This window comes from Chionomys nivalis, chromosome 22, assembly GCF_950005125.1.
Source record: "Chionomys nivalis chromosome 22, mChiNiv1.1, whole genome shotgun sequence".
NCBI lineage: Eukaryota > Metazoa > Chordata > Mammalia > Rodentia > Cricetidae > Chionomys > Chionomys nivalis.
This window is the reverse complement of record NC_080107.1, coordinates 29,497,722-29,786,079: the sequence shown is the minus strand read 5'-3', so window position 1 is coordinate 29,786,079 and position 288,358 is coordinate 29,497,722. Positions and strand designations below refer to the sequence as shown.

At 37.9% G+C, this 288,358-nt stretch overlaps 1 protein-coding gene, 1 non-coding gene and 1 pseudogene across 4 annotated transcripts; 2 read left to right on the top strand and 1 right to left on the bottom strand.

The window, feature by feature from the left end:
• Nucleotides 1–23,826: 23,826 nt before the first annotated feature.
• On the bottom strand, nt 23,827–43,008 carry LOC130864817 (keratin, type II cytoskeletal 6A-like; annotated as a pseudogene).
• A 99,925-nt stretch (nt 43,009–142,933) lies between these two features.
• Nucleotides 142,934–267,663, top strand: Mbd5 (methyl-CpG binding domain protein 5). Of its 3 annotated transcripts, none has more exons than XM_057754462.1 (12): nt 142,934–143,040; nt 189,914–190,090; nt 199,484–200,144; nt 203,385–203,487; nt 204,676–204,856; nt 209,529–211,664; nt 223,639–224,631; nt 226,277–226,473; nt 230,129–231,337; nt 249,764–249,837; nt 259,106–259,181; nt 262,145–267,663. In XM_057754462.1, exons 3-12 carry the CDS (start codon nt 200,032–200,034, stop codon nt 262,214–262,216), a joined length of 5,154 nt encoding a protein of 1,717 aa, XP_057610445.1. In that variant the 5' UTR covers nt 142,934–143,040; nt 189,914–190,090; nt 199,484–200,031; the 3' UTR covers nt 262,217–267,663. The 3 variants fall into 3 exon arrangements, with proteins under 3 accessions (XP_057610445.1, XP_057610447.1, XP_057610446.1); XM_057754464.1 differs by having other exon boundaries at nt 223,639–223,965; nt 262,145–267,662; XM_057754463.1 differs by having other exon boundaries at nt 142,940–143,040; nt 189,917–190,090.
• An 18,850-nt stretch (nt 267,664–286,513) lies between these two features.
• On the top strand, nt 286,514–286,617 carry LOC130864985 (U6 spliceosomal RNA). The gene has a single exon (XR_009056029.1). It is a non-coding gene; the product is annotated as a U6 spliceosomal RNA (small nuclear RNA).
• Nucleotides 286,618–288,358: the final 1,741 nt, after the last annotated feature.

Genomic DNA, 288,358 nt, shown 5'->3' with positions numbered 1-288,358 from the left:
GATGAGTCCTAATCTTAGGTCATCCTTGTGTCTTGTTGAGTGGATAGGAAATAGGTAGACTGGGATTTGTCCCTCAGATACTGGGCTTCAGAGATCAATCTTCAGATAAAACCGGCACTGTCTCTTAGAAGTACTGAAGTTATTTTCTTACAATGCGACAAGCTTAGTTTTCCAAATGATTCAAGAAAGTCTTTCAAATTCTTAACTGATTAGAATTATGTGACAGCCTCCAATACACTGACCAGATACTGGGTCCATGTACTCCATGGATACTCTGTGTGCTGTGGATGCTGTGTACTTGTGTATCACATTGGCATGTTTTAGTAGCCCTCTCTCTGTTGGAAGCAGGAGTTGTATAAATACATATGCCTCAGTGTTTTCTACAGATTATATACAAGTCACTTCTCATAACTATTAATTTTTATTATAATTTAGAGATCACATTTAAAATCTCATTTCCTGTTATTATTTTCTCCTTTAAACCTGACAAATGCCGCCTTATGTAACAAGGTCTTAAGACAGCCCTTTCCGCAGTAGCTGATGTATAATATATTTGTATTACAAGTTGGTCTTCCCTTTTACCCTACAAATATGTCCTTTTTATTATTGGTAACTGTTAATTTCTTTTGAAAATGTGACTAAACAGTTGGTGTTAGTAGCCATAAAGTCATTTGGGTTCCTCAAAAATCTTGTCCTTGAGTATGAAATTTCAATGTAATAAAATAGGAAGTAAATTTATTAACAAAATATTTTATCTATGCATGGATATGTTGATATAGCAATAAATATATACATATATATGATACATATATACATATATGTATATATATAAAACACTCTCATACAGCTTTCTTAAGACTTATTAATAGGAAATGCTAAATGTTGTGTCATTTTATTGGATTTGGGATTTATGTAATTTGTCATTTTGACATCCATTGAAATATATTTTGATCAATATGATTAATGTTTTAAAAATAGATATAAACTAGTCAGGCGTCTGAAGTTACTCACTTGCCTCTTGCACTAGTTCTCACTCACAACCTGCAGTGCTGGTGTTTCAGTAAACCATGAGTGTTATGTGATATTTTTCTCTTTTTGGTTTTTGAGGGACCCACCCCTAAGTTCCCAATGAATTACACATGGAGACTTATTCTTAGTTATGAATGCCCAGCCTTAGCTTGTCTTGTTTTTAGCCAGCTTTTCTTAAATTATTCCATCTATCTTTTGCCTCTTGGCTTTTACCTTTCTCTATTAATGTATACCCTTCTTTCCTTCTTTCTCAGTGGCTTGCTGTGTGGCTGAGTGGCTGGTCCCTGTACCCTCCTCTTCTCGTTCTCTTTCTCTTGCTCCTCATTCTCTACCACCCAGATTTCTCCTATGTATGCTCTCTGCCTGCCAGCCCCACCTATCCTTGCATCTGCCTCCTTATTGGCCATTCATCTCTTTTTTAGGACTGTTAGGTGTTTCAGACAGGCACAGTGACAGGCTTCACAGAGTTAAACAAGTAAAGTCACATACCTGAAAATAATATTCCCCAACCCATTAGTTTACTTCTGCTTTTTAAATTTAGAGCCACTGCGTCTATATAATATCATGAATACTGTGTTTGCCCTCATTCCATCCAGCCTTACTGTGTCAATGATTTTCCAATATTTTAGAAAATCGTTTTGACAAAACAAAGCAGAGAAAATAAGTATTCATAGGATCATGGTGTCTAGTGAACTTACATAGGACGTATCATTATCTGTGTCTGAAATTCTGATATCAAAGGGTGACCCCACTTCTCGGCTTCAGTGCTTCAAGTTGAAGTATGACTGTTCTCCCTGTTAGAGCTTACTTTTGCTTATTTCTTGAAGCTAGTTAATTTATTAAAACCAGGTTACCAGTTTATCACTTTCTTGGAAGAAAATAATAACTCTTGAGATTATTACTAGTCATTAGAATTATTAATACCAATACTTTCATATTTTTTATTATATTAAAAGAAGTTTAAGACTAAGGTGACTGTGGGTTTAGCTGTACAGAATTAGAGGCAGGTGGTTAATCTTAAGCAGTCAGACCCATTTGCTAAATCAGGAGAAAGTGTTTCTGTAGGAAAGCAAGACAACTATAAAAGTCACAGACCTGTACGACAACATTCATGAAAAGGCAGTGCACTTTGTATTTAGTTTTGGACAGTTTTGCAGATAACTAGATTATAATAACTTGAAACTGACCTAGAAATACTTTGTTATAACAGAAGTACATGTTTGGTTAGATATATACTGTCCTCTTCAAAAACATTCTTTTCTGAACTCTTTATTTGAAACTTTCTATTTCATTAGTTGATAAATGGTTATTTAAAAAATATTTAAGTTACTTTTCCTATTTTTATTCATCTGCAAATCTAAAGCAGGAATTTCCTAATTTGAATTTTTTAAATTAATGCATTTTAAAAATATCTGCAAATGTTTAGAAAATTCTTTAGCATTAGGTCTCAATTCAAACAACTGTCCATGCTTAAAATAGATTTATTTTCTTATTACTTTTCTTGAAGTTTTTAGATGATCTGGGGGCAAGTTACACTCTGCTGTTCTGATCTTTATGGGTCTCTACTATAAATAAAATAATGAAGTAAGGAAAATGATTTAAAGTAAAACTGAAGTCTACTGTTTCATAATTATATGAAGTATGACCACTGAATATACAGAAAATTTAAATATTTGTATATTTAAATTGTTAGATAAGAATTTGTTGAAATGCTGGGTAAGGTTATGTTTTCTTCTATCAGATTTTTGCATAGTGTACTTTAATGAAAAAGTTATTGTGGATTTTTTTCAAATGCATTATAGAAAGGTCAGGTTAAACACATAAAAGTATTGAGTACTTCTAAATATTTAAAAGGCACTTACTAAATACAAGTATATAATATGCTCAAAAGTCTGTACTTATTTTAGTATTTATTATAGCATAAGAAGCAGCCCAAACACAAAGTGTTTAAAAGTTAATATCAAATATAAAATAGGCTAAATAAATGGTACATTTTTACTGTCTTCATCTAACTTTCATTCTCTCAAATAACATGTCAAAAAGTCTCTACAAGTATTGAGTTTATGTCTGCCATTTTAAATTGTTGTTTCCCTAGCATTTAGGAATAGTTCTAGAACAAAATGGGAGCTTGATCAGTATTTGTTCAATCAGGAATGAAAAGAACCAATGACAGAGATGTGATTACGTCCCAGTTATATAGACTCAGGTTATTTCCAGTGTAAATCATTTGTGTCCCTCACCGTCTCTTCTAATTTCGAATAAAAAAATAAAGGAATATGAAATACAGTATAATAATTAAGGTGCCTTAAACCACCAGACAGAGGAAGTAACAACATAGAGCTGGTAAAGATGAGCTTTGACAAAGAATTAGTGTGCCCTTTATTCAGATGAACAACACACTGACTTTGGTGAGGAGTGTGACTACATTGATGTGTAAAGGAGATAGGAGTATCCTTTCAGTCCCAGGCTGCTTTACACAGATGTACCCTTGACAACACAGACTGTCCTGCACATGTGTGAATGACTTGGTAAGCTCCTTACTGGACTTCTTACAGTATTGTGGCTTTTGATTTTCGTTTATGCACTGTAACACATACATACTTGTGTTCAAGAATTCCAGCTATCTTAGAATACAAACCACTACAGGACACCAACAACTTTAACCATATTCAAAATGTGTGGATCTGATAGGTGAATAATTTCATCTCAGCCAGACCACATAGACTCATTTCTTTTTACCATTTCACTGTGATGCTGTGTAAATCCTTCTAAATTTTCTGAGTCATTGTACTTGTATTTATTATGCAGTGTTATTTTATGAGTTTTTTTCTTGCTAAATTCTTCTATACTTTTTTGTGTATAAGGAAATATTCCCCACTTCTGCATAAAAACCAGAAGAATTCTTAAAAGATCCTTTATTGAAGCTAGAATTGCTCTCTAGCCCTAGACCTCTGATTGAAACTGCTCCCTCCACATACATCCGAACTATTGGAAGATTTGTGTTTTATAATTCTTATTCATTCATTCAGTGTCTTCTGCAGCACATGGCAATCTCCCTGTTGAGTTTCCATTAAGTCTCTTCCTTCCATTTGTTCTGCTAGGTCTTCCCAACTTTATCATTTCCCAAGAACTACCAGCATCTCATGTTGTTCTGTTTACATTAATGCTAACACAAGATCTTGGTCTCAAGTGCAATGATTAAACACTAAATACATAAAAATATGTTCTACAAGATGATATTATCTTCAGTTTTAAACAGGTAAAATTTTATAAAGTATTTCAACACTAGGTTTTCAATCTTACTATGTAATCTTTATCAACAGTGGGAAAGCCTGCCTTCACTTTTTCTCTGTTTCCGTTCTCTTGTAAACATGACACCAGCCTCTTGTGAAATGTCAAACTGGGAGACTCAGGCATTTGTTGGGATTATACATTTCTGCCACAGTAAAATTAAAAATGTTCTAAAACCAAGTATTTATAAATATTATAGTGTCATGGGAGTAATGAGTGAAAACCGGTTATGATTACCCTAATATACAATTTCATATAAAATATACTTTTCATAATACTTCTGTGTTTATTGATTTCTAACATTATTTTAAAATACATTTTAACATTTTTATTTGCATCTTATCATGAAAATGTGTGTTTATTAACATCTTTTCACATTTGATATGTTCAGTTCTTTTTCATGGCTAAGTACTTACCTAAAATATATGAATATTGGATACTTTAAACAGTCAAACTTGGGGCAGGAGAGGTAGTTCATTCATGAAGAGCACTTGTTCTTACAGAGGACTTGGGTTCAATTTCTAGTACTCACTTATTGATTCACAATAATATGTAACTAGAGTTGTAGGGCATCCAGTGTCTTCTAATCCCTACTGGCACTAGGCATGAATGTGGTCGTTCAAATCACTCACACATAAATAAGCAAAAAAAGAAAAGATTGAAATTGAAAGTTACCCAAACTTACATTTTTTTTCTTTTTAGCCTGTCATAACTGCAAAAAAATATCACTTTGTTATTTTTAGGAAACAGTTACTATTGTAAAACAAGGTATTTTTGCTTTTTATAAAATAATTTTACCCTTTTCTTTTACTGTCAGTTCCATGGAAATTCTGACCGTGTTTGTATGGAAATCATTTTGAAAGTAAAACTTTCTCCCGTTTCTCATCCTGACCCTCAAGCATAAGTATATCTGCACAGCCTTTACTTGGCTGTTGAGGCTTTTGCCAGTTCAGGAAATAAGTAAGCATTTCAGTAAGCGGAGAAAAGGGCTAACATGTCACAGCAGATTTGACTGTTTTTATCTTTCCATAGTCTAACAGACTACGGCTTTGACACCCTCCCGTCTCAGCCTCCCACATGTGCAGACTTCTGGGACCTTCTAGATGGGCTGTTGTTTCTGTCTCTCCTAGCTGCAGTATTATTTTCTTTCCAGTCTTTTTCAGAGCTTTCCTGACTATGTGTTTTCCCATTTAATGACATCAGTACTTCTGGTATCTGTGATTTCTGGACCTGCATTTTCCTTCATCAGGGAATGGCTTAGGCTGTCTGTTTGTAATATTAATGTGGATGTTGTCTACTTTATTCATTTTAGTGGCTAAGTACTGTTAGGATGAAACTGTCTTATTCTTACCTGCTAATTTTATATGATCTATCTAAGTTGTTACATTTTGATTGAATTTTACACATAAAATTAGCAACATTTGATAAGCTAGGGTTTTCCTGCTTTCTTTGCTTTTTGGTCAGAAATACATAGCTGAAAATCAGAACACTTTGGAGCCTTTCGACTTATTCTTGTAGTAGCTAGAGAAGAGAAGGTTCAAGGCTATATTTAAAAGATTTAATCTTTGAATCCTATAAGTTAAGCAGATTATCTTGAGTATAGTTTCTTTTTTATATATTGACGTGAAGTCCCTAATCATGATGATTCTTAAATTTTTATCATGTGATTATATTAAGCAGTTAGCTATGTGTACATACAGACAGGTTTATCTGAAGAATGTCATAATAATCTGAAAATTATTAAACTGTTAAACTGTATTACTGGTCATTTAACATGGGCCATTTACATGTAGAAAATTTCTCTAGAAAACCTAGAATTTTTTTTCTGTTTTTCTTTGGTTATTGAGCTCATCAGTGTGTGTGGAAGAACAAACATGGTGACCCATGCCAATCATCATAGTATACCAGAAAGATTCCAAGTTTGAGATACATGTAGAAATTATGTATGAAAAACAAATCAACCAGTAATTCTCCCAAAATAAGAAAGAAGCAAATGATCTATCTATATTAGTATAAATAATATTAATGATGTTTATTAACTACCCACAAATTAAATTAATTTTTGATACTGTATATTCTTGAGGTTGTTTAATATGCACAAGAAAAACATTCTTTCTGTTTCTTTTCATTTGCTACAGAAACTGGGTTCCTGAGAGTACAAGTGTCTACTATAATTGATAGGTCCAAGCCTCTGGTTTTCTAAAACTAAATTTCTTAGATTATGCCTGCTGCTTCTGGCACTATCATTCAACCAGTTAGAAATGTATTCCATTATTCTATAGGAAGCCTTTTCCTTTAGATAGACTATCAAAGATTAATTCTAATACTTACTATTTTTTTTAATATGGCACATTGTCTCACTTCTACAGGATAGAAACCTGCAAACTTTTTACCTTGGATGAAAGACTTGATTTGAAAATCTACGTTAACAATCCTAACTGGCCTGTCAGTGTTTGCTACACCAAGTTCATTACAACTTTATGTAAGTAATTCCCTGTTAGAATACTTCATTTAGGCCTTGGATGAATGGGTCCGTTAGTCAGGTCAAATTTTTTTTTAATGTTAATCCTTCAAGAAGTGTTCATGAAGACTTCCGGGAACTCATTCTCATACGTATCCACAAAGTATTTTCTAACCACCTTTAGTGACATGACCTCATAGTGTATTTCCAAACAGTATGCATTGATATTTTGAAATTCTAATGGTTTTCCTGTTAGACATGTTAACATAAGATATGATGAGAGTACTGTGAAAAGATAAATTTATAAATATGTAAACATTTGGAAAGAACAAGGATGGTAACTCGATATGAAAGTAACAAGCCACAAACCAGGCACACTGTTGCAGTCAGTTGGCATGGGGTGTTAGTCAGCAGGAGTGACCTGCCCAAGGTTCTGAAGGTCCCGAGCTAGCAATGTGGTTCAGATTGCAAAAGGTCAGATTCCAAAAACAGAGCATTCCCCACTGTGCCAGCTGCCTCATAATCCCAGAATGTTAACGGTCAGCTGAATCATCTTAAAGTATTGGAATCTAGGGAAGCCTAAATCATCACTGAATAAACTTTTGATAATTCCTGATCACTGAGTACCTTTTAGATGGTAGCAGGATATGCTTAATCACTTGAGCAGGATAAAGAATGTTGTTTGGGTCAGGTGGTGGTGGTTCAGGCTTTTAATCCCAGCCCTCAGGAGGCTGAGGCAGGCAGGTCTCCTAGTTCCAGGCCAACCTGGTCTACAAAGCTGACTCCAGGACAGGCTTCAATGCTACACAGAGAAACCCTATCTTGATAAACAAACAAAAATGTTGTTTGTCATAAAATTGTGCATTTTCAAGTTCCTAAAAGAATATAGAGAATATTGAGATACCATTTCTAAAAGTACTCCAAGTTTTTCCTTATCAAAAATTATTTTCTTGTTATTCTGCACTAGTTTTCTGGGAGATGATGTATAGCTGCCACTTCATAGTTTGTATTACTGGTTACCATGTATAATTCCATTAATATTCATGTAATCTGTATGTAAGTAAAAATATCCTTTTTATTTACATAGTATTAATTTAAGTCTTTCCCATTTAGATAATGAAACTAGTTCTTTTTTTAATAAAGGTTACCACCTTTAATTAATTTAACATTTATATAGCCTTTTTAGAGTATATGTTACATATCAATATAAATTACTTGAATATAAATTATATATTATAATATACATATATGTGGAGGCCCATAAATGTGAGCCTATTTCCAATTTGACCAGAGAGTGGGAACTTACTTCTGTTCCTTCAAGGTTATTGTCTGTTTCAACCTCAAAGGTTCCACCTACATTTGGTTCAGAGAGTTCTGCTCTCTCAAGGTTTTTGGAAACAGGTGTGGCTAGTATCCAGTCCTTGTATTTCAGGAATAGAGAAGTAGATATTTTTTTTACCCCAAACAAAAGTCTTAGGATCCAACTGAGTTCATACTCCCTTAGGGAGATAACAATGGATTCCACCCAGGGAGTGGTTTGACTACAGAATGTTTTGGTCTAGGGTGTGAGCATTACTTGTCTTATTCCAGCAATAGAATGTTTAAGTAAGAATGTAGCCCACAACCTTCAATTGGTCTGTTCATTTCCTTGTATAATGTTAATGAATTTTTTTAATCTTACTCCTACCTTTTGTGGTCAGGACTGTTTATTGTAAACAAATGAAAATAAAATGCAGGTGATTTCAATACTCCCTGGAACTCCCTCCTGGTACTATCCTATATTTTCTGTTTTGTTATTTTCACTTGTGTCTTCGTGCCTTATACTACTCGTTTAATTCCCGTACCCCTACCCTAATAAGTGGTATTTTTGTTGAAATTGATCTCTGATGCACATATATGCACATTACCTCTTTTAAATTATGTCTGTAAGTTAGTTTTGGTAGGTGTTCATCTTACTGTCATTAGCAGATTTGGAAAAAGCACTTTTTGTGAAGTTGTGTCAGACGTCCAGGGTTTGAATGTTAAATGTACTTGAGATTCGTTGGATTATAAATCTATCTGAAACTATTTTATATGTGAAGAGGGAAAAAATTGAGATTCCCTTTTCCTAAAAGAGAATAGAAAAGAAAAAAACTAATGAAAATACTGTTACGAGTTAAAAAAGCACTATTATCAATTTTTAATTACCCATGGTCAGATCAATTAGCCTGGTATAATCAGTTTAACATTTCTACTTTTTCCATTTTCATTAATAGGCCTTTGACACTTTAAAAATAAATTACAGAAGAACTGATAAGGGAAAGGAAATGACATGTAAAAAGCTTCAGATTTCAGGTTTTTTTCCTTTTTTTTTCCTTTTTTTTTTTTTGGTTTTAAAGAAGTCACTTTAATTAGCACTACAAGTTTTGGATGCCACAATTCATAACATTTAAAAATGGACATTATATAACCTTTGATGGAAATGTTAATTACTTAGATTTAAAAGTACTTATGATAAACATGTATTGGAATGCCATGCTTAACCATATAAATATGTACAGTTGTTGTTGATGAATCAAAAATTATGTTTTAAAGAATTTAAGTTTTTGTTTTTGTTTTTGTTTTTGTTTTTGTTTTTTTTTGGAGATGACCCCGATTTAGTCATTGTATACTGTCTATATCTATTAAGATATAATAATATATTCTATAAATGCTCATAATTTATATAACAAATCATGGCATTTCTTCTGTTTCTAACAAAGTGAAAGAAAGAAAAAATAGTAAAAGTTCATTTTTAGCTCTTTTTCCTTTAAATAAAATTCCCTGACACTGGAAAATAGGGGAGTTTTAAGTATAGCCCATTTGTTTGCTTATTCATTGGGTTATTTTAGTTTTCTCTTTGTTTGTCTTTTATTTTTGAGGTTATATTTACATCATTTCCTTTTCTTCCCTCTAAATCTTCCCTATACCAAAATTCATGGCCTCCTCTTTTTTCATTAGTTGTTGTTATACAATATATGTATATTTATATATACATATGTAGTCCTAAATAGAACCTGCGTGGTCTGTATGATGTTACTTATATGAATGTTTAAAGAGCTGACCATTAGCATTAGATGACCAATTGATGTGCTCTTGCCTGTGAAAACTATTTCTTCTGTTCTCAGCACTCTGTAGTTGCTATAGTTCTTTATGTAGGCTTGAGGCCTCATGGTCTTCCCCTGTCCACTCTGGCATGTCTGTTGTTACCCTTGTTCAGCTTGTGTTTAGGGAGTCATGCTGCTGACTCCTGATGGACATGATTTCTGATATTACCAAGAAATACAATGACAGAACATACTCCCTGATCCTCTCCATCTTAAGTCTTTTCAACTGCTCTTCAGCAATGTTCCTTGAATCTTAAGTATAGGAGTTATTTTTTAGATATATTTTTTGGTCCTGGGATCCACAACTTTACATTTTGATTGGTTGTGGTTTTCTGTGTAGGCAGGGTTTTTTGTCCCACCAGCCCATTCCCAAATAGCCACACAGAGACTTAATATTAATTATAAATGTTTCATCTACAGCTTAGGCTTGTTACTAAGTAGCTCTTACAAGTTAAATTAACCCATTTTTCTTATCTACACCTGGCCACATGGCAGGAAATTTTATCAGCATGGCATGATCATCTTTTATCTGCATTTCCTGGCGACTCTACCCTCATCTCCCCACACTCTCATTTTGTCTCAAAGTCCTGCATAACCTTTTCCTGCCTGACTATTGGCCAGTAAGCTTGTTATTAACCAATGAGAATAACATATATTCACAGTATACGAAAAGGTTGTTCGACAGCAATTCAGCATTGGTCTCTGTTGCAAAGAGAAGTTTCTCTGATGAGGAGTGAGGCTGTATTTGCCTGTGCTTATAAGGACAGACATTTTTCATGTACTTAGGGATTCTGCTGGTTTAGTAAAGTGAAGGTTATATGATCTCCTCCAAGAAGCTTACCTGGCATCTTCTGGTACCATCAAGGTACCATGGAAGATGGTCCTCAGAGAGGAGACACTCAGTTTCAGCCAAGGGGCCTTTGAAATTCATGCTGTCTTAGGGTCTTACCTTCCACCCCTGGTGGGCAACCTAGAGCTATAACAATAGTCCGTAATTAATGTTTTCTTTGTAAAGATCCATATAATCCCTGTTTAGGTTTATTCCTCGATATTTTATTAACTTGAAGAAATATCCATTGATATTACTGACAGTTGGAGAATCAGTAATTTCTGAACAAATCAAGGATAAAAAATTAGTCTAAATTGTTTGTGTATGTTAACATTGCTTACTTGATTCCAGTATTTGGATAGGAGGGGAACACTCTAAGAGTGGTCCAGAGACTTCTAACTTTAAAAGATGAAGAAGATTTTTGAAGGAATTACCTGATAGATGACAGCAAGGAGGATAGGGAGATAGTAACCTGAAAAACTAACAAAAGAAAACAACAACAAAAAAGTTTTGTACTCCATGACAGACTTTTTTTTAAGACCAATCGAAGTAGTTACAGTTATTAGTGAGAGAGCTCCATAACTCAAAGTGTTCTTCTCATTCTTCAATTGCACGTAATTCATCTGAATAAATAAGTTCTTATCTGTCGAAAACCCTTGAAAAGGAGAAAATGATTTACACTCTGGTTATTTGTTATAATGAAACCAGTAATACTGGAGAATTTGGTCAGATGTTCCTGTTCTGTCCCAAAAGAAATTATTGTCAGTGTTATGTAGGAAACCCGTACCAGTTCATTTGTGAGCCCATACAGTCTTGAAGGAGAGCAGGCGTATGATTTTATGAATATGGGTTACTTACTATAACTGGTTTATATAAATCATGAGACTTGTCATGAGGGCCTAAAGACTAAGGAAATGGGGAAAACAGCTATGTCTATTTTTATGACTAGAAATTTATCAGCTCTGATGGGCTTGGTGTATTTTAGGTGATCTGAACTAGGAAAATCTTGATTAGGTGGGCGGTAATGTCTGTACATATTTTCAGCACTGTTTATCTAATCTTACTATTTTTCGGTATTCGCTAGCCCCAGTGTTTCAGCTTTTACCTCCAGTCTGTGTATCTTGCAGCAAAGGAGAGAAAATTTGTTCACACAGCTAACCATTTGTCTAACTGACATCCACTAATCACTGTTTAGTACTGGTTATTCCAAGGTTAGGTTCATTACCTGAAGAAATTTTCAACTTATTAGGCCAGAAAATATTTAAAAAATAAAATTTAACAGTAAATTAAATAAAACATAATAGGACCTTCCTCTCCCTTCCTTATCAATGAATGTGACATTTGTAATGTATTCAAAAACATTTCAACAAAGTAAAGTTGTTGCCCATGTGAAAGTTGAGTCTACAGGGAGAAGGATGAGTGTCTCGTGCTGAGTGATGCTTCCAGCAAAGGGTGTTTTACGTTTATGTTGATGGAAGGGCTGGGAGCATGAGACCAGTTCTAGCTATGTTAACCCAGACTGTTCTTGAATTCCATATTTCTCTTGCTTCAGTATCTTATGTCCTGGGGTTACAGGCATGCACCATCTTACACATTACTACATAATGTTCTTAAAACAAGAGAAACAATGAGCCAAGTATTAGCTAAAATTAGATCGCCTTCTCTTGCTTCTCTATCTCTATTATTATAAAAATGCTCAGATTTTCCAGCTCCAAATATCTACATATATATCTAATATATCATATATATATAGATACATATATATCTATATATATATCGAAGTCCCAAACTCGCCTGTATCAAAACCCTTATTACTGATAGCCAATGCTACATGTCAAATTCTCTTAAATTAATGGAATATAAAAGTTACTTAATATACTTATAAATTCTGGAAGAAGAATTCAGTCAGGACAGCTTGTCTCAGTTGCATCATGCTTGAAGCCTCAAATAGAAGACTAGTGTGTTGTTGAGCTGGCTGATTTTATGTCATTTGTCACAGGCTAGAGGAGAAAACCCAATTGAGAAAATGTCTCCATAAGATTAGGCTGTAGGCAAGCCTGTAGAATATTTTCTTTATTAGTGATTGATATGGGTGAAGCCATCTCTAAACTAGTGGTCCTGGATTCCGTAAAAAAGCAGATTGAACAAACCATGGGGTGCAAGTCGGTAAGCAGCACTCCTCCATGGCTTCTGCATCAGTTCTTGCCTCCAGGTTTCTGCCTCGTTTGAGAGCATGTCTTATCTTCCCTCTGTGATGGACTCTAATGTGGAAGTGTAAGCCAAATAAACCCCTTCCTTCCAAACTTTCTTTTGGTCATGGTGTTTCATTGGAACAAAAATAACCCAAACTAAGACAAGTTAGTACCAGGATAGTGACAGACCTAACCATGTTGTTTCAGGACTGTGGAAAGACTTTGGAACTTTGGGTTAGAAAAGACAGGAGCATAGAAGATAAGAATGGCGAAAGCCGTAAGGACAATGGAAGCCTGGCTTGTGAAGTTTAAGAGGGAAGCAAATACTCTATAGGTCCTTTATGTGAAGAATTTATGTGGTGTCTGGACAGCTGCAACTGAAAAACTGGCTCTGATTGACAAAAGACCTGAACCACCAAATAAAGTCTCTGCTTTGCTGTGATGACGGATGCCGGTCAGCTGGGACTGAGGAAGTGGGTGTGATTAAGACGAGAGCATCATTGAGGTGAAGTCTTCTGGGAAACGTTTCCTCAAGGCCACCACACAGAAACTGTGTTCCAGAAGTAGCCAAAGTTGTACTTCCTATTGGCAGCCAAACTTGGTAGTCGAAGGGTCACCCACGTCATACTGGATTTGAAAGCATGAAAGTGTTGTAGAGAGCAGCTGAGGTTTGGCACCGTGTGGCAGAGCAGGAGGCTGCCCTAGAGAGGCTACTGATGAAAGTGAAGCCCAGTTGAAGTGAAAAACCCCAATATGTTGGAGATTTCCCACCATGGGATGAATGCCCAGGGCAGCAGCAGGTGTAGAAGAGAGATGCCCTGATCCAGGGAGATATTCTGTGTGTGGAGAGCCTGAGGGTGGAGCCAGAATAGTGACCAAGCCCTTTGGAGGAGCCTAGATTATTAGTGGGTCCCAGACATTGCACTCAGGTTTTTTGTTTGTTTTCAGTTTGAGCTGGGTTTGGTTTTGCTTTGTTCAGATTGTGACCATGATCTGATTTTTCCTTGAAGTAAGAAAGTATTTAACTTTTTTTTTTATTTGTAGGAGCCCACAGTTGAGAGACATTGGATTTTAAAAGAGACTGGATTTTTTTTTTTTTTGAAAGAGACTGAATTCATTAGTACCTGAATTTTCAAAAATTGTAGGACTTTATAAGTTTGGAAATGTTGTATATTGTAATGTCAACATTAATGTATGATCCTGGAATGGACAAGAAAGGAAGGATTGTGACTTAGCAGTGAGGTATGTGTGTGTCAAGTTGACAGAGGCTCATTTGTGCTGTTTAGTTGTGTGTCAGCTTGACACAGGTTAGAGGAGTCTGAGAGTAGAACCCCCATTGAGTAGATGCCTCCATAAGACGGGGCAGTAAGCATGCCTATAGAGTATTTTCATAATTAGTGATTAATGTGGGAGGGCCCAGATCATTGTGGGTGGGGCCATCCCCGGACTGGTGCTCTGGGTTCTTTAAAAATACAGACTGATGCTCTTGGAACCTTTTTCTTCCTATAAGGCTGCTTTGTCCAGCCTTTAATAGGAGAGAATGTGTCTAATCTTAACTGCAACTTGATGTGGCATGTTTTGTTGATAGGCCAGTTCTTTTCTGAGGGTAACTGAGGTTGAGTGGGAGGATGAGTGAATGGAGAAAAGGTGGGGAAATTGGGAACAGGAGGAAGAAAATCTGCGGTAGTGATGTGATGTATGGCAGAAGTCTCTCCTGTTATTTGGTGACTCCATTTAGAGTCCTTTCATATATTTACTTATATTTATATATTTTAGAAAACTTCTGCTGTAATAGTTTTCTTTATTGTTTGTCTCTCTCCCATATTGTGTTAGTTTTCTCTCTCTATTCCCTCTTTTACCTTCTCTCTCTTTCTCCTTCCTATTTAATCCTTCTTATTTCCCTTAATCGTCCCAAAAACTGTATACAGTTTTCCCTTGGAGATCCCTTCCTCCCTTACTAGGTATCTAAGCTCTGTGGTCATATATATTGAAAACTCATATCTAACAACCACATTAAAAAGAAACATACAATATTTGTCTTATTGGTCAGGATTACCACACTCATTCAGATTATTTCTAGCTGTATCCTTTTATCTGTGAAATTTTGTAATCCTGCCTTTTCTATTTGCTGAATAATTTTCTTTTGTGTAAATATACCATAGTTCCATTATCCATTCCTCCGTTGGTGGATGTCTAAGATGATCCCAGTTTCTGGTTGTTATGAATAGAGTAGCAATGAACATGGATAAGCTAGTATCTCTGTAATAGGATATTGAATCATTTGAATATATACCCAAGAGTAGTTTATTTTTTTTAAAAAAAAGAGGTAGATCCTGTTTTCTAATCCAATCTGTTAATCTGTTTTATTGGAGAATTGAGATCATCAATATTGAGAGTTATTAATGAGCAGTGTTTACTGATTTTTGTTATTTTGTTGTGTGGTTATTTTTTCCCCTCTTTTGATTTACTGTTTCTGGATTATATGTTCCATGTATCTTCGTCAGTGTAGTTAAACTACTTTATAGGAAACTAGAAGTTTTCCTTCTAGTGCCTTCTATAAAACTGGATTGGTGTACATGAATTACTTAGATTTGGTTTTATAGTGCAATGTTTTTCCGTCTCCATTTATTGTGATTGATAGTTTTACTGGTTATAGTAGTCTGGACTGGAATTTGTGATCTCAGTGTGTGTGTAGACTTCCATCATCTAGGCCCTACTTGCTTTCAGAGGTTCCATTGAAAAGCCTGGTATTATAGTCTAATGGATCTACCTTTATGTGTTACTTGATCTTCCCCTTGTGGCTTTGCTTTTGTTTTTGTTTTTCTAGTATGTTGTTTTTATTTTCCCACCATTTCCTTGTTCTCCTCTTCATTAACTTCTTTTTGCTTATTAGTTTTGTCATTCCCCTATGCCTGTTGGCTTCCTCTTTTTTCTAGCATGGTACTTAAGGGCTCTATTTTTAGGTGATCACTCTAAAAATGTCATTACATATACTATTCAATTATATGCATACTTTTATTACCTAGCAAGCAAAACAACAGTCGTAGAGCAAATTTTTTTAACTGTACACCCTTTCTTAATTTTTATTTTATAGTTTGTTACTTTATATCATATTTATAATTATTTTGTAATGTTAATAATGTTGGTTTTATTTATAAATATATATCCATGTTTTTCTTTATCAGTTGTCTAATATTTCAGATCTGTTGTTTTCCATATGGTTGAAAATCTATCAGTGAGTAGATTCTTTCTACTTTTGTTTTACCTTTTATGTAATAACTTTTTCTGTGTTTAAAATGATAGAGTGAGTGAATCTCTGTAATGCACTGAAAACATTATTTCATTATCTATTTGTTTCAAGATTTCACATATTCATGTCAGTTCCCTGAGTCCTTTATTTCTCATTTGTTCAGATTTTAAAATGTAATTTTTATTTTTTTTAGAATTTTATTTGTAAGTGTGCTGTATTTGCATCATTTGCACCCTTCCCTCCCTTTCTTGTTTTTTCTGTGTTCCCTCTACTTGCCTCTCAGATTCTTAATCTCTTCTATAATTATTGTTCTAAATTTCATATATATTTGTGTATGTACACATACATATTTATTCATGGATATACATGCCTAGCCTACTGAATAGATTTAATGTAGTATATATGAACACATGGTTAAGACTGAAAACTCTGGATCAGGGGCCTGCCCATGAAGAAAACTGGTTCTTCTTTCTTCAGTAGTCCTTACTGCCTATAATCTAGTATTGGGTCCTCTGATATTATTCCCTGTCACTGTTGGCAGGACGGCTGGTATGATCCTATTGAGGCAACCATGTTGTTGAGCGTTTAGGGGTGCAACATCCCTGTTGTGTTTTTAAGATACTATCTTTTAGCTGTGATCTTTCTGTTCAGGCTCAGAGTATCTTTGTCCACTGTTCCATAGTATTCTCTGTTCCTTACTTGGGGGCTCTTTTATACATGTCCTGTTGAGTCTGGGCACCCTAGGTTTGCTAAATTGTGACCAACTATGGACTCTGTAACCATCTCTGACTGCAGTTTGTTCTCCCTCTAGTCCTCTCAGTGTCTCTCCCCATCTTCCTCCTCTCCCGCATGCCCTCTCCTCCCAGATCAACTCTTCCTCCTCTGTTTCCCTCCCCCCCCCATTAAAAAAGAGCAGGCCTCCCATGGATATTCACCTAGCATGGCTAGAAGATAAGATACAGTAAGAAAAGGAACAACTCTCATATTGTGGCTGAATGTGACAACCCAGTATGAGGGAAAGGGTCCCAAGTGCAGGCCAAAGAGTAATAGACAGCTCCTAATCCCATTACTGGGAGTGCCACAAGAACACCAAGCTCAAACAATAAGGTGTAATCAGAGACCTAGCTCCGACCCATATAGGGATCACGTTTGTCGCTTCAATTTCCACGAGCCCCTATGAGCCCTGCTTAGTTGATTCTCTGCCCTGTTCTCATGATGTCCTCGACCCCTCTGACTCCTACAGTTCTCCCTCCCGCTCTTGTACAGGATCCCCTGTCTCTGCCCAGTGTTTGCTATGGGTCTCTGCATTTGTTCTGTTCAGTTGCTGGATGACACTTCTCTGATTACAATTTGGCCAGGCAATGCTCTAAGAATATAGCAAAATACCATGAGGAATCAGGTTATGAAATAATGTTTACACTTCCTTAGTATTATCCCTCTCTTCTCCCTCTGTATCATCCCTTTCTCCATTGAGTCCCTCACTGCATCCTACCCTACTTTCCTTCCTAGCACCTCTGTCCTGTGAGCCTTCTCTCTAGAGCTCCTTCCCCCTTCACCTACTGGTCCCTTTCTACTATCCTGGCTTCAAGGCTTATGCTTAAGTATTGTAAGTGTGTGCTGTTTATCAAAATGGCCTCACAGACCACACATTTGAATGCTTGGTCCCTAGTTTGTGGAACTGTATGGGGAGGATTAGAAGGTCTGGTTTTGTTTTGTTTTTTGTTTCTTTTTTGCTTTTTGTTTTGTTTTTGAGAAGGCATGTCACTGGGGGCAAACTTTGAGGTTTCAAAAGCCCATGCCAGTGCCAGTTAGTGCTCTCTTTCTCTGTCTCTCTTTCTATCTCCTTCTTGCAGATTGCCAAAAGAGAAATGTAAACACCAGTCCAGCCATAAACCTTTGGATCAACAACCAATCTGCATCTATTAATATAACAAACCATTATTAGGTATCATTTTATTGTGACCTTTTTTTTAGACCAATAGTTTTTCGGTTTGCCCTAGGTTTCTGTTCTACTTAGTTTCTGGTTCTTGGTCATAAGCAGTGTTGGTTATGGGTTCTATCTAATTAAGTGGGCCTTAAGTGAAGTCAGATATTGGTTGGTTACTACAACAAACTTTGGGCCACTGTGGAACTAGCATATCTCGCATGCAGAATACCGTTGTTGATCTAAAGGTTTATGGCTGGACTGGTGTTTACATTTCTCTTTTGGCAGCATGCACAGTACCTTCCTGTACCAAATACACTGGAACACTGAGGTAAAGGTTCTATGTAGATACCAACTGTACCTTTCCATGTTGTGTGAGTTTGTGGATGTTGTCTACAGCAATGGGGCCTTGCTCTCAGTTTGTGGAGAGCAACCTATTGTCTTGCCAAAGGCCTGGGTTGTTTGGGGATTTGCATAGGCCTACTTTGACCAACAGTCCACTGGATAAAACCCAGTTCTGATACTGGAAGCTTGTTTTGGTAATGAGAAATGGCTAGCTCTGAACTAACTTCCCTCCTCGGTATTTGGAAACATCATTAGGATTGCCTTCATATATTTTAGTGTGGTTCCACTGCACTAGGTTACCCTACTGCCCCTCAAATGCCCCTCAATTCTAACTGCCTTTCACTGCGTCCTGTTGAATCTTCCCTCAACCCCATTTCCCCTACCCATCTCCATTTGATCTTCGTATTCCCCCATCCCACCCCAACCCATACCCAGTCTACCCATGATATCTATTCTGTTTCCACATCCCATGGAGATCTTTGTATTCCCCCAGTCTCTTCCTTTATACCTCACTTCCTTGAGTCCACATATTGTAGCTTGATTATTTAATGTCTAATGTTCACCTACAAATGAATATATACTGTATTTATCTTTCTGGGTCTGCTTTACCTCACTGAGAATGATTTTTCCATCCATTTGCATGCAAATTTTATGAATTTTTTTTGCAGCTGAGTAATACTCTATTGTGTAAATGTATTTTCTAGGTGGTTCCAATTTCTGGCTATTATGAATAAAGAACATGGTTGAGCAAGGGCTCTTTGTTAGGATGAAGCATTTATTGGGTAATATGCCCAAGAATGGTATAGCTGAATCTAAAGGTAGACCAATTCCTTTTCTTTCTGAGGAACTGCTGTAATGGTAGTTCTGTACAAGTTTGCACTCCCACCAGCAATGGAGGGGTGTCACCCATGCTTCACATCCAAACTAGCATGAGCTTTCACATGTTTTATGATCTTGGCCATTCCAGCAGGTGTAAGATGGAATCACAAAGTAGTTTTAATTTGCATTTTCCTGATGATAAGGATATTGAACATTTCTTTTTTTTTTGTCTTAAATATTTTTTTATTGTTAATCGTTGAAATTTTAGTACAATGTGTTTTGTTTTTTTTTTGTTTTTTTTTCTTGCTGATTTTTTTATTAATTAATTAATTTAATTATTAAAGATTTCTGCCTCTTCCCCGCCACCACCTCCCATTCCCTCCCCCTCCCCCAATCAAGTCTTCCTTCCTCCTCAGCCCAAAGAGCAAGCAGGTTTCTCTGCCCTGTGGGAGGTCCAAGGACCACCCACCTCCATCCAGGTCTATTAAGGTGAGCATCCAAACTACCTGGGCTCCCACAAAGCCATTACATGCAATAGGATCAAGAACCCATTGCCATTGTTCTTCAGTTCTCAGTAGTCCTCATTGTCCATTATGTTCAGCGAGACCGGTTTTGTCCCATGCTTTTTCAGTCCCCGGCCAGCTGGCCTTGGTGAGTTCCCGATAGATCATCCCCATTGCCTCAGTGTGTGGGTGCACCCCTCGCCGTCCTGAGTTCCTTGCTCGTGCTCACTCTCCTTCTGCTCCTCCTTTGGATCGTGAGACTTCAGTCCAGTGCTCCAATGTTGTGGAGAAAGGGGCACTCTCATCCATTGCTGGTGGAAATGCAAACTTGTGCAACCACTTTGGAAAGCAGTGTGGCGGTTTCTCAGGAAAGTCGGGTTCAACCTACCTCTTGACCCAGCAATACCACTATTGGGAATATACCCAAGAGATGCCCAAACATACAACAAAAGTATATGCTCAACTATGTTCATAGCAGCATTGTTTGTAATTGCCAGAACCTGGAAACAACCTAGATGTCCTTCAATGGAAGAATGGATGAAGAAAGTATGGAATATATACATATTAGAGTACTACTCAGCAGTAAAAAACAATGACTTCTTGAATTTTGCATACAAATGGACGGAAATTGAAAACACTATCCTGAGTGAGGTAAGCCAGACCCAAAAAGAGGAACATGGGATGTACTCACTCATATTTGGTTTCTAGCCATAAATAAAGGACATTGAGACTATAATTCGTGACTCTAGAGAAGCTAAATAAGAAGGTGAACCCAAAGAAAAACATATAAGCATCCCCCTGAATATTAACCTTCATCAGGCGATGAAAGAAGACAGAGACAGAGACCAACATTGGATATTGAACATTTCTGTAAGTGTTTCTCAGCCATTTGAGATTTCTTTATTGAGAATTCTATTTAATCTCTACCCCATTTTTTAATTTGAATCCTTTTTTTTTAACTAGTTTCTTAGGTTCTTTCTATATTTTGGGTGTTAGTCCTCTACCATATGTGGCATTAGTAAAAAATTTCCCATTAAGTAGGCTGCCACTTTTTATAAATGGTTATGTCCTTTTCTTAGAGAAGCTTTTCAGTTACATGAGATCCCATTTATTGTCTATCGTAGTGCCTGTGCTCTAGATGTTTTGTTCAGGATGTCTCCTCCTGTGGCAGTGAGTTCAAGGCTGTTCTCCAGTTTCTCTTCTATCAGGTTCAGTGTTTCTGATTTTATGTTGAAGTCTTGGATCGATTTAGAATAAGGTATTGGGCAGGGTGATGAATATGGGTCTATTGCATTCTTCTACATACAAACATCCAGTTTGATTAGCACCATTTGTTAAAAATTCTGTCTTTTACCTAGTGTGTATTTCTGGCTTTTTATCAAAATTCAGGTGCCCATAGTGTGTGGATTTGTGTCTAGGTCTTCAGTTTGTTTCTATTGATTAATGTGTCTGTTTTTAGACCAATGCTATGCTAGCTTTATTACTATAGTTTTGTGGTTAAGCTTGAAATCAGGAATGGTGAGACTTCCAGCTATTCTTTTTTGTTCAGAATTGTTAATTTGGGTATTCTTTCTTCACCCTTTAGTTAATTTTGATAAGGATTTGTCAATAATACTGATTTTCTCAAAGAACCAACTCTTTATTTCATTGAGTCTTTTAAAGTTCTTTTTGTTTCTGTTTTATTGATTTCATCCCCAAATTTGATAATTTTTTTGCTGTCTACTTCTTTTAGGTATGATTTATTCTGTTTGTTTTTGAGCATCTAATATGAGGTGGCTCTTTTTTTTTTAATAGGTTCTTGGTGCTATGTATTTGCTTCTAAAACTGCCTTTATTGTGTTTCATGATTTGTATATTGATTTTCATTCAGTTTTAGAAAGTCTTAGTTTCTTTACTTTTGTCTTACCCATTTTTTTCATTCAGTAGACTGTGGGCCAATATGTAATTTAAGCTATAGTAGTGTTTCTTTTTCAAACTGGGTGCCCTTGTGTTTGAGGCATAATAATTGTTAAGAACTAAAATGTCCTCTTGGTGGATTGTTCCCTTCAATGAGTATGTAATGTCCTTCCGTATCTCTTTTGAGTAGTTATGGTTTGAATTTATTTGCTTGAAATTAAATGGCTACATCATTTAGCTTCTTAGATCCATTGTTTGAAATTTTTTTCAACTTTGACACTGGAGTAATATCTATCTTTGATGTTGATATGAGTTTCTTGGATGCAGCAGAAGGATGGATCCTTCTTTTCAAATCCATTCTGTTATTCTGTATCTTTTTATTGGAGAATTGAAACCACTGATATTGAGAGATATCAATTGTCAATGATTATAGATTCCTAATATTTTTGTTGGTACTGTTGGTGTTGCTGCTTTCCTGGTGATGGTGGTGATGGTGGTGAGCTCCCCTTCTTTTGAGTTTGCTGGTCTGAGAGTATTTATTTCATGTATTTTCATGCTTGTAGTTAACTTCTTAAATTGGAGGTTTTCTTCCAGCATAGTTGTTCTCAACTTGTGGGTGCCAACACCTTTGGTGTCCAATGACTCTTTTATAGGGGTGGCATAACACCATCATGCATATCAAATATTTACATTATAACTCATAACAGTAGCAAAATTATACTTAGGAAGTAGCCATAAAAATAATTTTATTGTTGAGAACTACCACAGCATTAGGCACTGTATTAAAGGGTCACAGCGTTAGGAAGATTGAGAACCACTGTTCTAACACCTTTTTTAGGACTGGGTTTGTGATTAAATAGTGCTTAAATTTGGTTTTATTATTGAATATCTTCTTTTCTCCATCTATGTTGGTTGAAAGTTTTGGTGGTAATAGTATTTGGGCTAATATCTGTGTTCTCAGAGTCTGCAGGACATCTGTCTCACCTCTTCTGACTTTTATGGTCTCCATTGAGAAGTCAGGTATAATTCTAAGAGTTCTGCCTTTGTGTGTTATTTGGTCTTTTTCCATTTTAACTTTTAATATTCTTCATTTGTTTTGTATGTTTAGTGTTTTGATTATTATGTGATACACGGTCTTTCTTTTCTAGTCTAATCTATTTGATATTCTATTTTCTTGTTGGGCCTTCATAGGTATCTTGGTTTTTTGGGTTTTTTTTTTTTTTTTGTTTTTTTTTTTTTTTTGAGACAGGGTTTCTTTGTAGCTTTGGTGCCTGTCCCGGAACTAGCTCTTGTAGACCAGGCTGACCTCGAACTCCCAAAGATCCGCCTGCCTCTGCCTCCCGAGTGCTGGGATTAAAGGCGTGCACCACCACCGCCCGGCTGGTATCTCCTTCTTTATGTTAGGAAAGTTTTCTTCTAAGATTTTGTTGAAAATGTTTAAATATTTTCTGAGCCTTTGAGGTAGTATTCTCCTTCTGTTCCTATTTTTTTGTTTGTTTGTTTGGTTTTCTTTTTTCTTTTTCTTTCTTTTTTTCGAGGCTGGATTTCTCTGTGTATCCCTGGCTGTGCTGGAACTCACTCTGTAGACCAGACTGGCCTCAAACTCTATTCCTATTCTTTTTTGTGTGTGTGTTATAAACCTGCTTTATTTAGCTTTATTACAAGAAAGCAAAGAACAGAGAAACATTACATGAGCACAGACTCCATATATCACAGGACTGTTGGCTTGTGCTATCGCAGCTATTGCCAGGGAGGCTCACAATATTGAAGTTGGGGTTTTCTCAGGCCACTGGGAACTAAAGGGAAGCAACCATTTACCTGTTTATTTGAGTAGGACCCAACAATGATTTCCAGGATGAAAGGGACAGAGAGCCCCTTTCTCAGGCAGCCTCAGAGACAGAGCCTGGGAGCCAGGAACATAGCAGCCTAACTACAACTTGCAGCACCAAATGTAGTGACTCATGATATGAGATCAGAAGATGACAATCAGAGGAAGAGTAGTGGGGACCCAGTGGGTGGGGGGCAGAGAGGAGTAACAAGGACTCAGCTCCTCAGCCCTAACCAGAGAACAGAGGTAGGAAGCCAGCAAGGGCAGCACCTGAGCACAGGGCTCTACCACCAGAGAATCTGAGGATCCAGGGACAAGGTCTGGTGGCCATGACTTCAATATTGGTAGCTCTTCCTTCTGGAGGAGGTGGTGGTGTATGTGATGGTGGAAGAGCTGCCGCCAGAGGAGCTGAGGCGCCCCTGATGACTCTGCCACTGCCAGAACTGAAGCCACCTCCAAAGCTATGGCTACTGCTGTAGGAGTAGCTGCTGTCTCTTCCCTGGCCCAAGGTGCTGCTGGCACCGCCAGCACTGCTATAGCCACTGGACATGGTGGACTGCACCACAGAGATGTTGACTGGTCCAACGCCTTTACCAATCATCCTGTACTCCTCTCCTTCCAGCAGCTTCCTGTAGGGGGCGATTTCTACACCAGGGTCCAGCTTGACATTCATGAGCTCCTGGTACTCCTTCAGCAACCTGACCATGTCTTGTTTGGCCTTCTCCAGAGCATCCTCCAGCCCTTTCAGCTTGTCCCTGGCATCCTTGAGGGCCATGTCCCAATGCTGCTCAGCTTCAGCAATGGCAGCCTGCACATTGGCACACTGCTCTTGATGTGGTCGATCTCAGATCTCAGCCTCTGGATCATGCTGTTGATCTCAGTGAGCTGCTGCTTGTTGTTGCACAGGTTGTCCCCATATCTTCCTGCTGTGACCTGCAGCTCCTTGTATTTTGTCTGATACCAAGACTCAGCCTCAGCCCGGATCCTCTGAACAATTTCCTTATTTTGGGCCTTGACCTCAGCAGTGATGCTGTCCAGGTACAGGCTGCAGTTGTTGTCCATGGAGAAGACCACAGATGTATCTGAGGTGTGAGTTTGCATCTGAGACAGTTCTGCATTATATAGAACTTTCAGGAAGTTGATCTCATCTGTCAGACTGTCTGTCTTGGTTTGCAGTTCAACCTTATTCATGTAAGCAGCATCTACATCCTTCTTCTGGGTCACAAATTCATTCTTTGCTGCCTGTGCACTTGTTGATTCTAGTTCTCCACTGTCTCCTGCGTTCTCCTCAGCTCTGAGTCCAGGCCAGCCCTCTCCCCAGTGATGCTGTCCAGCTGCCTCATGAGATTGCTGATGTACTGCTCAAACAAAGGCTCCAGGTTCTACCTCACAGTCCTGATGCCCTGCTCCTGCAGCAGGGTCCACTTGGTGTCCAGGACCTTGTTCTGTTGCTCCAGGAACCACACCAGGAGGCACCAAGTGAGAGAAGTTAAGAGTTTAATTCTTCTGTGATCCTGTCGCTACTGTGACTTCTGTCTCAGGCTGTCTGCCTAAACCCATTCAATGTAGTCCCTGGCCCTGGCTCTTACAATCCAGCGCGGAGCTCCCAACATCATCCCTCTAAGGAAGGCAGAGCTCCCAGGCAGGGCACAGGCAGCCTAGCAGTGGCACGCTGGTGTGTTGTCTCATTTAGTGTGGCTAGGATGGCTTCAACCTGCCATTTAGAGACTTCTGCCTCAGTTCAGTCCTTTGTGATGTGAGACTTGAGCTCATCTCAGCACAGGAATCAGACATCCTTATGGGGCAACCTCTGGAAGAGAAACTCTGACCCTGATTGCCAGCTGATAGTCTAACCAGAGAGGGGACAAAGCCAGGATAGATTCACCTCGTGACAATGGCAGTATTTGAGCAAAACGTTGAGCATCTTCCCTCCACCACTGTCTTTGGCATTCACTCCAGAGCCTACTCCTGCTTAGGCTGTTTAGTGATGGAGCTGGCTTTGGTGGTGGCTGTGGGGTGCTGTTTCCCATGTGCCCCCCGCAGGAAGCATCCAAGAGGTCACCATCAATCAGAGCCTCCTCACCCCTCTAACTTGCAAACCAACCCAGCAGGTGAGGACTGAGGAGCATGAGCAGATCAAGACCCTAAACAACAAGTTTGCCTTCCATTCCTCTTTTTATGTTTGGTCTTTTCATACTGTCCAGATTTCCTGGCTGTTTCATGTCAGATTTTTAGACTTAACATTTACTTTGACTGATGTATCCTTCATTTTTTTTTTATCGTATCTTCAACACCAGAGATTCTTTCTTCCATCTCTTATATTCTATTGGCAATGCTTGCCTCTATAGTTGGTTTGAATTCCTGATTTTTTCATTTCCAGAGTTCCCTCAATTTGAGTTTTCTTTGTTATTTTGATTTCCATTTCAGGTATTGAATAATTTCATTCATTTCTTGGCACTATTTTTTGTATCTTCCTATATTTTTTAAAGGAATTTATTTATTTCCTCCTTAAGGACATTTATTATTTTCATGAAGGCTGTTTTGAGGTCTTTTTCTTGGGCTTCAGTTTTGTTGGAATATTCAGGGCCTGCTGTGATAGTGTTACTGGGCTCCAGTGGACACACAGTGTCCTGAATGTTACTGGTTGTTTTAGGATGGCATCTTGGCATCTGTTTCCTTGGCCTGCTCAGCTGGTTTTTACATGTATTTTTATCAGTTGTTCAAATATTTGTTTACTAGCAGTTAAATATTATTGATAGCATATCACTTAACATTTTAAAGTAGTAATTATCCAGCTAATACTAAAAGCTCTAATTTTACATCATGATAACATAATGAAACCCAAAAACACATAAGTGAGGAATTAAATACCTGATGTGGACTTTTATTCAGGCTATACCATTTTTTTTAACAGGAGTAATAACAACAATCCAAACTGAAAAGTTGGAAAAGGGTATAAATAATTGCCTTTCCAAAGCAGTTATTTGTTAATTTAAGTGTGTGGGGGTCTCTGTATGTGTATGCACACATGCAAGTGGGCCAAGAGGAAGGGCAGGGTATGGGATTCCCTGAATCTCGCATTGTACATGGTTCTGAGCTGGGAAACAAACTCTAGTCCTAACAGTTGAGCCATCTTTTCAGCGCCTCTAAAGAAGTTTTGAAACAATACAGCACATTAAGAGATGCTCAGCATTGTTAGGGGAATGCCAATTAAAACTGTAACATAATTTCACATTCACTAAGCTGTTTATAATTAAAAGATACTAACAATTGTTCAGGAAATCATAGAGCTTCTGGAATCTTGAGCTGTTGGATATGTAGCATCTTTTGAAAATTCCTTGAATTATTAAATATAATGTTATTTAGTAATTCTACTCCTGAGTAATTATCTATGAGAAAGCCGAACAATTGTTCACACAGACAGACACACACACAGGCACACACACAACCTTTACATAACATGTATAGAAGAATTACTCAATAATGATGATGGTGATGATGATATTAATGGCAAAAACTCAAATTTCCTTTAATTGATGGATGAGCCAAATGTTATGTTTGGAAACTTGGAATATTGTCTGTGAAAGTAATTAAGTGAAGACACATATTAAAACACAGATCAGCCAAGAAAAGATGCCTGGAAGGAGTCAAACCTGAAAGACCACATATTATGCATTTTTTTTTAAAAAAAAATTATATATACGAGTGTTTTGCCTGCAGATATCCAGTGCACATGAAGGTCAAGAGAGGGCATTAGATCCTGGGAAACTGGAGTTACAGATGGTTGTGGGCTACCATGTAGGTGCAGGAAACTGAACCTGGGTCCTCTGGAAGAGCAGCAGCAAGTGCTTCTAACTGCTGAGCTATCTCCCAAGTGCTGATATTATATAATTCTTAATGAAATACCTATCTAGGCAAATATTTACGCAAACACAATAGCTTAAGTAGTCGAATAATTGGGAGCAGGTTGGGTTATGGAGTAATGGGGAGTGATTGGTAATGGGTGCAGGTAAGGGGTGTTACTGTTAAAGGTTCTTTTTATTTTATGTGTGTGTGCCTACTTGGCTGTCTGTTCACCATATGTGTACGGGTGCTCACAGAGGCTAGAAAGAGGACATCAGGTCCCCTGGTTCTGGAATTAGGGGGTGTTGTGAGCCACTGTTGTGGATGCTGAAATCTACACTCGTGTCCTTTGCAAGAGCACCGAATACTTTTAACCAGTGAGCCATATTTCCAGTCTGTTGACACAGTTTCTCTTTTCACTTTTTATTTAAATTAATACATTTTAAAATTTTGGTTAGGTAAATAACGAAGTATGGGCTACACTTGAATTAAGGTTTTAACAGTAGTTTAAACTTCATCTTAATTAATAATATAGAAGATGAAGGTGCTGTATGTTGCTTTAAGGCTAAAATTTCTCAGAACTGGTCAGCACAGTTTTTGTCTACTAAAAAAAAATATCAAAAATTCTTGTGGAGACTCAAGTATACTGTAGACATGAAAGTTTAGTTTCAGTTTCATTTTTATCTGCTACTCCAGAAAGATTACAAACTCCCAAAGAAACCATATGATAGTGAGAATAAGGGCAGCTTTTTATGTGTCAAAGCAATCTGGTCTAATAGAGCATAGTATGTTCCGGTCTTCAGACATTCAATACACCATTGAGGTTGAGGGTGTGTGATGGAACTTGGGCCTGCTAAGATTTTTGAACCCATTTGAAACCTTTTTCTTTTTCAAATTCAGCAAAAGAGACTGGCAAGCCAGAGTAGAATATGATGAGAAACAGGTTTAAATAATAGTTACAACTCAATGACAAAATACATAATAAAACATTGAAAACTGTAATTTTTTAAAAAAGAAATTTAATAAAAATTTTAAAAAGAACATTTAAAACTAATTTTAATAAGTACTAAAAACCATGAATTGCAAAGAGGTTCATGTCATCATTCTTTGTGCTCATATTATTTTACAGTATGTTAAAGCTTTGTGACAACATTCCCTTTGCAACAAGTAGAATACATTTGCCACAAAGTGTAGTGGGGTTCAATCTGAAGATCAGAAAAGCAAAGCTGCCAGCTATTGGCTTTTGCCTCTACCTCAGACTGAAATGGGAATTCCTGCCTCCATGAATCTTCAGATCGAGAGTGAGCTGTCTCCTGTTTTATATTCCTCTCTAGTGCTAGGATTAAGATGTGCACTACCACTGCCCAGCCTCCTTGACTAACTAGTGTGGATGCTGAGATTAAAGGTATGTGCCACCGCTGTCATGCCTATATGGCTGACCGGTATGCCTGCTTTACACTCTGATATTCAGGCAAGCTTTATTTATTAAAACACAAATAATATATCACTATAACAAAGAATCATTTTAGGAAAATATTTTTAGAAAAGTTGGTGGATGTTATAGTTTTCTAAAGAGAGAACATTTTAGTATAATTTTTAAGTGAAGAATAAAAATGCAATTTGGAGAGAAGTATTAAGTTATTTTTGTTTGATTATATTTTGCCTTTTTATAAATAAATTCAATTTTTAAGAAATATTTTCTCTTAAAAGATATTTTATTTTCTAAGCTTTAAAACTTTGGCAAACACCTCTCCTGGCTTTTTTCCAAATTCACCTGTTAAAGCTCTAGTTGGCAGCATGAACCTTGGAGATTGGGGCCTAAAAATGAGGCAGACTAAAGCCTCATGCACTGCCGACTTTATTCGGAGCATCACACAGTTTGTACTCTGAGGGTTAAGAGGAGTCATGTTAGCAAAGTACAGTCACAGTCACTCTTGTCCTGTTCTCTTGGAGTCTCCTCACACAACTGCATCCACAGATTGTGTTCTGACAGTTGCCCAAGCTTTTTACTTAGAGAAACAGACTGAATAGCAAAGCAATATCTTTGCTTGGAGGAACCAGACTAATTAAAAATATCCCATAACTTGTAAGGCTACTTTTTTATCAGCCACTTTATCAGTGTGAGTCAATCTCTTTGCATCCTTGAGAATAGCTTTGATTATAAATTGAGGGAAGGAAGATTGATATTAATGCTTTAGTTTTTGTTATTTTAGACAAAGTTGTGAGAAGGTTTATAATGGAATTATTTGGAGGCAACTAGGAGAACTTCATTGTTAGCATGTCAGATTTTCTTATGTTATGGAAGAACATTGCACGTGGTTTACTGTCATATTGGTTAAAAAGTTTAGACTTACCTTACCTTATTTTAATAGATAAGAATTGTACGAGCAGATATTTGAATCCAGTCCCTAATCCAGAAGTAAAACAGTATAACAGTGCAGAACATAGAGAGTGGTTACCTTCAAGCTCTTTGTTATGTCCGTTCTCCTTATCCCTCTCTTCAAGTACTCATTTTGACTTTCAATATATTGATAATGAATATCTTCCCCCAAAAGGTGAATTTTTGATTTGAGGCTATCTTGTTACTTAGAACATAAACTAATTCATTTTCTTAAAAATTACATGCATAATATTTTTATTTTTTATGTTTGCTTAATAAAATAAGCAGTTCTTTGAATAGGCCTGCTTATTTTTTCCTTGGGTTAGAAAAGCATGCTAAGCTGGGCTGTGTTGGCACATAACTTTAATCTTCATGAGGCAGAGGCAGGCAGATCTCTGAGGCCGAGGCCAGCTTGATCTACAGAGTGAGTTCCAAGGCACCCAGGGCTACAAAATCCTTGTCTTAAAAAACAGAACTCAACAAAAAACAAACAAACATAAACAAAACAAAAAGCAAGTCATCTTGAACTAAAAACATTGAATAAATGGACCTAATTATGTTTGAGGGTAAGTATGAAAATAGTCTTTGTAAGCTATTTAGTGAAACAAAAAGTTCATTCTGAGCAGTTTTCATTATTTTAAAGATGATAATTTTGATTTTCACTGTCACTTTATTACAATATACATGACATAGAGTATGAGAAACCCTTTAATTGTGCATGATCAAAAATGATTAAAGATAGCTAGATTAGAAGGCAATGGAGACAGGTAGATTTAATGAGAGCCAAGAATACTCGGGTTTTTCTTCCTGCCAAGGACTCTTTTTTTCTATCTTTCACCTTCTATCCTAGCAATTTATCACATTTGTAGGTACAAAATATGCAGCGGTGAAATGCTTATAAAGGTATTAAAAACTGAGGAATTTGAACTTTGTTGTAAAATGCTTTTTTAAAGTTTTAATGTTGGCAAGTTGAAGAATTCAGAAAGATAATATAATCAAAGTGAGACAGAGGACTGCCATAAAATTTTTTTAAAGGGTACAAATTAAAAGCAATACAAATGTGTATTCAGCATTGTTTGAGGCCTGGCTACTAACTGAAAATTGCAAGATCAGAAATGATACTTACCTGTCTGTTGCTATTATTGTTAGCCAAAAATATACAGCAAACATCAAGGTAATTTGTAGGATGAATAATTGGAGTGTATTTTGTATAAGCTTATTCTGCATTGAGTATGTGATACCCATTTAAAATTGTTCATTAGATAAGCTGAAGTGGGCCCCTACTAATTATATATAAGAAAATAAACCAAGAAACATGTTTAATAGATTTTTTGACCTTTTAAAATAGACAAAGTTTTAAAGGGAGGCATATATACACATAAAGACCTCTGTGAGCTAAGATGTGGAATATGCACACACACACACACACACACACACACACACAATGCTGGTGTGAGAGAGGATCTGATGGCGGTGATCTGATAGAACCTCAGTAAGCAGGAACTCTGACAAGAGATGGATCACATGAGCCCAGTGATCTGTTACTACCCCAGTGAGTGTAGTTTTAAAACATCTAGCATTTGTTTAAAGATCTTTAATATTCAGATGAATAGATTTGTGCCACAAAAACTTTTTTATTTAAAAGATAGCCAGATTGTGGTGGTGGCTCATGCCTTTAATGCCATCACTTGGGATTCAGAGGCAGGAGGATCTCTGAATCCAATGCCAGCATAGTCTACACAGTGGGTTCCAGGGCAGCAATGCCTAAACAGAGAAACCTGTCTCAAAATAATAAAATAAAATATAACCAAAATTCTGTCTTCCCACTAATTTCTTCCCTAAAATGTTCATGCGAAATTTCTTTTCCATTTTCCAAATTATTTTTCTTTCATATGGAATCATCATTATTATATTCTGTCCATTATAAGACATAAAAATTTTCTCATTTAATATTTTTGAAAGGGTTGGTTGCTTATACTTGGAAAGTATGTTGTATTTAATGGAATTTACCTCAAAAGAAATTGGTATTCAAGTGACCTTTGAAAATCAAAGAAAAATGTAGAAATGAATGAAAGATACACACACACAAGCACACACACAGAGAGAGAGAGAGAGAGAGAGAGAGAGAGAGAGAGAGAGAGAGAGAGATTTGTAAAGGAAAATTATACTGCAGTCAGACTTCTGTATTCATAGGTTCTATATCAGTGAATCCAGTCAATCACCGAATCGAAACAGTTAAGGGGAAAAAAGTAATGCTCTGAACATGGCCCAGCCCCACCGACCCCAGCCACCATTATTTACTAAACAGTGTAGTATGACAACTACTATAGATGTTATACATTGTACTAGATACCATTAACCTCTAGAGCTGATTGAAAGTGTATAGAAGGTTGTGCATAGGTTATATTCAAATATTATAAGAAAATTGGACTACTCCAGTTTGGGGTATATACAAAGATCTCAGGATAATTCCCAAACAATAATGAGAATTGATTTAAATAAATATGATGAATTAGATATACATATGTTTAAATATATGTACAAATATAAATTATATTTAAGCCTAAAACCTTGCATAAAATTGAATCAGAAATATACATGTATACTATTTAAAACAAACTTTAAAACATTTTTAAAATGTAAACAATTACAGATAAAATATATTATATCAATTCTGAGACATACTTTTCCACATTTTAATCTCTTGAACACAGATTATATTTGATTCTGGTAACATTTTGGACTCACTCAATGAAAGTGTAATTACATCCTTGCCTTTGTTGCACATTACTCTGTGAGTCTTCCCTTTTATTTTATTTTAACTCCATCACTTCACAATGGCTCTTCTAAGTATTTAAACGTCCACTGAGTACTGAAGAGATAGCTCAGTGGTTAAGATTATATTCTATTGTTGCAAATGGCAACATGGTACACAGACATGCATGCAGACAAACACTTATACACGTAAAATAAAAATAAAGGTTTAAAAATTAAAAAAATAAGTTTATTGAGATATGTAGATTTTAGGAAATGGCAAGTGTTTGTGTAGCTAAATTAATTTAGGTATCCAATGTTTTTGTAACTACATTGCAATCATGGGTTTTTATTTTTTAAAAGGTGAAATTTTTTCACTATTATAATCCCAGTTTATGAGTTAACAGTTTTATTCTTGTTAAGTTTGGGTTTGTTATGTTGGGTTTTTTTCCATGATTCTTCTGATTGACTCTCCATAGTATAACTTCAGTCATGTTTCCTAAATGAAAATGTGTAATATATAATTCCCATAATAACTGTTTTTCTGAAAATATCCTAATCTCCTAATTTTTTAACTTTCTGTTTCTGACTTCAAAGTTAGAAATTGATAACATCTAAAAAGATTATCCTCAACCTCAAAGTTGCCTGTAGAATAGACTGACAAGCCACACAGAGGTACGCTTGCACAAACAACACAGCACATATGCTTTGCTTCTGCTGATTCATAGCACATTATTCTGCAGACATCCTCTGTGTTACTCTTTCTCTTATACTAGAGGCCTCCTTAAAACTAGGATTATATAGCTACCGTTGAATAATTAAGACTTAATTATGTGTATAATTTTTTCCAAATATTTTTAAATGTGAGCTATTAAAAGTTGTTTGCTATATTAAAAAGGAAAGTAAAGATCTATGTGACACCAAAAAAAAAAAAAATAAATAAAGAGAAAAAAATCTATGTGGCTACCTTAAAAGGAAAGAAGTAATTTATTGGACATATATACCTGTGCTTTATTTTTGAAATGTATTTTTAACGGAATGAGTAACTGAAGTTAAGATACATGAAGAGATTTATTAGTCAGCCTAGATAAGTCATTAATAATTGTCGGTCAAGAAGTAGGTAAATTTGCAAATAAAACTTTTAGAAGAAAATAGAATTGTAGTTATTAGTTGGCTATTACCTTCTTTGTAGGAAAACCATAGTCTTGATGTTAGCTCCCACTACACGTACTGAGTACGTTCTCACAGTTGCTTCGCCCCACTTTCTTCACACTACAGAATGAAAAAGCAAAGAAGTCTTTTTGCTTTAACCGGGACTACGGTAATAATATGAGCAATGATATTAGTGCCATCTCTTTTGAAGTCCTTTATATATAAACAGCAGTTGGCTACCTCTTACCTCATGTGACTATATGGAGAACAGGAGCCACTTGCATTACAGATACTTCAAAAAAACAGGTCAGCATGCAGTTAATGAAGAAGCAGGAGAGGAGAAAAACTGATTTATTTTGTTAATATAATACTGAATTCTTTGTAGACTAAAAGTAAATTTTTAACCTAAACTTAATTCTTAGTACCAAATTAATTTAACACTCTAGCGAGTATCCTTATTGAGAATGTATATGTATACTGTATTACATACATGTAGTATATACAGAGATACATAAGCATAATATTGGTCCTTAGAAACCTGAAATTTTGAAGTACTGTGTTCTGTTATGGTGAAGTCCAATGGCCAATCTTGATGTAAAACCACATTAATTAGAGTAGACGAAAAACTAACTCCCATTTTCCTTGCATTAGGGACCTGTTTTCCTTCATACTATATTTCCATGCAATAAACTAAAATGCCATCAAACATAAAAATGAAGTGTATAAATTTTTTTAACCAAGTCTGCACAAAAGACACACAGGTATATGAATGTATTGCACTATTAGTAAATATCTAAAGCTTCTGTCCTGGGGTAGGATTTAGTTAAAATTATTGTATTTCATGTGTATGGAATGTTTACACATATCTTTACTTCACACATTACCAAGTTCCTTTCATTAAGAAAATTATCTGGGATAAATGAGACTCTTTTAAGAAAGAAAAGAAATCCCACATCTGTTGATTATTCCTCTTAGTGGAACTGTAAAATCTGAACCAAGTTTTGATACCTATGAGTTGAACCGTTACATGTATTTACTTTAGGATAGCAATTTCAAATTACTTTTGACATTGTTATTTTGATTTTTTAAAAATATTTTAATATTGAGGTTGAAGATGTGGCTCAGCACTTAAGAACACTGACTGCTTTTGCAGAGTACCCAAGTGCAGTTTCAGCCTGCACATGGCCGGTCACAACCACTTGGAACTCCATGTTTAGGGAACCTGATACCTTCTTCTTACCTGCATTAGGACTGCATGCATATAGTACACACACACACATACACACACACACAAACACACACACACACACACACTGCATTCATGCACACACATGCACACACACACACACACAAACTTAAAATGAATCTTTAAAAAAGCTTTAATACATTTAGTCCCGTTTTTAAAACTCTTAATATAACGCCAAGAGAATTAAAGGAAGCAGATTTCTCATAACAGTCCAGAATAGTGGCACAAATGGATAAGGAATACTTAAAGAATTTCTTAACCAAAATAATAATTCAGACTATAGTCTTGCCATAACAGTACATACTCAATAAAAGTGAAGTTGATATATTGTACAAAGAAGATTGTGGCCCAATAGAATGAAAGTGTTATTGAGTATTTGAAACGAGAGACATTTTATTGATATTAAGCCTTAAATTGTTATAGTAATGAAAATATAATAAAATTTAATTAATAAAAGTTTCTAAAATATTAACTTCTATTGTGATTAATGTATAATTCTTAGTAGCACCAAAGGCATCTTTTATAGTATATGACAGCAGCCAGAGAAGATGACTCTACAGTCCGCCCTACGTGTTACCTCTTTTGCATATAAACCCAGAGAACCTTTGTTTCATACCCACCTTACACGTTGTGACTCAGAATCTGCCCTAGCTCCAGTCCTAGGAGATCTCATTCATACCCTTTTCTGGCCAGGCATCAGGCAGCCCTGCTATGCATGGACATACATGCAACCAAAAGCTATACACATGTACACATAAAAACAACTTACTAAGTCTTCATCTTCTTACTTTTACTGTGAATATACAATATTCTGGTATCAAGTAATAGAAATATATTACATTGAATCCAAATTTTTTTTTACTGGAAAGTTTCTTTCATTGTTAAGATGATTATGAACCATTTCCAAATTTAAGTAACTCATGGTATAGCATGCATTTTGCTGACATTTTTAGGCCTTAAAGTTATTCCATGAACTTAGTTGGATCTCTGGACATGTAAAAAAAAATAGAATGATCTATTAAGGGATGGAGCAAGTCACTTACACCATGCAAAGTTATCATTAATTTGTTGATTCCAAGGACATTTCTGTTTGTAAATATATTAATAGAAGTAAGCAGTAGAAACTTCACACCAAATTTGAAAATATTGTCTATGATGGTTTTATAAAGTATAAAGAATATTACACAAACAGACTTTTTATCCTTTCTGCCTTTTACCTCGAAAACCTTCTTACAGCTCAGACAAGTAACTATACCCCAGAAGCCTTTAGGACTTCTGATCAGAAGGGACATGCATGTATCTTAAGACACTGTAGAAGAAATCAGTGGTGGCAAGTTTGAGGTGTCAGTAAAAAATCATATGAACAAACCTGTCAACTGATAGGGTTTATATGATGCTCAGCTCCGGTGGAAAGAGTAGTTGGAATTTACTCAGTCATGGTTAAAGATCCAGTTGGTAAGAGTGTGCAACTGATACTTAATATATTTTACAATGTTTGCTCAACCACAATATTTGCAATATTTAATAAATGTTAGTGTCACCTATCTCAAAACTATGTTTTTCTAGTAAATATAATTCTTGATAATCGATAAATGAGTTCCTTGTATACAAACACAATATAAGAGCTAAGAGAATTGGCTCGGCAGATAGGCTACTTATCTAGAGGACATGGACGCCATTCTCAGCACCACCTCGGGACTCTGACTTCAGTCCTGGGGTATTTGATGCCTTCTTTTGGCCTCCATAGGCACTGGACAAGCATGTATTGCACAGGCTATGTTCAGGCAAAACATCCATACATAAAATAATAAAGCACTCACTATGGAAATTATTAAAGAAGTCTTATTTTATGGCAGATTTTATGAAGAAACATGGATCAAGTTATATGAAAGGCTGATTGCAATGTTCACTTTCTTTTTTTTTTTCTTTTTTTGGTTTTCTTTTTTGTTTTTCAAGACAGGGTTTCACTGTGGCTTTGGAGCCTGTCCTGGAACTAGCTCTTGTAGACCAGACTGGCCTCGAATTTACAGAGATCCTCCTGCCTCTGCCTCCCGAGTGCTGGGATTAAAGGCATGCACTTTTCCATAATCTAAAACAGAATTTAATAAAAGGCATATTAGTCTGACATATCCTTCATCTTACTGCCTTTACAAACAATAGTCTAGAGATTTTGTTTTGTTTTCAAGACAGGAAATACCTCTTAATCATCTTTATGTTTCTATATTTAGATATCCTGTGACAGGTAATGAATGTTCTATAAATAAAGATTGATTGATTGATTTCCGTTTATGTGGTACCGCACTTGAATCAAGGCTTCATACATGCTAGGCAAACCTGTACCACATTTTTAGGTCTCACACATGTTAGGCAAACATGTACCAGAGAGCTTTACACCAATTGCTATCCAAAACTGTTTAATGAAAGAGTTATGAGGCAGCCTTTTATCTCTTTCATATTTCTATTAGAACTCCTTTACCCACAGTCCACCTTGTGTGTCTTGTCCTTTGTATTGTCATCTGGGAAGAGATCTAGCAATAAGGGTAATACTTAGGGTAGATTGTAAAGTTATTCTGTCTGGTAGCTGTCACATACTATAATGGGGAATTTATGTGTTACTAATATGTTAATTATGACAGAAGTTTTTATTTGGGGAGGGGCGCTTGAGACAGGGTTTCTCTGTGTAAGAGCCCTGGCTGACCTGGAACAAGTTCTTGTAGACCAGGCTGGTCTTGAACTTACAAAGATCCACCTTCTCTGCTGGGATTAAAGGTATATGTCACCACGCCCGGCCTGTTCGTCATTTTATAATGTTTTTACATTTGTTTTATTCAGGATAGAGGGCAACTTGCAGGACTTGTTTCTATTCTAACTTTATTCAGGCCATCATGAGCAGCTGGCATCTGTACCAGTGAGCCATCTCTTTAGCCCTTCTTAGCCACTTTTGTAGTTGTTAATATACAGTCTGATTCTAATCACTGCCTCTCTGTGCCTGCCACCTAACTAGCCACCCAATATTTATTGACAAAGGGGAATATAGAAAGGATGAAAAAGCAGTTTTTTATCACTTGTCTATCCTACAGTTGCTGAGATTTTGTTGTTTGCTTTCTATTACTGTTATTTTTTTAATGATAAGAGGAACTTACTAGGCAATAGTATTCATTTTACAATACCCAACTAAAATGTTGTTCACTAGAAATGTTTTGAGAAACAAAAAGCATGGTTCTTTGAGTCCTATTAAAATAATGGCAAATAATGTTTGCTAACAGAGGGCATTGCAGTCACAGTACATTCAGTACATTTACTAGCCCTCCAAAAATCTAATTTTTATATGAATGAATTTGAATTTTCAGGAAAATGTACAGTATTCTGTTCTCTTAAGAAAATAGAATTATTCTGTGCATTTAGAAAGGTAGCCTTAATTATTAAATAGCAAGCAGGCTAATTCCTTAGCTGGAAAAGAATGCTCTACTCCAAGTTCCTAATCCCTTGGTGGTTACAGATGTGCCTGTCTTTTCAGCATGATGGCCTCATCACCTCAGGCAACAAGAGCTTTGCCTTTTGTCTACTTGTTTGTTCTTAAAGACAACTGTGCTCATAGCCCACAGATAGATGCTTTTCACACACGACCTTTGCTTCATTTTTAGAGCACAAAATTTTGGTGCCAAACTTGCTATAATTTCAACCATATGATCTCTTCAAAAGAAAAGAGAAATGGAAGTTAAATGAGAATAATTATGCCAAGTGGCTAAAAATAAATATGATAATTTGTCGAGCACAATGTCTTGCACATGAAAATGCTCAAATATTCAAAACTATTACTAGCGAATTTTAAAAAAGAATGTTTTGTAACTAAGAGTGTGTTTGAAAGCTGGGCTATGGCAGTTCATGCCTTTAATCCCATAACTCAGGACACAGAGGCAGGTGGGTCTCCATGAGTCCAGGGCCAACCTGGTCCTCTGAACAAGTCCCAGAACAGTCAGGGCTATACAGTGAAACCGTGTCTCAGAAAATAAGATAAAATAAAATAAAATAGTGTTTTTGCTATTTCTGCTGCATGGTTTTATTTTTCTAGAAATCTAAAATCTTTATTCAAAAATTGGAACAGTAATAAAATATGCATAAAGATCTATGTTGTCATCTGTTGCTTTTGTCGCCTACTAAAACAGAAATCTCCAAGTTTTCAGTAAAAATTTTCAGTGAACTATATCCATCTGACAATTTTAAAATGTAAAGATGATCTTCTTTTTAATGTTGAATAAGAATAAAACTCAAATTATGTTGCTTAAGCAGGAATACTCTTACCTTTTTTTATTTGTATAACATAAAAATAGCTAGCTGCTCTGCTCACAAAATTGTTTGCGAATGACTAATTGTAAGATACTTCTTAAGGAAATCTGCCAGGAAGTTTACATGAATAAAAGTGATATTTCAGTTGTAATCATACTCTAACTTAGTTTCACTCGGGGTGGAGTGGTAAGTTTTTAAATCAGTTATCCACGCATTATTTGTTAACATTTGCATGTTTGTTTATTAGGCATTATTTGTCGGTTAAGAATTGAAATGATCTCTTCTGGAGCAAAAGCATGTACTGCAACTGCGTGTTCGCTTTCTTTACAGGTCCGCTAAGTCATGCAGAAAGACAAAGCAGTGACACAACCTGTGAACCATATCACAGTAGCGTGATTTACGCGTTTTCTATTCAAATTCTATGCCTGATACCTAGCGTAATTGTGTGGCCTATATTTAATAACTTGACTTTTACTAGACAATGTGGGTACTGTTCTAGAATGCCACTTTTTTAAAAAAAAAAAAAAGGTTCATAATTGATATCTCAAGATATATAATTTGGTGGGATTATAACATCACTTATAAGGAAACAACTTGAATAACAATTTAAATTTTTATAGTATATTTAAAGAATATGTATATATATTAGAATAATCGTTTTATATTTTTCTTACGACTCTTATGTGTCACTTAGCTTATTTCAAGTGACCTAGCTATACATTTTATCTTATTATCTTAATAAGTTACACAATTAGACTATACCAAATAAATTATTTTTAGTTAAATATGGAGCTGTGAATTGGGGGGATAAATTTTTTGACTCTGTGTCTCTGCCCTCAATTTGTTTGCTTTTTCATTTTTAAAAATTATTCTTCTTGACAAATATAGAAAAGAGTCCTTTTAAATAAATCATGCTGTTTTCTAGAGAAAAGAATTTTAAACTAAAAATTACAGTCTGTATTCTGTTAGAAATCTTTATATGCAGATTAAAATTGGTGAGGACAGGTGTCCAATTTACTTATAAGTGGTCTATATCAAGATGGCAATTTTAAAATGTAAAGATGATTTCTTTTTAATGTTCAGTAAGCATAAAAATCAAATTATATTGCTTACACAGGAACACTCATACATTATTTTTCATTGTGTAACATAAAATTGGCTAACTGCTTTGCTGACAAAAATGATAGGCTTTGACTGAGATGAGCTAATTCTTAAGGCAATATGTGAGAAAGGTATACATGGATAAAAGTGATATTTCAGTTGTAAACATAGTTCACTGAGGGTAGGTGGATCTGATAACAGTCCCCAAAAGAGATTTTTCTGCTAACCTCAACATACCTCCAGCCTGTTAAATTCAGCTTTGTTTATGAGTGATCACTTCAGTCTTTATAATATTGTATATATTTATAGATTATTAGATATGTAGGTAAAGAGACAAGTATATAGGTAAATAGAAAACATACAGTTATATACATTTGTTAAATTACTTTTCTTAAAATACAATAATTAGTACTTCTTTATATGTTAATATGTACGTGCGTGTGTGTAGTGATATTTTGTTTGTGCTCTAACAAAGCTTGTCTGGAGATCATAGTGAGGAGCAAGCCACTAGTTAGCCATAGAGCTCAGGCAGTGGGGGCAGGCATCTTTAATCCCAGCACTAAGAGGTAGAGGCAGGAAGAGATAAGACTGGGCAGAGAGAAATATAAGGCAGGATGAGACAGGAACTCCGCCCATTCAGTTGAGTATTCCTGGAGACAGGATCTTTCCCCCTTCCATCTGAGAATTCGGTAGAGGTAATAAGTCTCTCTAGTGGCTGACTCCTTTACTTCTCTGATCTCTCAGCATTTATCCAATATCTGACTCTGGGTTTTTCTTATTAAGACCAATTAGAATTCATGCAACATGTGTGAGTGTTCACATTTATGTGGGTACATCTGTATTCATCTGTGTGCCTGTGCATGTGTAGGTCCAAAGTTGATGTTGAGTGTCTTTCTTGATCGTTCTCTACTTTTTACTTGCTGAGACAGGATCTATCAATGAACTGAGAGCTTACTGGTTCCAACTAATCTAACTAGCCAGTTTGTATCAGGGTCCTGTCTCTTCCTCCAGGTAGCTGTACCTTTGCATGGGACCTGGGGATGCAAACAGCAATCCTCATACGTGTATACCAAGTGCTTAATACATTGAGGCTTCATTTCAGCCCCAGGACATTTTAAAGTGGGTGTTTAAAATAAAGCCTACGAGTTTATTTTTGATCTTAAACTCTCCATATTTAAATACATCTTCTTTTTCTTTATACCTTGGTAATATGGAATCTTGGTGCTATTTGTTCTGATATTCATTGTCTAATTCATTATCTAATACATATTTTGCCACAATTCTATGGGAAGCAGAAACACCTCCTTCTCTAGTGTGCTCAGTGGCCGCTACTGAGTGCAACGTTGAGAATTCTTCAGTTCTCTGTCCAGTTTTCTCAAATGAGACCATCAGGAGGCTTTTGCTTTCCTCTGCCCACTTGGAACTCCTCGCTTTTCAATTTTACTGAGAGTTCAGTTCTTTTGGTTCTAGGTTTGTTTGTTTCTTTGTTTGTTTCTCTTACAATGTCTCTTCTGTCTTAGGAATCTTTACATAGTCATTTTATTAGAAATACTCTACCCTAGCTAACACTCATCCAATTAGGGTTTTTTTTTTTTTGGAAGCGGTTGAGATTGTAATACAATTTGAACATTTCTTTCTTCCCTTTTCTCCTTTTATCTCATATACTTCTACCCATTCTCTATCAAATTCATGACCTCTTTTTTCCACTGATATATATTGCTTGTATATATATATGTGTGTGTGTGTGTATGTATGTATGTATATATGTGTATATATAAATATACAGACATACATATTTCTAAATATCCCCTGTTCAGTTTGTATAATGTTACTTGTACGCATGTTTTCAGGCAGGCCTCCTGTTTGGGCCTGTACAAACACTTGCTGTCCTCTTCCCTGGGAAGACTTCCTCTCCCACTGTCAGCATTCCTTTATTGCCTATTGTTCTTTATGTAGGATTGAGGCCTCCTGGGCTTGGTCCCAGTCACTCTGGTGTGTTTATTGTTGTCTGTTCAGTTCTTGCTGAGGCAGTCATGTTGGGAGACTTTATGGGTATAGTTTCTAGCATCACTATTAGTCACCATCTCACAACAAATTCCCTGATGCTCTGATAATCTTTCTGCCTTCCCTTCTGCAGTGATCCCGAGCCTCAGATAAGGGTGTGCTTTGCAGATGCTCCATTGAGACTGGGCTCCATAATATTTTGATGGATTGTGGTCTCCATCTGTTACAAAGATAAATTTCTACACTTATCTGTGGGCATAAGGACTAATGTCTATAGATTTGTTCTTAAGGATTATACTGGTTTAGTCAATGAGAGGTTGTAGATTCTCTCCAATAACCATAACATCATTAGCACTGAGTAGTAAGCTAGTTTTCCAATACCAGGAATGATTTCCCTGTTCTTGAGGGACTCTTACATCCAGTTAGAGAACTGTTCATTACTGCCAAAGTATGCATGTCACTACTCCATTCTTGGGGTTATCATACTATGCTGGTCATAGATACGGTCATAAAATCTATAACCGAAAGCACCTTAGAGGAGAAAATGGTTTGTGTTAGCTTTTATTTCCAAGTCATCATACATAAGTGTTTGATTGCACAAATGTGTGTACACCAAATTTATACCTGTTGCCCACAGGGTTCAGAAAAGGACATTAGAGTCTCTGCAACTGGAGTTACAGATATTTGGGTGCTAGGAAGTGAACCCTGGGCTTCTACCACAGCAGCAAGTACTGTTAACTGCTGGGCCATCTCTCGAGCCTACTAACTTTCTTTTAACACAACATTCACACAAACTTCTAGGATTATTTCTGACGAAACTTTTTTATAATGTCCTATTGTCTTTTCCAATTGCTAACCATTTCCTTTTGACTTATTTTGTTGCCCTCAGTAGACTTCTGTTTGTGTTTAGCCTAAGACCTGTCAAGTTAGGCCACTCTGCTGCTCTTCACACTGGCCTGCATTAGCCCCTCTTTGTTCGTTTTGTGGTTTTCATTCTCGTGTAGTACCCTTCTCACTTTGCCTGTTAAAAAGAATATCTTTCCTTCGACACCCATTTTATAAGTCTGTTTAATAGGATAAAAGGAAATACTACTAAGCCTCACTCAGTCCCTGTCCTTTCCCTACCTTCTCTATTCATGTTCAGTCTGTAAAGAAAAAGTTGTTGCTAACTGTTAGTGACTGAACTTTAATACTACAGATGGAGTTTGAATTGTCAATTAGGAAATCTCTTTATGTAAAAATGATTTACTTGAGGTAACTAACCTTTTAGTCCCTTAGTAGCCCAGAATGTGGCTCATAGTACAGCTCTTATCTAGCATGCCTAAGTAAGATTCCCAGCATCACAAAGTGGGGTATGGTGGTTGACAGTGAATAGGTGGCACAGAAAAATTAAAGCATTTACCTAGTCTCAAAAATATTGATAACGGACTGGAACCCAATTCCTTCTTCATTTATTAAGACTTCTTTTTAAACATATCACATGAGACCTGTAACGTAGATATGATCCCCTAGATATTATGTTTTCCTTTGTATAATAGCTATGACTGTTTAGTTTGAATTTTAAAAAACAAATGCATTTTGGTGAATTTAAATTGAAAACACCAAATGCCATTTATATATATATATATATATATATATATAGTATTGATTAAATATATAGATTGATCTAGGTAGAGGTATATAAAAGAATTCGTTTTAAAGCATTAGGCTTAAGTAATAGATTTTAATATTTGACCACTTGAGAGTTTATTTAGGTTTTCATTCCATTTCACATGAAAGTAATTAACTGTTAACAATTTTTATTTTATCTTCTGAGGGATTTACTCAAATGCTATTCTAAATTCTGCAAAATATGAAAAGTTAATTCTTGACACCTCAAAAATCCTTACTTGACTATAGTTATCTGAATCAGTGCTATTTAAAGTTCGAATTTTAATATGCTTTCTTATCCACAGTACTTCAGTCCTAATGCATTTTCATGTAAGTGGTATGCAAAACATATTTAACAACTTGCAAAACTCCATAGAAATGTCTTGAATAGTTTGTGCTTTATTATAGATAATACATTTAAAATAGACAAATTTAAAAGTACAATTATATTTAATTATAAAATATTTGGGATTGTTCAATTTTTAGTTGACAAATAATTCTGTATATTTATGCAGTATACCATGTTGTTTTTATTTGTGTATACATTGTAGAATTACTAAATCTAGCCAATTGACATGCTTTGAGCTCATTATTTAATATTTTTAGAGAAAGAATATTCATAATTGCTTAGCAATTTAAATATAAATGAAAAACTATGTTAATGATGGTCAGTATAATACAGCACTGACGCTTAAGCTTCCAGTCTAAGTGGAGCTTTGAATTCTTGAACTAACATTCTTTTCCTTATTCTCTTACTCCTCACTTTCACTTAGTCACTGGTAACCATTTCCCACTGTTTCCATGAGATTCCAGATGTGAGTGGGATGAAACTGTTATTTCTTGCTTTCTTGATCCATTCATGTTGTCATAAATGCTAGAATCTTTGCATTGTAAGGAAATATAATATTCCATTCTCTATCTGTAGCACATTTTCTGAATCAGTAATTCATTGGTGTACACTGAGATTTCTTAAATATCTTGCCTGTATAAATAATGCTGAAATGTATAGGAGGGCACCAATTTCTCCTCAACTTAACTGTTCTCAGTTCTTTAACATATATTTTTAGCAAGACTGGTAGATGATATGACAGTTCTATTTTTAAGGTATTTTTAAGCACTTTTCATGATTATTTTCCTTATTATTTTTGAGGAAATCTCTTATAACATTCCTACTACAGAAAGTAGAACAATGTAAATGTTATTTTCTCGAAATTTTTGCCAACTTTTGTTATCATTGTTATTTTGAAAATGACCTTTCTGGGGACAATTTTATCACTTTGATTGTGGTAGTTTGCATTAATATCAGCTATAGATTTTTTTCAATCTGATAATGGGGCATAGGTTATCAAAATGTACAGGTTGTTTTATTGAATCTTATTGAATCTTCATCCTTATTACATGTCTGGACATCAACATATAGATGTAAAAAAGGACTGTCCTAATTTTGTTTTACTAGCTGTGATAAAGCACTGACAAAAACAACTTGGGGAAAGAAAGGGTTTATCTGGCTTACACATCCTGATCATAGAATACACTGAGGGAAGTAAGGGCAGGAACACAAGCACAAGCAGAGGCAAAGTCCCTTGGGGAAAGTTGCGTACTGATTTGTTTGCCGTGGCTTGCTTTCCTATACCACCCAAGACCACTTACACAGAAATGGCAACACCCATAATGAACTGCATCCTCCCATATCAGTCATTAATGAAAACAAATGTGCACCCACAGACTTGTCTACAGTCAATCTTATGGGAGCAGTCTCTCAATTAACTTTCCTCTTTCCCAGATGGCTCCAGTTTGTGTCAAGTTGACAAAATTAGCCAGCACAGGAACAATTAAAAGCTTTATTCAGCCACAGATCAGTGCTACATGGAATTTCAGATTCGTTAGTGCTTCTGTTCACAGAGCCTGTGTTTAGAAGACCACACCTTGGATGTCATGTTGTGAATGTTCAACGTGTGTTGAGTCACAAGTAGGTAGGTTATACGAGGTCTTTTTTTTTTTTCATTTTTCTTTTTTTCTACTTTTTTTAAGGACCTTTTTGTTTTGTTTGTGTCATACATCCCAATAAGTTTCCCCTCCCTCTCGTCTTCTAATCCCTCTCCCATCCCCATCCACACCTCCACTGTTTCTCTTCAGGTACAGGCTGCATCCCTATGGATATCAGCCAGGCATTGTGTATCAAGTTGCAGTGAGACTAGGTACCGCCTCTTCTGTTAAGACTGATGAGGCAATCCTATAGGAAGAATGGACCCCAAAAGCAGGAAACACAGAGAAAGCCCCTCCTCTCGTTGTTAGGAGTCTCACTGAAGACAAGTTACACAACTAGAACATAAATACAGAGGGCCTGAGTCAGTCCCTGAAGGCTCCCTGGTTGTTGGTTGAGTCTCAGTGAGCCCCTGTGAGCCCAGGTTATTGATTCTGTGGGTTTTCTTGTGGTGTCCTTGACATCACTGGTTCCTACAATACTTTCTTTCCCATTTCTGCACATTTCCTCAAGATCCATCTACTGTTTGGCTATGGGTTTCTGCATTTATTTCCTTCAGTTGCTGGGTACAGCCTTACTGATGACAGTTGGGCTGGGCACCAATCTATGAGTATAGCAGAATATCGTTAGCAATAATTTCATTGATTTTTCTTTTTTGTTTATTTTTTGTTTTGGTTTGGTTTTGTTTTGTTTTGATTGTATCCTAGGTCTCTTGGGTATCCTGCCTCTAGGTCCTGGCCCTCAGAGGTGAGCTCCTTCTCAGGGTATGGGTCTCCAACTGTGCCAGTCATTAGTTGGTCAGTCACTCCTACAATTTCTGTTTCACCTTTACCTTAGCACATCTTGTAGACAGGACAAATTGTAGATTGAAGAGTTTGTGACTGGGTTGGTATCCCAGTCCCTCCCCTGGAAGTCTTTCCTGGTTACAGGAGATTGTTGGTTCAGGTACAGATCCCTTTGCTAGAAATCTTAGCTAGGGTCAGGCTCATAGATTTTTGTGAGTTTCCATTGCTCTAGGTTCCTAGCACATCCCAGATATGCCCCAGATGAAGTTTCTCTTCCAGTATTCTCCCCCTTTATCCTCCCTGACCTGATCCCTTCCACTCTCATCCCTGTTTGCCCTTCCAGGCTGCCCCCTTCAATTGGCAATGTCCATTCTATTCCCTTCACAGTAGGAGTCATGCATTTCACCCTCTCCCACTGAGCTCTCCTTGTTCCTTAGCTTCTCTGGGTCTTTGGGTTGTAGCATGGTTCTCTTTACTTTACAGCTAATATCCCCTTATGAGTGAGAACATATGTTTATCTTGATGGATTTGGGTGCCTCAGTCAGGATCTTTTCTAGTTCCCTAGTTCAATCCATTTGCCAACAAATCCTGATGTCATTGTTTTTAACAACTGAGTAATACTCTATTGTGTAAATGTAGCACATTTTATCTGTTCTTTGGTTCAGGGACATCTAGGTTTTTCCAGTTTCTGGCTGTTACGAGTAAAGCTGCTGTGAATGTAGTTGATCAAGTGACCTTGTGGTATAGTTAAGCAGGAGTAGTAATGTTGGATCTTGAAGCAGATCGTTTCCCATCTTTCTGAATTGATTTCCAGTTTTCTGAGAAACCACCATAGGGAAACTAACTCTTAATAGTCATCTTGATGGACATGGGATGGTATCCCATTTTGTTTTTACTTGTAATTTATTGGTAATTATCAGATTTTTATTATATTTTATTTATTTGTTTGCCATTCCCATCTTGTTTTATGAGAAATACAATTTTAGATGCTGTGCTTATTTTTAATTTTCTTCTTTTCTTGAGCCATGTTAGTTACTTGTATATTTGGAATACTACCCTGTTTTCCACCTGTATGGTGGTACGTATCCTGGTCCAGGGGTTAGTATGTAGTCTGGTCCAGACTACTTTGTCACAGGTTTTTTTAATCGATACGCCCCTTTCTCTCTGTTTTCCTACTGTTACTTGTGGCTTTGGAGTTCTAAGAAATAGCTTTCTAGAGCAATGTTGCAGACTATGTGACATCATTATATCACATATTATGTTTAGAACTCTTACCCAATTGTTGTTTACTTTATACATGGATAAGATAAAAAGTTCACTTTTGGTCTTGTCTGTGTGACCATCCAAGGCCATTTATTGAAAACATTTTCTTCTTAACTGTTTATACTTGAAACCTTTGTTAAAAAACAATTGATTATAAATACTTGAGTTTATTTCCAGGGTTTCCTTTCTTATTAGTCAATCTTTCTCTATTTAAAACTTATTTTTTTAAAAATAAAACTTATTATCTTGAAATCAAGTGTCATACTTCCAGTTTTATTTTTTGTTTGTTTGTTTGTTTGTTTTTATCTGTTTTGGGTCTTCTCTAATTCCATGCAGTGTTTAAGACTGCTTTATCTAGACCTGTGAAGGAAAATGATACTGTTATTTTAACAATGATTTGTTGAATGTGTGTATCACATTGGTTGTATAGACATTTCACAGTATAGCTTCCTTTGATCCATGATGATGTATGTTGCTCCGTTTATTTATGTCTTCTTCCATTTTCCTTCATTAGTGTTTAATAGTAGGGTACAAACGTTTCATATCCTTGGTTAAATTTATACCTCAGACCTTCTGATTGATACCAGATTAGCCAGATTAAATCTTAGCGATGTACAACAGCGGTGACTTCTTACCCATTGAGTTCCTTTTGGTACTTCATTCTCAATATGAATGAGTTTTCAATAGTCAACACTAAAGTTGACCAATAATTTAAGGAAAACATTCAACATTAATAAAAAAGGACCAAAAACTATTTAATAGAATCATGAGGAAAATAAAAATGAAAGTAACCAAAATATGAAATACAAAAGAAATAGAAAAAATATTAAACCCAGCTAGAGGAAAATAGTCTGTAGTTAATATTCTCAAAGAATTACTAGAAAATATTGTAGATGTTAAATAAAAATAATTGCTACATAACACTTTTCTTGTAAAAAGTCAGATATTTTAAATTAAAAATATAGCAAATAAATACAAAAATAGAAAATCAAACAGACTAAAAATAATTATAGAGCTCTTCCAAGAAACTGAATAAGCAAAGAATTAAAATCAAAAACTCAAAATAACCTAAGAGTCCTCAGTGAGGCTTATCACATATGAATCTCAAGAGAAAGAAAAACATGAACACTAAAGGGAGGAGAGAGAAAAACAACTAAAATGTCAATAAGAACTAATCAGAGAACACTTTGAACTTCTTCAGAGCTAGGAGAATTAACTTCTACCTTGAGGATATTCACTAAGGATGATTCAATCAATGAAAAGAATACATAAAGGAAAATATTTCAGCATACCAGTAATAAAGAACTTTCAGGGACTTCTTGAAGGACACAGAAAGGGGTAGTTAACATTCGAGAAGTAAAATAGTAGCAGTGAATCATGTTCTTCAAACGTTAATTACTACAAACTATGTAGTAATATCATATAGAGAAGACTATCATCTCCCCACTTCAAAACACATATTTCTTTTGTTTTCTAACAAACTACTGTGCAACATTCATAGAAATGTTCAAGTTAATCAAAAAAGAAAAGTACACAAGAAATTGAACAATATACACCATTCAGGAAAAGGCCAAAATGTGTCTGCATTTAATATGCCAACCAAACCTATTCAATATCATACCCCATAAGCAAGACATTTCAGAAGAGTTTTTATAAACTGGTGGGCATTTATATACACATATTCTATTGTTTACATATAGATATCTATATTTATATCAAGAAATATATCAAGAAAAATACAGTTATAAACAATTACCATTGATGTTGAAAAATACATAAAAATTCTAATGTACATAAATTAGGAATGTGGAAAATGATGTACTTAATTAACTCCAAGAAAAACAAAGTCACTGTTCTAGTTCATTTCTTGATCTTCACTGTTTAAAAGTTACCATTACCTGAACTACAGACATTCATAAACTCCAAACTTAACATTATTTAAGAAATGTGAGCTATGGATGCAGGACATGTATTGATCCATAATTGTAAACAGCAGTTGTTGATTAAAACTGATAAATGAAAGAAACAGAAGATCAAGAACAAGTATAGGATTAATACTAGATGAAAAGGCAAAATAGATGAAAATAGTTGTCCCTTGGGACACAGAAAATAAAGATGGATGGGGTAGAAAGTGTTAGTATTCACTATTTAGTCTTTTAATTGATATTAAATCAATTTTAAAAGTATTGCAGCTGTTCAGTGTAATGGTGCATACCTATAATCCTAGTACTCAGAAAGTTAAGAGCGTTTTAAGTTTAAAGCTATTCTAGGCTATGTATCAATACTTTATCTCCGTGTTAATAAATAAAACAGTAGTCTTACTTTTGTGTAATTAAGATGCAATAGTTTATGATATAGATAGAAAATTTCAAAGAAGCAAGGAAGTACTTTAGTGAATACCTCTTGTTTCATTACTGTTGGCTATGTTCAAGTTACTCTTTTTAAAATTTTTGTTTTAGGTTTATTTATTCTATTTTGTGTGGGTTGTGTTTTGCCTGAGTATAAATGTGTGCTCTACCTGTGTGCCTGGTGCCATCAGAGTCAAGTGCATGTCATATGCCATGGAACCAAAATTACACGTGATTGTGTGCTGCTTTGTAGGTACTGGGACTGCAAGAGCAACGATGTTCTTAGCCTCATGGCCATCTCTCCAGCCCCTCAAGCTATTCTTGATTTTAGTAATTTAAGTATATATAGCTAAAGAGTTTCCAGATTACCAACTTTGGATCATTTCCCCTTGTGTTTTACTCTTTTATATTCTGAATTTAACTTCTTTTCTTTACTCTTTCCTAATTCTTGATCTGTATTTTATTTTATTAATTTTTAAAATCCTTCTCCTTAAAGCAAGGTGTTCCTATTTCTCTCAAGATAATTTATTTGGCCTACTGGTTATTTGCAGATATTATTAAATTTTCACATATGTATGAATGTCCATATTCACTTGAGAGGAATGGTATCATGTTAGGTTTCTGTTGTTATGATCAACACTATGACTAAAAATCAGTTTGATCTTACACTTTATGATCCATCTTCCAGGGAAGTCAAGCAGAACCTCAAAGTAAGAACTGGAAAAGAGACCATGGTAGAGTTTTGCTTGCTAGCTTGCTTCCCTTGACTAGTTTTCCCTGGTTTTCTCAGCTACTTTTCTTATACAGTGCTGGCCCATCTGTCTAAGGATGGCGCTATCACACTGGACTGGACCCCTCTGCTTCAACTAGTGATCAAGGAAATGGCCCACAGACATGCCCATGTGAGCCAGTCTGATGGAGGCAATTGAAGTCACCTCAAGTGAAGTTGACAAGTGAAGCTAATTATGACAAATGGTTTTATACTTTTTCTAGACAGAGTATTCTATATATGCAATATGCCTAATTGGTTTATTACACTGCTCCTGTCTTCTTTTTCTCTGTTGGTTTTCTGCTTAGTTATTCATTATTAAAAGGAGATTAGCCAAGTCTCCAAATATTGGTAATCTGTCTATTTTTCTCCTCGGTTCTGTGAGTTCTAGGACGTTTTTGTTAGGTTTGTAATTTTGCCTAATAGCTTTGTCTTCCTGACATTTTTATTCTTAAAAATATCTTTGTCTTGATTAAAAATTCTTGCAATACAAATGCATTCTGTCCAGCTCTTTTGGTTGCTGTTTCTGTGTTTGAATCAAAAATGTGTCAGTAGCTGGATGTGGTGCCATGTGCCCTTAATCCCAACACTTGGGAGGCAAAAACATGTGGATCTCTATGAGTTCAGTGTGTGTGTACTTATATATATATATATATTGATCATATTTCATATATGTGTTGTGCCTATATTTCTTGTTTTTGTTCTTTATGTGAGTTATTTTGCGTTAGAGTTTGTGTAATCCAGTCAGGGATTTAACAAATTGTGTTGCTGAGGCTGGTCTTGAACTCCAGGTGCTCCTGATTACCCCTTCCCAGTGGGATTATAGGAATGCACCACTATTCTTGATCTGGCCTGGACTGGTCTGGCTCTCTGTATCTCTTCTAAATTGTAAAACACATTTCATCTGATACTAGGAAAGTTATGTTCATTTTTTGCTTTAGTTTAAATATGTTTTGTCTACTTTTACTTTTGATATTGGTATCCTGGTACTTTATACACATATATGCATATATATATACATATATATGTGTGTACATGCATATGTGTATATATATATATATATATATATATAAAATGAATAGTGTGTAATTGGGTCGGTTTATTTATCCATTCTGCCAGTCTTTATCTTTTGAAAAGAACAGTAATTGGTGTTTCTGTAGGAATTATATTTACTGTGTTAGCATTTGTTTTCCTTGTCTGTCTTTCCATCACTAGTTCTCCATCACTCCCATCTGCTTTTTGTTTTGTTTTGTTTTTATATATAACTGGTATTTTGGGGTCTCCTTTAAAATGTCATAGTAGAAATTAAAGAAAATATGTATACAATATGGTATCTTTTCATTGTTTTGAGCCTACATGGAGAATTGTCAAGAGTGATTGCAGTAGGTAAAAGCAAAGAGTCGTGAAAACCTTAAAATCACTATTGCTAAACTGATCATATCATTAAATGCCACCTCAGCTTAACTTTCGGGTAGAGGAAAAGAAAAAAAGTCTTTCTTATATTCTGACTCTTAGACAAAAAAGCAAAGAGATACTCTTTGTCTTTAGAAACCTATTCTCTCTCCATCTCTCTTCTCTCTCTCAGAAGATACACCTGCCTCTCTTCCCCAAGTGCTCGAATTAAAGGTGTGTACCACTATGCCCAGAAGTCCTTTATTTGATGACCTTTAAAGATTCTTTAAAAGTATAATAAAAGATAATATTATAAGTTATTTGTGCCAAGAGTATATTATTATCTAAAGTAAATTCAACACAACTGCATCGCATAATGACACCCGTGTAAGGGGCTTAAATAGTGAGACACTATCACTAGAAAACAGCAAAACAAACAGATGACTCAGAGGGTAAAGTGTTTGCTATGCAGCACGAGAGCTTGAGTTTGCACTGTAAAAGCCAGGTGTGTTGTATGCAACAGTAACTCAAGTGGGAGTGGGTGGAAGCAGAAGGCTCTAGAAGCTGGATTGGCAGTATTGTTTAACTGCAACTAGGCTTTGGATTCAGTGAAAGACTCTGTCTCAAATAGGTACTTTGCTAAATGAATGTGGATAAGTGATCGAGGAAAGGAATCCTAATGTCAGTCTCTGGTCTCCATGTGAGCACACAGACAAACACACATGTTCATGTGCACATCTAAAAGCATAGATAATCCCTTCTTAAATATAACTATGCACTCTGTAGTTAAATCAGTCCTATTCTTCCAGTAAGTCTATGGACTTAAATAGTTTCTGTCAGAAAAACTTCTGGAATAACCAATAACAAAGACAGATTTGTTAAACTATAGATTAATTTCTTTTAAAGAAATAGATTTCAAAGTTTTTAACTACATACAAAAATGAAAGACATCAAAGATCCTTTTTATTTTCACTCCTCACTGTCTAATAACGTGCACCAAGAACCTTATTTGTTCATATAAAACAAAAAAAAACAGATTCAAAGGCATTTCCTTATTTATCAGCAGTCATATTTAGTGTTGAGTTGCAAAAAGATTATTGCACTTAGTAATTTCACTGAGATTACCTCTTTTAACAATGACTTTGATCCCATTTGAAGGTTTGAATGTTCTTTGATTATCAAGAACAATCAGAAAGCAACCATGCATTTTAGGTTATTGCTTGAGAACAAAATTTTTCATAAATCAGCAATAAAAGTAGTTACTCCTTCAAATACAACAACAAGCAAATTCATACTGTTCTACCGACTCTGGTTACACTTACCACTATTTGGTACTTCACCACTCTAGCAATGCCAAGGTGAGGTAAATACATACTATTAAGGATAACAAACACAAGAGGATCAGTCAGTAAATCGGCTGTAAACTCCTTGGTCCTCAGGACCCAGGCAAACTTTACTACTTTCGCTGTCTGACAAAATCCTTGATCTCAGAGTCTCCTGTGCCCATGTGTTGTAGAGTACTTCCCACTTTCTCTTCTATCAGGTTCAGTGTGTTCGGACTGATATTGAGGATAGCCAAAACAATCTTATACAATAAAGGATTGTCTGGAGGCATTACCATCCCTGACTTCAAACTCTATTACAGAGCTACAGTATTGAAAACAGCTTGGTATTTGCATAAAAACAGAGAAGTCGACCAATGGAATCAAATAGAAAACCCGGACTTTAACCCACAAACCTATGAACACCTGATTTTCGATAAAGGAGCTAAAAGTATACAATGGAAAAAAGAGAGCATCTTCAACAAATTGTGCTGACAAAACTGGATGTCAATCTGTAGAAGAATGAAAATAGATCCATATCTATCACCATGCACAAAACTCAAGTCCAAATGGATTAAAGACCTCAATATCAGTCCGAACACCTCCATTTTTTGACACAGGTCTCTGAACCAGAAGCCCAGATTAGCTAGTTTAGCTGACCAGATCTTGCCGTCTTTGCCTCCCTTTCTTGGACTGAGATTGCAGGCAAGGACTGCCACACTTAGCTTCTACCATGGGTGCTGGGAATTCAGATCCTGGGCATTCATGCCTGCACAGCAAGCTCTTTCCTGACTGAGCCGTCTCTCAAGGATTCAAGCAAAACTGTATGTTTTAGTGTTATTTTCTTGCTGCTTTCCCTTGTAATTCTAATTAACATTATAACCCAAAACAATTTAGATTAATACTACCTTAATTAAAAGACAAAAACTTTTGGTATGATTTTATTCAATCCCTATCTAGTTTTCATTAATGTTGTCCCTCAAATTATGTTTCTATCTATTATTAACCTAGTCAAAATATTTTAGAATTTTAAATTATGCATTTGTCTTTTAAACCAATTCAGTGAGGAAACACAAATTTATACATATATTTTTTCATATAAGCTTTGATAACAGTGATCTTTGTTAATGTTTTTCTTTCTCTATTTGGATTAAAATTTCTCTCGAGTATGCTTCTCTTTTGTCTAAATTATTCTCTTATTTTTTTTGTCAGAATTGATGCAATATTCTTTCAGGGTTTTGTGTGGTGTGGGTGTGAGTTTAAAGATCGTGACTACTTTGTGATAGTTGCATGCTGGAAGTAAAATTCTTTTTTAATATGTTTTTCTTTAAGGACTTAAAACTTGTCTTTTTTTTTTCGGGGTTGTAACTTGGGGGATAAAAATTAAATCTCAGGGGAAAAAAGAATACTGTTGCTTTGAAAATACTCTTGAAGGATTGTTTGAACAGCGGTAGTCTTCGGTGAGCTGAAATGAAGGGTAGAATAAAGTGGATTATCAGATCGAAAATAAGTAGCGAGAGTTTTCTGAAGGACAGGGGTTTGAGAACTCTGTCTGCACAACTATAGAACTGCTGTATTGGCAGCTGCTCGCCTGCAAGTTTGCACAGCTACCACAGGAGTATGTGTGATGCTTCTTCATCTCTGAGGAAGACTGTGCCCCCTCGCTCATCATTCCTTATTTGCCCATGAATTAAATTAACAAACATATCCTTACTTTTTGAGTAATTTACATTTCTAGTGACAGAAGCTGAGCAAATAAATTACATTGTTTGTATGATGTTGATCAGTTTTGTGAAGAAAAATAAATCAGAAAAGATTGCCAAGGAACTGGAATAGGGTTTTAGTTATTAAAAAAAAAATAAGAAAATATCTGAAGACTTGATAGAGTGTGGCATGGGAGAATTTTGACAAGATTGGTCCAAGACATGGAAACAGAGAGGAATGTGCATAGCATTTGGCAGAAAGGGGGGGTAGCCATTGTGATGGACTCGTATGGGCGAGGTAAGGGCAGAGAAAACAGAATAGCCCAGTGCTCAATGGGACACTAGGAAATGGGGTTTAGTGGTTCTGTACTCAGAGTTGTTTTTTCACTTGTGAATTTTCCTTCACACCTTAACTTCTTTTACTCCTCTAACAATTAGTACCTCACCCCTTAACTCGTCTTTCTTAGCTGTCTCTTCTCTTCACATTCATCAGTTTTTACATACAGCCTTTATCATGGATCTCCTGCCAGCCTCTCAGCCTATAGATAATGTTCATTTATGAGCATTTTGAACACTATTTTTGTACTAGACATTGTGCTGTACATTGCAGATACCATAATTATCAAACTAGAAGTGAGCATATCTGTTGCAGGAGTCTCTCTGGCATGAGCATCCGATACCAGTGAGAGTGGTGGCCCAAAGCCAGGGTAGCTCCTGAAATGCTCTGTTTCTGAGTCCAGTTTGTATCCTCATTTTATACTCTTAAGCCACAAACAGGGGCTGAGCAAGCCAGCAAGTAGGATTTATAGAGCCCGTTGTGGCAGGTAGCTTGGGGGCTTTTGGTTTTCAAAGACATATGTTACAGTTGACAGTTGTAAGCTTTTGTGGTCAAGTTGCTAAGGGCAATGACCTGTTCCATTTCAGATATTTCTCCAGGTCATTCTTTTTTAAGTAGCAAGGTGAATTCATGTTTGTGAATAAGCAGTACAAGTGTGCTTTAAGTAAATCACTAAATGGATCAATAAATTGGTATTTGATTTTCTCTATCTCATGCTACTTGATTGCCCTCAACAAAATTCAAAACAACATGAGAAAGGGAGGGTGGATGATACAATTAGTTTTTGATGTTCCGGTGTAATAAGTACTTCAAGAACAAGCAGTGTCCAGTCAAACGAGAAGCAGGTAGCTCCATCTATCAGTGTGAGTGCAAGCTTTCTAAAGAAAATTGTATTCTTAAGAGAAATAATGTGTGGGCATTAGGCTTTAAAAGAGAAAACACATGGTAATCAAACAAAATGGAGCAGTTGTGCAAATGCTAAAACAAAGCCAAGCAAACAAATAAAAGAACGGAACTGGGAGAGATTTCACATTTGGGGGGACTGAAGGGAGCGACTCAGCGTGGGTCTGGATGTAGAGCTTGATGGAGATTGTGCATGGAACCTGCAGCCCCTAGTAAAGTGTTTGCTGATCCATTTGTCACCAACCAGCCATCTTAAAATATTGACATGATTATTAATCTGCCAGAATAGATTTCTACCAGTGAGTGCTATGACGTAGCTCAGGGGTAGAGAGCTTGTCTACCCAGTACCCTAACTCCGTCTCTAGCACTGGTGGGAAAGGGGTACCAACCGTTTCCTGTTGACTTTAGATTAAATAGAGACGACAAAACAGCACATAAAGGAGTTTTAATTTAGCATTTCCCTCTGCATCATGAGCTGTCAGTTCCCACCTTATCCTTAAGCTCCAACAGTATAGAACTGCTTGTGATTGCACCCACCCCAGAAAAGAGATTCCAAGTCTCAGGCCATGTCAGATTCTTATAATGTTACTCAACCCTTACCTACCACATGAATTCACATTTGTCCTTCAAAAGTAATGTCTGACATCATATTCTGTAAAAGGGTTGTGTTAGCATTTAAATAGAGTGGGCCTAGGTAATTTTTCCTTGCAGTTACTATGTAGAACAGTTTGTTTGTTAAACTTCTCTGATAGTGTGAACTTTTTCATAACTTTTGTGGGCTTTTTGTTTTCAGTCAGAACGTGTACTTCCTAGCATAGTGTCTGTGCCTGCGCTTCATTAAATAAATAGTGAATTTAATTCATACCAAAGAAAGCTTGATTAAATTTGACTAATTAGCTTCATGGCCAAGATCTAAATCAAGGCAGTCTGAGCTGGCACTGGCTTTAATAACTTTCTTAACATGGTACTTTGGCAACCACTACCAAACAACCAAAATTGAATTGCTAACCTCAAAAGGAAATCTGTCTGCTATTTTAAATTTGTCTTGTTCTAACAGCATGTTAACCCATTGCTTTTCAACATAGTAACTGGTAGAAGAGATTCCAGACATGTAGACCCATCTTCAACTATGTAAATGTGCTGTAAAGATAGTCCCGCATGAGTTTGATATGCTATATAAGATAGTTATGTAAGTGTACAAATGTACATTGATATTACTTCATATATCAGGATAGCATGAGTAGAGATCAGTCTAGACATTATGACATTTATATAGGTCATGTGAACAAGAAGTTATTGATAAGCTCATTTTAAGGGATGTGGTGGGTTGTAGTAGGTATCTTTGGAACAAAGAAGAGATGCCTATGAAATATTTTTACGGAAGTGTTTTGTTGGTTTTTTTTATTATTATTAAAAATTTCTGCCTCCTCCCCACCTCCCTTTTCCCTCCCCCTCCCCTACTCCCCACCCCCCCACTCCCCTCCCCCTCCCTCTCCAGTCCAAAGAGCAGTCAGGGTTCCCTGCCCTCTGGGAATTCCAAGGTCCCCCCCCCCCTCCATCCAGGTCTAGGAAGGTGAGCATCCAAACAGGCTAGGCTCCCACAAAGCCAGTACATGCAGTAGGATCAAAACCCAGTGCCATTGTCCTTGGCTTCTGTTTCTCAGTGTAGCTTTGGTGCCTTTCCTGGAACTAGCTCTTGTAGACCAATCTGGCCTCAAACTCACAGAGATCCACCTGCCTCTTCCTCCTGAGTGTTGGCATTAAAGGCGTGCCACCACCACCCAACATACTAGTTTTCTAAAACTTGCACATAAATTATTTGCTTCTCTATTATTGTAGCTGAAATGGCATTTTATTCTTAACTCTATTTTTATAACGACTGGTGCTTTTCTTTTATTTATTTATTTATTTATTTTTTAATTGAAAAAAATTTTTCCGCCTCCTCCCCGCCTCCCATTTCCCTCCCCCTCCTCCCGCCCCTCTCCCCCTCCCCCCACTCCTCTTCTCCTCCCTCTCCAGTCCCAGGAGCAGTCAGGGTTCCCTGCCCTGTGGAAAGTCCAAGGTCCTCCCCCCTCCATCCAGATCTAGGAAGTTGAACATCCAAACTGTCTAGGCTCCCACAAAGCCAGAACCTGAAGTAGGATCAACACCCCGTGCCATTGTCCTTGGCCTCTTGTCAGCTCTCATTGTCCGCCATGTTCAGAGAGTCCGGTTTTATCCCATGCTTTTTCAGTTGCAGTCCAGCTGGCCTTGGTGTGCTCCCCATAGATCGGTCCGACTGTCTCAGTGGGTGGGTGCACCCCTCGTGGTCCTGACTTCGTTGTACATGTTCTCCCTCCTTCTGCTCCTCATTAGGACCTTGGGAGCTCAGTCCAGTGCTCCAGTGTGGGTCTCTGTCTCTATCTCCATCCATCGCTAGATGAAGGTTCTATGGTGTTATGCAAGATATTCATCAGTATGGCTATAGGATAGGATCATTTCAGGTTCCCTATCCTCAGGTGCCCAAGGAACTAACTGGGGACATTGCCCTGGGCATCTGGTAGCCACACCAAGTTCAAATCTCTTGCCAACCCTTAGGTGGTTCCCTTAACTAAGATATGAGTTTCCCTGCTCCCCTATCCAACCTTCCTATATCCCCAATCATCCCGTTTCCCCAAGTTCCCCTCATCCTCTCCTTCACACTTTTCTTTCTCCATCTCCCCTTACCCCCATCCCACCCTACCCCCAAGATTCCAATTTTTTGCCCGGCACTCTTGTCTACTTCCCATAGCCAGGAGGATAACTATATGTTTTTCCTTGGGTTTGCCCTCTTGTTTAGCTTCTTTAGGACCACATATTATAGACTCAGAGGCCCCCTATCCATAGCTAGAAACCAATTATGAGTGAGTACATCCCATGATCTTCTTTTTGGGTCTGGGTTACTTATCAGATATATCAGACTTCAGATATATTTTGTGTGTAAGTTCTTCTTTCACAACATCTTACATTGGATGTAGAAAACTTAAAATGTGAAAACACCAATGTTTTTAATTTTAATTTAAAAAATACAAAAATACCAAAAAAAAATATGTTTTTTTTTAAAAAGCCCAAAGCAAAGTACCCATAAGATACCTTTAGGATTAGACTTCTTTTTCTTGGTTTATTTTCAACCATTCAGTAAATTTTAGAGGCTAGCTAGATGTTTGCGGAGAGGATCTTGCTGTGTTGCCAAGTATTGAACTTCTAGACTCATGTTGTTCCTGCCTCAGTTTCCATAGGGCCAGAGCTATAGGTACACACCACCACTCCCAGCAAGGCTTGTAAATTAAGTATCAGAAGGCACACCAGCTCTTCACCCTTTCACCCATTCATGTTATGTGTTCATGGGTCCACTTTCTTTACAGTAGTGAGAGATTTATATCACTAGACGGAAAAGCTAGGGTTGCAGCACATCTTGTTAGAATTTGCACTATTTTTGTGCTATGTTACATTGATATGTTTCACTTCTCTCAAGGAAGAAAGTTAATTTGATTTCAAATTACTTGATCAAGAAGCTAGCTTCTAAACAGGTTTTAATAAGTGTTGTTTGGGAAAGGGTTGATACGTGGGAGACGTTTGACATTTTTATGTATACTTCCATCTTATCATATACAGTATGATCAAAATTGGATGATGGTATTTACTGGAGTAGGTTTCTTCAATTTGAATTGAAATTTCTTTGGGATATGTACATGTTAGTAACTAGAAACTTCTGTGCAGGTGGGCCATTGCTATAGTTCCCACATGAGTTTTCTACACTATTAATAGGAATTACATTTGGGGTTTAATCATGCATATACTTTTTTCTTTCTGTAATTTGCTGTTTGGAATTGAGAATCTATATCTGTTTATGAAACCATGCGATAAATGGATCTAGGTTTTCAGGATCATGTTCCTTAGAGACAGCTTAGGTCTTTCAGAAAGGGAAACACAGGCAGACATTTTACCATTGTTGGAAAGACCAGGAGCCAGAGAGAGAGAGAATTCAGGAGGAATTCGGGCTTAGAATGCTATCAGTACTTCGTGTAGCCTTTGTTTGGTAATAATCTTTTGAACAGGCTCTGTACTGGTAAAGCTTTCATTTCCTATAACTCTTAATTTCTTAATCTTAAACCTTTATCATTCATAATTTCTCTTGCCATAATTTCCTAATTTATTTCAGCTTTAAATATGGTCCTGGCATTTTATTAGCTGCCTCAGTCAGTTTGAAATAAAACAAATATTTTTAAAATGTTATCAGCACTAATCACTCATGTTGAGATAAATTTTATCTTAACTAGTCTTCAGAGACTGATCAGTCTCCTTTTTATTCTTCATTTTTAGTCAGAAATTTGAAGACTAGAACTTCCTTCAGCTGATTTCTCTTCCAGTCCTCAAACTCTAAGCTCACATGATTTGTTAGCAAAATAGAATTGACCATGCCTAAAACTGTTCTGTGATTAATAAGAACAACATAATTCTTTTTGTTAACACAGTGTGTATGTATTACAAATTATAACAAGATTTATTGCAAGTCTGGTTTTATCCTACAATTGCTTAGTTTACAGAGGGGAAGAAGAAATTATCTTGGGTTAGAGTGTTTTGAGTAATTTCTTTTTAAGCTTTTCTTTCAGTGTGTATAATGTTTTATATGCTTGTCTATCTGGGCATCAGGCATGTGTTTGATGCCCCTGGAGATCAGAGGAGGGCATGGGATCACCTGGAACTGGAGGTACAGATAGTTGTTAGGCACTGTGTGGGTGCTGGGAACTGAACATGAGTCCTCTGCCAGAGCACAAAATGCTCTTAACGGCTGAGTCATCTCTCCAGCTCCTAGTGGGTCTTCTCTTTCTAAATTTGATTTATTTTCAACACTGTTTATTTTAGAGCATAGCTTATCTTTAAAACTCATAAATTACCATAAATTTAAATAAGATGATAGTAATTCAGATAAATTTCATATTAATATATACATGTTGTCCAAGCCTCATTCTTAATATATAGCTATAGTCAAACATCTATAGTCAAGCATTTTTATAGTAAGAAAAATGAGTTAAAAATAGATATACTTAGGATACCTAATCTTCCAGATAAAAGTTAGTTGCCAAATGATCTCTATCTTTTGGTACTGATTATCACCATAATGATTATGGATATCTCTTTATTTTGCTAAGGTAATAAATGGTGTGAATCCTCTGCCTGTATCCCTAGAAAGCTCTTGTTGGGTGTGTCAGTCTCCCGAAGGCCAGTTCCTTAGCTAAACAACTGACATTTGAGCTGATGGACACCACTGAGACCAGGTCTTAAGCAAAATTGTCATGTTTCAGCATATAAGTATGCCTGATTTCTTAGCCCACATGCAGGCAACTCTAAGCCTTGTATGTTCTACTTACTGCATGCGTTCTCCCCGTGCAATTAGGCTTCATGTGGCCTCTGGGATCCCTGTAACTGCTGTGCCTCCTATCATGTGTCCATGCTTCTCTTGCCCTCTACTGACATTTAAAGGCCCAAACAAGTTATGTTTCTTCATTTCTTGTTTGATAATCAGCTTCTGGAGGAATCCCAACTACAGAATCATTATTTATACAATTGATAAACTGTTTAGACAAATTAACTGCTATAAGTATCTTTTATTGTGGGTATAAAATATTTAATATTATAGGTCCTTTTCCATTTTCTGTCTCCCACAACTGTTAAAATGGCTAACTAATAAATACCAGTAAAAATTAGCAAGAGTATGTGACTAAATAAAGCATCCTACACACTCAATATATTGTTAAAATTCTAAAAATAATTTATAATACTAAAATCTATATCAATTACAACTTATAACATTGAAAATAATAATACATTTTAGCTTTTTAAAATGTAAATTTATATATATGTATACACACCTATAGCCTAAACTAAAGCAAACCTTAATATATTGAAATGCTCAAATATAAATGTTTAGGATTACTTAAAATGGTTTTAAAAAATGGAAACAATAAAAATAGTATAGAATAAAATTCTAGGACCCTAAAAACTAATATTCAAAGAACTTAATGTACCAAGAAACTAATAAAATATTCATCAGCCACCTTGATACTAAAATAAGATGTAATAAAGTGTTAAATTAAAGTATTAAGAGTAACCTAAAAATACTGCAGGTGTAGAAATTAAATTCATTTTACCACACCAAGCAGTCATTCAGAGCTGGAAATGGTCACAAAGCACTCAGAGCCTTAGAGTAGAAGATGGAAGTCTAAATGTAAGGAGTTGTAAGTCAGAGATGGTGACGAGCTTAACCTCTTATGAGCTGAAGTGCCCAGCAGGTGCCTGTTTTCTCTGTTAGGTGAAGGCCTATTTGAAACTTGAAAAAAAAATTAATTACAAAGGAGAGGAACCAAGCCCATCTCCTGGACCCTAGTTTCTGGTGAATTTTTCATCCTTCATTTAGCTACTTCACTATCTTACCTGGATTATATTGTTGTAGTTTCCAGTTAACTTTAATCATAGGATATGGTAACACCGAGAGACACCGTAAAGGATCTCCTATACTCTAGACACAATGTACCATCCCTCCATGATAAAGAAACGATCCAATTTCCCCTTGGTAGTATGTATCAATCACCCCTCCTAACACTGTTATTCATTTTCCTAGTCACTGGGTGTGATCATTAGTAGTACAACTATTTCCATTCCCGTCCCCTGATTCCTGGACTTGTGAATGCTGGCAGTGGGAGAAACTGTGTCATAAGTGTTCAGTATATTCAAAGTATATACCACTTCCTAGAGAATGCTGCCCAAATGCTCCTGGCTATTGTCTACTCATTGGCACTGTAACAGTGTCTTCTGAGAGGATCTCCCCATTCTTTCAGACCAGCTGCCTTTTGATGGGGAGCATGGTGAGACCAGGGGAGTCCATGATCATGTGCCCACTGTTGCACTTTTCTGGCTGTGAAGGGACTTCCTGGATCAGAAGCAGTGCTGTGTGGAATAACATGATGCTGGATAAAGCATTCTCTAAGTCTATGATGATGATTTTGGCAGAAACGTTATGTACAGGAAAGGCAAATCCGTAACCAGAGTTAAGTACCTACTCCAGTAAGGACAAAGTGTTGTGCTTTCCATGAAAGAAGTGATCTAATGTAGTTTACCTGCCAACAGGTCACTGGCTAGTCACCCTGGGGAATGGTGTTATATCAGGGACTCGTTGTTGGCCTCTGTTGCTGGAAGATTGGCCCCCAGAAGCAGTTAAAGTCAAGTCAGTCTCAGTGAGTGGCTCATGTTGTTGAGCCCATACATAACCTCTGTCTCTGTCACTGAGGCCACTTTTTTCATGGATCCACTGGTCAGTAACTGGGGTGGCTTAGAAAAGAGTCCATCTGTCTGAACCACAGCATCCTATCTACTTGATTATTGAATTCCTCTATTGAAGTCAGTTTATAAGGGACACAAGTATCTTCATATCCCTCATCCATTTGGAGGGATCTATCCATATAATACTTCTCTAAATGTTTTTCTCATCAATTTTCCAGTCATGCTCTCTCCAAGCCCCTAACCATCTAACCAATCCACTTCCTACCAACCATGAATTAGTAAACATCTCACAATTATAATTCCTCCTTTCAAGGAAAATGTATGTCCATGTGTACTGTGCAAAGTTCTGCCCACTGTGAAACTTTCTATTCATGGGTGTCTTTCAAGGTTTTCCCAGAAATGGGTTAAAATGCTGCAGCTGTTCACTACTGGGTGGTACTTACATACCGTTCAGAACTGTTTGTAAAGTAGGCCCTAGTCTTTTCCTTGGTGAGCTGATGATAAGGCTTACCCCATGAAGCAATAGGTGCATACTTGAAAGCAGACAGGATTATAAATGAACTAGAAACCATAGCCATTTGTGCAAATCTTCATATAACTTGTTATGCACTAAAACTTTCCAGGCCAGATCATGTGTATACAGCTTTTTCATTGATAACTTATTGCTGTTGTACTCTTCATTCTTTATGGCTTTAGGTGTCAGATAATACCCAGTTCATGATGGACAGCTCAGGTCAAATGGTAACTTGATGACCCTTGTCAAATATTCATATTACACTAAGGCCCAAAGGCAAGTCAAGAGCTGTCCCCACAGGGGAGAATAACTGTCTAAAATGATTGTCTAATCCTACTTCCAAGTCCCAAGTTCCTTATGCATAATTGTAGGAAGGAGGCCGCTCATTGGTTCCAGCCACTTAACTCTGAAATAATCACACAGAAACTGTATTATTTAAATCACTGCTTGGCTTATTTGCTTTAGCTTCTTATTGATTAATTCTTAAATCTTAATTTTACACATTTTCATTAATCTGTGCATCACCACCATGCCGTGGCGTACCATCAAAGTTTCAGCATGTCTGTCTTAGGCAGTGGCTCCATGGCTTTTCTCTGAATCTGCCTCCTTTCTCCCAGCATTCAGTTTAGTCTTTCCCACCTAGCTCTGTTCTACTCTATCAGGCCAAGCCAGTTTCTTTATTCATTAAACAATAAAAGCAACACATAGACAGAAGGACCTCCCATACCATGTAATTCTGTAATACTTTGCCAATGGCCCCAAATAGCATCACTAACTGTCACTGACACCTCACATACTATCAGGTCTGCTGGATCTTATGCCAAAGTGTTGGAGCATCCTACACATGAGCCTAGACCTATTGAAGAACCTTCTCCTATTCCTGGCTCGATTTACCAAATCAGTTGGTATGTGATAGTACACACAAGCGAGGAATGTGCTATTTCCAGAATCCAAAGCAGACTACTAAGCAGGTTTGTTCTTCATTCCCATTGGTGGGATGGGCCAGGGAAGTAACTTATCTTTAACCCTAGAAGGGATATCTCTGCCTGCCCCACAGCACTGGACCCTAGACATTTCAATGAAGTAGAATTTCCTTGAAGTTTTGATGGGTTTATTTCCCATCTACTAATGTATATATGCATTATCAACAAATCGAAAATGGCTGCTGCCCCCTGCTGGCTTGGTCCAGTCTATCTAATGTCATGTATATAGTGAAGAACTGATAATTTGTAGAAGAGACCAACCGAGATCAGGATACCTTGAAGTTATGACACAGGGCTGGAGAGTTAATATACTCTGTAGGTCAAACTGTAAAGGTATACTAATGACCTTGTCAACTAAAAGCAAATTACTCCCAGTGGTCCTTATGGAAAGATACCTAAAAAAGAAAAACAAAAAATTGCATTTCCTAGATCAATAACTGCATACTGTGTAACATGAGATATGTTAATCTGCTCAAGTAAGGATGCCACATCTGGTACAGCAGCTGCAATCAGAATCATCACTTGATTAAGTTTTTGATAGTCAGCTCTCATTCTCATGACCCATCTGTCTTTTGAACAGGCCAGATAAGAGAATTAAATCGCTATGTCGTGGATGGCACTACCCCTTCATCTTTCAAGTCCTTGATTGTGACATTAATTTCTGTAATTCCCTCAGGAATGCAGTATTGGTTTCAGTTCACTGGTTTTCCCAGTAGACACAACTCCAATGACTTCCATTTGATCTTTCCAACCATAACAGCTCATAATATTTAGACAAGGGACTCTGGCAACTTTTCAGTATATTTATCCCAATTATACATTCTGGAACTGAAGAAATAACTATATAATGAGTACAGGGAACCAGTGAACCCAGTCCAGCCAAAACCTATTAAATACCTGGCATCCATAAGTCCCTACTTTAACTGGAGGACCAAAATGAATCTTTGTGTCTCTTGGAATCACTGCTAGTCCAGAACCAATATCTACTAAATTCTGGAAAATCTGATTCTTTTCTACAGTATACAATTACTCTTGTAAATGATTGTAGGTCTGTTTGGGGAATGATAGGAGAAATACTAATAGTAAAACTCAGATATTTTAGCAAGGTCGTTCTTTAGGAGACTCTGGCCATACCTTCATTCATTGAGTACTGGGTCTGCAAACTGACTAAAATCTTGAAATTGGCTCCTGGGTCAAGATTCCCTGTTGCTACTATTCAGTGTTATCTTTCATCTGTTTGAATTTTTTTTTTACTTATAAAGATCAAACAAAAATGTAACAGGATTCTTCCATTTCATTGTTGGAAGCACCATGTCAGATTAGCCAGTACCAAAGGTCCATATAAATCATGCTACCTGTACTGCCTAATTTGAGCCACACTACTGTTGTTATTGCCTGTGCTGTACATTTTAATAACTATGTTCACTGTGCCTTTGTAGTTCAGTGCTGCCACTGGCTCTGCAATGATGAGCTCTTTCACCCTGTCTGTCAAAGTATCTAAAGTTTCAGACGTTTTCCAAGTCTCCCAATTGTTGAAGTAGATAATTAGTGGATGTGAATGGCAATGTAGTGGATATGCTGGAACGAAGCTGGGCTGATGCAGGCTCAGTGCACATTTGGATCTCAAGAACCCCTGTAAAACCTGTTAGCACTCTTTCCCCTCTAGCCCAGTTACATATGAGCAACACTAAATGTACTTGGTAGGTTGAATATTTATATATACATGAGTGTAGCTTGAGAAATGGCTCATAAGTTAAGAGCTTTTGTAGCTCTTCCAGAAAGTTAGCAGTTTTCAGCACCCAACTGAATGCTCACTACTGTCTGTAACTCTGCTTCCAGGGGATCTGGCAAACTGTTATGACCTCCATGGTATGAGACACACACACATTAAGCATACATACATGCAGGTAAAACAGTTATACTCAAAGAATGATTTTTAAAATGTGTATATATATGTATATGTAACAACAATTGAGCAAGAAATAATGAGTTTGAAAAGAGTCATGGTAGGAGTTGGGAGAGAGGACGATAGAAATGTAAATGTAGTATGTGCATGAATTTCTGAAAATATTTTATATATTAAATTGTAAAACACCTTTGGCAGATAGTATAGTTCACTTATATGTCTTCAGTCTTATCTCTCTCTGTCTCTTTTTTCCCTCAAACTCCAGCCTAAATAAGATAATTTCTTTTGCTAAATTTAACCAGTTTTGTCTGTACTACAACTTGACCAACTGATGTATTTTTTCTAATTTTTTATTGTTTAAAACATTTATGTTTTGTGATTCAAGTAATTTCAAAGCCAGTGTAGTTATGATAATTGAGATCATAAGTCTTGGAGAATAATTTCTTGGTTTGTATCCTAGCTCTACTATTTAACACCTGGGAACTTTGGAGTTTTTCTTTTTCCAACTCTTTTCCGTGCTTTCTTAATTTTATAAATAGAAATGGTTTAGAATATATACCATAAGATTGTTTTGAATAATAAACAAATAAAATGCACAACATTCAGAATGGGTAATACAAATTCCTAGTATCATGTATAATGATAACACATTCTAAATAGAATTTTAATTTATAAAATTGTGTTATTTCACCTTTTATATCATAATTTTGTAGAGATAATGTATTGTAGATGGAAACTGTTCATTCATTTCCCGCCGCCCAGACTTGAATAATCACACAGAAACTATATTAATTACATACTGTTTGACCAATAGCTTAGACGTCTTTTTAGCTAACTCTTATATCTTAAAGTAACCCATTTCTATTAATCTGTATATTGCCACGAGGCTGTCGCTTACTGGTAGGTTTTGGCCCCCTTGTCCTTTGGCAGCTACATGGCATCTCCTTGACTCCCACTCTTTTTATATATTCTGCCTGCCTTCACTATGCTAAACCATTGGTTGAAACAGCTTTACTCATTAGCCAATAAAAGCAACTCATATACAGATGGACATCCCACATCAATGTATCTTAATTACCAGACTACAAAAATAACTGATTGACATACAAGCTATTAAGCATAATTTTTGCCTGTTTTTTTTTTTTGGTGTGTGTGTGTATGTGTAGTTTTTACTGTGTTTCTGTTAAGATAAAAAGAAGGTAAATGTTATGCCTACTATGTGCCAGCATGAGCAGTCATTTGCTTTATTGATCTTGGACATTCTGACTGTTTAAGATGAAATCTCACAGTAGTTTTGATTTGTATTTCACTAATAGTTAAAGATGTCGAACATTTTTTTATGTGTTTCTCAGCCATTTGTGTTTTATTCATTGAGAACTCTCTCCTTACTTCTGTATACCATTTTTTATTTAATTTTAAAAAATTTTATATACTAGCCCCAGGTTCCCCTCTCTTCCCTTCTCCCCTCCCCCACATACCTCTCCCATCCCATCCCCCATCCACCCCTGACAGCCAGAGCAAGTAAGACCTCCCTTGGGGAATCAACAAAGTCTAGCTTACCAAGTTGAGGCAGAACTAAGCCCCTTCCTTCTGTTTCAAGGTTTAGCAAGATATGCTACCATGGGGAACAGGCTCCAAAAAGCCAGTTCCCAAGATAAGTCCTGGTCCCACTACCATGCCACCCCCCCAACAGATCAAGTCACATAACTGTCACCAACACTCAGAGGACTTAGTTGGGTCCCATGCAGGATCCCCAGCTGTCAGTCCAGAGTTCATGAGCTTTCACTGGCTCAGGTCAGCTGTCTCTGTGGGTTTCCCAATCATGATCTTGACCGCCCCCCCCCACCCATATGATCCCTCCTCCCTCTCTTCAGCTGAGCTCCAGCAGCTCATCCTGGTGTGTGGCTGTGGATCTCTGCATCTGCTTTCATAAATTACTGGATGTAGGTTCTGTGATAACAATTAGGGTAGTCACTAATCTAATTATAGAGGAAGGACGGGTCAGGCACCCTCTGCGCTATTGCTAGGAGTCTTAACTGCGGTCATCCTTGAGGATTTCTAGGAATGACCTAGCACCTGGTTTCTCCCTAACCCCATAGTGGCTCCTCTATCAAGAATATCTCTTTCATTGCTCCCCGCTTCATCCCTCCTCAAATTTAGTCATCTCCAACCCTCGTGTTTCCTAACCGCATCCTCTCCCTTATACTCTCCTTCCTAGTTTGCTCAGGAAATCTTAACTATTTCCCTTTCTTGGGCCACTCCATGTGTATCCCTCTTAGGGTCCTCCTTTTTACCTAGATTCTCTGGGGTTCTGGATTATAGTATGGTTATCCTTTGCTTTACATCTAATAACCACTTATGAATGAGTACATACCATGTTTGTCTTCCTGGGCTACCTCACTCAGAATAACTTTATCTAGTTCCATCCATTTGGCTATAAATCTTAATATGTCCTTTTATTTTTACCACTGAGTAATACTCCATTGTGTAAATGTACCACATTTTCTTTATCCATTCTTCTGTTGAAGGGCAACTAGGTTGTTTCCAAGTTCTGACTATTTTGAATAATGCTAGTATGAACATAGTTGAGCAAATGTCTTTGTGGTATGATTGAGCATCCTTTGGGTATATGCCCAGGAGTGGTTATAAGGTAGAATGATTCCCATTTTTGTAAGAAAGTGCCATACTGATTTCCAAAATGGTTTGACAAGTTTGCACTCCCACCAGCAATGCAGGAGTGTTCCTTTTACTCCACATCCTCTCCAGCATAAGTTGCCATCAGTGTTTTTGAATTTTGCCATTCTGACAGGTATCTCAGAGTCATTTTGATTTGCATATCCCTGATGCCTAAGGATGTTGAACAATTCCTTAAATGCCTTTTGGTCATTTGAGATTCCTCTGCTGAGAATTCTATGGTTAGATCTGTACCCCTATTTTTAATGGGATTGTTTGTTATTTTGATGTCTAGTTTCCTGAGTTCTTTATATATTTTGGAGATCAGCCCTCTCTCAGATGTGGGGTTAGTGAAAATCTTTTTCCATTCAGTAAGCTGTCTTTTTGTCTTAAAGGACAGTGTCCTTTAAGTTTCTCAATTTCAGGAGGTCCCATTTATTAATTTATTTATTGTTGCTCTCAGTGTCTGTACTGCTGGTGTTGTATTTAGGAAGTGGTCTCCTGTGCCCATACATTCAAGATAACTTCCACTTTTTTTTCTGTCAGGTTGACTGTAACTGGACTTAGATTGAGGATTTTGATCCATTTGGACTTGAGTTTTGTACATGGGCTTGATATTCAGTGATGCCAGCACCATTTGTTGAAGATTTTTTTTCATTGTCCAATTTTGGGTTATTTGTCAAAAATCAGGTTTTCATAGGTGTATGTATTAATATCAGTGCCTTCAGTTTGATTCCATTGATACACATGTCTCTTTTTATGCCAATATCAAGTTGTTTTCATTACTATACTTCTACAGTAGAGCTTGAAGTCAGGAATGTTGATGCCTGCAACTGTACCCAATTTTTTAATTGAGTTTTTCATTGTTGTTATTGTTCAGATGTTTGGGGGTATTTCTTGTCATATGTGTGTGTGTGTGTGCGTGCGCGCGTGTGTGTCCTCTATCAGATATATAGTTGGTAATGATCTACTCCCAATCTATAGAGTGGCACTTTTACAAATGATAGTGTCCTAGCCATGCAAACATCGTCAGCTTCATGAGATCGCATTAATCTTAGTGCTTGTACTATCATTGTCCTGTACAGAAAGCCCTTTCTTGTAACATTAAGTTCAGGCCAATTCCCCTTTCTCTTTTGTTAAATTAGGTATCTGTTTAAATATTGAACATTTTGCTTGGAGCTGAATCTCATGCAGTGTAGTAGATATGACTCTATTTTCATTCTTCTATACAACACCATCTGAATTTGTGTATTAATTATTTTATGCTGCTACTTTCCTGAAGGTGTTTATCTGGTATAAATGTTTATATCTGAAGTTTTTAAGGCATGTATGAAATTATCTGCAATTACATCTATTTTGACTTCTTTCTTCTCCATTTGTATTACTTTGATCTCCTTGTCTTCTTGCTATAGCTAAAATATCACCTACTACCCTGAATAATATAAAGGAGTAATTATGCTTGTCTTGTTCCCGATTATTCCTGGAAATGCTTGGAGTTTTTCTCCATCTAGATTGTTGTTGACTGTGTGATCGCTGCAAATTGCCTATAGTATGTTACAGTTTGTCTTTTGTATGCCCAGTCTCCCCAGGCTCTCTAGGGCTTTTGTCATGGAGCATTTTGTAAAAATGCAGTTTTACATTTTGTCAGAGTCCATTCCTGTATCTAATGAGATGATCATGTGATTTTATCTTTTAGTCTATTTAAATATGAATTGCATATATTGACTTTGAAATTTTTGTAATTTTTGCCCTGGCAATGCAGAAGCTGCGTGGGCAGCATATATGATGGTTCTGTTGAACTTGTCCAGATTAGGTTTCATTGTCTTAAGTTGGTGAGGACAACTGACCATGTCTCTTCCTCATATGTTGAGTTATATATGTTGAGACATTTCTGCATCTGTGGGATGAAGCATACTTGATTATGGTGTATCATCTTTTTTGGTGTGTCTTGGATTTGATTTGCAGATATTTTATTGAGAATTTTTGACATCTATGTTCATAAAGAAAAATATTCTCTAATTTTATTTTGGGGGGTTCTTTGTGTAGTGTTGGTATCAGGGTACTAGTGGTTTCATAAGAAGATTTTGGAAATATTTCTTCAGTTTCTATTCTGTGGGATAATTTAATGAGTATTGACATTAAATTTTCTTTGATGAACTGGTAGAATTGTGTACTGAGTCCATCTTTCCCTCAACATATTTTGGTTGGGAGATTTTTCATTCATCTTCTAACTCACTAGGTGGTGTGGCTCTGTTTAAATTGCTTATTGCACATTGATTTAATATTGACAGGTTGTATATATCAAGAAACTTATCCATTTCCTCTTGGTTTTCCAGTTTGTTAGAATATAGATTTTTAAAATATGACCTTAGGATTCTATGAATTTCCCATGTCTGTTGTAAGGTCCCCATTTTCATCTCTTAATTTTTTTTTTAATTTGTGTCTCTGTCTCCATTTACATTGGACTAAAGGCTTCTCAGTTCTGTTATTTCTCAGACACCATTTATCTCACTGATTCTTTGTGTTGTGTTTCTGTTTCCATTTCATTGACTTCATCCTGATCATTTCTTCCCATCTTCTCTTTTTTTTATTGGTTTTTATTGAGCTCTACATTTTTCTCTGCTCTCCTCCCTGCCTCTCCCCTCCCCTTCAACCATCTCCCAATGTCCCCATGCTCCCAATTTACTCAGGAGATCTTGTCATTTTCTACTTCCCATGTAGATTAGATCTATGTATGTCTTTCTTAGGGTTTTCATTGTTGTCTATGTTTTCTGGCATTGTGATTTGTAGGCTGGTTTTCTTTGCTTTGTGTTTAAAAACCACTTATGAGTGAGTACATATGATATTTGTCTTTATAGGTCTGGGTTACCTCACTCAATATGATGTTTTCTAGCTCCATCTGTTTGCCTGAAGTCGTTATTTTTTTCTGCTGTGTATTTCATTGTGTAAATGTACCACATTTTCCTTATCCATTCTTTGGTCAAGGAGCATTTAGGTTGTTTCCAGTTCTGGTTATGACAAACAATGCTACTATGAACATAGTTGAACGCATGTCCTTGTGGCATGATTGACCGTCATTTGGATATATACCCAAAAGTGGTATTACTGGGTCTTGAGGTAGGTTATTTCCTAATTTTCCGAGAAATCTCCACACTGACATCTAAAGGAAATGTACCAGCTTGCATTCCCACCAGCAATGCATAAGTGTTTCCTTTACCCTACAACCTCTCCAGCATAAGTTGTCATCAGTGTTTTTGATATTTGCCATTCTTACAGGTGTAAGATGGAATCTCAGAGTTGTTTTGATTTGCATTTCTCTGATGACTAAGGATGTTGAACATTTCCTTAAGTGTCTTTCAGCCATTTTAGATTCCTCTGTTGAAAGTTCTCTGTTTAGATCTGTACTCCATTTTTTTTAATTGGATTATTTGTTCTTTTGGTGTCCAATTTCTTGAGTTCTTTGTATATTGTGGAGATCAGACCTCTGTCTGATGTGGGGTTAATGAAGATCTTTTCCCATTCTGTAGGCTGTCTGTCATTTCGTGTTGTTGACCATGTCCTTTGCTTTATAGAAACTTTTCAGTTTCATGAGGTCCCATATATTAATTGTTTTCTCTCAGTGTCTGTGCTGCTGGGGTTATATTTAGGAAGTGGTCACCTGTGCCAATGTGTTCAAGTGTCCTTCCCACGTTCTATAAGGTCTATAAGGTTCGGTGTGGTTGGCTTCATGTTGAGGTCTTTGATCCATTTGGACTTGAGTTTTGTGCATGGTGATAGATATGGATCTATTTTCATTATTCTGCATGTTGATAACCAGTTATGCCAGTACAATTTGTTAAATATGCTTTTTTTTCCCATTTTGTATTTTTTGCTTCTTTTTTAAAAATCAAGTGTTTGAATGTGTGTGGATTAATATCCAGGTCTTCAATTCAGTTCCTCCTATTCATTTTTATGCCAATACCAGGCTGTTTTCAATACTGTAGCTCTGTAGTAGAGTTTGAAGGCAGGGATTGTGATGCCTCCAGAAGTTCTTTTATTGTACAAGATTATTTTGGTTATCCTGGGTTTTTTGCTTTTCCATATGAAGTTGAGTACTGTTCTTTCGAAGTCTGTGAAGAATTTTGTTGGGATTCTGTAGATTGCTTTTGGTAAGATTGCTACATTACTAAAAGTGATTGTGAGTTGTAGAAGTTCTTTGGTAGAATTTTTGGGGTCTCTTATGTAAACTATCATCAGGAAATAGTGAGAGTTTGACTTCTTTTTCAATTTGGATCCCCTTGATCTCCTTTTGTTGTCTTATTGCTCTAGCTAAGACCTCAAGAGCTATACTGAATAGATATGGAGAGAGTAGACAACGTTGTCTTGTTCCTGATTTTAGTGAGATCCCTGGGATTTCCTCTCCATTTAGTTTTATGGTGGCTATTGGCTTGCTGTATATTGCCTTTATTATGTTTTGGTATGTTCCTTGTATCCCTACTCTCTCCAAGACCTTTATCGTGAAGGGATATTGTATTTTGTCGAAATCCTTTTTGACATCTAAGGAGATAATCATGTGGCTTTTACTTTTCAGTTTGTTTATATGATGGATTACGTTGACAGATTTTCGTATGCTGAACCATCCCTGTGTCTCTGGGATGAACGTGATCATTCCCCTCTACTCTTTTAGGGCATTGTCTTTTCTTTTTATTCTGCATCTTTCGGGTGTATATTTAGGTAGTTAATACAAGATCTCTCCAGGTTTTCAATGTAGGGACTTGGTGCTATGAATGTGGTTCTTAGAAGTGCCTTCATTGTTTTCCTTGTGTTTGGAGATACTGTTTTCATTTTATTCTGTTCTAGAATGTTTGTAATTTCCTTCTGGATTTTTATCTTGGCCCATTTGTCATGTGTGGTACGTTGTTCAATTTCCATGAGTTTGTATACTTTCTGCTATTTCTATTGTTTCTGTCCAAGTCTAATCCATGAGGGTCAGACTTGGGTTTTATTCATTTTTTTTGTATGTGTTGGGACTTGGTTTGTATGCTAGCATTTGGTCAATTTTGGAGGAAACTCCGTGAGCTTATGAGAAAAAAGAATATTCTTCAGTGTTTAGATTGAAAGTTTAGAAATGTGTGTTAAATCCATTTGATTTATGTAGTTTTTAACTCTATTCTGTTTAGTTATTGTCTTGATGATATGCCTATTCTTGAGAGTGGGATATTAAAGTTACCATCTGTCACTGGTGGGAGGGGGTCCAATATGTGGTTTTAGCCTGTAGTGTAGTTATATTTGGTGCATAAATATTTAGAATCGTAAAATCCTCATTGTGCATTTTTCCTTTCATGAGTATTATGTAGTGTCCTTTATCTCTTCTGATTAGTCTTGGTTAGAAGTCTTTTTGTTAGTTATTAAAGAGGCTGCTTGCTTCTTGAATCCATTTACGTAGAATATGTTTTTCTATTCTTTTGCCCTAAAGTGGTATCTATCTTCAGTGGTGAGGTTTGTTTCTTGGATGCAAAAGATGGATCATATTTTTGCTCATCCATCTGTTATTTCGTTTGTTTTTATTGGGAAATTGAGGTCATTGATATTGAGAGTTACGAATAAGGAGTATTTATTGATTCCTATTATTTTGTTGTTAAGACTTTTAATCCCCCCCCCCTTTTCTACTAACAATTAAGTGATTATTTATTACTTGTGTCTTCTTGGGTACAGTTAACCTCTGCAGACTGAAATTTTCCTTTTAGTGCCTCTGTAGAGCTGATTTGGTAGACAGAAATTGCTTAAATTTAGTTCTTCATGGAATATTTTTGTTTCTCAAGTAATTATTATTGATAGTTTTGCTAAGTCTAGAATCTGTGGTTTCTCAGAGTCTGTAGAATGGATGTCCAGGCCTTTCTGGCCTTCAGAGTCTCCCTTGAGAATTAGGTGTTATACAAATGTGCCTGCCTTTCTATGTGACTTGGTCTTTTTTTCCCTTGCAGTTTTTAATATTATGTCTTACTTTGTACTGGATATTTGATGTTTTGATTATTATATTTATTCATGAGGAATTTCTTTTCTGCTCCTGCCCTATTTGTTGTTCTGCACGCTTCATGTATCTTGATAGGCACCTTGATCTTCTTTAGATTGGGGAAATTGTCATGTATTCTTTTGTTTAAAGTATTTTCTGTTTCTTTCACCTTTGTTTCTTTTTCCTCTATTCACTCATGTTCTATTCACAGGTTTTGTCTTTTCACATATTCTCTGTTTTCTTAGATGCTTAGGGTCAAGGTTTTTTTCAGATTTTACATTTTGTTTGATTGTTTTCAGTTTATGTTCCATTTTGAAAAAACATTCAAATGATTGTAAACTTAATCTAGACCTTCATATTGACATCATCTTGTTCACTCGCCCTGTTATTTTCTACATTTTTTTTATTTTATTAGCTTTGAGTATTTGCTTAGTAATTGTTCTCAAAACCTCAGCAATGGGTGAAATACCAACCTATTTCCTGGACTTCAACCTTGCTGACTTAGTAGTTGTTTCTCTCAAAGAAAGCTCATAAAGGAGTGCCCATATGTGCAGCACTCTGCATGATTCCAGAGCCTAAACTAACTGGGGCATCAAGGGAATGAAGAAAATGCTGACTTACAGGTACTGGGACAGAAAAATAGTGAGATCAGGTGGGGCAGGCTCTCCGATGGAGAAGCTGCAGCAACCTGGAAACTCCCTTTATTATATGCATGTGAATGAGGAAGTGGGTTTATTTCACACAGCTAAGAATCAGGCATAATTGTTATATATGCATAAACAAGGAGAGATGGTTACATACAGCTGAACAAGAAAGTTAGCTTCACTAATGTCAGTAGGCAGAGCTCCATAGGGCACGATCTTAAGGCCATAAACATTTGGAGAAGAAAGCTGAGGTGAACATTTTATGCTCATACTGTCAATATTCACACTCAACCACAGGAAGGATTTGCTGTTTCTCTGAACCTCATCCAAGGAAGGGATTGCCACTCCCATGGGACTGAAGCATTGGACTCTGGCATGGCTGTGTTCATCTCAAGAACACATTCACCCAGATCATCATTTATTTTCTTTGCATATGAATGTTCTCTGTTACTATGTTTGGGGAAACTTTGTACTTTCATTCAGTAAAACTGATGGTAGATACAAATGATCGTGATCACAAACTGCCTGCTTTCTTGAAGTAATGGATGCTTTGAAAGTATGCCATCACAGAGGGGCATGATAGGTCATACCTGTCATCCCTGCACTGGGAAGGTGAAGGCAAGTGCATTGTCCTTCCAAAGCCCATGTTGGTGAGGGCACAGATGTATCAGGACCAGACTGACTATTCCAACCAAAAAGATGCTTTGTCCATATTAGGTGAACATTAGAAAATACTGGTGAGGAAGGAAAAGAAAAAGAGCTTTTGTTCCTCTATTTTTTAGATATATTGCCTACTGAAGCCAGATTAACTAGACTGTGGCAAGACAGCTGAAGAACAAGTTGTCAGTGAGCAAGATTTACAGTCAGTAATTGGAATTTTTCAGAGGGTCATAGGCATACCCAGTAGAGAACTAACTCTTCTGCTCTTTGCCACAGAAAATAAAAAAAAAAAAATGTAATAATTACTTTTGAACTATACTAATTCAGGATCTCCTGGAAGAATTTGGAATAAACATTCTAATGGTCTTAATTGGTATTAAACAATGGTTTCCATATGCTCAGGCTAAAGTTATTCTCTTGCATAAAACAGTTGTTAACATACATCATCCATAGATTAAAATTTTGTTTAAAAAATTGGGGCCTTTATAAAGCAAGCATAAGCTACAAAAAATTTTGAGTCCTCAAGTGTTCGATTACTATTATAATGAAAGACTGGAGCTTTATGTTATTTTGTAATTTCTTTCTATGATAATGTTTTGATTAAATCACTGAAAAAAGTGAATTAAAATGCTTTTAAAGTTACTTACAGGACACAAATTAGTAGGATTTTAGAAGTTGCATATGCACTTATGGCCTTGTGAAGCTAGAAAGCATGGTTTTCTCTAAAAATTCCTGTATTTCATAATTAGATGTGCTGAAATATTTTAAGAAAGCATACCTTTTCACAAGAGATATGCTAAAAGTACAAATTTATATTGCAAGGTTGAGCCATATTTAATATATTTTACGCATATAGACATGACATTTGCAATCAGACTATGGTTTTTAAGATAAACTGTTAGTATCATAAAAATTAAATCTGAATAGCTAACAAACAGCCAAATCGTAATATTTTTTAAAGTGTCTCAAGTAATCAAATACAAGCAAACCAGGATCTGCAGTAATGACTAAAAGCAACAATGGTATTGCATCCAAAATAAATTGTGTGTAGCTTGAGACTTTGTAGTCCCTAAAACTGTTTGTTAAATGAATGGCCCTGTAGCATTGAAATCTTCTTCAAAATTGCACTGCTGAATGATAAGAATAATGTTTTTTTAGGTAAAGACATAGTTTCTGGATAAATCCATTTGTCAGTTAGAGTCATTTTTTGAAGCAACTTTTTCTGCTACACTTTCCATTTTAATTATTTTATTTGTAATTTTTTTCAATTTACATACCAACCATACTTCCTCCTCCCCTCTTTCCTGTCTCTCCCCTCCTCTAGTTCCCCTCCTGCATTCATACCTCTCATTCACTCCTCAAAAAGGGTAAGGCCTTGCGTGGGGAGTAAACAGAACCTAGCTTATCCAGTTAAGGCAGAACCAAACCCCTCCTCCCTGTATCAAGACTGAGCATGGTATGCCCCCAATAGGGAATGGGCTCCAGAAAGTCAGTTCATGTACCAGGTACAGATCCTGATCCCACTGCCAGGGGCCCCACAAAAAGTCCAAGTCACACAGCATTCAGAGATCCTACTTTGGTTCAGTGCAGGCTCCCCAGGTATCAGCCCAGAGACCATGAGCTCCCACTAGCTCGGGTCAGCTGTCTCTATGGTTATTCCCATCATGATCTTGACCCCCATTGCTCATATGATCCCTCTTCCCTCTCTTTGACTGAACTCCAAGAGTTTGGCCCAGTACTTAGCTGTGGATCTCTGTATGTGCTTCCATCAGTTACTGGATGAAGGTTCTATGATGACAATTTTAGGGTAGTCACCAGTCTGTTTACAAGGAGAAGGCCAGTTCAGGCACCTTCACTATTTCTATAGGAGTCTTCACTAGGGTCATCTTGTGGGTTCCTGGGAGTTCCTTAGCACCAGATTTCTCCCTACCCGTAATTGCTGAGCTTTCTTAAGATGGCTTGAAATACTTATTGGTCTCTAAGTGATGAGAATAGAGTTGTAGTTTTTTAACAAGTCACAGTTTTAAATTTAGAGGGTTTTTTTAATATGACTTTTATAACTATTCAAATATAATTATGTTTTTGTTTTGATTATGTTTTGTAAGAGTTATGAACAAGGCATAAATTTCTAATATATGAAAAATCATAGAGGACCCTGGAATCGGTGTGCTTTAAATCATATTTATAACAATTCTCATAGAACTGAATAAAGCTGGAAGAGGGAGAAGCAGTTCCAATTAGCTGCCCAGTGCCAAACAGTCAGCTCTGAAAAGTTATATACCAGTAATATTACACAGAATCAACAAGTTATATTTAGGAATATATATGCATACATATATGCCTGAAATAATAGTGAAAAAGAGGACTTGAATTTAAAACCAAGCTGAGAGAGGTATAGAGGAGGGTTTGGAGGGAGGAAAGGAAAGGGAGAAATGTTATAAGTAAATTACAATCTCAAACAGAAAATATGCATAGAAACTGGACAGTTAAAAAGAACTATAGAAAATGCTTTCCCTATGACATGCATCAGATATATGTTAAGGGCTCAGGATATGGTTGTACAGGGAGAAGCTCTAGAACCAGGCCTAACAACTTGAGTTCCATCCCTAGAGTCCACATGGTAAAAAAGAAAGCACTGATTCTTGCAAGATGTCCTCTGACCTCCATACCACATGGATGCCTCACCCCCACCACATCTTACTCCTACCCAACATAAAATAACTTATAAATAAATGTGTCTGAGAGAGGGAATGCTACGATTTGTTTGACAAAAGTGAATTCTCTAAAAACAAGCCTCAATGTACTTTTGGGTTTTTTTTATTTACTAAAAATATGTTCAGTAATGTGACCCAGCTTCTCTTTACCTTAGATTATTAAGCAAATTTGTTTTCTTTAATGAAAAGTCATAATTTGAAGATTTTTCTATTCAAAGAAATAAAGTTCATCTATATCCCTGTTTATATGTTCCTATGCTTCTCTTTTAGGAGACAATTGGAGATGTCCACTTCTGCCTCTGTAAGATAGATATTGAAGGCTGTGTGGTTTAAACAATATAAAGAAATTAGACACTCAGGTAAGTAGCCTCATAAATAGTGTGGTTACTCAATTACAATTTAACTCACCAAATTGTCTTCTTTTCTCTGGAGTATTCTTTCATGCAGAGTTCTCTGTATATGACTACTTAAATGTTTACAGACCTCAAATCACAGCTGTATTTGAAATTTTTCAAATGAGATATGAGGTGGACAAGCCAGAAGTATTATATTAAATTTTACTTGCCATTTTAAAATATTTTCAATATATGACCTGAAAATAAGGCACCACTCTTCATCTAAATGTCTTATAAAGTGAAACCATGGCTGTAAATTCAAACCTTAATTATTTCTCCAGCGAAATCAGAAATACAGATTTATCAAAAATATATTTCAATAGCACCATAAAATTTAGCCAGTGAAAAAAGTCTACCTTTCTGTTTGCACAAGATAAAACAGTTTGTGCAGCCTTTGAGACAAACGATTTTGTTGATCACTCACTCTTCCAACATTACCCTCTTTTCCAGATTATTTTACAAGTACTTAAAATCTGTTTTCTCTTGAATTTGTAGCTAACAAGTTAGTTATTTTACTAGGTGTGTATATGTATGTATGTGTGTGTGTGTGTATTTTTGTCAGAATGATGTTTTTGAAAAGCTAATATTGTTATTTCTGATTAATTTCCATGATGTGTATGGTGTCATTGGCTTTTTAGAGGGACTACTTAATTATTTTTCTGTTGCTGTGATAAAACACCAGGATCAAGACAACTTTTTTAAAGAGGCATTTAATTGGGCATCCATGGACTCATAAGGTTAAGGCCATGACGACAGAGCAGAGGCATTGCAGCAGGAACAGCTGAGCACTTACATCTTAAAACTGCTAGCAGGAGGCAGAGAGAGCACAGGAATGGCAAGAGTCCTTTAAGCCTCACAGCCCACCCCCAGTGACCACCTCCTGCCCCAGGACCATACCCAGTAGGTCTTTTCTTTTCACAAGCTAAAAGCTTAGCTGGGTGAGGTCTTGTGCTCAGGGCACCCTTTCCTCAGTTACATTTCAGATCAGGCCTCTCCTTAGTTTGAGAATAAGGTTCCAACATTAAATTTTCTGGTGCCCTTTTTTTCCTTAAAAATGTACTATTTCTTGCCCCACTTGCTCTTTTTTGTTGTAGACAAGCTTTTGAGTGATTAATAATAACCATACAATAGAGACAATATTAGGGCATTTGGAAATCTCCTCTGCCAAAGTAATTAGTTCATTATTTTTCAACTCCTCCAAAAGGCTACACCTAATCCATCCTGAACAGTTTCACCAACTGGGGACCAAGTATTCAAACATATGAGTCTATGGGGACCACCATATAATGATTAGGTAATTATTGCTATACTTCCTTCATAGTTCGTCTATGTCTTATTGTGTGCATTGCCTTTCTCTCTGTCAGTTGTTTCCTTTCTGTGTGGAAGCATTTTAACCCATTATATCATGGGCTATTTTTGGAAATCCCTTGTTTATGTCGTTAGCTTAGAATATTCTCTCTCTCTCTCTCTCTCTCTCTCTCTCTCTCTCTCTCTCTCTCTTTCTCTCTCTCTCTCTCTCTCTGTTTTTCTTTAGCACTTTGAGAGCGAAATTTGGCTATTAAGTCTATGTCTTATTGTGTGCATTGCCTTTCACTCTGTCAGTTGTTTCCTTTCTGTGTGGAAACAATTTAACCCATTGTATTATGGGATATTTTTGGAAATTCCTTGTCTATGTTCTTAGCTTAGAATGCTCTCTCTGTGTTTTCATTTAGCACGTTGAGAGGTTTTGGCTATTATATTAGACTTTTGGTTTGTTTTTAATCATTTTTGTATCAGAAGTTAGAAATCTCGTTTCTTCTTTTTACCTGTGAATATTGAACTTTCCCAGCACCAGTTGAGGAGGTTTTTCTTGAATGTAGGCTGACACCTTTCTTAAAATTGAGGTGACTCTACCTTTGTAAGTGTATCTCCATGTCCTTTATTCTATCCCTTTGGTCTGTGTTTATGTCTCTGTGCCTGTGCTGTGCTCCTTTTGCTAATTGGTAGTGTAATTTGAAATCAGGTTTGCGATGCCTGCAGTTTTGTGCCTTTTGTCTAGGATTGCTTTAGCTACTTGGGCTCTTTTTGAGTTTCCATATGAAACTTTAGGGTTGTTTCTTCTCTTTCTTTTAAAATGTGACTTAAATTTGATCGAGGTTCCATTAAAGATGTTGAGATACATTCCTGGTATCCAGAGAAGTTGGTACCCAACCTGCATCACTCTGAATGAGGTCCGATGAAAGGTAGAACTACCCCAGGACACTTGAGAAAGCAGTTAACTTATATCAACAAAATACACATCAAGACTATGGCTCGCTATAGGTTCCCTTCTGACCAGGGAGAATCAGAGTTAAATTAGCAATTATAGCTCACCAGTTCAATTCTCTGATTGAAAAGAGCAGAAAGATTCTTAACCCAAGCTTAGTTAGGGCTCATCTGTGATCCAAGCATTCTCTTTTCTTCGAAGATACTTGTACAGAAGTCTGAGACCCTCCAGATAAAAGAATGAAAAGGAGAATTCCAGTAGTTCACTTCCTACTTTACTTTCCCACTGCTACTCTACTGCTTCTACGTTTTCAAAAATTATATAAAGATTTCCTACATTGCAGGCGTGTGTTGTTTTTGCCACCTGTCTTTACCACTGCACCTGCCTCAGATCTCTTGGACTCAACATGAAACTCTGCCTACTTTGTTTCCCAGTATCCCCATTCTTCAACTCAACTGCTTTCTGTATAATGGAATACTGGATTATTATGTTTCTGAAGTTATTTCAAATAGTAAATGAAATAACTCACATAAAGCATTTGCCTTGACTAATAATGATAATTTATGGTATGTTTCAAATGCTCTAAGTAAGTAGGTTTTCTCCCATAACAAACATACTGCCTTATGTGTTTTTGTAGTAGGTCCTTTATTCATGTTTCATAGGAGAACTTAGTTGTTTTCTCACTAGCTTTTTATTACATCATAAAATTTTACATATTTTTATGTGATAATTTCTTCTTCTATTTAATGGCAAAATCACCTTCCAATTACTTGGATTAAAATTAAAGTATCCTTCGATGATAATTCTTTTAAGACAGTACCAGCGTATGACCTGTATTAAGTACAGGAATCCCAAGGCAAGATGCCTTTTTAGGAAAACTAGTAGGAGATAAGGACTCCCAGCATTCTTCAAACAGAGTTAGCTCATGATGCTCCTAAGCCTTTTTGGCCATGCTCATGTGTAAAGGCAATATATGGATATGTTTATTTGATTTATGTGTATGTGTATGTGTATTAAATGGAAAAAGGGCTCCTGTTGATACAGATTCCATGAAATTCTTCATTGTACACATATGTTCTGTGAGTGCCTCCTCTCCATAAAAAATTATAGTGTGTGGTATAAAAGGAAACTGATTTGATTTTCGAAACAAACTAAAATGATGCTATCTAAATGAATGTTAACTCCTCCAGAATGATCACCTTAGGAGGCTGTGAGATTCTCTTTTGATACTAAAATTCATCAGTATTTTGGATATTTTTTCTACAAAAAAAGAATTTGAGCATGAATTACATTTTATCTATATTGCTGTTTCCCTCTTTTCTTTCTGTATTTGCTCTGATGTTGTCTGTATTATAAGTTCTGTCCTGACCATTCTGTGACATTTTACTTTGTTTTATTTTTTAGCTAGGCTCTTGCTTTTTGGCCAGGATACTCCAACTCCTGTGCTTCCCCTTCTTGAGCTTCAGTCTCATAGCAGCTGAAAACTAAAGGTTCGCACTGCTACAACCTCCTTTTGGTGCTCTATTTTAAATTCTAGTTCCTTCTTTATTTTGCCTCCCTCTTTCTAGCACTTAAATTTCCTAATGGTTATATAATCTCTGTGTCTATTTTCTGCCCACACTAGAAGTAAAATAATACTGAGGCAGTATTTGTGCAGTATGATACATATACCTTCTGAAAGAGTTTATAGATGTGAAAATCACATTTTTCTAAAAAAAGGATAATAACTTTACATCAAATATGAATCAAAGCAAAGTTGTTTTCAGACAGAAATGTGATATCATTTCACTTGGGAAAATAATGTATACATGTGCCAATATATTCTAAAAATCTCACTAAATACTCAGTGCAGCATCAGGGTACAGTTTAAAAGCAATAACTTATGAAGTCCTTCTGGTATAATTAATTTGCATTTATGTGTTTTTCTTTTTACCTATGGAGATATTTTAAAACATTTTTATTTAAGTCTAATATTAATAGTATTGTTCACTTATTTATTCATTTATTTTAAAGTATATTTGTGTGCCATCAATGTAGCCATGGATTGTTTTATAAATTTTAATAAATACTGAATAACTAATGGAACTTAATATCTTATTGGGGAAGACAAAGCAGTAACTAAGTAAATAGTTAACAGCGTGTTAGGAGATCTATCAGTCAGTAAAGCAGTCGCTGTGCAAGCATGAGAGTACCTGAATGCAGCCCCTAGCACACACAAAAAAAGCTAGGCATGATGATGACAGAGACAGATGGATTCCAAAAACTTACTGGACAGTGAACTTACTCTGATGCAGGAGCCCCTCATTCCACTGAGAGACCTTGGAACTAGGAGGCACCATGCATGCTTCCAAAGGAGTGGAGTAACCAGCAGTACTACCCCACCCAGCTATGACACCTATGAACCACAATGACCAGCATATCTTGATAACTCCATAGGTGCAGTGGTAGCATGCTTACCTTGCCAGTAACTAGAAGCTCTCTAATTGGACTGCCCACTCAACAACAGGGCAACCTAGCCAAACTACCCAGGAATGGTGAAGTCACTGATCTTGAAGGAGAATCTATAAGTACCACTTTCCTAAACCTGCATAATCCCTAACTACATTCTAAATACTTGTGTTTATATGCACATCTAAGTGTAACCTTCACCACCTCAAGGAAATTTCTCTTTGCAACAGACAGAGACTATTACAGAAAAAACATAACCAATCAAATTGCAGAGTTGTGGAGCCTAATCCCAGTGGATATATCTACAATACACTCCTGCTCCTAAGACTCAATGAACATTTTAGGGTTGTGAAAGAGAGGCAGAAATATTTTTAAGATCCCAAGGATCAGGAAGTTTGCTGTGAAATTTTGTTTCCTGGGAATGTCGTAAGGTACACATGAAGTCTTACTAACATGACTGACTATGCATGAACTAAACAAGAAAACAATAATAAACATGCTAAACTGGGAAGAGGAAACTCAGAGGATGTCAACCCTACACAGAGAACTACAGGCAACTAAGGAATGCTGAGAATAAGAGAAAAAGTCTTCCCCAGGGAAGAACATACAAACTGCTTATTAATACCAAATCGTCAACCCTAAAAACATATATATGAGTAGCATTTCACAGACAGAGAAGATTGTACTTAGGAATAGAAATTATATAACAGCAGTTAATGAAAAAGAGCCTATGAATTTTAAAGAGAACAAGGAGGGGTATATGGGAGGGATCAGAGGGAGGAAAAGGAAAAGGTATGTCTTAGGGTTTCCATTTGTGTTATAAAACACCATGATCAAAGCAACTTTGGAGAAAAGAGTTTATTTGCCTTACTATTCCACATCATTGTTCATCACTGAAGGAAGTCAGGATAGAAATTCAAAATAGGCCAGTAACCAAGGAAACAAGCTGATACAGAAGCCATGAAGGAGGGCTGCTTACTAGCTTGCTCGTTATGGCTTGCTTAGCCCATTTTATTATAAAATCCAGGATCATGAGCCCAGGGGTGGTCCCACCCACAATCTCTGGGCCCTCCCCCATCAATCACTAATTAAGAGAATGCATTACAGGCTCTCAACAGCCCTATCTTTTCAATGTATTTCTTTAATTGAGGCTCCCTCCTCTATGATGACTTTAGCTTGTGTCAGGCTCACATAAAACTAGCCAACATATATTATAATCTCAAAAACATAAACAAATTAACCAAAGAAGGTGTAGCTTCTGATAAACAGCATTCATATTTAACCTCTGACCTTCACATCCATTTCAGTACTTCTTCTTAGAGTACTTAGAATCCTCCAGGATTCATGACTTTACTAGCTTTGCATAGATAACTCGGTTTCCATTACCAGGCATGTTTTTTCTTTTGTTGAGTGGAATTCAACTTCAGTTAGAGACCTTTTGGTTTCCACCTGAGTATTTATACTATTAGTGCACTCTCAGGGTTACTGAGCCATGCTGGTTGTTGTGGATCATAGTGCCATAGCACTTCCTTTGAAAACTTCCATTGTGCCTTCTGATACCATGAAAGTTAGTCCTCATGGACTCTTTCTGGTCGGTTCCAGCTCAGGGGCTTCTGGGCCCTGCATATGATGTATGTTCTGTCTTCATCAATAAGAATTTACCCTCCACCTCTGGGAGGCAACAAAGGATAATAGCAATAGCTTGTAATGTTTAAAAGTCTTTTGGTCATCCCTGACCAATAGCTCAAAAGAGGTCTTAGTATACATACCTTGTATTTAGATTTTCTGTTGGAGATATATATATATATATATATATATATATATATATATATATATATAAAAGAAAATTGATATATGTGAAAAACTACTCAAATTGTGTGTATGATGTGAATAATATTTAATAAGTAATCAGTATCAGAGTATGTTTCTGATGAGGGTGCTTCTGTGCAGTACCAGGCTTGATGTAAGAGGCAGTAGTTTAAGATGGTGAATGAGTAGTTCTGTGTGTTCCTAAATATCTTCATTTGACTCCGTACCTGAATTTACTATAGAAGCTGCTTGCAAGGAGTATGTGCAAACCCAGAACCAGCTGGACAGTTGTAGCTATTGATCACTGCCTATGTTTAGAGAGGAATTAGAAGTTCTGTGTGCCACAGCTTTTAGTCATTGAGTTGTTGAACACTAGGACTGAATACAAGGTTATGTTCCATTCACCGTGTATCTGAATAAATAGTATAAGATTAGAATTTTTCATTGTAACTATATATGGTAAATTGTGGTTTCATGGATAGAGTTAGCACATGTTTTTTGTAACCATTCTGAAGGCAAAAAAAAGATCTGAAATAGAAAATTTCCTTTTCTGTTAACTCATTTATAGCTAAAAACTAAAGTAGAAATACAAAGAGCACTTTGATATCATAAAGAATTTTAAGTGAACTTATTATGTTCCTGTCAGAAAGTATAGAAGGAGCCATACAAGAATGCATTTGTGGTTATTTCTCAATAGGAAGAGTTTAGAAGACAGGTGAGTGGGATGTATAGAACGAGCCATACAGGAATGCATTTGTGGTTATTTCTCAATAGGAAGAGTTTAGAAGACAGGTGAGTGGGATGTATAGAACGAGCCATACAGGAATGCATTTGTGGTTATTTCTCAATGGAAAGAGGAGGTGAAACTTTTCTTCTGTGGTCACCACCACTAGCATGAATTATTCTATTAAATAAAATTTGACTTTAAAGAAAAGTTCATTGCCAGTCATCTCTGCAGTGGGGTAAAGGTCAGCTGGCCTTTTTCTCTGAATTTTGGGTGGGTATTATTTCTAAACAATGGGCCTGGAGCAGGGAAGAGTCCTATGTGGCAGAGTGGATAGGGCGCCAGCCTACAGAATGTCGAGAACAGCTCTCAGACTTTATGCAGAGTATCTGGAGCATGGGAAAGGCAAAGGATGACAGTGCCAGAAAGAAGGAAGAAGTGAGGGTGTATAATGTGTATACATGGGCTGGGCTGGTTGTACAAATCTGTATTTTTACTTTCTTTAACCTAAATATATTTTGTCATATCATATATGTATCATATTTGAAGTTTTGCTGCAATTCTTTCTAGACATCCATGCCTGACCAACACCACCAATACAGTTGCATTTTTCTTGCCTCCCAGTCCTAAATAGTGCCCCTGCAAGGTCACTGAGCTTCAGGAGATCATGAAGAGTTAATCCTCCATGGCTGCCTTCCAGCACAGATGCAGCTGAACCTTGTGAACTACCTGGAGCCATCCTCCCAACAGTTCAGGGGAGCAGGAACATCTTTGTTTAACCTTTAAATACTTTACTAAGTCACTGTTTCTGTCATTATTTGCTCAGAATTTTACTTTACTCATTATTTATATCTTTTCTTAATTTATTCTAACTACTACTATAATTTGCAAATAATCCTAAAATTATGGGAGATAGATGAATTAAGACTTCAAATTACAATCTGAGTATATACAGTCATAAATAGACTGATATTAACTGGACCAGTGGGATGGCTCAGCTGGTAAAGACTTGCTGCGAAGACTTAGGACCTGAGTTGGAGCCCTGGGGTCCACATGGTGGAAGGAGAGAGCCAGCTCCTGCAAGTTGCCTTCTGGCCTCACGTGTCACCATGACACACATTCACCCCACCCCCACACAAATAAGTGTAAAATAAAAATAAACAGTAAGTGAAAGATGATAATGGTACACAGATGAGTTTTAAAGAAAGTTTGAATGGAAATTTGATGAGCTGTTAATGGAAGAACATAATCTGTTGAACCCGTTCTCTCAGCTGAAAGTCAGTTGTGTTCTGTTTTTCAAAAATAGTGGTTGGTTACTGGTACAGCTTGAATCTTGTGTATGAATTGCTCTTATGTACCTATTGAAAGCTACATATAAGTTAAGGATCACAGAAGAACATTTTACCTTTATTATTGTAATATTTTAAACAAGACTTTATCTCCTCTCCAGGGCCAAGCATATATTTGTGAATTGCCCCGTCAGCATTAAGGGATTTGATGTTAGGGTAGTCTAGTAAGCAATCTCAAAGATGTCTGATATTGTGAATGAGTATAAAAATGTAATATATTTTATATTTACTAATTTTCCAAGATAAAAATATTTTACCCCAAACTATAGGATAACTTTGCCTCTTGACAGTTTTATTTTTTGACAGTTTTATAAACTATAAATTTAAATTTATACCATTATCATATTTATAGATAATTAAATATCAAATAATCTCACCAGGATAGTGTAATGGCACTCTAGTATACCTGTTAAAGTACAGATGTCTTAAACCACACCTGATCTGTTTCCTATCCCAGCTCTTCCTGTTAGACCATTCATTTTCATCACCTGTAGGAGCACTTAGCTTTTGCTCAGGTGTTTGAGTGAAAGCAGCAGTCTGTCAGGTCCAGGTTTGGCTCAGCTGCACTTGGATCCAAGTGGAGTCTGCTGACGTTTGTGTCCCTTAGTGTGAAGCCAGGGGGCCATGTTACTTGGCTCATTCAACTCCTTATTACTCATTATTAGCACATAATTTGCATTTAAAATTATATGATTCTAAGCAAAGCTCATAAAAAGCTTAAGTTTGATGTGAATGTGAATCTTAATATGTACAGAATAACTGATCAAAGTTAGTAAATTTACCTTTTTTTGCCTTTTAACAGAACCAAGAAAATAAATACAAGAAGTCAAGAGCACAGAATATTTTCTTCCTTCAATCCACAGAACCCTGAAACTCTTCTAACGCCATCAAGCACACAGGAAGGCCACCTTGGCAGATGGCCACAGAGGATGTCAACGATTTTTTGGAGGCAAGCAATGAAATATTTGTGGAATGAGTTTTCTGTTTTCTAGCTTTCTAAAATCAAGTAGAATTACATAGTATTTTTACTGAGAAAGTGTTCTTGTTAACATGTTTATTTCTTGTCTTCTCACTATCTTCGTTTCTTTGGATCTGTTGCATGTCAGAAGTTATGTTAAGGTGTTTATCCCCACCTACACTGTTATACAGGTTAAGGAGATATTAAATCCATGGATACAAAATGAGAATTTAAGTAACAGAAATTAACTACCCACATTTGAAAATCAGTTTGCTGTATCTATCTTGGACATATATAACTAAAAATGCTAAATATATTTTGAGCTTTAATTATTTTCTATTCATTTTAGAGTTATTTGTACCATTTATTTATTAGTTTATCTTTTCAGCATTTTCCTCTTTTATTTCTAGCAAGTTTTCAAGAGAGTCTTAGGAAGCCATCACATTAAATCCCACCCAGAATTGCGTTTTATCAGTCCACAGCATCAAAAGGGTTCCCTGAACTTCGAGGTGCTTTCCTGACACATGTTGTATTTGAATATAAATAGGGGTTGTAGATCAGACTGCCATCCTTAAAATTAAAATTAAGTACATTGTCTTTAAGGGAATGTTTACCTAGTAGAGACTGACAATTCTTTTTAAAAACATATATGCAGTCTTTCACCTTTTTCACACTCATGAAACATAAGAACTCAAGTAGATGGAAATAAAGAGAAACAAAAAATAACCTCTTTAAAATGTAAGGAAAGGTGGGAGTTTCACATATAGCAACTGTAGTCAAGCTTTCAGTTTTCTAGTTTTTATTTGGCTCATAGACTAAGGTCTTCAGTAACACATCTGCCCTGCAGGCTGGACCTGAGCAATGCTTTCTGTAACAACAAGTGACTGTAAATGTTCAAAAGAATTCAGGGCACAGCTTGGATATTTTAGAAGAATCAAAATCAATCATTGTATTTCATTGGAAAACTTTTGGGAGATCCAATCCTGATCACAACTCCCAAGCAGCAGTGCTGCCCTGCCACACAGTGATGGCAGCAGTGCTAGTCTGTGTGCTCTAGACTTCTGGCAAAGACACGCCTGCCTTAGGAGCTGCTCATGAAGCTGCCTTGTGTTTGAGAACAGCTGCAAGGTACAGGTACGTGTCCAGAGCCACCTGCACCCACCTACGAGCTTTTCAGGAGAGTAGGAACATCCTTATTTAACCTTTAAATACTTTGCTAAGTCACTTTTCCTAAATCTTTTTCCCACATAATTTTGCATCTTTTCTTAGTTTACTATAGCCAACTGCTTAAGTATTTTTAAAATATACTAGAACTTGGCTGATTTGTAGCAGAGAAATAGTTCTGCAGATTATGTTCATCCATTAACAGCCCATCAAATTTAAATTACATTTTAAATTGTCTGTGTGTCATATCTTGTTTCAGTCGTGGCCTATTTCTGTGTTACATTTATTTGTGTGGGGTGGGATGCTTGTGCCATGGTGAACATGTGATGTCAGACAGCAGCTTGTAGGAGTTGGTTCTCTCTTTCACCATATGGGTCCCCGAGCTCAAACTCTGGTCCTAAGTACTTGCAGCAAGTTTTTACCAAGTGACCCACCTCACTGGCTCAGTTTTGATTATTCTTTAGCCACTACAACATATCTGTGTCAGATAGTTTTAATTCATTTTCCGCACAATATTAAGAACTCACCCTCTTGTTCTTGATTAATTTCATCCTATCTATCACCATATCATTAATGAGCTGAAGATACTTAGACTTTAATTTGAAGTATTATTTCATTTATCTCCTATGATTTTAGGATTAGTTGCAATTATAGTAGTGAAAACTTTCACGAGTTAAAAGGGCACTTAGAATTTATAGACAGGAATTATTTAGCTTCATACAACAGATTAATAATAACCAATTATCCTCAATTGTATCATTCACCAACTTTGTGACCTTGTGAAAATTGCTAATTCTCTTTGACCCCAATTTATTTAGCTTTTTAAATATGAATACTAATAATGGTGCAGTTTTGAAAATTAAATGAGATAGATGTAAGTAATAGCTTAGGTCCTAACATAATTCAGTCAATAGACGATGATATTACTATTCTACCTTTGTGAGGTGAGAAACAATAGTTTCCTTTTACGTTCAGCTCTTGTAAGGAATGCTTTCCTTTTCACCATATGTCTGTTGTCAGTGATGAGTTTCCTCACATTGAAGTATCGCAATAAGAATTTCTAACCTTAATTTTAAATGTAGAAATGCAGGCTATCCAAAACTATTGAGAAAACATTGTGCCAAGGGTTGTTTGACTGACTCTCGTGCATACTGTATATAGTCCTAATTTTTTTAGGAATTTTGGGATGGGAATAGACTCGCTATTCTATTTACAGGTCAAAATGTTTAAAGAAATTTAGAATTGTGTAGGTCATTGTAGGAAACTACCAGAAACTTAGTGACTTAAATATACTAAAACTCTTCTCTCACACATCTGTAAGCTGAAGGCTCCAAATGCAGTAATCAGGAAGATTTTGTGTGTGTACATATGTGAGATATAAGTATGTGTGTGTATGACTTTATGTATATCTATATATACACGTACATAACTGTGTGTATGTTTGTATAGGTGTGTGCACATGAGTGTTCATGTGAGCAGTGTGTGTTGAGGCCAGAGCTTAATGTTGGATGTTTTCCTTGATCAATATGCTCCTTATATTTTGAAACATAGTCTCCCACTGAACACTGAAACTCATTGATTTTGGTAGACCAGCTGGCCAGAGCGCCAGAAATTTGCCTGCCCCGGTGCCCCTGCCCCAGTTACATGCATGAACAGCACCACACCTGGCACCATACCCAGCTTTTACAGGGACTCTGGGTATCGTAATTCGGGTTTCATGTTGTGCAGCGGGAACTTTACTCATCTTTCTCTGGAACCCACTTTTTCTTTTCTTATAGAGACTCAGTCACATTCGCCTAGGGACTATAACCAATGCAGGAAGAAACTTGACTGCATCTGCAATACCTACAGTAGTATATCCTTAATAAGACCATATTCATAGATAACGGGGACCAGGTGTAAACAGACCTTTAGGAGGAACATCATTCAACTATGCCTCTGTGTTCTGTCTTTAACTGGATATAAAACTAAAGAAGAAATTTTAGCTTGAAATTAGAGATTTCTCTTTGGCACAGCTTCTGAAAATCAGTTGTCTTTGTGACAAGGCGTGTTCTATAATCAGGTGTGCTTGTTTTATTTGTGAGTGTCTCTATAGCTGTTTATATAGACTCTGTGTGCATAATGTCTGTCTGTGGATCTGTGCATCTGTTCCCATTTGCTACTGAAGAAAGCATCTCTGATGATGACTGGATAAGGCACTGATAAATGAGTATAACAGAATATCATTAGGAATCATTTTATTAATTTGTTTGTTTGTTTGTTTGTTTGTTTAGACCAGCAGTGTTTGATTTTGCCCAAGATCTTTGAACTCTCGAGTATCTGATTCTTCGTTGCCCAAGCAGTGTCAAGTGTGAATTCCTTCTGCTTATGGAGTGGGCCTCAGATCAAATCAGACTTTATTTGGCCCCTCACACACATTCTGTGCCACCATTGCTCTAGCATATTTTTCGGGTATAACAGATTGTAGGTCAAAGGTCTTGTGACTGGGTTGGTGTCCATGTTTCTCTTTTGGTAGCCTGCAGCGTACCTTCCCACACAAAAGAGACTAGAAGGTAGGGATTAGGCCTCCATATAGACACAACCTGACTTCTCCATGTTCATTGAGTGGAGAGTATTTTTCTTGTCAGTGCACACACCCCCCACATCAGTTTTTGGGGAACAACTTTTTGTTAATGAAAAATTTAATTTTTCATAAAAATGAAATATTTTAATGTTTATTGGAGAGAATATAGCATTAGATTTTATAATTATCCTGATAATTTTCCTTGGTAGTTTAACTAATAGGACTGGAGAGGTGACTCAGCAGTTAAAAGTACTTCCTGCTCTTGCACCTTTTTCTTTGTATCTGGCAGTGGACCAGTCTGTACCTATGCACTTTTTTCTTTGCAGGCTTCTTACTGACCTGTTGATTCCTAAAAATTGATTTTTAAAACCAAACATGAAAATTTTTCATTGCTTCTTCAAATATTTCTCTATTTTCTTGGTTTTTTTCCACTGTCTTTAAATATGGTAGTTCAATATTGTCCCTGCTTGTTATTTTCCCCTAGTATTTTTTTAGCTGTTCTTTAGAGGCTGTTCTTTAGAAACGTGTATGCTTGACCTCCAGTTCAGTGACTATCTTCTCTCCCTCTCCAGTATGCCTTTAAAGACCATGTAGTATTTTTTCTTCATTTCAATGCTTCATTTTTTCAATTCTATAATTTCTATTTAATTCTCTCAGGTGGTACCATATATATGACATAAAATTTATCACATTAATCATTTTTAAGGGTCTTGGGATTTTTTTATTTCTCCTCTTGTACTGAAATGCCCTATGGTAATTTTCCTGCATAATGGCTGCTTAACATGGTTGAATTGGCAATCTTATTGTCTTCTATTAGCTATTTTTGGTGCACTCCTATTTTTTTTGCATGCCTAGGAATTTTTTGGTGTGTGTATTAGATATAGATGACATACTTTTGATACTAAATTTTGTTACCTTCCACCGAAATTTGTTTTTGTTTTTATTTTGTGTTTGTGGTTTGTGTTTTCACTCAGCAGTGGAGTTGCTGGGTGTCTATTGAATGGTTACTTTTATACTTTATTGAAACTGATGAGTTTATGCTCTGCCTTGATCCTAGAATGACACTGAATGACCCTTTGAAGACTTCTGTAAAAAGCCAGAGGTTTCACTAGCTTTGGGCAGGTGAAATTCAGATGTCAGTTTTTTTGGCTTGTGCAAGGACAGCTACCGTTTTCACTGCAACAATGTCCTATCCATGGGGTCCTAGCCTTCTTTCCTAATCAGTGTACACACACACACACACACATACACACACACACACACACACACCATACACTACATACAGTGCAGGTGAGAGTTTGTAGCTTTTGCTGCTTTTCCTTCTTTCTCCCCTCTTCTATCCTCACCTTATATATTCTCTCTACTCTGAGTTCTGGGCTCTGATACTTCCTGCAAACAAGACAGTGAATTCAGCTTTCTGGCTGAGTAGTATCCACTTCAATGGCTTTCATTAGCATTATTAATTATGATATTTTCATGCATAAGGATATAGTAGATCTAGACTATATTCACCCCTTTACCCTCTATTGTCTTCCTGCTTTTGCTGAGACCTTTCATCCATGCTGTGTGTTTGTATCCAGGAATTTTCATTAAGGTTAAAAACATAGATTTTTACCCATTGGTAATCTCTTTTTTCTCTCTCTATTTATTTTTGGTTCCTCTCCAGTTATCCTCAAGAATAATTTTTCTTTTGTTTTTGTCTTGTTTTACATTTTCCAGTATTTTTGCATAGTTTTTTATTGTTGTCACTGAAAGAATTATCATGGCTTAATTCACTTGATTGTCATCAGATTTGGCATCCTTGGGTCTTTGTATTTTTATATTTACCTGTTCTCACTTCTCAGTGAATATAGTCTATTAGATCTACATTTGATTCCTGACTCTGCTGTTGGTTATGGAATTGTTTCAGATTTCTGGTCATCAGTGTCCCTGTATATAGCAGAAATAATCATTTGTATTTGTATTGAGTTTTCCTTAGACATTGTGGGTGAAAGTGTATATAAAACGTAGGCTTGGGATCCAAAACTCAGTAGGCCTCATAAGTGTTACCTCCCTTTATTACCATAATTACCCAGAAAGTTGGAAGGTTGGATATTGCCATGTGGGATGTCTTACCCAGGATTGTGCTTCTGGGTATCCAGAATACAGATCCACTAAGTTGATTTTGTGAGTTGAGTTATGCCTTCAGATGTTCTGGTTTTAGTGAATTCTGGGTGGGGAAAACTGCTTGATTGTCATTCAGAAAAGCAACATTGTAAGAAATATTTATCATAATTCCAGGGTTCTGGGCAATGTTGCTTTCTTTTCTGGGTGCACTTACAAACAAGACGGGGGATACTCTGGACTTTTTTCCTATCAAATATAAATGGGAAATTTTTTACTTTTAAGGCAGACAGACTATTCAGTAAGAATTATCTGACTTGGTAAAATAAATAGCATTTGTGTATATGGTCTGTGTGGAATGCTAGTTTTTAAGAATTTATATTTAAAAAGACCCAGTATGAAATGAGCTGTACTACCCTCAAGAGGTTAGCTGACTCAAAACTGAAAAATTTGTATCCTGATCAAACATGTTATTTCAAAAATGGTGTACTGAGTGGGCTTTTCCGTGAATCATTGACATCTATGGCTGACCAGCTGTTAGATCTATGTTCTGAATATATGGGTCTGTTGCTTTGTGTTAGATTTAAGCCATGTATTAAAATTTTGTGTGTGGCTTCAAAAATATTTTGCTATAGTAGAGTCTATTTCATGCTGACAATAAAAGGGGAAACTGGTTGATGTTACATTAGCTGTGTCTCTCTGGTAAACACTTCACAGTTGCTATTCACATTTGTGCCTGCTTAAATAGAAACCCATCAATCATGTAAACCATGGCCGAGAATCTGATCTCTAATGCATAGCAGAAATTGCCACATTCTCTTCTCTAAAAAAAAAAAAAAAAAAAAAATGCAGTAACATTTCAGATTAAAATCCATCCTTTCAGATTGATTTTTATCGTTATTCAAGAAGCAAAATGCAGTATCAAGTGAGGAGAAAAAAATAATTCCTGTCAAGGTGTGGTTTTGTAGAAATCAAATCTTCATATATTTCTATAACCATAGCCATAGATATTTTTTTTTAAATACTTGTGTATTTTAAGATGAATTACCTTTACCCCTGTGTAGTCATATCCTAATTTGAATTGTTGGAAGGTATATTGTGAAGGAAAGATTATCTAAAATTATGACACAAAGTAAACAGCCTGTTTTCATAGCATGTAAGAGTTATACATTTCATATTTTATGCAAATGTAAAATATATTTAATATTGGTTTATGAAAGTTGAACATTTTTACTAAAATTGAACTAAAATTCAATTTTAAAACAATTTGAGGATTTGTGTATATTTAATTATAGAATAATTGACAGAAGATTGAATGTCAATTTTTATTTAAATTCTCGGCTAGATCATTCAGTCTATTCACACTAGCAGTTTTGACAGTGCATTTAAGAACTGCTTATCAAGCTGAGGCTGTTGATCCACTCCTTACTCCTAACACTTGGGAGGACAGGTGGATATCTGTGTTCCAGGGCCAGGCTTCCTGAGAAGACTCTGTCTCAAAGAAAGAAAAACAAAAGAACTTGTTATTAATTTTTTTTTTTTTTTTTTTTTTTTTTTTTGGTTTTTCGAGACAGGGTTTCTCTGTGGTTTTGGAACTAGCTCTGTAGACCAGGCTGGTCTTGAACTCTCAGAGATCCACCTGCCTCTGCCTCCCAAGTGCTGGGATTAAAGGCGTGCGCCACCACCGCCCGGCTAATTTTTTTTTTTTTTTTTGGCTTGGCATGTAGCTTTATTACCTGTTGTTGCATGATGGGTTCCAGGTCTTTTTTTTTTCTTTTTTTTTAATTAATTTATTTATTTATTAAAGATTTCTGTCTCTTCCCTACCACCACCTCCCATATCCCTCCCCCTCCCCAATCAACTCCTCCTCTCTCATCAGCCCTAAGAGCAGTCAGGGTTCCCTGCCCTGTGGGGAGTCCAAGGACCCCCCACCTCCTTCCAGGTCTATTAAGGTGAACATCCAAACAGCCTAGGCTCCCACAAAGCCAGTATGTGCAGAAGAATCAAAACCCAGTGCAATTGTTCTTGACTTCTCAGCAGTCCTCACTGTCCGCTATGTTCAGTGAGTCCGGTATTATCCCATGCTTTTTCAGACCCAGTCCAGCTGGCCTTGATGAGTTCCCGAAAGAACATCCCCATTGTCTCAATATGTGGGTGCACCCCTCATGGCCCTGAGTTCCTTGCTCGTGCTCTCTCTCCTTACCAAATAGGCCTTTTTAAGATTGTCATAAATGAATCTTATCCAATCTCACCTCAAGAAAATATGAGCTTTTTAAGGATCTGTAGATATAGGGTAAGTTTAGAATATAGTCAGGAATTATGCTAGTCTAGCAAACTGGTGGTAATAGATAAATTCTTTTCTAAGGTAGATGACCTCACTAGCTCTGGGAAGCCGGATAAATTTCCAGGACCAGGCATGGTTTCTCTCTTATTGAATAGTCATTAAGTCCAATTAGACAGTTGTTCATTGCCAATGACATTGAGTTCCGTTTTTAAAACTTTATGCTTATCTTACCAAGCTGGTCATTGTAGCTCATAGGTGTTGCAGCTGGATTGAATTGTTTAATTGAATCCCTCTGTTGGCAGCTTACATAGTATTTTCTAGACCAATAAATTAGACTACAGAAAAGAGGTTTTCAAAAAAAAAATTTAGAACTAAAAAATTTTTTAAAAGAAGTTTTCAGGTCGTGTAGTACTCCATTATGTAAATGTACCACATTTTCCTTATCCGTTCTTCAGTGGAGGAGCATTTAGACACTAAGAGAGACATACATAGATCTAATCTGCATGGGAAGTAGAAAAAGACAAGATCTCCTGAGTAAATTGGGAGCATGGGGACCTTGGTAGAGAGATGAAGGGGAGGGGGAAGGCAGGGAGGGAAGCAGAGAAAAACATAGAACTCAATAGAAATCAATAAAAAAAAAAAAAGTTTAGCAGCATCCCCAATCATCAGGAAGTAGCCTGGAAAATTAAATCCACATTCCCAAAAAAAAAAGGATTATGGATGTTTGTCTGTGTTGAGAGTGTTGGTTACAAGTTGTTAGGGATAATGGTCAGGAAGAAAGCTAAACAAAGGAGATTAGATTCAGGGTTCTTGTTTTGAGAAAAAACAAAGGCAGGGGGATACTGTGGGGCAATGGTCTTCTACCCTGTCACTTATATAGTTTTGTTTTGATAAAATGCTGATTGGCGAGTAACCAGGCAGGAAGTAGAGGCAGGGCAATGAGAAGAGTAGAATTCTGGGAAGAGGAAAGACACCTTCTGTAGTAATCACCCAGACACAGAGGAAGCAAGGTGAGAAGACCTTGCTCATAAAAGGTACTAAGCCATGTGGATGACACAGACAAGAATTATGGGCTAATTTAAGAAGCATGAGCTAATAAGCCAACCAGTTTATAATTAATGTAGACTTGTGTGTGTATCTTTGAGACTGAATAGCTACAGGACCGAGAAGGACAGAATGCTCTGTCAATAATGTGTTTCTACCAGTAGTGAATGAATGAGGGCGCACTTTTCCCAATAACCTCACCAGTGTTTGTTTTCAACCTTTTTGTTGAACTCAAAGGAGTTTTACTTCGCATTTCCCTAATTGCTAAGGATGGTTGACACCTTTTGAGTTATTTCTGAGCAATTTATATTTCTCCTATTGAGAGCTTTGTGTTTTAATCCCTAATCCATTTTTTGTTTTTTGTTCTTTGTTTTTTTGATTTTTTTTTTTTAATTTAGCCATTTGTCCTTGACACTCTGTGGTTCTTTAGTGGTGGTAATTTTGGGGGGTGTTTTGTTGGTTGGTTGGTTGGTTGGTTGGTTGGTTGGTTGGTTGGTTGGTTGGTTTTATGTGTTTGTATTCTTTGTATATTTAGGTTTCAATCCTCTATCAGATGTGTATAGCAGCCAAAGATTCTCTCCTATTCTGTGGGTTTCTCCTTCATTCAGCTGAATGTTTCCTTAGCTGTTCAGAAGCTTGTTAGTTTTGTGAGGTCCATGCTGTCAATTGTTGGCTTTAATTCCTGGACAAATGGACCCCTGTTCAGAAAGTCCTTTCCTACACCTGTATCTTGGAGAGTACTGCCAGTATTTTCTTATCACCATTTTAGTGATTCAGGTTTCAAATTGAGGTCTTTTATCCACTTTTATCTATGCTTAGTGCAGGGTTATACAATGTGTGTCATTACATTCTTCTGCATGTGGATATCCAGTTCCCAGTAACAATTCTTGGAGATTCTCTTTTCTCCGGTGTATGTTTTTTGAGCCTTTATCAAATATTAGATGTCTGGAATTACAAGTACTCATATTTGGGTCTTCTATTTTATTTTATTGATGTACATTTTGTGCCAATGCCATATTGCTTTTATCACTCATGTTCTATAATATGTCTTATCTGGAATAATAATCCTTTCAATATTCTTTTTGCTCTGGATTGCTTTGATTCTTCAAGGTCTTTGGTGGTTCATATGAATTTTTGGATGCTTTTTTCTGTTTCTGTAAAAAAAAATGTAGGTATTTTAGTTGGGATTGTATTGAAGCTATACCTTTCTTTGGGTAGGGTGTTAATTTTCACAATGTTAATTCTACTAATCCACAAACACAGGATGTTTTTCTGTTTTCTAGTGTCTTTTTAAATCTTTTTCTTCAGAGACGTGAAGTTTTCACCATAAAGATTTTTTGCCTCCTTGATTAGGTTTATTCTAAGATATGTCATAGTCTTTCATACTATTGTAAATGTAAGTGTGCCTATGATCTATTTCTCAGTGTGTCTGTCTGTGATGTATTAAAATGCTACTGATTTTTGTAAATTGATTTTGTGCAGTTTTCCTAAAATTGTTGATTATTTCTGTTAGTTTTCTCTTGGGAATTTGGGTATGTTGTATGTATAATATATGCAAATAGTATAATTAGACTTCTCTTCCTATGTGTATCTCTTTGACTTGCATAAATTGTCTTATTGCTTCAGCTAGTTTTTTCAGTGCTATGTTGAAAACGGGTGGGAATACTGGATAGCCCTATCTGATCCTGAATTTAATGAGATTGCTTTAAGTTTTTCTCCATTTAGGTAGGATAAAGTTGATAATGTTGGCTGTTAACTTGTTATATATAGCCTTTATTTTCTTGATGTATGTTTCCTTAAAAGTTCTCTCTAGGACTTTCATTATCAAAGCATATTGAACTTTCACAAAAATGTTTTCTACATCTATTGAAATCATCATTTGATTTTTTCATTGAGTCAATTTATGTGATTTATTATATTTATTGACTTGCATATGTTGAACCAACTCTGTATTTCTTGAAAAAATTCAACGTGATTTTGGTGGACAGTCTTCTTTATATGTGCCTGTATTCCGTTTATTAGCATTTTATTGAGAAATTTACCTCTGTGTTTATCGGCAATACCTGTCTGTAGTTTTTTGCGGGGAGGGGAATTGTTTTACCTTTACCTGGTTTGAATATTAGACTAATACTGGTTTCATAGAACAAATTGGGGCTGCTCCTTCTGTTTCTGTTTTTAAGAGTTTACGAAGGGTTTGGTTATAATTATTCTTTAAAAGTCTGGTAGAATTCTGGTGACAATCCATCTGGACCTGGATGTGTGTTTTTTGTTTGTCTATTTGTTTGTTTTTAGTCAGATGGATTTTCATTACTTTTTCATCCTCCTTTGTTATAATTTTGTTTAAGTTCTCTTCTATGTTTAACTTTAGGAGTTGAATCAAGAAATTCATTCGTGGGCTGGAGAGATGGCTCAGAGGTTAAGAGCATTGCCTGCTCTTCCAAAGGTCCTGAGTTCAATTCCCAGCAACCACATGGTGGCTCACAACCATCTGTAATGAGGTCTGGTATCCTCTTCTGGCCTGCAGGCATACACACAGACAGAATATTGTATACATAATAAATAAATATTTAAAAAAAAGAAAAAAAGAAATTCATTCATTTCTTTTAGATTTTCCAACTTGATGGAGAATAGAATTTTTTAAGTGTTACCTTATAGTATTATGTATTTGTTGTCTATTCCAATATTTCTTTGCTCTTTTTTGGTCTTGTTAATTTGGGTCTTTCCTTTCTTCTTATTAGTTGGCCCAAGGGACTATCTATCTTGTTTATATTAACCAGCTCTAGATTCATTGATTCTTTGTATTGGCTTATTTGTTTGTTTGTATTTCATTAATTTTTACTTTGACTTTTTTTCCTTGCATTCTATTGATTTTTGGTTTATCTTGTTCTTTTTCCCAAATTTTTACATTGCTTCATTAAGTCATTTGTTTGTACTCTTTCTAGTTTTCAGTATAGGAAGTTGGGGTTGTAATCTTTCCTGTTAGAACTTCTTTTAATGTGTCCCAGAAGTTTGTTGTCTTGTAGTTGCAGCATTAATTAAATTCAGCAAAAGGTTTTTTTTTGTTTCTTCTTTGACCCATTCATCATTTAGTAATGAGTTGTTTAATCTCCGTGAGTTAATAAACTTAGAATTTTTTTCTGATTATTTTAAAATTAATTGTCTAATAGAATATCTGGGTTATTTCAGCTTTTCTCTATTTGTTAAGGTTTTCTGTGTGCTCCAGTATGTACTCTATTTTAGAGAAGCTTCTATGTACTGTGGAGTAGTGTGTATATTCTTTGTCTATAAATTTCTCAAAAAATGAAAATGAGTAAGTCTAAACAAGGAAATGTGGAATTGTCAAACATTTTTAAAGACATGCATTTTTTTAAATTAAAATGTGTTTGTTCAAATTCATACACTCATGGAGAAGGGAGAAAAGAGAGTGAATAGGGCCTTGAGAAATTGTTAGTGCTGGGCAGAGCGGTGCTTCACTGGGGAAAGCACTTGTGGCACAAACCTGGCAACCTGAACTCTGTACCCAGAACCCACAGCAGAAGAAAACCATCTTCAGAAAGCTGCCCTCTAACTGCCTCATGCCACCATATTTCACAACCCCAGTTATCAAAAACCTGATATTTTTATATGAAGCATTGTCTTTTACCCTGGAGAAGCAACTTCATTTTCTACTACTACTGCTGCTGCTGCTGCTGCTAATTGTTATAATGAATTATTATTAATCATTATTTGGAGGAGGAACTTTCAGCAGTTAGCCAAGGATTTCTCTGTCATGTCATGAGAAGAGTTAAAGTTTTGTCTTTCAGCTTTCAACTTTTTCCATCTCACTTGACTCTACCAATGTCCTTCATCATTTGTTTCTGATTTTACTCACTTTCTAGGGCTACTCTGATATGTTGGCCCATGCATCCACCACCCCTTTCTCTGCTACTTTGTGTTAAACTGCCTTTGCCATTGGTAGATGATCTTGAATCGTTCTTTCTTACTGTCTGTTTGACTTTTAGGTAGAATATTTCATTACTGCTCTTAGTGAGATCTCAAGAGAAGAGAAGGGAGAATGAGTTCAATTTATCATTTTTATAGTAGAAATCCATATTAAGAATTTGGGCTAGTCTTATTATTTTTTAACTTAGAATACATAGATACAATAAATACATTGGTGTGTGGATTTCTTCTTTGGAGAATGATTTTATCTCTAGGGAATTTTATATTGTCTCTTTATCAGTAGTTGATATTTCCTAGTTTTTGACCCATGATAACTGGTTGACCCCTAATTCCTTTAAAATTTTGGTTATCGATGATGGTTTCTTTCTCTCTTTATTAGATATGGTCTCTCTATAAAGTCCTGGATAACCTAGAACTCACCATGTAGACCAGGCCAGCTTGAAATCACAGAGATCCATCTGCCACTGCCTCCCAATTTCTAGCATTAAGGCATGTGCCACCACCGTAAATGAGATTGTCTTTATAGTAAAGGATAAAATCAACTTTGGTGAACATTTCTAGGACATTTATAGAGAATTTTTTCTCTGTTACAGAGTTGAATACATTTTGTTAATTTACATTAGAATGTTTGATTTGTAAATGACTGTAAGTAAAATTACCTCTCCAGAACAATTATTTTCATCTTTTCATGTTCTCTTGAATTTTAAATTCCTTCTATTGATATTCCAATGCTGTTGCTTGTAGTCTAAAAGTTGATGAAATATATATCCTCATTATATAGCTTCACGTTCTGATGAATCTAATTCACTCAGCAGGTCTAATACATTCTGCTTTCATTTACAAGTTTATTATTAATGCTGCCATTTTTCTTTAGTGTTGAAATTGCAAAAGAAAAAATTTAAATATTTACCACATATAACATGTTTGAAAGTGCATATGCATTGTGATATGGCTAAATGAAGTTAACTGTCTTACATAGTACCCCAAATACTTACTTCTGATGTAATGACATGTCTGTCCTCATAGCAGTGTTCAAGTATCCCTTTCTCTTCCTATATTGTATTGCTGATACTCATTGAAGATACTTTTTTACATATTAAGTCATATTCTTAAAGAACTATAGTAAAGTTGCAAGGAATAGAAGGCACAATCACAACATTATTTTGCTTTCATGTCTTTAAAAATAAATGTTTGCACCTCCCCATCCACCCCAACTCCGCCACCTAGGGTAAGCAAGGGAGCTGCAAGACTCAGGAAAGTGGGCTTTCCACCTCTTCTGGTCAGCACAGTAGAGCTGACCCTGTTGGCAGAGGTCTGGGAAAGCCAGCCCTGATGTTGTGAGTATGGGAGAGTTGTCCCCATTACTCATCTGTCATGTGGTGGGATGGGCAGGGTAAAGATACCTCCCATCACCATCACCATCTGTGCCCAAGGCAGGTGGAAGAGCTGGCCCCTACACTTTGTCTGGGCAGTACAGCAGAGCTGGCACTGAAGGTGTTGGTGCTGAAGAACTGACCCTGAGGATCTGAATGCCAGAGAACTGTACTCATCACTCCAAGCTAGCCGGGCCAATGCTGGAGAGCTCATCTGGTGTTGAAGACAGGTAAGAGCTGGAGGACTGACCAACCCTTAAGCTACCCAAGCCCAGAACCAGGGTTATATGTGGGTCCACCCCAACCTCTACCCCATCTGTGATCTGCTGGAGCAAGAGGGGCCGGTTTTGTCCTGTGGACCCAGGGCTACAAGACCTGCACTACACAAGGCAACAGTAGGATGTTCAGGAAGAGTCCTAGTAAGGACTCATCATTGATGGTGTAGCAGAGACCAGGGGCCTCAAACCAGACCAATGATTATTTGAGATGAATGCCTTCATATAAAAATGTATAGATAAAGGGGTTTGTGTGAAAAAATAAAGTAAATGTTTGAAAGGCTGCTAAAATGGTTCAGCATTTAGAGTACATATTACCCTTGCAGAGGACCCAGGCTCAGTTTCCAACACCCGCATGGTGGTTCACAGCTGTGTACAACTCCAGTTCTAGAGGATCCTATACCTTCTTCTGACCTTGATAGAGAACAGGCATTCACATGTGTTGTACATACATACAAGCAGACAAACCACACACACATATAAAATGAAATAAATAAATCTAAAAAAAAAATTAGTGAATCGGTTTAAGGTTCTTGCGTGAAAATCATTTTAATATTCCCTAACATTTTGCTGTTATTATATCAATAATATAACCATAGTTTAATGATGCATTTGAACCCTTAGGGTTCTGAAAGGGCTGCTCTTTGAACTGCTGTATGCAAAATGTAGACAAGACTATATAATTAAATAACATTAAAACAATGAGTTCATGAATCATAATAAACAACATTCTCTCAAGAGAAAGCTATATCTCTGAATTGTAAAATTATAGCCATATTTGAATTTTGACCTAATGATTATCAGGAAATAAACAGTTTGAGGATTCGTTTTTATTTATGCACATTGTGATAGAACAGAAAGGTGTATGGAAATTTTTACCTTTAAAAATTGAGCATGTTCTGTAAATCCCTTATGTCATATGTTTGTATAAGAAGTCTGATATCAACTGCATTTTTGTAACTATTATACAGTATTTTTTTCTGATGAAACCCCTACAAGGTTTTGCTTTATACCTCTTCTTTCAAATCTTTTGATTTGTAATATAAAATTTATAATGTCTACCTGTGTGTTTCTTTGGTGTGGGACAATGGTCTGTATTCTGTCAATTATGTTTAAATAAACACTGATTGGCCAGTAGACAGGCAGGAAGTATAGGTGGGACAACCAGACAGGAAGTAGAGGCGGGTCAAGGAGAACAGAAGAATTCTAGGAAGAGGACACAGACCTGGCCCAGCCACAGAAGAAACAAGATATGACTGCCTCACTGAATAAGGTACCGAGCCATGTGGTTAACATAGACAAGAATAATGGGCTAATATAAGTTATAAGAGTTAATAAGAAGCCTGAGCTAATGGGTCAATCAGTTTATAACTAATGTAAACCTCTGTGTGATTTCTTTGGGACTTAACAACTGTGGAAACCAGGCAGGATAAAAACCTCAGACAAGAAACCTCCTCTCAACATTACCTTCTTACTACATTTGAGTAAGCGCTTCTGTTCTGAAATTTTACTTTTCATTCCTTTCAGAAAAACTCCTGGTATTATTTCTTCAACTTTCTTCCGTTATCTTTTTACCTTCTCAAGCTCTTATTTCCTGAACTTTCTGGATCTATCTTCTCTTTTAGTCAGAACTCTCCATACCAATGAGTGTATATAAAAAGTGAGTCTCAGCCGGGCGGTGGTGGCGCACGCCTTTAATCCCAGCACTTGGGAGGCAGAGGCAGGCGGATCTCTGTGAGTTCGAGACCAGCCTGGTCTACAAGAGCTAGTTCCAGGACAGGCTCCAAAACCACAGAGAAACTCTGTCTCGCAAAACCAAAAAAAAATAAATAAAATAAAATAAAATAAAATAAAAAGGGAGTCTTAACAGAATTGCCTAAAGTGATTGTGGCAGTCTGATGACAGAATTCCTTCACAGGCCTTTAAGTGAATGGGTGAGATCTAGAATAATGTGCTTCATTCAAGGTCTACTAATTCAAATGTTAATAATATTTAATAAAAAAAAAATCAGCTTCACAGCAGGGTTTAACCAAAGAATTTAGCTCAGTTGACATATGCAATTAATTTTTATGGGTTGTAAGCAGCTTTTTCTTTGCTTTTTATTACTTCATTCTTTCAGTTAGAACTTAATAGAATTTTTGAAACTTTCTGCATAAATTATCTATTAACTACTTAAAGCATTTTTACTATTGTAAATAAGTTAACCATAATTTTAATTAAAAACAGTATTCTTTATGTTTATATATTCTGTATCTTCAGTTTAGTCGTTTCCTTAAACATATGTATTAATATGAAATGTTTCTTAGACATTTATGCTTTGCTTTTACTTTTTTAATCTATATTTTGAAAAGGTAAAGGCAATGAAAAGTTTGTAAGAATAGTATATTTATTATCACTTATTCCTAATCATTGGTTCAATAGTTAACATTTGCCATGTTCGATTAATTTCTTACATATGCATTACTTGCCATTATTTGGCTAAACTTCTTGAGAGTAAATTTCAGAGATTGTTAACATTTTCCCTAAACACTTTAACATGTATTCCCTAAGAATATTGTTATTAGTTTGCTTTTGCTGCTGTGATAAAAATAAAAAGAAAGGAAAGTGTTTATTTTACCTATGTTTAGTAGTCACTATCAGTCATTGAGGGATATCAGCACAGAAAACTAAGTGGGAGCAGAGGCAGGAACCATGGCTTGCCCCTGTGAACCCAGGTTCAGCTATCTTACTTAGACAATATAGACCCACCTGCTCAGGAGTGCCACTGCCAACAGTGGGCCAGGCCCTTGTCTACCGATTAGCAATCAAGAAAAATTTCCACAGACATCTCCATAAACCAGTCTAATAGAGCAGTTCTTCCACTGAGAGTCCCTCATTCCAGGTGTATCAAGTTGACAACCAAGCTAAGCCACCAGAAATATCCTTTAACATCATTTAAACCAGCTAGCACATATGAGCAAATGAGGATTGATAAAATACCGTTACATGATGTATGTACCGTAAAATTTTAATAATTGTTTGAATAACTTATTTTTATAGCATTTTTTTCCTCTTACTCAAAGAATTATACATATTCTTTAGTTATCATGCAGAACTTTTGTGTCTGACTTTCTTTTTTTTTGGCTTATTTAAACAGAGACTGCATGCTTGCTTTTTAGCTGCCAGACCCAAATAAACACACAGAAACTCTTTTAATTACAACACAGTTCAGCCTATAGCTTATGTGTATTCCTAGCTAGCTCTTACATCTTAAATTAACCCATTTCTATTAATCTGTATATCACCACAAGGCTGTAACTTACTGGGTAAGGTTCTTGTGTCCTTCCTCTTAGGCAGCTACATGGCATCTTCCTGACTCCACCTACTCTCTCTGTTCAGATTTCCCACCTGGCTTTACTCTGCTAAGCCATTTCCCAAAACAACTTTATTCATTAGCCAATACAAGCAACACGTAGAAGGACACCCCATATCATCTCCCCTTTTCTGTCTTATTAAAAAGGAAGATTTTAACTTTACATAAAATAAAACCGGTATCAAGCAAGAGTTACAGTTAAAATATTTCTTTGTGAGTCTAAAGTTTCATATCCAATTTGTATTTTATCATAACTAAGGAAAACTGTAACTATCTGTCTTCAATTCCATTAAAGACCCCAGAAGGATATAGTATTACGTAAGTAAACAGGAAGTGCATTATAAATGACTTCCAAAACTCTAGAATTGACAGAGACATCTTGCTGCCTGGACAGTCACCCAAAGATCTTCTGTAACTTTGTGGCATCCATCTTCAGCCTATACGCTCATAGTATTTGGCAGACTTTTCCATGAAGAAGGAACTTTGAAAGTCTCTTTCGCCAATATTTGCAGTTTGTCAGTCACTTTCTTCTCTGTCCTGCAGAATGCCTGAGAGTTTATTCTGTGAAGCAGGAACCCTGAAGGACAATCCCATCTTTTGGAAAATTCAACAGTCACTTTTCTGTGGGTCCTGCATGTCAGGTTCATAAATGATACTGTCAAGTAGTCCAGGCAACAGCATATTCTTGTCCAATTGGCTAGTCTTGTCACATTAAAGACAAATTCTTTAACGAGTTTCTTCAATGCCCTCAACTTCTCAGAACTGGTGTTATCAGAAGCAGACATGTCTCACTATCAAAAAAAGTCGAAGTTCTTTTTTTTGTCATGCTTAAAATTTATATAAATACTTCCAAAAATTCTACAATTTTTTGGATGATGTAACTACATTTATACACATTTATCAGTATACATAATGTTGCAGTTCCTTTTTAAATTTTTATTTAGCTATTTTTCTATGTCCCCTCCCCTTCTACCGTCTCCCATGATCCTCGTGCTCACAGTTTACTCAGGAGATGTTGGGTTTTTCTACTTCCCATGTAGATTAGATCCATGTATGTATCTCTTAGAGTCCTCTTTGTAGTCTAGGTTCTGCATTATTTGTCATATCCAGAACCTGGAAACAATATTAATGTGTCTTGGTCATAGAATGGATGAGGAAAATGTGGTATATTTACATAATAGAGTACTGCACAGTGGAAAAAAATAGTGACATTTTGAAATTTGCAGGCAAATGGATGGAGCTAGAAAACATATTGAGTGGAGTAACCCAGACCCAGAAAGACAAATATATGTACTAACTTATAAGAGGCTTTTAGACATAAAGCAATGAAAAACCAGCCTATAATTAACAATCAGAAAAAAAGTCTAAGTTCTTAAAACATTTTAAATGTCACATTCAATAGGTCTTTGAAATATTTGAAGAATACCTATCCATCTGAAATATATCTCTGTATATCTAGAAAACCTAACTAACATGACTAAAATTTTACTATTATAGATGACTATCTATTAATCTGTATTCCTTAATTATATATCACATTTTTAAATGAGTTGCACAAGCACAATACCTTAAACAAGAGCAGAAATACATGTACACAACATAACATATTGTTCTTAAATTTATATCAGTAGACCAAGATCCACACCAACGCCAGTATTCATCTTTATAACACATTTCTGTCCTTTTTTTAAGAAAAGAGATTGACTGTCACCATCTAATTATTTGTAATCAACCCCCTTTAAATGAAAACAAACATTTATAACCAATCATTTTGTGAATTTGGGGGTAGTTTTCTCCAAACTGCTTCCTGCTGTTTATTGAACAAAGTATTTTAAGGTTAACAGAGACATTTCAGTGGTTGGGGGTGGGGGGTCTTGTTCAATCAAACTACATTAGCCTGGAAGGAATCCATAGGTCTTCATCTTCTAGGGAAACAAAAGCAGAACCTCTTTTCCAAAGTAACATATCCTTATACTCAAATTTTCAAGATACCTTTATTTGATTTAGCTAACAGCCCATGCAATGAAGTATCTCTCTGTACTTAGCTCCTTCACAGTCAAAAATTTCAAAGAGAACATGGTACTATACATAATCCAGACACTTTGTGTATTTTCCATCTTTACATGGATTTGTTTATTCTATTACTTTTTAATATTTACTTTATTATCTTTACTCCTTTAATCTATGACTGTCTTTAGTCTTTGTTCTCTCTCTCTCCTAAACCCATGTACATTCACCAATACTGTGCCTCAGTTAGAGGTCTTATTCATCTGAATCTGTCTTATTGTGTATCTGTAATTATTTTCTCACAAGTAGATTTTTTCTTTTTCTTTTTTTTAATGCTAAGCAGGCATGGCTGGGACTAATGCACTGCAGTTTTGCCTGTTGGCTCTACCCCATCCAACATAGCGGAAGTATGTTCGCTGCTTCTGCTGTCTCACAGCCCCAGCTCCAGGGACATAGCAGGTCTGTCACCATTAAGCAACTTGTAGCACTCTGCTTACAAACTTTAAGTGATCTTTAGAAGGACCTCCTGAGAGAACCAGAGCCATTCATGCTACCAGTATGAACCAAGAAGCCCTTTCTTAAAGGAGCCAAGTCCCTGCTTGTAGCCTGCAAACAGAGCCTATCTGGAAAAAAAGAAAAAAAAAATGTGTCTACAAAGAAGCTGCACTTGGCTCCCATTTTTGTGTGTCTAGAAGCCCTCTTTTTTTTTTTCAAGCTTTTTAGTTCTTATTTGAATCCATACCCCAGAGAGTGGGTGACATTTTGTAAATGGAGACTTTGTGTTGGTTTCTCAGCCACTCAGACCCAAATAATCACACAGAAACTATATTAATTACAACACTGTTTGACCAATGGCTCAAGTGAATTCCTGTCTAGCTCTTATATCTTAAATTAACCCATTTCTCTTAATCTGTGTATTGCCACAAGGCTGTGGTGTCTTTATGGCATCTTTTCTGCATCTTTCTCCTTAGGCAGCTGCATGGCATCTCCCTGACTCCGACTACTCTCTCTCTCAATTTCTGTTCCGATTTCCCACCTGGCTTTACTCTGCTAAGCCATTGGCCAAAACAGTTTTATTCATTAACCAATTATAGCAATACATATACAAAAGGACATCCTGCATCAGGAATAAATCTTTTTCTTAAGGTATGTTTGGCACAAATCTTTAGAATGATCCTTACTTTAGATATTTGATGGCCTTTTCTCACTCATCCTTAAAGAACGTGTTTCTGTGTACCAGTACCAAGGTTTCAGAACTGTTGGTAGTGTATTATTGAAATTTTAAATCCAGACTGAAGAACAAATTGTTTTTCTATGATTTCAACCTACCCAATTATGGCACTTTTGAATCTTTAACTTCAGAAAACAATCATTTGTTACTTTAACCTTAATAGTTATTATCACCCATAGTACTTATAAAGGATTGTATTATAGAGAATACAGTGTGTATGGTCTGGTGCAGTGAACAATAATCATACTGGTAAAATAACTGGAGAGCAATTAGACATCATAAGAGCTGTGAGTGTTCAAAGATTTGGAGAATCATAAGACCATTTCTGGTGAGAGTTCAGGGCAAATACAGATCATTAAAGTCTGTCTTTACTGTATGATAGTATGTATAATGCTGGGCATGGTGGCACATGTTAATTCTAGCACTTGACAGGAAGAGGCATGTGAATCTGAATTCTAGGCCACCCTAGTCTACATAGAATAGAGAACAGCAGGCCAGAACGGAATATAAATGAAACCCTTTTCTAAAAATGAAAAACATAAATATATGTATACACTAATGAATACGTGTATAGTTATGTATATTTGTACATATATGTATACACATATATTCATGTTGTGTACATGCAGATATTTTGGTGCAAATCAGCTTGTACTTGTTAAAAAAGCTTATCAGTTTTCTTGTTGAAATCTGTTTTCTTAAGAATTTCAACTCTAGAGTTTCTATTTTTTGATGGGGACACACGTACATACGCATGCTTCTCTGTGTGTGTGTGTAAATGCAAATATAGTTATATATTCATGTTAATATTAATGGAAATAAATGAATTTTTTACTTTCTTTAGAAAACTATCTCTTAATATGTTTAATGTCTTTTTATATTTCCTGTTGGTAATTATGTCCCATCATTCATAATGTTATTTATACCTACTCTTTCCTCATCAGTCTTGAAGAATGATCCTTGCTCTTACATTCATCAGTCTCCTCTCTTTTTTGTTGCCCCCCACACTGATTGGAACACTTGGTTTGTTGATTATATATTGGGGGAGTTGTCTTTCTAATTTGATAAATGCACCTAAGGTAGTTCACTGAAGTTTTTATTAAAGCGAGAGTTTTTAAATTGGTTAGTTAAGGCTTAGTTGATAAGAAGTAAAAAACTTTTGACCTTATTAATGTATACTTCGAAGTTTTGACACGTGTACACGAAGTTTTGATACATGTACACACTCATTTACTTGCTATGATGCTCATGAAATGAAACTTTTCACAACCATAAAACCTCTGTCATGTTCGTTTGTAGTCATTCTGTCTTGCCAGTCTTGCCTATCCCAGACAACCTGTCACTCATTTGCCTTCCCTGCAGTATTGCCTTTTCCAGAGTGTCATGTATATAAAACCATACTTGTGGGCCTCTGCTGTCATTTGAAATCTATTCATAATATTGTGTAAATCTTTAGGTCATTGTAATCAGAGTCTGACATTTATGAAGGTGTGATCCATTTTCATGAATGGTCCATGTATTTGTGTTTGAAAAGAATTCCCTGTATTTTTGGAACATAAATCTACATGTACCTGATAGATAGACTTATCAGTTTCCTTTTTGAAATCTATTTTCTTAGCAATTTGAACTATGTAATTTCTATTTTTGGTAGATGCATGTGTGTTTGTGTATGTGTCTGTGTGTGTCAATGCAAATATTCTGAGTTAGTGAATTTTTTCAGTGTTGTCCATATGCTTTTCAGTATATTAAAGCTGTGTTTTAAAATATTGACATACTTTATAAATGCCACTTTTTCCCAACTTAACACTTCCTATGAATTCAGATTTAATTTCTTGTATTTATTTTTATCTGAGTTTTCTAGATATAGAACCAATTACATACAGAAAGAGACTTATTTTGGCAATTGCATCAGTTAAGGTGGCTTGGGGTGTAAATTGCATTTTTTTTTACCTTTTACTAACTTTGTTTATATAGCTCTCAGTCTGAAATATGTTACTGATCTTTAATTCAGGAAGTACCTTGGCTCTAATCTGTGTGAACATTGCACGAATTCTTTATTGTTTTCAAAATTTGATGTAACATATTAAGCCCTCCAGCCATTGTGACTTCAGTGACCATTTCGATCTTCTCCTCTCAGTTAACTCCTCAGTTCTGGTTTTCAATTTCCTAATGGTGTTTTCTATCCAGTATATAATTTCTATTGTCTTCTACGGTTTTCTTTTTCAACTGGTGCATGTTTATTTGTAACAATTTTTGCTGTGCTTTTCTATATGACTATTCTTATCATTTTTGTTGGTTTATTATATAATTTTATATTATTTTACATGGGTGATATTTCTTCCTTTTTATGAATCTAAACTTTTAAGATACTTTCTGTTTTGCTATATGTATATTTCCACTTTACTTTTCTGTTCCCCTTTTCTAAGTCCTCAGGTTTTTCCCTTTCTTGTGTCTATTTTTTTCTTAGCTGTAACTTTCCTGAAATGCTTTAGAATTTGTTTTTTTTATTTTTTATGGTTTTTTTTTCCTCACCATGTCACTGAGTCAGTGGATTGATTGGCCTGGATTTTAGGACCTAGGCATTTTATATAAGGGTTAATTAACTCCGAAAGATTCTTTATCAGCCTATTTCACAGTTTGGGAACTCACATCTCAGTGCAATTTCATGCTCTATAAGACTCGCCAAGTCTAACTATTTATGATCTGTGATGTGGCAATTTCTATTTTTAGTGCAACTTTGTTTTTAAAAAGTCTTGCTGGGTGTAGGCTAGCCTTAGAACTTACCAAACTCACAGTCATCCTATGTGAGGCTCCCAAATACTACGATTACAGTTATAGCACCCGTGCCCAACCAGCTGTGTCATTTGGTTTTTGGAAATCTCTTGTACTTTGACTTTAATTTGTTCTTTGCCCGTCACTGCTGAGTGTCTGTATCAGAGAAGTATCTTAGATGTGTACTTCTAGTAGCATTGTGACCAAAACTCCTGTCTATATAGTTTCTGTGTAAGATTTTGGAAATTAGAGTCTCAGTCTTTGTCAAAGCTGTCATATGTGGCACATACACAGTTTAGTGCACTACCTTGTGTAGTGCCCAGATGTGGTAGGTTCACAATGAAAATATGCATACCAATTCATATTCTGGGAACTGACTTGTAGACTCAAATTGAATAGATTTAAAATCTGATGACACTGAAGATGAACTGTCAAAGTCTATCTTACGTCATCTCTTTTTTTAAAAGTATGTCTACCTCATGGAAATTTTTAAATGACTACTATAACATAAAGCTTTAGCATATATTGTAACTCATAGTGAACTTTTTAGATTTATTATTTAAACAGTGGGATTATAAGATATATGTGTATATATGCTTTAATCTGTAGTCACTCATGAAAATAATAACCATATAATTATATTTAAGATACATTCCCTAAGCCGGGCGGTGGTGGCACGCACCTTTAATCCCAGCACTCGGGAGGCAGAGGCAGGCGGATCTCTGGGAGTTCGAGGCCAGCCTGGACTACAAGAGCTACAGGCACCAAAGCTACAGAGAGACCCTGTCTCGAAAAACCAAAAAAAAAAAAAAAAAAAAAGATACATTCCCTAGTGAATGTGGGTTATTAATTTGTGCTTTGAAGTGAAATATTATTGGGGTTGTTAATTGTGTATACCATAGTATGTATACCATAGTTTTATTTGTTATGTAAATTATCTTCAAAGGCAATTTTGACTACTGAATTTTCTTTACATTATAACCTGCCTTTTAATACTTATCCCTTGTCCTTGACTAGCTCCTCGCCTACTCCTGGTGCGGAGCTGTTGGATGCCAAGGGGAAAAAAAAATCAATTTTCTTTGGGTGTGTAGCCAATGGTAGGGGCCCATTCTCCCGTAGATGGATCCATTAGCTATGAATATATGGATAACACTAATTGAGCTGAGTGGATTTTGTTGTTTTTGTTGTTGTTGTTGTTTAAGATAGAACATAAAGTTGTAAGGGAGACACATTGGGAACTCTCAGGAGAGAAGCTGGAAAAAGTAATGAGTAGATATGATTTTATGTACCCTCTTGTACTATATGTGAAATTTTCAAAAAATACTTGGTAAGGTGCATGCCACACCAGTGTGAGAATCTGACATTGATTGATGTTCAGCATGCACATATGTTTGTCAGGCCAGGCTTATAGTCTCAGTTCTGAGAAGACAGAGTTCAATCCCTAGAGCTCTCTAGCCATTCAGACTAGTCTAATCACCAAATCCCTGATCCCAAATACACCCTCTTTCCAAAATCACAAAATATGGCTTTCAGAAATGACACTCATGGTTGACTGTGGACTTCACAGATACATACAAATATACATGCAAAGAACTGCCATATAGATATATATGTATGTATGTATATGTATGTATATATATATATATTTGCATGCAAACATACACACATAAGAACTGCCAGTCTTATCAGAAACAGTACTCTTTCATTGTCTCTGTCTTAACCAGATAGATTTATATCAGGTAAACTGTGCCATAGTAGAGAATCATTTGAAGCATTAGGACTTCTGTGTTCCAGCTTGGCTTCTCTCATGATGGGCTATAGGATCCTATCTTCCTAACACTCTCTGAATATTGGGGTTTTGTTGTTGTTGCTTAGCAAAGAGATGGTGATGCCCATGTAGCTGAAGTATTTCTAAACAGTAAGTGATGTAAGGTGTTAGAATAGATCAGCTGTGAGTCACGGGAAACCGTGACTGCTTGTCTTTATTACACCAGTTAGCTTCATGGAGCTAATAAGAAAAGTGGATAAGCCAGAGTCTGGAAAATGTGTTGGCTCCTCAGTTGGTCCTGCACTTTTAGAAGTAAGGAGCAGCCCTCAGTAAGATTATCATAAAGGGTGGTTTAAGAAGATGTCAGTGCAGAGAAAGGACATTATCTGCCTCTTCCACTTGACAGTTCAGCTTTTGAGACCAAAGTATTAGAATTCTTTGTTCTTTCCACCACATCATCTATTATTTGCTTTTTAGCAATTTGAAGCAAATAAATGAAAGAAGCCCAGTTCAGTTTAGAAGTAAGTCTCACAAGCATTTCCTTATTGTTCATATAAAATTATCATATACTTTTAGTAGAATAAACTGAATACATCTCAGAACTAAACTATCCTTAACTGCTGTTTTGATTTTAAATCACACACACAGAAATAAATATTATCCACCCAAGTCACCAGTGCAGCGTTGCTCTTGTTTCTTCATACTCACGTAGAAGAAACTTAAGTTTAATACAGCTTTCCTCATGCTAGATGTGTGCAAAGATGAGTGTAAAACTGCTGCTACCAGGGGCCAAATTAAAGGCTAACATGTAAATGTGGACCTTTTCACCATGTGAGAGCCCTGTCCTTTAACTGTCTTCTCACCTTTTCCATGTAAGGATCAGAGATCTAAACAACGTGGAATGTTGTGTATGGAATAAATAACCTTGGCCCCACCTACCCCAGCTTCACTGTTTCTGATTTCTTTCTGTCTATCTGGTGTTTGTTTATTTAAACAACCACAACTGTGTGCAGTCAGATATATACTCCTTTCTTCTTACATATGTAACATACTAAATTGGTGTTAATTTGCCCTTTGCTTTTTTTTACCAAATTATTTGTTTATGTTTGGGGTTTTTTATTATTATTGCTTTAATATCAGCAAACAGAGCTTTTATTCCTGCGTTATATTCCATTAGAAACATATGCTGAAATTGATGTCCCTAGCCCCTCACAGGTAGACATCTACCTGTGATATTTATATCCTTTGGCTGATAGACACACTAATGCACTGATTAGCCTGTGTATTGTCATTTTTCCAATTATTAAAGGTACATTACGAGTCAAGAAATAGATATTTAAGCAAAATGTTAATTACTTGAAACATCTCAGAATGACATCAAAAGAGCTAGAGTTGCACATTCAGACCTGGATTTGACCTTAATTCTTGACTTTGGGCATGTCACCTCCACTCTCAAGGAACCTCGGTGTCTTCTCTGTAAAAAGTAAAAACTAGTCCTCGTACCAAATGAGTGGTTATGAAGATATATGACATGGTAGATGTAAATTGTCCCCACTGCCGCCTTTAATGTATGGGCATGAATAAGCATACAATGACCACACGCTCTTGAGGTTCATTTATTTTCTCTTTATTTTTTTCTTTATTTATTATTGATTACTTTAAGATAATATCTCATTAAATAAGTAATACTAGACTCAAATTCAAAATTCGCCCGCCACCTTCTGCAAAGTACTAGAATTAAAAGTGTGTGCCCTTATATTGGAGCTTTTTCTTTAATTATTTGATATGACTTTTTCTTCATTTTATTGAATAATTCTGTGAATTTTAGTACTTTCATAGCCTTGTATAATTGTCACCATAATCAAGATCTAAAATATTAGATGCAGTTTCAACTTTTACAGATATTGAGTAGTTGTTTTCATTAAAGTTGTGTATTCACACTGAACACAAAATAAAATGAGTGACTTTTTCTTCATAAGCTTGGCAGAAGATAAAAGTTCATTATGTTTCTCTGTATGTTGTTATTAACATTCCCACTACAGGAGAACATAAGCTGTGAGCTAGGTCTACAGCATCTGTATGGTCCTTCCTTTGTTGGCTAAAGTTACTTTAGCCTAAAGTCTGAGACTTAAGAAAACATTTTAAGGCAGCAACTTTTGCCATCTGCTTCAGTGGCAAATGGACATATTAGTTCCTGGCACTGTGTCATTCTGGGTAGCCAAGAGGTAACTGTAGGAAGCAAGTGCAGGCTCTTTCACTGGTGAACAATAAAGGGAGCGACTGTTCTTTATTAAGTGTTTGTGAATTCTGGTACACATGTAGCTTCTATCTGTTCTGATTGGTATGCCGTGTCAAACCATTGGAAATCAAAGCTGCTTTACACTTCTCAGTTGTCATTTGTAAAGTTACTGCAGAAAGAGTGGTAGAGAGGACTGACACAATGTAGCAGTATTGCTGGGAAATATGAACAAACAGCTACTCATCAAACAAAGGAACCAGTGACAGGCCAAAGTCCAGCTAGTGAACCAATGAGCTTTACTGGTGATCCTTAGAGGTGAGGGGCTACTTGCAGGAATGTGGGCGACTCAAAGACAGAAGCCCATCTCAGCCTGGGTGAGAGCTCACAATAGCTGGAAACTTGAAGTGTACTTCATAACGTAGACAGCTCAATGGGTTGGAGAGTGTATTTATTTTCTGGACAGCTCGCTTGGTCTGAGCCTCTTTCAAGACAGCTGTCTAACCATGTCTCTCAGCAGTTTTGCTGCCGGTTTGAAGAAAGTGTGTGTAAAATACATTGTCAGTTTCTGGGGAATGTATTTTCTGAACCTTTTGAGTTGTCTACTTCCTGGGTCTTTATGAGCCTCCTTTTAAACATTCTGAGTCATAAGGAGTTTCTAAGATAACTGCTGTACAACACACTAAAAAAAAATTATATTGAAATGCTTTAAAGACTATAAATATAATTCTTAAATAACCATAACACCATATTTACAAACCATTCTTCTCCTATGATTTTCTAAAGTTAGAAAATGTTATATTGAGATCTAAATTCCTGACTTCCCTGGCATAATGATAATACCTAACCACAACTGCCCATGGCATCATGTTCCAGCTGTCAGGAGTACGGGTTACACCCCATTCACTACATGTTTATACTTGGACACTTCATTCATTTTTCTTATTAATTCTTCAGAGTGCAATAGACTTTAATTAAACTTTTAATCAATTTTAAGATTATGAATCAGTTGTTTTATTATATTTTTCCAAGGTAAACAAATAAAATAGCAATGCTTCATTTATAATATGTAGCTGTGATTCTATATTATAATATATAATATAATATAAAGTAAGTTTATGTTAAATACTTCAATTACCAAAGCAAGGGATTTCCTTGCTATAATAATATATAAGGAAATCTCTTGCTTTGGTAATTCGTAAACTTACTTCACTTCTTATTAATGAACATTATCTTACTATATTGACATACTAGTATTGATTATTTCATCACTGTTTAAATGATTTGGGGGATTTTTCTACAGGATATATTGATTATTCTATATATGTCTTATTTGACTTTTAATATATCTATCTACAAAATTTTCATCAATGAAAAAGGTCATAACACAGTTAATGAGTGTTATGGTCATGTATCTTTTATGTTTCAGTCTCTAAACTGAGATGAAGAATTACCATTCATTTTCTCATTGATTTTAAATTTCCACATTATTCAGACCCAGGTTTTTTAAATACTTTTTTTCAAATATGTTTCCCTACATTCTCTACTCTGAAAGTTATCATGATATAAACAGAGATAATGGATATTGCTTTTATATCTACAGTGTAAAATGGATACTTAACACTATCAAAATTATGGATCCTTTGCTTACAAGTACTTTTAATTAAGGTTTGCATCTATGTTACAGAAAATTTTGCTAAATATGGTTATACATTTTTAAAGAATCAATTTTGCTTTACACACTGTATAGAGACGTGGAACAAGATACTAAAGGAGAGAGAGACCTTCCATGCTCATGAATAGAAACAGTTTACATGAATTGGGGACAATTCCCAAAATAAATGCACAAATTCAGTGCATCTTCCACTAAAATTCCAATGCCTTTCTTAACAGAAATAGAAAAAATAGCATTGAAATGTGTATGGAAGTACAAAAGATCTCAGTAACCAAAGTAAGCATGAGGAAAAAGAATGATTCTACATGTATAAGCATTTCAAGTTCTTTTAGAGCCAGAATAACAAAAACAGTATGATACTTACTGGCACAAAAACAGACAAGTAGATTGATAGATTAGATTAAAGAACTACACAGCTAAATCACCTGTTTTTTGACAAAGATACTGAAAATATTCCTTTGAGGGAAGATAGTATCTTCAATAAATTGTGCTAGGAAAATTGACTTTCTGCATGTGGAAGAAACTCAACCCTTGTCTCTCACCCCGCATAAAAATCAACTCCAAATGTAACAAAGATCTTTATCTTAGACCTGAAATTCTGAAACTATTAAATTCAGTAGTAGCAAAAGCACTTGGGCATAGATAGGCAAGGGTGTTCTGAATAGGACTTCAGTTGCATGGGAAGAATATTGCCAACAGTTGATAAATGTGGCCTCGTGAAATTAAAAAGCTTCTGCACAGCTATTAAAGACTGGCTATACAATGGGAGTTTGAATACTTGTTCCACAGGTGTTGAACCTCTTTGGGGAGAATTACAAAATGTGATCTTGTTGGAAGAGGTGTATCTCTGGAGGACAGCTTTGCAGTTTTAAAAGATTTGTATTATTCCCAGTGTCTTTTCTCTCTGCTTCCAACTTGTAGATCAACATGTGAGCTTTCTGCTATTCTGCCACTATACTTTTGCTCCACTATCATGGACTCAAACCCCTGAATCCATGAGCACCAAATTAAATGTTTTTGTTTTTGTTTTTACTTAAATTGCCTTGGTCATAGTGTTTTATCACAGCAATAGAAAGTAGCTAAGACAATGTCTGACAGAGAATTAATAGCAATATTATAAAAGAATGCAGACAACTGAAATGATTGGAAGTTTTCACAATATGAAACATCCTCTAAACGCATGGGGGAAAACGGTCACCCTACTAGCTTTCAGGGAAATGAAAAAAGTAGCCTGAGATTCCATCTTCCCTCAGTAAGAACTGCACTTGCTACAGGTACTTTAGAGGATGTGGGCAAAAGGTAGCCATGATGCACTGCTGGTGCAAATGTAAACTGGAGGACCCACTATGGAAATCAGTGAGGAGGTTCCCCAACGATCTGAAGCTATACCTACTGTGTGAACCAGCTGTCCCAATCCTGGATTCCACAGGAAGAGTGTGAAGTCAGCACACCCCAGAGACACTTGCCCATCAGTGCTTAATTTATCCCTTTTCACAACAGAAAAACCAACACATGCATCCTACAGCAGATGTTTTGATAAAATTTTGAAATTTTTCAGTCATGAAGAAAATCACCATAAAAAAGAATGACATTTTGATTTTCTATTTTGCAATTTCAAAAAAAAATGTTGACAACACAGTATTACATAATGTGTCATATCCATAGATATAACCATGATGTGTGATTTTAAGGAGGTTCCTTTTATAAAATATTACTCTAGGTAGTTTTGTTTTTTCTACTTCAACGACCTCTCCAGTCCTTTGATATTCATATCAGTCTCCACTGAACATCCACTGAATCTTAATCCTTGATGATTTTCTCAGTGTTGCTGACAGTGTAATTCTGTGTCTTTACCAATACTGATTTTCAAGTAAGGTGCATTACATTATTTAGCCATAGATTGCAAAACCCTAAACAGATATCTAATGATTAGGTAAAACTTGACCAAAAGACTTCTAACATGAAAGTTCAAAAGGCCCTTTAGTTGTTGGAGTTGGGACCAATTAGTAATATGACAACCTCTTTGAATATTCAAATAATGGGAGACACCCTGTTTTTTTCTGAATAACAACAATGGTTTTCTGTGTGGTAGAGTTTGAAGATGATCAAGTTTATTTTTTAAAGTATATATATATATATATAATATGAAATTTTAAAACATGTATGGTTGTTTTGTCTGCATACCATATACATACCTGCAGAGGCCAAGAGACAGCATTGGATCCACTGGAACTAGAGTTAGGGACAATTGTTAGCTGCCATGTGAGTCCAGATCACCTTAAAGAGTAACCAGTATTTCTAACCATTGAGAAACTTTTCCATCCAGATGCTAATAGATGTTTGTGTGTGTTTATGTATGTATATATGTATGTATATATGAGATTCAAACCTTAAAAACTGAAGTGATTTCTTCGAAGAAATTTGAAGTAAATAATATTTGCTATCTTAGAAATGTATTTTGCTAGAAAAAATGTATTCTATGTGACAGACAGAAAAACTAAAGAACGTAACGGTACCTGACTTAATGTGACAGTATAATAGGGCTCTAAGGCCAAGTACATACCAGGGCAAAGTTCTTACTGACAGTGCTGGGAGAGCCAAAGTGGATGTGAATAACTAAATACAAGGATGAATTTATTGTAATTTGCAGATAAATTGTTAGTGATTTTTAGAGAATTGAAAGTCTTCTCAGTATCTAGCAGTGGGAGGGGAGATATGAATGGGCTCTATGATATTAATCCCAACACTCAAAAAGCTGACACAGGAAATTCTTGAGTTCGAGACTAGCCTGGAAAAATTCTTATGTAGCATGTACACATGCACGCGTGTACACACACACATTTCAGATTCTTTGGAAAACCTACAACTATGCTTTGTTCTGAGCACTTCTCTTTCTCTTCATGTTAAGCCTATATTGATAAAAATCTTAAACCCCAACAAGAATAATTAATAACTAACCCTCATCCTAACCTAAAGTTAGATAGATAGATAGATAGATAGATAGATAGATAGATAGATAGATAGATAGATAGATAGATAGATAGATAGATGCATGCATCCATAGGCAGGTAAGTAGATGGACAAGGGAAGATAGTTATCTTTCCTTCTCTCTCCTTTTTTCCATGGAGTTTCTGGAAACTTCTATTTTATATCTCTGCTAGTTTCTAAAACTTTTATTTAATATGTAGTTATTGAAGTTATGTAGTTATTGAAATACTTTTGAACCTAACCTTCCCAAACTATAAGTGCCTTATAATCTGTAGCTCTTTGTGACATATAATGCCTTGTTTATAAGACATGTCCAAAATTTTTCTTGACTTGACCGAAACAGAAATGTATACTTTTCCAGGATAATCCTGATTCCTTCTGATTTGCACTTGTAATATCCCCAAAATTTCATGTTAAAGGTTTCATTGCCAGTGAGATTTTTGAGATGTTATCTGATTTTAAAAGGGCTAATCAGTTGAATTCATTGGTGTATTCAAGATTTGATTACTATTTCCTCTCCTAAAAAATTACATTGAGTTATTCTTACCATATAGGTTGTAACTAGAATGTCAGATACTTAGTACAAAAACTAAGAAGATAATACTCATGAGGGCAACATATTTGTTAAAGTATATACAAATGGGTATTTTATTACTATGCTAATTGATATAGGGTAAAAGTCTCTGGAGATCAGTATATATACCGGATACCAAATATTCTCCTCTGACATAATATAAAAATTCTACAGAAAGAAAAACCATCAAACAAAGGAAACATGAAACATTAATAACTAAACCTGGAAACCATCCAAATGATATGCAGTGGTTAACTGGAATAGGCAAATTACAAGGCAATATATTTTTATTATACACATTGCTTAAAATGAATATTTTAAAACAGGCATATTAATATATATATATAATTTAGTATTATCACTGTTTTTGCAATAAAACATTTGAGAAATCTTATCTTTAAAAAGATGTGGAAAAGATCGACTCTTTAGCAGTTCTTGGTTTTTCCCCTGTTGAGTTTCTATCATTTTGCACTTATTTGTATTATTAAATAATATATTATTTTTAGAATAGAAAATCAAATTGCTTTTTTTTAACCTAAAATTTGAATGCTTAAAATGTTATTTTGGGAATGACATATTTCCTAAAATTTCGATTCCTACCTTTTGTTAGATGTAGGGTGCTTCAGAATAAGAAAAGGGAAGCAGGTTTACAGCTCTAGATACCTGGTCAGATGCAGTTTGCTTTTCATGCCCTAACAGCCCTTAACTTAGAAACACAAAACACATCTACTGTGTGTGTGTTTTCAGTGCTGCCGCCCCAGACTCCTGACCTACCAAGTATAGCATCCTTTTCTTGCTATAGACCAGTCATAACTAAAACTGTTACTCAGCCTTTCAGCCTGACCTTATATACCAAATCCTATGCTGTGTTTAACTGAAGCATGAAATCAATTCTTGTATGTGTTCGTGCACAGGTGCTTGTGATATGTGTGTCTATTCACAAGGGTGGGTGCTGGTATACCTGTATGCACCTGAATATGGAGGTTAGAAATCAACCTCAAGTGTCTTTCTCTCACCTTCTTCACCATTTTTAAACATTTATTTATCTGTTATGTATTGTGTATGTGTGCATAGTCCACATGAGAGGTCAGCAAACAATTTATGGGAGTAAGTTCTCTCCTTCTATCATGTGGATCTCAGCAATTGAAATTAGGTTGTAAAGCTTGGCAACCATTTACCACTGACATTTCAGTGGCGCCACCATATTTTCTGAGGCAGTTCAGCTAGGTGAGTTTCGGTTTCTGCCCATCTCTACCTCCATTTACTTGAGTTACAAACATGCACCTTTAGTGGGTGTTGAATATTAGTACGTAGCTCACCATGCTTGCGAACAGACACTTTACAAACTGAACCAACTCCCCAGCATATACCTAAGTGGGAAGACGACTCTGAATGTGATTGCACTGTCCCATAGGTTAGAGACCCATATGAAATAGAGAGGAAAGTAGAAAACGGAATAGTGTATCCACTGTCCCTCTTTGCTTCTTGTCTGCAAGTGAGAAACCTTTGCCAAATGCTCCCAGCAGCTCACCACAGATTCAAAGTCTACAGACAAGACTAGACAGAAACCTCAGAGATGTTATTCTAAGAAATCTTTCCACTCCTAAATTATGTATATCAGGTAAATTGCAGAAATGATGCAAAATTCTAATATGCTAATGAGCTTAGATTCTTACCTAATTTAAATGTATGTGACATTTTATTAATATATAAGCCTTGTATAGCTTAATCTTTTAAATAGTCCATGCTATTGCCAAGACAATAGGTTACTATCAAAAAACTTAGAACAAGGTCCCATTTCTGGAGACAACACCCACACAACTATTGGACATGAAGAAGTTGAGCTGGTGCCTACATAGAAGGTACTCTGCATGCTACCAAAGGAAAACATAAACACCAAGCCAGCCACAAACCCTTTAATGTACACTGGTATTCTGCCTGCAGGATATGCTAGGCCAATGGTGAAAAAAAAAAAACACCTTGTGGGAGTAAAGAACAATAAATAATTTGGTTTGAAGCTCATCCACAAATTGGAACCCATACACGATACTGCTTGACTGACCAAGAACCACAGAACAGATAGGTCAGGAACCTGGAAGAAAATAAAATAAAACAAAACAAAAACTCTAGTGATAAAATGACTCCTATAATGACACTCTGCTATACACATAGATCAGTGCCTGCTCAGCTGTCATCAGAGAAGCTTCCTCCTACACCAGATGGGAACAAATACAGAGACCCGCAGCCAAACATGCAGAGAAAGAGAGAAAGACCTTGAACCCCTCAGCCCTAAATGGTATGTCTTCATCAAATCGCTCCCCTCAGAGCTCAGGGAACACTATAGAAGAGGAGGTGAAATGAGTGTAAGAACCCAAGGGGATGTAGGACACCAAGAAAACAAGGCCCTTTAAATCAACAGGAGTAAAGCTCACATGAACTCAGAAGCTGAAACACCGTGCACAGGGCCTGCACAGGTCTCTACCAGGTTCAGTATATACATGTATGTCTTCCAGTTCAGTGCTTTTATGGAATTCCTGAGTGAGCAAACAAGTATGTCTCTAATTCTTGTGCCTTCTGTTGGGCACTTTTCCTTCTATTGGTTTGTCTTGTTCAACTTTGATGCGATAGTTTTTGTTTTATCTTATTTTATTATTATCTCTTAGAAGACTGGTTGTTTTTGATGAGAGAGGAAAAGTGAGTGGATCTGATATGAGGGGAGGTAGGAAAGAACTAGGAGGAATAGAGAAAAGGGAAACTATAATCAGGATATATTATAGGAGAAAATAATCTATTTTCATTGAAAGTAAAATAAATAAATATGAAGTATATGATTCATTGGCTATTTTTATATTACACAGTTGAACAATTTTTACCACAGCGTATTTTAGAACATTCTTATCAACCCAAAATATACCTGTCCCAATAACAATACATAATGTTTTCATTTGATTCGTTTTCAACCTACCTGCATACCTCAGCTTTGCATTCATTAATCATTCTTATATTTACAGGGATTCATACCATTTTGGTCTTCTTTTAGTAGTTTCCTTCACTTAATATTTTTAATGTTCCGCAGTATCAAGCATTACCCGTGGTTGAAGGATGGGTACAGTCCATCATGAGAAAAGCAGAAGTGCTTTTTTAAAGACCACTCTTTTAAGAGATAATAATGGAATATAAGATAAAACACATATAAGACAAACTACTCACTTTGTCTGTTTTGTTTAGTTTGGGACTATGACTTATGGAATAGTACTACCCACATTTTGGATGGGTCTTTCAAATTCAGTTAAATGAAATAATGAAATTTGCTGGTAAATAGATGGAACTTGAAAATATTATTAAGGTAACCAAGACTCAGAAAGATAAACTTGCATGTTCTCTCTTATTTGTTGATTCTTGCTCCAAATCTTTAGATGTGAGTATAAAACCAAGAAAGTAGGATACACCATGGTGGAAGGATCTCTTTAGATGGAAACAGAATAGTGGGGTACAGGTGCTATGAAGGGGAAATGGAAAAGATCGGGGGTGTGCTTTATTTGGGAAGGAGAAAGCAGAACAGTACAAAGACAAGAGGACAAGGACGAGGGATAAATAACACTAAGGATATTTTAAAAGCCATAGGGAATAGTATGATTTATATTTGCCTTAAATTACATATTGTGTGTGTTTAAATGAAGTTATGCCACTTAATAAATAGAACCTTAGACCATCTAACAAAATCACAAATAACAAGCAAAAGAAATCTATCCAGCTGTTGGTAGGGGGAGTCCAAGCAACTCTGAAAACAATATAAGCTACTGCTGTTTCTTTTTATTGTCTTCAAGAAGTTGAAGACAAGTTCCTATTTCAGAAGACTACATGCAGTTTGGATACAGGACACAAAATTGAGCTGAATCTAACCTGAATGTTTACTCCTTCAGCACTAGCTTTTATGGTGGCAGAAAGTGCCTTTTGTTCAGGGGGGCAGGCAATTGGCAGTTCTACCCAGCTGTGATGGCCACAGACCACAGCATTGACCAGCAGGATAAGATAGCTTTGAAGGTGCAGTAGTGGCACATATGTCATGGTTGTAACCAACAGCCGTCCAGTTGAATGGAAGGCTTGCCCAGGAGGAAGGAATCCAAGCCTGGTATTGGAAACCATGTTGTTTTGATTTTCATTAACCTGAGGGCTAGTGATGTTGAATATTTTTTCAAATACTTATTGGCAATTTATATCTACTTTGAGAATAGACTCTTCATTTTATTAACCCACATACTGAATAACTAATTTGATTTTTTTGATGTTTAATGTTTCATAGTTTATGGAATATGGCAAACAAAAACTTTGCCAAGAATACATTAGAGAGGGTATTAGCAGTATAGAAACGACCACAACCATCACACATACAGTGTAATCTGTCTCTTCATTCTGGTGATTATTTCCTTGAACCGTCTTTTCAGAAAGTTTATACCTATGCATAAATCTTCAGGTGTTTCATTTTTGTTATCCTGTAGCAATCTTAAAAGGTCTTAGTCTTACATTAAATGCCTTTTGTATATTTTGAATTTGCTTTATACTGAGCAAAAGATTTGTACTTTCGTTTTTGTACAAATATCACAGGCATCATTTGATGAAGAAATTGTAATCATTAGTTGAAAATTAAATTTATGTAACTGTTTAGGTTTATTTGGGGAACATTTATCATGTTTCATTCATCTACATATTTGTTTTTCTAACTGACTTTATAATTGAAATCATGTGTAGTGATGCCTCTAATAATGCTTTTTTCCTCTAAGATTGTTGCTACTCAGGAGGGTCTTTTGTGCTTCCATAAGAATTTTAGAATCTTTTTTTTCTAATTCTATGAAGAATATCATTGAAAATTTTACAGGGCTTTGTTGAATCAAAAGTCACTTTTAGTCTTACCATTTTATATTATTCTTGCTTGTCAGCCAGCATAGAAAGTCTTTCTATCTTTTGTAGATGTTATAAATTTTTCATTATAGAAGACTTTACCCTCTATGGATAGGTTTTTCCCCTAAGTATTGTTTTAATTGTTGTAAATAGGCTTTGTTTTTCCTAATCTCTTTCTCAGAAAGGTCATTTTGGCATATAGAATGGTTATTGATTTTGATATGTTCATTTTGTTTCTTTCTACTTTTCCTCAAAGTTTTTATCATGCTTGAGAGTTTTCTTGTGAATTCATTAGGAACTTTTAAGTATTGGGTTATGTCATGTTCTAACAAGGACACAGATTTTTTTTCCTTTATTTTGCATCCATTTTCTTTTTCTTATCTTCTTGTTCTAGCTAAGACTTTAAACACTATCTTAAATACGAATGCTGAGGATGGGCACCTTTGTCTTATTTCACTCGCACTGCTTCTAGGTTCTTCTCATTTAATGTGATGTTTGTTATAAGTTTATAGCATGTCCTTTATCACATTGACATATGTTCCTTCTGTTCAAGACTTTTATCGCAAAATGGTGTTAAACTTTATCCAAGACGTCCCATGAAATTTCTAGCTTCATGTCTACTCATTTGTTGTATTACATTTATTGATTCATGTATGTTGAACCAACGTTGAATACCTTGGATGAAATGAACTTGATCATTGGGTATGATTTTCTTAATACGTTCATGAATATGAACTGCAAGAATTTTATTATGAATTTTCTGTCTCTTTTCATTAATGGAATTACTTTGCTAAATTGTTTTTGTTGTTTTGTTTTTTACTTCTTTCATTTGTTGTTGTTGTTGTTGTTGGGCATTACTTTGTTAATTTTGCATTTGGAAGGACCATCTAAAGATAGAGAAGGGTATTGAATCACCCATTGTTATTGTATCAGGAAGTTTGGCCTATTTGCCCATTATTATTTTTTAATGGAGTTGAAGACCCGAACATCTGGTGCATGTAAATGTATTGTTTTAAATTTTCATGATGGATTGTTCTCTTTATTAATCTGTGGTTACCTTTTCTATGTATGATGACTGATTCTGGTTTGAAGTCTACGTTATCAGACATCAGGAATGCTATGTCTGCTAATTGGAAGCGTTTAATCACTTGTTAGATTAACTTCCATCCTTTGACTCTGACTTTGAGGGCATCTTTGCCAGTGAGGAATGATTTTGGAAAACAATAGATAGTTGGGTCTATTTTTGAATTCTAGTAGCCATTCTGTGTCTCTATTGGTGAGCTGAGTCCATTTACATTTAAGGTTATTATTGAATTTATTAATTCCTATCATTTTTCTTGGTATTTTTCTGTTGTTTGTTAAATTCTTTCTCTATTATTAATGTGAGAGTTTTGTTGAGTCCCTGTGTTGTATCCTGCTCCACTCTCCTTTGTTCAGATTTCTCTCATGGATTGTGTCCCTACTTGTGCTCTTGTGATTTAAGACTGCCTTTCTTCTCCTCCCCGAATAGGATTTTCTGGTGGTTTTGGCTTGGGGATCATGTCCTGTCTTACTAGTTCTTATCTTAAAATGCCCTCATTTCTCTGTCAATTAATAAAGATAGCTTTGCTGTGTATAGCAGTCTTGAATGAGAGTCTTTACTTCCAGTGCTTGAAGTCCAGGACTCCATGCTTTTCTGGCTTTTAGAGTTCTTGTTAAGAGATCTGATATTATTTTTAGGTGAGTTGGTATTTTTCCTTATAGCTATGAATATTATTTTTTAAGTTTGACATATTGACTATGATTTTATGGAAGAGTTCTTTTTTTCATTGTATTAGATAACTACTTATTGTATTTGGATGGCCATTCCTTCCTCTAGATTTGGAGAAGTTTTTATTGGGTAAATCCACAGGAAACAGAGAGAGCCCACTCCCAAGTGACACAGTTCCTCCAAATAAGCCACACTTCCTAATTATTCCCAAGCAGTTCTACCAATTAGGGACCAGATATTCAAAGGGATGAGATAATCAGGGTCATTCTCTTTCAAACCACTACACACACTGCCTTGCAATCTGTAAACTGTGCAGGTGTTCTCACCCTGATGATACACTCTAGATTACACTTTCTAAAGTGCCTGATGCTGTAGCTGCGAGCTGTCTTCTAAGTGAGTTGAGTATGTTGGAATCAATATCAACACTGGGATCTCTGCAGAGAGCCTATTTATACTTTCAACTCACTCTAAGTATAAACCTGTCCTGCAAGATCTCACACACAGAGAGATGTGTGTGCCAAGAATACTTCTGGGATTTTAGAGACTGGGGACTCAAAAGCAGAGAGATGGCTCCAAGGATTGAACCACCTGTTGGCTTCAGGCTCAAAGCCATCAAACTCCAGGCTTATTCTCCATAGAAGAGATGTGCAAACTGAGAATGGGCTGTACTTCTCTGCCTGAACCAGGCTTCCTCCTGCCTGCATCTTATGACTTATTAACATTTGGTTCCCCTGCTCTCCACAGCCACCTCCCAGAGTTGTCTCTCAGAGATGCTAAAGCAGATTAAATGCAAGTTCCTTGACCAGGGATTGTTCCTTGTTCTTAAGCTTCTGGGGAATTCATTTTGAGTAAAAGATTCTCAGGATGACACCCAGCCCCTGTCTGAAAAATGGGAATCCTCTATTCTGCTAATCCATCTGCCAGAGGAATTAATATCCCAAGAAAATGCATGACTGGTTTTAAGACTTACTAGGACTATGGACTTCTCCTGATGGCCATCAGGATTACCTCTGAGGACACTCCTCTGTATTTCCTCCTCTAATGAGGAGCCATACTGCCAGAACTTTGTTCAGCTCAGCTTCCTTTCTATGCGTTACCATTTTCTCCCCACTTTTCAGGTGTCCTATGCCTGCCTTTTTGAACTTAAAAAGTTCCTATTGTCATTCTCTATTTGAAAAGTAATCTTTTTTCCCTTATTCTAACTCTTCTCTTCCACAAGTTTACATAGATGCAGGTTCAGTTCACTTCCTTCCTGGAAGTCATGGTTAACTTTTGTCATCCTGACCAGGTTGAAGTATACAGAACAGATTAGGAAGGCAAGGCAGACTTTTGGGTGTCTGTGAGAGATGTGAAGGCTCAGATAAGTGGTTTAGTTCATTCATGATTCATCTTTTACTTAAACAGACTATTTGGATCTGTTAGAACTTTGTAGACCCTTCCTGTTTTCTCTGCTTCTGGGGTGCCATCTGCTAAGTACCCTATGCCACATGCTTCTGCTGCCATGAGATCCTGCATTTCTTGAGAGTCAAAGCAGATGGCATCCTGCCCGTAAACTGAAACACCTACACCTCAAACCAGAATGAATCCTTCCTCTTTTAAATGTTTCTGCCAGGCACATGTGGGCTTAAGGAAAGTATAATTAACATGTAGATTTGTGGGGTAGTGTACAGTAGCACCTCTGGTTTACTCTTATTTATTTAGCAAGCTGGCTGAACTATTTTCATCAAATTTGCTTCATTAACTTCGTAATACTTTTGATTCTGCCTTGTAGGGATCAAAACCTTACTCATGTGTAGTAGTGACTCTGAAACTGTAGTGACAGTTATGACAAAGAGCTCTTTGGCTGGCTCCTCTAATGCTTCTGATAGGTGCTATTAATTGCTGATTGAATGTTCTATTTTCAATACTCCCACGCATAAATTTTGCCCCACTTCACTCCTATCAAACTCCCCTTTGCTATGCTTTCTTCAGGACATGTTTGAAGTTTATCTCACCTCAGAACAACCATTCTTATCTGTCTCTTCCCTTGGTTCTCTGCAGTAACTGCTTGTGTTTTCCTCATATTACCTTTCCTTATTGTTCAAAAACTGACATCGTCTCTCCCTGCTGTTCACTGATAAAGCATACCATTTATTTTTTTTCTGTCCCAAAGATAGAAGAGTCCTATTTGCTTACCAGAAACTGGAATTTCCTCAAGGCCACACTGTGGTTTTGCTTTTCTATATTCTACTCTAACTAAACTTTCTATCGTCAGTCCTTTGGCGATAGAGCTTGCATTCTGTCTTTAAAGCCTTCCTCTTTCCCTGGGTAAAGCCTCAGAGCCACTACTTCAATGCTAAGGACAGAATCAGTGAAACTGCCTTCAATAATAAGTAGCCTTTCATTTACTTGGTTAGCGTTACTCAGAACAGAACCTGTGCCCCACAAGTTAGTTAGGATGACTTGGATTCCCCTGTTCTCAGCATAGAACCTCTGCCCCACGAGTTAGTTAGGATGCCTTGGATCCCAGTGTTTGCTGATTTTCTCTGGGTTAGGGTTTAGTGGAAGAAGAAGAGGCTGCTTCCTCTCAGCTGTACTTGCCCTGAATTTATCCTCTAAACCAAGTGACTGAATCATGAGAAACATGTATAGTTTTCCTAATTTACCATAAATGTGCCATATATTGCCATTATTACTATACCAGAGCCCTTGGTTTAAAGCTGGATCTGGAAAAGGAATCCTGGATTTTGGCCCATGATCACATGGAGTCTGTCTTGTGAAGGCAAAAGGAGGTATGAGCTCTAAGTGCCACTGAGGCATTGTTCTTTTTAAGAGCTAGAAAATTCTGATGAATAAATTTTTCTTGTATTTATCTGTGTCTTTAGGGTAATTTATAAGAATTTTTATTGTGTCTTCACAGGTTTTACAGTTGTAGTTATTTAACCAGGGACATACCTCCTCATGCCTCATCTTTCCCATAAGAGATATGAACATTTAACATTTTGGTAGCATCCCATCTGCCTCTCTGTCCTACTCAGGATATGTATTAGTGTGTGATTCATAGCTCATCAGTTTATATATTAAAGCACTAGAAATCAGCATCAAGCCATAAATCACTTTGTATAGTATATGCCAGTCTAAAAGGCAATAATATATTTAAAGACAGTAAGTATGAATAGTTATGACCTGACTTGGTGTGCCTTTTAATATGGCTTATAATTTTGGGTCATCTGCAAGGAAAGAGAATAAACAGTTCTGTGCTGTGGCCATACCCCATACTCCTGCCTCTAACACCGATGTGACAATGAAACAATGAGGACATATTCTCTGTGCTTGGGACATAGTGCTCTCCCTTACTCCTCTAAATCAGCCTTTTTCTTCTCAGAGCCTCACTGACCAAGCTGAACATTGCCTTCCCCTTTAAAGAACTTCAGCTGGACATGGGGGTAGAAATCTTCAGCCCATTATGAGGTGGCTTCAAGGGTATATTTTGGGAGTTCAGGCTCAGACTTAGTTATATAATGAATCTGAAGAGCGCCTGGGGCTGCATCTTCCCTATCTCAGGTAGAAAAAGGAAGTTGGGGTGGGACGGTAGATGTCCCACTCTACTACTGTACCCTGTACCCTCATGTCTGACTACTGATCTTGATCATGATTGACCCAAGAATAATGAAGGGACAGGAACCTGTAGCGTCATTAAGTTTTCAGACACCTATATGCTACTTTATAAATGCTTATACTGTTTCCTTGGATAATTTTGCCTTCTGTTGTAGACCTCATCTATCTATATTTTGTCTAAGTAACTTCAGCTAACCAAATGAAAATATAACATCTAATAAGAAAAATATAAGTATGTGGTCTCTACTGTATAGCTGCTGAAAAACTAGGTTAGAACAGGTGATATTGTCATTTTGAGTTTTAAAAAATAATTGAATATGGACAGTTTCATGGGATTGAACCTACTAAGACAACAAAATTATAGCATACCTTGTTTATGTTGTTGAGTTTGTTCATTTTGAGTAGATTTGGATGTATTTTTCCCTTTTGTTGTCAATGGTTATTTGTAATTTTAAAATGTTTGTTTTTATCAAATAAGTTCATTTTTATTGAATGCCAAGAAGAGTTGGTATAGCCAATTTAAAGAGAACATGTGAAAGTGAATTTTTTTAATAGCAGTGAATCAACAACAGAGGAAGATGGACTCAAACCCTGGGTTGACGAACTGACTCAACCTGTAATTCTTTTGGTGCCCTCTCCAACCTCACATAATTTTCTAGAACTTGGGGATTTTTCTTATCATACATTTATATTGCAGATTTCTCTGGCACCTGGGAGCTTAAAATCTCAGGATATTTGATGGTCAATATACATAATAATATTAGTTGAGAAAATAGTAGCCAACATTAAAAACATATTTCTTTTCTGTGCCAGGCACTGTTAGGCACTAATCTAAGTACTTTACATATTGACTCATTTAATCTGTTGGGTTGCTTCTTTGATGTTTATATTCAGTTTTCTGCCTTTCACTTTGGGGAGATGAATTGGTTATCAAAGCTGTCAAATCAGAAGGAGTAAATATTAGAAATAGTGATTTGCAACATCATAGGCAGATATTGGAAGAAACCAGGAGAATAAATGGCCCATTCAGTTTAAGAAAGACAGTGAACACTGCTGAAGTTATATCAACTTCACTATGATTTCCTACTGAAGCAAAACTTTTCCCTATAACTACTGTGGATCAAAATAAAGAACACCAGGTTAACAAAATTCAATCAAGCACAAAGATAAATAATATATGTTTTCAATTGTGTGTGGAAGCTAAAAGTTTATCTCACAGAATGAAAACAGTATTACCAAAGCCTTCCAAGGGTTCAGACGAGGAAAAGAGGAAATAGGGAGAAGAATGGATGATTAATGAACACAGGGTTCTACAACAGGTAAATGAATATTTCAAAAAGACACAATCTTAAAAGATCCCAATGCACAGGACTGACAAATGTTCCCCAGTGAGACATTCTAGTTTCCCTCATCTGGTTGTTTACAAGCGTTGAAATGTGTCTGGAGTACATTTAGATAGTGACGGTCCGTAGCTATAGCGGCTACATTCTTGACTTACTAGTGTTTCCATCTTTCAGTTGGTTTATCAATACATGAACACTATTCAATCTGTAATTAAAATATAAAGTCAAGACAGCTTTTTACTTTTAATAGGTGGGAAAAACAAATTCTATCTGTTCACTAATTACTAGGGTCTTGAAATGTAAAACTTTAAAAATCATCCAGTTTACCAGCTTGACCATGTGTAATGTTTGTTCTCTGTCAACACTAGACAGGGTTTTTATATCATGTTTGCTCTTCTCTTTTCCTCCAGATCATCCAAAAACAGCCAAGCATCATTCCTTCTAAAACTTCTCTCTCCCCTTAATAAATCCATACTCTTCTTTATCCCATTGGTGCCTACATACTTTCATACATTTACATGTATACCTTAGTTTTTAGTTCTCCTTTCTGTTGCTTTCATAATGAATCATGAACAAGGCTATTAAAGAAAGAGTATATTGGGGGCTCACAGTTTCAGAGGATTAGAATGCATGGACATTATGCAGGGAGTGTGGCAGCAGGCAGGTGTAGCAGGAACAGTGGCCAAGCACTCACACCTCACTTCACAGGCTATAGACAAGAGAGCTAACAGGGAATTGCCTGGACTTTGAAACCTCAAAGCCTGCTTCTAGTGACAACCACTTTGTACAAGGCCACACCCCAATACTTCTCAAACAGTTCCACTAGGGAACAAGTCTTCAAGTATATTAGCCTATGGGGGACGTTCTCATTCAAACCACCATACTTACTAAAAACATCTTCTTTATGTGCCTTGCATAGTTCTTCCCTTTTCTTTTATTATTTCTTACATTTTTGATTGCATGTATTGGTTATAATTTTTAAGTTTCAGTAATTTTGGTATTACAGAGAAAACTAAGGATGTAGAAAACTGGCACATTCTGTTTGAACATCATACCGATATTTCTTAATATACCATTTACCATACCAGCAGTAAATGGCTCTTCATAGTACAGTTTTCACATCACAGACAAGACTCATGAATTTTTAATTTAATTTATTTATTTATTTGCTGTGTGTGTATGTGTTTAATTGTACTGTTAGGGTAGATCTTTCTATTTCAGTTGAACTAATCAAGACAGTTGATCACAAGGTTGGCCAGAGGCTAACCTGAACACAAAAATTCTTCACAGAACCGCTAAAAGACTTTTCTCCTAGATTAATCTTGATCCTGTCAATCTAGTTAAGAATCATTGTTAACTGTCACAGTTTATAAAAAAGTAGATTTTGTATATAAAATTTTAAAATACTAACTAGCATTTAGATGTGTGTATACAAGATGGAAATAAATTTGTCTTGATAATTTCTTGGCATACAGTCATATTGTCTATTCTCTTAGGTTTTTTCTTTACTACTAACTAATGACCATTTTAAAAGCCTCCCCCTAAGAGGCAGTCGGATCTGAAAGAGTTTGAGGACAGACTGGTTTACAAAAAAAAAACTCCCCCATGTAATAATAAGTTAAGGACGTTTTATAATAATGTGTGATTGGATGTCATACATGTCTGGGTGTAAGGAGCCAGAAAAGGGTATTGGATCCGTTGGAACTGGAGTTACAGACACTTATGAGTTGCTAGACATGAGTGCTGGGAAACTAGCTTGGGTCCTCTTACCCACTAAACCGTCTCTCCAACCCTCTAGGTGAAAAGTGGCACAAAAGACCTAAAGAGTGGCTTAACTTTTAAGTCATATTTATACCTTACTTTTTACATTTAGGAATACCACAATACTTTTTTCATATAGGTATATTAATAGAAAATAGTTCTGTGATCAAAATTTGGAAAATAAATTCTTCCAGTATGTGTGACATTTCTCCAAGTCTCTAAGAGCATACTGTTTCATATAAAACCATTTGACATTATGATGATTAAAAATCATTATGTTGAGCCATGTAGATGAGTTCCTGAGATTCATTTTTGTGTCACTTGTGTTAACCCACAGTTGTGCAAGCCTGAGAAGTCAGACCCTTTGGTCCCTCTTCATTCATTTGTGAGATTCTTCCACTACTCTTCCCCGTATCGCTTATATATCAGCCAATCAGTCATCATGTCCTGGAATTCTTCTAATCGTGTATTTTTGATTACTTCTTATAATTTTGAAATTATAATAACATCATTTTTCCTTTCCTTTCCTCATTCCAGACTCTCCTTTATAACTGTCCTTCTTTACTTCAAATTCCTGACCTCTTTTTTCATTAACTGTTCTTACATGCATATATGCACACATATACACTCCAAATAATTTAAATGTCCGCAGTACCTTTTATCTACGTGCTGTTTCATGTTTTGCCTGCTTGAGACTATTTCTTTTTTTTTTTTATTCTTTTTTAATTAAAATTTCCAACTGCTCCCCGTTTCCCATTTCCCTCCCCTCCTCCCACACATTGCCCCCTCCCCCCACTCCCCTCCCCATCCCCACTCCTCTTCTCCTCCCCCCAGTCCATTCCCCCTCCCTCTCGATACTGAAGAGCAGTCCAAATTCCCTGCCCTACAGGAAGACCAAGGTCCTCCCACTTCCATCCAGGCCCAGGAAGGTGAGCATAAAAACAGGCTAAGCTCCCACAAAGCCAGTTCATGTATTAGGATCGAAGCCTAGTGCCATTGTCCTTGGCTTCTCATCAGCCTTCATTGTCCGCCATGTTCAGAGAGTCCAGTTTCAACCCATGCTTATTCAGTCCCAGTCCAGCTGGCCTTGAAGAGCTCCCAATAGATCAGTTCCACTGTCACAGTGGGTGGGTGCACGCCTCGTGGTCCTGATTTCCTTGCTCATGTTCTCCCTCCTTCTGCTCCTCATTTGGACCTTAAGAGCTCAGACCATTGCTCCAATTTGGGTCTCTGTCTCTCTCTCGATCTATCGCCAGTTGAAAGTTCCTGTGCCATTCTCCTTGGCCTCTCGTCAGCTCTCATTGTCCGCCACATTCCGAGAGTCCGGTTTTATCCCATGTTTTTTCAGTAGCAGTCCAGCTGACCTTGGTGAGCTCCCAATAGATCGGCCCCACTGTCTCAGTGGTTGGGTGCACCCCTCATGGTCCTGACTTCCTTGTTCATGTTCTCTCTCCTTCTGCTCCTCATTATAACCTTGGGAGCTCAGTCCGGTGCTCCAGTGTGGGTCTCTGGCTCTATCTCCATCCATCGCTAGATGAAGGTTCTATGGCGATATGCAAGATATTCATCAGTATGATTATAGGATAGGTTCATTTCAGGTTCCCTATCCTCAGGTGCCCCAATGAACTAACTGGGGACATTGCCCTGGGCATCTGGTAGCCATTCCAAGTTCAAGTCTCTTGCCACCCCTTAGGTGGCTCCCTTACCTAAGGTATGAGTTTCCCTGCTCCCCTATCCAACCTTCCTTTATCCCCAATCACCCCGATTCCCCCAGTTCCCCTCATCCTCTCCTTCACACTTTTCTCTCCCCATCACCCCTCATCCCCATCCCACCTCACCCCCAAGATTCCAATTTTTTGCCCATCAGTCATGCTCAACCTCCTTAGGGATCAGAGAAATGCAAATCAAAACAACTTTGAGATATCATCTTACACCTGTCAGAATGGCTAAAATAAAAAACACCAAGGATAGCCTTTGCTGGAGAGGTTGTGGAGAAAGGGGTACCCTCATCCATTGCTGGTGGGACTGCAAACTTGTGCAACCACTTTGGAAATCAGTGTGGCGGTTTCTCAGAAAAATTGGGATCAACCTACCCCTGGACCCAGCAATACCACTCTTGGGAATATACCCAAGAGATGCCCTATCATATGACAAAAGCATTTGTCCAACTATGTTCATAGCAGCATTATTTGTAATAGCCAGAACCTGGAAGCAACCTAGATGCCCTTCAATGGAAGAATGGATGAAGAAATTGTGGAATATATACACATTAGAGTACTACTCTGCGGTAAAAAACAATGACTTCTCGAATTTTGCATGCAAATGGATGGAAATAGAAAATACGATCCTTAGTGAGGTAACCCAGACCCAAAAAGAAGAACATGGGATGTACTCACTCATAATTGGTTTCTAGCCATGGATAGGAGCCACTGAGTCTATAATTTGTGATCCTAAAGAAGCTAAACAAGAGGGTAAACCCAAGGAAAAACATATAGATATCCTCCCAGCTATGGGAAATAGACATGACTGATGAGACTATTTCTTCATGTGCTTCTCTGTACAAGACGCCAGTTTGCTAAAGTGCCAGTTTCATTTTTGAAGTTTTCCTTAGATCTTCAATGGGACTTACCTTAGTTTTCATTACTAATTATTAGATTAATGGTATATTGAATTGATACTAAGTTTTGACCAGTGGCTATCATTTTTATTGTCACTAGTTTATAGAGATCATCATCTTATTCCATTGTTTCCTCCTTTTAAGACTTGTTTATACTTATCATAACTTGTTAATGAATTTTTTTCTTTCTTTTTATTGAATTTTTCATTATAAAATCCATATTTGTTCTTATAATGGTCAGGGATGAAACCAGAACTCAGTCTCTCAACTTCCTCAAAAAATTATCTGATTCTTTGTCAGTAGATGCTGAAACAAGGTCCATGCCTGTTGTTCTTAACTGCTCAATTTAAGGCAATGAAACGGGAGCTGAGTTGAAGTTTTCTTCTTTACCCAACAAGAAGGAAATATTTGCTGATCACATTAATCTTACAGGCAAGAAGAAAACAGCTTTGTAAACCCTTCAAGCTTCTTTAGACTGCTGTTTTTGTCTTCCAATTTTAATTCTGACTTCAAGGTACTTTTATTTTTTATAAGTCAGCTTTTGTGTAAACAAGTGATATTTTTCTGATTCCGTTTAAATAGTGTTTTATGTATAGGTAATAAAGTAATTGTTTGCCCCCAACTTTGCTACTTAAGCTTAATACAATTCAGCTGAAAGTAATTGATATTTTCAAAGTTTCGAACAAGTTTATAGACATAGGCGTCAAAGGAGGAAATGAAGATTTAGAAAGTAGTAGCCTAAGCTTTATGCTCAGTGGGTAAGGAAGCTAATGTGTCATTGCCACGTGTATCATCCAAAATGCCTTCAAACATCATGTATGCACACTTAAACTTTTCTATGGTGAAAACTTTTTTATTATTCATAATTTTTAAATTAATTTTACATAGCAACCACAGTTTCCCCTCCTTCTTCTCTTGTTCCCTTCCCCTGCCTCCCTTTTACCTCCACCCCCCCCCATCCACTCCTCCATCTCCATTCAGAAGGAGTAAGACCTCCCATGGGAGTCAACAAAGCATGGCATCTCATCATAAGGAATAGGTTCCAAAGAGTCAGCTCATGCATCATGGACAGGTTCTGGTCCCACAGCTAGGGGCCCTACAAAAGACCAAGCTACACAACTGTCACCCAGATGCAGAGGGCTTAGGTCAGTGCCATGATGGCTCCCTAGCTGTCCATCCGAGTCTGTGAGCTCCCACAAGCTGTCAACTGTCTCTGTGGGTTTCCCTATCATGTTCTTGACCCTCCTTTTGCTCATAAAATTCCTCACCCTCTCTTTAACTGGGCTACCAGCGCTCAGCCTAGTGCTTGGCTGTGGATCTCTGTTTACTACCATCAGGTACTGGATGAAGGCTTTATGATGACAATTAGGGTAGTCACCAATCTGATTACAAGTTGTCAGTTCAGGTACCCTCTCCACTGTTGCTAGGAGTCTTGTCTAGGATCATCCTCGTGGGTTTCTGGGAGTTTCCTGGGATCAGGTTTCTCCCTAATTCGATAAGGGCCCCTCCTCTATCAATATATTTCTTTTATTGCTCTTGTCCTCTGCCAGCCACCGAGTCGACCATCCTGATCCTTCATGTTCCCATCCCCCTTCCCTCCCCTCTACTCTCCTCTACTCCCAGTTTACCTAGGAAACCTCATCCATTTCCTCTTCCCAAGGAGATCCATGCACCCCTCTTAGGTTCTCCTTGTTACCTAGCTTCTCTGTGGCTGAGGTTTGTAATCTGGTTATCTTTGTTTTACATCTAATATCCACTTATAAGTGAGTGCATACCATATTTGTCTTTCTGGCTCTGGGTTACCTCACTCAGAATGATTTTTTTTTCTAGTTTCATCCATTTGCCTGCAAATTTTATGATTATCGCTGTTTTTTTACTGCTAAGTAATACTCCATCCTATAGATATATCACATTTTCTTTATCCATTCTTTGGTTGACGGGCATCTGGATTGTTTCCAGGTTCTGGTTATTATAAATAAGACTGCTATGAATATATATGAGCAAGTGTCCTTGTGGTATGATTGAACATCCTTTGGAGTATATGCCCAAGACTAGTTTTGCTAGGTCTTGAGGTAGATTGATTCTCAATTTTCTGAGAAACCGTCATACTGATTTCCAAAGTGACTGTATAAGTTTACACTCCTACCAGCAATGGAGGAGTATTCCCTTTACTCCACATCCTCTCCTACAGAGACTGTCATTAGCGTTTTTGATCTTGCCCATTCTGACAAGGCTAAAATGGTATCCGAGTCATTTTGATTTTCATTTCCCCAATAGCTAAGAATGTTGAACACTTTTTATAGTGTATCTCAGCCATTTGAGATTTCATTCTGGAGGTATCACCATCCCCAACTTCAAGCTCTACTATATAGCTATAGTAGTAAAAACAGCTTGGTGTTGACATAAAAACAGACATGTAAACAAATTGAACCAAATTGAAGACCCTGACATAATCCATAAGCCCATGAACAACTGAATTTTTACAAAGAAGCCATAATATACAATGGAAAAAAGAAAACATCTTCAACAAATGGTGCTGTAAACTGGATGTCCACGTCTAGAAGAATGCAAGTATTCTACTATATATCTGTAAGACGTCTTAAAAACAGACATGCAAAGTTCTTACAGTTTGTGTTTGAGGATGATTTTCACTCAGTTCCCCTTAGTAAATAGCTACCTCATTTTCTCCATCTCACTGCGTTTCCCCTCTATGCTGTTTCACCATACAGTGGTGATTCTTGGTTAGGACCATACCACAAACCACACAGATTTGTGGCTCTGTATAATTCTGTATGTATGTGTGTGCATATGCCAGAATACTTAATTTTTATACTCATCATTTTACTTATTTTTCTATTATAATATATATTTTTCTTATTTTCTCTTAAGTAAGATTTTAAGATTTAGAACTATACAAACCAAACTTATTTAACTCCATTCTTTCTAGGATGCTATATTCTCGTGATTAATTAGACTTCCTAACATCTATGTAATGACACATTGTGAGGATAACATATTACAAAGTATTAAATCTATATAACATACTTCGTATTTATCCCATGTGACTTTCATCTACAAATTCAAATTTAGTTATTATTCTCTCCTGGATATTTTATCTGCTTTAAAGCTGGCTACTAAGGACTAAATCTCTATACCCAGTGACTCATTTGAAGGTCCTATTGCTGAATATCTTGTGCCATGACTGCCTTCCATTGTATGTCAGTACTTCATATAATGCCTGAATAAAATAAGCACCTATAAATACTGGTGAACAAGTATGAAGTGTTGGAAGTGTCAAAGGATGGAGAAAGTATTTAGCACTCTACCTGGCTAGTAGACACAAAAACCATACTATTCTTATCAACAATTTAACAGTTTTTTTGGTATATCTCCTTAAAGTATATGAAGTAAGCATGAAAACAGTATACTGTTCTCTCATGATTAATCAATATGCTCTGAAGAACAAGATAAGCAATACCCTAATCCTTCTATGCTTTGTCAAAGGCTCATTGATGTTGCTGGCAGACAATGAGATGGGTTTTGGTCCCAGGTTCTTCTAAATCAGATGTGCCCATGTTCTTTTTTAACAGAGAGAAGCAGCACTCCCTTGCTGAGCACAGTGCACCTGAACATTTACCACCATTACACTGCTGGAGCTTACACTTGCTATGTTTGTCCCAATCTCTCTCCAGAAGGTAGGAATGACGTTTGGGCTCCATTGGTTTTTTTATAACAGTTATGATTCTCTTGTCTTCGTTAAACATGAAAGCTTCTGGTATCTGAAATGCCAGTGCCTTCAAATGGTTTTTTAAAAGTGTATAAACCTGTTGTCTTTAAGGAATATTTCTATTATAAGGTTGGTTAAAACTCACTGTAGAGTTTGTAATGCAGAAAAATGTAGTACTGACACATACAACCCTGACATAGGACTCTTGGTTTTTTCTAACATTCTTTGCTGAGTTAATCGATGATTATGTGTAATAGATGTCTGTGTGTTTATGACTGAGACTAGTAATTGTAGGTCGTAAATGTTCTATGACTACACTGCCTCTTTTACTTGGCGATTTTTTGCAACATTTTTTTTTGTATCAGTAACTGTTGTTAACATCATTATTTTTAAGCATGGTGTAATATTTCATCTTAATAATAAGACCATAAAATATGGAACTTCTTTCTTGTAATTGTACTTCATACATTTCCAGTTTTCTCTGCTAAGCATGACATGTATGTATGTATGTATATATATATATATACATACATACATACATACATATATCTTGTGCATATTTTGTGTTGGTGTCTGATGATTTGAGATGATTTCCAAGAGTACATGTTCTTTGTTCTGAAGCACAGACTCCTAAATTTAGATATGCCCATTTACAGAAGCACAGCTATGCTTCAAATTCCACTGAATGTTTTTGGAATGCTAATTTATGGTATATTCTTTGAAATCACATTGGTTTGTCAAGGGTCAGTAAATCTACCAGTTTGCATCTCAGTGACACTTTATAAGAGTACCCCTTTCTCTATAGTTCTGTATACTGTTGTGTTAGCTGTTTTTATTCTTAAACCTAACGAAAGTGTATGACATTTTAATTTTTATATTATCACAAGTAAAATGAACATTAATTTTCATTTCAATTTTTCATTCTTTTATGAATGTCACATTTTTCCCCATGCTGACACTTTGGAGAAGTGGTTTTTTTTTTTAATGAGAAAAAGAATCGTAATAAAAAATATTAAATAATACTGAAAGTTGTGGCTCACACTTACAATCCCAATATTTGAGAGGGTGAGGCAACAGGATTGCCATGCATTTAAGGCAAGCCTTGATACATAGTGGGTTCCAGGCCAGCCTTGGCTACAACGAAGAAAACACCCTAATTCAGAAGACAAACATTAAATCTGTAAATATTACAGACAGTAATATGCCTTCTGAGTGTGTGCGTGAGTGCATGTGGCTCTATTTGTATGTTTGTGTGTGTGTTTGTGTGTGTGTGCAGCAGTAATTTAATCATGAAGTTGTAAGTAAAGCATGGGAAGAGTTGAGGGAAGAGCATGCTGGATATGATATTAATATATTACTCATGTATATAATTCTTGAAAAATCATGAGATAATGTATAAATGTTAGTAATAAATTCTGCCATCCCTAATTTTGTATCAATAATTAAGAACTTGTTGATAATCTTGTTTTAAGAGCCCTCTTGTTGGTTCCCAGCTGCTCAGCCCTGAAATAACCACACAGAAACTGTATTAATTAAATCACTGCTTGGCCCATTAGCTCTAGCTTCTTATTGGCTATCTCTTACATCTTAATTTAACCCATTTCTATTCATCTGTATATTACCATGTGGCTGTAGTTTACCAGCAAAGTTTACCAGCCAGCTGCTCCATGGCTTCTCTCTCGACTTTGCCTCCTTTCTCCCTGTGTTCAGTTTACTCCCCCTCTCCCCCCAGGCCTAGCTCTGTTCTACTCTGTCAGGCCAAACCAGTTTCTTTATTAACCAATGGTATTGACAGCATACAGAGGGAATCCCACATCACCTCTGTAGTAGGAGGCCTCTTGTTTGAAACAAAAGAAGAACCTCTTTTCCAGAGCAACATATCCTTAGGTCCATATTTTGGAATCAAGATACCATTAAAGTATACGTGTTGGTTTAGCTTAGCAGCCCATACAATAAAATGTCTCTCTGTACTTAGCTCCCTCACAGTCAAAAAATTCTAAGAAAATACAATAATATACATAGTCAGAATCTCTATGACTTTTCCATCTTTATATAACTTATTTGTTTTTACTATATTACTTTTTAATATTTATTTTATTATCTTTACTCCTTTAATCTATGAGTCTGTACTCTGTTTCTTTAAAGACTACCTTTTTAAAAAAAAAAACATTTACTTCCTTTTATAACTGTCTATATTATTTTTCTTCTCTCTCCCCCAAGCCTATGTACATTTATCCAATACTGTGACCCATGTAGAGGTGTTTTATTTCTGAATTTGACCTATTGTGTATCTATAATTCCTTACTGACCATGAGCACTTCTTAAATTGCTAAGCGCTTCTTAAAAACTTAAGCTGCATCATTACTAGGGTATATACGGTATTCTCTGCTTGCTCTGCACAGTCCAACATGGTGGAAGTTCATTCCCTGCCTCTGCAATCTGTGCACAATGTCCCAGTTCCAAATATGTTGAATTGAAAGGATATTAATGTAGTACTCATGTGTAATTCTTCATAAATAATGAGATAAATGTAAAAATATTAGTAATGAATCCTCACATTCCTAATTTTGCATTAATAATTTTGATAATCTTGTTTTATTGATATCTCAATATTTTCATTTTGAAGTAAATTACATGTATTATATGATGTCATTTGTTAATATTTCAGTGTACACATGACTCTAGATGTAATTTTACTTAATTTATATTTTATATCTGTAGCACTTCGGCTGAAATCACATACTTCCATTGCAACATACATGAAATATTTCATTAAACATCAGCATTAGCTAAGACTAATGTTACTTAATTTGCTGTTTCAAAATGAGTCCTATAAGAAGTTAATTGTACTAAAGTACTTACAAAAAAAAAAAGACTATCACCCATATAGTAAAAGCAGAATGTTCACAAACCTAAAAATAATAAATACCTTGTTTGATTTTTCTATTGGAATCATCTGACTAAATACTGTAATTCTTCTTTAGACTATGATGTATATTTCATTTTTCTAACCTCAGAAAGTCCTATCTTCAGTTTACTTCTGTGAGTGTATCAACATGAACTTTCCCAAATCTTTTGAGGAACATTTTAATACATGTTTCTCCCCAAGTACAACATTTGTCTTTTTATCCTTGAGTCAGGTAGAATATAGTTTTTATAGTGCTACATCATATGATGCAATCAATATCCAATTCATGATTAAGGTACTAGTTGAGAAAAAAGTAGTATCTTAGGGTCATTTTCAAAATGTGATAGTAAATATAGTAATAGCTTACCATAGGAAATTGAGAAAATGTACCTATGGTAACTAGAGCCATAACTACAAACTGTTTCCACGTGTAATCTTAATTATAGTGACACACTGCAAGTCAGTCCCAACTAGAAGTAGACTTGTCCTTTTATAGAAAAAAAAACCACACATGAAAATTAAACCTTAATCATAGATGTAAAAGTCATGTATGTTTTTATAATTTAAAAAATTTAGGATGGCTAGAAAGATGACTCAGCCTGTAAAAGCACTTGCTGCTCTCGAAGAAGACTGGAGTTTGATTCCCAGTGGCTTCCAACAACCTGTAACTACAGCTCTTGAGAATCCAAGGTTTTTGCCTGACCTCTGCAAGGACCCACATGCTCATGCATGTACACACACATAGACACGGCATACATATAAATAAATTCTTTTTTTGATTGAGAAGAACAAAAAGTTAATCTTCAAGTTTAAAGTCACACATATTGAAAGCTTTCAATTGTCTTTGAGGAATTTTGAAAAGTAAATAAGATTCTAAAAAGTTATTACTATCTATAATAACAGATAGTGTATGTCTAACATTGATTTGCTGTTTTAAATTGTTATGCTCATAATATCTACTTTAGGTAGAAAATAATCATCTCTCTGTAGATAAAATGATTCTGACCCAAGTAGTCTGAGGCATTCTCAATCACTCATTTTGAGAAAGGACCTTATTTTCCCCTGGAATATAGATATGTGTATATATTGTGAAATGTTAATTATCATAGCTCCCATTTTTCATTATTGTAGATTTTGTGCAGAGGCATGTAATCAGAGCCAATTTTGAGTAGGCAGTGACCATGTTGGAGAGTAGAGTAACTTCTATGACTTTTCCCAGTGATAGAAGAGCTAATTTATATTCACCCCAGTAATGAGCATCTTCTCCACACCAACACTTACATTTTGCCTTTCTAATATTAGCTATACTATTAAGTATGGGGTGATATGGTTTGTAGAGGGAGATTTTTAAATGTAATATTTAGTAGGAAATTGTATCTTATAATCCATTTGTGCAAATAGCAAAGTGAGAGAGTTGCAATTCTCAGCCATAGACATAAAGTAAGAGTGAAAAAAATCAGTTTAACATATGACAATAAATTATTTATAAATGGGAAATAAGTAATTTCTCATCTAAGAGAAAGTAAAAATCAAATAAGTTCGTGGCATGATGTGACTCTAACTTATCCCTGTATTATAGGAACTATTGGATCTTTAAATTCATTTTTGCATTTGTTGAATTTATTTTGTTTTTCAAATAAAAGTTAACTTATGAAAACTATATTATAAAATTCTAAGCTGATGGAACACCTCTCCATTATCACTGCTTTTCACATGCCTTGAAGGTTTTCATATGCTCAGTTGCTTTTATTGTATAATGCCATCACTAGGTATTTTTAAAATATTAAACTATATTTAATAAATGAAACAAGACAGCCAACAGTCAGATTAACTACTACTATATTTTACTACTTGCTCTTGTTGCATCTGAAGGTACACCTGAGTTAAACAAACTGAAGTCATGAAAGCATGAGAAAGAATGTTTTAAAATAATTTTACAAATGTAGTTCTAAATAGCCTTCACTGTTTTAATTGAGGCTTGTCTAGGGAATTGTGAATAATGACTAGATGATGTGGGCCTCAGACAAAGCCTTGGGCGTGGATGCTCCTAGCCAGTTGTTAATTCTCAGAAATTGGTTCTTCACTCGGGGGTATTGTTTGTAATATTGTAATACCAGAGAGAAGGAAACCGGAGTTGGACACGTTATCAACCACAGATGATCTCAGAAGTCAAGCTTTAATAGTACATACAGTGCAAGGTCACAAACACAAGATACCTTCATAGATTTCTCATTTGCTCTTATAAGTTTTAACTCGTGCTTTTTATTTACCTTCAGAAATAATTGCATCTGAAACTATAACACCAACCAAGAATGTGATCACTATTAAGTTGTGTTCAACTATGTTGAATGTTTTTCAGTGTGGTAAGATTCTTAAAGACAAAATAAACTCCATCTCTCGTTTTCATTAGAATTTCTGGGAAATTTTCAGTTGTAAATTTTGATGCCCTCACTCTATTTGTGAGTTTTTCCTAGTCTGATGCGGTAAAGTCATGAACTGGGTACATGAAACTCTTCTGAAAGCTCCAAAGTCTTGAGTTTGTCTCTAGTTCATTTCCAACTATTGAAACATCCTGCTTTATTTTCAGAGCTACTTTTTTCAATTAAAATTGTATCTTGAAGTTGTAGCAATTGTATATCACCTTTTAAAATAGATGTTGCTGAACCGATAAGCACATTAAGCCATTTCCAGTTCTCACTCAGTTTCTGGGATCACACTAGTAAGGATGCTAATCATGAGATGTCCAGGGTATTGCTCATTAAATACCAATATATGCATCAGTTTTCCATCACTGTGACAAGCGCATGAGCAAGACAAGGTAACCTAGATTTATTTTTGCTAATGGCCTCAGATATTTCTGTCCATCAAGTTCTTATCTTCTCCAAGAAAAGGAGGAATCAGTGGAAAGACAGTTAAAACAGAAGTTGACTTAGCAAAATAAAACAGCACAAAGCATGCCCTCCAAAGAGAGTTAGAACCAGGGTATCACAGAGTAGGAGGAGTAGCTCGTCATTGGGCTCTGCATTGTGGACGTTTAAAGTGTTGTGAAATTTTATGAAGTGGGTAAGATGTGGCTTTTCCTTTCTGAGAACATGGAGGACTGGATCCTCTTTCATAGCGTTTCTCTCCTTGAACTTCTAGACAGTAAGATAGTGCTTTAAACCCCAACACTAACATTGCTACAGTCTGACCGCATCTTTTGGGGTTGTGGACCTTCACTATTGAATATTGAATATTGAATATTCGTGACAATCGGAAAGTGCCTTAGTTTCTGGTACAATGATAACAATGTCACTGCACCTTCAAGAATGATTACCCACCAGAGAGCCGTCTGATGCATCAGTGGACGCAGCTGCCACCAAGCAGCTGCTGTTTTCCTTGGTCTCCCCATATCTAATCCTTGCCTCCTCGTGCCACAGTTAGTTTTGACCCGTTAACTATAAATGCTGTTTTGATTATTTTTCTTTTCTTTTTTTAATTGATTTTATTGAGCTATACATTTTTTTTATCTGCTTCCTTCCCTTCCACTTCCCTCCCATTCAACCCTCTCCCATGGTCCCCATGCTCGCAATTTACTCAGATCTTGTCTTCTTCTACTTCCCATGTAGATTAGATCCATGTACATCTCCCTTAGGGTCTTCATTGTTGTCTAGGTTCTCTGGGATTGTGATTTGTGGGCTGCTTTTCTTTGCTTTATGAGTAAGTACATGTGATAATTGTCTTTCTGGGTCTGGGTTACCTGATTCAAAATGATGTTTTTTAGCTCCATCCATTTGCCTGCAAATGGATGGATGCCATTATTTTGTTCTGCTGTATAGTACTCCATTGTGTAAATGTGCCACATTTTCCTTATCCATTTTTTGATCATGGGGCATTTAGGTTGTTTCCAGGTTCTGGCTATGACAAACACTGCTGCTATGAGCATGGTTGAGCACATGTCCTTGTAGTATGATTGAATATCCTTTGGATATATACCCAGAAGTTGTATTACTGAATCTTTTTTTATTCTTTTTTAATTAAAATTTCCACCTACTCCCCGTTTCCCATTTCCCTCCCCTCCTCCCAAATATTGCCCCCTCCCTCCACTCCTCTCCCCCTATCCCCACTCCTCTTCTCCTCCCCCACACCATTCCCCCTCCCTCTGGATACTGAAGAGCAGTCTTCCCACAGGGCAGAGAATTTGGACCAGGAAAGGGCTTTATACACTCTCTATGTGCCCCTTAGGATGAGTGACAGTTTTTAATAGATCTTCCTTCAGCTCTTCATCTTCCATGGTTCTTATTTTAATTGGTAATTTTGTATGTTACTTATGTCTGTATTTAAACCATAGTTAGCTATATCTTCACCTTATTTTTATTTTAAAGATTTATTTGTATTATTTTTTATTTTATATGTTTGTCATACCTGTGTGTACTTGCACAGCACATGTGTACCTGCTGTCTGCCAAGGTCAGAAGGAAAGTCGGACCTCCTGGATCTAGAGTGATGGATATGAGCCATCATATGTATTCTGGAAATTAAACCCAGGTGCTCTTCAAGAGCATCACGTGCTCTTGACCCTGAGCCATCTTCCTAGCCCTCTAATATCTACATCATCTTTTTATAAAACCTTCACAATTGCTGTTTCCTCCAGCATAAATGTAACCAGATGGTTCAGTTCTTTAGCCTCACTTCCTTAAATTCTTGACTAAACTAGTAATTGCTCAGATAGAAAGTTCTATGCCTAGAAGTTTCTGTCCACTACTATGTTTTTCTGTATGTCTTATTGTTAATATAAATTTTGTATTTACTTAATTATTTAAATTATTTCATTCTTGCATTGCTAGGATGTAAGCTCCAAGAAAACAGTAACAATCGATTAGTCTACTTCTAATTTTGCTTATTATGTTCTCCACTGCTGCCGTAGTTTCTGTGACAGAAGGAATGTCATAGTCACAGCTGCCACTAGAGAATTAGCGTTTTAGTCCGTGATTATAATGCCAAGGAGTCTGTTGTTTCTTTACTTATTTTATCCTTTATTTTCCTTAGAATTTCTACATGTCTTTTGCTTTCTTCATTCATTACAGTGTTTTCCAACTGTCCATTCTATGATTTTTCTTAACTTCTCTCCCTTTGGATCTGCTCTAGTGTTGATGTCCTTTAGCTGCCCAGTGTCACCCTGGGCACAACTAGAACACAGATTGTTTTTTCTCTCTAAATTTTGCATCCTCTATAATGAAACTACAAGTTTATAAATAGTCAAATTCTCAAAATTTTAGGTGTTGAAATCTATTCTCAAGAGAAATCCATCTGTAGATGGGTGCTATAAAGTAGTCCCACGCTAGCTTAGAATTGAGTATAATAAAGGGTTCTTTATTTAGAGATAGAATCACAGGTCCTTCGCAGGAGCAGGGGAACAGAAACTGAATCTAGCAGGGGAGAGCGAGCGAGCGAGCGAGCGAGAGAGAGAGAGAGAGAGAGAGAGAGAGCATGCAAGCTTTATGGCTGTATTTATCATGTGAGACAACGCCCAAATGCACTCATATCTGAGTTTTTAAGGTGCCAGCTACGCTTTATTGGAGAAGACAAAAAATGTAGGGGATGTGTGCATATCCTTACTCAAAAAGGAGAAAACACATTTTAAAGTGCTATTTTGGGCTAATACTTCTTCATGAGACACTGCATAAAAACTTGACATTTCATAAACCTAATACGAATTTCTTTTTATAATTTTAACAATTGTCATATTTTACAATTATCACTTTTCGTTTTAGCACTACTTACTGTAGAATTCCATGTAACAAATCATTCACCATGTAACCTTCAAAGGCAGGTTTAGGATTCCTGGGCAGGGGAATCAGGCACTACAGGAAGTGGAGTATAGCCCTCAGTGCTGCATCTCATATTCTTTACGCTGATACTGATCTCTGGTATGGTGAATGCTTTCATAGTTTACCTTCGCGAATGGCAATGCCTTTCCCCATACAAATATTCAGTACTCTCCTAGTTGTCAGCACTGCCATCTCATTGCAGTCTCTAAGTCGTGAGTTTCTCTGTGGTTCCGTAGAATAATGGTCCCATCTACTTGGGGTCAAGGTCTTCTGGGTGCCTTCAGCAGTTCTTTTTCTCAGCTCACATTAATTTGTTGAAATTTCTTATCTATTGGTGTCCCATCTTCCACCTATTGTGGTCTTCTTTTTTTTTTTTTTTAATCCCTGTAGTGTTATTTTACTGGGCCCTGTCAGAAATAAAAATATATATTCTACATTCTAGACTTAAATAAAGTCACAAAAATTTTTTTTATTCTTTTTTAATTAAAATTTCCAACTGCTCCCCGTTTCCCATTTCCCTCCCCTCCTCCCACACATTGCCCCCTCCCCCCACTCCCCTCCCCATCCCCACTCCTTTTCTCCTCCCCCCAGTCCATTCCCCCTCCCTCTCGATACTGAAGAGCAGTCCAAATTCCCTGCCCTACAGGAAGACCAAGGTCCTCCCACTTCCATCCAGGCCCAGGAAGGTGAGCATAAAAACAGGCTAAGCTCCCACAAAGCCAGTTCATGTATTAGGATCGAAACCTAGTGCCATTGTCCTTGGCTTCTCATCAGCCTTCATTGTCCGCCATGTTCAGAGAGTCCAGTTTCAACCCATGCTTATTCAGTCCCAGTCCAGCTGGCCTTGAAGAGCTCCCAATAGATCAGTTCCACTGTCACAGTGGGTGGGTGCACGCCTCGTGGTCCTGATTTCCTTGCTCATGTTCTCCCTCCTTCTGCTCCTCATTTGGACCTTAAGAGCTCAGACCGTTGCTCCAATTTGGGTCTCTGTCTCTCTCTCGATCTATCGCCAGTTGAAAGTTCCTGTGCCATTCTCCTTGGCCTCTCGTCAGCTCTCATTGTCCGCCACATTCCGAGAGTCCGGTTTTATCCCATGTTTTTTCAGTAGCAGTCCAGCTGACCTTGGTGAGCTCCCAATAGATCGGCCCCACTGTCTCAGTGGTTGGGTGCACCCCTCATGGTCCTGACTTCCTTGTTCATGTTCTCTCTCCTTCTGCTCCTCATTATAACCTTGGGAGCTCAGTCCGGTGCTCCAGTGTGGGTCTCTGGCTCTATCTCCATCCATCGCTAGATGAAGGTTCTATGGCGATATGCAAGATATTCATCAGTATGATTATAGGATAGGTTCATTTCAGGTTCCCTATCCTCAGGTGCCCCAATGAACTAACTGGGGACATTGCCCTGGGCATCTGGTAGCCATTCCAAGTTCAAGTCTCTTGCCACCCCTTAGGTGGCTCCCTTACCTAAGGTATGAGTTTCCCTGCTCCCCTATCCAACCTTCCTTTATCCCCAATCACCCCAATTCCCCCAGTTCCCCTCATCCTCTCCTTCACACTTTTCTCTCCTTTGCTGGAGAGGTTGTGGAGAAAGGGGTACCCTCATCCATTGCTGGTGGGACTGCAAACTTGTGCAACCACTTTGGAAATCAGTGTGGCGGTTTCTCAGAAAAATTGGGATCAACCTACCCCTGGACCCAGCAATACCACTCTTGGGAATATACCCAAGAGATGCCCTATCATATGACAAAAGCATTTGTCCAACTATGTTCATAGCAGCATTATTTGTAATAGCCAGAACCTGGAAGCAACCTAGATGCCCTTCAATGGAAGAATGGATGAAGAAAGTGTGGAATATATACACATTAGAGTACTACTCTGCGGTAAAAAACAATGACTTCTCGAATTTTGCATGCAAATGGATGGAAATAGAAAATACGATCCTGAGTGAGGTAACCCAGACCCAAAAAGAAGAACATGGGATGTACTCACTCATAATTGGTTTCTAGCCATGGATAGGGGCCACTGAGTCTATAATTTGTGATCCTAAAGAAGCTAAACAAGAGGGTAAACCCAAGGAAAAACATATAGATATCCTCCCAGCTATGGGAAATAGACATGACTGATGGGCAAAAAATTGGAATCTTGGGGGTGGGGTGGGATGGGGATGAGGGGTGATGGGGAGAGAAAAGTGTGAAGCACAAAAATTTTAAACAGAAAAATAACCAGACCAGTTGGAATTTTGTATAGATTTTTGTGGATACCATTTGGATTGTGGCAGTGTAAACTAACATGGTAAGATCCAGTGTGCTTTCTTCTGACTAAAGCAACTCTTTTGTGTATATTCTTACTGCGTACGTTAGAGAGATCTCATTGGGGTCTGGAGATGCCTTTGATGATGTGGCTCCTCCTTTATGAAGTGCTGTTTTTACCTATTCAGTAGTTCTTCATGTTACTCTTCTTAATTGTTGTGCTTGCAAAGTGAAAGGGTCTTTTCAGATAATAAGAAGACCATAAGACAGACAAGTTTTTTCATTTCTACCTCCCTTGAAAATACTGAAAAAGAAGCCATGAATTTGAGGGGGATAGTGGTAGTGAGACATGGGTGATAGGAAAGGAAAGAGGAAGTGGTGCAATTCTAATTTAATTAAAATAAAAATAATTTAACATATGTATTAATATTATTTAACACTTGAAAATTATATCCATTGTTGTAGGGTCTTGGAGATCTGTGTTCTGCTGAAAAATACATTTGTTTCTTATCTTTCACATACAGTTTGGAAGAAAAGCAAGATGTTTTGAATCTATAACATAACACATTCAGTAAATTTCAAGTAAAATAATAAAATAGATTAAGATCATTTATACAAAATATCTCTAACAATATAATTATTAAGAAACCTCTAAAGCATTATATATTTTCTTAATTAAAATATACTATAAATGCTCTAAGACTTTCTTATAAATAAAAAATAATTTTAGAGATCATTATTATCATATCTAAATGGAAGCTATACTTTTTCTGATTGCTGCTAACTGCTGCAGGATTTCTCTGAAAATTGCATAAGCTTTTTTATTAGCAATGCATTTATTTTCAGTATATACCCTTTTTGTCTGCTTCTGGCTGCTCAGCACACATGTCCGCACACATCACGCGCTCGCACACACACACACACACACACACACACATATCTGAGAGAGTGGTGGAGACAGAAGACATTTTATTAAGTAAATAACACTTCTCAAAGGTTTATCCAGCTTATATAATAAATGAGAAGTTCATATTTAAGGCTTTGTCTTTTATTTTACATGGGAATTACTATTTTAAAAACCATGTTGTGCTGCTTTTCTTCTTATTTGAATGCCATTATGGTTTCTTGGCTCCCTGGAAATCCTCCTGCTTTTTTCTTTCTATTCACAGTATTTAGAGTAGTCTGTGTGACCTAGATATTGAATGTGAAGGCAGGGTGTGTGCTGCATTGCTGATACTTATGTTGAAACACTCGTTCTGCATGTTAGAATTCCAGGGAGCACACTGCTTAATCTCTGGTTTATTTACTTCTCCAGGACTATATGTAGTCATTTTCAAGGTTGCTGTTAAAATATTCTTCAACACATTTTTAAATAATCAAATGAAAACGCAGTGTTTTTATTTAGAATGTGTCAGTCAATGTTTATAATTTTAGAACAGACTGGATAAGCCTCAGTATAGTTTCCTTCATTATTTAACTATAATTGGAATTACTGTATTCCGGTAAACTAAGATATCTATCCCAAGCATGAAACTTGAGTCTTTTTTTATTTCCCAGGTTTAAGAAAGCATTGTTAAGAACATAATAGCATTATTATAAAATTATAATGCTAATTTTGTTATATTTCAAACTACTGCAGAGAATTTCTCTAGGTTTTCCATTTTAAGAGCTGCCTTTCCGATTGGAGTGCTGTTTTGTTACTTAATACTTTTGTGTGAAAAGCAAAACCACAAAAGAGAAGCATGGAATATGTTAAGACATCTGCACAGGTAACTGCTCTGAGGTGGAGAATCATATGTGTTCAAAAGTTTGTGCTTATTTACTCTATCCAGAAAATTTAAAAAAACAGGAAATAAAATTGCATCACAAGTCTATGCAGAGGAATTAGAATATAGGCTTGCTAATGATCAAATTTGTGGTATTGTCTCCTCTTTTGCTGATAGACCAGGTCACCAAACTACTCGGTAGGTTTCTTTGTACAACCAAAAAAGCCATAAAATACCAGGGCAGACCACCAAAATGAGATGGCTTTTAGCTAGAAATCTGTTGCTGTGAATCAGGTCCCCCACACAAAGAGTATCAGAAATAAATAAGACATGCAACTGGGTAAGCAGAAACTAGACACCATCTCTTCCCGGCAACAAACAAACCTAAGATAGGGGCTTAGAACCAGGACTTACAGGGTGTGGCATATGGAATAAGGATTCATGAGAGGAGATGGACATGGACAACAGACTGGAGACTTCCTACAGTTAACAGGTAGTTTAGCTCTGATTTTTCCCTAGCAGCACTGAAAATGTTACAAAGTCATTTTCAAACAGTAGGATACTCTGAATTCACCCACTGTGCAAAATTGTCCAGGTCAAGGCTGTAACACCAAAGGGCTCACGTTACAGTCAGTCGGACAGGGATGTAATTCCATGTGTTACTTCATTCTCCACCATTGTGACAACACAATTTAAAGGGGGAAGATGCGGGGTTTTGAGAATATAATATAATTGCATTCTTTCTCTCCCTCCTCTCTTCCCTTTAAATCCTCCCATACACCCTCCTTGCTCTTTCACTAATACATGGCCTCTTTTTAAATTAATTACTTTAACATGCATATACTTATATGTATATTCCTAAATATAATCTGCTCGTTCTATATAATGTTTTCAAGGATGACCATTTGGTATTGTATAATGAATTGTTGTGCCCTTCCCTGGGAAAGACTATTTCTCCTACTCGCAGCATTCTTTAATTGCCTATAGCTCTTTTGTAGGGTTGAGGACTCCTGGGCTTTCCCCATCCATTTTGACTTGTCTATTGGTGTTGTCCTTGTTCAGCCCATGTTTAGGCAATCATGTTATTGAGACTTCATAGGTGTGAGTAACTTCTGACATTACTAGGAGATACAGTCTCACAGCAAACTCCCTGTTCCTCTGACTCTTACAGTCTTTGCACCTGTCTTCTGCAATGTTCCTTTAGCCTTAGTGCAGGAATTTTCATTGGCTGTGGTTTTTTTGTAATGATCTCTGATGATTGCAAAAAAAAAAAGTTTTCTTGATGAGTGAGGACCACACTTTTTTATCAGTATAAGGACAATTGCTTCGATTGTTGCTGGGTATTATGCTGGTTTTGTATATGGTGGTTATGTGTTCCCTTCTAAGGTCCTCCAAGCATGTTTTCCCTCGTTGATGGGTCTTGAGTCCAATTGGAGGTCTGTTGGTTATCACTAAGGCATGCATACTGCTACTGCACTCTTCAGGTTTTCATGCAGTGGGGTTTGTTGTGGTTCATAAGCACCATGGTTGAGTAGGACTGCTGATTTCCTTCCTCCTTTAACAGTTTGTGTAGGAGGAAGGCCGCTTGTCAGTTCCCAGCCGTAACGTGAACGGGGCTGGCCTGCTTGTTGTTGGTTTCTGTCCCGCCCGGTACCCCACAACTGTTTAGCCCCAAAGAAAATCACACATAGGTCTCCATAAATTATAAGCTGATTGGCCCATTAGCTCTAGCCTCTCACTGGCTCTCACATCTTGATTAACCCATTTTTCTGATCTATGTTAGCCATGTGGCTCAGTACCTTTTTCAGTGAGGCAGATCACATAGGGCTGCTTTGGTGATCTGGGCAGGAGTGGGAGGAATCAGCTTCCTCCTTCTCAGAATTCTCCTGTTCTCATTGCATCATTTCTACTTCCTCTCTGGTTTTTTCACCTATACTTCCTGCCTGGCCAATCAGTGTTTATTTAAAACATGATTGACAGAATACAGACAATTCTCCCGCACCACCCAGCCACCCAGAACTGAAATAATTACACAGAAATTGTATTAATTAAATCACCGCTTGGCCCATTAGCCCTAGCTTCTTATTGGCTAACTCTTACATATTAATTTAACCCTTTTCTATTAATCTGTATATTGTTCTGTGGCTGTGGCTTACCAGCTAAAGTTCTGGCGTCTCCGGCAGGGCTCCATGACTTCTCTCTGACTCCACCTCCTATCTCCCAGTATTTCATTTAGTTTTCCCTGCCTAGCTCTGTTTCCATGTAGCTCTGCTATAGGCCCAAAGCAGTTCCTTTATTAACCAATGATATTCACAGCATACAGAGAGGAATCCCACATCACGTGCCCTTTTCTGTTTAAATGAAAAGGAAGGTTTTAACTTTAACACAGTAAAATTACATATAACAAAACATATCAAGCAAGAATTACAGTTACAATATTTATACCTACTTTATCTTTTATCATAACTAAGGAAAAGCTATAACTATCTTTCTATTCTTCCAATCCATCAAACACTCCAGAAGGATGCAATATTACCTAACAAAACAAAAAGTTCATTGTAAGCAACGTCCAAAACTCTAGAATTGGCAGAGACATCTCACTGCCTATATAGTCACCCAAAGTTCTTCTGTATCATTGGGGCATCCATCTTCAGCCTACAGGCCCATAGAATCCATAAGACTTTTCCATGAATCTGGAAATTTCAAAAACAGTTCTGCTTATGTTGGCAGTTTGTCAGTCACTTTTTTCTGTGCCCTGCAGAATGTCTGGCAGACTCTTTTATGAAGCGGGAACCCTGAAGGACAGTCTCACCTTTAGGCAAATTCAACAGTCATTGTTGTATGGGTCCTGCATGCCCAGTTTATGCAACAGTTAGGCAAGAGCAGTTTCTTCCCCAAATGGCAGCAAACTCCATGAGGAGCCTCTTCAATACCCATCTTTCTCTTAAGACATGAAGACATATTAAGTATGAATGTTCACCCTTAGCTTGGGCTTGTCCCACTAGCTCTTTTCACTTAATTTAACCAGTTTCTGTTCATCTACATTTTGTCTTGGGGCTTTTACCTTTCTTTGTTCTATATGTCCTCTTTTCCTGCTTCCTCTGTGTCTGGTTAGCTGGCCCCTGGTGTCTCACTAACAAGAAAGCACTTCTTACTATAGATGACTAACTCCTAACCTGCATTCTTAATTATTCTATATAGCTTATAATAATAGCTTTCAAGGACTAGAACTTTATGTTACATTTTAAAGTGAGCTACATAGGTACAATACCTTAAACAAGAATAGAAACATATTTATAGTATAGTGAAAATAACCTTAAATTTGTATCAATATGTAAAAATCTATACCATGTAAAATATTTGTTATGAACAGTTGTCTTTTTACCCTATATTCATAAATCCCCACTAAATGATGACAAACATCCATAACCCACTAAATGACCAAAAACCACCTACCTCCTCTCTTGAGAATTTTGGGCATTGTGTTCCCTGGACAGTTTCCTGATGCCGGCGGAAGACAGCCTCCCCAGGGTATGCTGAGAAAAGTGAGATAATGATCAAGTCCTTAGAAAGCTAGCTGTAACTTTTTTTTGTTCATTCTCTGTTTAATATAAAAGTGCAAGGCTTATCTGGAGTCCTGGCTGGAATAGTCTATGAGACTGGACCATCTCAGCTAGCAGCTTAAAGTTGTTCTGAATTCAGATCTCTGAGAAAATTGCAATAGAGGCACTCTAAAAGTCTGGATCACCTGGGCCACCCATTTTCATTGGTATTACCTTGCTCTAAAAAAAAAACCACAAACTTTCAAAGCTAGCTACATATCTGCATTAGCACAAGTATGGACTGTGCATTGTTAACAGAACAGCCAAAGATGATTTTTTTTTATGGTTGAGCAGGTAAAAGACATCTGGCAACTTTGTAAGTTTGTTTGGACTGTATAATAAAATCTCTATCCATGCCATATGTAAGGTTGGCATGTAATAATAAGTAACCAACAATATTTATCATGTCTCATCCAGTCTCAGAACTGTTCCCATGTCAAGGGATCAGCATATATACATCTCCTGTCCTGTAGTTTTTCTTTATATCTATAGCTATAGCCAAGATTTTCAGGAGGGTGGAGGTAGATCTCCCCAGACAACTCTGATCCTTATTAATTTTGAAGGAATCCACAGCCATTCATTTACTGTGGAAGCAAAAGCATTACCTCTCCCCCAATATTTTCTGAATTCCATTTTAAAACTAAGACATCCCTAAAATATCTCATCATCAGCATCATTTATGCCCGGCAATACTTAAGTATGCATGGGCAGCCCATTTATGGCTGTTCCTATCCTGGGAAATCCTAGATGTTTGTGTTACTGTCATACCCAAGGTGCCACAGTCTTTCTTTATGTTTTTGGGGGGCCTTCCTTGTTGCCTTATCCCATGCACTTCTCCAAGTAGGGCTATCTTCAGGTATCTGCTGTCATTCATTCTCATAACATGGCCAAAGTATCTCAAGCGCCATTGCCATATCCTGTAGTTTATTTCCTTCTGTTGATGGGGATGTTTCTTAATGTCATCGTTGCACAGACTATCTCTTCATGCGACCACTAGAATCCTCCTGAGTCATGCCATCTCAAACACATTTAACCGCTGTTCCGAGGAGCGCTTCACTGTCCAGATTCAGAGCTGTGAAGAAGGCAGTTCAATACGAGTGTCTCACATACTTATAATTTTGTTGTCGTTATGTCTTTTGCTGACCAAGCCTTTCCTAGTGCCTGGAGTGTGGCACTCACTATCCCTCTCTGTCCCTGATATCTTAAATAGTTCCCTCCTTTGAACTGATGTTTCCTCTCAGATAGACAAAGTTGACTGTTTGCTTGAGATTCTGATTCTTTATTACAATGTTAAAATCCTTGTGTGCCCTTCCCATGTGTTATATCTCAGTCTTTTTGATGTTTACTTTCCTAGAGTATCTAGCATGGTTTAATTCCGCAGTTCCTTGTACAATCCCATGTCTGTCATTAGCCTAGCTGTCAACTCACCAGGACTCAAAAGATTTAAAGTCTACAAAGCACCATGCAGGATCCAAACTCCCTGTGTATTTTCCATCTATATGTGGCTTATTTTTTTATATTAGTTACTTTCTTTAAAGACTTTACTTATTTATTTTTAAACTGTTTTTTTTTCCTATAACTGTCTATACCCATTTTCTTTTCTTCCTTAAGCACTGATGCACACTGTAACCTGTTGTTTTTTCGTTTTTTTTTTTTGGGGGGGGGGTCTATACCTGTTTTACTTTGTACCTGTAGTGTTCTCTGACTGTGTGATCCAAACCTTTAACTACTAAATGGCAGCTTGGCCCTCCATCATGAGGCCCTAGCAGTTGGTTTCACTTCTCCTCTGCTCTTTGAGAGCAGAGCCTTAAGTTATCGCACTGGTAGAGAGCTGCATTTAACTGTGAGTTGCCTAAATGATAGTTGCATTTAACCACCCCAGTTCTAGGAAGTGGGTGCTTGCAGTATGGCAAGCATTTTTCCTTTGTTTGCTGTTTCTACTTAGCATGCCAACTGCTCAAATGCACTAATGCACAACAGTACCTCTTAAGGGAGCCTTAGCTGTTTTTATTTTATTTTGTTGTTTCTCTTTATCCCTTTCTTTTTTCTTTTGTTTTTTCTCTCTTTTTTCAGCTTCAGCTTTCTCATGCCTGTTGTGCAAATTCAGGCCCCATTTGGTGCCATTTGTAGTTGGAATTTTCTTTTGTGCATCAACCAGCTCCCAAATAAAGACATGGTAGCTTATTATTAATTATGAATGTCAACCTTAGCTTAGGCCTGTCCTACTAGTTCTTTTTCCTATTCATCTACATTTTGCCTTGGGGCTTTTACTTTTCTTTCATTAGGTTTGCCCAACTTTCCTGCTTCCTCCCTGTCTGACTGGCTGGTCCCTAGCATATCTTTTTCTTTCTTCTTTCTTTCCCAAACCCAAATTCCTCCTTCTACTTACTCTCTCTACCTGGAAGTCACACCTATACCTTCTCAGTCACTATTGCCCATCCAGCTTTTTATTATACCTATCAGGTGCCTTGGGCAGGCAAATTTAAACAGAAACATGTTTTTACATAGTTAAACAAATATTCCACAACATAAACAAATGTAACACATCTTTGCATAGTTAAACAAATATTCCTCAACAATTGCTTGGTTTATTCTCCAAGTTTTCAGAACAAAGTAAATAATGGACGAATGGATGGATGGATGGATGGATGGATGGATGGATGGATGGATGGATGGGTGGATAGGTGGGTGGATAGGTATATGGACAGATGGATATAGATAGATCATCAATGGGGATGGATAAGTAATAGATTCATCACTGACCAAAAACATGGACAGAATGTTAGCATTTCCGATTTCTAGATGAAGGGAATGATAGTTTTTTTGTCCAGTTCTTGCAGCATTATAGTAATTTTGAATTTACCCTGAAATAAGTTCGGACGTATTTTAAAAATGTGTTTATATGTGTGTTTATATATATTTAAATGTGAATATATCCACTGGAAGTCAAAGGTTTTTATCATAATAGTCCTTAATGTTTCATATGTGCAAGAAAAAACATTCATTTTACAACCCCAAGCTTTAGAAACTATTCCTTTTTATTCAAATCAATACAATAATGAAACAAAATTTTAATGGTAACTAATACACTCTTTTGAGAAAAGCTTGTGTATTCATGAGCCACATGAATTTCTTTACATTAAATGTACTATATGAATTCCAGATAATATTTTAAATGAATGCAGTTAGAAAATATACAATGGACTGCTGTTTCTGAAGGCACACAGACACTCATTTACTGCATCTTAATCCTGGTTTACCTTCCTAACGTAAGTTTAATAGACCTTCAGCCTGAAACGTTGTTTTTCCCGTATACTAAATTATGTGTTCCCTCGTGGTATTCTTGCTGGGTTACTACAGATAGTCCATCGTTTATTTAAGGGAATAGTTTTTATTTTCTGCTGAACCTTTGCTTCTTCAAAGTCCACTAATAATATTATAGTCTACATTCATAGTATGTTGGATAAAATATGTTAACTATTTCTTGTCCTTTTAGTGACCACAAAATAGCATATTTTCTCATTAAAAAAAAGTGTGTCTGAAAATTTAAGCTTAGAGCTTTTATTGGTAGCAGAAAGAATCCTGCAGCAATGTTGACCTACATTTTTTCTTGATTAGCTTTGTTTTTAGCAATTACATCTAACACCAGATCTGAAGCTACATTTTCTATGTTACAGTAAACAGGAGGCACTCCTGCTTGTTTCTGTGATCTGAATATGAGGATACACTGTGTCAGCAGCCAGCAGGTGTAAGCAGAACTCTTGGAAGCCAGGCTTCACATACTAGGTTATCCTATAAACATAAGGTTTTGAGATTTTGCTAAAGCTTTCCTAAACTGCCTGGTATTTTTTAAAGAAATTTAGAATTTAGAAACAAAAAGTGTACAAAATCTGTAGATGAATTATATTTATTACATATGATTTTTTCATAGTCTTAACACTGAGTACGAGAGCCATTTTTGGTTCTCTGCATTCCTAACTTGCGGGAATTCAACAGGAATACAAAATTATTTCCTCCCATCAGTATCCTGAGTCACATCAAGTCACTTGCATAAAATATTCAATTCATTCTCAGTTAGTTGATTAAATTCCCTATATGTACTTGGACATGTATCCATCTATTTATTCAGCTTAAGTCATTTCTGTGTGCCAGCTGTGGTGGTGGATCTAAAGACGTAGTCCCCACAATCAAGTGGACAGTGACACTAAGTTCATGTATTTACAGCTAAATATGAACACTCATTTATGTCTGAAATGTTTCTAACTGTATGCTGAAAATGTTTAACAATCCTCAGTCATATTATTTTTTATAATAAACCCTTTAGTAGCACTAAGCATATCCAATGGAGTTTAGTTTTCCTTGTTATGGTCTTTGGGTTTGTCTTGTTTTGGCTTTGTAAATTATTGCATAATTTATTTTTTAAAAGTTTGTATTTTTGGAAATATAATGAGTTAAAAACTACATGTTGAACACTTCTTACATCTGGCATAAAGTTTAAAATAATATTTAAAAAAAAGAAAATGAGGGCATACCCTCCCTTCAATTGCTAACCTACTTTTTAAATATTCTTTCTTATTTGGAGAGCCTAAAGATGACCTATTGGTTCCTTACCCGGAGTTAAGGTAGAGGGGATAGAGTACCTCCTTTCAGGACTCTGGGATACTAAAGAAAAATGATTTCTCAGGCTATATGTAAATTGTTAACTAGATACAAAATGACAATAATAAATTCTGCTATCCTCCTGAGGCAAACATGCAGTGCTCATGTGTACTCAGCAACTAAAGAAATTAAGGCAGTAGTAGTATTTAAGCCAAGTTCAAGACCAGCCTAGGCAACATGGCAGGTCCTATGTCAGAGCAGACAATCAAAATACACTAAGCTCCTTATGTGCTGCCTTACCTAGCTTCTGAGCTGCCATATGCTCATGTGACTACGGTTATTTTTAGATTTTTTTTTTTTTTCTGTTCTGGGAATGAAGCTTGGGCAAGTACTTTCCCATTGAATTGCTTCTTTGTTTTTACTATATACAAATTTTCTCAGTATCAGAAAATACTATTTTAAGTAATTTATTGTCCAATTCATTGGTTTTATTTTGAATTTGTTTAACTTCTTAGCATGCAATATTTAATACCTTCTGCTTAAAAGTACTCATTATTCGGCCGGGCAGTGGTGGCGCACGCCTTTAATCCCAGCACTCGGGAGGCAGAGGCAGGTGGATCTCTGTGAGTTTGAGGCCAGCCTGGTCTACAAGAGCTAGTTCCAGGACAGGAACCAAAAGCTAAGGAGGAACCCTGTCTCGAAAATCAAAAAAATAAAATAAAATAAAAGTACTCATTATTAAGACCAAAACCTTGGGTTTCTCATTTTTAGCATCCTGTCTAGTGTATAACACATGGCATTAGCAGCAGTACCAACATGGCATAGTTCAGTAGCCTGTCATGGGTCTACTGCTGGATCTTCGGTAACTTTTTTTTTTTTTTGGTTTTTCGAGACAGGGTTTCTCTGTGGTTTTGGAGCCTATCCTGGAACTAGCTCTGTAGACCAGGCTGGTCTCGAACTCACAGAGATCCGCCTGCCTCTGCCTCCCGAGTGCTGGGATTAAAGGCGTGCGCCACCATCGCCCGGCCTCTTCGGTAACTTTTACAGAAGAACTTGTTTCTGCATTTCACATTGTTTTTTTCATCAAAGTTTCTTACGACAAAACAACATACTCCTTTCTTTCACAACAAAAGAAAAAAATTGAAATTATGGCACTGACAAATATCAGCAAGACCAAAACTTCCGATGTTGTCCCGTGAGTAGCACTGTACAAGCACTTTCCAGAATCTGCTGTGACAGAATCACTTTTCTCTGTTGGCACCCCACATATGTGGCCCTAGGCTGAATACCACAATAGGTCTTAAAGACCCTGAAACTGTTTCCAACAAAGGAAGTCCCCAAATAAGAGTTGTATCCTCAGATTGCTTGCTTGTGAATTTGAAATAACTCTAGTTTTGGTTATTGGTGTATGGGCTACTTTCCTACCAGAAGACACTCAGGGAAAGCTTAAAAAGACTGAAGTCATGTTATGAAAAATTAGCAAAATCCATGGGAAAATGTTTAAATTTGGGAGGTAGGCATGCTAATATCCACAGATACCAAGGAACTACATAAAATGTCTGGATGCTCAGATATAAGTCACTGCCTTTCCCTGGAAAACTCATCCTCATTTTCACATGATAAATTTCAAAGTTTTGCATTCTCTTTTTTTAAAAAAAATCTTTTGTCCGTGTATCACTTCCATCCAGTGTTTGTTCTTTTAGTCTCCATCAGTTAAGTTAAAACTGGAAAAGAGCATATCCAGTGCTGTAAAATGGTTTTCCACACTTGACACTACTGACATTTTCCTTTCTTTTTTAATTTTTTTATTGTTTTTTTAATTTTTTAATAGCGTTCTTTATGTTTGTTTGGTTTTTTGTTGTTTTTGTTGTTGTTGATGGTTTCTCTGAAGCTTTGATGCTTGTCCTGGAACTAGCTCTGTAGACCAGGCTGGCCTCAAACTCACAGAGCTCCTCCTACCTCTGTCTCCCGAGTGCTGGGATTAAAGGTGTGTGCCACCACCGCCCGGCTTTTTTAAATTTTTTTTAAGAAAATATCTTTTTGCATTTTACAAACCAATACCAGTTCCCACTCACTCCCTCCCCTCCTCCCAGCCCCTCAACCTACCCCCCAACCCTACCCCCCATCCACTCCTCAGAGAGGGCAAGACACATTGCTTTGGGGAAGGTCCAAGGCCCTCCCAACTATAGCTAAGGCTAAACAAGGTATCCATCCAAAGAGTCTAGGTTCCGAAAAAGCCAGTACAAGCAGTCAGGATGAATCCTGGTGCCACTGTCAGTGGCCCCACAGTCTACCCCAGCCATGCAACTGTCACCTACATTCAGAGGGACTAGTTTGGTCCTTTGCTTGTTCCTTCCCAGTCCGGCTGGCGTTGGTGACTTCCCATTAGCTCAGGTAGACTGTTTCAGTGGGTGTAGCCATCATGGTCTTGACCTCATTGCTCTTATTCTCATTCCATCCACTCTTTAACCGGACTGGCAGTTCAGTCCAGTGCTGTGATGCAGATCTCCGCTTCTGTTTTCATCAGTTGCTGGATGAAGATTCTATGGTGATATTTAAGATATTCATCAGTTCAACTACAGGACAAGGCCAGTTCGGGCACTCTCTCTTCTATTGCTTAGCTAGGGACATCCTTATGGATTCCTGGCAGTTTCTCTAGTACCAGGTTTCTTGCTAGCTCTTTCAAACAAAATAGCTCTCATCTGACATTTTTAAATGTGTAACCGTGTTGTCTCTGGGAGAGTCCACAGTGCAGGATGTCCTCTGCCCTCTGCTCTCTGGGGCAGCAGCACACATGCACATATCCATTATTATAATCAAGAGGGGCCCTGGGAAGGTCCCTGAATGCTGCTTTGAGTCTCTCACTTTCCCTTGCCTCGGTAAAAGTTCTTTGAGCACCATGTGTTTGGTTTATGTACTTCCTCACTGTTCATTATTATACACCAATAAAATGAATTCATCAAAAGAATCCCCTTCAGACATTGACCGTATTTCGTTTAGAGTACAAAGCAATAGATTAAGAAGCAGAAATAATGCTTCATGAGCCAAGAAGCAAATAAGTAGATGCCACCTTAGACTACTTTTTCTGCTTCTTTCAGTCTAACTGCTAATGTAATGTTGTCTTTCTTGTTACTTCCCCTAAATTCTTGTCATCAAAATACAATAAATTATATGGAACCAAAAGGTGGCTGAAAAGTTGTCATTGACTCAACCTCCTCCAATGCTTCCGTTTTACCTGCCATCTGCCCTTCGTGTACAGCACAAGAGGAGCTAAGTACATCCCTTTTCAAGGTTATGCTTGAGACTGGCTAGCTACAGGAAGGAAAGAGAGTTCATGCTTGCAGTGACTTGAGTGAGTCCATGTCTCCTTAAGTTCTTATGGGAGCAAAGGAAAACCTACCCATTCTGTCATATTAATTTTACCTGATAATGGTTCTACTTAGAGAGATGTTAATGGTCCTTTAGCCCACCTTTGGGATGAGTCTTTACCTTCTTTGTATTTCTTTTGAAATTTCGAATATATTCCAAGAACTTTAGATAAGCCAATGGATTTCATTCTTCTTATAAGTCTGCACTATTCACTAATTTATATACTTTTACTAAAGAAATAATAGTTTATCTAAGTAAAGTTGTTTTATATGTTAATTCTGAACTGTCCTAAGCATAGATTAAATAATTTTAAAATCAGTTTTAGGGCACTTTAAATTTCTAATAAATTTCAAAGCTGACCTAAATAATATTGGCACTTTTTACATTAACCTCCATAATTACTACCCTGTTTTAAGAGTTAAGAAGCATGTCTTTTCCTAAATTGAACAGCAACATCTCATTTTCCTATTTTAGGTATTTTATATACTACATAAGAAGTTATTGCCTTGTGAGTCTAAAGGCATGATTACATTTTTTTTCTTTACTTAAGGAGAATAAATAATTCAATTCTTGTCAGGATAGTTTCAGTTTTATACTATATTATGAATACTTCATCAGCAGTTTTAAATAGCTCTTTTCCCCCTTATCACAAAAAAAATTTTCTTATGTTAATCTGTCCTAAAATAAAAATAGTAATATTGGTAAACTTTTTAAATTATTTTCTTATCTAGCTTTGTCTTAATGTCTTTCCCTAATATTCATTATTTTAATTAAAGAACACATATAATGAAGTATAGTTGTGTTTTAACTATAGTAAGTATAGTTATACAGAAAAATATTTATGAAAAGTATGTTTAGATGATTTTGTTTTTACTTTTCACTGACCCAATTGAAAAGCAATGGATTTTTTAATATGTGGCTGAACCTTCCTGTTGTTACCATTCATAGAGTTTAAACTGTGCATACTCTTGGATCAGATGAAAGGAATTGAGAGAAATTGTGTAATGTCATAGAAAAATATAATTAAATATTAGAGGTTGGGAGTCTTTATTTTTTATTACTAACATTAAAAGACACATGTCATTGGAAACAATGGTCTAGAGCACCTTGAATGAAGTCTGTTTAATTATTTGTTAAACTATAATTTGCATTATAAAAGTACAAACTTTTTTTTAAATTTAAAAGAACACAGAAGTAAAATAGAAGGTTGTTATCAGGATTCTGTTTCTAGCAGTCTGTCAGATCATTTACTCTAAATATCTTAGCACAACAACCGAGTCCATCATGGGGCAGTAAATCGTTAGTGCATCAGTGCATGCCTGGAATCCCAGAGCTCATGAGGCTGAGCCAGGAGGGTTGTGGGTCAGCGACTAGCCTGGGCTCTGTTATTCACTTTTCTCATCGTTGTGATCCAAAAAGAAACTTAGTGAAGGAAGGATATACTGCACACTGAAGTTACTCCATGGTGGTATAAAGATAGCGACAGTGGCAACTAGCAGAGGTATGTTGCATTCACTTAGGAAGAACAGGGCAATGAATACTAGTGCTCTGCTCTCTTTCTCCTTATTCAGTGCAGGATCCAAGCCTGGGGACTGGCACCACCCTTCTCTGGAGTGATTATTTCCATCTCTGTTGACAGAGGTTTCTGTCCCACCCCATCACGTAGCCGTTCAGCCCCAAAGAAACACACAGAGGCCTACATTAACGATAAATGTGTTGGCCTATTAGCTCAGGCTTTCTTATTAACTAATTCTTACATCTTACCTTAATCCATAATTCTTGTCTGTGTTAGCCACGTGGCTTGGTATTCTCATCTTGCATCCTCTGCATCTGGGTGACAACTGCAGACTGAGCCTTTCCTCTTCCCAGAATTCTCCTGTTCTGGTCACCCTACCCATACTTCCTGCCTAGCTATTGGCCAATCAGCATTTATTAAAACAATAAAAGTGACAAATCTTTACAGGGTACAAAGCTATTGTCTCACAGAACTCTCCCCACCCCCGTTTTATTCAAAACAAGATCTCCGAATCTAATCTCCTTTGTTTAGCTTTTTTCCTGGCCATTTTATCCATAGCAACTTGTAACCAACACTCTAAACAAAGACAAACATCTATAATCCATTTTTTGGGAATGTGGGTATAGTTTTCCAGGCTATTTCCTATTGATTGGAGGCACTGATAATCTTATGGGGACCCAAAGAAAATTTAGGATTATGGTCAAGTCCTTACTGGAATATTCTGTGAGATTTGATCATCTCAGCTAACAGTCTTGAGGTTGTTTTGGATGTAGAACTCAGAGGAAGCTCCAACAAAGGTTCTCTGAAATGTTGGATTATCTGGGCCATCTGCACCTATTGCAGATTCTTCAGGGAAATCTTACTTGATGAAACCTGATTTTTCTTTACCCAGAATGAATCCACAGCCTCTCATTTCCTGGGGAAACAAAAGCAAAACCTCTTTTCCAAAGTAACATATCTTTTTACTTAAATTTTGAAGTCAAGTCATTTTCAAAATATATATATTGGATTAATCCAGCAGCATTTGTAATCAAATGTCTTTTAGCAGCTGTTACTCCTTCCTCAGCTTCCTTCAAAGACAACAGAATAATACACAGTACCCAGATTCTCTGTGTAGTTTCCATCTTTAAATGGCTTTATTTTAAACTTTATTTCTTTAATTTTTAATTTTTGGTTTTTTGAGATAAGGTTTCTCTGTGTATCTTTGGCTGTTCTGGAACTCATTCTGTAGACCAGGTTGCCCTTGAACTCACAGAGATCTGTCTGCCTCTGCCTCCCAAGTGCTGGGGTTAAAGGTATGTGCCACCACACCCAACCACTCTTTTTTTTTTCAAGGACTTTATCCTTTTTCTTTTCTCTCCCAAGCCTACATATATTTTTAAACACACTGTAAGCCATTTAGAGGTTTTCTTCATCCGAATCTATCTTTACTGTATAGCTCTCTTTTTCTGATCACATGAGTCTTTAATTTGCTAAGTGATATGGCTAGTATTAAAACCGTGACTTTGACGGTTGGATCCACCACATTCCTTAGCTTTCTGAGACTCTAGCTTCATGGCAGAGGTACTGGCAGGAGCCATGTTTATTGCCACAACTCTATGAAGTTTCAAGGTTCCTGCCCTACCACCACCAAAAAGCGTGCTGTCTGCTATTCCATACACCATTTAGTGCTTTGTGGCAGATCTACTTAAAAGGCTGCAAGGTTTTCAGAGTTAAAGCTGAGTCAGGAAGCCTCTCTTAAATGAGACATGTCTGCCTCTAGCAAACAGAGCCCACCCGAGAAAATGCTGCTACCAAGGAACCATGTTTAACTGTGTTCTTTTGTGTCTAGAATTAGTTCCCAAGCTCTCTCCAGTTTTATGTGGATGTAGTTGTCCACGTTGGTGCCATTTTGTTGACAGAGGTTCCTGTCCCACCCAGTCCCACAGTCATTCTGCCCCAAAGAAACACACAGAGACTTACATTAATTATAAATTAGTTGGCCTATTAACTTGGGCTTTTCAATTAAGAACTACAGTATAGAAGTTTCATAAAAACCGGAATACCAAATCATCAAACCTGTTTGAGCAACTTGTCTCCTGGTTTTTATGGAACTTCTGTTAATCACTGTACTGATAGAAGTAATGTATGACAATTCTGTTTCAGTATTTCTAATAATTGAGTGCTTTATTCTTTGGATAATAACCATTTTGACTAGGTTAAGATAATATATTTCCTTGTGGTTTTGATTTTCGCTTTTTTCATCTATAAGAACATTGAACATTTTTATATACTTGTTTGCCATTCTTATTTCTTCTTTTCAGAAATGGCTGTCCAAATCCTTTGTCCCTTTCATCATATAACTTCATTTTATTTAATATTTTTAATTGTGCGTGCTAGCCCCAGTTTCCCCTTCCTTCCCTTCTTCCACCCCCATCTCCATCACCCCTCATCTGCTCCTCAAAGGAGGTAAGACTTCTCTTGGGGAGTCAACAAAGTCTGGACATACCAAGTTGAGGAAGGACCAAGCCCCTGCTCCCTGTATCAAGGTTGAGCAAGGCATCCTACCATATGAAATGGTCTCCAAAAAGCCAGTTTATGCACCAGCTTTTAAATTTGATATAATGTAAAATCAGCTATCTCCGTGATCTGACAGGGGCTCCACAGAAAGACCAAGCTACACAACTGTCACCCACATTCACATGGCTTAGTTCGGTCACATGCAGGATCCCCAGCTGTCAGTCCAGAGTCAGTGTGCTCCTGCAAGCTTGGGTCAGCTGTCTCTGTCTAATCATGATCTTGATCCCCATCCCCTTGCTCATATGATCCCTCCTCCCTTTCTTCAACTGAACTTGAGGAGCTCAGCCCAGTTCCTGGCTGTTGGTTACTACATCTGCTTCCATCAGTTACTAGATGAAGGTTCTATGACAGTTAGGGTAGTCACTAATCTGATTATAGGGGAAGGCCAGTTCCATGCACCTTCTCCACCACTGCTAAGAGTCTTAGCTGGGGTCATCCTTGTGGATTGCTGGGAATTTGCCCAAGACCTGGTTTCTCCCTGCCCCGATAACGGCTCCCTTTATCAAGATATGTCTTTCATTGCTCCCCTCATGATTTTACTATTTTCAAATAATTGGTTTGTAATTTGCTATTTCTTTCTTTCTTGTTGCTGTTGTGCTTATTAATGTTCTGTTCGTTTTTGTCTTGCTTTTCAGCTTTTAAATTTGATGTAACATAAAATCAGCTGTCTCCATGATCTGCTTCTATCTAGCTATGTCTTCACCTCTCACCACATCTCACCTCACTAAATGTGGGCTTCCTGCCCTGTTCTCACCCATGCACCAGGGATCTTTACTTGTCATGTCCAGGGGACATGTTTCCATTCTTCACTGCTCTTTTTCTCAGCCTTTTACATTCATGACACTTTCTCCAACAAATATTATACTCTTTTATTTTCTTGAATCTGCCCTCCCACACTGTGCTTATAATCTAGATATTCTTGCTTTTTTACTGTTCATATTTTTAAGCTGTTCCTATACCACTCGCCCCTTATATACTGTTATTTCCAGATTCTATACTTAGTAGTTTTTCACCCCTATATGCCACTCTTTGTCATTTCAACTCCCATAAGCTGCTGGTTCCAAAATTACCATTTTCTGTCTCATTTATATAGGCATGATGGTTGTGATATCTAACCTTATCAGTGTGACTAGATTATGATTCACCATGGAAACGTACTTTTGGTTGTATCATGAGGCTGTTACTAGAAAATTTTAACTGAAGAGGAAAGGCCCACCCTGAATGCGGGTTGCAGCCTCCCCTGGATTAGGGTTCTGGACTGAACATCAAGGAGAAAATGAATGGACTGCAGCATAGATCTCTATTCTCCTCCTGTTTGGGATACAATATGACAATGGCTGTGATAGACTGTTCTCCCCAAGTGTAAGCCAAACAAACCCCTCCTTAAATTGCTCTTGTCAGGTATCTTGTAACAGCAACTAGAAAAGTAACTAATATAATAACATTTGGGCATTTCAGAAATCAACAAAGCGTATCATCCCTACTCCCAATTTTATCCCTCCTGTGATTTTGTTTGATTGGTTGGCATAGTGTTAAAAAATTAGACAAACACGTTGGAAAACTTATGAAGACTTCTTAAGCTCAAAGTTGTAAATCAAGTACCACCATGCCCCATTCCATGCTCAGAAGAGATAAATGACTCATGTCCACACATGCGATGGTACCTCTTCCGTTCTCGTAATACACACATGCTTTCCATAGTAGGAGATCTTTGTAATGTTTGATGGCATCACATAATCCTTTTGAATACCACTTCAGGCAACCACTGCCTATCAATTAAAACTCTCACCCTACTTCTGCTCCATGGTGTTGCCTCTGCAGTTACCTTTAGGACTATATTAAAGCTGGCCCAGTAAAAGTTACCCAGAGAAGAACATACGGTGTAAAGAAGGTGAGAATGGAATATGTAGGGCCAGCTGCAATGGCTGTGTGCCTTTACCTTTCAGCAACAGAAACTGTTCTTTTCTACTGTGTTAATAGCTTTCTAGTATCTTTATCCCTGGGGTCACCCACTAACCCTTGTTAGTTCCCCTACATTTTTGCCCTTACCGTTGTAATATTTCTGCATGTTCTCCAGTTTGAATACATAGACTTATTTTCTCCTAGAGTACTGATTAGTAAAACATGTAAGTTCACAATTATTTGCCATTGTTTTCCTAAAGTCCTATTTCATCCACAGACGTAGCACAACCATGTATTAAAATTATCTTAAGCCGGGCGATGGTGGCACACGCCTTTAATCCCAGCACTCGGGAGGCGGAGGCAGGCGGATCTCTGTGAGTTCGAGACCAGCCTGGTCTACAAGAGCTAGTTCCAGGACAGGCTCCAAAACCACAGAGAAACACTGTCTCGAAAAAACAAAACATAGATAGATAGATAGATAGATAGATAGATAGATAGATAGATAGATAGATAGATATAAATAAAAAAAATTATCTTAAGTAAAAGTGTACCCTCTCCTTTTATTTTCAATTTGAAAGTCCTAGCTAAAACACTCAATAAAAAGTAGAAAATAAGAGAAGAGTGCAGTTTAAAAGAATTAATGTTGAAGTAAGCTATTTAGCAATGGCTGTCAACCCCTGACAAATTGATTACATGGTCAGCTAGATTGTATTTGACTTCATAATTCTCTGATTAATTCATGAATGTGTATCTTGACTCATGCTTCTGCCTTCTGATCCTTATAATTTAAGAAATTATACATTTTTGTTTAATATTTTTCATATAATAGAATTCAAATGGAATTCTAATATATAAAAGAAACTAAAGCTGGTTCTAGTTAAAGAAGGGTTAACACGTAAGATATTACAGAAAATTGCTTCTCGGCATCTACTAGCAGTGTTTGTGAACTGCTTGCCTTGTCTCTCTCTAGCTCTCTCTCTGAACTGGCACGTAGTCCTCACTTGGTCTTTGCTGTCGTACATTAGTAAATAGACTGCTCCATTTTCCTGTCAGAAAGCCTGTCATACCCATACCCACCACCATCAGAAGAAACTGGTTATAATGAGATCCTGGCTTCCATTTCATCAAGGCAGAATGGTTTCTCAATAAAGGTTCTTTCTTCTTTCAAAGGCATCTGTAATTTCCATCTGTTGTGGAGATTAATTTGTTCTCACTTTTTATCCTCAAAACGATTTGCTAAATGAAACATGGAAAATATCTAGTTTGTCAGAATACCATATATTAATGTAGACTAAATGTCATTCTCTGATAAATGAGTTCCCCTTTGCCCTTTTACCAATTATGTTGTATGACTAGACCTACTGAACTTGTAGTTAGCCAAAAAAAAAAAAAAAATCCTTACCCTATATACTAAAAATGGTATATCCTATTTTCCATTTAATTCCCTTATACGGCAATTTTTAATTTTTGTTCTACATCCATCTTTCTAAATCCTTATATTTTTGCAATTGAACTTGTCTTCATCCTTATTAATGAAAATGTTACTTATTTGGCTAGACTTGGAGTAGTATAGAGTTCTAATAGTAGGTTGACCTTGAACATGGAGTCATAGATCTGTGTTACTCAAATAATAAAAATCCATTTGACTTTTGAATTATTTAGCTCTATTTTGTCATCTAGGTGACAAGGAAGCTTTTAATTTATTTAAATTCTTGTGTGTGGACTTGTGTATGCATGATGTGTATGTAGACACACATGTGCTACACCGTGGGGGGGGGGTCAGAGAACAATGTTCTGTAGTCTCCCCACACCTTTATATGTGTTCTGAATATAAGCTCAGGTCACCAGTCTTCCATGGCAAATGCTTTCTTTACCTGATAAACCATCTCATCCACCCATCGACTTGGTCAATTACTTCTTTTTTTATCTGTAATTCATTTATTTTTCTCTTACGCACAGTGGTGTTTTGCCTGCGTGTATGTCTGTGTGAGGGTGTCAGATCTTGGAGTTACAGACAGTAGTTAGCTGCCTTGTGGATGCTGGGGATTGAACCTGCGTCCTCAGAAAGAGTCAGTGCTCTTAACCGCTGAGCATTTCTCCAGCTGCCAAGGCAATTACTACTTTAAACTGAAGTCTACTGTGACTAGAACATTTTCAGAGCTGCTAGCCAGTCATACTTTCACAAAATGAAATTAGTCTGTCAGGATTTGTTCTTTTGAAACCAAACTATCTCATAAATGTCGCTGACTTCCTTTCTAAGTGCATGCAAAACTATCTTCTCATTAATGCCCTGTCACAATCTTGTAGGCTGGAACCAGTCTGGTGTACGGTTTCCGCATTTTTTTCCCTTGGAATAAAAGCCGTAGAAATTATTTCATCTTCTGAACTTCTAAATTCTATCTCTATGGTTCATCAAAGAATACCATCAATCTAATCATGTCACCTCCAGCTTCCCTAATTTGTTTCTTTCAGGAAATCATCTGTGTCAAGATGACTGGCATAATTAAAAAAAAAAATACTACTATTGCTTCACCTCTTTAAGCTTGTGACTTATTCCTTTAAACTGAAATAATTTTAGACTTAGACCAGGAAAGACTTCAAAACTGGTGTGCAGCATTTCCCCGTACCCTTTACCTACTCTCTCCTGATCTTAGCACTTACAAAAACACACCCAGTTATCAGAAACCCACTGCAACAATTTCATCACTTAGAGGTAGAAACAGGAAAATTAGGCCTTCTGAGCTACATGAGATTCAGTCCCAAAAGAAAAGAAAGAACACATTTTTGATGTTTTAACATATGTAAAACCATCACCACAGTTAAAATAATAGCCATGCATATAACCACCAAATTTTTTCTTAATATTTCTCATTAATCTCACCTCTTCTACTTTTCCCTCTCTTATTTTCTGGCACTATAACTTAGCTTGAATTTCTCATATTTTATATAAAAAGAATAATAAAATATATACTAACCATTTGATTTATTTCACTCAGTATAATTGTTTGAGACTTAGTGCCACTGTTTTATGAAACACTAGGTTTTCTTTTCTGTTATATTTGCCTATATGGAATAGCACATCTATTGTATTTTACTGCTGACGTATTTATGAATATTTAGAAGTCTTCCATTTCAGAAATTACAAGTAGCTATTCTAGCTTTCCATATTGTTGTTGTTATTTTTTTCTTTTCATAGCTCTTCACAATTTTACTAGCATATATTCATCATACATTTTGTTAGCATATATTCATCTAAAGCAATGAGTTGCAGAATATTTTCATTCAAGTAGATCATGTACTATGACCATATTTACCCATTTTGAACTAATTCCCCTCTTTCCCTATGCTGATCTTTTTTCTTTCTTAATATTTATTTTTGTTTTTTCCTTAATTTTGTGTATGATGAGAGGGGGTGTATTCACATAAATGCAGATACCCACAGAAACGAGTTGAGGACCCTGTATCTCCTGGAGCTGGAGCTGCAGACAGTAGCAAGCTGCACAGAGTGTGTTTTGGAACTGTTCCTCTGCAACTACAGTATATGCTCTTAACCACTGAGATTGCTCTCCAACTGCAGTCCCAAAATAGCCTGCCTTCTACTTCTATGTCATATGTGTAGATTTTTCTTTCATATGTGGAACCTGTAATACAAACACACACACACACAGACACACAGACACACACACACACACACACACACACTGTGGGGGGGGGCGCTTAGAAGACAAAGAAAGCTGAGAGAAATGTGGACAGTGAGGGACTAGCTTGGGACGTTTCAAAGGTGAACAGAGATGGGGCCATTCATGTGATATTGTACAAGGTCAAGCTGCCTGCATTCTCTTTGTGTTCTATGAAGGGTTAAGTTTGAAAGTGATAGACTGATATGCTTGACAAAGAAACAGTCCAATCAAGATGATATTTAGGCTGATACTGAAAAAGCAAGTTTGCACTCCCTCCAGCAGTGGACGGATGTTCCTCTTACTCCATATCATCTCCATCATAAGATGTCAGCAGTGTTTTTGATCTTAGTCATTCTGATAGGTGTAAGTATCTCAGAGTCATTTTGATTTACATTTCCCTGATGACTAAGAATGTTGAACAGTTCTTTAAGTGTATTTCAGCCATTTGAGATTCTTCAGTTGAGAATTCTTTGTTTAGATCTGAACATCATTTTTTTTAATTTATTTTATTTTTACGTACTAATCCCAGTTCCACCTCCCTCCTCCTCCCCCCACCTTCCCCTTACCCTACCCACAATCTGTTCCTCAGAGAGGGTAAGACCTCCCATGGGGAGTCAATTCTGTCACCTAACCATATTGAAAAAGGACCAAGGCCCTCCCCCATGTCTAGCCTAAGCAAGGTTTGTATTCATAGGAAATGGGCTCCCAAAAGCCAGATTATTCATTAATGATTGCTCCTGGTCCCACTGCTAATAGCCCCACAAACTGTCCAAGCCGTGCATTGTCACCTGATTTCAGGGGGGCTAGATCAGTCTTATGCAGGTTTCCTTGTTATCTGTCCAGAGTCAGTAGCTCCCACTAGTTTGGGTCAGCTTTTTCTGTGGGGTTCCCCATAGTGGTCTGGACCCCTTTATTCATGTTATCCATCTTCCCAGGACTCCAGGAGCTCGTTGCAGTGGTTAGTTCCACAACTAACCACTCTGCATCAGCATCTCTGCATCTGCTTCCATCAGTTATTAGATAAAGATCTGAACCTCATTTTTAGTTGGATTATTTGGTATTTTGATGTCTAGTTTCTTGAGTTCTTTATTTTAGAGATCAGCTCTCTGTGAGAGGTGGGGTTGCTGAAGGTATTTCCCTTTCTGTAGGCTGCTGTTTTGTCTTATTTGCTGTGTCCTTTGTCTTACAGAAGCTTCTCAGTTTCAGGAGGTCCCATTTATTAATTGTTGATTTCAGTGTCTGTGCTACTGGGGTTATATTTAGGAAGTGATCTCCTGTGCCAATGAGTTCAAGGCTACTTCCCACGTTCTCTTCTATCATGTCCGGTATAACTAGATTTATGTTGAGGTCTTTGATCCACTTGTACTTGAGTTTTGTGCATGGCAATAGATGTGGGTCTATTTGCATTCTTCTATATGTGGACATCCAGCTATGCCAGCACCATTTGTTAAAGGTGTTTTCTTTTTTTCTACTGTATAATTTTGTTTTTTGTCAAAAATTAGGTGTTAATAGGTGTGTGGATTAATGTCAGGATCTTCAATTAGATTCCATTAATCCCTGTTTTTATGCCACTACCAAGCTGGTTTTATTACTATAGCTCCATAGTAGAGCTTGAAGCTTGAAGTCAGGAATGGTGATGTCTCTGGAGGTTCCTTTATTGTAAAGGATTGTCTTGGCTATTCTGGGTTTTTTGTTTTTTCATATGAAAGTGAATGTTGTTCGTTTAAGGTCTGTGAAGAATTGTGCTAGGATTTTCATGGGGATTGCATTGAATCTGTAGACTGCTTTTGGTACGATTGCCATTTTTACTATGTTGATCCTGCCTATCCAAGAGCATGGGAGATTTTTCTATTTTCTGGTATCTTCTTTAATTTCTTTCACAGAGATTTAAAGTTCTTGTCATACAGGTTTTTTCCCTTGTTTGCTTAGAGTTACTCCAAGATATTTTCTATTATTTGTGGCTATTATAAAGGGTGATGTTTCTCTGATTTCTTTTTCAGCCCATTTATTATTTGTGTAGGAGAAACAATGACAACTTGAAATTTGCAGGCAAATGGATAGAACTAGGAAAAAAACATCCTTGGTGAGGTAACTCAGACCCAGGAAGACAAACATGGTATGCATTGACTCATAAGTAGATATTAGAGGTAAAGAAAAGGATAGTCAGGCTACTCCACCCCTGAGAAGCTGGGTAACAAGGAGGACCCTAAGAGAGACATGTAAGGATGCCCCTGGGAAGGAGAAATAGATAAGATCTCCTGAGTAAATTGTAGGGGGAAGTAAGGTAGGGGGAGGAGGTCTGTCAGGGTCCGGTGCTAGCCCGGACCATAAATTATTTCTCTAAACCAGACCCCATCATAAACTGTCTCTCTCTGGACCGGCGTGGAAGCACGGGAATAAAGACACAAATCACATGGCTTTACCGGGAGGGAGATTCTCAGAGATCCCTCATGAAATCCTGAGTTTACACCCTGAAGAATTCCTCTCACTTTATTCTCCAAACAGCTTTTATACTAAAACATAAACTGAGGGAGAGATACACCAGCATACTGTCTCCTAGGTAACCAGGTGAATGGCTTTTAGTCACATCCACAACTACCTGTGTGCTCTGTATGCTAGCTGTCACATAGGTTTGAATTAACATCTCTGTCAGGCATCTTCCAAATTACAAAGAAAGGAGCAAAACAACATTTTAGTTAGGTTAGTGACAGCCTGTCTGGAGGGTTACATGACCACCTCAGGTGGGGAACTATGGCTTGGTAGCCTGGCTGCCACACCATATAGAAATAGGAGCCTACAGAGGTCATGAGAGAACAAGATGATTGAGGTGGGGGAGGGACAGAGAGGCAGAGAAAGAAAGAAAAATATCTTGATAGAGAGAGCCATTATGGGATTATGGAGAAACCTGGTGCTAGGAAAATTCCCAGGAATCCACAAGGATGACCCCAGCTAAGACTAGCAGTAGTGGAGAGATAGCCTGAACTGTTCTTGCCCTGTAATCAGATTGATGGCTAACCTAATTGTCATCATAGAACCTTCATCTAGAAATTGATGGAAGCAGATGCAAAGATCTACATTTAACCACTGGGCCAAATTCCCGGTGTCAGTAAAAGAGAGGGTTTATATGAGCAAAAGGGCCAAGATTATGATGGGGAAACCCACAGAGACAACTGACCTAAGCTAATGAGAGCTCACTGACTCAGAACTGGCAGCTGGGGAACCTGCATAGGACCAAATGAGGCCCTCTGAATGTGGGTGACAGTTCTGTGGCTTGAACAGTCTTGTGGGGCCACTGGCAGTGGGACCAGGATGTATCCCCAGTGCATTACTGGCTTTTCGGAGACCATTCTCTGTGGAGGGATACCTTACTCAGCTGGGATACAGGGGTGGGTGGGGTTTATTCCTACTGCAACTTGATATGCTAGACTTTGTTGAATCCCATGGGAGGCCTACCCTTTCTGAGGAGTGGGTGGTGGGTTGGATGGGGGTGAGCAGGAGGAGGAGAGGAAAGAGGAACTATAGTTGGTATGTAAGATGAAAAATGAACTTTTAAAATAAAAAAAGAAATAAAATACTCATTTATTGCTAGGAGCAAATATCTTAATAACTAAGCTTTTGAGCCTCAGGATAATTTTCTTACATTTGGTAAATTACTTGTGTTTGTCTTTTTGTTTTAGGGGTGAAAACACAATTTATATGTTCTGTAGTTGCCTGCTGTTTTTAATAAATGTTATATATGTCAATATCTGTTCTTGATGCCTTTCTGATAAAAACAATGAATTAATAACTAGTGTTACTGCTTAACCATAAGCTAGGATTTGTATATGCTCCCAGACCTTATGTAATCCCTTTCAAAGATTTTGTCTACAAAAGTCAGTAAACACAATTAGAAGCTGATTGGCTGATAAGACTCACCATTGTTCATCCTGAGAATTGCTAAAATAAAAATGTTGAAATATATTCCAGTAGAATTTTAAAACAAAAGTCGCAGTAAAGAATAAAGTCTTCAAAACAGTTCCAATAGTTAGAAATAAAGAAAGCTTTTTATCTTTTTTTTCTGTATCAGTTGCCATAAAAAATTTTCTGTAACATTAGATTGATTTACCTAGAAATAAAATTGCTTGCACCATTTTATTTCCCAGTGTTGCTAAAGACTCTGAAGCCAACTTCAGCATTTTAACCTAAAATTCTTTCTAGATTCCAGGGAGTTTCTCTGTACCGGGTGTTCTTGAAACTTAAATGCAGCTCAATGATGCGTTCAGTGTTAGTAGCAAGGTCATTGTCTGTTTTCATTCTGTATTGGTGTAGAAATAAATAAATAAGCTTATTAAGGCAAGGAAAACTTTGAATCATACACTGAAGAATGCCAAATGCATTTGCATAATAAACATTTTAAAGTCAAAATCTTTCAAGAAGTCTTCAATTTAATGTTCTCTGTTTTTTTCTGTAAAAGTGTCAGATAAGAGAACAGTATGGACAGAATTGGACGCTCTAACATATTGAATATAAGTGCAAAGAGAGCAGAAACAAAGCAGAGATGTGATAAATGCAATTTAATGTCAAAATCTTCTAAATTTACAAATATATCGAGTAAGGCAGAGAATGAGTGTTCTGCAGCACATCCTCACCAGCATAAGCTTTCATTTGTTTTGGTTTGGTTTGGTTTGTGGGTTTCTTTTTTATTGTTTTTTTTTTTTTTTTTTATCTTTACCAGTCTGACAAGTGATAAGATGGAATCTCAAAGTCAATTAGGTTTGCATTTCCCCAATGGCTAAGGATTTTGAACATTTTAATTGTTTTTTGACTATCTGAGATTTCTCCTTTGAGAAGTCTGCTTAATCTGTACCCCATTTTAATTGGATTGTTTGGTTTGTTGATGTCTAGTTTTCTTGAATTCTTTTTATATTTTGGATATTAGTCATCTATTGGATTTGGAATTTGTGAAAAATCTCCTATTCTGTAGACTGCTGTTTTGTTCTATGGACAGTCTTCTTTGCCTTACTGAAGCTTTTCAGTTTCATGAGTTCCCACTTATTAACTTGTTATTAGTGGCTATTCTGTAAGTGTTCTGCTCAGGAAGTTGCCCCCTATGCCTAGGCATTCAAGGCTATTCCCCACTTTCTCTATCAGGTTCCACATATCTGGTTTTATGTTGTGATCTTTGATCCAGTTGAACTTGAGTTTCATACAGGGTAATAAACAAGGAATAATTTGAATTCTTCTATATGCAGACATTTAGTTGGACCATTACCATTTGTTGAAGATACTTTCTTTGTTCCATTGTATATTTTTGACTTCTTTATCAAGTCAGGTGTCTATAGTTTTGTAGATTTGTCAGGGTCTTCAATTCGATTCCATTGATCAATGGTCTGTTTTAGCCAATAACATATGGCTTTTATTACTCTAACTCTGTAGTACTACTTGAAATCAGGAATACCTCTGGAACTTCTTTTATGTTCAGGATTAGCTATCCTGTATGTTTTATTTTTCCATATAAAGTTGAGTATCCTCATTTCACGGTCTATAAAAAATTGTGTTGAAATTTTTATTTAAATTGAGTTGAATCTGTAGATTGCTTTTGTTAAGATGGTCATTACAGCTATGTCAATCCTACTGATCCATGAGCATAGGAAATCATTCCTTCTTCTGAAATTCTGGAAGGCAGTATGACTAGAATGCAATTAAGATTTGGATTCACTCTATCCACATGTGCCTCCTGTAATTTTTTTTCTTCAATGACAATCAGTTCTTTTTCTGCTTCAACTGTTAATTCTCTGGGACTATTTAAGTCTTTATTACCATCTATGTTTTTGTTTAAATTAACTATTAGATCAGGTGTTATTCATAGACTGGAAATGTCTTCTAACAATCTTTGAAAGTCATTCAGAGTCCACAATCAGTCTCTTCTAATTTGTGCCTTTGGTGTTCTAATTTTCTGTAAACCTATTTTATAACCTAGGTAATTGACAGAATCTCCTCTCTGTATTTTTTCAGGAGCAATTTATAATCCCCATTTTGGCAAAACTTTCTTTACTTCTTCAAACATTCTTTCTAAAGTATCTGTGTTTGAATCAGATAGCAAGATGTCATTCATGTAATGGTAATTTAGGAAATTTTTTACATATTATCTCTAATGGCTGACTTATAAAGTACTGGCCTAGGGTGGGGATCTTGAGCTTCCCTGTGGAAGGGTAGTCACTAGTGTCTCCTGGTAGGCTGAAAATTATTATAAGTAGGCACTGTGAAGGCAAGTTTTTCTCTGTCCTTTTCTTGTAAAGGTATAATGAAAAAACAATCTTTTAAATCAATAACTATAAGAGTCATCCTTTTGGTAGTAGAGAAGGCAGAGGAATTCCAGATTGTAGAGGGTGTATAGGTTCTATTACCTTGTTGACAGCTCTTAGATCTGTCACCATTCTCCATTTACCAGATTACTTTTTAACAACAAATACAGGAAAATTCCAAGGGCTTGTTGATTGTATGGAGTGCATCTAGTTGCTCCTCTACCAGCTGTTCTAAAGCCTGCAGTTTATCTTCTGTTAAACAACCACTGTTTAACCCATATTGGTTTTTCAGTTCACCATTTTAAAGGTAGGCCCTTTGGTACCTCTAAAGGTTTGCTAGTTACTTTGTGTTCTTGTACAGCCTGAATGGCTGGTGACCTTTGTGTATAGTACCTTATAATATCCTTCCCAGAATTATGAGGTTCTGGGACTGCAGGAATGTTGATCTGGGTATTCCATTACTGCAGCAGATCACAACCCCATATATGCACTGCAATATTAGCCACATACAGCCTCAGCCTTCCTCTCTGTCCTTCTGATCCTATGCAATCCACCCATCTCTTGCTTTGTTTCCCTTGAGATAGAGTCCTAATTCCTAGTAATTGAACATCTGCCTCTTGAAGAGGCCAATTTGGATGCCAAGATTCTGGAGTAATGATACTCACATCTCTACCCATGTCTATCAAACCCACAATTACAGTGCCATCTATATGCACTCTTAGCTTTGGTCTTTGATCATTTATAGAAGTCTACCAGAATATACATACATTTCCTATTTCCTATTGGAATTTTTGATTTATCATCCATGTTTATTCCACCATCTAGGACAGTATGGTCTTTTATGAAAGGCTCTGGATTTTGTAATTTAATGAGACATGTCTTCCACAGTGACTGGGAATGATTGGACCACTTTTGACTTGGGGACCTGTAAGAGGCCCCTCAAGGAGTTTCCCAATGATATCAGGTTGCCTTGTCTATCTTTTGTTAATCTGCATTCATTGGTCCAATGTTGGCCTTTGCCACACCTTCTACATATACCTGAAGACTGAGTCCTCCTATTCTTACCATGCCCAGCAGAGATATTATTCCTAGGAATTCCTTGTCTACAATCCCTTCTCAGATGTCTTATTCTATCACAATTAAAGCATTTGGCATTTTGATGTCTCCTCATTCCTTTGGAAATTGCTACTTTCACCCAAGATTCCATATTATAGTCAAATGTCTCAATATTCATTATATGCAGGATCCATTCATCCACTGGTGCTGATCTAACCTTTAAAGACCAAAGTATCTTTTTTGCATTCCAAGTTGGCATTTTCAAAAGCCAGAGATTCAATAAGTACTTGTCTAGCATCTGGGTCTGTTACTCCTATTTGTAGAGCCTTAATCTTTGTAAAAAGTCACCAAAGGGTTCTCTCTGACGCTGTTTAGCCCTAGTATACGCTTCAATTTGTTTTCCTGGTTTTTGAATCCTGCCCCAAGCATTTACGGCTGCTTTGTGGCATAGGGACAAGATTTTTTTTTCATTGTAAAGAGCTTGAACCTGTGGGTCAGCATAAGAGCCCTCACCAAGAATTTGATCTTGGGAAGTCTCAAGTCCTTTTGTTTTTCACTGTTGTTCTAAAATTTTAGTCTCTTTCCTGAAATAACATTTAAACATCAGTTGAGGCCCGTTAGCCAGGACTACTGAGACTAACTGAAACCATTCAGTTTGGTATGTCCACTGGTGTCATTTTATGTTCAGCTCATGTTGGAAAGAAACTTTTATAGGTGTAACTGAGAATTTTATATTGGGGAGACTTTTCTGGATGTAGCTCCAGATGACAGTGGGATACACAGTCTTACAGGAGACTTCCCAATGCTCCAGCTTTTACAGTCTTTCCATCCCCTCCTCCATAATTTTCCCCGAGCCTTAGTGCTGTGGGACAAGGGTCTTATACCCTGTAAAGATTGGTCACTTGTATTGGTTTCTTAAAACACTAATTAGCCAGTAGCCAGGCAAGAAGTATAGGTGGAACAACCTGGCAGGAAGTATTTGCTTATGATAGTCTGAATTTCTTTGGTGTTTGTTGTAATGATTCCATGTTCATCTCTGATTCTGTTCATTTGGGTCATTTCTTTCTTTTTTATCTTCTGCAAGAATCACCTCTTAGATTCATTGATTGTTTGCATTTTAGCTGTGTTTCTTTCACGTTGATGTCTTGTTTGGTCTTTAGTATTTCTTGTTCTTACATGATTTTGGTTTGGTTTGTTCTTGTATCTTGGAATTCTTCAGTTGCATCATTGTTATGTATTGTGCTTTTTCTGATTTTTAGTGTAGTGCTTATTCCTATTAATTTCCCTCTTATTGTGGTTCATAGATGCCATAGCTGGGTAGGACAGTTGGTTGCTCCCTTATGTTGAAAGTTTGCATTGTACCTTCTGGTACCATGAGAGCTAGTCCTTAAAAAGGGAGCTTTCAGGCCAATTCCAGCTCATGGTATTGTGAACATTACAATAATGTTAAGTTGGGCTGTATTATGATGGTGGAGAGGAAAGATGAGTTGCTGTTTTAGATAACATTTGCTGATTGAAGAATAGAGATCATGAAATACAGGATTTCTCATTTATGCCCTAAGTATCCTTCATGCTTCTACCTTGTTTCAAGTCCTAAATGTTCTTTGAAGCAGGAACTGAATTCTCTAGCTCCCTGTCTTACAGTGAGAGTGATGAGCCTGGCAAAGATATGCTTAATGATCAGCTATGTTCATGATCCACTCGAAAAATATTTTTGGCAAATATTTTAACTCAAGCATTTTAAAGTACTTTGTGTGTCTTGGAGAAAAAAAAACACACTACAAAATTAGTCTCTGGGAAGTTATTGAACTCAAAGCAAAATAATTCTTAGGGATTTTTGTCTGTTATGATATCTACTGTATCCCCTGTGCTTACATTGCTTGCCTTCTTTTCAGAGGAGACAGATAGGAATTAGATAAACAGTAAGATGGATAAATGCTAGATAATGATAATACTCTGGGTGAAAGAAAAGGCATATGAATCATGTCAAAGCTGGAAAGGATGTAAAGTTGTTTATTTCTCTTGCATTAATTTTACTCTATAATAAAAATATTAAAAGTACTTGCCTTGTAGGGTTATACCAAAGTTGAGTTAACATATTTATGTATGTTCCTAAAAGATAACATAATTCTAGGATCAGTTATATATTTGACTGCTCAGCACCCTAGCTTCATCTTTCTTTTACTCAGGATTCCTTTCATAAAGAGGGATATAGTTTCCTATAACTTGAATTACATTGTCTAGTACTCCCTAGCCTGTGTCTAGCTCCTTTTGACTTGTTTGCTTGTTTGTTTTTGTGGGTAAGATTGGGGCACCTTTAGCCCGCACTGATCTCAAAATCATTTTGTAGCTAATGCCGACTTTGAACTCTTTAGCCTTCTGCCTCCACCTCCCATGTGTTGTTATAATTGTAAGCACCCAGCTTCCTTTTCAATTTTCCTTTTTCCTTCCATGCGTTAATTTCTAATGTTCCTTTCTTACTGAAATAACTATTCTTTGATAGCAGTTTTTTTTAAAAAAAAATAAAATAAAATAACACTGTTAATTCCTGTAGATGTCACTTCATCATTTTGCATTTCAGAAATCAGGCAGATTAGTCACAGCTCTGTCCCTTACAACATCACAAAGTTGAAGGTCTGACAAAATGAGACCTTTATGTTTATCAGCTAAAAATGAGTACAGTGTTGGAAACATTTTCATACACAGAAATGTAAACACTTTCGTTTTCAGGGTTTGGAAAAGGAAATCTTTTGAATGAACTTAATGAAGTCTGTAGCCCCTGTTGACCTTTCTTTGCCTGTCTAACCCCTCTGCAGCTCTAGATGTAGCCATTATTCTTGAAAAGTAGACGAGTTTTATGCTCTTCTAACTTTCCATAATTATCTCTATCATAGCCAGGACCATTAAGTGTTAACCGGGCTAATAAAGTCCTTTTTCTTCTTATGTAATAAGTGCCTTAAGATGTGGACTGTGTTCTCCTAGTGTTTGGGTTTCCGATGGCTATCATGGTGCTTAACAAAAATTTGAAATTTTTGTTCATATATGAAATATAATATATGAAATATAATGCCCAGATACATAGGATTACTAAAACCATCATTTAACTCTTTCCCCTTCCCTACACCTGCTCCTTTGTCTCTCCTGGCTGCCTTGTCAGGAACTAACAGACTGTTCAAGGTCACTGCCCACATCCTGTCCTTCACACTCTCCTGTCCTCATCTGCCCGAAAATTGTTTTCCAGCAATGTCACTGGTTTGAAGCACGTGACACAGAACATAAAGAAAACAAGAAGGTGGAAGTCTGGCTATCAGGAAATGCGTACAGGTGGAGGGTTGCCCTATAGATTAACTAAGATGTGATGAGGAGTTTGTTCTTACTCTCAGGATAATGGGTCACTGGTCTGTTGTTTAGTCTTTTACTTTTTTGGCTCTTTGTGAGGCCCAACACCCAGCTCACAAATAAAGCACATGGAATATTATTCTTTCTTATGAATGCCCGGCCTCAACTTGGTTTATTTCCAGCCAGCTTTTCTTAACTTAAATTATCCCATCTACCTTTTGCCTCTGGGCTTTTATCCTTCTCTCTTCTATACTCCTTTCTTTACTTCTTACTCCTTGGCTTGCTGTATAACTGGGTAGCCAGCCCCTGGAGTCCTCTCTCCTTCTCCTCTTCCTCCTAGATCTCTTTCTCTCCAGATCTCTCCTCCTATTTATTCTCTCTCCTGCCGGCTCTACCTATTCTTTCTTCTGCCTTGATATTGGCCATTCAGCTTTTTATCAGACTAATCAGATGTTTTAGATAGGCATTGTAAAACACACTGGAACCTGTTTAGAGGTTTTTCCATATGGACTTCTTTTACTGCATACTTTTTAGCCCTTTTTGACCATGTGAACAAACTTTAAACTACTAAGCTACAACTGGGTCCTCTGTGTAGCTCTATTGGCCAGCTCCACCTGCTTTTTAGCTCCTGAGAGCCAAGCCTAAAGTTTTCAGCCTGGTCAGAGGTGCCTTTTGACCAGGAACTGCACTCAACCCCGCAACTAGGAATGCCAGTGCCCTGCACTGTGGCAGACATTTTTTAACTTACTTTTTTCTACTTAAAATTAAAAAGAAAAAAGAAAAAAAAAAGGGCTGTTTCTGTGCAGCAGAACTTCTTAAAGGAGTCATGTTTTTGTTTTTTCTTTTTCAGCTTTCTCAGGTCTCGATGGATGTTTGAGAGCTTCACATTGGTACACTAAAATGATGTTGTTGCTGCTTTTAACTCTTTTGGCTCTTTGGCTCTTTGCAGACCCACCACCCAGCTCCCAATAAATACACACAGTCTTATTCCTTTTTATGAATGCCCAACCTTAGCTTGGCTTATTTCTAGCTAGCTTTTCTTAAATTATCACATCTACTTTTTGCCTCTGGGCTTTTATCTTTATTTATATACCTTTCTTTTCTTCTTATTCTGTATCTGGCTGTGTGGCCGGGTGACTGGCCCCTTCTTTTCTCGCTCCTCCATCACCTCTTCATCCTAGATCTCTTTCTCCCCAGATTTCTCCTCCTATTTATTCTCTCTGCCTACCAGCTATGTCTATCCTTTCTCTTGTCTCACTAATGGCTGTTGAGCTCCTTATTGACTATTAGGTGTTTTAGACAGGCAAAGCATCACAGCTTCACAAAGTTAAACAAATGCAACATAAAAGAATGCAACACATCTTTACATCATTAAACAAATGTTCCACAGCATAAACAAATGTAACACACCTTAAAATAACATTCCACAACACTAGTCTACACATATCTTCATTATTATTCATATCTAGTTTCCATGCCAGTTAGCTTATTTATTTAGGAGTTTGCTTTCTGACTGAAGGACTTGTACCTGTCCACATCACCAACTTAATTATATAAGATATAGAATTCATATTATACTCAGAAGGTTGTCTGTTGATATGGCAACAGAGCAAAATAAGTCAAATCACTGTAGGGACAATTTTACCCAATAAGGAAAAGCCTTATCACACGGCATGGCAAACAAGTGTCTCTGAAAGCCAGGATACAACAGAGTAAATACAAAGTCTTAAACATACCTTTTAAAAGCTTATGTTTTTATTATTTTATAAAATAAATTTATTTTTCCAAGGGTAAAATCTATTACACTTTGTATCTCTTAATAAAAAGTAAATTTATATTATTTTATTCATAATTTTCTGATGCTACTATGAATTTTCAAAATAATGGTAATGTGATATTGCAAACAGTGGAGATGTGGATGATATATGAGTTGGGAGTCTTCATGTAGTCACTGACTCAAGAATCACCAGTTACAGGCCAGCTCAGTGTCACTGGTGAGACTCTTACTGTGTGTTTATGGCTGTAACTGGTTTAGTGTTGCCCCTGCGCATGCTAAGAATGTATGCTAGCCTGCAGAGTGTCCAACCTCCACCCTTCTGAAGAAATGAAAATACAGTTTAAATGATGAACAGAAATTAATTTTGCCTCTTATCAAAGCTAAAGTGTATGCTTGAGCCCTTATCTCCAAGTCCTTTTTGTTCCAGAAGTTGGAAACCTGATCACTTACTGAGGCCAGAATGGTGGAATGAAGCAGGAAGCCGCTGAAGCAAGCTGGAGAGCCAAGCCCTTTCTGGAGGAGCAGCCTCTGCTCTGCTCCAGATAACTGTGGCAAGGCAGGAATGTTGACCTACCGTTACCACACTCACTGTCCAGTTTCTCAGGTAAACAGGAATTGTACATTTTCATTGAAGTCTTTTGATTTAAATATTGCCAATTAATTTCTTATTGTTGTGGTTAATTGTAAGCTTGTACAAGCCAAACAGTTTTGTTGTTAGGATTTGATTCAGAGTCTTTATCTTTATAACTAGTATCACATTTTTTATTTATTTGTTGGAGACTTTATTTTCTACAGGGTTGGCTTTTCATTGATAATATCCTCTGAGTTAATTTATGCTTCATTTTGGGCCTTTGAAATTCCCTTGCAAGTCTCCAACTGGAGTACGTTGCCCGTAAGTTTTCTTGGGTAAGCACATTTTCATGGCCACTCTTCAGTGTTCCAGTGAGAATCAGTTCCTTGTTAACATGATTCTCTTTTCAGACATTACATATGATCTCATACATTTGTAAATATCACTGCTTATTTTGTTTCTGATGTCTGAGCTTCAACACAATAAAAGATCACTTATTTCATGTAACTTGTATGCTTTAGGCAATCCCTCTCTAACATCCAGACGCAAGATTTCTTTTCCTCTCATATCTTGAGAGAACTTATCAGAACTTTTATCAGACCATAGTTATGCAGTATTTAATCCTATTGACTGGAGATCTATTAGATCTGTGTGGTCCTAGATATTTATTCATATGCTGAAATGCTGTCTTTGATGAGTGTCTCATGACTAAGTTGTGAGTTTTTACTTTGAGTAATCTGGTTTTCATTTAAAATGGTTTCATTCTTTTTTTCCCTTTTTTTAATTGATTAAGTACTTTACTTTCCCTTAAGGTATACAACTCTATGTGAGTTAGAAGCAATTCTTTTTTTTATTACTCTATTAATACTAGGAATCAAAATTTCCACCTCCTCCCCTCCACCTGCTTCCCTCCTGCTCCCCCACTCACCCTCCCCCCACCCCCTCCAGTCCTAAGAGAGGACAGGGTACCCTGCCCTGTGGGAAGTCCAAGGCCCTCCCCCCTCCATCCAGGCCTAAGAAGGTATGCATCCAAATAGACTAGGATCCCAAAAAGCCAGTACATGCCATAGAGACAAATCCCAGTGCCTTTATCATTATCTTCTCAGTCGGCCCCAATTGTCAGCCACATTCAGAGGGTCCAGTTTGATACCCATGCTCATTCAGTCCCATTCCAGCTGGCTTTGGTGAGCTCAGATTAGTTCAGGCACACTGTCTCAGTGGTTGGATCATCCCCTCCAGATCCTGACTTCCTTGTTCATATTCTCCCTCCTTCTGCTCTTCAACTGGACCTTGGGAGCACAGTCCAGTGCTCCGATGTGGGACTCTGTCTCCATCTTTCGCCGGACGAAGGGTCTATGGTGATTCAAGATAGTCATCAGTCTGACTATGGGACAAGGCCAGTTCAGGCACCCTCTCCTCTGGTTTCATTCTGAAACATAACACCTGAACTTATAATAATAAAAGATAAATGAAATACTTAATGGCATTAACCAGGTCTAGGGTGTGTGTGTATTACATTTACATATATACACACAATTATATATGTATACTGAAACAAAAGCAAAAATAGACAAATGATATTGTACCAAAGTAGAAGAATTTTTGTGCAACAAAGGAAATAATTTAAAAAGTAGGAAGAGATAATCTACAGAACGGGAAAAAATATTTGCCAACTCTACAAATTGAAAAGAGCTTAATATTTAAGCCTTATGTTTTTAAAACTCATAGAAAAATAAATAAGCCAATTTAAAAAGAAAAAATACCCTTTTCAAAATAAGACGTACAGAAATTTAAGTTAATACCACAGTGAGATGTCACTTCACTCCGACAAGCGTGACTGTTGAAAAGACAAAAGATAACAAGTGCTGGTATAAATATGGAAAGATGAAAACCCTGTATATTGTTGGCAGAAAAGTAAATAATATAACTATTATGGGAGAAGTGTGTGGAGTCCTAGAACAAAACTAGACTAAAATTATTGTCTTTCCCAGCAATCTCATAACTGGGTATATATCCAAAGGGTTAAATCAGGTTGTGGAAGAGAAATTTTAACTGACATGTTTATTATAGATATACAGATGTATAAGCAGATGAGTGAATATAGAGAAAATGTGATATACACACGGGGGTTGGGAGAAGTTAGTGCATCTATTCCAAAGAACAAAGTCCTACCATTTGCAACCAAATAGAAATTTCCTGAACTGAAAAAGTTAGACAAACACAAACGCTGCATGATCACACTCATTAGTGGATTCTAATAATGTCAGTGGATCTCACAGAAGTGATAAAATATAATGGTAGTTGCCCATGGCAGTGTTTGCATGTGGAACAAAGGTAATATGAAAGATATTGCTCAACGGAACATGGTTACATTTAGATTGGAGGGATAAATTTGAAGAGAACCATTGGGTAACTAGATGATAACAAGATGATTATTTTCAATAATAATTTGACCTGCATGAAATAGTCTGCATTTAAAGCAGTCAAAATACTGTTCTTATAAGATTGAAGTGCAAAATCTGCCACTTTTAACTTTCATGGTCACTCTTAGATAGTTATATAAATATACCCAAGGATTCATTATCGCCATTCTTCATGAGAATCTTCAAATACAGAAAAGCAAAAAAGTAACATCATAGTACTAATAGGTAAAAATACATCACAAATAAGCTTACTTCAGAATTATAGTCAATTTATTATTTTATAGATGTCCTATGAAAACCTATTATTTAAAAAAAAATACTGAAAAAAGGCTTCTGGCTATGAAGTTGAGACTAGTTATTCCTCAGCTTCCGTTAAGAAGGAAGGCATTGTTTACCTGTACATGCAAACACTCTGTTTCCACACTCTTCTATATTTGTAAAGTGACAAAGAGAAGCTTTAAGAGGAAATCCTGGGTCTCATCTGCTTTTTCTTTGCAATAAAGTAGACGGGAAAAGGGATAAGCAAGTGTTATGTTGTAATTTTTATAAAAGAGAGGTACTGGATATTACCAGAAAGATTACAGGGGGAACTTAAATGTCTCAGTTAGGTTTTTTGTCATCTTGACACAAGCTAGGGTCATCAGGAAGAGAAACTTTAGATGAAAACTTGCCTTCATCTGATTGTCTGAAGGCAAGTGTGTGGGGTGTTTTCTTGATGAATGATGGAAGTGGAAGGGCCCAGCCCACTATGGGCAGTGGCACCCTTAGGGAGGGCATCCTTGGTGCCAAGCCATGAGAAACAAACCATCATTCAGCGCCCCTCGTTTCTGTCTCCAAGTGCCTGCTGTGCATGCGTGCCCTGACTTCCGTCATTCAGCACTGTAGTCTGAAGTGTACCCTCTCCTCCCCACGTGGTTGTGGTCATAGTACTTACCAGCAATAGAAACCAAATGAGGACACTAATATAGACTTGTGAAGTCATACAAAAGCTGGGAAATAAGGAAGTGTCTTTTGGGGTGACATTTTTAAAAATGAAAGAAATAAGACTGCTTTACTGATGGGTAAGAAGCTGGGATGAGACATGGAATTCGAAGCAGAAAAGTAGGAGTGATCCCCAGAAGAATTAGAACATAATAAACAGCCTCGGCTTTCCATTCAAGTCCTTCAGGGGAGCTGTTTTCATTCTCCTTATCCTATTCTTCTTTTGAGAAAAAAAAATACAAAAATAATTTGTAATGTCCTAAGCACAGAGTTTATGAATATTTCCATGGAGAGTTTCCCTGGTACTTTTGAGGAGTAGAAACCATTAATTCCCTGATCTAAGGATACTGTACTGAGGCGTTTAGAAATATTTCCCAGTTAGAGCTAATATGTGCTTATTGTACAAAAAATAAAAATGAAATGTGTCCCTATTGCCAAGGGCCATGCAGTGGAATTGAGAGGACACTTGGTACCGTGTTCCTGTACTTACAGACATTAGCAATCGCACAGCTGCTGGTGTGCTGTTTTTATACTGACATATGGTCACACTTTTTAAATTAAGATTATCTGGTTAGGCATGGTTATGTACTCCTTTAATCTCAGCACTTGAGAAGCAGAAGCAGAAAGGCATCTGTGAGTTCAAAGCTAGCCTAATTTACACAGTGGGTCCCAGACCAGTTATGGTGTCATAGCAAGACACTGACTTGATTTGAATGGCTATCTATAAATAATAATTTGAGTAGTACAATGTTCTAAGCATTTATGAGAGCAGGTTTTTTTCCAAATACTGTTAAAATTTCTGTTATAGGAAATACACTGTTAATAAGCGGTGCTAACCAGCCTCTCAGCACTATAAGCCAACTCGACTTTAGCCTCGTTGTTATGAGTAGTTTTTTCTGCCTCTACTAATGGTTCTGTGTGTTTGCAATTTACTGCACAGTCAGCTGAGCCAGTTCATCCGTGTTCCACTGGTGATCTCTACATTCATCTTCATGACAGGGCTCAGCTGAGCTGGATAGACAGCTGGGCTTCTCTCCATCCGGATCCTCTCTCAACTGCAAGAGAGCTGGTTGAGGCTGTTGACAGGATAGTGGCATTCTAAAGCACCAGAGTGGAAAGCATCAGCTTCCTGAGGTTCAGAAACACAATAAGAGCAGCGTCACACCTGTCATGCTTCTCTGCAGATCACCAAGCCCGGGGAAATGGGAAAAAATATGCAGGGTCACTTGCAGTCTCTCCTACCCATAGCTTAAGATTTCTATATGGCTCAAACATGGAAATTGCTAAATTTTTATAGCCAAAAGTAATTGGCCTGGCTATAAGTACTATTCTTGGCCATAGAGGGGACCCAGGCTAAGGTACTTGTTGTCTTGGCTGTGAACAGTGCCAAAACTTTATGGGCCTATTCCAAGACCTTCAGGTTTGTGATGGATACCTTCCTGTATGACTATCACATCATTCTTGTGTTATAAACTGTTACTTTTTAATGTTTTGATTTTGTTTGTATGGGTATTTTGACTACACATGTGTCTGTACAGACTTGGCATGCTTGGTGCCCAAAGAAACCAAAAAGGGGGCATTGGATTCCCTGTAGAACTGGAGTTTCAGACCATCACCACCATGAGGGTACTAGGAACTGGACCCTGCTCCTCTGCAAGAGCAGCCAGTGTTGACAGCTGAGCCTCACAGGTTGTGGGCTTTTATACTTCCTGCTCTGGAAAAGGAGAACATCTAGATTTTGAGAACTTTGACTATCAAGCAAGGAAAGAGGCATTATTGAGAATATTCTGGTCCAAGTGATGAACAAAATATAGTTATGATAATGGTTGTTTGGGGACGCCATGCCTAGCAGAGCATTTGAGTCTCTTACAGAAGATGTATCAAAAAGATGTTTTAGAAGTGGTCACCCAGTCATAATAAGAAGCAAATGGAAATAATAACTAGTATAAAATGAGTTAATATGCTTCAGAGTTTCCTTTCAAAATGAGAAAAATGGGATGCTTATAAATAAAAATGCATGACTTGAATAAATATGTGAACATTGACTGTGGATGGATAGGTGCAATGAAGGGTGCATTTATATAATTGATATTTTATGAAAAGATAATTAGAGAAAATGCCATCTAGGATTACTCTAACAAACATAATTTAACAAAGAGCATAAAGGTTGTGGTTATTTTATTTATTATTCAATCAAATGATAATTATGTTGTAGTCACTTAGATACAGCTCTCTATGGTGCTAATATTGTGTTTTATTCTAGTCAAATCCATTGTTGTACATATACTATTTGAGATGTAAGCACAGAAGATTGTTCTAAGTGAAACTTACTATCAGTCTGATAACTGAAGCATTCAGTCTTGCCAATGCAGGATGGGAGTAGACTTCCTATTTACAAATATTTCATGAACTAACTTTAAAATCATGTTATAAAAAGTTTAGTGATGATTTAATTACATCATGTATCAAACAATTTCCATATTTCACTTAACATACAGTCTGTTTCTGATAATTGAAGAATCATTGACTTTTAATTCTATGCTACTGTTGTATATCCACAGAGCACAGATCAATTTGTTATCGATAAAGATGCATTGATAAAGAATATCATCACACAAAAGCCAATTCATTATGTTTACTGTTAAGTTTGTGTGACAGTATTCCAGTGACTTATGGCATTTGAAGTCATTCAGAAAGATTTTGGAAGAATATCTATTTAGTACTTTTATGATGTCATGTTATCTAATCTTTAATCTTCATAGTCTTTTGAGTTTGACTTTTGACTTTTTAATACATTTAGTAATGTATAATAATTTTATTCTTTTTTTTTTTTTTTTTTTTTGGTTTTTTTTTGAGACAGGGTTTCTCTGTAGCTTTGGAGCCTGTCCTGGAACTAGCTCTGTAGACCAGGCTGGTCTCGAACTCACAGAGATCCGCCTGCCTCTGCCTCCCAAGTGCTGGGATTAAAGGCGTGCGCCACCACCGCCCAGCTAATTTTATTCTTATATTGACAAGAATGTCAGTAAAAACAGATTGAAAAGTGAAGTCTACTGTATTAATAGTACCTTTTTCAAATATAAGCTCAATTGTTATATTGTTTCATTCAGTTTCTAGTTCCTTTATTAATACAATTAATGTGTTACTTAATGAAAGTGAGAGTTCCCAAAAAGTATCCTAGTCTTCATAGAAGCCTTATATTCTCTACAAAAGTTATCACTCAGAAGTTGTGAGATCCTTAAGGGTAAATCTAGACCACAAAAGAATGCGTCTTAGATTTTATCAGCATACATACATTCATTGGCATCTTTTCAAAAACCTCTCATTTTAGACTTGTGATGCTAAAATGTATCATAAGCTTAAGTAATAAACAGAATATAAAATTGTGTACTAGAATATATATATAATCATCAGGAAATAATTAATATAGGAAGCGTGAATACAGGAAGGACAGAGTGAATCTAGGTCCCTGCTCAGTGTGTGTATAGTCCTGTGAAAAGGGAGACAGGAAGCATATTGATGCTGCTGGTACGCCGGAAATAGGAAGTATCAGTGAATTAATTACAAACCAAAGCGTGCCTGTGGTTTACATTATAGTTTTGGCGAAAAATGACATCTTAAATTCTGAATGTTAGAAGACACCAGGGCAGCAAAGAAAATGAAGCCACTGAAATTCAGTTCTCTCAAAGCCAATTGTCAGAGACTGATTTACTATTGAAAGGAGGCTGAAAATACGAAAAACATTGGCAGAGTTGTAACAGCTCTCTCCCTTCGAGCATACATGTACGTAAACTCACACATTTGATTTTCATCATTGCAGAACTTTCTGTGAAGTAAATGCAGATTAACCTGAAGCATTTAAAAAAAAAAAAAACACATGAATCTTAGATCCCAAACTCTAGGGGCAAGGTGGTAGCTTGAATATCATAGTCATTTCTATTTTAGCATGTTTTAATAGAATATCATGAAGCCACATAAACAAGATGGGTCTCCAAGGAAAAAGAGGAAAGGACATTGTGGAATATTGGCTTTTTGAAGCATAGTAATATTAAAATGCTAAATTTGGGAAACAGGAGAAAGTGTTCAGTTTTTATACTGCGGGTTATAAAAAAAGAAAGTATGGCTGCACCTCGGATGATGGGTCTCTATAAGAGATAAGATTACCAGAATCATGGAAGCAAGGAGAGCACATTGAGTAATTTGTGAGAGGGGGCAGTGTTGTATAGGCTTCAGTAGTTTGAGAAACAAGACCTTACGTCCTTTCCTGGGACTGCTTCATGAAGTTAAGGAATGTCTGAAGAGCCCAAATCATACACTTCTATTAAATAATTCTAAGTTAATTACTAACATGTATGTAGTTATATGTGCAGGAACAGTTCTTGAATTTGTTTATGGTTATGACAGTTTTGGAGGAATGGAAGTAATTAAATTAACTCATCAATTCCCCAAAAATCCATCCCAATCATTAAAAGTAATGTTTGGGGAAAATATTTAATGTCATACAAAAGTGTCCAAGTGGAAGGGGGAATACAAACTGGTAATGACTTAGTACTCAAAAGTAGAGAAGCTGGGGAGGTGGCTCATCTGTTCAGAGCACTTCTTTTTGTTTGTTTGTTTCTTTCTTTCTTTTTTTCTTTTTTTGTTTTTGTTTTTGTTTCTTTTGGTTTTTCGAGACAGGGTTTCTTGTGTGGCTGTGGAGCCTGTCCTAGAACTCACTCTGTAGATCAGGATGGCCTCAAACTCACCGAGATCCACCTGCCTCTGCCTCCTGAGTGCCTCCACCACCAGGCTTACTTAGTACTCTTGTGGAGAACACAAAAATGGTTCCCAGCACATACATGGCAGCTAACAACTGTCTCTAACTCCAGTTCAGGTATCCTCTTTTGGCCTCTGCAGACGCTATACACATGTGGCATACATACACGCAAAACACTTTAACATAGAGGTATTGTATGAGCGGAGGGGGGGGGCGGGGGTAGTCAACATCGTGATGGGGAAACCCACAGAGACCTGACCTGAGCTTGTGGAGCTCGGGGACTCTGGACGCACAGCTAGGGCGCCTGCATTGGGCCCACCTAAGCCCTCTGAATCCGGGTGACAGTTGACTTGCTTGCTCTTTAGTGGGGCACCTAGCAGTGGGACCAGGACCTGTTCCTGATGCATGGGCTGGCTCTTTGGAACATATTCCCTTTGTTGGGATGCTGTGTTCAGCCTTGATGCAGTGGAGAGGAGGTTGGTCCTGCCTCAACTGGATGTGCCATTTGTTCCCTTGGGAGACCTTACACCATTTTAAGTGGAAATAGAGGAGGACTAGATGGGGGGGAGGGTAGGAATAAGGTGAGGGAGGAGAGGAGGAAGAGGAGACTGTGGCTGGTATGTAAATAGTTTTAAGTAAAAATATATTTTTTTAAAAATCCGAACAAAATAATAATAAAAGTTTATAAGAGAACATGAAGTTGGGATCCTGGAGTGAATTGGAACAGGGAAGGGGGAATAGATATGATAAAGAAACATTGTATACATGTATAAAATTTTTAAAGAATAAAATATTTTAAAAATGTAAACAAAGAAGTAAATTTGAAATATATATAAGCATAAATGTATACATATAAAGTTTTCAAGAAAAAGAAAACAAGTTATATTCATACAATGTTGTTTCTTTTCAATTAGCACCTTGTTCTAGCCATAAATTAATAAAAGAATTAGGAGAGTACACCACAATATAAGGTTTTATGAAATCTTGTCTATAAATCAACTCTCATCCCTTCAATAATACAAAGAAAATTTTCCCTTACATTTGGAAATGTATTTTTATTCCTTCTACTGTTTCCTTAAAAAAAAAAAAACTTTAGAAAGAAAAGAGACTAAAATTTTTTTCTTAAAAGCAAAACTGAATTTTACATATGATTTTTGACAGCAAAGAACACAAAAGTAATCAGATACATTTAAAAGTTTATTTTTAAATTACGTGACTTCTCAACTTTCAACATTAAATTTACAGTTTACATATTTACTTATATTTCAGGCTACATTGTTGGAATTCTGAAGTCATGAAAACACCAGAGGAACCAACCTGCAACACCTTGGATTCACATTGGAAAATAAAGAGAAAGCTTAAAGAATGTGGTCTATAAAGGCAGGGGGCACCTAGAGACAGTAGCCAGCTGGTAGTGTCAGAGCAGACCCGTTTCTAGACAGTCATTTTAGTCCAGTACCAAGGCTCAAGAAAGAAATGTACAACTAAAAACTTTTAGCCCCTCCCTCCTCTGCTTCAGACAGGTACCAGCGTAGGCAAACTATGATTTTCCCTGGTTGAGAGTATTTGTTTTTGTCCATGTAGATCATGCCTAGGAATGAAATATTTTTTATTTAATGTAGATTATAATGGGAAACATTTTCACGATGGCAGATTTCAAGGACTTGGTTCCAAACTGAGCCGAAGCTTCCCGATGTGTTTTGTAGTCCAGGAAAACTGTGCTATGCTGGCCCAGTTTTGAAGGCAACCATGCTCTGTACTAGAAGGATATCATCGCATTGCTGATATCTTCGGAGCGCCCCAAGCAGACACAGAAAATGAATGGAGGCAAAGAGTGTGACGGAGGAGACAAGGAAGGAGGTCTTCCAGCTATCCAGGTTCCTGTGGGTTGGCAGCGGCGCGTGGACCACAGCGGCGTGCTTTACGTCAGGTGAGCCTCGCGGTCTCTGTCACCTCCGCGTGTGCAGTAAAAGACTGATCTCCTCTAAGGGAACAAAATCTTGTGACTGACAGCACCTAACATAAGCTTGAATAAATGACCTCTGTGCTGGAAATGCACAAGTATTTTTGTTCTGTGCTGCTTAGCAATGTAAATTCCTTAGATTACTGAAGAAAATCTTCATGCCTTACATGTGTCTGTGTAAAGTTGTCTTTCTGCTTCTCTGTAATAAGGATAAAGAAAATACCAAGCTTTCTAAAAGAAACATAGAAACAAGAATACCATAGGAAATGTAAACTACTAGAAATAGGCCCAATATTTCTCCATATATTAAATAAATTAAATAATTGACCCCCACATTCTTTGCTTTGTAGTTTCTAATAAAGAGTGAAAGATTGGATACCATAAATCTTTGAGATACAATTTAAGAACAGAAATTTTTCAAAGACACATCACATCATTATATTCATGGTATTACTTTCAGTGTGACTTTTGCAATCTATCTTCAACAGAATTCTTCAGCACTACAGAAATATACATAATTGGTGGTGCATACCTGTAAACTCAGCATTTAGGAGTTAGAGGTAGGAACACCCAGGGTTCAAAGCAGGCTTTAGCTACATAGTCAGTCAAGCCAGTCTGGGATTCTGGAATCCCTGCCCTTAGGGGAAAAAACTAAAAAGACATGACTGAGATATTCTTTGCTACGTGAACATAAAGAATTAGATGCCAGAACTCAAGAACTCAGTTGGGTTTGTTTGGTTTGAGTAAGATTTTTTTGAGTTGACTTTAATTCCAATTGAAATCCCATTGTCATGTCTATTTCTTTTTCTGAAATGTTAAAGGATTGCTTTGCTAATTGTAGTGAAGGAATAATAGAGAAAGTGAAGCTCAGCCCATGGAAATGAGAAACTCAAGTACTCAGAACTAATCCTCTCAAAGTATTCCTGCGCCAATGTTGTCCATAGATTGTCAGAAACACTTTGTCATTAATACAACACTGCACGTTATCCGTGACAGGTTTGTGTTTATGGCTGTTAAAGACTATAAAGAAAAAATGAATATTCAGCCTGGGCCAAGTGAGTCCAAAGTCTTGATAACTACTTATGAAATCACATTGCTGTGAGCAAAAATCAGGTCAAGTCTAAGAGTCAAAAACCAGATTAAGGTTTAAGAAACCACAGTTACCTTGTTCATGAGTTTCCAAGTCTCCCTAGTCATGAATGTCTGATAATCCTCTTAGCATGAGGTCTCCAAATCAAATCTGAACATCGAGAATTCTTAGAGAGGAACTTCCCAGATAAGGTAATATTAAAACGTTTCCGCATTCAGTCAAGCCAGCATAGATCTGACCTGTCCGGCTAGGACCAGTTGAATCTCTCTGCGCTGTGGGAAGTCAGGCGCTCTCCTCTGCCCGTTTCCCCCTGCAGCTTGGTTTTCAGTTTAGCCTCCAGCGGTCCCTGCCCTGGCACACGGGCTCCAGAGTGAGTTTTCCACCCTTTTCCAATCCTTTAAGCTTTATCTGTGATTTAAGACCTAACTATTTTTAGGACAATTATTACTCCCAAAAGTTAATTAGATAGCTGTGACTGAAGGGAACGCCCTAACTGGTGCTGGGAAGTATTTACAACATCAGAAGCATTCTTAATAGAATTTCGGGATTCTTCATTTTAGGCTAAATTTACAAGTAAATCCCTCTAGATTGCCATCTATACACTTTCTTTTAAGTAAAATATTGAGCAGTTTCTTTTTACTAAATTTACTAATTCTTCATGGGAAAAAGTTAATATGACATAGTTTAGTGACACTTTGACTGAACTTATCAGAACTTTAGAGCCATTACTGCGCCTGTGCGCTCTGGTGAAACTCCAGTCTATAAAGTGAAAATGATCGTTCTTTCACACAATCTGAAACCTGAGTAAGTTGAGGATGTCTGTGGGTTTCGCTTTTGTGCCGAAGTCACTTGTGTCATTTCCGGTGAACACTGTATGAGCGGCATGTTAACCTAGCCCGATTCAAGTGCTGCCTGTGTTTCCGTGGAGGCGGACTAGACTCCATCCAAGAGTGACCCTTCGCACATGAAACAGGATATTGTTCTCAATGCATCTGACCAGAAAGATTAAGGGAAGGTTTTTCTAAATAGTCGCAAATAAAATTAATCTCAAAGCATATATAAAATTCAAAGCAGAGTATGCATTTATGTTGTAAAAATCAACCTACAAATAATAAAATGTCCTAAGATGCAAATTCTGTTTTTAATCAATGTAAGTAAGTAGTACAGACTTATCCTTTCGTCTGACTTAATACCTACTGTGTAGACCTGAAACTGATCCATGCCTACTTATTTGAGTGACTCCAGAGCCTGGGCCTGTGACCTACAAAGCTCTAAATTTATGACTACCGAACACTCCATTTCTTCCAAAGCTCACCATTTTCTGTCAGTTCTGCCTGGTACCTCTCTCCCTTTCTGTACAGTCTTTCTGCTGGGTAGAATTTGAAGTAGATGACTCTTCTTCACACACTCGGGCTGGGAAGTCACCTGCATGGAGGCTCTTCCACCTCACAGAGTCAAGCAGTAGACATAGGAGGAAAATGTTATCTCCTTTTTGTTGTTGTTGTTCTTTAAAACTTTCTGCTTTGAACCTTTTCATGTCCCAGTTTCACTTCCTCCCCAAGGAGCTTAAGCTTAAAGGTTCAAATAAATAGCTTTGCTTTTCATAATTTTTGTTGTTTCTTTCTTTCTTTCTTTCTTTCTTTCTTTTTTTTTTTTTCATTACAGGCTTTCTCTGTGTAGCCCTGCTGTCCTGGAATTCACACTGGAGACCAGGCTGGCCTCAAATTCATAGCCTGCCTCTGCCTCCCAGGTGCTGGGACTAAAGTCGTGCACCACCAATACCCAGCATACTTGGCGTATTTTTCTACTTTCTTTCTTACCTGTTTATGTCCTTTCTTAAGAATAGAATCCCATCTTTGATCTATTCCTGGTTTTCAAAATGCTTTCTTTCATCTTCTATGAATATATGTATTTTTCTGAGAAATATTTCTGTTCCAAAGAAAGAGATAGTGTTAAAGTCTGTAATTTAGTAGCTAACATAATATTGGCAAAGAAAGTGTTTTTCCTCATAAGGAAAATATTATCTTGTGAAGGGACAGTAAGTTTATAAACTGTATTTTTTTTATAGTATGTGTCATCAAAATTATTTCCTGACTGTTTTTAAACTATTTTTACAGTCCCAGTGGGTCTTTGTTATCTTGCTTGGAGCAGGTTAAAACATACCTGCTTACTGATGGAACATGCAAGTGTGGCTTGGAATGTCCTCTTATTCTTCCCAAGGTAACCGTCACAATCGAGTGCAGCAGTGTTTTGCTTTGGGTTGTGGTTTTGGCTTTTGTTTGGTTGTTGATATTTTATATCTTTGCTTTTCTCATTTGGTGCCTTACTTTTATGTTATTTTCTATTCTTTAATTCATTGTAATTATTTTATTGAACATTGGAATGCTTAAAGATTTAAAGAAATGTTTTTCATTTTCAAAGGTGACATGGTGACTGTTTCATTGTGCCTTTGTTTATAGTGTAGCACGCTCATTCGCTGCTGTGGCTGCTCAGCTCTAACATTCTTCTTAGCACTGGTATCCATAAATCTGCCACAGATACTCTTAAAATCACAGAGTTCATCTCTAATAGCAAAAATATGGAGTCGCCTTACTGCTTTACAAAGTAAAAAAGTTATTTAAAAGGGTGAATATTTCATATGAAAATAGGCAGTTATTCTCTGAAATGTGTATTTGCTACTAATTTTTAAACTAAAGACTAAAAAAACACCTTTTCTTTTTTTATGTTACCATATTTAACTACTGGGTAGCTTCATCTGGTCTTGGTGGGAGAAGAGATGCCTGGTCTTGATGCAGTTTGATGTGCCAGGGCTGACCGGTGTACAAAGGAGGGGGAGGAGTGGGTGAGGGAGGGCTGGAGAAGGGCAAGCTTTGATCAGACTGGGGAAATTAATTAATTAATTAATTAATTTAAATAAATAAATAAATTTGGGGAGATTTATATGGTAAATAAGAATTTTTGACATATAGTAGACTTTTAGATCACTGAGGCAGAAATATTAATATAGCAATAAAAATAAACAACAGGGAAAGTAAGCATGTAGGGATGTTGTGGCAAAAATCAGGCTATAGGATGCTGTGGCTTTCCATGTTTTTCACTGTGTGCACCATTTGTTTCTGTGCTGTTATGCCATCAGGAGGTGTCAAAATCAGAGATATCAGCAGATATTATACCCTTCCCTATGTTTAATTAGCTTAGCTATCATAAAATGTGTATAATTTTCATTGTCTCAAAAATATTATTTGGTCAGAAGTATTTTTGAATTATGTAAAGTTATTTTTCTTCCATTTCAAACTTCAGAGGTTTAATTCCTATTCATAGGTACAGCATTTCTCTTTGTAACCAGGAGTTTTTTTATGGAATATTTTCATGGACCTACAATAAGCAGATGCTGTGGTTTTTTTCCAGGTGTTTAATTTTGATCCTGGAGCTGCTGTGAAGCAGAGAACTGCAGAAGATGTTAAAGCGGATGGAGACGTCACAAAGCTTTGCACCCACAAGAGGAAGATCATCGCCGTGGCCACACTCCATGAAAGCATGGAGGCCCCACACCCTTCTCTGGTGCTCACCAGCCCTGGAGGAGGAACAAGTATGTCACATGGCTGTAGGGTTAGACAATCTCTCTGACTCACTTTGCCAGGGATTTCCCAGGCCATAGTTTGAACATCCACAGTTTTGTGTGTTCTGTCATTTTATCTGAAAAATTTCTCAAATTTTCTTATAGCATGCAGTAACAAAATCAAAATCAATTCTAATCAGCAAATTAAAATTTTATTTAAGTGCCTTCAGACAAGCTAACAGGGAAAAAGGCTACATTGTTTCATAAGAAAACATCCACTTACATAGGACTAGATATTAATGGATAAGATCAAGCCCCAAATATAGCTTAGCAATATTATTAGAAGTTTTTTATCTTTCTATATTTTACTTTATTATTAGCCCTTAGAAGTTTGTTTGTTTTCTAATGAAAGACAGAAAGCAAGTGGATCCAGAAGGAAGGGAGGAACTAGGAGGAGCAGAGCTGAGGGAAACTGTAGCCAGGTTATATTACTTGAGAAAGTCCATTTTCAATCACAAGTCAATAAAAGGAAATTAGCCATGTTAGTTACTTAGTCATAATAGCTGTTTATTAAGCACCTACTCAAGTACAAATCACTTGGCCCAGAAATTTTTATGATATACTCCCAACACAAAACACATACACACATTCCTTTTTAAGTAAATTTTTAGTACGGTTGCTTATTGAAGTGTGTCCACGTATGCATGCACATAGATGGTCGCAGTGTAGACGTGAAGATCAGAGGACAATGTGCAGAAGCAGTCTCTCTCTTGGGTCAGACCCAGGTCTTCAGGCCTGGTGGGAGGGGCCTTTACCCACTGAGCTGCCTCACTATCCCTGACACCGCCCCCGGGACAAACTGCAAAATCACAGGGAAGTGCCGGGGAGTTTGTTGGAGTCCCATCTGCTGTTAAGTTTGATTGCCTGCGTTGGACATAAATATTTTTCCTAACATCAAATGTTCCCTGATGAGGAAAGATATAATGTAGAAATAAATCTGAATGTAGAAATAAAGGACATTCCCCTATGCCACCACAATCCAGTGCGTACTGGTGAAATTCCATGAGCTGTCATGTAGTCTATGTTAAAGTTCCTTTTACTCTCCTGCTAATATCTCTTCAGCTTCTTTAAAAGTTCATTCCTTTTTAGAATCTAAAATAGAATCAGGGATTGTACACTATAATAAGCTTTTACTTATCTTTCATCTTCAGTTCCCCAGTGTGTGTCAGTCTTTGATGACATGACATCTTAAGGCACAAAGGCTAGCTTTGCAGAGTGTTTCTCCGTCTGGATTTCTTAATTGCTTCCTCACATCACAGTTCTGCTCACTGTGGTAGGAATCATGTTATATCTTCACCAAAAGACACATCATGTCAGCTAATCCTGTGTTGATAGCATTAAATTTGATTACTTGCTTAAGATTGGGTCCATTCGATTTTTCCACTGTTAAGGTATTTTTCCCTTGATGAGTTTGTACTCTATGGGATGACTTGAAGCTGAGGAACTTCTGCTCATAACACTTATGTGAACTCCCTTCAAAACAGCGCAGCCTGTCTAACATTTAAACAGTAACTCTGAATGGATGCAGCTGAGCTCCCAAGTGTTTGCTTAATGGACAGTTGATTCTGTCTCACAAAATTCTGAAAAATGTCGTCATGATGCATGTAACGTATAACATATAATTATCCCAGACATAGTGGCAGAACTCAAAGACTAGGGCTCAGAATCAGAACCAGCTTTGAAAAATAATGTAGACGTGCAAAGAATTGAGACTTTATTCCCAGCATGAGTGTGCCATGATTATTGGATGATGCGGGAAATAACCAGAGTCGAGTAAGAGACTAAATAATAATAAATGAACGGGGGCCAAACTATTGAGAGCCCTGAATACAAGAACATAAGCACATGATACACATAATCGAAAGGACTGAGGGCAAGAGTGCAGAGGACGAGAAACTGGCCTTCAGTTGTTGTTGGCATCGAGCTGCTGTCCAGTAGTCACTAACTCTAAACGAGGAGTAATCGAAAGAACTGCTCCACTGGGGTAGGTGAGGAAAAAAGCCTTTCAGGGAACTTCTTTCTCAACAAGCCTAGTTTTTAAAATACAAATTGTCTCCAACGTTGTACAGGTATATTTGATAGTAACAAATTATTTAAAATTCACCGTTGCTCTCCCACCTTAGTGTGGCTATTATCACTTTGCAAGTATATGGCACATGTGTTATATATATTCTATTTTTAAGATATATTTATTTTATATGTGTTTACCTGCATGTACGTATGTGCTCAAATAAGGATGTCTCATCTCCTGGAACTAGAGTTACAGGTGGTTGTGAGCTGCTGTTTGGTTGCTCGGAAGCCAACCCAGTCCTCTGTAAGAATAGCAAGTGTTGTTAACCACTGAGCCACCTCCAGCCCACACTGTGCTTAACTGTGCTGATCCTGTATGCTTTATATCACAACATATTCCATTCTCCACAGTCTGGATCTAGGTCTCTTTTTGCTGTACCTCTCCATACAAGTTGTTAGTTCTTGTAATTAAAGATACAGTGAGAAGTATGCCCCATATCCCTTTAGAATGGTTTGTGTTGTTGAATTAAGTGTACTACTTTACCAGCTACAGACTGTTACCATAAACTAAGGTTTAAGTAATTAAAAACTTCAGACTTACTGAGGCAGTTTTCACCTCCCTCTAGCATAAATATTACCTTAGCTTCCCATATGCTCTTTCCTGTGTCCTACTTGACTACACTCGGCAGCGCCTGACCAGTGCCAAGCTTCACCCGTGCTGACTGCCCTTAGCCCCTGTCACTCAGCGTCAGCCTGGCTCTTGTTTGTCTACTTAACATTCCTGCTGTTTTAAAGATAGTAACAATATATCCTCAGGGATAGAAGAAATCCTTTCTAAATCATAACTATTGTATAAATTCTGTTAGCTGAATATTTTAAAATGTCACTACTGTCGTATCTGAATCATGGAACTATAGATAATTATGTAAATATATTGATAACTAGAAAATATGCAGATGGGTGACTCATTACTATATAGAATATAGTCCATGATCTTAGTACTACATTAACCCTATTCTCATTATACACCAGATACAATGTCCTGATATCTTAACTCGTGATTTCTTTAATTAAAAACCTTTGATAATTCCCTCTATAACAAGAAAACTATCCTCAGTTCCATATATCTTCTGTCCTCTGTCATGTTGTTGAGTACGAACATTATCACTCTTTCAAAGAACATCTGCCGAGCTATAATCAGAAAGTCTACGTATTCCAAGGAGGAAGGGGACACGTTCACTTCTCTCTTTGTCCTGGCATCTGTGTACCCAAGGTTGAGAAATGCTGTCTTAGAAGTTAGTATATGATTTGACCTGTATACTCTTTTGGCACATAGTAGAAGTTGATTCATTTTAAGTGTGCAATTATCCCTTTAAGTATATCTCTGATTGCAAATGAATCTAAGTATAATTGCTAATATGTTTTTAAGTCTCAAAATAGATACGGCAAATATGTAGTATGATTGGTGCCACTTTCATCGCCTTTGCCTTAATAGACTTTCTGGCATTTTCTCATAGAGTACAGCTATAGCCGCATTCTTTTCAACACAGCTCTCTAAGCAGCCAGCACAGATTAGTGGGAATTAGCATAGGAGAATATTATTCGGCATTTTTGTTTCAGAAGGTGCAACTTTATATAATACATAACTCTCCTTCGGGCCTTAAAAAAATTAAACCTAGAATTCTGACATGATAGGCTAAAAATTCTGTATGATAAGCCAGCTTCCTTTTGTTGCCCGTATTCTGTCTGATCTCCAAAGGAACTGAAGGAATTCCAGAAGGATGGAGAAGTAAACTGATGCAGAAAGGGAATACTCAATTGCAGCCCGGTGCTGAAGACTCTAATACCCCAACTAAATTTTAGATGAGAAGTCTGTCCTTATATAAAAGGATTTTACCTAAGTTGGCAGACTAAAACTATCTTTACAATAGGAACCAATTAAGAAATTGTGTTATAGAGTATTTTGGAGATGATAGGAAGCTCTAAGTATGATCGGATCACTACATACATTATTACCATCTTGCCGTTAGAGGGACTGGAACTTCATTCACTCGAATCACAGAAATTAAGAGCTTACTCTTACAGTCACAATTTGGGGATAAGGAGCTCTTACCGTAGCATCTGGGGAGGTTTTGTTCAAGTAATTGAAACAGTAACAGAGTAACACATTGTCTTGTAGAAATAGCAATTTATTTAAGTAACGTAAGAAAAAGTGCCACAGAGATTACAACTTTCCATTATGACTGTTCTTAAAATTTGCAAATTTAGTAAAACAGTAACAGCGCCATCACCATCTGGGCTGTCAGTTTTGATTTTGCAAATTCTAAATATTAAAATGGCTAATGTGAGTCTGTGCTGACTGTTATGCCCATGTTTTCTTAAGAAACACGGAGTAAACAAGTGTAACAATTATCAAGAACCTTTCATGAACTATTGGTGAATCATGTACTTTGTTTAAAGTTTAATATAGCTTATACAAGATTTTTAGTTGCATAGTGTTACAGCTTCTGTTCGTAAATTTGTATTCCCAGGTGTCCTTGTCTCACCCTCCTAAATTTTCTCTTTCCCTCCCTTTTTCCCAACACAAAGTAATCGAGACAATGAACGGAATTGTTTTCTCTCTGTCACTCAGATGCATCTCCGGTAGCACCTTCACGGGCAGCAGCTCCAAGATCAGTAAGAAACAAGTCTCACGAAGGAGTTACAAACTCTGCAATGCCTGAATGTAAGAACCCTTTCAAGTTAATGGCTGGATCAGCAAATGCCATGGGAAGACTATATGTGCAAGACCTGCCTGGAAGCCAGCAGCAAGAACTCCACCCTGTCCACCCCCGACAGAGATTGGGCAGCAGTGAACATGGACAGAAATCTCCATTCCGTGGCAGCCATGGAGGCCTACCCAGCCCAGCATCATCAGGTTCCCAGATCTATGGAGATGGCTCAATCTCTCCAAGGACTGACCCGCTTGGAAGCCCTGATGTCTTCACAAGAAATAACCCTGGTTTTCATGGAGCTCCCAATGCCAGTCCTATTCACCTGAATAGGACTCCTCTTTCTCCACCTTCAGTAATGCTACATGGTTCTCCAGTGCAGTCATCCTGTGCAATGGCTGGAAGAACTAATATACCTCTTTCCCCAACCTTGACTACAAAGAGTCCAGTAATGAAAAAACCAATGTGTAATTTTTCAACTAATATGGAAATACCACGAGCAATGTTCCACCACAAACCACCCCAAGGCCCACCTCCCCCTCCTCCACCTTCTTGTGCTCTTCAGAAAAAGCCATTAACATCTGAGAAAGATCCACTTGGCATCCTTGACCCTATTCCTAGTAAACCAGTGAATCAGAACCCTGTTATCATTAATTCAACCAGTTTCCATTCAAATGTCCACTCTCAGGTACCTGTGATGAATGTAAGCATGCCTCCTGCTGTTGTTCCTTTGCCAAGTAATCTCCCTTTGCCAACTGTAAAACCTGGTCATATGAATCATGGGAGTCATGTACAAAGAATTCAGCATTCAGCTTCAACCTCCCTGTCCCCTTCTCCAGTGACATCCCCAGTGCACATGATGGGGACTGGAATTGGAAGGATTGAGGCATCGCCCCAAAGATCACGCTCATCTTCCACATCATCCGATCATGGAAATTTCATGATGCCACCTGTAGGACCCCAGGCCACTTGTAGTGGCATGAAGGTTCTGCCTAGGTCACCAAGGTCAACAATAGGTTCCCCAAGGCCATCAATGCCATCAAGCCCTTCTACCAAGTCTGATGGACATCATCAGTACAAGGATATCCCTAACCCATTAATTGCTGGAATGAGTAATGTACTTAATACCCCAAGCAGTGCAGCTTTTCCTGCCACATCTGCCGGAAATGGTTCTGTAAAGAGTCAGCCTGGTTTGCTGGGAATGCCTTTAAATCAGATCTTGAACCAGCACAATGCTGCCTCCTTTCCAGCAAGTAGTTTACTCTCAGCAGCAGCCAAAGCACAGCTAGCAAATCAAAACAAACTTGCTGGTAACAACAGTAGCAGCAGTAACAACTCTGGAGCTGTTGCCAGCAGTGGCAACACTGAAGGACATAGCACTTTAAACACCATGTTCCCTCCAACTGCCAACATGCTTCTCCCTACAGGTGAAGGTCAAAGTGGTCGAGCAGCACTAAGAGATAAGTTGATGTCTCAGCAAAAAGACTCGTTACGGAAAAGAAAACAGCCACCTACCACAGTGTTGAGTTTGCTCAGACAGTCTCAAATGGATAGTTCTGCAGTTCCTAAACCTGGACCCGACTTGCTAAGGAAGCAGGGGCAGGGGTCATTTCCCATAAGTTCAATGTCTCAGTTACTACAGTCTATGAGTTGTCAAAGCTCTCACTTGAGTAGCAATAGTACCCCGGGTTGTGGGGGATCGAATACTGCTTTGCCTTGCTCTGCTAACCAGCTGCATTTTCCAGATCCTAATATGAATTCCAGTGTTCTTCAGAACTCACTGACACAGAGCATACCTTTAAGAGGGGAAGCCGTGCACTGCCACAATGCAAACACTAACTTTGTTCACAATAACAGCCCAGTCCCCAACCACCATCTTGCAGGTTTAATAAATCAGATTCAGGCTAGCGGGAACTGTGGGATGCTCAGTCAGTCGGGCGTGGCTTTAGGAAACTCATTACATCCCAATCCACCTCAGTCAAGAATTGCAGCGTCCTCCACTCCAGTGATACCAAACAGCGTTGTTAGCAGCTATAATCAAACAAGTTCTGAAGCAGGTATGATTTTACTAGAAAAAAGTACCCAAAGGTACTAAAGTTTTCTACAGTTTTTAAATTTTTGTACCAAAATATTTATTATGATAAGAAATGTTCCTTTCCCCGTTGTGAAGATTCTCACTTCTTTGGTATTTATAATGCTATTTACAGAATGGTAGGGCCTTGTCTTTTGGAAAGGATGCCAGCTAAGAGGATTCCATGTGTTTTGTCATTTGTTGTCCATCTGTGTCATTTTGAATATTGTTTGACTTTCTATTGGTTTCATAACCATTGGACTGTACACTGCAAAAGAAGCCATAGAAGGCAAGGTTTCCTGCTTCATGAGATGTGTCCTTGGTCTTCACCCATATAAAAGTTGTTTACCGAGCTTTAATTTGTATCCAGGTAAATGAAGCTTGCCTTGAAAAATCCAAAAATACAAAAAGAAGGGGATTTTTTTTTTTTATTGCTGCTCAAAAGAAATAGGTGAATGGGTAGGAAAGGTCACTAGAGGGTGTGTGAAGTAGGAGCTCTCTTCAAGTGTGTTCCTTATGATTTGTTCAAGAAAATTCAAGCATGAATATGGCTACTTCCTTTTAAAACAAAAAATTAATAATTTAAATTTCCTAATAAAATAAGGCTTGAAAACCTGATTTCCAGAATTTTTTATCATGGAATTGGTTTAAATTTTCTCAAACTAAACTATGTTTTTAGCATCAGTATTGAGGTTTTGAACCCAAATTAAGTATAAATCTTCATCCACTATTAATTGAGGCAAATTTAAGCCAAAAAAAAAATAGACACATTAGAAGAAAAGAACTATGTTTTGCACAATAAAATCCTTAGAAATTGTTATAAAAACAACTATCCTAGAACACTAGAGAGGTAAACTAATTCAAACAGCAGAAAGTTGGTCCTGGAAACATTAGAGAAAACCCCTGAAGCCCATCACTGACGATCCCAGACTTGTGGGAAACAAAAAGGAGGAAATGAAAGGTGATTGCAGGGACACCAGCATTCGTATTAAAACTAAACTGTTTGCGGTTGGAAATACAGCTCAGTGGTCAACCCCTTGTCCTACATGCACAAGACCCTGAGCTCAGTTCCAGCCCCACAGAAGAAACTCCAGATTGCTGGTACTGGTTGGGAAACTGCCGACACCTTTGCTGATGTCACCATGTAGACGTGACAGGCTTCATTATGCCACTGTGCTGGAAGAGCGCTCTCATCCACATGTCTGGGAAGGTGACGTCAAGTGTGCGCTTTCCTGGTGTTGCCACCTTACACGCCATCCTTCACAGTTTGTGTTTTGTGTTGTTTTGATGTCAGTATTCGATGAAGAATTGTACAATGATCTTTTGTGTTTAAAAAAAGAATGCAGGCTTAAAAGATAATTTGAAGCGAGTAGTGCCTTCCTGATATTCTTAATTTAAGGACTCTGGTGAAACTATGTGTCTAGCAGGATGATTAAAGGGTGCATAAGGGGCTTCCAACTTTTCACTGACTCATGCTGTCTTAGCTAATATTGTACAAATAAAAGTTTAATATATGCACTTAGAAATTAAAACAACATCAAGTTCATACGTGTTCCAAGATGTACCATATTTATTGAGCATGCCTCAGTCATTTTGCTGAAGCCTTGTTAGTCTCATTTATTATTTAGTTTTGATATTCTTTACCATAGTTTGCTTCATGTCAGGTCTATGTTCATATGTGCAAATGTATGTGTTTCAATAATGATGTATTTCAATGTTTCTATTATGGAAAAGACCTACATTTATTTATATTTTTGGGTTTTTTTTTCCTGATTGTCAAGTTTAGATTTATTTTATAGAGCCTCAGTCATTTGTTTTCTTGTTCCATTTATCCGTCTAAACATTTATCCGTCTAACCTAGATTGCTATTGCTGGGGTATCAAGGCACATGGACTGCATATTTATTAATGTAAGAAAGGCTTTCGCATATGAGTAACTCAGAGACTAATGACGGATGTCAGGCAATGTTATGCATGTGACTGAGCATGTGTGGGTTAACAAGACATATACATGGTAAAAATCTAGGTCAGTTAAGAATTCAAAAACATCAGACCTAATAAAATTAAATAATAATTACTATATGGATCTTACTACAGCTGGTTATGAAAATGAGTTGATTTACTGATGAACTCCTTTAGAGAGATAATATTGAGAAGGACTTTACCCCCGTAATTCTTTTTGTTATGAAGCAAATTATGTCAGCTGAATGTGCTGTCATACTTGCCTGGCATAAATACCTGTTTAAACTGATACTTGTTCTTTTGATAACCCTCATTGAGCAGTGAGGCTGGGCATTCAGAATGAGGCATCAGAAGATAGCACAGCTTTCTCTGTAAGAGTAAAGAAAAAACACCTTTTGGTCTTTTGATGTTGTTTCGAGGTAAGGTACATAGCTCATGCTGACCTCAAACTCATGATCTTCCTGTCTCAGCCTCCTGAATTCAGGGATTGAAAGCATGTGCTCATATATTTTATTAGTGAAATGCTGCGTTAGCTGTCACGGATTACCTGTTACTCATTCATCATCTGTATAGTTGTTCATAGTGTAAAGTGTTGTCTTCATTTTACAGGTGGAAAACTTGAACCTCAGAGAATCTCGCTATCCACAACCCTATGACTAAGCCAGGATTAGAGCTCAGGTTTATCTGATCCTGAAATACCACCTTCCCAGCTACCCAAGTTCATCTGAATTGTTTAGTCTCCAGAAATACTGTTTTCCTTTTCAAATAGCACACTAAGTCATATGACAATCCAAATATGTATATTTTTAATATTCTTTTAGATAAAAGCCAGTTCTTTTTGCCTTCTGTCTTTGGAGTCTGATATCATAGAACACAGGATTAGAATGTTTTTGTCAAAATATCAAGAGAATTCCCCACATATGTGAACCACATTTGGTGACCTTCCTGACTGACAAAGGAACAGGTCCCTGTGGGTGATGTTTCTGTGGACCTCTGAAGCAGTACAGTGCCAGTTCTTCCCTTCTTGCATGGCTTCATGGGGCAGAAGCAGATGGCTAGGAAGCATGGTCCAACTTTTCATTCCCAACAAAGTCTAAGCACAGCTCAGGTGACCTACCCACCCCAGTGCCTTGTCCAGTCTTTAAACAGCAGGTCAGAAATATGAAGACATTAAGAAATAACTTGTTCTCGTGCTTAACTCAGTAGGTAACTAATTTTCAAAATCTCATTATTATTGTGTGTCTGTGATGTGGGGAAGGAGTGCACGTGCCAGGGCACCCATGTTAAAGTCAAAGATAACTCGGACAGAGTCAGCCCTCTACTTCCACCTTGGTGTGGGCGCCCGGGATTGAACATAACTAAGCCTGCATGGCAGTTGCCTTTGCCCTCTGACCACCTCTCTAGCCCCTCAAAATCTCCTTTAAGGAGGATCATTCTATCTTTAAAAACTAAGAATATTGGTTTGCAAGCCAATATGTGAATTCTGGATTTACATTTTTAAGTATAGAGTTCAGTTATAGGAATTACATGCAAAGAGTGTGGCGAATATATAAAAAATACTAAATTTCTTTATTCTAAAATCTTAAGGCTATGTGTTTTATTGACTCTATTGAGTGTTTTAGTTTTCTTTCCATGAATGCTTCTAAATATTCTATATTGAAGTGTGTGCAAGTGTTTCTTTTGAATATTGAATTGCAAGGCAAACCTAATATTTCCATTGAAGAATTTTTAGTTCATAACATTAAGATTCTTGGTGATATACTTAAATGGTCAAATAATGTTCTGGTGGATCTGGAAACCAGACCTCAAAATCCCTAGACCCCGGTCCAGTCACACAGTGCCAAACACACTGTTCTAGAAATACATAAGCAGTGGACATTTATAATAAATGTCCTGGGGCCTGGGAGATGGCTTTGTCAGTGAAATGTTTGCTGTGCAAGCAAGGGACCTGAGTTTGGAGCCCCAGCACCCTTGTAAGGAGCCATACATGGTCGCATAGTCCTATAATCCTAGTGTGGGAAACAGAGGCAGAAAGACCTGGGATTGGTGACCAGCTGATCTTTTACATTGCTAAGCCTCAGGTTTCGTAGGAGACCCCATCTGAGAAAGCACTGTGAAGAACAGTAAAGGAAAACAGCTCACACTGGCCTCACCTCCACATGTGCTCTCCTGCACACACCCACAAACACATACCACACATATCACATGGACACAAACTTTTCAATTTTTTAAAAAAGAAAATTTACCACCTAAGTGTGGTGTTCTGGTTTAGAGGGGGTCAAAAATCAAGTGTCCTTGACCAGCAAACTTCAAGTAGACCCAACACCTGTACCAAAACACAGGTCCTGCCTACATCCACACAACTAGTCCCTCCCTTGGTCCTGTACACAGAGTACAAACAGAAGGATTTAAATTATTGTATGAACATACTTAATAACAACCTTCCTGTTTCCCATATGCTAATGCCATTAAACTCTTTTAACTATAAAATACTTCTTTTTCCTAATAAGGAAGAATCAACTCAGCTACGTGACATTATAATGCTCTGAGGGAAAGGAGTGTTGCGTTTGTGTCGTAAGAGAAACTAACACATTTATTTGCCTTAACTCTTAACTCTATGCATCAGCTCGTCAGGATATAAATAAACCTTTGAATAAATACATGTTCATGAGTATTTACGTATATAAGTGTGTATGTATATTTTTACTGCAAACGAAAATGTTTTCACTCAGCACAAAATACATTTGAAACTCAGGACAGCTAATAGAATGGTAGGTATGAGGCAGTGAAATCATGAGACCGCAAAAAACTACTTTGTATAAAAGACTATGATGTATTTAAGTTTTAGCTCTATGTGTTTATTTATTCTCATAACATGCCAGTCTAGAAAGCAAAGGAAAGTTACACCCTGCACTTCGAGAGGAAATAACAAATGCAGACAGACAGATATGACAATGTTGAAGAGACAGGTATGGGACGTTCATTAGCCTGAAGAAGGTGGCAGGGGCACCGTGACAGTTGTTTCTGTTGAATGCATTTCATACTAAGTTTTTAAAGCCTTTATTTTCTTCCCCTTATGATGCATGTGATCTGCAAGTTTAAAGTGCTCTGTGATCTTGTTATTTAGTCAGACAACCAAGCAAATTGAAAATCTATTCTTAGTTAAATTTTTGCGGAATGAACCCTTCTTTGTTGAAAGATGTTTTTCTTATAGGCGTTGTCTCGGTCCTTGAGAAGGTCTCCTTATACCAGGGCTACACCACTTGTTTTGTTTACATATTATAGGTTTAATGTTTTCTTGTATATAAAAGGAGTTAAAATATGTTTTTACATAAAACATTAATTAAGTCTATGTAATCAAGAGTGATAACGAAACTCAGAGTGATATGATGTTTGCTGATTCAATTATCTATTTTGTACCTTTAAAGAAATAAATTGTTCTAGTGTTCTAGTTGGGAGAAATTTATTCCATTGTAATATATTAAGCTCTCTTATACAGCTGTCAACTTTCAATTCTTTAGGAGATACCTAAGCTATTATTTACTGAAAACTATTCCAAAAACAGCTAAAAAGAATCCAGATTCTGGGAACTAATATCAACCCTACAAAAACTTGACTTATGAAAAGTAATGCTAAAATACATTCCAATCAAAGTAAATTTTATTTCCACATTCATGTAGTACTAAATAACTCAAAATTGTGAGGATCTTGAATTCTATGAATCTAGCAGTTACAAGTGCCAACCAAGCAATGAGTAAAAGTTACTTTTCATTATTTAGACTTCTTACAAATTCAAAGTAGAAACTTACACGTTACAAACTAGGAGTGAAACCAAAAATAGAAATCCAAAAGAGCTGCTGAAAGAAAGGCTCCTGAGGTTAGAAGTGCTCCCCGGAGAAGCACCTATGGGTACAGGTATGCACATTCATCAGGCAACTTGGTGTGGGGCTCATAGGTAGCCCAACTCCGCAGAAATGCTTTCACACTTCAGTCTACAAATAGTCTGCTCCCTAGAGCACACCTCAGAAGTCTGACCCTAGCCTGCCAGATGACTCAGCAGGTCAAAGTGCTCGCTGCCGAGCCTGGCCATCTTAGTTGGATCCCCGGGACTCACAGTAGAAGAGAACCCATTCTTGCACAATGTCCTCTGATCTTATGTCCACCATGACATCTACTTAACACACAAACGCACAGTTATGGTTTTCAGGCGTCTGGCATTACAGCCCCCTAACCACGTCACTATAACAGTGAAAGCTTCATGAAAACATGGAGGTTTGCTTTCAGCCTCACTCCATCTTGCTTCCATCCTCCACATAAACATTTAGCCCCTGTCACAACACCCTGAGATGATTGTAGCACCCACTAACACTGATGTCCTATAAGCTATCAGAAACAGTTTTCAAAATAGCATTACAGTGTTCTCCAGACTTCCTGTTTTACTTGTCAAAATACTAGGTGGAGCATAATTGATTTCTGTAGTTCATTGGCATGTCACAATGGTTTTAGAACATTCGTGATGTAATTCAGTGTTTATTGAGTTAGGCACTGTTTTACAGCTTCAGATAAAACAGGATATAATAGGATACGAAGTTGACTAGTAAAAATCCAGCATTGTCTGTTGAAATAAAACTTCTAGTTGGTAATTAATGATGCATTTTAACTCACTCATGCATGCTCAGAAAACAAATCCTACCAGAGATTTAACCACCTTTTTCAAGTCTTGCTATCCCACAAATACCCTATTTACCTAACAACAAATGAGCTTTCCCACTTGAGTAGCCTGACATTTTCCCAGCATTTTAAAAGTAATTCCAATAGGTTCTGGGTGTTAGGAAAGGGAACAGGCTGGGCCTGTATATAGCTCAGGGGTAGAAGTGCTGGCATAGCATGCTTGAGGCCCTAGCTCCATTCCCAGCACCACAGAGAAAGACTGGATGGAGAGACATAATGTAATCACATGATCTATTTTCTTTTGCTGTCTCATTTCATCATCGTCCAGAAACTGGTTTTTACATCCTGAGATGTAAGTCACGTCTATTTCTGCTCTCCTTTCCCTTCTCCAGCATCTTGACCCTCCAAGGCCAAGAGCATTCCCTGGGATCCTGCAATTGCTGTCTTCCCCTTCACCTTCAGTGTGCTTTTGTTTGGGGTCCCTTTCTCCCTTGAGGAAAAAAAAATTTAAAAAAAAGAACTAGCCCCAGGTCCCTTCCTCTGTCTTCCTATTCCTTAGACAGGAATGTCAAGAATATGTACTAGAACCCAAAGCAGAAAGATGAAGTTGATGTGTTTCTGTAAATGCACATTACTGTGGCTGTTGCTAAGACTTGATCATGTTTATAAAGCTTTACTGGAGTACCTATACTTCTTATAAAAGTTATCTTTCAATTTATTATGTTATTATCATTAAAAATCAGTCCTTTAAAAGACATTTTTTCATATTTCAGTGGAACTGGGAAGTAAATTATATTTATTAAACTCACTAGGCCATGATATTTTATCTCTGGAAGGATTTATTTTTATTAAGGATTACTTCTGACTCTGCAATGAAAGTACTGTTAGCAAAGTAAATGATAAAGGTCAAACAGTGAAAGAATATTTTTCATAAAATATTTTTCCTTAAGCTCTTGAGTTGCATGGATAAAAAGTCAGTATTTGGCCATTTCAGTTTAGAAAGTTTTTAGCACAAAATAATACTTATTCAAAATTGGAGTTAAATGAACCAAGTTACTGACATTTTTAAGCACTTTATTGATCTGCTTTTTTTGCCACATGTGTAATAATAGAAGTAGTAATATTAAGTCATACAAGAGTTGATCACAATGTGAACTTCTGCTCAGGAATGTTGTTGACCAGTGAGATAAATCTGGAGGCAGAAGCAATTCTAAAACTAAAGCAAATTAAGCATCTCAAGAACTAAATTAGTAATAAATAATTTTTGATGCTATTTGTATTTACACACCCTGCACTCATGCACAAGAGTTGTGTGTGCAGACAGTTTCTGTGCAGTGCTCACTGAGCAAGGCCGCATACTCATTTCTTCACCACGCTGGACTGCCCACCGCTGCAGGTCTAGGCTGGACATCTGGCACCGCTGCAGGTCTAGGCTGGACTGCCCACCGCTACAGGTCTAGGCTGCACATCTGGCACCTCTGCAGGTCTAGGCTGAACATCTGGCACCTCTGCAGGTCTAGGCTGGACATCTGGCACCTCTGCAGGTCTAGGCTGGACTGCCCACCGCTACAGGTCTAGGCTGCACATCTGGCACCTCTGCAGGTCTAGGCTGGACATATGGCAACACTTGAGTGCTTTCCTCTTACTTTGAAAATAACAAAAATAAATTGTCGCTTCATAGCGATTGCCACAAAGTAATCTTATTTTTCCTTATTAATTAAATGACTAGAATTTGCTAACTTCTTCCAAATTCCCTCATGCCTTTGATTGTTGATAATGTTTGATGAAATTTTCACCACCAAGACCAAAAACCTGCTTTAACAGACACTTTCCTTACATACTTTAACTGAATATGCAGTTTGTCCTATTTCAGCAGAAGTCTGAAATAGGTTCACAGAATATTTACAGTTAGTCATTCCGAAATAAGCGTTCTCCAAACTGCCCTCTGATATAAACTCCATGCAGATTCAGGGCTCTCCTTGAGCAACTCTATGCATTAATGAATGACTGTAGGGCTGTCCTCTGAGGTGGATGTCCCCTGCTGTGAGGTGACTTTTAACTTCTTGAGCTGCTTGGGAGCTCTAACATTATTTGTCATTTTCAAGCCACCTCCTCTGCAGTGGTCCCTATGGCCTGGCACTGGGCCAATAAATTGGAAAATCAATCTTCACCTTCCCCATGTCTACATTGTTAACTCCCTTATAGACATGAGTGCAAATATTAGGGTCTCAGCCAACAAACACTTTTTTAATCTAACCATGAAATACAGAGAGAAATAAGAAATGATACTCGTCTTTAATGGTTTAAAAATATGTATTCAAATATATTTACTGCTTGTGTAAACTGGCAGGTTTAACCATGGACTGAGAGAGTCAGAGTATAGAAAAGCCAAACACATTTCAGATATTTTTGTGCTTGTGAAACACAAGACTCATTATCCTTCATCCGCCTTACTTTCTGTATTTTAAAAAATTATTTTGCCTCTATTTAGAAGCACTTTTTATCTCTTTCCATCTCTCAAGTGCATGATAAAATATGTAGTTTTCTCATTTGGCCATTTTCTCAGACACCATCAGTTTTATAATTGTCCCCTGTTGTATGTCTCTATAGCTGTTACAGGCATAGTGTTGCCGTCTCATCGTCCTAGCTAATATGTAATATGACATTCAAAAATTCCTACCTTGTAATTATATATTCGAGGAGGGGGAAGATTAGGAAATTTATGTATTTGCCACTTTGCCTAAACTCTGACTTTCTTCTGGACAAGATTTTTAAACTTCTGTCACTATTTCAATCCTATTCTCCAAAAGAATGTATCTGTTTGTTGAACTGACTTGTTAGAAATTGGAGAAAATTAAAGTGTGTGTGTGTGTGTGTGTGTGTGTGTCAACGTCTTGCCTTTATAAAGCTTATAGACTCATCCTTTCTTGTTGGCAGGGTTAAAAAAACACAGTGACTGTGCTTTTAATTATAATTTCTCAAGAATATTTAGAAGGAGAGCTTTTAAAATAGTGTTATCCCCAAATGACTACTACTTTGAATCATAAATATGGATGCTTCTCAATGGCAAATTAAAATAATAAAAAGTAATCTCTAAGGAAAACCATCATCTACAAAAGCCTTGCTACATATATGTTAATATTTTGAAAATATAATCTGCATGTGGTCAGAAGAGCAGCAAGCTCCACGTTTAAGTATGTCATTATTATTTAGCAGGTAGAAAAATTGACAGTGATCGTGATTCCTAGTAAATAAGACTCCTTGGCTCATTTAAAAGATGCCTTCCAGATGCAAATGATGCATCGTATGTATGGAAATGACAATTTTAAGAAGCAATGAAATATTTAAGGTGTTGATTGTTTTGTGAAAAAAATCTGAATTAATATTTAAATAGTTGTATACTGTGTGCCTACTTCAGCATTCCGTATTTCTTCTTACCCTAATCTTTGTGAACATGTCGTTATTTCATGATAATATTTCATAAATATTTATATATGTTCAAGAAGGTTTTTTTAATCTCAGCCTTTAAATAAAACACTGAAATTTTTGGAAAAAAAATCAGATTATGACAGATGGGAAGGCAGAAGCCATTGTTGCAGCAGCAAGGTGGTGTTGGTAGTAGCAGCTTGAGTCTCCACTGTTAGTACCTTACCACAGCCCTGCTTATGTCAGGGATAACGGCAACCGGACCCCTTTGATTCCTTAGACTTGTCACCTGACCAGCTCTTGTTACCTGTTTCTGATTCTCATAGCAATCATAACAATGATGGAAATTTTCTCTATGAACACTTTGAAATAAACTTTCTCAGGAAACATTCAGTGGTAGCTGGGTGTGGTGATATGTATGTGCCTGGAATCCTAGTATCCATAAGCTGAGGCAGGAGGACCACAATTGTGAGGCCATCTGCGCAGCTTGAGAACACCCAGTCTCAAAATAGGAAAACTCGGTGATATAGTTCTGGGATTTGAGGGTTTAGGTTTAATCACACAAACACATGCATGTGGGCACACACGCATGTGGGCACAGGCACACACACAAAGTATATGAGAAAATACCACTGTTAATATGTGATGATAGAAATCAACATATAAATGCTACATTTCATCAGCATGGCTTGATAAATGTAATCATTTTATATACTACATAGTTTTTAAACATGACAAAGGTATATAAAAATTATTAGGTTATTCCATTTGATTAAAACAAAAAATACTATATTTTTACTATTGTACAGTTATGGAAACATTCATATATACTTTCAGAATAACAGATTATTAATCATTATTTTGCTGTTAAAAATGATAGTATATTGGTGAGAAATATTATATACCATTTAAAGGAATATAAATTGAATATATATATTGATATATGGGGAAAGTTTGACTATATATATATATATAAACTTTTGAGACTTTGAAAATTACATGTTCGAGAATGTATCCTTAGAAAATAATTATGCAGCCCAGCACTTGGGAGGCAGACACTGTGAGTTTGAGGACAACCTGGTCTACATAAAGAGTTCCAGGTCAGGCAGGGCTACACAGTGAAGCCATGTCTTTAAAAAAAAAAATAGACAATTGAAAAGATACATTGATAATATTTATTGAAGTGTCACCAGTAATTGTTCTCAAAGTTTTTACAAAATAATTTAAAGCAAAATATTCGTGATTATAGATAGTAAATTATCATATATTGATGCATGAAACTAGTAAATGATTCAGTATATATCAACTAACAAGAGAAAGGTATTCCCTAAATTGATAAATGAAAAGTTAAAACTATAGCACAGTTGTTTTGTTGTAAAGTTACATGGTTTTGTGTGTGTGTGTGCGTGTGTGTGTACATGTATCTGAATGTATATATACATACTGATATGGAAAATCAGAAAGCTATGCGCTAAGATGTTTGATATTTTGTGTTACCATAGGTTATTTTATTATCTGCTTTGTTTCATGTAAATCCTAGTTTTAAATAATTTTATTTTGTTCATTAAAGGAAAGTACTATTCTTAGAAATAGGGCCAAACACCTTTTTTAATTGAAAAGGTATGATTTTGAAGAAAAAGGAAGCTTTGGTACCAAACCGAATGGATGAACTGTAACATCCTTGCCCAGCGTCACTTTGTGGAGTAATGAACTAAAACCTATTTGCTTTTCGGTATACTTATTTTCAAAGCCAGTTAAATTCTGTTAATAGATGTCAATCATCTATGATACAATAAATCTACTACAATGAAATAAGTAGAGCAACTGAAATGCACCTTAGGAAGCTTTATGGGTAGTGTTACTGTCCATAACTAACAGTTGTGTTTCTTCTTCTCATTCTAGGTGGTCCAAGCCTACCATCTTCCATAGCTATAGCTGGCAGCAACCACCCTGCCATCACAAAGACAACATCTGTTCTTCAAGATGGAGTCATTGTCACCACTGCAGCTGGAAACCCACTGCAAAGTCAGCTGCCCATTGGGAGCGATTTTCCTTTTGTTGGCCAGGAGCATGCCCTTCATTTTCCTTCCAACAGCACTTCAAACAACCATCTTCCACACCCCTTGAACCCCAGCCTCCTCAGTTCTCTACCTATCTCTTTGCCAGTGAATCAACAGCATCTCCTAAACCAGAATCTATTAAATATCCTCCAGCCTTCAGCAGGAGAAGGCAAGTCTGAGATCAACCTCCACCCTTTAGCTTTTCTCTCCGGTGACATGGATGGGCAGGTATTGCAGCCTGTTCATGTTCAGCTTTTAGCAGCCCTGCTGCAGAACCAAGCACAAGCAGCTGCCATGCTCCCCCTGCCATCTCTCAATCTGACCATCTCAGATCTTTTGCAACAGCAAAATACCCCTTTACCCTTATTAACACAGATGACAGCCCCAACAGACCGTTTGCCAAGCAATCAGTCAGACAACAGCCGAGCTGAGACCCTTTTAACCAGCCCCCTAGGAAACCCTTTACCGAGCTTTACAGGCAGTGACACTACTTTTAACCCCCTGCTCCTCCCAGCTGTCACTGGGGCCTCGGGAATAATGGCCTTGAATCCCCAGCTGTTGGGAGGTGTCCTGAACTCAGCATCCGCCAACACCGCTAATCATCCAGAGGTTTCCATAGCAACCTCCTCCCAGGCAACCACTACCACAACCACTACATCATCAGCAGTGGCAGCACTGACTGTCTCAACACTTGGTGGGACAGCAGTGGTGTCAATGGCAGAAACATTGCTGAATATATCTAATAGTGCTGGGAATCCACCTGGTCCAGCTAAACTCAACAGTAACTCTGTGATGCCACAGCTACTTAACCCTCTACTGGGGACAGGTCTGCTTGGTAAGTTAAAATTTTGTCACAAAATTTTTTTTTAAGAAACGTTTTTCTAATTCTCTTTTCTCCTTTTTAAAACTCCATTTTGTCACACTATTTTTAAAAATGTTTTTATTATGTCACAGCATATTTAAGGAATTAAATATAACAATGCCCACACAAAACTAGCGAAACAAACATGAAATGGCTTTTTCCTTTTCTCCGATTCTAGCATTACTAAATACCACTGTAATCTGCTTTCTCCTATCTTCCAATTCTGATGCCGCCTAACCCTAACCTTACCCATCATTCTCTTCAGTCAAGAACAGTCTGCCTCTTCTAAAAAACCTTTGTTTCTGTTTTAGTTGGTGTGGCATCACAGGGTTGGTATGAGCAGCTGCACTAGAATGGGAACTATTTGAGGAGAGCTTCCAGGTGAACCCTGAGAAGCCAAACTAAAAAGGCGAGGCATCAAAATACTCCTAGCTGAAGTTTCCCCAAAATCAAGGAAACCGTCCCTCTAAATAATACTAGATTTCTTCATGATTGTTATCTTTATAATTATGTATTTGTGCCATAAAACAAAGACATCCACATAGATTAGCCTTTCAAAAACAGAACTTGAAAATACTGTCAAGTATTTAAATGATGGGTTCAGGTAACAATCGGGGGAAGTGCGGGAAGTGCCCATGAAGCCCAGAAACAGAAGCAAGTGTCCATGATGATACCGAGAGCATCTCGACACACTACGGAACTCATTCAGACTGCGATATCTTATGGGAACTTTTGTAATACAGCACAGTTAGTTTCATTTAGACCTAAAATAGTTGTAGTTAAACCACTCAAAAACGTAGTAGACATTTATGTCTCAAGTTACAAAACTGTTCTCAAAAGAATTTCAACAATTTAAAACAGTTCTGAATTTCAGATATAAATATAACCAGTTATTAATGCTATCCATTGATGACATTGATTTTAAAATCTTTAGAATAACTACAGCAGTGAATTCTTTTGGATTGTTATGATTTTTTAAGTTTTAATTTTAGCTGAATAACATTTTACTGCAAAACAAAATGCATATTCTTTTTTATTTTGGTTTTTCAGGACAGGGTTCCTCTCTGTTGTTTTGAAGCCTGTCCTGGAACTAGCTCTTGTAGACCAGGCTGGCCTTGAGCTCACTGAAATCCACCTGCCTCTGCCTCCTAGGTGCTGGGATTAAAGGTGTGAGCCACCACCACCACCTGACTCAAAATGCATATATCTAAACTAAGCAGCTAATTTTATTTATTGATGAGTGTGACTTAAGACTGAAATTTTATAAATGACACTATCTCATATTCACTCTTTGTCTCCATTTAGTCAGCTACTTAGGACTGTTCAGTAAATCTTCAACCTTTAATGTAGTTGTCCTAATAGTAGTAGATACAGGGAGTCATCTAACTCCGAAGCTTAACATTAAGGACTAAGTAATCTGTACGTGATATGAAGTACAAAGCTAATCGTGCAGATAAAACGAAATGCTAAAGGTACTCTTATGGCTAAGTGAGGCTGAAATAAATGATCAAACAGCCCAGCTTTTAGTTTTTGTTTCAGGAGGTCTCAGGTGCAAAAATAAGCATAGGATCTCTGGAGAGACATGCTGACTTACACCTCATGTTTCCCGAACCTGTAGGTGACCTGTCTTTGAATAACCACCAACTGAATCACCTGCAGTCGCTGCTGAACAGCAGCCAGATGTTTCCTCCAAGTCAGCCGCAGCAGCAGCACCTCCTCCAGGGACACCAGAACCTCCAGGCCTTCCAAGGACAGCCCACAGTCCCTTGTCCAGCTAACAGTAACCCCATGGCTTGTCTGTTTCAGAACTTCCAGGTACTTTCCTTCCACGTGTGTCTTCAGCTGAAAACAATGTCTGGTTTTATTGAAATAACTAGAAGGAGTGAAAGAATGGGTTAGAGGCCCTTCCGAGTCGTTTGTCGGCTATTAAGTAATGTGGAGTATTGTTAAGCTTTCCAATCTTTTGTGTAAATATAATTTTATTTTGTATAAAGCAGTGCTGTTTTTGGAATTTTGAGTCAAACCAGGTAGTTGTGCCCTCCTGTGCCCTTTTGTGCCGTGTACCCACATTGCTGTCATGGTTAGTGCCCATTTCCTTCGATGTTAGTGTAGTCTCGCCACACTCCATCCTTCTGGGTTAGGCCACGAGGTCAGCTTCTACCAAGATGCGAAATATATTAAAGATTATATAGAAAAAGTAATATTCTATAAATGTGACCATAAAATATACACAATTTAGAAAAACAAGGCTAGGGCTCACTATGTAGCACAGCTAGCTAGTCTTGAATTTGCACCCTCCAGCTCAGACTCCCTCACGCTGGGCTTACAGGCATCCACTGTCACAGACTATAAATAATAAAACAGAAAAAGCTCTCTAATCAAGACATAAAACCAGATGGTCAAAAGAAAAAATGTGTAACCAATGCAAAAAAATTAATTTCTATATGATCAAAGATATTGTAAAGTTAGAGAAGAACCAAATGTCAGGAAATGTACACACAATGCATTGCCACATAATTGACACCTTTCATATTAAAATGCCTCCTATAAACCACGAAGAAAAAAAGAACAACTGACTAGAAAAATAAGGAATAAATATGAACAGATAATCACATAAAATAAAATATAAATTATTAAATATGAAAAGAATAACCAATTGGGTCCATTAGTGTGTGTATCAGATTGATGGTATCCTTTGCTGGTGAAGGTATAAAGAAATCCTCCCTTTCATCATTGATCCATCCGAATGCTGGAGAAGCTTTGTTAGGCTGTTCTTTCTTTTGTGATGGAGTTCAAACTTTGCTGGAGAAATGCTCTGCCACTGAACTGCACATTCAGCCTGGCTCATTTCTTTTGGAGGATAATTTGGTAGTTTACCAAGTTTTAAAGCAAATTTGTATGTATGTATGTATGTATGTGTATATTCACACATATGTCCAGTAGCCCAGATGTTCAATTCATATGTGTTGACTTAAGAAAAATTTTCAAATTTGAGCAGAGGAGCACATAACAAAACATCCATTACTACATGGAGTCAAATTTAAAACCACTTAGGTATTTATCAGTCAAAAATAATTATGTTATATAATGGCCATTGATAAAAGATTAAAAGATTTGGCAGGCTTAGCCAATATGCAGAGACCTGCAAGTCAACAAAATTCTATCCCTGTAGTATTGGCAGAAGAATGGTGCAGTACATCTGTACATATATTGAAAGGGTAGGGAGGAAAGGAAGAGGAGAAATTAGTACTTACCTACATGCTTTAATTAATATTTTTATGTGTTAGCCAGGCTGTACTACAACACTGCTTTCCTCTGAGAAAGGAATTAAGGTTGGAGTTAGATAGAAAAGTGTTGATCTCGGTAAAGAGTGGTGATGAACACATCTTTCACCAATAATGAAATATTTACATACATGTAATAAATTAACACATAGTAGAATATGTACAGCCTGTGTCACCAAGAAACAAGCTAACACCTGAAGACAGCTTGTTAGACATGAACTAGCCATTAAGACGGGAGAGTGACTCCATAGAATCCCGCTTCGGGGGCGTGGTGGAGGATTGCGATGGTTAGAGTGATGAATGGGGCATCGAGAAATACAAAATGAGTTATTGCTTCAAAAACCAAACTATGAAGAGCAAGAGACCTGGGGTACTGCTCCAAGGGGAACATCAGACTGAGTGCTAACCTTCTCAGTGGGAGGCATGCATGTGATCATATGCTAAAAGGAAGAGCCAATAAAAGTGCATGGGGGTAAACACAAAGAGAAAAGGGCAAGATCCCTGAGACATGGAGAGCTTCCCCCTGTAGAGCAGATGGGAAACTGGACAAGATCTGAGGAAGGCATAACTTTCTGGGAAATGTGTGCTATTAGGGGTCAACAAATACTAGAGTGTAGCACATCCTAACCGTGAGCTCCATTTCTCTGGGAAGCAGGGCCATCTACCAAGAACAGGCTGTGAGATGTTATGGCAACCAACTTGAAGACATAGAAGATTTGAGTAGTTGTGGAGAAAATGATATCTGACTGGAAGATCGTAAGATTGAAGCATCACCAACAGACCATAGTGCAGGCTGGAAACCATAAATTTCTATTCATAAAATACTTTACCTTCCTGTGGATAGAGACAGAACTTAAGTTAAAATGACCCAAGACTTAGGCTTTATCTGTAAGGTTGTATAGACGGGGACGGCAGCACAAGAGTAACACATGGGCTGTTGAGTCCTAGGTGCCGGCTTAGTAAGGAAGCAGGCAGAGACCAGAAGGAAGCGGTCACTGAGCTTAGGCTGAGCAGAGATTATGATTGCGGGTCACAGGGACCTAAGGTCGTAACACTAATTCTTACGTGGTGTTAGTGAAATTAGAAAAACCACAGGAATTTTTTTCAAACTGCAGTAATGATTCCTGTACAGAAATTCTCTCCCATTGCCTCTTCCTATCTGAGAATCACTCTATAGACAGCCAGTGTCCTTTTTGGCATCTTGAGGATGTGCCTCAGGCAGTGACCTGATAAGGTTGAGGAGCAGGAATTCCTGTCCCATCTGAAGACTTAAAGAAATACCATGTGTGGCTGGGGAGATGGCTTAGAGAGGGTAAAGGTCTCACGGACCTGGCTACCTTAGTTCAGTCCCCAGAATCAAATAAAGCTAAGAGGAAAGAAACCACTCCATAAAAACTGTCCTCTGACCTCTACACATGAGCCATGGCATGTGTGCCCACATACATCATCTGCAAAATAATGAACGAATAAACAAATAAATTTTAATATGTAATATCATCAAAGTAATATGTTGTTAGAAAAGAAATTTATTTTTATTTTTTTCTTATATTTTACTTAGTTAAAGCCAATCATTAGTTATCAATTACTTTCAAAATCTGACTTGTTTGGTCATCTGCAACTTGGATCTCAAGTTCCCAACACCTGTAAGACCGTTCCGCAAGCAATGTCATCACTGGAAACCCCTTTTGTCCACCACCTCAAGTTTCATTTTTCTAGAAAATGTTTGGCAATGATGTTTAAAAGAGATCTGTTGCATTATTTCAACTAAAGAAATGACCCAAATATAAAAATATAATCAGCCAGGCGGTGGTGGCTCACACCTTTAATCCCAGCACTCGGAAGGCAGAGGCAGGAGGATCTCTGTAAATTCAAGGCCAGCCAGGTCTACAAGAGCTAGTTCCGGGACAGGCTCCAAAGCTACAGAGATACCCTGTCTCAAAAAAACAAAAATAAAAATAAATTAAAAAAATAAAAAATGTATAATCAATGTGTAAGGTTTTCTATATAGGATGATTTTCACGTTCATTTTTATTCTTATTCTTTGTACTTCCTTGGTTTGTCTTTTGGTAAATCTTGGTATTATGACCTTCTTCTTTAAGGTCTTTAAATTTTTCTCCTCTCTCTCTCTCTCTCTCTCTCTCTCTCTCTCTCTCTCTCTCTCTCTCTCTCTCCCCTACTTATTTAAGGTGAGGATGCAAGGAGATGCAGCTCTTGTAAATAAAAGAATAAGCACTCAGCCGGGACTCACAGCACTTCCTGAGAACCCAAACACTGCACTTCCACATTTCCAAGATGTACCTTGTGAACTGCAGCCAAGGATTGACCCATCTCTTGGTCAGCCAGGGAAGGACGGCCTCGTTATGGGTGCCCAAGGTGATGCCTCTGTAGATGCCATTTACAAAGCAGTTGTGGATGCGGCCAGCAAAGGAATGCAGGTTGTCATCACCACTGCTGTCAACAGTACAACTCAGATCAGCCCTGTTCCGGCTCTGAGTGCCATGAGTGCCTTCACCGCCTCTATTGGTGACCCGTTAAACCTGTCCAGTGCTGTAAGTGCGGTCATTCACGGGCGGAGTATGGGAGGAGTGGATCATGATGGCAGGCTGAGAAATGCAAGAGCGGCACGGCTACCCAAGAGTATAGACCATGGGAAAAACTCCAGCGAAGGAGATGGGTTTGAGTATTTCAAGTCAGCAAGTTGCCACACATCCAGAAAACAATGGGATGGGGAGCAAAGTCACAGAGGGGAGCGAAACAGGTGGAAATATGAGGAATTTTTAGATCATCCAGGCCATATCCACAGTAGTCCTTGTCGTGAAAGGCTCAACAATGTCTCCACACTGCCATTTCTAGCTGGGGAACAGCACCCAATACTGTTACCACCAAGAAACTGTCAAGGGGATAAAATTCTGGAGGAAAATTTCAGGTATAACAACTACAAAAGAACTATGATGGGCTTTAAGGAGAGACTAGAGAACACTGTGGAGAGATGTACGCACATTAATGGAAACAGACCTCGTCAGAGTCGGGGCTATGGAGAGCTGCTAGGCACTGCTAAACAAGACCTAGTCCTAGAGGGGCAGTCTCCAGGTTCTTCGAATAGTTTGGAAAGTTCTCTGGTCAAAGACTACATCCATTACAATGGAGACTTTAATGCCAAAAGCATGAATGGGTGTGTGCCTAGTCCCTCAGATGCTAAAAGCATTAGTAGTGAAGATGACCTAAGGAATCCAGACTCCCCCTCTTCACATGAATTGATACACTATAGACCAAGGACGTTCAACGTTGGTGACTTGGTCTGGGGCCAAATCAAAGGACTGACTTCCTGGCCTGGAAAATTCATAAGAGAAGACGACGTTCACAACTCATGCCAACAAAGCCCCGAGGAAGGGAAGGTATACCAATCTTTATCCATTGTCAAATACTAACCTTTGTTCAAATATCAATTATTCTGTTTTGTTATCATCACTTTGGATTCTTTGGATTTGATTTTAAGATTCTTCATGACTCATTGAGGTCTCACAAGCTTCTGGAGCATAAAATGAAGAGGGGATGGTTATAGTCACCAAGGTGTCATGTTGACAAGGGGTGAGTCATGAAAGCCTTACAGACCCACTAGGCTCAGGGTACCTCTAACCCTCAACCAGATTTCTACAATCCTGTTAATTCCGTCTTTCTTCTCTGTGTTTATGTAGTTTTTTATTCAGTAGAGGGAGGCAAGTGGCAATGACTGGGGAAAATATGGCAGAGGAAGGGGTACTCCCATGTAGCAAGGTATGCCAACAGCCAGCTTCCCTCCCCATACTTACATGTCACATCCAGAGGTGGGGCATTGCTAAATCTGGGTAAAGCTGAAACCATTACAGAAACCAGCCAGTAGCATCTTAATTCTTTTCAGAGAAAGTTCTGGGTATTTCTAGCATGTGGATATGTTTACATCAATAGACTGTGTCTATTTAACATAACCTGACCATATAAATTAAATGAAAATGTATCCATGAACTACCTTCTAACTTAAAAGAAATCAGTAGGAGTGTCTGCCCTCTCTTACAGTTGCTAAAATTGGCTGCAGGAAGCGTGCAGAATGTTTAAAGTAAATAGAAACATTTTTACTAGACCAGAAGGAGAAAATCATGCCCAATTCCCTCATATGAAGAAATAGAATTTCTCATCTTCTTAGCTAATAAAATCACTCTTACAGGCATACGTTGTTCTCTTAAAGAGGGTATTGTGCAAAGCTGTTTCAACTCTGCTCAGACTTAAGCTGGCACTTAGATTTAATGGCAGGAAACCAAGAGCATTTTGCCTGTACAATAAAAGGACTGTCTTACGTCAAGGGGCCAGGAGCTCCTAAAGCTCATGCTTATAATGCCTAATGTATACTTGTCACAATACACTTTGGGCCTGATGTTTCTACTTTTGATAAGAAAATGAATTCCATACTGCTATTCACAAAACATCTTATTCTTGGTATTCTCTTAGGCCTGCCAGCCAAGCATTTGTTAGGTTGATAAACCTAAATATTTTTGACAGTTTGTTCAAGAAATAATTAGAAACAGCAAAAATGGGCTCTTATATATGGAGCTGCTCCAAATACAAAATAGAGTCACCAGACTGCTTTACAATTTCTGTGTGAATGAACCAAGATTGTTCAGGTGCCATTTTATAAAAATATATACTTAAAGAAAGATTACCACCCTCCCCAAACATTGTTCTTGCCGCAGTCTGCATCTAGATGCCATTGTATGCTCTCACAAGATAAAGGCATGCATTGTTGTGTATCTAAGTCTGTATGGTGTACATGTGAGTTTGCATGCATGTAGGCACAATGTATGGGTGCATATGCACACATATGTGTATGCCTGGGGAGATCCTGGAGGTTCCAGGTTGATGTCAAGTGTCTTCCTCAATCTCTGCTTACTGTACATACTGAGGCAGAGTCTCTCACTGAACCTGGCTCATTTGATTCAACTAGCCTGGCGCAGTCAGGCTATAAGTGGGTTATAAGTGGGCCACCACACCTGGCTGACTTTTATGTTGAGATCCAAACTCAAGTTGTCATACTTGAGAAGCAAACAAGTTACCTGCAAAGACATCTCCTCAAGCCCCAAATCATATTCTTTTAACACATTTTGTATTAAACACCAGTCTGAATCTGTGAATCTCCTGATTCATGTGTGCTTGAATACTCTTTTTCTATTTTTATTTATTTATTTAATCTCTTTTACATTCAGACCACATTTTCCCTTCCTCCTCTCCACCCAGCCACTCCCCTCCAACCTCACACCCTAATCTACTCCTCCATTTCCCTTTAGAAAAGGACAGGCCTCCATAGCTATCCACCAGCCATGCTATATCAAGTTGCAGTAAGACTAGGACCTTCTTTCCTACAAAGGATGGACAAGGCAATCCAGCAGGAGGAAAGGGTCCTGAAATCAGACAACAGACTCAGAGACAGCGCCTGCTCCCACTGTTAAAAATCCCACAAGAAGACCAAGCTACACAACTGTAACATACATGCAGAGGACTTAGGTCAGTCTCATGCAGGGTTCCTGGTTGTGGGTTCAGTCTCCGTGAGCACAGGTTAGTTGATTCTGTGGTTTTTCTTGTGGTGTCCTTGACCCCTCCATCTCCTTTCTCTTCTTCTGCAGGATTCCCCCAAGATCTGCCTGATTCTTGGCTGTGGGTCTCTGCGTCTGTTTCCATCAGTTGCTGATTTAAGCCTCTCTGATGACAGTTAGTCTGGGCACCAATCTATGAGTGTGGCAGAATATCATTAGGAATCATTTCATTGACTTCCCCATCACCCAATTGTGCTAGATTCTATCCTAGATCTCTGGGCTATCCTGCCTCTAGGTCCTGGCCATCAGGGTTGAGCTCCCTCTCATATTATGGACCAATTACTAATTGGTCACTCCCACAATTTCTGCACCACCTTTACCCTAGCACATCTTGTAGGCAGGACAAATTGTAGGTCAAAGGTTGGTAGCTGGGTTGCTATCCCAATTCCTCAGCTGGAAATCTTGCCAGATTACAGGAGATGGGCAGTTCAGGGTCTGTCTAAAACCAGTTGGGTGGTGGTGATGCACCCTTTAATCCTAGCACTCAGGAGAAAGAGGCAGGCAGTGTGAGTTCAAGGTCAACCTGTTCTACAGAGATTCAGGACAGCCAAGGCTGCACAACACAGTGAAACCCTGCCTCAAAAATTGCCCCCCCCCCACAAATAAAAACAAAAAGCTTTTATATCAAGATACATGAAAAGTAATTTTAATAATTCAAAATGTATAACTTAAAGCATACATTATGGTGAGAAAACAAAATATATGTAATGAAATATTAATGATAATACATGAAATATTTACCTATTATTAAAAAGTAAGGTACAGGGCTAACAAAGTAGAGAAAGATATTTACTGCCAAGCCTGACCACCTGAATTCGATCCCCACGACCCATATGATGAGAGGCAAGAACAGAATCCTCCAAGTTGTCTTTGGACCTCCACACATGTGTATGCTCACACACACACACACACACACACACGTAATGTTAAATTTTAAAGTAAAATACATAGCCATAAAAGCTCTAAGCTACTTAGCATTTTTTAAAATATGCAGTCTTTTCAAGGTCCATATTGCTTTTGTACATAAAAAGCAAAGTACTTATTTTGCTAGGCTTATTTTTCTTGAGTATTTCAAAAAACAATGGGCTTCCTCACCTTATTTCATGATGCTCACTTTTCTCATTTCCTTGAGATCCAAAAAGACTCAAACAGGACTTTCAGAATTCCAGCCAGGTGACTGACTTTCACCTTCGTGAAAATCGACCCTGATTTATCAAAGAAAGATTAAAATATATTTCAGTACCTGAGTACAGCCAAGAGAAATATCTCTAGGTGGACAATTTTTAGACTTGTCCTTTTATTCAAGTGAACTAATTACGATAATGAGTTTATTTACATAGGACCCCCTCAACAATATTGGGTAAATAAAGCCTTGAATGCTAATAAGCAGGCCTCTGCTTTTAAAAAGTAAGAACCGTAGGTTTCCTTCTGTGTGCTGAGTGTTCAACACTTATTAAAGTCTAGGTCTGTAACAGCAAAATCTTATTAGTTCCACTAGGCCGCTGTGGAATGCAGAGCCACCTTTCTTGCTGTTTACCTTTAGGGTGAGCCAAACAACTCTCTTACAGAATGTCACTTTAAGCCTTCCTAGCCTTTGATGCTATTCATATGTACAACAAGGTAATTTAATCCCAGATCCTGTCAGATCCTACCAGATAAAGCTCTGTTCACTCAAGTTTTAAAAATAGATTTGTTTCCATCCCACAATTATTTTTTCCCGTTATAATCTTCGTTTTCAGCAGCCACTCAAAATTCTTTCTAGACAAATGCAAGTTAGAAAAATAAATAATCACAGGATCACAGGTAACTATTTTAAATACCTCTACTGTCTCCCTGTTGCATGCAAGAACCTTCAGTACGGATTAGAGCACTTGTATTGGCCAATCGCTAACCTTAGTAGAATGGCAATCATTCCAGAAAATAACACGGTGTTTAGTTTAGCCTCTTAGAAAGGCATTTTTAAAGACTGATGTTGTGTAATAGGAAGCAGAAGACGGGTATTGCAGAAGATAGGCTACATTCTGAGCAGTTTGTTAAGAAACCATGTAACAGCACAGTAGAGAGAACCTGAAAGGCTGTGTACTGTTGCAGGAGTCATGGGCTTTGGGCACTCTAACAGGAACCATCCCAGTACTACCGGACAGTTAAGTGGCCTTGCATATGTATAATCATCCCCAAGGGCTTGGTCTCCTAGTGGGAATAGTAATTCCTACCCAAAATAGTGTTTCAAGTGTTCAGCGAGATTTCCTTAAGCTCTCAAAACAGAAGAAGACCCAGTAAAGATTAGCCTATTTCCCCTTTAAAACAATCATATTAATTTGGACTCCACCGTCACTGAATTGAGGTAGTAGATCTTTGTTATTGTTGACTTGTTATCTGTGCATAGAAATTTCCTTACCAGGTTGAGAGTAAAAGGATTGTAGAGAATATACCCAACAAGCAAAATAGTTTGTGATGGTTTTATGAATGTTATCACATAGCATACAAATTGTATATCTGTATGTCATTCAGTGTTAGCTGTTAATTTCAAGAACGGTTATACCAGCAACATGTTAGACCACTTTTTTTGAGTGAAATTGACAATCTCTCAATTATTTCTAAAAGTTATCAACTTAGACTTTCGTCCTCTATCTCCCGGTCCCCGGAGAGAAACCAAATATGACTCAGCTGTGTGTGGCCGCACAGGAGGGTGTGTGCTGCTTCTATGACATGATTCAAAGAGCCCTGTCTCCCTTTCCCTTTGGTTTGTTTGTAATAAAGCATGCTCTGAGAGACAGGGAGAACTGTTGTAAGTATACCCGTGTGAGATTCTTTCCAAACCATGACTTCTGTATTTTGTGTCTTGTGGACAGGGGTGAGACCTCAGGTTGCTGTGCTCCATCACATGTCCATAGCCACACAGATGCACCTTGAATCTTTGCATAGCAGTAGAGGTTTCTTGGAAAGATGAATTCTGGTTATCACGCAGATCTTTCACAATGTGCTAAGATTTTTTTTTTAACTTATGCAACCATGAGGGAAAGTGGTTATCCTTACGTGATTATTAAATTTTACGTTTTTAAGTAAAGTGCACATTTTCAATGCATTTCATAACTTCACTTTAAAAAATATTGTTAGCAATTTGACAAGTTCATATGTGTATAATGCATTTTAATTAATCTACCCCCATCCTCTCTTATCACCCTTGCTCCTCCCTCCCCACCAACAACTTTCCTACATCCATGACTTGTGGTTTTGCTTTGTGACCCATTTAGTTTAATCAGGAACATCTGTGTGGGCACTGTATTGAGAGTGTCTATTGGAGCCTGTTGGGATCATCCGTGGGCATACACTGAAGGCAAGGAGTCTCCCTCTTGATGAATCTTTCAGTAGCAAATAGTTCAGCGTGAGGGGTAGGGCCGCCCGAGCTCCTCCTCCAACTCACTTTGGTAGGCCTGTTCTTGTGCAGACAAAGGGCAGGCATTCACAGTGACTGTGAAATTCACTATTAGGAGGGAATTCTTTTGTCTTGCTCAGCTGACATTTCTCATCTCTCTCTCTACCTTCCAGTTCTTTCTACACTCCTATATGATGTTTTGTGACCCTTAGAGGGGAGGGATCGTATAGATGTCTTATTTACACCTGACCACCCAAGCTATCCCATATTCTCAGCACCTTGTACACTAAGAAGTCACTGCATTGAAACAAGAGGATTATCTGATGAAGTTGCATTTGTCTAGACATATAAACATAAATATTTAAAAAGCATTTTAGCACTTTGTCAGTCTAGCTAAACAACAATATTGAGTTCACCCTGGGGCCTTTGACTCATCCCACCATGATTTTTTATCCAGCTACTTTTCTGGAAGTATTTATCAGCTGTAGATGTTCCCTGGTGGAATATTTAGGGATAGTTACAGAAACTATCGTATCATCTACAAATAATGATATTTTGACTTCTTCCTTTCCAAGTTGTATCGCCCTGATCTCCTTCAGTTGTCTAATCTCTCTAGCTGAGACTTCACGTACTTAATTGAATGGGTATGAAGAGAATGGACAACCTTGTATTGTTCCTGATTTTAGTGGAATTGCTTTGTGTTTCTATCCATTTAAATTGATGTTAGCTATTTGCTTACTGTAAACTACCTTTATTATGTTGTATCCCTAAATCTCTTCAGGACTTTTATCATGAAGGGGTATTAAATTTTGTCGAAGGCCTTTTCTGCATGTAATGAGATGATCATGTTATTTTTTCTTTCAGTTTGTTTATATAAATGGATTATATTTATGATTTTTCATATATTAAGCCATCCCTGAATCTCTGGGATGAAGCCGACTTGATCATTGGTGAATAATCTTTTTGTTGTGTTCTTGGATTCAGTTTGCATGTATTTTAATGAGTATTTTTACAAGTATGTTCATAAGTTAAATTCATTTGCAATTCTCTTTCTTTGTTGTGTCTTTGTTTGGGTATCAGGGTAACTGTGGACACATAAAAATAATTGGGCAGTGTTCATTCTGTTTCTATTTTGTAAAATAATTTTAGGAATTTTGGTGTTGACTCTTCTTTAAAAGTATGATGAAATTCTGTGCTAAAACCATCTGTCCCTAGGCTTTGTTTGTTGGGAGACTTTCAATGATTGCTTCTATTTCCTTAGGAGTTATAGATCTATTTAAACTGTTTATGTGATTTAAATTTGGTAAATGGTACCTATCAAGAAAATTATCCATTTCTTTTGGTCTTTCCAATTGGGCGGGTAGAGTAACATGTTTTTAAAGTGTGTCCTTATGATTCTCTGGATTTGCTCAGTGTCTGTTGTTATATCCTAATTTTCATTTCTGGTTATGATAATTTGAATATTCTCTCTCCTTCTAGTTAATTTTGATAAGAGACTATTGATCTTACTCAATAGAACCATTGATTTTTTGAATAGTTCTCTTTGTTTCTATTTTATTGATTTCAACCCTACATTATATTATTTCTTGCCATCTACTCCTTTTGGATTTCATCTTTGTTCTAGAGCTTTCAGGTGTGATATTAAAGTTGCTAGTATGAGATCTCTCCAGTTTTTATTATAGGCACTTAATCCTATGAACTTGCCTCTTAGCACTTTCATTGTGCCCCATAAGTTTGGGTGTGTTGTGCATTCATTTTCATTGAATTCTAGAAAGTCATTGATTTTTTTTCTCTTGACATGTTTTTAATTCAGTAGAGATTTGTTCAGTTTCCATGAGTTTGTTTCTGTGGTTGATGATATCCAGCTTTAATCTAGGTATCTAGGATTGGGATGATTATAATTTTGTGTGATCATACCTGGTTTTGTCTCTGTTGGGTGAGTGTTTTGTTCTTGCAATTCTGCTTCCTCACTGCAGTTTAGGAAAGTGTGCTAGCTATTTGTTGCCTGGTAGGAAATTTTCTGTGGACCTGTTTCCCTGGTCACTTCAGCTGGTATGTTCCCAATGTATGTATGCTGGTGTTTGAGGCTGGGATACTGGGATTAGTTGGGGGAAGAAAGATTGGAGATCTTTGTGATCCATTGTGAATGAGGGTAGAGAGGAATGGGAGACCACAGCAGGTTTCCAGCTGCAGAGCTGGGTATAAGACTGGGGAGATTCTATCTGGGGGAACAGAAGCAGAAGTGTGGATCTCCTGGCAGCCTACTTGTTGCCCAGACTGGAGCAGCCCTTGGGTTAGCAGTGGGTATCTGCTGCAGTTGTGGGCTGGACAAAGCAAACAGTCAGGGAAGAGGTTAAAAGGAGAAGATCTATGAGATGCTCAGGAGATGGAAACAGTGAGCAGGAAAGACTGCTGCCAGTGTTCTGCTGCAGAGCTGTGGTGAGGAGAGGAGTGGCTATCTGTGGAGTCCGTGGGAATTGTGGACATGGGGTGAAGGAAGGCTGCAGCTCGTGTTCTATGGCAGAGCTAGGGATGAGACTGGGGGATTAGATTTGGAAGGGAGGAGGGAGTGGAGAAGCTCTTCAGGTGGCCTACCTGTTTGCATGGCCTGCTGGACAGGTGTGCTCCCAGGGAATGCCTGTTAGTGTTGAAGGTTGGAAAAATGGATGAGCTGGGGAAAGGAAGTTTTCTGTCTCACAGCAGGTTTTCTGCTACAGAGCTGGGGATTTGTCTTGGAACACTGACGCTGGAAGAGCAAAAGACACATTTTTTAAAAGATTTTATTTTATATTTATCAGTGTTTTTGCTTGTGTGCATTTATCTGCACCACTTGAGTGCCTGGTGCCTATTAAAGTCAAAAGAAGGCATGGTATCTGGAGTTATAGATGGTTTTGAGCCACCATGTGGGTGTTGGGGATTGAACCCAGGTAGTCTACAAGTGCAGCAAATGCCCTTAACCATGGACCATCTCAGTCCCAACTTCTGCTGGATAAAGTATATGTTCTTTAGTTCAGTTACCAGTCCATTTGGATATGACTTTTTCAAACATCTTTAATTTTGGTTGACCTTTCCCTCTGCCCTATCCTCTCCTCTATCCACCCCACCTCCTTGCTTGAACTTTTCCACCCTCATTATTCCCTCTTCTATTTCCCATTTTCTCATGTTCTACCACACACCTCCTTTATGCATGCCACTCCAAAAAACTTTCTAGTTTCCTGGCTTCTACAGTAACTCCAAGTTGAACATATAAATTTGGAGATTGGAAAACTAAGATCCTAAAATGAAGAACACGTGACATTTGTTTTTCTAGGCTATATTCAATATTTTCAAGCTACATCCATTTATCTGCAGATTTCTTAATTGTATTTTTCTTTACAGCTAAATAAAATTCCATTGTGCATATGTACCATGTTTTCAATATCCATTCTTCAGCTGCTAAACATCTAGGCTGATCTGGTTTTCTAGTTATCTTGGGAATAGAACAACAATGAACATAGATGAGCAAGTGTCTCTGTAACAGAACACAGATTCCTTTGAATGTACATCCAGAGTGGAACGGCTGTGGCAGATGATAGTTCTGTTTCTAGCTGTTTGAAGAACCACCATACAGATTTCTATAGTGGGTGCACCAGTTTGCCCTTTCACCAAATAATACTTCCTCTTTCCCTACATCCTTGAGATCATTTGTTGTCATTTCTTGATGATAGCCATTTTCTCTTGAGTGAGACGGAGACCCAGAGTGGATTTAATTTGCATTTCCTGTGCTAATTGTGTTGAACAGTTGCTAAATTATATATCAGTCATCTATATTTCTTTTGAAAACTTTCTGTTCAGATATATTAGTCCATTTTTGGATTGGTCATTTATTTTCTGTATGGTTTTGTTCTTTGTTTGGCCTATATGTTAATTCTCTTTTGGATAAGTAGGTGCCATCTGCCACTTTTGATCATGCATGAACTAGTCTTAAAAGGTTGCTACTTAATAATAATCAAAACATAGAAATTTTGTTTTTTGTGAATAAATCTTTTCACTGTTTTCAGAGCTCTTTGTTCTTCATATTACATTGCACTTCTGTGTGTATTCTGAACTCTAAAGACTTGTCATCAGAGTGGCACAAAAGCGTTTCTTTGGCTTTATCTACATGGCTGCATTTGCAGTGGTAGTCTAAAGATGGCTCTCTGGCAGATTTATTAAAGCTGTCAACGTCATCCTTATTAAAACTTACTCATTTGGGGGCATCATGGTTTCTGTTTTCCAACTCAGCATTGTCATATATGTAAGCTTTTGAGATTGTGGTGCATAACCAAAAAATGGCCGTATTTATGTTCCAGGGATATGAACTTAAGAGATTGAACCAGGGAGCCCACTTTGGGAGCTGTGCCTTCCTGTAATGTTTCAGCAGTTTATTTTAAAGAATGCTCTTTGTGTGCTTGATTACAGGCGATAGCTAATTTGTGGTCTGTAGTACTGTGATTCTGTGTCCAAAATGTTCCTTGTACATTCACTTTTCCTTCTCTGTCTTCCTAACCAATGTTGGAAATGAATCTTTCCCTAGAGAGCCACAGTCTTTGAGCTACATTTTGGCTAATGTTATGGCAAAGGCAAGCAGTGCTCTATTGGCACCAGAATCTTCTTAGATATGAAGCAGAATTATATTTGGAAGTAATAAGAGTGATAAAATCCAGACCAACAAGGTCAGTCTCTAACCCAAATCTGAAAGATAGTAAGAATGAAGAACTAGATCGGCCCAAAGATATGATTGTCAAGAAAAGTCCTAAACTGAGCAAAAAGGTAGGTAAGACTATGTAAGCTTTATTGTAGGGACCTTTTGTTCCTCATAAGTATCCTCGGGCTGATAACGAAGATCAGTGTAGGTGCCAGTTCACAAGGTTTAATGCAGCTTCCATCTAGGCAGCAGCAAATGGAATCTAAAATCTAAGGGGACTCATAACACATTTTCTAAGAAATTCAGGATTGCCCAAAACTTTTATTCTGTTTACATATCATGGCTTGGTAAGATATTTGATATCACATTGGAATAGATTTACTTCCTCTTAGTAATTCTATAATACTTAAAAATACCTCAATCCCAGTAGAACAGAGTTGGCTGCCAAAGTGCTGATGAGAGTTGACACTGGACAAGATGTTGATGATGAGGGAGCTGGCTGGCGCACTGAAAATGCCAGCAATAATGAAGAGGTCTCTTACCAGTTCTACTGCCGGGAAATTATCTTTCTTATCACAAACAAATCAACTTTTATACCAAAGTTATTATTTATCACTCATTTCAGTTATCTGAAAAGTATTGAAATAGTATTACGCTTAAGTTAGTAGGTCTTTTCAGTTTAAAGTATTACGCTTAAGTTAGTAGGTCTTTTCAGTTTAAAGATGGTATTTTCAGATATTTGCTGTTATCTTCAAGGTTTCTATTCAATAATTTTAAAATAGCTAATAAATGCTTTGTATTTATGTATTACTTCAAATCTGTGTTTCCCAGACGTTAACTAGCACTGCCTACCACTTGTACTATTGTTTATTTAATATTTTTCTTTATTGATTATTTTATTCCATCAAAAAATATTAGTTGTGTATTTATATACTAAACTTTAGGCCACTTTCAAAATTTAAATAATTTCTTTATTCAAATATCCTATGTAAATATTTTAAAGATGAATTTATGCAAATACATAATGATTAAAATATTGAAAGGTTTTAAAGTGTTCTACTCAAAATAATATCGCACATATCAATAGCATTTTGGGAAAGGCTAGTTTGATATTTGCAAAACATATTTGTGTTTATGTTCATTTAGACCCAGTGACTGGTCATGATGTACATCTTTACCCACTTTACAGAGAAGACAACTGAAGCTCAGAGAAGAGACGTTGCTAAGGACATGAGTCACAGGCTGTTCAGGCAGATCCCAACCTTCTCTTCTAACTTTTCACATAGTATTCTTCATTAGCCCAGACCCCCAAGACATGCTAGAAGTAGAATGGGAAACTTGAAGACAGATGTCTCATTTCTGTTATGGCATCTGTGGTATGCCTGGTACTCCATCATTTGCCCTTAGACTAATCTATTGGGAGAGACATACCAATTTAGAGAGTAGTTTGATATCATGTTCATTTAATAAAGTAAGAGTAAATTCACCGCTGGGCCTGGGTTCTTGATCAGATATACAATACTAGGCATGTGTTTCCTTCTGTGGAACAGTTTTTAAATCCTGTCAGAAAGTTTGTGGTTACCCTGATAGCATTTGCCACTATTGTTAGGGATATTCTTGTCTCATGATCATCATTGTATCTCACGGGATTCATAACTAGGTAAGACAGTTGACTGTTGATGACTCTCCCCACGCTCCCCAAGCCAACACAGCAAGCACCCTCTGGCACTACAAAAACTAGTCAAGAAAGGAAGCTTCCTGTTTAGTACCAACTTGATTTCTCCATATCCAGTGCCCAAAATGGATATTATCTTCAGCAATAGGTTTTTACCATCAACTTTTTAATGGGCAACCAAGAACCATGCAGTGTTTCTGGCATCTCCAGGACACCATTGACCAACAACTATAAGAATACAACACCTGACAAAGGGCTTTTTGTTTAGCCATCTCTGGCTTTTGGGAGGAGCATTATCCTGTTTGTAGAGTAACCCCAATTAAATGTTTTTATGAATATATGAAAAGTGAAGCTTATGCAATATTAGGTTTTCATGTTTTTTCAAACAGCTTTAGGGCTGGTAATCTCCTACCCACCATACTTTGTCTTACTGTCCCACTCCGTTATTTGAACCTCCATCCCTATTCCTCCCTTTAATTCTTCATGTCACCTGTGCTCTACTACCCCTCATCCTCAAGTTTTCCCCTTCCCACTAATCATCCTAGATTTTCTAGTTTCCTAGATTATATTCCAATTTAAACACACCAATCTAAAGATTCGAAGCTAAAATCCACACAAGTATGAAAACATGCAAGATTTGTCTCCCTGAGTCTGGGCTTCCTCAATATAATGTTTTGCGGTTCCTTACATTTACCTGTTTTCCGGTTCCTTACATTTACCTGTAAATCTTTTTTTTTTATTAATTAATTTATTTAATTATTACAGATTTCTGCCTCTTCCCCGCCACCACCTCCCAATCCCTCCCCCTCCCCCAATCAAGTCTTCCCTCCTCCTCAGCCCAAAGAGCAAGCAGGTTTCTCTGCCCTGTGGGAGGTCCAAGGACCACCCACCTCCATCCAGGTCTATTAAGGTGAGCATCCAAACTACCTGGGCTCCCACAAAGCCATTACGTGCAATAGGATCAAGAACCCATTGCCATTGTTCTTCAGTTCTCAGTAGTCCTCATTGTCCATTATGTTCATGATTTCTTTCTTCTTTACAACTAAATAAAATTTCATTGGGTCCAGGTACCACCTTTTTATTATCCACTTATCAGATGATGGACATCTACACTGCTTCCATGTCCTAACTGTTGTGAACAGAGCAGCTATAAAAGTGGAGGAACATGAGTGTCTGTAGTTGTGGATTCCCTTGAAGCTCCATGCCCTGTCATGGTATATTTGCCGTGGCATGTTAGAGGTGGCGGGACCCGGGAGAATGGAGCTGATAAATGAGGGAGACTAAAGTCTCGTGTTCTAGTCAGTATTACTCAGAGCTCCAGACAGTTTGTACTCTGAGGGTTTAAGAGGAGTCCCATGAGTAAATTGTACAATCACAGAGGCAAGCCACACCTGGTGGGCAAGCCACACCTGGTGGGCAAGCCACACATGGTGGGCAAGTCACACCTGGTGGGCAAGTCACACCTGGTGGGCAAGCCACACATGGTGAGCAAGCCACACCTGGTGGGCAAGTCACACATGGTGGCAAGTCACACAAGGACAATTTCAGATTTTTGTAAAAAACCGAGGTCACAACACTCTTGTCTTGGTTTCTTGAAGTTTTCTTACAGGTACTTGGAATTCGTCTTTTGAACTATGTTTAAATGGTATAGTTGAAACATAGAGTAAGTCTATCTCTAGTGTTTTGAAGAATTGCCACACTGATTTCTACAGTGGCTATATCAGCGTGTACTCCCACCAAAAATGAATTGAAGGTTCCCCATTCTTGCAAACTTTTTTTGCTTTTATTTTATTAAACTTAGCCATTCTGACTAGGGGTAAGATGAGACCTCAAAGTAGTTTTAATTCACATTTCCATGTTAGTTAAGGATCGTGAACAATTAAAAAATTCTCTGATCATTTTTATTTCATCTTCTAAGAACTCTGTTCAGTTCCATAGCCCACTTTTAATTGAATTGCTTATTTTCCTGGTATTTTGTTTTTTTACTTCTTTGCACATTCTAGACACTAATCCTCTGTCAGAGATGTAGCTAGTAAATAATTTTCCCATTCTATAGGATGACTCTTCAGTCTTTTATCAACTTCCTTTATAGGACAGAAGAATTTCCTGGAGTGCCACTTGTTGTTGGTCTTTGTCTAGTTTCTATCGCTATCATTATTAATTACTAATTCTGTAATAAAGTACTGTAACCAAGGCAACTTGTAAAAGAAAGCATTTGATTTCACTTAATGGTCTGGGGGGTGGGGGGGTTGGATTCCATGATGGCAGAGCAAAAGAACAGCTTAGAACTCACATCTCAATCCACATCCACAAGGCAGAAAGAGCACTGGGAGTCAAAACCTGCAGTGGCACACCTCTTCCAACAAGGCCACACCTCCCAATCCTTCCCAAACAGTTCCACCAACTAGGCAGCAAGATTTCAAATATATGCGCCTGTGGGAGTCATACTCAAACTACTGCAGCCCTATTTCCTGGGTGACCAGAGTCTATTCAGAAAGTCCTTACCTGAGCCTATATCCTGAACTGTGCTCCCTACTCTTCCTTCTAGAAGCATTAGAGTTTCAGTTCTAACACTGAACTTTTTGATGCATCTGTAGTTGATTTGTGTGCAGGTTGAGAGAGAAGGATAAAGTTTTTCCTTCTTCATGTAGGTATCCAGTTTCCCCAACACCATTTGTTAAAATTGCTGTTTTTTCACTATTGTATGTTTTTATCATCTTTATCAAACTTCCAGTGGCCTGGACTTACATCTCGGTCCTCTAATTGAGTCCATTGTGTTTGGTTTTGCACCTGTGTCATAGTTTTGGTTTTTATAGCTTTCAGGAATGAGGATCTCTCCATCAGCATTTTTTAGCTTTTTGTTTTGTTTTTTAGTTTAGAAGTATTTTTTGGCTATCTAGGATCCTCTATTCTTCCATGCAAATGTTAAGATTATTTTTCAATTTCTGTAAAGAATTGCATTGTAAAATTTATGGGAATTGCTTTTTATAATTGTTAAACATGTGTGAATGGTCATACAATGGTGGCCATTACTAGTGGGGGTATTATTATTAGAAAGAGACTATGTGATTATGCCCAAAGGTAAAATGATAAAGACTTCCAGCAGTTTCTCACTAGACGAGGAATAGCATGACTTGTAAGTATTCAAGAACCTATTCTAGATAAAGTATTAATTATCCCCAAATAACTTGCTCCTTCAGTATAATTTTATAAAAATATTTGTGTGTGTTTAATATTTTAATGTTAAATTTATATGCTCAGTTTCCCTGTTTTTTATTTATATGTTAACTAATTTATAAGGAAGTCTTCATTAAATCATTAAGCATGATTTCCATTTGATGAGAATATGAATATATTTCTCTGATACTATCTTTATGAGTACACCTTTAAAGACTTTTTTTTAATATTTTGTGACTGTACCAGTATTTTCCCCAGAAATAATATACGGGGTGTGTGTGGGGTGTGTGTCTGTGTGTGTGTTTGTGTGTGTGTGTGTGTGTGTATAGGTCACACACACACACACACAAAATCAACATTTTCCTAGTGATCTATATGGTTTCATCACAAAAATGCACAGTGGTGTGTACCTCAGTTTTGTTCAGCTTCAGAAGCCACTGCCATTGCTCTTCTCTCAAGGTCACTGAACCATCTGTGAGTAGTGTAGCTCAGTGTGACTGTACCTTAGAGCAGATTTAAATGAAGAGGCTGTGGCAGATAATAAACTCAAAAAATTAAGGACCATGGAAAATCATACAGGCATTTAAAAATTGAACATACCACAATAGATAATGGTGCTGGCTCCGAAGCCCTAGGCCCTGAGTTCAATCCCTGGCACCACGAGGCAAAAGAAGAGAACTGATTTCTGCAGGCTGTCCTCTGACCTCAATACATGGGCTGTATTACCAACACACACATGCACACACATAAACCAATAAATAAAAGAAAATATTTGATTGAGGATAAATTTGGACACGTTACTAAATTTTAGTAAACAATATTTTTATTATAAATAATTTAGTACCCTAGCTTTTTATGATACCTGTTATATATACATGTGTGTATATGTTCATATATGTGTATTTTTAATTTTAATGTAGCTATAAAATTATACTTTATTCATGCTAAACTTAATATGATGGAAATAGTTTGAATATTCTAGAATCAGAACTGTTCAATCTGGCTATATTGCTTAAACTCATTACTCTCATACACAAAATAAAATTAGTTTGTAAGATTATCTTATTAAATGATAAATTAGTTCCCTTTATACAAAATAGCACAAAATGTTTTTTCTGCCCTTATTCTTTACTTAATTAAAATTATAAATTGATAAGTTAAATATATTCTGACCTAACAAGTTTTTGTTTGTTTTGTTTTGTTTGGAGAGGATGTTTCAAGACAGCATTTCTCTATGTAGCCCTGACTCTCCTGGAACTCGCTATGTAGACCAGGCTGGCTTTGAACTCAAAGGTGCATCTGTCTCTACCTCCTGTGTTCTGGGATTAAAGGCAACCTAACATTTTTTTAAAAAAATTAAGACCAACAGGCTAATTGTTGCATCTTTTGTTTCAGTGTGAACCTGAATTCTGTTCCTCTTCGCAATTCTGAAGTCTCTCTGCCATAGGAGACCTAGGTTGCACAGATCTTTCTGTACAGGAGGACTTCCCTCTACTGGCAGGAAGTTCATTTAAAAATAAGTGGAGTTAAGCATGAGCTGTACAGTGAGACAACTGTATAGGAAGACCTGGTCTCAAAAAATAAGAAAGGTGTAACTTTGTATTATAGTTCCATAGATGTAGTGCGTATATTATCTTGTGTGTTCCTTTCACAAACGTGAACACAAAACAGAACTTTACCATGAAATATGATATGCATATATTCTATGATACTATGCATAGAAGCCTTCTTTGTTTTAGACATCTGGAGACCTTGGCCTTTTCTGGTCAGTAGGGCACATCTCTTGATGAAGTGTGGAGGAACAAAGATGTCTTTTGTTCTGGCACATATTCTATCAGACATCCCTAACAAACTTGCTTTCTTTGAGACAAAATACAAAGCTACACACACAAATACCTTTGTGTTACTTGACTGAACAGATAGAAATGCCCGCACTCAGACGTGAAAGTGGAAACACTTTGTTATTCTTAGTGTGTGCTCGTCTGAGGAGGAGGTCACAGAGAAATTATTTATAAATGACATTCATGCGTGTCATTAAAATTTAAAGACAAAAGCTAATTTCTTTGCTTATAAGTATTTATTTGCTTATCCGTGAAGCTTTCCCCAAACTCTGAATTTTTATATAAAAGTGGCTTAGTAGTGACGAGCATACAGATAAGGCATAGCTGGACTTCTTTTTTTAGAGATCAATAAAAATAGCAAAATATTTCCAAAGGCATTTTGATGCATACACATTTTCCTCCTGTTTTGTTTTTTTGGGGGGAGGGAGGGGCAAAATGTATGCACACAGCCCATGCATGCAAATACCCAACCCCACTGGGAGGCCAAGTTCTGTGGAGTAAGCCAACTTGACGGGTTTGCAGTGATGGTAGGACAGGAAAGGAGACAAGCCCACAGACCCCTCCTTCCTACAGTACCAAGGACTATGCATGGCTTCTACCCTTCTTATTTTCTGGCCTCTGGGGTGCCTAGCTCACTCTACATAATAATTACTTTTCAGTAGGCTGTGTAAAATGTGGCCTTTTATTCTACTGATCACAGAAAGCATAGCTGCAAGATAGGTGTTACTGGAATTTAGCAACAGGGGAAATGAGGCTTAGGAAGCTATCTGGGACTGGAAAGTTAACAGCTCAGAGCTTTTGTTCTTGCAGAGGATCGTAGTTCAGTTCCTGGCACCCATATGGTGGCTCAAAACCATCTGTAACTCCAGCTCCAGAAGATCTGACGCCCACTTCTGATATCTGCAAGCACCAGGCATGCACAACATGCACATACATACATATATACATGCATACACACATACACACACATACATACAGGCAAAATAAAAGAAATAGGTCTGAAAGTTTTTGAAGAATATTGAATTGTTTAATTCCTATTAAAACATGAGATAACATTCCAGTTCCAGACCGTGGACCCTAAAAGCTGCTCCTCTTCCCTGAGCAGCACTCTCACCTCTCCCCTGCATGCTGTGAAGATGCCGCTGCTGAGCGCATAAGCAGTGGAGAAAGTGAGCCAGGATGTGTGAGCTATGTGATTGTGTGTATTGAAAGTTATTTAAATTACAGACTTCTTATTTCTAAAACACTGACGATGTCAAAACCAAACTGGCTTTCATTTCCTCTGATGCTTCAACTTACGAGTCCCAGAGTCTGCCTGTAATTGATCAAGGACAGTACATTTGATTGGGGAGGAGGGTCGTTTCCCCAGTGCCACACTTGCTATCTGGCAAGAAAGTAGAATAAAGAGCATGTTCAGCAATTACAGGTCTGGGTAATGCGGTTTGGTCTTCATACCCTCACTCAGGTGGAGCCCGAGAAGTTGAAGACCCTAACAGACGGTTTAGAAGCCTACAGCCGAGTCCGGAAAAGGAACAGAAAGTAAGCACTTGGTTTTCCATTTTGTCTTTCCCTCAGGGACTGTGAAGTCTCACTGATTTGTTTCAGGTTGTGACCCAGGTACTATTCTCTGATATTTCTAATCAGAGGACCATAATGGACACCCCAAACTAGCTATTACCAAAAGATGTTTTCTGTGTAATTTGTCTATATGGCATGTAGAATTTGCTTCTTCATCCATTTTTCCTTCCCCCATCCTCACCTCCTAACTTAGAAGGAAAGAAAACATGATCAATACTTCTTTCATGGCAATTAAGTAAGCCGTACTAGTTTAGTGAGTCTGTCGTTTGCAATTCAAATACTAAGGAGGGGAGCACCCTGAAAACCTTGTTACCCCACTGGTGAGAGCGGTACTAGTGGATGTTGCTGTTGTTTTGCCAGAGTTATGGACTTGAATATAAGTTCTCTTAGAATTCTGACATGAAATTGAACTTTGAACCGTTATTATTCAAGTTCTCCTGGATTGTTATTTCATGAATGAAACATACAGATAAGCAGGTAGTATTACGAAGCATTTTTATGATAAGGTGGTTGATGAATCGTAATCATTGTTTCACATTGAGGTAGAGAAACAAATGTTGCTCTGTGTGTGTAGACAGAGGATTATTTTAGACCATGTCATTGGCATTCCTGTTCAGTTCCGTATTTTCCAACAACTAAGTATTATATCCTGGGGCTGGTAAGATCACTGGCTCAGTAAAGATACTTGCCCCTGAGCCTGGTGATCAGAGCTGGAAACCCTGGACCTACATAGTAGAGGAAGAAAACCAGCCCCTATAAGCTGTACTCTGATCTCCACGTGTGCACAATCTTGTGGGTACACTGCCCACAGGGGTACATGCACTGAATAAATGTTTTCTTAAAAGAAGAATTGCAAATTAATCTTTATTCATTTGTAAATGATCTTTACACAGACCCTTTAAGACACAGGTTTAGTCTTTTGTCCTTAGAGACAGATTCAGAAATACACAATTAAAATGTGAAAATAGCAAGGAAAGCATTGTATATAAGTAAATATGAGAGGTAACTGTGAACTCAATAAAAAATGGTTCCTAGGGCTGGGCATATTGGCACACACCTTTTATCCCAGCACTCAGAGGTAAGAAGCAGGTTTAAGGCTAGCCTGGTCTACATGGTGAGTTTCAGGACAGTCAAGGCCATGTAAAGGGACCCTGACTCAAAAGACAGAGGTGGAGACGGGGAGGAGAAGAGAGGGGAGGGGAGGAGAAACAAAAAAAGAATGGTTCCAGCCGGGCGGTGGTGGCACACGCCTTTAATCCCAGCACTTGGGAGGCAGAGGCAGGCGGATCTCTGTGAGTTCGAGACCAACCTGGTCTACAAGAGCTAGTTCCAGGACAGGCTCCAAAAACCACAAAGAAACCTTGTCTCGAAAAACCAAAAAAAAAAAAAAAAAAAAAAAGAATGGTTCCTAGACTCCTAAACCAAAGCTTCCACACAACCAAATGAGCTTGGGAAGGACAGAAACATAAGCAGGAGCCAGTATATTGGCTCTTTGCTTTATTTGAAGTACCCAAAGGGGGCAGATGATCAGATTTTTTTACCTTCATGTGAATGTAGAAGAGGGGGACTCAAGAAAACAGTCTTAGGGGCTGGAGAGATGGCTCAGAGGTTAAGAGCACTGGCTGCTCTTCCAAAGGTCCTGAGTTTAATTCCCAGCAACCACATGATGGCTCACAACCATCTGTAATGAGGTCTGGTGTCCTCTTCTGGCTGGCAGGCATACACACAGACAGAATATTGTATACATAATAAATAAATAAATATTTAAAAAAAAAAAAAGAAAACAGTCTTAGCGGTAGATTGCCTCAGAGCTCATGCCAGTAGACGAGGAAGGGAAAGGACCCGAGGAAGAGAGGAAACATGCTCAGGAAATATTTAGGAGGTAAAATTAACAAAACATGGTGCTGATCAGAATAGTAAGGAAAGTAGTCAAGGACTTGGGCTTGCGTGATGAGGAAGGGAGTGACTGAAACAGAAATATGGAGGGAACTGTTGGCTAGCACTTGGGATCTGCAGGGTGGCTGACAGGCAAGTGTGAGATGCATGTAAAGCTGTTACACTCATATAGAGGTACCCTGGCAGCCAGTGCAGAGCCGTGCACTGAGGACTGAAAGCTGGACAATTAGACGGTAACAGAATGAAGAAAGTGAAACGAAGCGCTAGGAAAGGGGAAGGACCAGGAGGAGAGTGGAAGGCCTTAGAAGACAAAGACTGAAGCTGGGCGTGGTGCCTTAGGGGTGTAATCCCAGCACTCTGGGAGGTTCAGGCAGAAGGATCGCCATGAGTTCAAGACTAGCACAGGAGTAAGAACCTGTCTCAAAAAGAGAAAGAAAACCAAGATGGAAGCAACAGAGATCCAGGAAGACAAGAAGTGAGACTTCTCCATTGCCTTTTGCAATTTGGAGGCCATCCAGTCCTTTGGTGATATACGAAGAGCTCTTGGGTTATTGATAAAATAAGGAAGTAGAGAGGGGAGATCACAGGTGTTCATTCTCTTTTCTACTCTTCCTATGACGTTTTTCTGGAAAACCACAATAAAGGTGGGGTGTTTTATTTTTAGGGTTTTTGTTTGTCATTTTTGTTTTGTTGTTATTGTTGTTTGGTGTGTAAGTGTATGTGTTGCCTGCACTGTATGTATGCCATGTCTGTACCTAGTGCCTGGTGCTTGTGGAGGTCAGAAGAGGGCGTCAGATTCCATCCAACTGAAGCTACACAGGTTCCCAGCATCAAGAAACTGAACACAGTACTCAAAGCAGCTGAGCCATCTCACCAGGGCTACAATAGAAAGTTTTTGAGTTCTAAGGTGATATGTGAGATATTCATCAGTATAGGATAGGGTAATTTCAGGTTCCCTCTCCTCAGTTGCCCAAGGTACCAGCTGGGGGCATCTCCCTGGACACCTGCGAACCCCTCTAGAGTCAAGTCTCTTGCCAACCCTAAGATGGCTCCCTTAGGATATATACTTCGCTGCTCCCGTAATCGAGGTAGAGACAGAGACTCAACTTGGAGCAACGGTCTGAGCTCTTAAGGTCCAAATGAGGAGCAGAAGGAAGGAGAACATGAGCAAGGAAATCAGGACCACGAGGGATGCACCCACCCACTGTGACAGTGGAACTGATTTATTGGGAGCCCACCAAGGCCAGCTGGTCTGGGACTGAATAAGCATGGGTTGAAACTGGACTCTCTGAGCATGGCGGACAATGAAGGCTGATGAGAAGCCAAGGACAATGGCACTAGGTTTCGATCCTAATACATGAACTGGCTTTGTGGGAGCTTAGCTTGTTTAGACGCTCACCTTCCTGGACGTAGATAGAAGACCTTCGTCTTCCCGCAGGGCAGGGAATTTGGACTGCTCTTCAGTATCGAGAGGGAGGGGGAATGGTGTGGGGGGAGGAGAAGAGGAGCGGGGATGGGGGGAGGGGAGTGGGGAGAGGGGCCAATATTTGGGAGGAGGGGAGGGAAATGGGAAACAGGGAGCAGGTGGAAATTTTAATTAAAAAAGAATAAAAATAAAAAAAAAAGAAAGTTTTTGAGTTACTTTCGTGAGAAAAATACCTGGCAAAAGCAACTCACGGGAGAAAGGGTTTATTTTGGTTGTCAATTCCAGAGAGACACAATCCATCCTGATAGGGAACACTTGACCGCAGGCTGGTAAGGCTTGGTAGCAGAACTGAAAACTGGCTGGTCACATTGCATCATCACTCAGGAAGCAGAGCATCACCGGGCTGCTCTCCCAGGAGCCCACTCACTCCCTAAAGAGTTAGCAGTCTTCCCAGACTGCAGTAAGTTTGGGATCAAGTGTTATTGTATGTGCAGCATTTTACATTCAAGCCACAGCAATGACAGGTTTAAATATTGTTGTAGACTAAGAGGAGGAAAAGTCTGAAAAGGAAAAGTGTTTAGAGAATTAAGAGATTGATTCTTGACCTAGATTCATATTCTATTTTTTGCTGCTTCATAGCTATATGTCTCTGAGTATGTCGCTTAATCTCTCTGAGTCTAAATTCAACATTTCTAAAATGTACATATTATTCTCACTTTAGGATTGTTATAAATAATATAGACCCTTACATATAGTACTTGGCATATATAGTTGAAAGTAAAAGAAATAAATTATCCAGTATTTTTTCTGGTTGAAACATGTTGTTTTCGTAAATGTTTAGGGTGTTATATAATCATTTAAATTGTTAATATCTTAAACTACCATATCAAAATTCAATATCTTTGAATTGACATAATAGTCACATCCTAACCATAAGGAGTAGTAAGGTTTTAACAGTTAATTTAGGCTAATCTGCTGCATAAAGAAGTGGCTCTACAAAAGGAAAATTCCAAAGCTTTTAGAAACGTTACTTTTTTCAGTTACCAGGGACTCAGCCTTCTATGTGTATAAATTATTTTGGTTACCTGATATCTTATAAAATTGGAAATTGGTAAATGATAAAAATAGGCCAAATATATTTTCACTTTAAAACTGAGAAATATCACCACATACTTGAATTATAGAACATGTTGAAATCAAGGTCGTACCAAGTTGGAAGCTTCATCCCTACTGGATAACTTTCATAGTGCTAGATAGAAGATGCTATGTAGGCTATGTAGGAGAAAAAATAGCCCACTTTCTTACCCAGCTGTGAACCCAGCAAATTACAAGAATAAACATCCTAGCAATACAAACTCACTAGTACAATAGTGGCATGGGTATTAGGGAGTAACCAACCACTACTTTTAAATTGCATTTAAGGCCTGATCCACAAGACATAATTCATGCCTGATACCACTAAGTAGGCCAAAACCTCATGGCTGGCTAGGTCACAGGCCATAGGGGAGAAAATACTGCTGTTGTTCTGCTAGATAGACATAGCAATAAACTGTCTCTAATATATTTGTATCTTTTAATGAATACTTCTCTCAGCCCTCATCAAAGAAACTTCTTTTATGTAGATGGTGATTAGTATAGAGCCCCACAACTGGTCATCATGTAAAGAACAAGAGACTGTGAAGTGTTTAATTCTAAATAAGATCTCAGAAGAGGGAGCGACAGAAAGACATGAGAGCCAGAGGTAGTGAACATCTGCAGTAAAGTAGTAGTGTTTGTCAGACACGGCTACTCAAAAACACACAGCAGCTGGGACTGATATACAAAAGCAGGCTAGCCAAAATCCCAGCACAGACAAGGGAGGGGCTCTCTCCCTAGCTGAGGAGCTATGGCAGCTGATGGCTGTGGAGGAGGCAGAGTCAGTTTTCTTCGGGCTGTGGCCTCCGAGAGGCTACCCATGCTTTAGTCAATGATCTTACACCAGGCACATGCGGGTAGCACTAAGTGAACTCAGTGGGTTTAAAAGGAGGAGGAGGAGAAGAAGAAGGAAGAGGAAGAAGGAGAAGGAGGAAGGAAGAGGAGGCAAGAAAGCAGCATATGAAGTTTGGAGGGGAAGAGGTAGGGGGAAGAGGAGAAATAGCAGGAGTTGTAGATTTGATGAAAATGAACCATGCACATACGAAACTCCCAAACAATAAAAAAGAATAATTTCAATTTAGCTTTTTTAATTGTCTTAAATTTTCATACTGCTTTATGGATTAAATTTTCAGAGTACAGAGTTGCTGGCTTTCTGCTTTTCCTTAATTTGTTATGTTCTACCTGAAATGAGTCACAGACATTCTAAAGTGAATCTTAAAAAGTCATACATAATTTCTCAGTTCACACTGACATCTTATATCATTCACAGACTTTACCTGGCCTTTTTCTCTTTTTAATTAGTAAAGATAAAGATAATACGTGATAGTCAAAGGAGATAAGAAGTGGCAATTATCTCCATTAATGACTAGAAATATGATCATATCAATGTCTGTTGCTTAATCAGCTAGGATTTAGAGTGTCCATTAATGTTTACTATTAATTGTCAGCAGGAATAGACAATACTGGTGGAGACGCCACAGAAGGCTCTCAGGACTGCAAAACCAAATTTTGACTAATTGTTCCTTTAAGAACTCATGGAGCTTTCTCTTCCTCTTCTAAGCTCATTCAACCCTGGCACACATACCATGGAAATCGGTCTGTAGATGTGAGACCTAGAAAAGTCTGCCTACCTATGGACTCTCGTGATACCTTCACATGGTTTCATGCTCCACATCTCTGTGTGTGTTCTCTTTCCAAAAATAGTCATTTTTTCATCTAGTATCTGTTTAAGTTTATTGTAAACAAAACATTGTGCTATTTTGTCTAAATTACCATTGAATATTTTGTTTTATTTATTGGGGAGGGACATGCATAAGCCATGGCGAATGTGTGGAGGTCAGAAGACAGCTTGTGGGAGTTGGTTCTCTTCTTCCACCACATTAGTCTTTGGGGTCAAACTCAGGCCATTGGGCTTTGATAACGTGTCTTTACCCACGGAAACTGCACTGGCCCATATTGCATGTTTTTGTTTTTTTTTTTTTTACAAATATCTTTTTTAATACTTGGGTAAACAATGAGTTCCTAATGTTCTAACTTTGTATTCAATAAGTTCTCATGTTAAATTATTTCTGTACTTTCATCATGATGTTACTTGTGTTCTTCATTGAAAAAAAAACCATGACTCTTACTTTGGAAAGATATTTATAGTTAAATACACACTTTCCTAATTACATAATTATAATTGATTTCACTCTTTTTACCTAAAAAAGTCACAAGGTATTATATACACACAGTTACCACAATGCTTACTTCATGAGATTGCTGTGAATTTTAAATGAGATAATACATAAAGATCTAACTATTGTTGGCAAATACAGTCTTTCAAGAAATAGTAAGCACTCTTGCTATTAAGAGGGATGGCAAAGCAGCTCGGTGGCTAATGTGCTCTCTGAGTTCATCCCTAGGATCCATGTGACCAGAGAGAACCAGCTCCCACAACCTGTCCTTTGACCTCAACACCATGGCTTGTGCACTTTCTGACTTAAATAAATAAATATTTTCTGAAAGATGATTAAAGGGAAGAGAGCATAGTTCACTGATAGATTTTTTTAATGAAATATTTTTATTTTTTTGTTATTTAGAAGTTGTTAGACATAGTCCATTTTAATTCTATAATATGTTTTAATCAAAATACATAAACACTAAATATCCTTGAAATTTAAATGCATATGGGGGCAGGAGAGATGGTTCAGTGGTTAAGAACACTGGCTGCTCTTCAGAGTAATGGGTTCAGTTCTTAGCACCCACACAGTATCTAACAGCCATCTATAAATCTAGTCCCAGGGGATACAGTACCTTCTTCTGGCCTCTGTGGATACCTCACATGTACATGGCGTGCAAACTTGCAAGCAAAACACCCGTACACATAAGTAATTTTTTTTCAATTTTTGAAAAAATATAAATGCCTGTTTCTCAATCCAAAAGACAAAATAAAGATAAACCTATTAAATGCACTGCAGAAAGTGTGATATTGCTAGACAATTTGCCCATGGTTAATAATATCATGATTCTCACCAAGTAGCCCTTAAAAGAGGTCAGAGCCCAGGCTTATTCAAACCCAGAGGCACCCAGGATCACACTTAACAAACTCCTCACTGAAAAATAACAGCAACAACTCAGAGTGACTCTACAAGATGCAGACATCCATAAAAATGGAATGGCAGGCAGAATATATGTGGAAATGCTGTGTACTGGTAAAAAGAATGAAACATGTATGCCAGCTTGAATGGTGCCCAAAAGTAATGATACAGGAATACTGGCATGGTGGGGCATGTCTGTATCCCAGCATGGAGAGGGGGGGCTTCAGAGTTCCAGTCCAGCCTGATCTACATTGGCAAGACCCTGCCTCAAAATAATAGTGATGATGATGATGATATAGTAATGGAGAAAGATAAATTGTGGATTCTGACAGCTTTTTGTGTGAAAAAAGAAATCTGTCCATGGGTATATCAAGTAGAACATAAGCTGAAGAGGCAGACGGGAGAGAGCGTGACTGAGAATAGTCACCAAGTAGAAATCTAATCTTCCATTTCAGTTGAACTGACTTACGTGCACATGTGACTTACCAAGATACAGGACCCACTTATGTTCACTTTGGACAAATTCACTCAGCAAATATATGCAGCATTCATGGTGTGCCTAGACGTATAATACTCAAAGGTGGATCAGTGAGCATCTGTAAGGCACAGGGGGAAAAACCAAAATATGGGAATTGTCAGGTCATTGTGTATTGAAAACAAAACCTAGGGAGCTCTCTAGTAAACAGAAAGACCTCATCAGAAGGCATTCCACTGAAGTTATGGTGTTCCCTCCCACAAGTGCAAATTTCCAATCTCCAATGTAGATGCTGAGATAAGACTTAACTCTTGCAAAGCCATGCTGATGATAGCCTGCTATAGGAGTTTGCTTTAGCCTCTTTCCCGTCAACTGTCCTGATGAGAACAGATTGTCTGCATATTTAGAAGATTTGGGAATAAAGTTTATATGTATAGATGAGGAGAAGGAAGATGGGTGAATGGATGTGTAGCCATAGAGAAGGTCAGTTTACTTGACTGTAGTAATGGGCACAACAGTCTCATCCATATCAGTTTCAAAATTGGCATGTGTGGTATGTTATTCACGGAAACCATGAAGTGAGGTGCTGAGAAAGCAATAGTCAGAGGAGTGATCGGCATCTGAGACAATCGTCTTGTGTCTGTTGGAAGGATCACACCATGTCAGTTTAAGAGAATATGTGTGAAACCAGCCTCCGAGTCTCAGGGGTGACGAGAGAATAGCTGTTTCTTACCTGGACAGTACATCAGAATTTAACTTTCTTTTTGCTCCATTTGACATAGCTCAGATCCAGAAAGGGTGGAGGGAGCTCCCTAGTGGCCAGAGCCTGCAGTTCAGTCCCCGTGTCCCAGTTACAATCTGTTTCCCTGATGAAAAACAGCCAGGCAAAAAGACAATGTGGGGCAGACTGAATTCTGATAGAAGCCCTTGCATTGGTGGGCACAGAACCCCTGATCCAACCTTCGTTGCCGGAATGCAGAAGAAGCATATGATGGCGTGAGCTTCCTGGGGTCATCTTTTTAAGACACTGTTATTTAAATCATTTGTGTTCAGTGGTGGGAACTCCGGAATGATGTGTTATGGCCTGGGTTTTCTTAAACGTGAATCTAGATTGACTTTCCTGGTAGAATTGATATGTTTGTTTTCTGACTAGGGAATTAAATGAGGGCTTTGTTTCTTTAATTTGTTAATCTGGCATGTTATTTTCATTAATTCCAGAAGTGGAAAGCTAAATAACCATTTAGAAGCTGCTATTCATGAGGCCATGAGTGAGCTGGACAAAATGTCTGGGACAGTAAGTCAATTTATTTTTCTCATTATATTGTGTTTCTTTGAAAATAAATTGCTTTAACACTTTTTTGGTAACCTCTCTTGAACATTGTGAAGCAACTCATAGCCATGCTAAACTGCTCCACAGGGGAAAGACTGATACCAGAAAAGCATTTAAGAAGAAGGAGCCTCTATTAGCTGTGCCTTTTTTATTTTTTCTGAGATAAGTAACTTTTGTTTTCTTACAAAGGTTCATTAAGTGTCAGCAGCAGTATGGTGAGGTCCCAAGCACAGGTTTCTGCATTTGACTGTGAGTAGCAGTGACTGTCAGTGTGACCAAATATTCAGCAATACAAACTTCACATTTAAGGGGCAAAGTGAGATTTAAAAAAAAAAAAAAAAGTCAATTTCAAAGAGTGTACTGACTTCTCATTTTCCTTCTGCTATCTTAAAGTTAAAATGTTTTGTGCAAAGTTCTGTTAGTATAAACGGTAAACCCTGTGATTAAGGAAGTAATGTGATTTCTCTTCACATTTTTTGTTGGATGATGCATCGGATGCATTGAGGGGAGAAATCTAAAGCCTTCTCTCCTTCACATGTAGACTTTAAACACATGAATCTAATTTTAGTAATCCCCTTAAACTAAAAATTATTTCAGGCTATGTAGCAATGAAAAGTAATTTACTGACACTTTGACTTAGGTCATCTGAATTCTAACAACCCATCCAATGGCTACTCAATGATGGATAACTCGTAGAGGTGCACAAAACATTGCCTTTGGTGCAGGTCATAAAAATTTGGTGATCTAACCTCCAGTGGGAGGACACTGAGTTTCCTGATAAACTTGTAGGCCTAGACCAGTGGCCATCAACTCATCATCTTCTAGGACCCGGGTGTATTCTGTCTGTAAGTAAAGAGGACCAGGTATGAAAGTGATAACAATCCTAGAACTGAGAATTACCAACTAAGATGTACTGCTTACACTGCTGACCGTTCCCTGACTTAGAATTTCAGCACCAACGGCCATCTCTCACTTGATTCTGGGGCCTTCTGAGGAAGGCGCTACTCCACTCAGCCTCTCACATCCTAGATTACCTGTGAAGTGCCACCGCTCCTTAGGATCTTAACATATTCCATGTCCCATATATCCTTTGCATCCTGCTTGATAGTGAAGAAAGAGAGGTCACAGAGAATTGTCAGCATAGCTCCTATCAGCCCAGACCTCCTCGACTCCAGTGGGTTAGGAAATACATTATACAATGTGCCTTCCAAGGAAAAAGATAAAAATGGTTTGGTCTTTGTCTCATCACTCTCTGTCTTGGGGCATTTGGCCTTTGTGGCCACCAGGCATTGGCAACTAATGAGGCAAACCTGGAATGTGTTCTTCAGAAGTTCCTCCTCCTTCATACGCCAGCAGAGTTGAACCATGCGGGAAGTTGCGATGGAATTTCAAGATGTCCCCAACTTTCTCGAGAACCCAAAAGTAAAATACCTCATGTTTACAATTGTTTGAAAGATATTAAAGCATTTATACACACACAAAACATTGAAAAACTACATATCTAAGTAAAATACTTTTTCAGGCCACATTGGACCTGCAGAATACTAACACGTTGTTGTGGATAAAGACTTTCCTCGATAACGTAGTACCTCACCTCAAGTGAACTTGAGTTGTGCTTGTTTTAAAGGCATGCACAGAAAGGGTCTGGAGATAGAAGTAGTCCTAGAAGTTCATGAGCATTATCTTAAAGCTTTAAATACCATTTTTATAAAAGAATCTTACCTTTAACTAAAGACAATTAGCCTTTGCTGTTTTCTAACCTTTCTTTTTTAATTGGCTCGGTATTGGGAATTGAATCTAGGACTTCATGCATGTTTGGCAAGCACTTACAACTGAGTTAGTTCCAAGCCTAAACATTACATTTAAAGCACACAATTAACCCAAATGGATTGTTTTCCTAACTCTTAGTCCTGTGACATCATGTTGATAGGTTAAAATTGGCTATGGTAGAAGCATTTACACCATGGGAATTAGCAAATACTACAATGGTTTTGTTTCCAAATGCTAGTTTAAAATACTTACTTTAGGGGCTGGAGAGATGGCTCAGCAGTTAAGAGCATTGCCTGCTCTTCCAAAGGTCCTGAGTTCAATTCCCAGCAATCACATGGTGGCTCACAACCATCTGTAATGAGGTTTGGTGTTCTCTTCTGGCCGGCAGGCATACAAACAGACAGGATATTGTATACATAATAAATAAATATTTAAAAATAAAATACTTACTTTGGTCACAGCTTTGGGTCTACTACTGTGTCTTACTTCATTCTTTGACATCACTAGCCATGTTCCAGCTTGGGAGATCTTACCTCCTGTCCCTCAGAATGTATCTGCTATCTAATGCTCTTGTACCATTCAACCCCTTTTCACTGTGATGCACAGAATTAAATGTTTCTAGTTCCTATACTAATATATAACAGTGAGTTGTGTTAGTTATTCTTCCCAACTCACACAAACTCAAGCCTTCCCATGAATGGTCTTGGAGTTCTGTTGCCTATGCTGATTCTTCTCATAAGCAAACATCCTCGGGCAGAGCTACATGTAGGTAGATATTCTGATCTTTGACACTTTGTAGAAGTTATATAGTAAGTAGTGTAATGAAGAGAACAGAAGTAGATTTGGCATGCATATACCTGAGTCTCCAGGCCATAGTGAGATTGTTGATCCAAGCATCTCTGGCTGGCGATTCTCCAGCTCACACTGTGCTCCACGCTATTCAGTGGTGTGTTCTGCTACTCAGATTATCCATTTCTACTATTGCCCAAGCCTTGTGGAGACAGTGCACAGACTTAGGTCTTCATAAATTTTTTAAAGAGTCTTAGGATATCTGTGGTTGGAAATGAAGCACTGTTTTCTATCCTATTTCTTTGTCAGAAGCCATATGGTGTTTATGATTTCAATCTTCCTGTTATTTTTTCCCACCTTATTCCCAGGTTCACCAAATCCCACAGGGTGACAGACAAATGAGGCCCCCCAAGCCCAAGAGGAGGAAGATCTCCAGATAACAGAGACTGTTCCACTGGCACAGTGTTATCAAGGGAGCATGCACAGATCCATCTGTGTGTAGGTGTTGATATGGCCATGGTGAGGTCAGAATGTAAACTATGGCAGATAGCTACCACCACCACAGGGCGCCAAAAGGAGCAATGATGGAGATGTGTTTTGATCAGGAAGGAAAATGAATGTTGAAAACAAAACAATCAAAATCCCTGTATGAACAAAGTGATAAATGGCCAAGTGATATTGCTGAGAAGCATTTTCTATTATACTAAAATTGTGATTATAAGAGATAGTCCAAATGTTTCTGAAGAATTTTCAGTGTTGTATATAGAAAATACAGAATTTCATGGCGATATTAGAAATGTAAATATTGTACAATATTGTCATGTACAAGCATACTTAATGCACACTTTATCTTTTATTGTACAAAGAAATAGTGTACAAAAATCTTTGGTTTCTATGGAGTACACCTACCAGAGACTACCAGTGTAAAATGATAAATAAAAATACAACCTAAATGCTTTTCTATGATAATATAACAGATGCTGGTTTTGTATTTAACAGCAGAGAAAAGGCACGATGATGTAATACACAAATCATGGCATACGCTGCACACCACTGAGTGTCCACTTACAATGTCTCTTTAGCAGGAGCCTCATATAAAAGCACTAGACTCAGGTTTTGGGGTCTAAGAAGCCTGAAAATTTCTGAGTGGATTGAGGATTCACAGGCCTAAATCAAGAATTCAGAATCTCAACCATTTGTTACAATTTCACTGTTTCACAGTTTTGAACATTTCTATAATGAATTTGAGTCACTGTCCCTGCCTCCATCCCCTTCTTTTACCACCCCCCCTCTTTACAGTGAGTCCCCTCCTATTTTCATGTCTTCCTGTGTGTGACCCACTGGATGTGATTAGAGTTTTTTGCCTGAGCATGGGCGGGAGGTTATTTACTAGAGCAAGGCAAGTTCTCAGTGGCTACACCAGGAGGGAAAATGGCATCATCCCCTCACCCAGCAACCATTAACTGCTAATAGTCCCTCATGGTGGAGTGAGACCACACGGGCCCCTCCGCCATCCATGATGAAATACTGATAAGTTCAGTCATGTGTAAGTCATGGCCCCTCCATCAACCATGGTGAAATACTGATAAGTTCAGTCATGTCATATGTAAGTCATGGCCCCTCCATCAACCATGGTGAAATACTGATATGTTCAATCATATGTAAGTCATGGCCCCTCCACCAACCATGGTGAAATACTAAGTTCAGTCATGTCATATGTAAGTCATGACCCCTCCACCATCCATGGTGAAATACTGGTATGTTCAATCATATGTAAGTCATGGCCCCTCCATCAACCATGGTGAAATACTGATATGTTCAATCATATGTAAGTCATGGCCCCTCCACCAACCATGGTGAAATACTGGTATGTTCAATCATGTGTAAGTCTTGTGCAGATAACCAAAGCTGCGGGCTGGAGAGTGATGGCTATGGCGTACCCAGAAGATACCTCCCTGTGCTCGGGCTCTAGTGTTCCTTCCGCCCCTTCTCCTACCTTGGAAAGGGGATATGGCTGTTCCACTTAGGATGCTTTTTAAAACTAAGTTTTAAAATAGAGTGGGTTTTATAAAATTTAAAGAACACTTAGATGAACTATTTTACTCCGTCATTTATTTAGTAAATATTTGATATCCACCAGTTGAACTAGCTAGCTTTCCACCAGCGATGCTCAGAGTTTTTCTGCAGACAACGTCTGACGAAGTAAAGCTTCATTTCCACACACGGAGGCAAAGGCCACGCATTGCAGCCCTCAACAGACATAAGTAAGGGTGAAGACAGTTCAGTTTTTATTTTTTGTAATGGGAAAAATAAGTCAAACCGCATATCATGCCATTCATTTCTGTCACTTTACACAGAAGAGAGAGCAGCTTACAAAATTATGAGCGGTGGTAATTTTATCAGTATTACGTAACATATCAGATTTATTTTATTTAAAGAATTATTTATACCATTCACAGATTATTTTATATATATATATAAATGTGGCTGAAATATGTTGGTTACGTCTTATTAGCCAAATTATTTTATGTTATATTAAATAAAAAATGTGAAATAAATGTAGAATATTGCTACATTACAAATACACGAACCTAAAACTGTGAGTCTTCGTAAAGTGCAAGATAACGAACAATAACGGAGCACAGTGCATCTCCTGTCTGTTGCACAATTCTTTGTGATGGTGGCATAGACAAAATTGCAGACCACCTGTTAGAGACTGTCAAAAGAAGGGATATGTTATACCCTCTTTCTTGGAACCAGCCTCTACCCAAGACCCCCAGAGAGCACTGCCTGTCCCCTTGTCATGGTCACTCTGTAGCCTGGCACTCAGCTGCTGGGAGATTATCCTCTACCAGACTCTGGACTGGAAACTACTGGTATAGGAGGTCCGTCTGTATTTGTGTTGCCTTTCACCTTCTAACCCTCTTCTTAAACTCCTCTGTCCCATCATGTAACAGAGTCCCAGTAACTCAGGGGAAAGGAGACAAAACTCAGAGTACACAATACGCATACACCACCAGAGTCTCTCTCTTTTCTTTTCTCTTTTAAGACAGGGTCTCTCTGTGAGCTCTGACTGTCTTGGAACTTGCTCCATAGACCAGGGTGACCTCAGATAGACAGAGATCCTGCTGCCTCTGCCTCCCAAGTGCTGGGACTGAAGGTGTACACCATAACACCAATCCTCCACCAGGCTCACTTCTGATATCAGAGTTCTGAGATTTCCCCCACACACACCTTTTACCTTTCTGTCTGTCCTGTCCCCACCTTGATTCTTATTCTCAAGCCTAATAGAATACCCATGGCTGCAATGGAAGTGCCTCCTGCAGTGGGTATGGTTATTTTATCTTTGGGGAAGGTGGGAGGGGGTACCAGAGGGAGGGTCCCACAGCTGCCCAAGCCTTCATTCAGTCACATGAAGTAACTTTTGATATCGTATAGTGGACATGTTTTTGTTACAAGGTGATGTATGTGGTCTATTTAAACCTCTGATGCTTTTCTTTGGCATCAACCTGCTTCTTCCTGTTCATGCCCATCGTTGTTTGTTCTCAGAGAGACGTGGGCATGTCCGTGCACTCTGTGTGTCTGCATGTGTGATGATGTACCTGGGCGTGTCCATGCGCTTCGTGTGTCTACATGTGTGATGTGTTGCTGCTGTACAGAAGACTCTCTTACTTAGTCTTGGCTTTTGCGTCTTTAGACTGGGCATGTCTGTGTGTTCCATGTGTCTCCATGTGTCTCCATGTGTGATGTGTTATGTGGGCGTGTCCATGCACTCGGTGTGTCTACATGTGTGATGTGTTACGTGGGTATGTCCACGGACTCCATGTGTCTACATGTATAATGTGTTGCTGTATAAAAGGCCTTGGCCTTTCCTTCTTTAGACTGGCTCCAACACACCTTCTTTGAGGAATCTGAGTTAGTTCCATTAGCATTGTGGTATACTCTGCATCAGGGAACCATGCAAAATTTGTTTCTCCCATGACCTCATGGTTGCTGTTGCTTTGCCGTGGGTACAAGATACGACTCCCTCTGTCCACGTGGGTCTTTCTCTTTTTCTCTTACAGTTTCATGGTTTCATATAAGCAGGGAATGTAAATAGTGTCAGGAGTTTAGGTCATACCATGCTGTAACACTTTTTAAAATGTTACACCTACTTTACAACTGAAAAATTGCTCACTATGCTTCAGTTCTTCCCATAGAGCCATTTCCTCCTCTTTCTACTAAAGCCAATTTATTTTTAAATAAAAACTAGTCCTTGTATGTTAGCAAAATTTTTATTTCCTAAAATAACCTTTTTTCAAGAAAAAAATCAAGCATTAGGAAATAAAAGAAAGCTTCATCTTGGTTTTTTCCTTTAGAGAATATAATAGTCCTAACTAGCAAAGGAAATTTAATCTATTCCTTCATGGCTCTGGGATGCACACAGAGAACAGACTACACATCTAAGTAGTGTTAACGCATCATTCCAAATGAGTAAAAGTCAGCTGCGAAGGCCTTGTGTGATTTGTTTTACAGTTTTCTAAGAAGTCCAGGACTTGTTTTTAAAATCTTTTTAAAGGAAGATTTTTGAAGCATACTTTTCAGTTGCGCTTTGAATGAGAATGCTTGAGGAGCACCACCCTCTATGATGTCGTGAGCTATGGTCAACCCTTTGTAAAAACCTGATGTGGAGTTTTGCTGTCTGTCTGTAAAGTAAACATGACCTCCTTACTTTATAATGCAGCAGCCATGTGGGAGGAGCTGAAGCTGGTGGCTCACCGTCTGTGAGGTTTCTGAAGATTCTCAGGTGATAGCAAAACATTGTCGTGAACCATGGTGACCTTCCATGCAGGGTTCAGCCTTCCTTTGCGAGTCATACACAATTTTGCATTAGGATTTAAGGCCTGGAGGATGCTTAGGATGTTGGCAGAACTATTCTGTATGAAAAGAAAGCTTAGAATTCTAAGTCCCAATTAATACGTGCTTCCTTTGACCGTTTATGCCCAAGTGACCTAACGCAAGACTCAAGGCTCAGCAGTGTAGAACATAAAGTCCTGTATGAAGATGTGGACAAAAGAAACCAAGCAGTCACAGCGGTAACCCCAAGTTAGCCTATCTTTTTCTTTGATTCACTCTGTCATGTTTGCGTTAGCCAAAGATACAAGAACATTAGTAATTCATATGTGTAAGAAACCCAGAAGTGAGTATTAAATCAGTAAGCCAGAAAGCAGTAAACAGTGGAATCCTGGGAAATCCTGCTAACGATGGGAAGTCTGATACAGAAAAAAATGTTGGAAGTATTATCTTCAAATATGAAAGTTAATTTGTATCTACTGTAGATATGTATGATACGCCTTATCTGCTTTTATACACACTGTGTGTGTACCTCAATGACCTTTTATAAACCTGAAAAATGGTTGGTTTAATAATTTGTTATGTAAATACAAAGTTGTCTATAAATTGGAAAATTTGATGCCATATGGCTTCATAATATACAAATGTGTTTTTGTAACATTATGCCTTCATGAGTTAAGTGTAAATACTTTGAACTGTCTGTGTAGGAGGGTAGTGGTTTACGTCTCACTCACCTTTCAAATGAATATCTTTGTCCAGATGATTATACCATCAGAAAAACAAAATGGCCTGAAACTTTTCAATGTGAAAAGCAAATATGGTTCCAGTTTCCCCAAGACCCCTTTTACATGCAAAACCGTTGAACTGTGCTAAATACCTTGTATCGTGAGATTTTCATAAGAGATTTAATGGTCTATGCCAGGGATCCACGTAGGAAAACTTCCCAAAGTCAGCTCTTCTACTTGAGAGACAGCCCACAAATCTTTATTTGAAACATGAAGAAGGGAAGAGCCCCAGCCTTCTACTGCTTTGCAGCTTACTCTTTTCTACTTTGCTCCCCGGGGCCCTGGAAAGTACGATGACTTAGACCTTAACTCTTGCTCCTCAAGAATCTTACCGGTGTTACCGCAACACAGGGCTTTCAGCACCGGTACTAGTGACACTGGGGGCCGAGTTGCCTCTGAGCCCCTTCCCTCAGCCCTCTCAGTGACAGTAGCACGCTACCCCAAGTTGTGACAATCAAAAGTGACTCCAGACAGTACCAGATATCTGCTGAAGCACATGAGGGTAGAGATTCGAATTAAAATTCAAAACAAAACACTGCCTAAGTTGAGCCCGTTTGGGACCCTGTGTCCGTGCAGGGGCCGTGTGTCTGTGTAAACTATGATAGGATTGCATTATGTAACAATTGGTAAACTGATTCTGGAAGCTGCCAAAATTAGTGTCAACTGAATGGGTCTTGACCCATCGTGGCTAAGGAAGTGAATATATTAATATCAGCCCCACTTCGAACTTGATACTTTTCAGGGGTGTCCAGCATCTTTTGACACTGCAGTATGATGCCATCTACAAATGCATTGAGCTACAGTCATAGCTCATATCCAGGGGCACAGTGCCACCGGGCTGCAAATTGGACATATCTGCTCAATCGTGAGCTCCAAGATAATCATGACAGAGATGCCCGCTTAGAAGAGTTACCTAAGTACATGTGATTCAGAGTCTACAAGAAGACCCAGAACCCACATAGAGTAATACTAGGATCTCTGGGGGAGTGGAAGGCTTCAAGGTGTTGGGGGTAGATGCTTTCCTTGGAAGAGATGGGGTGTTTGCCTACGGGGACCATGATACATACGTGTTCTTTACAGTTGCCTTGTTCAGGTATCAGGAGGTTTTGGTTATCCTCTCAACAATTCTGACCGAAGCAAATCAGAAGATCGTAGAGGTATCGTTGCTTTATTCATTCTCTTAATAAATCTTTACTCTGTGACATTGTGTATGACACCCTGTGTGAAGCAATGGAGATTCTGGTAAGCAAGAGAGGCCCATTCTCTGCCCCCACTAAACTGATAGCGAGGACAGACAATCATGTAAGTATGATCATTGTAAGGGATGGGGGGACATCACATGTCTGCTCTCTGGGGATGAAGGCTTATAGCATAATTAGTGGAAAATGAATTGAAGTTAGGCAAAGAGTGTAACACATGAGAGTATGTAGGTGTGTTAGATACATCAGAGTAGTGCATGGTAAGGCTTGGGGGTTAAAGGAAGCAGGAAAGAAAATGCTAGAAGAGCCTCGAGAGCCTGCCTGAGTGCATGATTTCTCACCATGTATTGATAAGGAACTGTTGTATAGACTTTTTTTAAAGTCTAGGTTTGTGTTTTAGAAAAATTATTCTGACTGCAGTGTTAAGAACCTGCAATAATCTGGGCTTGGTGTACAACCAGTCCAAAGCTGAGGCAGGAAGATCACAAGTTCAAGACTGCAAAGGGAGTTCACAGCCTGGGCAACTGAGTGAGACCCTGTCTCAAATGACAAGTGAAAAGGCCTGGGAATACCAGTCAGTGGTAGAGTTCTTACCTAATGTATCTGAGGCTCTAGGTTCAAATCCCAGTAATACACATTTACGCACATATGCGTATACCCACACAGGGACATGCAAACACACACACATACACACACACACACACACACACACACAAAATGAAGGGGGTTAAAACTAAAGAGCATGAACATCTCTTCTGAATAACATTTTTTAATTCATAAACTTCCTAATTGTTTTATTAAAAAATACCAGCTGACCATAATTTTTCAGATTACATTTGTCAATCAGATACCATTCCAGTCTAGAGCTCTGTGTGTGTGTGTTTCTAATATAGATTGAACATTCTTTTTTATTGTTTTTGTTGAGCTATAACCTCTCCCCTTCCCTCCTACCCTCTCCTATGGTCCCCATGCTCCCAATTTACTCGGGAGATCTTGTCTTTTAGGTTGAACATTCTTAATCTGAAATATAAAATCCTCCAAAGTGCAAAAGGTTTCAGTGAAAATATCCTATCTTTAAGTGCAAAGTTCTATACCTAATTTCTTGTGAAGACTCACAGTCAGAAGTCAGATGCTATAAAATTCTTGCACTAAATTGCCTCAGTGTGTATGTATGTGAAAAGTACACACACACACAAATTTAATTTGGGATCTAATACCCAAGATGCTTCATTATATATATGCAAATATTCTAAAGTCCCAAACAACCCAAAGCCTAAAAGACGGCTGACCCCCCCCCCCAGCATTTTAGGAGCAGTCACGGGGACACATTCTGTGTCCTCTCTTTCCCTCCACAGGTAGGAAAGCAAACGCATTTCTATCCTGGTTATCAGAGGTGGGGAGGTTTAAACCCTAGAGCATTGTTGCTAGAGTGGTTGGACACTGACCAGAATGTGCAGGTAAGTGCGGCTGGGTGTGGACTTTCGGGATGAACACCTTGTCTGTCTTCCTGGGGAATAAGAAGCTGTGACGGAAGGCGCAAGATCCTCCAAATTCAAGGTGAGCACTGAAGATTCGGGAAGGACAACAAAGCAGATGAGAGGCGATCCGGGGCCCAGAACAGGTCATCTGACTGTTGGACCTCCACCCCAGAGCAGGTGAGAACATAGCCTTTCGTCATGCGAACCAGCCCACAATGCTGTATGTGTTCTGCAAACATCCCAGCCACAATTAGTCACTTTCTGTATTCAATGGGCAGTGAAGTTGGGGGCTTTTCAAAGCTCATCCTGGTTTTTAAAAATAGGCAAGCACTAATAAACTAACAGATATTCAATCCAGTGGCCTCTGGGCTAGCAGCTATCCCTTCCCTCTAACATGAAGTCGTGTACACAGAAGTGCACCCCCTTACAGAAGCAGTGCGTTATAATGGTTACAAACTGGTCCCTAGAGAACCCTGATGGATGTGCGGTTCAAAATGTCCTTCTGATACTAACTGGTAATTTGACTTGGGCAGGTTCTTCATCTGAAAAAGAGGATAATGGTACTTGCCTTATTGTGTTAAAGACTGGATGACATAACACAAATTAAACTCTTAATACCAAACACTGCTAAACTGCAGTGTAAAAATCCTGGCGAGCAAAGGGACCCCTGTCAGAAGGGACTGTCCGGCCCTGGCACTGGTAGACTATGGGTCCCTGGGAAGCCTCTAACAGAAGATGAGCTGTCTTGTCCAGGGTCATGCTACCCTCTGTGGTTCCTCTTTGCAGTCCCACATGTCTGGACTGACTAAGGTGTGAGCTTTCCTGGGTGAATTCTGCTACTCATGGTGCCACAAGCAGAAATGGGCCAACAAAATGATTTTCCAACAAAGTACTCTAGAAATTAGTTTCTCCAAGATGTTACATGCGTTGGTTGTAGTAACCAAAATAGAATTAGAATTGGATAAAATCTGAGCATTTCTTAGCCTCCGCCTTAAAATAAAATTGAGGACAGCTCTACAGATGAGTAGCTAGACTGCAGACATGTAAAAGCCAGCCGTGCAGAATTTAGGGCAGGGGAGGACATATTTGCCTCAAGAGACTGAAACGTGAGGTCTCAGTTCTTGACACTGAATGAATGGTTCTGTAAAAGAAGATGCATCACCAGGAAGATCCTAAGATGTAAGTTATCCATTCCTTAGTCTTAGCATCTGGAAAATGAACTGAAAAGCTACCTCATAACTGTTGGAGTGATAAACTCCATACAACAAGCGCTATGTAAGCTTAGTTATTATTTAAGATAGTTGTATATGCAATGCTTAGTTATATCCACTTTAATATAGAAGCTAAGCTCCTCGTCCTTCCATAAGTAGACAGGAATGATACAGGCTCAAGTAAGTAACGCAAATACAGGTGTTGACCACTTTAATGGATCCTGCTGGTCAATTTTTACTGCATGTTGTTAAATGTATCCTCTTATTTAACATGAATACTCAGAATTATAACCAAGCCAGGGTTAAGAAGTTCCTAGAAGGTTTGAGTATGAGAGTTGGGAGGATATAGATTGGAGTGGGTTCATAACCATCCTAGGATTAGCTGTACACAAAAGACTAACACAAAATGAATAAAGATAATAGACTGAGAAATGCTTTTAGAAGAGAAGAAAAGACATGTATAATGGTAGCATCTGTAAATGCTCTTAGAGATAATTTCTTATTTGGGAATTCTTGTCTAAATAGTATGCCCAAGTTGTTGCACCCTGTTAAGTCATAGGCACACCTTGCTATAAAGAGAAACAGATACTCGCCTGTGATGGAAAGGTGGAATTGGACATTAACTCCTAGACAAGGCCTCTGTGATGTTTCCTGATGGTTGGAGCTGCCTGGGTGTGGGGAAGGCTCCTGGGGAACTCAGCTGGGGGGGCTGCTCGGCTCAGCTTTTTTTTTCCAAGTTCATCTTCAGTAGCTTTCCTTGCCATGAAGAGAGACTACAGAATGTCTCGTGATCCCCTTTTCAGGCTTTGCGCCCCCACCCCCACTTCCAAACACGTAATGATTATTTTGAGTAGGTAAGTTCCTTCAAATTTCAACTTAACTTAGAGACAGGAGCTGGTGATCACAGGCTGATTCTTACTACTGTGGTTTATCTGTCAAAGAACAGAAAACATTTCACAGGAATTGGGGAACAAGCATGAAGAAACTGGACAGAAGGATGTATAGGCTCTCTCTGGGAGAGCCATCTTTTGGGCAGGAGTCACTGGAGGCTGGGAACTCCCTCCTCCCTCTCTTGGCTTTCTGTCTCTTTCCGATGACCAGGGATCATGATCCCAAAGGAGCTGAGGCATCCAGGAAAAGGGCAGAACCACGCATTGTCATTTTGAGTGTAATCAAAGGTCATGCCCAGAAATAGCCACCAGGAACTCACAGACTTCTGAATGGAAAAAAAAGAGATGGAAAGTGTGGTTTGGGCCTCAGAGTAAAACGATTCCCCTACTATGCTTCCCTTCTTTGTTAAGCTAAGGTCTTACTATGTAGCCCTGGCTGACTGAACTCCAGATCTTTCTGTCTTCATTCAGCTGGGATTGCAGGTGTGTGTCACCATGCCGGGCTAGCCTTCTTTTCCCTAAGGCAATGGTTTCCACCCTTCTTTAAACCAGGAATTCCTGTCAATAAAATAAAAATAAAATCGAAGGTATACTATGTATGTTTGTATAGTGTTATATATCCTACTGTTCCATTTTAAGAGCACTCAGAAATGAAGAAACACTGGGATAAGCTGAGAATGACTCATCATCTCCTCCTTCCTTGTACTGGGGCTGTGTGCATGCAACTCTGAGAAGCCCTCATCAAAGCAGCAAGATTACAAAGCAGCAAGGTTACAGCATGTTACTCCTCTGAGTATTATCAGCAATGAATGCAAACAGTCAAAGCTCATGGGAGAGAGACCCAGCTTTTCTTATGCTTCGTTGCCATCCTAAGTAAATGGTGATAGATTAGCAAAAGGAAGCAAGACTTCTGAAACATCTTGGTGTGGGAGGCCCTTCTGTATTTGTGCTGCTTCTATTGATTAGTGAATAAAGATGCACAGGGCAGAATAGAGCTAGGCAGGGAAAACTAAACTGAATGCTGGGAGAAAGAAGGCAGTCAGGAGACGGTGTGTAGCCACTGCCTGGAACAGATGATCTGAAACCTTGCCGGTAAGCCACAGCCTTGTGGCGATACACACATTAATAAAAACGGGCTAGTTTAGGATATAAGAGCAAGCTAGAAATATGCTTAAGCTGTCAAACAGTATTGCAAATAATATAGTTTTGTGTGATTATTTTGGTCGAAGCAGCCGGGAATGAACTGGCGGTCTACTCCTAACAACATCTGATCACCAACATGGACTGTTTGGTTTGAGAACATTGAGATATTTCTATAAACTCAAACTATCTATCCAAATATGTCTCCCTGGATCTTAGGTTACTACTGAGCCATCCCCTCCTCTGGAGAGTCACCCACACAGTGTACCAGAGAGCTACCAGAGGCCTAGGATTTCTTTTGGGAGAAAGGGAAGAAGGATGGGAGGAAGGAAGGAAGGAAGGAAGGAAGGAGGGAAGGGAAGGGAAGGCAAGGCAAGGCAAGGCAAGGAAAGGAAAGGAAAGGAAAGGAAAGGAAAGGGAAGGAAAGGAAAGGAAAGGAAAGGAAAGGAAAGAAGGAAAACCATACAGCTTTCATGTGGTCTCTCTGTGCTCCCGACTTCCTCTCAGCATGGTGTCTTGGGTTCTAAGGACAAGTGCCCTGAAGACAGAAGTCGTGTAGGGTAGTGTTAGTCTGGCCTAGCCTCAGATGCCATGGCACTGCTTCTGCCAAATTCCTGTGGTGAGAAGCAAGGTTCCACAACCATCCCATAAGCTTGAAGAGAATGTAATTGCATCTCGTGACAGTAATGAAAACCTTGAGACTCATTTCTTATTTCCACAGAAGTTCTTAACAAAGTAAGTGACTATGAAACATCCTCATTGCTGACAAGTATTGCTAAGATAAAAAATAATTCCTAACATTCTCCAGTGAATTGAACTCAACTAGTTTCTTTTACTTCAGGAATCTAAATATTTTGGGCAATTAGCCCATGTCACCCCAGTAGAAAGTAGTAGATCAGAACCTGGAGAAACTGGAGTACAAGCACCCACCAACAAAGCCCAAACTATAACATTTCATTAGCCTATTTTATATATTTATAAGATATCTGAAATGTATTTCTCAAAGTTAATAGCTTATGTATATAACATATACAACCTCTCTCTCACACACACACACAAAAGTGTTTATACAGTTCATAATATAGAAAAATATCTTTCTCAGTAGCTGTTAAGTTAGATGGAGGCTCCTGTAGAGGAGTTTGTCTTTGAAGGAAAGCCTCCATGGTGACCACTTTGTGAGGTACTGTAGCTTTGGTTTGGAGGACCACCCCTGTCCCGATACCAGCAACCCATACATTAGCATATGGATGTTCAGGCTGATGTTATTGGGAGGTGAGCAGGAATTGGAGACGGACCTAGTTCAAAGTTCTTAGATCACTGGAGGTGTGCCGCCCAAGGGGGTTGTGGAGGTTCCCTCTTTTTCTCTCACTCCCTAAATGTGTAATGAGTCCTTCCACCTTACTGCCCACTCCCCTGAGAAGTGCCATCTCAGTACAGAGCCACAACAGCAGGGCCAATGACCGTGGACTGAAACCTCCAATAAGCCAAAACTAACTTTTTCACTGTGCTAGTGACAGAAAACTGGCTACCGCACAGGGTGAAAAAGGGCCGCCATAGTCAGCTTGCCGGGGAGGAGGGAGTTTCCTGGAACAAGGGGTCACTGAGTGTAGGGAAAAGGGAAGCAGGAAGTAGAACCCTTCACATACACCCTCCCCAACTACACACCTTCATCAGGGATGATGAGTAGAGAGACTTCAGACCTTTAAAAGGTTGATTTCTGCAAAAGGATTTACAAGATAGCCTTGTGCTGTGTGAGCCACATGAACTCTCCCTGAAGGTGAAATTGCGGGGAGGGGGAGTTACCATGGATTTGCTATAATTGAATTTCTTGTTATGGCTAGTTTCGAGGCTGTGTTTTATACCAAGACTCAGTTCGTGAGGATAGAGACGGACCTGACTTCTGGGTTCTTAAATCACACACTCTAACAAGCAGTTCATGGGCCGGACAAAGTAAGCAAATCCATTAACCATTTCAATATCAGCCAAAGTATCTTCATCCTTCTCAGCAACTGGTATTAGGACAGCTCTGCTCCAGGAAGAGCAAGCCTCCATCAAACATGTGTTCCTGAGTGCCTGTACCTTGTACTGCAGACGCACACAAGTGAGCTTCAGTAGAACTAAATTTGGCCTTGAGAGTCTCTTCACCTTCTTTTGCCCACTCTGGATACCAGGAATAGGAAAATGAGTCTCAAAGTCCTCAGTCAGGCTTGATGGCACACAACTATAATCTGAGAACTTGGAAAGCTGAGGCAGAAGTGTGTGTTATTTCAGTACCAGCCTTGGCTACAGAGACCCTATGTGAAAAACATAACAAAGAACTCCTCAAATGAGTCGATGAAATCAAGGCCAAGTCCTTGAATCTAAACCATTTCTGTGGCAAGAACCACGCAGATATTCTCTGGGTTTGACAAGGAGCCTTCTGAATTATCTCCAGCTCCACCCCCTACAGACAGGGGCATCAACCTTACCTGTTTCATTGAACCCCTCTGGACTTCCTGTTATTGACTCTTGGTACCTGCTACCACTTACTACAGATTCCTGGTCGGAGGTCTCAGCTCTCGGGGGAAACAGCAGCCATGAAACGCTAAGCGTTGATTGTTTTCTATAAAATGCTCTGATTCCCTCTATCAAGTTCAGAAAGTTCTGGCTTCATGTAGTTTTGTAGCTTCCTGACTCTACCACTGTCGTATTCTAAAAGTGACTGTGTTTCTCCTTCAGAAATGAACATGCACAGCGCCAGAGGGGACAGACTTCTGACCCCTTCTCCTATTTTGAAAGTTAGCTACATGGTCATAACCTCAAAGGGACCTTCGCCTTGTGGAAATATGCATTCCATGGTTCAGTTGTTGTCAATCACACTTAAACAGCTCTTTCTGGTTTCTTTGAAGGATGATGTCTTTGTCTTGTAGGCGCTCACAGTCAGCTGCAGTTCCCAAGTGGGACATATGAGGCGTTTGGTGAGGGAACCTCAGGCTGGCTGTCAGGCAGCACCGGAAACAGCGGAACTGGTACACAGGGTGGCTCGCTGGGTCAAGGAGCTCAAGTGGGTAAAGAGCTGAGGGTGGTTTCTGTGAAGAATTTCCAGAAGAGAAATAGGAAGGCACGGAAGTACTTCTGTATGAGTGCCTGGAGGGGACAGTTGAGCGCACAGGGCTAAGAGGTGGAGAGAAAGCAGAGCCATTTGGAAGGATTGTTCTGATGTGGTATATGGAGAGCAGGCTCCTCCTGGGAAAGGCAGAGATGAGAAGTGGTGGCACAGACTGATGGTGTAAGCACAGGCGCCGTGTGCGTCTCCTTGTGTGGCCGTTCTGTGCCCAAGCACTGAGCACAGAGGAAAATGGTTCTCTCCTGCACTTGGATGACTGCACTGAGGTGGGACTTGAATGGAGGAAGACCTAACTAGGTCTCTTTGACTGGTCAGACAAAATGATGAGTCTGGAAAAATCAAGTTTTGTTGACTGAGTTTTCTGTCCTGCCCGATTCCCACAGTCATTAAGTCCCAAAGTAATCGCACAGAGGTCTACATTAGTTATAAACTGATTGGTCCATTAGCTCAGGCTTCTTATTAACTCTTATAACTTATATTAGCCCATTATTCTTGTCTATGTTAGCCACGTGGCTCAGTACCTTATTTGGCGAGGCAGTCACATCTTGCTTCTTCTGTGGCTGGGTCAGGACTACAGACTAGGACTTCCTTCTTCCTGTTCTCATTGACCCATCTCTACTTCCTGTCTGGTTGTCCTGCCTATACTTCCTGCCTAGCTACTGGCCAATCAGCGTTTATTTAAAATATAATTGACAGGATACAGACCAAGAGGACTACAGACTAGGACTTCCTTCTTCCTGTTCTCATTGACTCATCTCTGCTTCCTGTCTGGTTGTCCTGCCTATACTTCCTGCCTAGCTACTGGCCAATCAGCATTTATTTAAAATATAATTGACAGGATACAGACCATTGTCCCGCAGCAAAGTTCCTTCTGGTAGGTTCTGTGAACCAAAAGCTACGAATAGAAGATTCACTCTATGGGCTCTTGTCTTGAAAAACCAAGTTGATGAGAATGGAGTGGCTATTACTTCCAAAGGACCACAGGAAGTATCTGGAAAAGAGAACATTTTAACAGCTATAAGCCGAACCTGGCAACACACATCTGTATCAGAAAGACTGACACAGGAGGATAGCAAGTTCCAGACCAGGCTGGGATGCATAGGGAAACCTGTTGCAGAAGAGAAATAGATGTGGTAGAATCAGAGCCCATGAATAGGAGGTATCAGTGGTCCTCGGTATCTTTCTATATTTTAAAATGACTCCTTTATTTTCATGATAATTATATGAGATGAGAACCATGAGGCCTCCCTATGGATTTTATCCATGAGGAAACTAAGACCAAGCTGATTCAAAGCAAAAAGCTGGCTCCTCAGTCCTCAGCCACCAGGCAATTCTAGCAAGACAGAGGTGGCCCCTGAAGTCACCTGAAATGTACTGCCTCTCAAATTCGGATGAAGGCTCAATGGGGTTTGCCTTGATCATTTGATCTTATTCAGGTTCATCCCCCACTGGCCAAATAAGAGGAGAAGCTGGAGACCTGAGTTTTTCAGTAGGAGACATAAAGTTACTAAGAGAAGGATGTTGTAGCCCAGTGGTAGAGCACTTGTCTAGCACACACGAGCATGAGCTAATCCTGACCTCTGGACCGTTGGTTTTACAAACTAACTTCCCATTCAAAGGCACATGGGGTTTCTCTTCTCCCAAAGTTATTTCCATCTGCTTTAATTTTACCCACAGAAACATTCATTTCACCACACAGTAAATTAACTAACCAAACTAAGCATGGTGGGGGGTTGGGGTACACATTGTCTCGTGGCTCCACTTTTCCAGCTGACTGAACCACTAAGGGGCAGGGTAAGACTGAGTACACCTTACTTCCTCCTTTCTGAGCCTTGGTTTCTCTGCTGCCTCGGTAGGTCTCCATCGTTTGGAAATGGTGTTCAGAGAATTGTGGGTAACTGTTTGTACCATGTTCCCATTGGCTGCTCATTAGGATTATTTTCTTTTATATGGATTAATGGTTCTAAATTTGTTTTCTTGACTTTTTGTTGGTATTTCTTACACTTCTGTCATTTTTTTCCCCGGGTGTTTTATGGGCTTTGTATTCTTCTCCTTCAAACCTATATTCAAGATTCCTACACACTTTTACAGCACATGCAAAACATCAACTCAAAATGGACTAAAGACTGTACGACTCTGCAAAGGAGAGTGTAAACAAAGGTATAAATCTTCACGACCGTGGATTAGGCAGTGGCGTAGTAATGGTTTTACTTTTTAGATGCAACACCAAAATCAGCAAATAAAAAATGTTGTGCTTTAAAGGGTACTGGCAAGAAAGTAAAAAGGCAACCAACAGAATGGCAGAAAATTTTTTTTGAAAATTATATAAGAATTTTAATTGATAATATATAAATAAACTATTACAACTCAGTTACAGAAAAAGAGCCAACCCATGAAAAATGGGCAGAAGATATAAATAGAGTCAAAAGGTAAATGAATGGTCAATAAACACATGGAAGGATATTTGATGTGGGATTCCCCTCTGTATACTGTGAATACCATTGGTTAATAAAGATGCTGTTTTGGGCCTGTGATAGGGTAGAGCAGAGCTAGGCAGGGAAAACTAAACTGAATACTGGGAGAAAGAAGGCGGAGTTAGGAGATACCATGTAACTCTTTGCCAGAGACAGACGCTGAAACTTTACCTGGTAAGTCACAGTTACAGATTAATAGAGATGGTTAAATTAAGATGTAAGGGTTAGCCAGAAATATGCTTAAGCTATTGGCCAAACAGTATTGCAACTAATATGGTTTCTGTGTGGTTATTTCAGGTCTGAGCTTCCAGGTGGCCAGGAAACAAACAAGCGGCCTCCCTGCTACAGATATTCAGCATCATTAATCCTCAGGGGAAAGCAAATCAAACCACCTCATACAAAATTTTCAGGACTGCAGTGGTAGTAATTACAAAAATAAACCCACACAAGCACTAACAGGTGCTGGTGAGCAATAGAGAAATTGGAAGTTTCAGATTTTACAGGAACAAGCAATTGCTTTGAAAGCAGTCTGTCCATTACTTAAGTGATTAAACACAGCGTTTATTTATGAAATATCAGTTTCTCTTTGAGGTACATATATACTCGAGGGTCTCACCAATCTCAGAGGTCACATAATGAAAACATAGAAAGACTTGTCTGTGGGTGGTCACAGCATTATTCTTAACAGCCTATAAGAGAAAATGTCCAACTGATCAATGAATAAACAAAATATGGTGTGTCCATACAAAGAAATATTATTTACCAATAAAAGGAAATGAAAGGCTGGTGGAACAGCATTGAAAACATCTTAGTAAAAAGAGGAAGAGTCCACAGAGGACTATAAACTATATTGTTCAACTTATGTGTACTGTCAGTACTTGGTTCATCTGTAGAGACAGGAAGTGGTTGTCCAGGACTTGTGAGAGGTGGGAGAAGCACTGGGGTGATAGTGAATAGGCCCTGGCTTTTCTCACAGGGACTGGAAAGTCTTTTAATGTGATGATAAGTGAAAAACACAGTGATGAGGTACATCCAAACAATCTGAATGTTTTAAGTGGGTGAATTGTATAGCGTGTAAATTATATGTCAGTAATGCTATTCGAATAATAAAATCCTGTGTGCTGTGTAATCCCAAGGAGCAGAGGCCTGTCTTACTGTAACATAGGAAACCATTTAAACAGTGGTTTATGGAAGAGCATTGTGATGATGATGTGATGATCGTGTGTACCCTGCTTTGCATTCCTCTGAGATTTTCTTTATAGTTATTTGACTCTGCCTTCATTAAAAGAAAAGAATTTACTATTTTATGCTTACTTTTTAATCCTGGCAGAGGTGATGTGGGATTCCTCTCTGTATGCTGTGAATACCGTTGGTTAATAAAGAAACTGCTTTGAGTGTATAGCAGAGCAGGGCAGAACAGAACTAGGTGGGAAAAACTAAACTGAATGCTGGGAGAAAGGAGGCAGAGTCAGGGAGAAGCCATGTAGCCCTACCAAAGACATATACCAGGACAGTTACCTGGGCTGAGCAGTCAGGAAACAAACAAGCCTCCTACAACAAATTGGAGTGCCAATGTGGGTGATTATATCCATGTTAAACCTGAGAAAGCTTGGAAAGGCATTCTAGACACAAAATAACAGAGTTAAGCATGGCTTAATGCCATGGCTCCTTTAAGAAAAGTTTTCCTGATTCAGCGGTATCAGAAAAAAAGCCACACGGTTTTGAAACTGTGGCTTCCTGGGTCGTGCTGCCAGCATGAGCTCTAACTCTTTGGGGAGATCCGGCTATGGAGCATTTAAATTGGGTTTATGAACAGATTGCTACAACTTGCTTAATGGCAACTAGACCCACTGTATGCCTGAAAATGTGGCTATGAGTGCAGCCCACGCTAAACAGACCTCCACTCCACCATGTTGGACTGGGTGGAGCCAAAAGGCAAAGCAGCCTTAGTCTTACTAATGAAGCTTAGCTGCTTAACATTTCAAGAAGCAGTCCTGGTCAGAAAAGAATTACAGATATACAATAAAGACAAACTCAGATGGGAAAGGTATCTAAATGGGTCACAGTGATGGATAAATGTACGTAGACTTGGGAGAGAAAAGAAAAAGAAAAAGAATATAGACAGTTATGAAAAGAAGTAAATGGTTTTAAGAAAAGGTAAAGTCTTTAAAGAGGCAGAGTACAGACAGTCAAAGATTAAAAAAATAAAGAAAAATAAGCCACATAAAGATGGAAATTACACAGAGTCTGGATAATGTATATTATTGATTTTCTTTAAATTTTTTTTGACTGTGAATGAGCTAAGTACAAAGAGACATTTCATTGTATGGGCTGCTAAGCTAAACATTAAAGCACACACAACATGTATATGTGTATATATGGTATTTATTAAATTGGCTTCCAAAGTAGGTAGGGTCTGACTATTCACACTGGAGAGGATTAGAACTTGATTGCTCAGTTCGTGGGTCTGGATGTCTCAACAGTCCCACTAAAGGCCTGGAGGATTCCTGGAGAGCTGCTGGTCTTCATCCTGTGTTGGAAGACTGAAGACACTCTTCTAATAGCTGCTGTGCAATACCACAGAAACGGGGCAGATGAACTTGCCAGCGAGCATGAGGGTAAGCAGTCAAAAGGGAAGGTCTCTTTCTTCCATGTCCATTGCTTTGGATTTGCACCAGAAGGTGCCACCCACATTTAAGGTGGGTTTTCCTGCTTCAAACCATCTAATCGAGAATTGCTCTCACAGGTGGACCCAGTACTCACATTTTAGTTGATTCCAGACCCAGTCAAGCGGACAGCCGAGCTTAGCCAATTCATGACCTGATTCTACCCACTGTTTCAAGGCTGAATTGAGAGGTAGGGGAGAGAGGCTGGGGATGGGGAGCACTGAGCCGAAGGGATGTGCACACACGTGTACATGCACACTGTGACCCTTGTCTGCCTTTCCACAATGGAGAGAGAGAGAGGAGGGAAGTAGCCGCTTTATTTAAAGGGAAAGATACCACGCCCCAATGGGCTGGTATCTCGGCGGCTATTGGCTGGAGGTGCGGAAGGACCTCCCGCAACACGCTAATAAACATGTTTACCTAAAAGAGGCATCTGTGCAGACACTCGTGCCTATACACAAACACACACAAATACTGCACAGACTTAAGAACAAAAATGTCTGAAGACATTAACTGCTAAAATCAGAAGAAAAAGAAATGTCAGACCACAAACCCCAGAGTAGTAGAAACAACATTCTGTTATTCTCTTTTTATTTTTATTTATTTATTTATTGTTTTTTTGAGACAGGATCACTGTAGCTTTGGAGCCTGTCCTGGAACTAGCTCTTGTAGACCAGGCCGGCCTCGAACTCACAGAGATCCTCTTGCCTCTGCCTTCCAAGCGCTGGGATTAAAGACGTGTGCCACCACTGCCCAGCTTCTGTTATTCTCTTAACACAAACTTCAAAATTTCCTGTGGTCCCAATCAGGCTTGACTAGCGGAAAGTTCAACCCCATCTTTGTCCAGACTTGAAGGTCCCAGCACCTGGTGTGGCACAGGGCACTGCCAAGTTCCCTGTATTCCTGTCCTCAGGGTTTCCCACAAGAACATACTTGCCCTGCATGGGTATGGCAGTCTGTGGGGTCCTGCCCACCCAGGGGCACTGAGGGAGACAGCCAGCAGCACTCGTGGGATTCACACCTCCCTTGGCTTGTCATGTGGCCCCTCTGTCTCAGAGATATTTCTTTCTCCTGTCTGTCTCCTTCTCTGCTCCCCCACAAACACAAGGTATGGCTACTCGCTTGAAAAAGAAGGAGGAAGGAAGAAAGGAAGGGAGAGACGGAGGAATACTCCACAGAGCAGGTGGGAATCCAGTATTTTACCCTCAAACCACGAAGTCACACATACCTGCACTCAGCAGACGGTGTGAGCTTGAGTGTGGGTGTTGGGACTGCGCGCACGCGCGCGCGCACACACACACACACACACCCCGCCACTGCCTTGGCTGACCTCTTTCCTCTGTCACTTCTGCACTGCCTAGGGCATTGTGATAAGAATGACACCCAGCGTTTGGCCTAAGGCCTCCAGGTAGTGAGCCTGCTGTTTCCCCTAACAGGCAGTCAGGCCAGGGAGCATCTGCTAACAGCCTCCTCTCCTGGGGCAGATGGTGTGTGGGACAGGTTTGGTGGTCTAGGGGTGGGATGAGGGAAAGGAAGAGAATATTTGGGAACTGTGGGGAGCTACAGAGCCTGGCGAACAGGGGTCAAGAAGAAGCCTGTAGGTGTCGCCCTGGCCTGCACACTCTAAGAAAGTTTGCAGGCTAATGTGTCACCTGTGTACGGCCACCCAGGGGGTAAAGGAGGAAGAGGAGGGGCTAGAGAGAGAGGAAGGTCGGTTCTTAATGTCCACAGTCATCCTTTCTAAACCAGGCCCCACGTTTTCATCCTTCCCGGCACGTCTCACTGTTGTTCTAGCTAAGGGTGGAGACAGGCCTTTGTCGCGTCAGTTCCTCTGCTCATCTCTCCAAAGTCATCATTTTAATAATGGACATTAAAGAAATGTCTCCCAAATTATGATCCAGGGATCATCCCCTTAGTGCAGTCTAAGGAGTTCATGGGAAGTGCAGATTTCCCAGAATCCCTGGGGTGAGGCTGAAAACACAGTATCTGACACCAACTGCCCAGCCCAGGCAGTCTGACATGCACTGCTCCTGAAGGACTACAGGAAGCTCGAAACCCTGGTGTATCCTTTGCGTGTGTGCTGCTAGGCGTCTCAGTGTGTATGCAAGAATGTATCCCTGTGTGTTGGACCATTTGGAGTCCTGGCCTCCAGCTGCTCTTCCCTGCTAGTGATCTTTACTTTCCTTCTGATTTGAGTTACTGAAAGCTGTGTCAAAGTTGTTTACCAGCTCTGCTTCACGAGCACGTGCTGCCTTGGCCTTGAGGATCAGAGGATAAGGTTTTCAGCTGTTGGTCCACCTGACTGTTGGGTATATAAGCCTCCATGGTGCTCTTGAATAAGGGGCTTCTTACTAATGACTAGAGGTCCGTGACTCTATCTGTGTGTGTTTGTGTGTTTCAACCTCCAGCCCCTTGCCCGAAGCTCGGAAACTGTATGGTAGCGCATAGAGCGCAGCCGGTTGTGGCGTGCGCTGCACGTGTGTCCATGTGTTTCTAATGTGTCTGTGTGCATATGGGTACATGGATGTCAGTGTGCATCTGGACTGTCAATCTATATATGTTCTTGGTGTCAGGCCTCTTCCGGTCCTCTGCTTCGGTGACCTCTGGAAGTCCTGCCTGAGGCAGATTTCCTAGCTGCTGCTCCCTGCTTGGAGGTCGCAATGAGAGTGTCAGCCGACAAATAGCAGTGGGAGATGGCTCCTGGGCACTAGGCAATAGGCCTAGCCTGAGATCAGGAGCCCACTGTCTACTGGCTTCTCCCCTGGGACTGTGTCCTGCTAACACCCAGGCTTAGGCAGCAGTGTTGCTGCCTGAATGCCCATGGCAATACCCTTGCTCAGAAAGCTGCCGAAGCAAAGTGAAGAAGACCCTCCCCATCTTCCATAAGACCAGACTCTCGCTTCCCATTGGCTTCCTGGGCTCTAGAAAGCCAGGTGTGTGGACTTTACAGTCTCACTGTCTGTGGCTGTCCCCTTGCCAAACCCAGAGTGACACCGAAGAGCCAGGCAAGGGCTTCGCCTCCAGCCCAGCTCCAGTGTTCACTAAACCAATATTTGTTTAGTACTGATTGCATGCCAGGCTCCGTGGGCACTCTCGGCGTCGTAATGACACGCTCATGTCAGGGTCACAATGAGCAGGAGTTGCTGAATGCTTGCACACATCAACTCATTTCAGTCCATGACCAATCGTGGCAGCAGGAACTGTTATTACACCGGGGGGACCCTGTGTGACTTCCCATGGTCCAGGAGGGAGGGAGTGGCAGGGCTGGCGTAAAGCCCAGACCCATAGTCCAGGGCCCCAGCCTCACACCTGCTCCATGAGCAAGGCTCGTGGTGGGTCACTGCCAATAGCCTGCCAAACATTAACTGAGTGACCAACTGTGGGAGGCAGGATTTGAACCTGCAACTGTGTAATGCCAAGGGCCCACTCAGTTTCTGTTGTGCTGCTGAAATGAGCTGTGCGTAGGAGGAGGTGACGAAAGGCAGCTGTGGACCCTGCTGGCCTCAGGAGAGGCAGGGAGGAGCACAGGGAGCTGGGTATCTGCTGTAGGGGTGGCTACAAAGTACTGTAGACAGTGTGCTTTAAGTGCCAGGATGTTACTGCTTTTCATAGTTCTGGAAGCTGAAATTATGAGTCCAAGAGTTCAGGAGGTTGTTTTTTCTGAGGCCTCCTTGCTGTAAATGGCTATCTTTATACCCTCTCCCCTCCGTAGGCCTGGCTCCCAAACTTTTCTTATAACACCAGTCATATTGGATCAGATCCAACTCCAATGACCCCCTCTTAACCCTCTCTTTAAAGACTGTCTCCACGTGCAGCCATCTCCTGAGGTATACGCATGCCAATAGGACACAGTTCAGCTCCACAGAAAGAGTCCCGTAACTTCGACAACACGAAGCAACAGGAGAGAAGACACAAGCAATTGGATGTGCGGAATGTTGCAACGACCAGGGTGGCAAGGGGTGGTCAAGTATTGAAGAAGATTTTGCTTTTTCGTGGAAATGACCTTTGCTACGGATGCTGCTGTGTGGGAGAATCACGGACCCAACAAAACCCAGAATTTAGATACTTATGATAATATTGTGGCACCCTAGAACATTCAACATTAAGCAAGCAAGCTAGCCTTCCTGGAACCCCCGTTCCATTATTCAGATAAAGACAAAATGATTGTGCGCTTCTTGCCTCCACTCTGGTGAGTCCTCGTGGTCCCTCCTATTTGAATCTGGCTCTAGCAACCAGGAAGTAGGAAAATTCCTTCACCAGGACAAGTTGGTGACCTGGTGCTTTTATTCCAAAAATAAGTTTATTTTCCAGTCTGATCCAGCCCAAAAGAACAGGATTTGTGCTGTCGATTGTTTTAAGATGGGTTACAGTCACTTATGCTATGGAATATTTGTTTCACGATGCAAAGACGTGTTGCATTCTTTTATGTTGTATTTAACATAAAGCTGTTACTTTTCCTGCCTAAAACACCTGGCTGGTCTAATAAAGAACTGGACGGCCAATAGTTAGGCAGGAAAGAGGGATAGGTGGGGATGCCAAGGCAGCGAGAATAAATAGGAAGAAAAATCTAGGCTCAAGAGAAGAGCAAAGAGCAAGAAAAGGGGAAGGAGAGGAGGATGGCACGGGCCAGCCACCCAGCTGCCCAGTCAGCCATGGAGTAAGAGGGAAAGATAAATAGAATAAAGAAAAGTAAAACGCCCAGAGGTGCCAGACAGTGGTGGCACACACCTTTAATCTCAGCTTTTGGGGGACAGAGACAGGTGTATCTCTGTGAGTTCGAGGCCAGCCTGGTCTACCAGGTGAGTTTCAGGACAGGCTCCAAAACTACAGAGAATCCTGGCAGGGAGAACCCAGAGGCAAAACATAGGTAAAGAGAAACAGGATAATTTAAGTTAAGAAAAGCTGGCTAGAAACAAGCCAAGTCCAGGCATTCATTAGTAATAATAAGTCACCACGTGCTCACTTCAACAGCACATATGCTAGAACTGGAGCGATACAGAGATTAGCGTGGTCTCTGTGCAAGGACGGCAGAGGAATTCCTGAAGTGTTACATATTTTTCTAGAAAAAAACATCCTGAGTGAGGTAACTATCAGGGATCACCCTCGACAAACATACCTCTTGAAAGGGTGGAGACTGGGGATCAGAAAATAAGTAAATAATACAAGGACACGAATACAATAATAAAACAGAAACACAGGAGAGTACCAGGAGGGAGTTCCAGTGGCTGCTGAAATCGCCCGTGTTTAATTTCCAATTGCTTAAAATACCCCTTACACCAAAAAAAATTTTTTTTAAAATCTGCATTAACATATACAAGGAAATGAACATCCCAAGTGAAGGCTGAGGGTTTATATTGTTAAGTAAACATTTTGTTGCTAGAACAAGACAAGTAACGCTCACACCCTAGACCAAAATGTTCCGTAGGTAAACCACTCCCTGAGTGGAATCTATTATTATCCCCTTAAAGGAGAAGGAACTTAGTTGGATCCTTAGACTTTTGGAGTAGAAACATATCTACTTCTCTACTCCTGAAATACAAGGTCTGGATATTCTTGTTGACACCTGTCAATAACCTTGAGAGTGCAGAACTCTCTGGTCTAAATCTAGGTGGGACCTTTGAGGCAGAAACAGACAATAATCTTGAAGGAATAGAGGTAGGGTTCAATTCTCTGACCTTTGGCCAAGGAGGAAATAGGCTCACAATTTTTGGGGCCTCCACAGGTAACCCAGACTCAGGAGAACAAACACAGTATGTATTCACTCATAAGTGAATATTACGTGCAAAGCAAAGGATAACCAAGCTACAATCGACAGCTCCAGAGAAGCTGGAACCTTCATCCGGTAACTTAGGGAACCAGATGAAGAGATCCACCACCAAGCATCGGGCCGAGCTCCAGGAACCCAATTGAAGAGAGGGAAGGAGATAATAAATGAGCAAGGAAGGTCAAGATCATAATGGAGAAATCTATAGAGACAGCTGAACAAGCTCGTGGAAACTCATGAACTCTAAGCCGACAGTTGTGGAGCCTCCAAAGGATCAAACTAGGCCCTCCATATGTGGGAGACAATGGTGAAGCTTGGACTATCTGAGGGGCCCCTGGCAGTAGGATCTATCCCTGATGCATGAGCTAGCTTGTTGGAGCCCATTCCCTAAGGTAGGATGCCATGCTCAGCCTTAATGCAAGGGCAAGGGACTTGGTCCTGTCCTAACTTAATGTGCCACACTTTGTTGACTCTCTGTGGGAACCCTGACCCTTGGGAGGAGGAGTGGAAGGGAGAATTGTGGTTGGAATGTAAAATAAAGAAAAAAAAATAAGTCACCGTTTATTTATTTGGGAGCTGTGTGATGGGCCCCTAAAGAGCAGAAAGAAAGGAAAAAAAAAACCAAAAACTACAGATTTGAGCCGGGACCTGACCAGTTGAGTCTCAGAAGCACCTACCATTCACCATCAGCAAGGGATCTGTTTGGACCATCTCCTGGTCTCTGTCTAGACCTTCATAATAACAGCATATGACCTTCCTCCTTCATGGGTTTTTTATAAGAGCCAAATGGAACAGTGGAGGTGAAGGAACTTGTAAATGAACTCATTTGTGTACCTTGCAGGGGACGTTACTTGGTCGTCAGTTGTGACCCTTTTATCTTTCCTTCCAGTGGCAATGTAACACCTGGACACTTTCTATCACTCATTGACTGTGTGTGGACTTGATCCTTTCCCAGTCCCAGGAGCTGAGAGTTTGGCCCCAGATCTGGCCAAGGACCTACTTACCCGCCCCCAGCCTTCTCCTAACCGGGACTGGT

Coding starts and splice junctions, on each gene's coding strand:
- Mbd5 (XM_057754462.1), top strand. CDS start 200,032: ATGAATGGAGGCAAAGAGTGTGACGGAGGAGACAAGGAAGGAGGTCTT. Junction 249,838..259,105: donor GTCCGGAAAAGGAACAGAAA/GTAAGCACTTGG, acceptor CATTAATTCCAG/AAGTGGAAAGCTAAATAACC. Junction 259,182..262,144: donor TGGACAAAATGTCTGGGACA/GTAAGTCAATTT, acceptor CCTTATTCCCAG/GTTCACCAAATCCCACAGGG.